General features: G+C 42.5%; 2 protein-coding genes across 2 annotated transcripts; one reads left to right on the forward strand and one right to left on the reverse strand.

Annotated features, from left to right (window-relative positions):
• Positions 1-2,832: 2,832 nt before the first annotated feature.
• On the reverse strand, positions 2,833-143,466 carry LOC126285191 (odorant receptor 67c-like). The gene is made up of 9 exons (XM_049984498.1): positions 143,329-143,466; positions 92,435-92,509; positions 76,132-76,353; positions 73,493-73,736; positions 52,819-53,203; positions 33,537-33,636; positions 30,184-30,282; positions 23,357-23,512; positions 2,833-2,895 (listed from the first exon to the last, which is right to left on the reverse strand). The coding sequence occupies exons 1-9, from the start codon at positions 143,464-143,466 to the stop codon at positions 2,833-2,835; spliced, it is 1,482 nt and encodes a 493-aa protein (XP_049840455.1).
• Positions 143,467-152,312: 8,846 nt separating this feature from the next.
• On the forward strand, positions 152,313-222,692 carry LOC126283999 (snRNA-activating protein complex subunit 3-like). The gene is made up of 6 exons (XM_049982540.1): positions 152,313-152,704; positions 166,538-166,715; positions 187,472-187,711; positions 202,341-202,588; positions 213,152-213,259; positions 222,061-222,692. The coding sequence occupies exons 1-6, from the start codon at positions 152,493-152,495 to the stop codon at positions 222,206-222,208; spliced, it is 1,134 nt and encodes a 377-aa protein (XP_049838497.1). The 5' UTR covers positions 152,313-152,492; the 3' UTR covers positions 222,209-222,692.
• The last annotated feature ends 65,666 nt before the right edge of the window (positions 222,693-288,358 follow it).

A 288,358-nucleotide genomic window follows, 5' to 3' on the forward strand; every position in this document is an offset into this window, starting at 1 on the left:
TTTCCTAGCCACTGCTTGATATCAGTAGAGCTCTTCTATTGAAGAAAACTTTCCACGTCTGTTGTTATCTACTTCTCATGTCTTCCTCACTTCTACCATCCCATGTAAAATTTTTTCCTAGACAATTTAATGCTTTCACTTTTTCCACTACTGCGTCTTCCACTTTTGGCTGTATACCAGTCATTCTGTTTCTTATTACTCTTCATCACCTTCATCTTTGTTCTGTTTGCCCTTAAGCAAAATTGTGGGTGAAGTTGGTGTCCGTTTCTTTCAACAGGTCGTCTAAATCTTTCACGCACTACATTATTACAGTGACACACTGATGGAGAACTCTGTCACAATTACAGAAGGGTTAACAGATTTAGACGAACTTAATGAAAAATGATATGGGAAATGTAATTCACCTGTTGTTAATGACTTGCGCAAAGACAAAAGTGTACGATTATACTTCTAATACACTATGTGATCAAAAGCATTCGGACACCTGGATGGAAATGACTAACGAGCTCGTGGCGCACTCCAGCGGTAATGCTCGAATTCACGATTGTGTTGGCCCACTCTTAGCCTTGATGACAGCTTCCACTCTCGCAGGCATTCGTTCAGTCAGATGCTGGAAGGTTTCTTGGGGAATGTCAGCCCATTCTTCAAGGAGTGCTGCACTGAGAAGAGGTACCGATGTCGGTCGGTGAGATCTGGCACGAAGTCGGCGTACCAAAATATCCCAAAGGTTGTTGTTGTTGTTGTCTTCAGTCCTGAGACTGGTTTGATGCAGCTCTCCATGCTACTCTATCCTGTGCAAGCTTCTTCATCCCCAGTACCTACTGCAACCTACATCCTTCTGATCTGCTTAGTGTATTCATCTCTTGTTCTCCCTCTACGATTTTTACCCTCCACGCTGCCCTCCAATACTAAATTCGTGATCCCTTGATGCCTCAAAACATGTCCTACCAACCGATCCCTTCTTCTAGTCAAGTTGTGCCACAAACTTCTCTTCTCCCCAATCCTATTCAATACCTCCTCATTAGTTACGTGATCTATCCACCTTATCTTCAGCATTCTTCTGTAGCACCACATTTCGAAAGCTTCTATTCTCTTCTTGTCCAAACTAGTTATCGTCCACGTTTCACTTCCATACATGGCTACACTCCAAACAAATACTTTCAGAAACGACTTCCTCATACATAAATCTGTACTCGATGTTAACAAATTTCTCTTCTTCAGAAACGCTTTCCTTGCCATTGCCAGTCTACATTTTATACCCCCTATACTTCGACCGTCATCAGTTATTTTACTTCCTAAATAGCAAAACTCCTTAACTACTTTAAGTGTCTCATTTCCTAATCTAATTCCCTCGGCATCACCCGATTTAATTTGACTACATCCCAAAGGTATTCTATAGAATTCAGGTCAGAACTCTATACAGGGCAGTCCATTACAGGGATGTTATTATCGTGTAAACACTCCGCCACTGGCCGTGAATTATGAACAGTTGCTCGATCGTGTTGAAAGATGCAGTCGCCATCCCCGAATTGCTCTTCAACCTTGGGAAGCAAGAAGGTGCTCAAAACGTCAACATAAGCCTGTGCTGTCATAGTGCCACGCAAAACAAGAAGGGGTGGAAGCCCCCTCCATGAAAAACACGACCACACCATAACACAACCGCCTCCGAATTTTACTGTTGGCACTACGCACACTGGCAGATGACGTTCACCGGGCATTCGGCATACCCACAGCCTGCCATCGGATCGCCACATTGTTTACCGTGATTCGTCACTCCACATAACGTTATTGCACTGTACAGTCGTCCAATGTTACGCTCCTTATACCAAGTGAGACGTCGTTTGGCATGTACCGGCATCATGTGTGGCTTATGAGCAGCTGCTCGACCACAAAATCCAAGTTTTCTCACCTCCCGCCTAACTGTCATACTACTTGAAGTGGATGCTGATGCAGTTTGGAATTCCTGCGTGATGGTCTGGATATATGTCTGCCTGTTACAAATTATGACCCTCTTCAACTGTCGGCGGTCTCTGTAAGTCAACAGATGAGGTCGGCCTGTACGCTTTTGTGCTGGACACGTTCCTTCACGTTCACACTTCACTGTGACATCAGAAACAGTGAACCTAGAGATGTTTAGGAATGTGTAAATCTCGTGTAGAGACGTATGACACAAGTGACAGCCAATCACCTGACCATGTTCGAAGTCCGCTAGTTCAGTGGAGAACACCATTCTGCTCTCTCATGACATGTAATGAGTACTGAAGTCGCTGATATGGAGTACCTGGAGGTAGGTGGCAGCACAACGCACCTAATATGAGAAACGTATGTTTTTGAAGGTGTCCGTATACTTTTGATCACGTAGTGTAGCCCACTATGAAAGCAATAAGAATCAATACTGACGTAACAAATACAATATTTTCTGTGGTATGTCACATGAAACGTCACCTTCGAGAGTAAAATCAGTAGTTTAACTGAAATAAATCTGTCATGATACGAATAAAACGTGTAGAGGTAGAGGTAACAGTGAAATATGACGACCTCTTCAATGTTATTGTACCTGAAAATACTTCCATATTATGGCATACGGAAGAGTGGATGCAAGCCATAAACAGTTTCTTCCAAAAACTTGTTTGTAATTATCATCTCAAAATTGGCTCAAAAGGCTTTGGAACAATTAAACACAAGAAATTACATTGTTTTAGTTGAAATTATTGTTTATTTAGCGCCTCTCTTAAACCACGTTGCTCTAACATTGTTCTACGCTTTTAACAGCTGACTTCTCGGACACGAGTGCTGGCGAGCAGACCCCCAGCAGCAGGACGGTGGGGTCTCCTAGGCCGGCGCCTGGTTCATGCGGTGGAGCAGGGTGAAGTACGAGTAGGAGCCGTTCATCAGCTGCAACACACCACCACACCGACGACAACAACAAAGTATTACACTTTCAGTACTCAGCCACAAAGAATTATCTGTAACTCTCATCACGAAATGAAAAACTGAGTCAGCACATCCTATTGGCTGTGTTTACAAACACGGTGTTTCTCTTTACACTTTAATAAAACTTCCATATTCAAAAGCCAGTGGACGTATTTCTTTACTTATTTCTCCTACTAACACTCAAGCTCTAAAGTTATCGCCACAAAATTCTTATTTATGGTACCTCACTCATCGATTCCATGTTTGATTATTGGCTTTAATGAATTTCCGTATTCGAAATTTTCCTTAAAATGATTGTTAAGTAGTATGAGTCTAAAAAACACAGTGTATATGATGATAAACTGAAATTGGTTTCATTCTGTGTTACAAAGACAGAGTCGTTGTATTTTCAAATTAAAATATCTGAAATTTGAGATACTTGACACTTTACTATAATATAAATTCTGAACGGAAATTCCCGTTACAAATTTTTAGGATTTGTAGAGGGGAGTGAGTACATAATATTCTGAAGAGCAACAGATGTCCGAAAACGTACTGTTTCCATTCTACGACGGTTTTAGTTCAGGTGTTAAACTCATCCATTCCTGACTGAGGAACTGAATTAGGCGTGACGCAGTACAATTATCAGGAAACAATTCGAAAGGAGACATAACGAAACATCCATTTATGCTTAAGCACATTTGTTTGTATTAATACTTAAACTGGGCGTGCCGCGCGGGATTAGCCGAGTTGTCTGGGGCGCTGCAGTCGTGGACTGTGCGGCTAGTCCCGGCGGAGGTTCGTGTCCTCCCTCGGGCATGGGTGTGTGTGTGTTTGTCCTTAGGATAATTTAGGTTAAGCAGTGTGTAAGCTTAGGTACTGACGACCTTAGCAGTCAAGTCTCTTCACATATATTTGAACATTTTTTGAAACTGTGCGTGTTTACATTATTCCAAAACAAAACAGAACCCAGCATGCTGTACGTACGTAACAATACTGATGCATTACAAAACAGCGGCTCGATGTGGTAACCACCAACGTTGTTACAGACATTCAACGTGTGAAGCATGTTCTGGTACACACGCTCCATCGCACCTGGCATCTCCTAAGGTTTCTAGTGTAGTTGCCAGAACTCGCGACAGCGTGTATTTCTTTGTCTCTACATGAGTCTCATAAGCTAAACTTCGCATACGATCTCACAAGAAGTAGTCTACATCTAGGTCTGCATCTACGTGATTACTCTGCCATTCACAATAAAGTGCCTGGCAGAGGGAAGAACAGCACACGTCATCCTGTATACCCTATTTCGTACCAGGACAAGCAGTTCTGAAAATTTTCTCTTGTTCATGCTCAAAACGTTACGTACTCATGTACTCACTCCTCTCTACTAAATTTCGATCTGCGGCAGTAAATCGAAGTTAAAGACTGACAATCTGGCAGCACTGTAGTAACACGTACGGTAACTACTTCTGTCAGCAGATACCAGTAGTGCTGTGCAGCTGCTGCAGTAGATAGCGTTTTGGGTTAGCATTTAGGAGGGCGAGGGTTCGAGTCTGGGTAGAGGTGTATTTGTTTTTATTTGCTAAGTAAAATTCGTGTGGTGCGCTATCTAGCGTCTTAATCGTCATGTAGCGATCAAAATGGTTCTTCTAGAAAACTTTTGCGCTTACGTACTACAAAAACAGAAATGGAAGTACAACCGTCCTCATTGGTCAGCTTTTAAAGAAGCCTTTTACATGTCGTGGACTCGAACTGTTTCACACCACTGCATTTAGTAGATTTCAAGCCTGTTTTCTGTATACTCTCCCCCACTTGCGCTATAGATTATAGTACCAACTATTATTCTTCCCACCTTCAGGTTCATTACATTTCTTTAGGGCCTTACACCAGCAGTAACGCTAGCAAGGTGCCTTGCAAATAATTTTCAAAGTCGATTACCAGTTGTGTGTATTATCAGCATGGAACCACTAATTATGCCTTTCAACATTGAGTCTGACAAGCGCACGCTTTTCATACATTACTTTCATTATTATTATGGAAATCTGGAAACATCGCGTCCGTTACCGTTAGGGAAACAATGTAATTCGAAAACTAACATTTCAAAGTCAAGCAGTGTCGGGATGATTCATACCGAATATAAGCTGTAAGGGAGGTGATGTGCTGTAGGTGGAACAGGCCACTGCGACTAGTGACGTGTTTATACTGTATGCGCCGTCCACCAGACAGGGCGAGTAGCTGCTAGCGGAGTACGCGCCCGTGACAGACTCCATCTACATTCGTACATATGTCGTATTTTCTTCTTTTGTTATTCTAAAACAGTGCCACAGAGGTATGGCATACACAGACGATAAATATGTGGTTATGACTGTGGTCCTTGGTGCAGCTGGTTACTGGTCTGGTGTTGCCGGTCGTGAATATGCTGGTAGATACCGTGGTCGACAACATCCAGATAAAAACGTATATCGTCGTCTGGAGCTTCGCGTCCGGGAGACAGGTTCTCCTCTTCCACCATCGAATGACAGAAGTTGTCCACGGACTCGCTGTACTCCAGCTACTGAGGAAGCTATTCTGTACGCCATATACCAAAGACTACAGCGCAATGCACGTAGTGCAGGAAGACAGCTGCGTGTTCCGCACGGGGTGCACCCCCATCTTTATTCTTTAACGTAATACCTGTATCCTGCAGACCGCCGTCTGCGGATGCAGTTCTACGAATGGTTCCAACAACAACAACAAGAAGCCAACGACGACTTCGCAAACATTGTAATATGGTCGGATGAAGTAGCGCTCACTCGTGACGGAGCTTTCAATATGCACAATGCCCACAATTGCAATGACGTTTACCCACAAATCGCCAGTGACCGTGGATGTCAAGTTGGCTCTGGCGTCGACGTCTGGTCTGGAATATAGGGAGACAGAAGTTTGGGTCCCCATTTGTTGCCTGACCTGTTGACTGCAGGAATTTGGGTCCCCATTTGCTGCCTGACCAGTTGACTGCACGAAGGTATCATGCATTCCTCTAAAACTGTTTGCCTAATGCTTTGGAAGATGTTCCACTTCACTTTCGGCAGAGGTTATGATTCCATCATAATGGTACACCTCCACACTGTGGAATCCATGTGCGACGATATTTATATGAAACATTTCTAGGGAAATGGCTCGGACAGGGACATCCAATTGTATAGTCTCCGCGTTCACCTGACCTAAATCCCCTGTATTTCTTCCTGAGGGAACACTTGAAGGAGCATGTGTATTCTACTCCGCCGACACATGTGGAAGAACTGATAGCGAGTTTACATGTTGCTCTTGTATCTGTGGATGTAGCCATGTCGCGAAGAGACCGGAGTTGTGCGATTCAGCGGGTCGCGCAATGTTTAGACATGCAAGGGATTCACTTTGAGCATCTGCTCTGAAGACAACGTATTCTTTTGTAAACAACATGCGGTCATTAATGTGTAAATTATTATTTTCACTGGTTGCTAATGTCGTACATCTGAGCGTTTCTACTGCATCTAGCATGTATGACTAGTAGATGTTGAGTTATTCAGCTGTGCAATCAGCCTTAGCATCTCGAAATAGATATTGTTTTTGTAGTTATTCTCTACTCTGACAGGTCATTCGTTTCAACTGTCTATTTCTGATCATGTTTTTGTTACGTTCACCGTTACAAAACACTGTTCTATAAATGTCGGATATGTGTGGCATAAGAAACGATGTATACGACAGTGTTGTAAGGCAGAATGAAACAAGCAAATAGAAAGAAATATGCTTCAGCCCAGAATCGATCCTCAATCTCCTTCATACTAACCCAAAACGCTGTTCATTGTACCAACTGAACAACACTACTGATATATGCTGACAGAGTTGGTTACCGTACATATGGTTACAGTGTTGCTAGATTACCAATCTTTAACGTCCATTTACTGCCTGAAATATGCGCAGGATGAAATTTTGTGAGATAAATTTTTGTATTTCCAGTATGTGAGGAATCGCGCGAATTTTTCTTGGCCCTGCACGAAGAAAAATACTACCACAACACTTGTTATTTCTGTATTTACTTTGGTGGACGATAGATTTGAATCAGTACACCAGAAATTATTACTAACGGGAAATTTTTCTAGCTTAGCTGAGACATTTGATTGTGTAGCCTGTGTTACGTATGTTATACCACAGGATTCCATTTTGCGTTCTGTGTTGTATCTACATTAGCTATGAAACATCCTGGCAGATTAAAACTGTGTGCCGGAGCGAGACTCTAACTCGGGATCTTTGCCTTTTGAAGGGGCAAGTGCTCTACATTCTGAGCTACCAAAGCACGACTCACGACCCATCCTCACAGCTTAAACTCTGCCAGTACCTCGTCTCCTACCTTCCAAAATTCACAGAAGCTCTTTTGTGAACCTTGCAGAACTAGCACTCCTGGAACAAAGGATATTGCCGAGACATGGCTTAGCCACAGCCAGGGGAGATGTTTCCAGAATGAGATTTTCACTCTGCAGCAGAGGAGTGTGCGCTGATATGAAACTTCCTGGTACATTAAAACTGTGTGCAATTATACTTGCCCGCGAAAGGCAAAGGTCCCGAGTTCGAATCTCGGTCCTGCACACAGTTTTAATCTACCAGCAAGTTTCATATCAGCGCACACTCCGCTGCAGAGTGAAAATCTCATTCTGGATACATTAATTATCATCATCTTGGGCACTCTGAAGAAAAAAACCTTTCCTTGTATAAGAAAGAAACGGCGCCATTCGTCTTACTGGAAGAGCAGTTAATAACTTACTCAAAAATAGCAGTAGGTGCATCAACAGAAATGAATTGTCGTTAAATCTTGACATAACTCGATGCACACAGTTCAGTATTGATCACAAGGGGCAGAAATTATGGTCTGTTCACAGAGTAAAATCTAGGAGGTATATGGCAATCAGTTTTTGAGAATGCAAATAGATCACATCTAAAACTGGAAAACCCCAGATTTCATACAGCCCATCAGTTCAATCACTTTCCAAGTATGCAACGGTGCAAGTGTGGGTTATACTTGCAGAATGTTGTTTGGAAACGTCTAAAAAAGGCTGTCTGTGTGCATGTTATAATTTTTATGACGATTTACTACTTCCTAACGATATGTGATTTGTAATTATGAACTTAATTGAAACAGCTTCTGATGTTTTCATTAGATGCTCTTTCAGAAAGAGGCCTACAACAGTTTTTTTTCAATTCCTGATAATGTTTCGAAGACTGACAAAAAATTGGCGGTAGGGTAGCGTGTGGAAAGCAAGACAGACATCCCCTCCGTAGAGGAGGACGCTAACACAGGCCTGTGCAGTGACATTGAGCTGTCGTTTGATGATACTTTCCATGATAGGCACTCCTGTGCAAGCCTCTCCATTTCTGCACAACTACTGCAGCCGTATGCGTTTGCACATGCTAGTTATTGTCAAGCCTTGATGATTTCTTGATGTCTTGTGTCCTGTCAGCCAATCCCTTCTTTTAACCAAAACGTGCCATATATTTCTTTATTCCACAATTCGATTCAGCAGCACTTCTTTAGTTATTTGTTTTACCGATCTAAAGTTAAGCAGTACATCAGAAAAAGTTCTGTTTCTTATATTAACTGTTTACCTTGAACGCTTCACTTCTGTACAAGGCTACATTCCAAACAAAGCCTGCATAAAATACTTCCCAGTAACTTAAATGATACTCCATGTTAACAATGTTCTCTTCTTCAGAAATGCTCTTCTGGTTTTTGTCGCCAGTCCTGTTTCAGGACAAATTGTATATAACCCTTCGCTCCCTGTACTTTATCCCTGTAGAATTTCCTAGTGTGTAGTCTAGTCAACATTGACAAAAGTTTCTGTAATCTATGTATTCTCTCTGTAACCTATCTTCTAAATCGTAAGGTCAGTATTGTCTCAGGTGTTGTTATATTTGCCCAGTACCCAAACTGATCTCTCACTATGTCGACCTCCGCCAGTTTCCCAATTCATCTGTAAATAACTCGTGGTACTTCGTGATCATTGAAAGCCGTCTGCTGCTGCACACATTTCAAGCTGCATATTGACGTGAATGTCGCTAGGCATTTATCTGTTTCAGATAGCTTGTTATCTAGCTGTGCGCTGCAGTAGTATTTAAAGTAGGTAACGTAGGCAACTTTAGGTCTTTGTTAGATTCGCAACTTAAATGCAACAATAAGGAATCAACATCCAATTTTATTCAGTCATCCGGGCTTGCAAGTTATTTATCTAATTGCTCTTCCATTCATCAAATAATATTTTGGGCATTAATTTTTTTTTGTTTTGTCTGTTGTTTATGGATGGTCATCTAAAGATACGTGGTTCGCTGAATGGGATTTGTATATGAAAGTTTTTATTCAGTCATTGAGCAACATATTAAGAGTGAACGTAATTGGGACTCTTACAGATTTACATTCCACTCCGTTTGGTCTTTTTTTTAAAAATAACTGTACTACGTTCGCATTAGCAGCATTTCAAGCAGAGAGGGAGTAAACTGCTCTCTGCAGTGATGTGATTTTTACCGTAAATGCAATTTTTAGCTATGTAGGTAAGTTGATGTTGCTCTTGATCTTCGTGGCACGTGCTTGTGGATAAAAAGGCTCTGAGATAAAATTCTGCTTTCACTGTTGCTCGTACCTTTCCCGTTTTTTAGTTGTCGTAGTATACAGAGTGAAAAACCATTTTCATTGCACGAATTACATCTATAAGATGTAATTCATACCCAAGTGTAGTGAGTAGCTGTGTGACGTCTAACATCTTCTTCAGGGGGCTATCAACAGCAATATATGTTTTGATACATGAATGACACAGGGTTATCATATACCATCATCTTTCTACGAAATATTGAACGATACTACACAAATGCCACATAAATTGTGTCATGAAAATACTTTTACTGTTATATTCACTACAACTGTGTTCATCTAGCAAAGAGAAAATTCATAAACGTTTATGAATATATACACTGATGAGCCAAAACATTGTGACCATCTATTTAATAGCTTGTTTGTCCGTCTTTGGAACAAAATGCATCACTGATTCTGCGTATCAGGTAGCCGACAGTTTTTTGGTAGGATTTCGGAGGTGTGTGGCATCATTTGTCTACGTACAGGTCATGTAATTAGCATAAACAACGAGCCGCTGCTTTGAGTACAAGATAATGGCGCCCGACAGCGACCCAGATGCGTTCCACAGGATTTACGTCATAACAATTTGGTCGCCGAGGCATCAACGTGAGTTCACTATAAGGTTCCTCAAACCATCGTAGCACGATTGTGGTTCCGAGACACGGACAATTATACTGATGAAAGATGACATAGCTATCGGGGAAGACCTCAAACATGACGGGATGCAAGTGGTTCGCAGATGTCAGCGTGTCTTGGATTACTACCACAGCAAGCGCAAGAGAATGTCTCCCATAGCATGATACTCATCTCCATGAACCATGGTCCTTGTCGTTGCTGGTGAGGCTTGCATGTCTCAGTGATACAGATAGCCGTACCGTAAGTGCATCCACAGTGGAGTGGTAACTGAGGAGAGGCCAGACAAACATGGGGTTCCTGAAGACGAGCAACAGCCTTTTCAGAAGTTGGCAGGAGCAACAGGCTGAGTGACTGAATGAACTGGTCCTTAGCATCAACCTAAACGGCTTTGCTTTGCTAGTTCTGCGAATGGCTGAAAACAAGAGGAAACTACAGCCGTAATTTATCCCGAGCACTTGCAACTTTACTGTGTGGTTAAATGATGATGGCATCATCTTTAGCAAAATATTCCGGAGGTAAAATACTCCCCCATTCGGATATCCGGGCGGGGACTAATCAGGAGGATGTCATTATCAGGAGAATCAAAACTGGCGTTCTACGTATCGGAGCCTGAAATGCCAGATCCCTTAATTGGGCAGATAGGTTAGGAAATTTAAAAAGCGCAATGAATAGGTTAAAGTTAGACGTAGTTGGAAATAGGGAAGTTCGGCGGAAGCAGGAATAGGACTTCCGATCAGGTGAATACAAATTATACATACAAAACCAAACATGACTAATAATGAATTAAAAAATAGGAACACGGATAGGAAACTACGAACGGCATAGGAACGCATTATAATAGCCAAGATAGATCGACGTCCATACCTACCACAGCAGTACAAGTTTGTATGCCAAGTAGATCTGCAGCTGATGAAGAGATTGAAGAGAAGGAAAAGTCGTAGGCGAAGACGGACTGGGTGAAAGGAATGAAAGAGGAAGCCGCCTGGTAGAATTTTGAACAGAGTATAATTTAATCATATCTAACACTTGGTCTAAGAAACATGAAAGAAGGCTGTATACTTGGAAGAGAGCTGGAGACACCAGAAGATTTCAGATTGATTATATATAATGGTTAGACAGAGGTTTAGGAACCAGATTTTAAATTGTAAGACATTTCCATGGGCAGATTTGGACTCTGACTACAATTTATTAGTTGTGAACTGCAGATTAAAGCCGAAGAAACTGCAAAAAAGGTAGGAATTTAATGAGCTGGGACCTATATAAACTGAAAGAACTAGAGACTGTAGAGAGTTTCAGAGGGAACATTAGGGAACGATTGACGATAACAGAGGAAAGGAATACAGTAGAAGAAAAATGGGTAGCTTTGAGAGATGAAATAGTAAAGGCAGCAGAGGATCAAGTGAGGAAAAAGACGAGGGATAGTAGAAATCATTGGGTAACACAAGAGACATTGAATTTAATTGATGAAAGGACGAAAAATTATAAATGCAGTAAATGAAGCAGGCGAAAGGGAGTACGGACTTCTCAAAAACGATATCGGCAGGAAGCGCAAAATGGCTAAGCAGGAATGGTTAGAGGACAAATGTAAGGATGTAGAAGCTTATTTCACAAGGGGTCTGATGGATTCCGCCTACAGGAAAATTAAAGAGACCTTTGGAGAAAAGAGAACCACTTATGTGAATATCAAGAGCTCAGATGGAAACCCAGTCCTAAGCAAAGAAGGGAAAGCAGAAAGATTGAAGGAGTATATAGAGGGTCCATACAAGGGAGATGTAGTTGACGGCAATATTATGGAAATGGAAGAGGACTTAGATGAAGATGAGATGGTAGGTATGATACTGCATGAAGAATTTGACAGAGCACGGAAAAGCCTAAGTCGAAACAAGGCCCCAGGAATAGACAACATCCCGTTAGAACTACATAGCCTTGGGAGAGCCAGCCATGACAAAACTCTTCCATCTGGTGAGCAAGATGTATGAGACAGGGGAAATACCCTCAGACTTCAAGTAAAATGTAGTAATACCAATTCCAAAGGAAACAGGTGCTGACAGGTGTGAAAATAACCGAACTATCAGTTTAATAAGTCACGGTTGCAAAATACTAACACAATTGTTTTTCAGACGAATGGATAAACAGGGGAAATCAGTTTGGATTCCCGAGAAAAGAAAGAACACAAGAGGCAGTACTAATCTTAAGACTTCTCACATAAGATAGGTTAAGGAAAGACAAACATATGTTTATAACATTTGTAAAACTTACAGAAAGCTTTTGACAATATTGACTGGAATACTCTTTCAAATTCTATGGTGGCAGAGGTAAAATACAGGGGGCGAAAGGCTATTTACAATTTGTGCGGAAACCAGATCATAGTTATAAGAGTTGATGGCGAGGAAAGAGAAGCAGTGGTTGAGAATGGGGTGAGACAGGGTTGTAGCCTATCCCCGATATTCAATCTGTATAATGAGCAGGCAGTAAAGGAAACAAAAGAAAAATTTGTAATAGGAATTAAACAACAGGAAGAAGAAATGAAAACTTTGAGATTTGCCGATGACATTGTAATTCTGTCAGAGATAGCGAAGGACTTGAAGAGCAGTTGAACGGAATGGACAGTGTCCTGAAAGGAAGGTGTAAGATGAACATCAACAAAAGCAAAACGAAGAAAATGAAATGTAGTCGAATTAAATCAGGTGATACTGAGGGAATTAGATTAGAAAATGAGACACTTAAATTAATAGATGAGTTTTGCTATTCGAGGAGCAAAATAACTGATAATGGTCGAACTGACAGATATAATATGTAGACTGGCGATGGCAAGAAAAGTGTTTCTGAAGAAGATAAATTTGTTAACATCGAGTAGAGATTTACGCGTTAGGAAGTCTTTTTTGAAAGTATTTGTATGAAGTTTAGTCAGGCATGGAACTGATACAAGGACTATAAACAGTCTAGACAAGAAGAAAACAGCTTTTGATACGAGATGCTACAGAAGAATGCTGAAGATAAGATTGGTAGATCATGCAACTAATGAGGAGCTACTGAATAGAACTAGTTAGAAGAAGAATTTGTGGCACAGCTTTACTAGAAGAAGGGATTGGTTGATAGGACACATTCTGAGGCATCAAGGAATGACCAATTTAGTACCGGAGGGAAGCGTGAAGGGTAAAAATCGTACAATGTACGATGAATACAGTAAGCAGATTCAGGTACCAGTAGTTACTCGGAGATGAAGAGGCTTGCACAGGATAGAGTAGCATGGAGAGTTGCATCAAACCAATCTGTGGAACTGAAGGCCGTAACAACAGCGTAATACTGCTCTCAACAGCTTGAGTCCATGCCGCGCTGCACGTTTCTAGGCGCCGTTCACCTCGATGACGGCGATCGACCTAGTGTAGCAAAAATGTTATTCATCCGAAGAGCCGATACTTTTCCATTGGTCGATGATCGGAATCCTGATGGTCCTGTGACCACTGTAATCGTATTTCCATTGGTCGAAGGGCGAATCCTGGTAGCACAGTGCCCACTACAATCTAACTGACGAAGTCGTTGGGGCAAAGTGTGAACATGTAGGGATGGTCTGCTTCGGAGCTCCATGTTCAACAATGTAAGATGAAGGGTGTGCTCCGAAACACTTGTGCTTCCACCAGCATTGTGCTCTTTCGGCTGAGATGCCAAAGATTAACGTCTATCCTACTTTACAATGCAGACAAGCCTTCGAACACCACGTTATGTGAAGAATCGTGGACGTCCAATCATTTAGCGCCTAGTGGTAGTTTCACTCTCCTTCTATCTGTTCCCGTAAATGCTCACGACAGTAGCACGTGAACATTCGAATAGCTTTGCCGTTTTCGAGATACTGTTTCAGAGGCTCTGCGTAATATAAATCTGCACTTTATCAAAGTCATTTTTCTCAATCGATTTCCTAATTTGCACCCCCATATCTTCGCTAGGGTTATGCCCTTGTCCGTGTCTGCTCCGCTTAAATATATCTCTTACCGCGTCACGTGCCCGCAACGCCACCAGGCGTCACACAACATCACGGTGAGCAGTGGTCATAATGTGTTTCCATGTCTCAATTTTCCGACATGTGAGTAGCGTCGTTCACTATTTCACACCAAGATGGTGGTATATGACCGAAACCGATAGTAATAATAATTTAATACAATGCAGCTCTGTGTAATGCGTTTTTCTAAGTCTAAGAGGTCTGTTGTAGGGATTTTGCGTTCAGTTTTGTCTCGGTTTAATTCTTGTTAACACCCCCTCGCCCTCCTTTAACCATTCCTTTGCGTTATCCAAATGTTCTTGCAACTACTAAACTTAAAGTAACATTTTACATGAAGGGCTGATGTTTTAGGGCGTTAAAAACAAGGGTCATATTCTCTTACGAGCTCATAGCTTAAAGTATAAAGAGATGAGAAGCTTTCACGATAATTTATTAAAATTATGGTCCGGTAATATTTACCCCTATCAGCACATACTTTATTTGGAATTTGAATTATTACATTCTCCTTGGGGTCTTCAGATATTTCACCCGTGTCCTACATCTTGGTTAACAGCCTGATAAGTCTTTCATGGTGTGTTTTTTCCAAGGATCTCAATAATTCTCTACTCCACAGGTGTTTCAGATTCGGTCTTTCACTGCTCTGACAGTCTTGTCACAGTCTTACACCCAGCATTTCGTCATCTACTTTCTGTTCGCTTTTGATTATATAATCTTCAAGTTTTTTCCCTTTTACATACACAGTATATATTCCTTCTATTTTCTAGGCTTCCCTCCTTTGCTCAGTACTAGTTTGCCATCTGAGGTCTTGATATTCATACAGCTACTTTTCTTTCTCAAAAGATCTCTCTTATTTTCCTACAGGAACCACCTATCTTTCACCTAGTCATACATGCATATTCAGCTTTGCATTCGTCCTCTAGCTACATTTCCTTAGCCGTTTTGTACGTTCTGGCAGTCTCAGTTTTTAGACGTCTGTATTCCCTATTGCCTGCTTCATTTACTACATTTTCTGCTTTCGTTACTTAAATTCTATACACCTGCTAACGAGATAGCATCCATCAGAAAAACATAGCAAAAAATGAAGTACTGAAAAAGATAGTTGGAGAGCATGTTTAGGAATGAACAGTCCTTCCGAAGGAGAACAGTATATGTAAATACGCGGAGCACACTAAAGAGAAAGGCGGAAATATAATATTCCTGAGGTAGCACATCTGTGAAAATGAATGCAATATGAAGGACATTTGGTGTTGTCAAAGGCTCAAATGTGAGAACGCTGGGTCTGGTACTTATATTTCTGACCATCAAAATTTCAATAACACGAAGGCGTCATACAACTGGCATGAAAATTATTGTGAGCTTGGATCTAGTGTTACACCCCGGAGTAGTATCGCAGGCTAACAATAAAAATTTGTTGAAGTGGCCACGCCATAAGAGTAAGGAGGAAATGCCGAGGAAGTTCAGGTGAACGAAGAACTGATTGCGATAAGCGGGACCGACCGCACGCTCAGTCAGAGGACGAAGCACAATGGCATCATGGGAACAGACAGATATCGTCACGGTGCTGACAGGGAAGATTGACACAAGAAAGCCAAGTTACAATGCAACAATAATCATGCAGCAGAGAAGAGGATCTGAAAGACGAAATTAATAAAGTCTGAATCCTTAGGAGAGCTGACCACTCCATAAAACTACACTCATGCTCAAAAAATAAGGATAATGGTGATACATGGTGGAAAAACGTTTTGGTTGGCGGTTTGTGGGTTTAAATCACCTCGGGGCATGAGCATGCGGTGCATCTGACCTGCGGTCGTCGCACGATGGGACTGGCAGCAGTCCACATAGGCAGAGGTGTATAGGTGTATGTCAGAGTACACTGCAGCGAGTAAGTGTGCAGACGTTTTCAGACATGCTAATGGTGACTGTGTGTTGAAAATGGTTCAAAGAACACATACTGATGACATTACGATGGGTAGAATACTAGGGCGACTGGAGGCTGGTCAAACACAGCAGTTCATAGCACGAGCCCTCCGTGTGCCACAAAGTGTGATCTCAAGATCAGGACAATGATTCCAGCAGACAGGAAACGTGTCCAGGCGCTACAGTACGGGATGTACAACATCGCAAGAAGACCGATATCTCACCATCAGTGCCCGCAGACGGCCACGGAGTATTGCTGGTAGACTTTCTCGGTACCTTACTGCAGCCATTGGAACAGTTCTCTCCAGACACACAGCCTACAGACGACATAAAAGACATGTTTTATTCGTCCCGAGACCTTCAAGGTGCATTCGACTGACCCCTGGGCTCAGGAGAGCCCGTAAAGCCTCGTGTCAAGAACACAGTACATGGTTATTGGAACACTGGTCCCAGGTTATGTTAGTCTGAACAGTGATTCTCGCCGGGTTTTCATCTGGCGTGAACCAGGAACCAGATATCAACCCCTTAATGTCCTTGAAAGGGATCTGTATGAAGGTCGTGGTTTGATGGCGTGGGATGAGATTATGATTGGTGCATGTAGCACCCTGCATGTCTTTCACAGAGGAACTGTATCGGGACGTTATTGTGCACCAGTATGTCCGCCTTTTCAGGGGTGCAGTAGGTCCCACCTTCCTCCTGATGGATGATAGCGCACGGCCCCACCAAGGTGTCATCGTGGGTGAGTACCTTGAAACAGAAGATGTCAGGAGAATGGAGTGGCCTCCTTGTTCTCCAGACCTAAACCCCTTCGAGCACGTCTGGGATGCTCTCGGTCGACATATCGCTGCACCTCTTCAAACCCCTAGGACACTTCAGGAGCTCCGACAGGCACTGGTGCAAGAATGGAAGGCGATACCCCAGCAGCTGCTCAACCACCTGATCCAGAGTATGCCAACCCTCTGTTTGGCCTGTGTACGTGTGCATGGAGATCATACCCCATATTGATGTCGGGGTACATGCGCAGGAACAGTGGCGTTTCGTAGCACATGTGTTTCGGGATGTTTTCTCAACTTAACACCAATACCGTGAACTTACTGATCTGTGTCGTGTGTGTTCCCTATATGCCTATGCTATTAGCGCCAGTTTGTGTAGTGTCATGTTGTTTGGCACCACATTCTGCAATTACCCTTAATTTATGAGCATGAGTGTAGTACATCCCCACTGCAGCAGAACGCACAGAAAGCGCCAGCATAAATACTACACCTTTCTTAATATTTCAGCTGCAGCTGTACCATTGTGAAGGTGAGGCTATGTCAGTCGACCCTCTGCGCTCCTAATAGTCAACAATCATCTATGGAGTCGTAAGTCTTGCTGGAGAGATTCTGCCACTGTAAGCTGCGGCTCCAACCTCTGAGTTATCACCGATGGGGTGCAGAGACCGCCATCGTTCTGCTGGCCTTCTAGAGACTTAGGGGGAGCCACAGTAGCTTTTCGCCCGTTCCTGCAGCCGACACTGATGCTGCCGGCCTCTGTCTTCTAACTGGAGTCCGGGGGTCTAACTTTACACAACAACGAGTACTACAGGCTGGGCAGAATGGTGACTATCCTGGGTGCACGTCCTCAATGAGAGCGCTTTGTAGATCACCCCATAGAAACTGCTGTCCGCCACTGTCCATCGATGGCCACGCCAAAGACGACACCTGGGGTCCAGCAACCTACCCTGCCATACAAGCCTACTGACGATGAAGCACTACTGCCTGGTAAACATCTCTGACTACTGCTCACTGGGTCCACGCCATGCTCAGCACAATCCGGATAACTGAGGGTTTTGGACTGGGCCCATATTGTACATATGAGAAACATTTCAGCACGACCGTAAAAAGGAGGTACGAGTAACCGCATCAACATTCTGAATATAAGGAAATATTACAAAGTAGGTTTATAATCCAGAAATTGAAATATGGCTTCGCAGGACAGAGCGGATCAGGTCATAGTTGTGTAAAAGGGCCAAAATCAGTTGCTGTCAATTGTACAGAACATACAAATTTTATTTTCCTAAAACACTTAATCACACATGCTCTTAAAAGCATTCAAAACAATACGGCTGAAGGCCCGAACACAAGTGACTGAAACTGCCTTAAGGAATACACACGGCTGAAGGCCTTTGTTACAAAATTTTACATAAACACTCGGATGAAGGCCACATACTGAACTTAGAAGAACTGAAGGCTTAAGGCCTGAATAAGAAAGATTTGAAACAGAATTTTAAGCAATTCAATCTTGAAACCTTAATTTAAATCGGCTGAAGGCCTGAATTCAAAATTGAAAACAAACTAAATTAACAGACGGCTGAAGGCCTCGGAGAGTACAAGAGACAAAAGAAAATTACAATGTAAAAACAACATAATAGTGGTGCTCAGAAATGTTCCAAATGTCGTCCAGAGGAGGTAACTCTAACATAAGGCACCCAAAAGTAATACTCTATAATCTTGTGGCTACCCGACCCAGGGACGGCTGAAGGACCTACCAGCAACCCAATCAATTCCCTTCCGGCCGATCAACGGTACGACAACAGGAAATGTCAGCGTGGACGTAGATACCAGCATCGCTACGTCTTCAAGTATTGGCGTCTAAATACAGCCAAAGCACAGTAACCACTCAAAAATATGAACAAACACCAAGGGCTGTCGAACTACACGCCGTGCCGGACAGCATCGTACGGCGAGGAAAAATCCACTGCGGAACACTACGCTAATGACTTTACCGCGGAGACTTCCTCGCTGCTCTGTCCCAACCGATCGACTGCCTACTCCAGTACGCAGACAGCACTAAAATTAACTGCTCAGACGAAATCACACAAGCTAGACACAGTTCCAAGAAAACACTTCCACAAGAACTCAACAAGACTAAAATGAATTACTGTGGAACAACAAGGACGAATCACACGTCGACACACACAGAGAACCCGTAGCGGTCAGCGACCAAATATACGTCGTCCGATGTGACGATCGACTTAACGACCAACCAAGGTCGTCCCCACTCAAGTCATGTGTGTCAGCAACGATTGGGCGAATCTTGGCTATCCGGACTTCACTGAAGCTTCACCCCGACTCAACTCCATGTTCGTTCGGAACTCGGAGACACGGCGACCCCAGCACACTGGCTCGGACCCAACCATACAGAGTTGGGCCGGTGAGGCGCCGACAGCCAGTGCTCGCCGACCGCTGGCGACACACATGAACTGTCCGACGGAGGGAGATTGGAGCGGGACGACCGTTAGTTGGTCATTCGGATGGTCGTCTCATCGGCCAGCGTATATTTGGTCCTACCACCGTTTTCGGGCCTGGGCAGTTGGTTGGTTGGCGTGGAGTAGCGAGGAAGTCTCCGTGGTGCGTAGTTTGGCCGGGACCGCTGCCAGCGTCCATGTGCGGTCGGAGTGTGAGGGGCTGTTCGCATTGCTACGAGGTCCGTGGCTCACCGATCCAGGACACGAAAGTTGAGTCTTTACATAATCTACCAGCCAGCCCCGACTGCTCACATTGTGTCGTTTGAATTTCATTGTGGGCTGTTGGGACATTCCCGCTAGCAACAACGCGTGTTTTCAAGTTGACGAAATTCTAGCCGCCCTCCTGTGGAGTTTTGAATTGAAGTGCACCAGCGTAATCTACTGCCTTGTGGCCGTTAACGTTCCGGTTACCTGCCCTGGTCGTTGACGTAAATTCAGGCAGTGTATTTTCCTCGTCGTGGTGTGGCTGTCCAACACGTCGTGTAGTTTAACAGCTGAATGTGTAATTCGCTGTGGGCGCCGATACCTTCTGCGTTGTTCCATTAAACTCCCTGTTGTGTGCTGGTCAGATGGAGCAGAAGTTATCCTGTCGCTTGGTCCGTTGACTGTCTGTCGGTTGGGTTGCCGTCGGATTGAGAATTTATTGGGCCGATTGCCTGTCTCACGTAAGCGAGTGTCAGATTTTGAATTCTAGGCCGACCCTTGGAAACTTCTGAGTGCCGTTTGATGTGCTGCATTTTCTTATTTGTCCTTGTTGTTTGTTTTTGTGTGGCTTCTAGCCGATTTTAAGTTTTTTTTTGCCCTTATGGCGTGAGATTGTTTGGACCTTCAGGCTAATTTAGAAAAATGTTTTAAGATGAGGCCTTCTGGCTTTTACAATTCAAAGTATTGTTTTTGAGTCTTAAGTGATTGGCCTTCAGCCCGTTTTAAATTAATGTTGTTTTGCTCTTGAGGCATGAGATTGAATGGCTCATTTAGTCGGGAATCCAAAGTTCAAATGGCTCTGAGCACTATGTGACTTAACTTCTGAGGTCATCAGTCACCTAGAACTTAGAACTAATTAAACCTAACTAACCTAAGGACATCACACACCTCCATGCCCGAGGCAGGATTCGAACCTGCGACCGTAGCGGTCGCCCGGTTCCAGACTGTAGCGCCTAGTACCGCACGGCCACTCCGGCCGGCACCGGGAATTAAGTTCTAAAATTAATGTATGGCTTGCCCTGTTTTTAATGTTTTCTTTTTTCCTGTAATGTTTGTCAAATGAATAAAGTAGTATGTTCGAGTGCAACTGACAGCCACTCATTTTGGCTCATTTCCACAAATTAAAGTATCTGTCCTGTCCTGCGGTTCTAGCATAGGGTCTCAATTACGCCTTTTCACTTCCAATTTTAGTCCGAAATTGCATTAAAATTATGCTATTTCTCTTAGAATGAGTTCTGGTATCCATATAAAATGGACAAAAACATGTTTTGGAGTAATCTCTCGGCGATAACTAGACACCAGCGTCGAGTGCAGAAGTGACGGTCAGTCAGGCTACGATCGACTCAGGCAAGCGACACAGCTGCCTCTTTTCCACTGTTTAGCATAAGCGTGAGTATGAGGACTTTTTTAAAGAACCATTGTAATGACGGTACTGTGGGCCAGTGGTCCTAAGTGCATATATGGTAATTTGTGGGTCTGGTTTTGAGCGCCTCTGGTAAAATTATCTACGTTTTATTTTATTTTATTCGTCACCCCGTTAAGCTAATAATTACAAAATTTAAAAATAGGAGTCCAGTTTGTATTCGTAAAATTAATATAGCCTATTTAGACTAGATGGTGGTAAAACGTGTGACTATACGAGGAAATTTAGTGTGAAAGTGTTTTCTGTTGATGATCCGCTGAAGATTTCCTTTATCAGTAGACATTTGGAGGAGAAAGGGAGATTTAAAGAGCTAGGTAGATGTATTTCAAATGAAAATCGAAGAACAGAGGGGCGTCGGATGGCACTCATTCATATGGCTTACATAACACTGAGAATTTCGAAATATTTGCAAAATATTTTGATCAGCTACTTAATTGTTTAGGACCAGTCCATAAGCTCGAATACACGAACACTCGTGAAAATCTGGAAAAAAAGTATCCTAAACCACCAAGGAAGACCTTATTAAAACCTTATTAAGCTGTTGGAGGAGACTCTATTACAGTAGTACAATTGAAATGGTCTCTACCAAAAATAAAAAAGAGCCTAAACTAATCTTTCAGAAAACAGAAAAACTCCCAGGAGTATGGAAAGTGGCCCTGATAAATCCACTACAGAAGAAAGGCAATAAACTGATGTTAACAACAACAGAGGAATTTCTTTGCAATCAGTTGCATATGACAAGTCCCCCAAGACTAGACTAAGCGAGTAGAAACAACACTGAAGAGTAATTTAGATGAATAGCAAGGTAATTTTAGAAAGGGCTGCTCATGTTTTGAACAAATATTTAATCTGGAGTCAGTCATTTGCCACACATTACTGAATGCAAAAGATCAGTATTTTTCTTTGAAACTGTGTGTAGCGTATTGTGTAAGCGTACGGTATTTTAAAAGCTGTGTTGTCACGACTACACCATGGCGCGTCGTCTAAAGTATAGATGGATAATTCATGGACCTTGGGTCAGTTCCCATAGACGCCAAAAATTTATTTTCCCTTTTATTTTATTCCTTGAAATGTGATACAATTAATTATTAAGTTTAAATGTATTAAAATAATTCAGTTTATATGTGTTGGAAATGGTATTCTTTCCCTGTGCACATTGGCCCCTTTCTTTACGGATATGTAAGAGTTGTGACGTATGAGGATTTGTTGAGTGCAAGTGAGCGTAATGGATGCGTTTGTAGCATAGCCTAATGTTTGTGTCGTATGATGATAGTGATAGAAGGGAGGGGGTGGAACTAGGTGCCAGCACACAGCCTACTTCTCTCAGATAGCACCAAGCAGGCACCAAGCTTAATATCCCCACCTGATGGACAGATCAGCATCAACAGTGTTATAAGTCCTCACTTCATGACACGCTGTGGAGGGGTTTGTAATTTAATCCAGGACATTGGTACAAAGACTGATGATCAGAATTTTTATGCTACCATCTTTGCTCCTCATGCCGCCAAACTACTAGCAGTTACAATTTCATCCAGCACCAGCTTACCAGCATGTCGAGCACTACCACATGGGAGTCCGTTTGCGACATTGGCTATCGGGAGGACAACAGCTGGTGATTGGTTCTTCAGTTTCTCCTGGCGTATTTCTTGCTCGAACAGTCCACGGGTGTACTGCCGGTCCATAGTGTCCATAGGGCACAATATTTCGGCGATCAGACATGTCGCCATCGTCAGGTGTGCTGATGATGGCGACATGTCTGATCGCCGAAATATTGTGTTCGTTGGACACTATGGACCGGCATTACAAAAAAATGGTTCAAATGGCTCTGAGTACTATGGGACTTAACATCTGTGGTCCCCTAGAACTTGGAACTACTTAAACCTAACTAACCTAAGGACATCACACACATCCATGCCCGAGGCAGCATTGGAACCAGCGACCGTAGCGGTCACGCCGTTCGAGACTGAAGCGCCTAGAACCGCTCGGCCACACGGGCCGGCACTGGCATTACACCCGTGGACTGTTCGAGCTGGTGATTGGTTCTCGAAGAGACTGGCACACAACCATTCGCCAACCGCTATGATTGATGCATTCTGATTTGGAGCTGAAGCAGTACTGAATAGGGTATAACCCAAGCTAAGTCGGATCTGACGTCCAGCAGCAGCGGTGCAAGCACTGTGCGCTAAATTTCGTACCCAGTACGTCCCAAAATCACTCACAAATTAGACATGCAATCTTCCTATTGTACTGTATATACACTATAAGAAAATTTCGTTACTGGTTTTATTACCTAATGTTATAATTTTAATGGCCATTGGTGTAGATAAAATGAACAGTACACACCAGCAGGAATGTCTCGCGGGTGAGTCCATAGAGCTTGCAGGCAGTGAGCTTGACGGGGATTTGCAGGCGAGCCATCATGATGCGCAAGGAGCGCTTCAGACTGGGGTCAGCATCCGGCCAGGCACAGCTGTACGCCGACAACTGCAGCTTCTCGCTCTGTAACAGCCGTGACTCCGTTTAACAGCGCTACACTGACCGCTTCGTGGCCACCTGCCAGTGCGCCTTATGCAACAAGTGAGCACTTTCGTTACTGGTCAACAGTGATGGGATGAGACGGACGATATGTATACAGGATCAAAGAGTTAAGGCAGAACGAGTAAGTATAACGTGATATTTCTAAACGGGACAAACTACAGGAAGCGATCCCTGAGAGGATGAAGAACACAAAAGGTCATGTGGACATATGGCTAGAAATGAGTTCCCAGTGGGAGTTTGAGGAAAAAAGATCTTTGATAATGACTCCAGTATGAGCACCAGACATGTGGCTTCGCCAGCTTGGAGTAAGCCAGAAGACCATGTGGAACATTCTCCACCACAGCTGGCATTTTTACCTATGGATTTACCTCCCGGTGTTTCATCGCAAATGCCGCCACGTTGCTGGGATTTCTGTTATACTAACTATTCACAGATGGGGCTACCTTTACAAGAAGCGGTATCGTTAACATTCACAACACACCCCTGTGGGCTACAGAAATTCCCCTGATGTGGTGTGGTGGCAGCGAACCATCAACACTGGTTCAGTGTTTGGATAGGGATTACAGGCGACGAACATGTAGGACCAGTCATCCTTCCAGTGTGCCTCATAGGCGAGGCGTATCTTCACCCTCTGCCTATGAGTCGCCTCTCCTGTTGGAAGATGAAACGTAATGTGGCTACTGCATGACAGTGCTCCAGCTCACCGCCCTCTTGAGTGTCGAGGTAAAATACGAGTAGAGGAAGAACACTCCCACTTGCCTGGTGTGTTCTCGCATATGATTTCAATCATTACAAGCTACACTGCCACAAATCTTTTATCTCCACATTCAAGGGGGTATATCTCCCTTGGTACACATGTCCGGCCCTATGTCCATACGACCTCTTTTACTTCTTTTTCTCTCAGGGACCTTGTCCTGCAGTTTGTCCACATTTAGTAAAATCGCCCTGTGTGCACTCGTACTGTCCTAATTACCGCACCCTGTACACATACTGTCCGCCTCATTCCATCACTCTCACCAGCCAATGACCATCAACAGTATCAGTTGCCTTCACTTCATTAGACACTGCAGAGTGGTTCTAAATTTAATCCATCACATTGACGCAGAGATTGGTGATGCACCACCTTTTCTCCCCTTGCATGCGGTATACTGATAGTGAACACTTGATCCACCACCAGCATTCGAGCCGATCGCCTCTTAGTCGGGCGCCACTGCACAGGCGTGTAATAGCGACCTCGGCTATGGAGGAAGGTAACGACACAATAAAATTATTACGATAAACATGAGTCCAGAAAAGCATACTTTCTGAGATCTGAGTACTTGTTCGTAGGAGGTGCTCAGCGTTATATCCATACACGGCAATACATACCTTTGCCCTGCCTTTTAAGGAATTACACACTCTTCGGAATTGCGCTGAAGACACCATACTGTAGTAATTGCACGTCTGCACAAAACTTAGTTCACTAGCCTTAAAAAGATTGGGAAGTACCGATATATGTACTCCATAATTCTAGTGTAATTCCAAGGTGAGAGGAAAATTTTCTAACCAGTAGAATACATCAGAGTACAAAGTAGCTACTACTGGCCAATAATATGGTTATTGTAAATGCGGAGCAATACTTCGCCCTTATATGACATGCGTTTGATAAGGTTATTGGCGAGTTAATGAGGGATTTGTTACCCCACTCAAGAAGAGAACATCAGTTCTGAGTGTATCATCAGAGGTGCTGTAGTAGGAGAGAAGAGGAGAGGACAGGAAATTGGTGCAAAACGCTCTCTGACGCACACTATACTGCAGCGAGTGAGGAAGATACGTATATGTAGCTAGTTTAGCTGTAACATAGGTTCCAATCAAATCTCGGATTGGTCCAATAAGATTCGTGTCCGGATAATGTGCTGTTCACAGTATTTTACTGACATTTGCACTTTGCAGAATACCGATAGCCAATTGTGCTCTATTGGACTAACTTCGTCTTGCATCAAAAGAACATATGAGCTAATAAAAATAATTATGGGACATACGTTGCCCCGAGTGGTCAACAACCTTTCTTGTTTAGCAACAATCTGCTAGCCGTCACGGTTACTCACGTGATCTGAAGATAGTAGTCGTAGAGACCAAAACAGATCTTATAATTAATGTGCAATCGCGACTTTAAATGAAATGTTATACAGAAAAAAATATGCAAGATGTCACCCTTGTACCGTCGAACGATCAAGTTACGTTCCAGATAACATGAGAATCCATTCCCCCGCTCAATGTTGAATCGTGCTCTTAACATCTCTGCCTCACTGCGATATTAGAACGTACAGCTCACGAACGTAGTATTCCGCACTCTCTGTATCGAAAAGCGTCCTCCTTCAGGCTGGACTCTAAATCATGGCTCGTCAGACAACCAAACGCACTGACTGAGATGGCGAAGTGGTTAGACACCGGACTATCATTCGAGAGAAGTTGTCCATTGCTCACCTAAATCGCATGTGGTAAATTTAAGGTTCCTTCTTCTTAAAAGAACATGGCCGATTTTCCTCGTCATTCTTCTCTATCCGGAATCTATAATGATCTTTTCGTCGACGAGAGTTTACCTTCAGAATCAAACCTGATTCCAATCAGCGTCGGCTTGCCAACGAGCTCCTCTACCCGGAATCCTAGAGGTACTATGCTATAGTGTTAATAAAAATACGCACAAGTACGTCAAAGAGCATCATATTGAAGATGAATACGAATTGGTTTGATCGAAATGACCTCTTTAAGTTTACAAGTTGAATAGAATCCTACCGCGTCTTCTGATTTGCAGTGAGCAAAATGTAACGACTGTCTCACGTTGCAGTTGAACGTGGGCAAAGTGCAGGTTAGCTTTCTTCGCATCCATTGGGTTTTCTCAACAAGAGCCAAAAGCCTTGGACGATAACATGCGAAACTTCAACTGCATTTACTACATAAATCTGTGACTCGCCGTTTCTATTCTGCTAATGGACGTCATTTTATAATCGCACTACATTTACTAGTATCGAAGAGAACACTAGTGTCGAATACCTTCGTCTCTTGGAATCTAGTGATGTAACAATACGACTCTTATCTGTGACTACACGATCTTTTCCTCCTTCCTATAGTAGTTATCAGCGATTCTATTCAAAGTCGTCTTAGATACATTTTTTCCGTTTAATAGTATACGTGTACCTCCTTCACCTCTCAAGCTATCAGCAGTGCAACATTCCGCTCTCTATAAATAAAACTTAAAACGGAGAGGACGATGTACTACCTTCTATGACAAGAAAAGTGACGTACCACGAAGGAATTATCGAAATGGAACGTAAATCGGTATATGTCACGTGCGCGTACAGAGAAACAACGATTACACTTTAAGAAAAATTGCATAATTTTCTCAAGAGAAAGAGCTACACAAATTGAGCAAGTCAATAATGCGTCGGTCCACCTCTGGCCCTTATGCAACCAGTTATTCGACTTAGCATTAATTGATAAGAGTTGTTGGATGTCCTCCTGAGTGATATCATGGCATATTCTATCCATTTAGTGAAGTATTCCTCTCTCGGAATATTTCCAAAAGATCTCAAATAGATGTAATTAAACTTCGCTAATCTGAAAAAGTAAACTTCGAACACAAACAGTTTGCTGTTTCTGGTGCAGGTCAACAAAAGATTAAAAAAAACGTTCTTCAGAAACTCTTCTTAGTAATGTGAAGAAAACGTTCGTCACGAGCTAAAGAAAATAGATTCTTGAAAGCGTAGATTACGTTCTCTTGAGAAATGAAAAGTCTATCTTCAAAACGAGGTACATATTCAAAGTTCTACCTCACGAGCAGCATGCCTTCTCCGCCGTGTAGAACACGAAAGCTCGCAGCACAGATCGCAGCTGTTCGGATTACCAAGGTGTCATCCGATCCGAGGTGGTGTCCACACAGTAATAGTACAACAGTTGCTGGAAATCGATCTAGCCGGCTCCGCGTGGGTCCAGAAATATTCGAGCGGAGCAATTTACATTCTTCACATTAGCTATCTAAGTTCTGGTAGGTGCAACAAGAGGTACGTGTATGGAGCAACCCCTTTTGCTATATTCTGCGCACTGTGTCTGGTTACGGGGAGGCCCTCTGGGGGCTGAGCCGGATACCGCGGAAACCACCCTCGCGCAGGGGCTGAGCTGACGATAACCCGCTAAGAACAGATGCGTTGCGGGTTGGCGGCGTGGAAGGAGAAGGTGAGATACGTGCCATTTAGAGCGTTAGACTGTGAAAATGCCGAACTGAGAGCCTGCCCATAATGCTCCAAACGTTCTCAAGTGGGAAGACATCCGGCGACTTTGCTGGCATAGGTAGGATTTGGCAATCACGAAGACAAACAGTAGAAACTCTTGCCGTTTGCGGGCGTTATCTTGCTGAAATGTGAGCTCAGGATGGCTTGCGCCGGCCGAAGTGGCCGTGCGGTTCTAGGGGCTGCAGTCTGGAACCGCGAGACCGCTACGGTCGCAGGTTCGAATCCTGCCTCGGGCATGGATGTGTGTGAAGTCGCTAGGTTAGTTAGGTTTAACTAGTTCTAAGTTCTAGGGGACTAATAACCTCAGACGTTGAGTCCCATAGTGCTCAGAGCATTTTTTTTTTATTTTTTTATGGCTTGCCATGAAGGGCAACAAAACGGGATGCAGAGTATCGTCGACATACCGCTGTGCCACGGATGATAAACAAAGGGGTCGTGCTATGAAAAGAAATGTCACCCTAGAGCATCGTGGGCTTACATTTCAGTAATATTATGTCCACTCGCACACGGTGGAAGTTTCTATTGCTTTTCTTCGCGATTTCCAAACCCTACCTTAGTTCGCTGGATCTCTCAAATTGATGATGCTTAAGGGTCCTTCAACCAGCTTGAGATTTTGACGATCTGACCCTCCAATTAGACAGGATGTGGACGGTATCTCTCAGGACGTGTATCAACACTACCAATGCCGAGCCAAATAACTGAGATTTGTGGTGTGTCGTTTTGTTCACTTTTTATTTATTTTTTTCTTAAAGTTCAATTTAAAGAGAATGAAATATATTAAAAGTGTTTTCACTAAAGGCTAATTTACATTGATGTTATTAAAATTACCCATGATCCCTTTTTTCATTCTTTAGAAACGAATTATAGAGAAGTACTGCTCTTCTTTGCACAGGAAGAAACTGCAGCGGTAAAGGATAATTAGTGAGGGGAAGGTTGACTGGTTATGTAATGGTTTGAATATTGCAGGATCAAGGGTATTATGGTGTTAAAACGGAAGGAAGTGACTATGTAATTGGGTCGGTTTTGTGGTAGGATACGTGAGTTGAAATTTGCGCAAGAAAGAGCGAAGCCAGACAATGATTATAGGAATGATATGAAGAAAAGGGAAAGAAAGAAGATTAGGCGTCACCATCCTATGGAGGACAAAATCCTTAGTGTTGGACCACAAGCTCAGATTGGTACCAAGCAAAGGGAAGGCACTCGGCTGATTCTTTAGAAAAAGAAACCCCAACATTTTCCTTAAGTGGTTTTGGGAACCAATGGGAAAGCTAAATCAGAGTGGCTGTCTTGTGATCTGAACGCCACTCCTACCGAATTTGAGTCCAGTGGCATAAACACAGCGCCACACAAGTCGATGAGAGAGTAGGAAATGAATGGCGGCAGTAGAATCTGATGAAGGTAATGATGAGGATGGGCGAGTTAGGTATGGTTTCATAGACTAGGATTGTCTGTCAGTTGTTCCACTGGGAGAGGAAATGGACTGTGTTGGACGGTGTACAAGCATGCGGCTGAGGAAATTTGTTTGTATAGGGGCAGGGGAATAGCCGGATTAGAGCGAACCAATAGAGTGCTTGGAGTCTGATTTTGGACAATTTTGCGTGTTGCGGAGTTCTGATAAATAGGACCGTTGTAAATGGCTGGACGAAAACTGCACGTGGTTCATCTTCTTCTATAGCTTAAATTGTTGAGCTGGAGCTCATGAATCTTGTATTTCTTGACAGTGAAACGGAAGTTTAGTAAAATAGGTGGTGTAGGAGGCGTGTTACCAGTCTGGACGATAAATACTCAGAGATCGGATAGGAATATAGGGGCAAGCATAAAAACGTATAGAATAAAAGCTTACCTTCGTGTATTTGTAGAACTGCAGTTTCAAAGAGAGCTTCGTTCTTTAATACTGACAGAGATTCGCCCTCTCCTAAGAGTCATGCGAGTATCGAAGGAACATTGATTATGTAACAGCTTAATAGCTGAGAAACACAAATCGCCTTCTGCAGTAACAAAAGACCTGAAATCAGTATGAGTGCGACTCAAATTTCAGTCTGTCTATTTCAATTGAGGTTTTTCGTGGTTTAGCCAGATGACAGCAGCTGAACGCCAGAATTTACATTCACAGTGAGATTAGCCACTGGTTTGCCAAACAAAGTGTAAACAGTGCAAGTCATCCATGTTGAATCAAAGTTTCTCGGGCTGTCTAGCCCCTACATTACAATACAGAACACCTTACGATCCACCGACTACCTCCGTTAATTGTAGAGTTTGGTGCAGCGGGACAAGCTTGGATATTCCAACACCCTACCACCCAATATATGATAAATTACTATTGTATTAGTGCTCATACGTGAGCAGCCGACAATATTTACTGACCTCCAAGAGCAGCTCCCCACCGTACCAGCAGTACAGGAACAGCTGGTAGAACATTGTAGCCAGGTATGTTATATAAGTGTGTAGGTACGCTCTCTCCGCCTGCAACAATTATACATAGAACATATTCAGATACACTGATCAGCCAGAACATTATGATCACCGACCTACTATCGATATAAACCCGTCCAGGCTATAGCGACGTCACCTGGCGAGGAATGACTGCTAGTCAGACACACGCACGGTGCATGTAGTGTCAGTCAGTGTGTAGAATGGCGAAGGCGCGCGATCTATCTGAGTTTGACTGAGGGCAGATTGTGATGGCCAGGAGGTTAGACTCGAGAATTTAGGAAACTGCATGACTTGTCGAGTGTTCGACGAGTACTGTGGTAAGTGCGTTAAACATGTGGTGAAAGCAAGGAGAAACAACGTCCAGAAGTGGTGGGATTGGGCGACCACATCTCATTACAGATGCAGGATATGGTGAGCTGGACAGGTTGGTAAAACAGGACAGGCGTCGATCTGTGGCAGGACTAACACCAGACTTTAATACTGGACAGAATACATGTGTACCTCAACACAGAGTGCACCGAACACTCCAAACGATGGCCCTCCACAGGCGACGACTCGTCCATGTGTCAAAGTTGACACCAGCACATCGGCAACTACCGCTGAAATGGGCAGTGACCATCGGCATTGGACACTGGCGCACTGGCATAGCGTTGCATGATCTGATGAATCCCGATCCCTTTTTCATCATGCCGACGCGAGGACACGAATCCGTCGTCTTTCAAGGTAACAGATCCTTACTGCAGGGTGGTGACAAGGTAGCTGCGGCTCCGTAATGCTCTGGGTAACGTTCATGTGGGCATTCATGGGTTCAGTGGAGCTCGTGCAAAGCACCATGTAGGCGAAGGGATATCGTACAGTGGTTGCACACCACGTGCACCCCTTCATGATGATCATGTTTCACGACGGCAGCGGCAATATTCAACAAGATAGTGTGCCATCCACAAGGCCAGGAGAGTGATGGAGTGGTTCGAGGAACACAGTGGCGAGCTCTACGGTCGCAGGTTCGAATCCTGCCTCGGACATGGATGTGTGTGCTGTCCTTATGTTAGTTAGGTTTAAGTAGTTCTAAGTTCTAGGGGACTGATGACCTCTGAAGTCCCATAGTGCTCAGAGCCATTTCCATTTGAACCATTTTCCATTTTTTAGTGGCGAGCTCCATCTGATCCCCCCCCCCCCCCCCGCCCAAATCTGACCTTATCCGAACACAACTGGAATACGACTGAATGTGGCGTCTGAGTTCATCGCCCCCCTTACCGGAATTTGCCAGAATTAGTGCCTTGTGTGTGCAGATGTGCCAATTCCCTTCAGCGACCTACCAAAGTCTCATTGCTTCCATGCCACGACGCGTCGTTCTGTTCTCCGTGCCAAAGGTGGACATACCGGCTATTAGGTAGGTGATCATAAAGTTCTAGCTGATCAGTGTACTTCGTCTATTACTGCAACAAACACACAGATCATCAACGGTTACTGCCCGCAACAACATATGAAAAATCAATGGACTGGAATGAGTAGAACAATGCCTTATTGAGAATGTGATACACTGATCAATGACGCCTTACAAGTTAACTGATTATCTATACAAGAGACGAGTCAGGATAAAATTAATAAATTGCTGGTAGTGTTTCAAGTAAAGTGAGCACCCGTTAACCCTGTCAAACCAAGTGAAGAGGGAGGGGGTATTTTATGCATACCTTTAAAAAAAATGCTTCAAATGGTTCTGAGCACTATGGGACTTAACATCTATGGTCATCAGTTCCCTAGAACGTAGAACTACTTAAACCCAACTAACCTAAGAACATCACACAACACCCAGTCATCACAAGGCAGACATACCTTTTGAAAATTTTGTAATCTATTCTGCTACTTAATATTTTAAAATTTTGAAAAAATATTAATTGTTATATTAATGAATTCTTCTACCAGATCTCATAAAAGTTTTAAATTTTTCAGTTAAACTAAAGTCAAAAATTTAAGTATTAGTGCTAGATGTCACTTTCTCCATTGAATTTAGTATTCAATATTTTCAGGTTCATTACCTTATTTAGACATAGATATCTCTTTAAAAATACGTTATGAGTAAAATAACCTCCCCCTTCCTCCCCCGACTATAGAACACGTTATTGAAGTGCGTTGATATTCCTAAGTGTGTGGTAAAAATTCTTTTCACGTTCAGGACTCTACGTACACATCAGCATCTCTTTATAAAGTATGTTGTTAATATAGGTCAACAACAATTAACGAATTTTGTTTTTTTCATTTTTTCTGGGACTGGACATAAAGAAACACCCCTCATTCCCCTTGATAATGCCCGTTATGGAAAATTTTCTGATATTGCTTGGGTCAACACTTCAAAATCATTTTTAGGTCCACGGAATAACATTACCATCTTGATTACTACCGAATTTCCAGCATATATCAATACTTATCCGTATGGTGATTAATATCATTCAATACTGAGAATTGTTTTCTGGACACGATTGCGTTACGACAGTTCTAGATGCAGAAAAAATGTAGCTGCGACTAGCAGCTGCAAATATTTGAATATGAAAAACTGAAACATTATTTCTGTATTTCAGTCCTTCAACATCCATTTTTTAATGTATAAAATAGTATCTTCAAGCCTTTTGTTAGTTTAACTTACGTATACGAGAAGCTAAATATTGCAGCTGTTTAAAGGAAGAAGAAACTACAGACAGACACGTTTTAATGTTTTTGAATGATTTGTTGCCGTGATAGCGTTTCCCGTTCAGCGATTGTACTCTGTGTAAATTTGACAGTTTCTAGAAACGGAGTCTCCACACAGCCGGGAATGGATAGTGTCACCTTACGTTTCTCAGAATCTCCTGGTTGACATGTTGTCGTCTTTACATTCTCAGGTAATAGCTACGAGCAGTCTACAAATTAAAGCTCCTGTTAAAAACCTCATCTAATGATTGGCCTGAAGTATTTGGAAATCTGGCTAATAGGGCAAAAATAATGCAAAACATTACTAAATGCTTAACTGCATTTTTTTCCAATGCATCCCTCGTTGTCAAAAGCTACACTTTTTTCTGAGTTAGTGCGTATTTAGTGATTTTTCTCTGAATTTTGAAAAACAATACATAGTTTCAGGGTAATGTTGGAAAATGTAAGTTACATACCGTATCTGAAAGGTTAAGCCAATGGACATATTTGGAAAAACACGCGCAGAAAATTAATACAGTATTGAAATTTGTTCTTTCTGGAGACATGACGTGATTCTAAGTCTTTTTTACAACAGCATGTTAACTGTACAATCGACCTACCGTAATAACAGTGAATGCTGTGAAACATATGACGAGCGTGCTGGTCATGAACTGCATGAGTACTGAAGCGCTCAAAATGGACTCCATCTCAGCCGCAGACCTGAACACAAAACAATGTACACATCAGCTAGAACAACAGAAGAGCAGCTCGCCGGCATGCAGTTCAGACAGTTATGAACCTCTTCTTTCACCTCGTCATCGGAGCTGAATCGCTGGGACCGAGATTAACGCTCACAGATACTGTGAGACACTGAAAAAACTCAAACGGGCAATTCAGAACCGGAGAAGAGGGATGTTGAGCAAGGACGCACACATTCTCCATGACAACGCTCGCACACACATCTCTCGGCAAACAGTTTCAGTGGAACATAATCACCCACCCACCCTATAGTCCTGACTTGGCACCCAGTGACTATCACCTGTTCCCTAGGTTAAAAGAACATTTGGCTGGAAAGCGATTCAGCTCCGACGACGAGGTGAAAGAAGAGGTTCATAGCTTTCTGAACAGCATGGCGGCGAGATGGTATGACACGGGCATACAAAAACCGCCATAGATTCTACAAAAATGCATCGACATAAATGGTGATTATGTCGAAAAATAGCCAAATGTTCTAGCTGTAAACTGATGCATACCATTACAGAAATAAACAATTATATGTACTCATAAAAAATAGGAGACATTACTTTTGTGATTACCCTCGTACAATACCACACGGCGAACTCCGTGCAGAGCTCCTGTGTACGTGGGGATAAAAGATACTGAAACATCCACGGTATTCACCCACATGGGTCCGTGCGATAACGACCTGTTCGTCACGCGTACCTTTGGTAGGCGTCACAACACAAGAGGAGACATCATCGGTGTCACAGGGTGGTCCTTGCGAGACATCGACAGAGATGAATGCGCTGTCGGTGTACGACGCGTTCCGTATCTGGTCTCCGAGGGTGAGGGTGATGGAGATGCGGGGTGATTGCACTGAGGTGATGTAATACGTTAAATGTCTGTAAGTAAAGTCTACCAGACTTTATTGAGAGACATACAATTATAACCTGTTGTCATTACTTTTTATCCAGACCATGTATCTTTGTCTTTTCGTTACATTTTACCAAATTCAGTTAAATACACTCTGAGAACACGTAGAAGGTAAGGTCTCAGATAATGACAGGAGGATTCTCCCTTCCTACTGCACAACTGCACAGTAGTTAGGCTATACAGGATGGTCAGAAATAGTCTGAAGAGCTTGTAAGCGTCGATTGTGCTGAGAAATAATTGTTAATGAATAAATTCGATATGATGCACTGTTTCCTAGTTAATTACCATTGAAGTTAACCAATTAGGCCTCTGTGCGCAAACTCAAGCGGCCCGCCAGAGAAGAGTTCTTTGTTTAGTTTCCTAAAACCGAACCGGAGAGCGATACTAAAATTGGACATGAGACGGTAGTAAGCACCAAACCCGATCCGAAAGCTGAGCAGTCTCGTGCGCTATAATGTACATTATGAGAACAGCTGACACTAAATGTATCTGGCGGGCTGTTTGAATTTGCGAGCGCAATGGGCTGATTGGCTATGTTCAGTGCTAATGAACTCGGAAATGGCTCAACGCATCGAATTATTTTCTGAACAATTATTTCTCAGCACAACCTACTCTGCAACTCTCTTACAAGCTTTTCGGACTGCTTCTGATCATCCGCTGTATATATTCTTCATACGCTACAGAACTGACTAGAAAACATTTGACAGGCATCCTGATGTGAAAGAGATATATACAATACACTGATGAGCTGAAATATCATGACCACTCCTTACCGCGAGACTGAAAGCCTCTGATGACGGTGTGGTCACGTGAAGCGGTAAGCGGAGCAGAAATGAATGGGGAATCATTCGAGCGATGATGTAGGCCACAGATGGGAAAATCCACTAAGATAAGTGGTTTTGACAAAGGGCAGATTGAAACTTCCTGACAGATTAAAACAGTGTGCTGGACGGGAAACTCGAAGTCGGGATCTTTGTGCACACTACAAGGCTTTAGACACCGTTCCTCTCAAGCGTCTTCCAACCAAACTGCGTGCCTAAGGAACATCGCCTCAGTTGTGCGACTGCATTCGTGATTTCCTATCAGAAAGGTCACAGTTCGTAGTAATAGACCGAAATTAATCGAGTAAAACAGAAATAATATCCAGCGTTCCCCAAGGAAGTGTTAAAGACCCTCTATTGTTCCTGATCCATATTAATGACGTAGGAGACAATTTCAGTAGCCTTCTCAGATTGTCTGCTTATGACGCCGTCATTTACTCATCAGATGACTAAAACGAATTGCAAAATGATTTAGGTAAGATATATGTATGGTGCGTAAGGTGACAGTTGACCCTGAATAAAGAAAAGTGTGAAGTTACTCACATGAGTACTAAAAGAAATCCGCTAAACTTCGATTACGAGATAGGTCACAAAATGTGTAAATTCAACTAAATACTTAGGGATTACAGTTACAAATACCCTAAATTCGAACGGTTACATAGATAATGTTGTGGGTAGAGACAACCAAAGACGATTAATTGGCTGAACATTTAAAAGGTGCAACAGGTCTACTGAAGAGACTGCTTACACCACCCTTGTCCGCCCTATTCCGGAGTACTGCTGTGCGGTGTGGGATCCGCATCAGATAGGACTGACGGATGACAGTGAAAAAGTACAAAGAAGGGAGGCTCGTTTTGTATTATCTCGAAGTAGGGGAGATAGTGCCACAGACATGATACGTGAATTGGAGTGGCAATCATTAAAACAAAGGCGTTTTTCGTTGCGATGGGATCTTCCAATGAAATTTAAATCACGAGTTTTCTCCTGCGATTGAGAAAACATTCTGTTGGTACCCACCTACATAGGGAGAAATGACCATCACGATAAAATAAGAGAAATCAGGGCTCGCACAGAAAAATTTAAGTGCTCATTTTTCCCCTGTGCTCTTCGAGAGTGGAACGGTAGAGAGACAACTTGAAGGTGATTCATTGAACCCTCTGTCAGGTACTTTATTGTGAATAGCACCGTAATCACGTAGATGTAGAGACTATGCTGCAGAGTGAAAATTTCATTCTGATAACAACCCACACTCTGTGGCTAAGCCATGTCTTCAGAATACCCTTTCTTCCAATACTGATAGTCTCGCAAGTTTCGCCAGAAAACTGCTGTGAAATTTGGAGGGTTGGAGATGAGATACTTGCGAAAGCAAAGCAGTGAGGACGGGTCGTGAATCCATCTTGGGTAACTTAGCTGGTAGAGCACATATTCACGATATGCACGATATTCACGGGACACAATTTTAATCTGCCAGGAAGCTTGATATCAGCACACACTCCGCTGCAGAGTGAAAATTTTATTCTAAAGGACCAAATTGTTATGACCCTGCGCCTGTGAATGAACATCTCGGACACAACGAAGATGGCAGATTGTTCGCGTGCTACTGTCGTGAGCATCTATGGAAAGTGGTTGAGGAACGGTGAAACCGCAGGTAGGGAACAAAGTGTTGGACTCCACCCCTCATCGTAAGAGAAGCAGTCAACTGAAAACCGGCCGGCCGCGGTGGCCGCGCGGTTCTAGGCCCTTCAGTCCGGAACCGCCCGACTGCTACGGTCGCAGGTTCTAATCCTGCCTCGGGCATGGCAGTGTGTGATGTCCTTAGGTTCGTTAGGTTTACGTAGTTCTAAGTTCTAGGGGACTGATGACCTCCGATGTGAAGTCCCATAGTGCTCAGAATCATTTGAACCGAACAACCGCCAAACGGGACCATGGAATGGTTCCATTCAATAATGATCACGACATACTTAAAGACCTGTATCCCACTGAGAGACGAGACGATCAGTTCCTGTTGTGTAGAACACCATCGGCCACTGACAGATCCACAAACACACTCACTCTTGCCCTTACTCGTCTGGCTGAAACCGAGGTTCATGCATGTTTTCTTCAGGTCGCTGTATGAAGGTGCTGCAGTATTTCGTAAGTAAGTTGCTGAAGCGTAGGCTTCGTACGATTGTCACTGTGTAGGTGGGCGTTATTCTGTAACAGGACGATCCCGTCCGACAGCATTCCGACAGGCCGAGGGCAAATAGCAAAGCCAACAGGAGAAACTTCCCACATCTACCCTGTCAATGAAATCCAAAGACGATAATCTTGTGTTTCTGGGCCACAGTCATGTAAGAACGTTTGAATAATATTTCTATCATTTGACTGTACGAACTCGTTTATTATATAATACATTGATGTTCATTCTGTAGTTCCGTTGCTCTGCAGCTGGAAAACAGGTTTGCTACCTTTCTGTCATATATTTTGTGATTTTGTGCTCATCTACGCACTGAGACATCCATTTTCATAGATCTTGACGATGACTTCACTTTACAAAGTCTAATTATATGCAACATTATTGTATTTGGTAATGGCATAAGGCGAAACTATGATAGTAATACGAAATAAAAGAAGGGTCTAACGTCAAATGGCAGAAATGTGGTTCAAAGAAATCCAAAACTGTTCATACAAGTTCCGGTGAGATCATGATGACCTACTTCTTCGAATGACGGGGTCTTCTGCTCGTCGAGTTTCTCGAGCGTGAATCCACAATCAATGCGCATCACTACGAAGACACTTTGCAAAAACTGCGACGCCTCATAAAGTCAAAACGCCGAAGAACGCTGTCAGACGGAATTATCCTGTTGCACGACAACGCGCGCCGCCACACAATCAATCGGACGAACACTACGCTTCGGCGTTTTGGTTGCGAAACACTGCTACATCCTCCTTACAGCGCGGATCCTTCTCTGTGTGATTTTCACTCCTTTGGCGATCTGAAGAAAGACGCTCGTGGAAATCGGTTTCAGTCGGTCAAGAAATTACTACAGTCAGTGCGATAGTCGATCCGTCAGCGGCCGACCGCGTTCTATGAAACAAGGGTTCGTCGTCTTGTCTCCCAGTGGGGTAAATGTCTTACGCGTGTGATGATTATTATTGAGTGGCGTCCATTCCGTGGTCCCATTGTGGCGAGTGTTCGGTTTTCATTTGACTGCCCCATATAGAATGCGGAGGTCAGAAGTATGCCCGCTCTGCATAGCATGATAAGCTGCTCTCTGAGACCGATCTGATGACAGATTACAGTGTTGGTACAGGCACATGTGTTTCAGACCACCCCTTAGGACTACGTTGTGGAATATGGACCTCCGCAGCAGACAGCCACTATATATTCCCACGTTGATCAAATGGCATAGTCAATTATTATTGCACTAGGCACAGGATCATCGAGATTCGATCGTAAATCAATGCAAACATGTCTTTGCTACACCTGGTCGATGGTCGTGACCTGTGGCCAAGCGGTTCTAGGCGCTACAGTCTGGAACCGGGCGACCGCTACGGTCGCAGGTTCAAATCCTGCCTCGGGCATGGACGTGTATGATGTTCTTACGTTAGTTAGGTTTAAGTAGTTCCAAGTTCTAGGGGGCTGATGACCTCAGAAGTCAAGTCTCATAGTGCTCAGAGCCATTTGAACCATTGTTTGGTCGTGACCAGATCTGCCGTCATCCTGGCGAACGATTGTTGAAAACATGCACTGCGTCACGAACGCAGCCAGGGCAGTATTATGCACTGAAGAACATTCACCTAGGCTTCTATGGGACCTGTGGCGGTAATCAAAGGCATCGCGATAGCTGTGGGCGAGGTACGCATCTCTTCACGCTTTATGTCTTCCCCGGTGCCCTCTTCTAGAAAGATGAGATCTTGACCCAAGGCCGGAATCGTGATGCAGTGGATTCAGGAGTCTGGTAGTGTACTCACTTTCGGTCCAGTCATTCGAGCTGCACGAACACAAATCATCGGATCGTAACTGAAGCGAAATACGTGGCCTGTGCGTCGAAACATGGTGCCATGTTCCTCTGGAAAGCTACCAACGACATGTCAACTCCATTACACGCAGAATCCTGCTGTAATGTGACCCAAAGCGGAACATAATAGAATAAAGCAAGTGATCTTAATGTATTAGCTCGTCAGTAAGTTACACATAATGGTCGTATTGAAGTGACTGCATAGATTTGCTCGTGTCTGCGAGTACAAAGTTTGAGTAGGGCTCACGTCCTAAGGGTTCCGCACAAATTTAGTTATGTATGTAGACAATTCATCAATACTGGACGCTGGTAATCTCGACGATTTTTGCCTGTTATCGACACATACTGGTATCAATCTCGGAAAATCCAAGACATTCGATAATGTTTTAATTTTAAGTTTGAAGTCGGATTACAAACGATAAAAAAGACTCGTGTAATATGATTGTAAAATAACTATTTTCTGATTTTTATTCATCTTGCTTATTGCCAAATTTCATGACTGTAGGTCAACGGGAAGCTCCCCATGAGTTTCAACGAAAGAGTTTGCGAGTATCGCAATATGTGACGCAAATGGCAGTATCTTTTGACTGCAGTGACTTTGTTTAACCGCCAAGAGACCGTAAACCCTAGTATGGGCATATATTTCAAACTGATACGCCTACCCGGTCCTGAGAAAACAGTTTTTTGACAGTCGGGTAGAGAGACGGACGGCAACAGCGTGATCCTATAAGGGTTCTGTTTTTAGCGGGTTAGGAATGGAACCTTTAAAAGGACACGAATCAATGGATAGAGTATCTCTCGAACTTTCGATTCGTAATACGTGCTGAGACGTAATTGCAGAACGCACCACCAGAGGGCAGGCGTGTTAGAAAGTGTACACAAATACCTTAATACACTCCGCATTGTCGCATTGAATTGTTTCGCACCTGTGGATGGGCAACCAGATAAACAGATTTCCAAAGCGGGATGCGCGGCAACGAGTTCAGTTGATTGCAACGAGTTCAATTAATTGTACACCCATACTGACGTTCTGAGTCACTAATGGTGCTCATGTAGAGATCTTTTATGTGAGTTAAAAACTTGGAGTAATGCTCTGTATATCTTTAAGTATTCACGCAGTCGTCTCCTGAAACTCTGAAGATACAAATAAACCTGTATTACTCATTTTAGTGGTTACTAATGTCTTATACTAACATTACTTTGCCGGCCGCGGTGGTCTAGCGGTTCCAGGCGCTCAGTCCGGAGCCGCGCGACTGCTACGGTCGCAGGTTCGAATCCTGCCTCGGGCATGGATGTGTGTGATGTCCTTAGGTTAGTTAGGTTTAAGTAGTTCTAAGCTCTAGGGGACTGATGACCACAGATGTTAAGTCCCATAGTGCTCAGAGCCATTTGAACCATTACTTTAGTCTAAGTGCTCAATAACTCGCCATCACTCAAAATGTGCTCATTATAAGACAACGAATACATCCTTATTCAGAAACTCAGGAGAAAAAATTGATGTGAAACTACAGTCACCTTTACGCTACGCAAGTCACCCAGTGTCGTATGGTGTAGGGAATACTTCAGTCGTTCCCACACTGCATCTGGCGACATTGCTCTCATCCAGTTTTGTTCGTAAATAGTAGACGGGAAGTAAGATAAGTGCCTGTTTAAGCTCTGTTTTCTTTCATTTTACTCCTATGGTCATTTGAGATGCAGGCTGAGGAAGATTAGGCAGGCCGCCTGTCAGAGACTGAATGACCACCTTTTGCAGCGTTGACGTACAAGAAGAGAGTCATTGAGATGTTGGAAGTTATCGACAGGGACGTGGAGACATGCCGCTTCCAGTGCTGTGGCCAGCTGCGCCAGGTTTCTCTGTTGACGATCCATTGCGTGAACAGCCCAATCGAGTTGGTCCTACAGATTCCGATTGGGTTTTAATCGAAGGATTTTGGTGGCCAGGGGGGTATGGGAAACTCGTGCTGGTGTTCTCCGAACCACGCACTTAAGTGTGACTTGCAGGGCAGTCAGTAGATGATGTAGATGTACACAGTAAGCTGTGTGACACGTTGCATTGTCCAGCTAGTAGATGCCATCGTGTCGAGGAAAAAATAAAGTCCATGTGGCATGGGCCCCAACGAAAGATGCACACTTGTGTTAGTCCATTGGGACTTTCAGAATGACGAGATTATCCAGGGTATGCCACGGAAACATTCCCTCGTCCGACCTGGAGCTTTGCAGAACTGTACACACCGACGGTCATCTGTGCTTTGGAGCATGTGATTCATCTGAAAAGGCTACGACTCTCCATTCGGTGGGCGTACAGTTGCAGTATTGGTGCAAATTCCAGCCTCCGTCGTCGATGAACAGGAGTCAGTATGAGACGATGAACCAGGCGTCTACTGCGATGGCTCACACGCAGCAACGTTCGCTGAACAGTCTTTGAGAAAACACTATTGGTAGCCCCTTGGTTCATCTCGGCAATCAGTTACACGACAGTGGCACTGCTATTCGCCCGTACACATCTCCGTGGTCGTCGTTCGCCGTATCATCTATGGCACTAGGTGCAGCACAGTTGCCTCGGGGCGGTTTATGATAGCGCTATTTTGACATGCAAGGTGTGCTTTAACAGCGGTGGCATGCGACAGTTTACAAACTTAGCCACCTCTGACCAGAAATCCAATGATCACGCCCTTTTGGACATCAGATAAATCGCTCCCTTTCCGGATGACGACCATGACAGCACTGATTTCTGCGTCCCTCGGCACCCTTTATATACCCTCTGGTGCTGCCATGTGCCGCCCGCGATTGGTTATTGTCCATTGACATCGAACGTAGATAGTGGTCAACTTAATGCGACTGGAATGGCATATGCAACCAATACGAGAGCTAGTAGGAAAGTAAGGTCCGATCGATCGCGAAACGGAAACCACTGCGAAAATCAAAAGTGTTTTGCTTCCAGCAGTTAGCTACTCGTACATCTTTCAGTTACTTCTCTACATAACTGGCGGTCCAACTTAGACATTTTTCGTAGCGTTGTACCTACCCTGTGCTCAAGGTCAATACTTCAAAGACCCAGGCGATCATTGTAGGCAAAACCACCCCTTCCTTCCGATTTCTGTCTCACCATATACGGCCGTCCTATCAACCTCACCCCCACCCTCAAGTACCTTGGCGTCACCCTTGACCTCCCCACTGGACCCCCCATCTCCGAACAATCCAACCTAAGACACACTCCCGACTCCGCCTCCTCAAGCTCCTTTCTGGCCACACATGGGGTCTGGACCCCTCCACCATCCTCCACACCTATAAATCCCTCATCCGCCCTATCCCCTGCTATGCCCATCCCACCTGGATCTCTGCCCCTCCTACCTTCAACAAATCGCTTCAAATCCTGTAACGCCATGCCCATCGCATCCACCTCCCCTCCCCCACGCGGATCCTGTATGACCTCCTCCTTTTCCTGGAACGGATACGTATCCTCTACACCTCCCGCAAACTTGATCCCCCTCACCTGCTTGTCTCTCCCATCCTTTCCCACCCCTGTCCACTGCTGCGCCTGTGCTCCCACATCCCACCTGCTCTCCATCTCTCCCACACTCTATACCCTTGCCCAAGGTGGCTTCCACCAACTCCCCCTCTCTGATGATTCCCTCATCCTCTCCATCTACCCCTCCTACCAACTTTGATCCTCCCCTTCCTTCCCCTGTGTTTTTACCCCAGGGAACCCTTCTCCCTTCTCTCCCTCCTCTATCCCCGAGCTTCCCCTACCTCCCACCTTCTTCTCTCCCCCTCCCTTCTCCTCTGCCACTGGCATCTACAACCTCCCCCTCCTACCCACACCTTTTCCCTTTGGCAGGTCGCTGGCTTTGTGCGTGACAGTGAATCTTCATGCGCCGGAAATCGTCGCCAGTGTTTGTGTGTGTCTTTTTGTTAGTGTTTAAGTGTCTCTCCATTTGTGCTCAACCAATCACGTGTGTAATTTCTGTCTTCTCTGTTTGTGTGCAAGTGCTGAACGTCTTTATTTGGACAATGTGCCTGTGAACGGGTACATGTATTTTAATATGTTTGACTACTGTTTTTTATCCGCCGTGTTTTTTTTTTTTTTTTTTTTTTTTTTTGCTCTCATTAGGCTGTATGTGTTATTTGTAGCCGAAGAGCGGCATAGATAGGCCGCTGCCGGCCTACCTTTCCTGTGAAGGTGTAAAAATAACAATAAAGAAAAAAAACTACCCTGTGCTTTCTGCCAATTTTCTACGCTTGTCTGCAACTCTTTGTGTTTGCCAAACTGTTGTGTTCCTAGGCAGCGGTTTATGTGACCAGTGATGAAACTCAGCGGGAGCCAGTTGCGGGCTGTATAGTGGATGATCAAACGCTTCCCATCGAAAACGCTGCAGGAACATATTCATCGCCCTTGCAGAGTGCGGCTGAGAATTGTCATGAAGAAGGAGACGCATTACATCTATGTTATGTGAGCGGCATGACATCTGGCGAAATCTCTCATCAGGCCCAAACTTGACGCATCTTCACTGGCTCACCGTGCACTCCGAGCTGAAAAGAGGGATGTGACGCCGTCGATGGGCATACTAGAGGTACTGCGCAACACATCCGTGCAAAGCTTCTTCGGATTTTCGCCGTGATTTCCATTTCGCACACGACTGGACCTTACTTTCAGTATGACCCTCATAATAGATGGGGTTGGGTGTAAGTTAAACTCTGAGATAAAGAGAGAGAAACTCGTGGCAGGCCGCCGAAAATCAGTCAGAGGGCTGAGTAAAGCTCTGAGAGCGCGTCCTAAGTCGTATCTTGATAGCTCATTCTGTAAGAGCATTGTCCTAGAAAGATGTCGTTGTGCCTTCGAGTCCCGATCGGGCACACAGTTTTAATCTGCCAGAAAGTTTCGTAACAGCGCACAATCCGCTGAAGAGTGGAAGATTTATAGGAACAGTCTTGTGGGTTATAGTTAAGCCATTTCTAATCAGTATCCTTTCTTTCGAAATGCTAGTCCTAAAGGTATGCAGATGAAATTCCATTAACCTTGGAAATTAGGAGAGAGGTACTGGTCGAGGTAGAGCTGTGAGGGCGAATCGTGAGTCGCGTTGGAATGCTCAACCTGTAAGAGCACTGTGCACGAAAGACAAGGCTCTGGTACGGCACAGTATTTGAAGATCCCAGGAAGGTTCACTTTACTCGTTTTCTTTAGGACTGTGGTTTAGATCCCCGTGCAGTCATCCAGATTTAGTGCGCTGTGCTTTCCTTATGTTGAGACTACGAATCGCAACATCTGCAAACTAGACTTCCCTCCAGCAGCGATGTTTGAACGGGGCTGTCTAATCCCCGGGGGCTGCGAGTCCTTCAGCAAATGCATGCGCCTCTTTTTTTTTCCAGATCATTGTTTGGTCGTTGCGGACGTCACATGATATCCGTTCTAGTTCGTTGTTGATCCTTTCACTCACTTTTTTATTACAGAGACCAAACAGCTCTCCGAACGAACACGCTGAGCTACCGTGCCGACGTAGTTCGTTGCGTTTGGTCTGGGCGTACGTCACAAGACATCCGTTCAAGTTGATCGTTGATTCCTTGACTCAGTTTTTTTTTTATTACAGAGAGCACACAGCCCTCAGACCGAACACGCTGAGTTACTGTGCCGGCGCTTGAAGGTTGCTTGCAGCGAGGGAACTGTTTCAGGTGAAGCATCCCATGGAACAAATAGTGCGGATCGATATTCAGCGAATTTTTCCGACGGTGGCCGCATCACGGTATTGAAATTAATCAATGATGCAAGCTGATAACTTGTATCGAACTGAGACCCGAACATGGCTGTTCCGCTTCTGTAGAACGGATGCCTTAATCGTCTCTGCCATCCATACACGAATACCGACCGACCCAAATTGCCAATTCGTCGTACGCCAATCGTCCAGGCACCCTCTCTCGCTGAGCGACCTGCATTCCTGCGAGAGGAAACGAAAGCTGATCTGCATTCACACTGAAGGAATCATGTTTGGCTATCAAGCCTGTAGAAATATTACATACTGCATAATGTGCAGCTTGCAACAATACTCACAGACAGTAGATGGCAGAACTAGCGGTGGAGATTATATGAAGCGCGTTGTGGTTTCGCGGGAAACCGTGCAGCCCTTGTAATGCGGAAACGGAGCAATTTTCTGATGTTGCAAAGGGGATACTCATTGGCTTTCGGGCATTTCCGAAACGTTTAAGTTTGTAAATTATTCGCGTGGCACCGCGAATAAAGTATACCGTGCATGACAAAATGGCACTATCGAAAAGCGGCAGTGACGCGACTGTGGTGCACCGCAGGCCATAGATGACAGGAGTGAACAACAGCTACGGAGGTGTGTACGGGTGAATGGAGGTGCAGCTGTTGAGCAACTGACCGCCCAGATAAACCAGGACGTAGCAACTGTGAGGTCACTCCAGAAGAAATGTACACTATTTTAGTAAAAATACAGTTGTCATTGTGCTTGTATGAAAGTTTTACAGTGTGTTGATACATCCTTCCCGCTTGTTTTCGGACTTAGTTCAACCTGTTCCCGTGAGTGGCGCCGTCACAGCATGTCTTCAAGGTGGCTGCTATACTTGACGCTCGTCAGAAGCAACGTGCTGTCATAAAATTCCTGTGCTGTGAAAGCGAGACAGTGGGAAACATCCGCAAGAGGTTGAAAAAGGTGTATGGAGATATGCTGTCGATCGCACTACAGTTAGTCGGTGGGCAAGCAGTTTACATGATGAAAACGGGCACGGCAATATTGGGGATTGTCCTCGCAGCGGCAGGCCTTGTACTGCACACACTCCAGACAATGTGCATAGAAACTTCCTGGCAGATTAAAACTGTGTGCCGGACCGAGACTCGAACTCGGGCCTTTGCCTTTCGCGGGCAGGTGCTCTACCAACTGAGCTACCCAAGCACGATTTACGCCCCGTCCTCACAGCTCTACTTCTGCCAGTACCTCGTCTCCTACCTTCCAAACTGCAGAAGAGCTTCTGTAAAGTTTGGAAGGTTGGAGACGAGGTACTGGCAGAAGCAGAGCAAACTTTGCAGAAGAGCTTCTGTGAAGTTTGGAAGGTAGGAGACGAGATACTGGCAGAAGTAGATCTGTGAGGACGGGGCGTGAATCGTGCTTGGATAGCTCAGTTGGTAGCCGGCACGGTAGCTTAGCGTGTTCGGTCAGAGGGTTAGCTGCCCTCTGTAATAAAAAACTGAGTTAATCGATCAACAATGAACTTAAACGGATGTCTTACGACGTCCGCCCCAAGCAGATGTAACAAACAGAAGCGGAAAAAATAGATGGTAGAGCACTTGCCTGTGAAAGGCAAATGCCTGAGTTCGAGTCTCGATCCGGCACACAGTTTTAATCTGCCAGGAAGTATCAGCGACCACTCCGCTGCAGGGTGAAAATCTCATTCTGGAATGTGCATAGAGTTAACGAATTGGTGACTGCCCACAGACGTAACTCAGTGAACGAATTGTCACGCTACATTGGGATAAGGGAAGGAATTGTTTGCAGAATACTGAAAGTGTTTGCGTTAAAAAAGGATTGTGCCAGGTGGATTCCCAGGATGTTGACAGTGGCTCACAAAGAAACAAGAAAAACGATATGCAGCGAACTTTTGGAACAGCATGAGAATGGTGGAGATCAATTTCTTGGAAGAATTGTGACAGGTGAAGAAACATGGCTCCATCATTTTTCACCAGAGACGAAGAGGCAAGCAATGGAGTGGCATCACGCAAATTAACCCAAGAAAAAAAATTCAAATCCACACCTTCTGCTGGAAAAGTTAAGTCTACGGTGTTTTTCGATTCCGAAGGACTCTTGATTGTGGACATCATGCCAAGTGGAACCACCATAATTTCTGATACATATGTGACGACACTGAAGGAACTTCAAGCTCTACTGAGTCGTGTTCGACCACATCGGCAAAAGCAGGATGTTTTGCTGTTGCACGACAATGCACGGTCACATGTCAGTCAAAAAACCATGGAAGCGACCACAAAACTCGGATGGACAACGCTTAAACACCCGCCTTACATTCCTGACCTACCACCACGTGACTATCATCTCTTTGGGAAACTAAAAGACTCTCTTCGTGGAACAAGGTTTGAAGATGATAACTCCCTTGTGCACGCTGCCAAACAGTGGCTGCAACAGGTTGATCCAGAATTTTACCGTGCGGGTATACAGGCGCTGGTTCCAAGATGGCGTAAGGCAGTTGAGAGGGATGGAAATTATGTGGAGAAATGAAAATATTCTTCCTATAGGATTTATCTACACACAGTAAAACTTTCAAACATGTAGAATAAAAGATGGATTTAAAAAAAATTTGTGTGCATTTCTTTTGGAGTGACCCTCGTAGTAAGTCATACTACCACACCGCCGACTGAGATATCTATCCTCCGGATGCGATTCTCTCTATAAACGAAACAGAAGAACGGCTGTGCTAGTCAAAGAGCACTTATGCTCGCCGCGAGGCGCCGCTAGGCCACTTCATGTGTAGCAAGAGTGTAGTACAGTGCAGTTGTGCCAGTCTATAGTTCGTAGCCGCGCTCAGTGGTCAGCCAGCGCCGATGTTAGTCATCGTCTGTAGCTCAGTCATTGCCGCCATCACGTCTTTGCAACCCAGTTCCAAGTTAGTCTTCAAATTCACCGGATTCGACATTCAAGATTACGAGAGATTAATTCGTCACTGCCTGATTTGTGACTTGTAAATTACGTCACTCTACAGACGCTTAGTCTAGTCGCGTCTTCTATAATTGTCAACCAACAGATGGAATACAACAAAGTTAAGTAATAAATACTTTATCATTTTGTACTCCTGCTAATTAATTGTGTTTTCCTGTTGTAGCTACCGAGCAGTCTTGGCATAGTAGAACCCACATTTCCACCTCCTTGGCTACCTCATATTAGCTACCTCATGTTGATGGACTCGGTTATGGTGGAAGATCGAGAGCCATCAGTAACAGCGTCTGATCAACGGCAGTTCTGCGAACGTTGCTGCATATGGGCCTCCGCAGCAGGCGTCTGGTTCACGCATCCATGCTTTCTATCGAAACTCATCGGCGACTAAGGCTGGAATTTGCACACCAAAACAGCAAATGGATGTCCACTGAGTAGCGATAAGTGACCTTTTCAGATGAAGCGCGCTTCATCCTCCATCGGACAAATGGTCCTTGGAGTATACGACGTGAAACGTCTGAAAGCAAACACACTGCAATGACCGTGAGAAGTGTTCAGGCGCGAGGATGGAGCTTTATGGCCTGGGGAACGTGTCCGTGGCATTCAGTGGGGCATGTCATTCTGGAACGCACAGAGGATCAACGCAAGTATGCATCTATTCTCGGGAACCGTGCCGACCTCTAGTAGCATGCAGTTAGCTTTTCCTCGGCGCGATGGCATCTACCAATGTCAAAACAATGGCATAAGTCAATACAATCTGTCACACAGCTCGCAGTGTACGTGAGTGGTTTGAAGAACAGCAAGATGAGATTACCGTACTCTCCAGGTCACAAACACGCCAAATTTCAGCCTGACGCGGAGGCCGAGCGGTTCTAGTCTCTTCATTCCGGCACCGAGCGACTGCTACGGTCTCATGTTCGAATCCTGCCTCGGGCATGGATGTGTGTGTTGTGAATAGGCTAGTTAGGTTTAAGTAGTTCTAAGTTCTAGGGGACTGATGACTCAGATGTTAAGCTCAGAGCCATTTGAACCACGCCAATTTTCAACCCAATCGAGAATCTGTGGAACCACCTCGATCGGGTTGTTCGAGAGGTGGACTCTCTACCTAGAAACCTAATGCAGCTGGCCACGGCACTGAAATGGATGTGGCTCCGCCTGCCTGTCGGTACCTTCCAGAACGTCAGTGACTTTCTTCCTGCAGGTCTCACAGCAGCCGGCACTGCAAAAGGTGGTTGTTCAGGCTTTTGACAAATTGTCACGTTCGTGTCACTGGAGAGTGTCCGACAGACAACTTAACACCGACTTACTTTGTATCAAGGATTCGGTTATATGCTCTGTTACATAAAGTTACTCACAGGTATGTCTACATCATGTTGCACATTTGATTTTGAAAAAACGTTTATGTACTGAACACATAAAATTCGTGCTACATTATACAGGGTGGTCGGAAAGTCCCGTTACAAACTTCTAGGACATGTAGAGGGTAGTGAGTACGTAACATTTTGAATAGGAACTCATGTCCGGAAGCGTATCGTTTCCGTTCTACGACAGTTTCAATGCAGATGATAATCTCATCCACAACCACTTGAGGAATGTACTTAGGGGTGACCCAGCATAATTTGAAAAGAATACTGACTCGTTCCGTTATTACTTATGCATCTGCATCACAACTTACACCTTATGGTTTACATTAGTCGACAACAACAAGAACCCAGCATCTCCCGCACCAGCCGCAACGCACCGATGCATTAAAACAGCGGCTTGATGTGGCGACTACCAACGTTGTGACACACATTGTACCTCCGAAGCATGTTCTGGTACACTCTCTCCATCTCACCTGGTGTCTCTTCAGTGTCTTGTGTGGCGGCCAGAACTCGTGCCAGCAGATCTTCCTCTGTCTCTACAGGTATCTCATAAATAAGGCTCTTCATATGACCCCACAATAAGTAGTCTATAGGGGTTAAATCCGGCGATCATGGCGGCCACGCGGTTGGACCACCACGGCCTAGCCATCTCTCACCATGCCGTCTGCTGAGATGTCTCCGGACAGCCAGTGAAAAGTGAGGTGATGCTCCATCACGCTGAAACCGCATTTCCTGACGTACATTCAATGGCACAGCTTCCAAGAACGGGTCCATTACCTTTCGTAGGAAGACTAAGTATGCGGGACCCGTGAGCTTGGTTGGAAGGAGGTACGGCCCGATCACATGGCGATCCAGAATACCTGTCCACACGTTAATTCCAAACCTTTCTTGAAATTCCTGAACATGCGTGGCATGGGGGTTTTCTTCTGCCCAGACATGGCTATTTCGAGCATTCAGAACACTATCGCTTGTGAACCTACATTCAGCTGTGAAGAGAACTCGACGTGGAAACAGGGGTTAGTCGATGCAACGGTGCAGGAACCATGTGCTGAAGGCGACGCGTTGTGGAAAGTCTGCTGGACCCATAGAGGGTACCCTTTGTAAGTGGTACGGATGTAATTGTTGCTCAAGCAGGACGTCCAAGACGGTACTGTGACTAACAGCCATTGCGCTGGCTATTGTTCGCGAACTCGTTGACGCGCTATCTTCAATGCGACGCAGCGGCGGTGCAGCGTCGCCGTGGAGCACCACAGTCCTGCCTCCTCACGGTGAAGGTACCTGTTTCTCGTAGCCGTTGTGTAACTTGGGAAAACAGTTAGTGCGATGGAGTGTGACGGTGTCGGAAACGTCCGTGATACAGCCGATTAGCAGCTCTTCCGTTACCTCCAGCTACGCCATACACAAGCAGCATGTCTGTGTATTCCGCAAACGTGTACTGCACCTTGTTTCCTCTATCGGTGATGCACAGGTATTGACTCGGTCTCACAGCAAAGCGGACAATAAGTGACATCTGGGGATCGTATGACGTAGTACACGTCATCGTGTCTACCCTGTTGCATACCAGGACAGAGGACTCTGAGACGTTTCTCTTGCCTTAAGCAGACGTTGACGAGGTACACATCTGAACTGAAACTGTCCTAGAACGGAAACGATACGATCCCGGACATGGGTTCCTATTCAAAATGTTCTGTACTCACTACCCTCTACATGTCCTAGAAGTTTGTAACGGGAATTTCCGACCACCCTGTATAAGAATAAGCCACTAGAAGACGTGGACTGTTAAACTGACAGTCATACCTATCAGAATGAAATATAATAATATATACTGAAACATGTGTACCCTGGTTTTGTAATGTGGATAGTTCTTACGTCGTTATCATCGTCGCACGTTGTTCTGTGTATCTTGTACACTCTCATGTTTATTTTGTACTCGAGAATGCTTGTACGTTAACACAAGGAATGTATTCTAAGAAACAGTAATGAATGTAAGTACCGAGAATGATTATTTCTTTCGTGTATCATGAATTTTAATCAGCATACAAATGCATGGAAAGTGATAAGGAACCAAATTTAAAGTCATTATACCATTCCAATGTAAGATTAAAAATTATCGAAATAATATTATTTACATGCTGGGTATAATTAGACTGTGAAATGAAGTCATCGCCAAGGTCTATTGAACTGAGTGTCCCAGACAAGTACAAAATCATCTAAATATGTGGCAGACGGGTAGCAAATATGTTTTCCAGCCATCACACAGTTGAGCCGCAGAGTGAACATCAAATACAATAGCTACATGAGCAGTGTACATGGTCTGAAAATTTACTACGCAAGTTACTGGTTGGCTTATAATCATCCAGCATTTCCTTTCCGTCGGCACTTGTTCCGTGTATCTATTGGATCCCACAAGCACGTATGATAACTACATTCTTCTATCAGTAATATTAAATTATCTTCGGACCACTCCGTCTCTCACGCAACTCATGTGAAAAACAACAAAAGTAGATAACACAGCGGACTCAAGTTTTCTGTTTTCCTAGACCAGAAGCGGGCGCCGTGAACTCCGCTAGAAGACCGACAACGAGCGGAACGCGAGCGAACACAAGCGAATGTAAACCGAACACGACCGAAAGCCGTTCGCTAACGCGCGCTTAGCGTTTATACCAGGAAAAAACCTCTTTCGCTGTCGCACGTCCGCTTCGGTGCAAAGGAGACGTTTGCACTCGATTAGTTTCGCGCTTTAAATAACTTGTAAATGACCACTTAACGCGACTTACCCTGTATGGAGCCCGCCCGGTTAGCCGTTCGATCTAACGCACAGCTTTCCGAGTGGGATGGAGCGCCTGGTCCCCGGCACGAATCCGCCTGGCGCACTTGTATCGAGGTCCGGAGAGCCTGCCAGTTTGTGGATGGTTTTTAGGCGGTTTTCCATCTATCTCGGCGAATGCGGGCTGGTTCCCCTTATTCCGCCTCAGCTACACTATGTCGACGATTGCTGCGCAAATAAGTTCTCCACGTACGCGTACAGCACCATTACTCTACCACGCAAACATAGGGGCTACACTCGTCTGGGGTGAGACGTTCCCTGGAGGGAGGGGGGGGGGGGGGGGGGGGGGAGGGCAGCGGGGACCGAACCGCGCAATAACCCTGAAAGAGTGGTTCGGTGTGGGGGCGGCGGAGGGGTGAAGTGGACTGCGGTAGTCGACGTGGGGTTGTGGACCACTGCGGCTGCGGCGGAGACGGAGCCTCTCCGTCATTTCTAGGCCCCCGGTTAACATACAATACAATACAATACCTTTATGGAAAATACGTTGCCTCACAAGATACGCGTTATATGGCATCTTAAATGTGTTAACAAGCGTCTGTGTTCAACTGTAGGGCGTTACGGAACTTTATAATTTCCTGATGGAACCGAATGCATTCGACAAGCCTGTCGCGGCCACTGCGCTTCGTCGGTACGACGCTCTCGGTGTCACCACGCCAGCCTCTGGATGGAAGCTGCCTCCTCTCAGAAGAAGTGTGGGCGTCCTCGCCATCCCCTGGGTGCAGAGCGTTGGTCAGAGCGGCGTTGAGCATGGTCAGCTGCGCCGACAGGTAGATGATGAGCGTTACGTAGAAGGCGTCCTGTACATCGCACGCCAGGTAGATGAGCATCAGCCAATAGCACATGAGCACGTACGTCAGCTGGTAGTAGGGCGTCTGCTCCGGCTGCCCGTTGTACCACCACATCAGCATCGGCAGGTTGCGGCCCATGTGCGGCCTCATGGTCACGTTACCTGTGCACAAAAATGGTTCAAATGGCTCTGAGCACTATGAGACTTAACTTCTGAGGTCATCAGTCCCCTACAACTTTGAATTACTTAAATCTAACTAACCTAAGGACATCACATACATCCATGCCCGAGACAGGATTCGAACCTGCGACCTTAGAGGTCGCTGGGTTCCATACTGTAGTGCCTAGAACCGCTCGGCCACTCCGGCCGACTTACCTGTGCACAGCAGTACTGCAGAGTAAACCCCGCGTTGAACAATGAACCAATCTGCGGGCTATAGTCTACACTGCAAGTGATCAATAATCCAGTGACTAAACTGGATTGGTCAGCTGACACGTTATGTATACGATTGCTATACAGTCTCAACCATAGTACACTCATTCGTTCTCATGTAACACAGGCCTAAATCCAGGTTTCTACACGTAAACAAAGTAACGCTACTCGGCCGTCACTTGAACGGCGTCACCGAAGTTGGATGCGGAAACATCCAAATTTCTGCGGCATCACTCACTTGATGACACTTTTTTTACAATGCCACTTAAAGTAAAAGTCGTCTTTACTTCGTGAAGCCACTTTCTGTTACCCACCATCGCCAGCCTCATTAGACTGAAATCTCGTGGCTGAATTTCAAAATATTATCTCTGTATTCCGGTTTTCGTGTTAGTTAAAGACATGTCCAGCAAATTTGAGGACGGAAGTAACAAGGTTTCTGAGAGCAGTATAATTTCAGATTGACTATAGCTTCTAATAAAGAAGCATGAATTTTCAGTAACAGACTATTTTACACCTTTTTTCCACTTGCCCAATGCGTTAATTCCCAACTTTAACATCTTATTCGATTAGCTTCGGACGTGGACTATATAGTGTCATATATGGTAGCTATAAAATACATATATGCTTTGCTCTCATGTGACTTCACAACCGTCTGAAGTGAGAGATGAAAATATATCAATAGAAATATATTAATACTGTGATATGTGGTGAATTTCTGTTTTTGTTTTTCTGTATAAACACGTCTTTTTTTGCCAGTTTACTAATACACAGAGTCACCGCTTCAGATCCAGTCCAACTGTCTTGTTGGACAAGTGAGAGGAAACTCAAAACAACAGTTGAATTACAGCCAAGCATAGCACATTGAAGATGTGGCGGTGGAACATTAAGTTCCGTGCCACCCTCCGACGGTGGAAGTACAGAGGAGGGGTGCAGTATTGCGCAAAGTCTATGGTCAAAGAAAAAAGTGCCTGGACGAGAACAGGCCACTGCTGGTGACTGTACGAAAACGGACAGAAATCGTGATCGTATTGAAAATACACGTCTTGTAATTAAAATCATAATTATAATTGCTTACTAAAGAGGCCAAACGGATACGAACTCTATATGAAGACATGCGCGGAAAAACGGGCTAACCTTCAAATGTAAAAACTTAGAGATTAGATTTGCCATCTGTTGCCGGGTACGGGAACTATCAAAACTGACATTCGTCTCATCAATAAATATCATATAGAATATTTAGGGGTGAGACCAATGTCAGTTTTGATAGTTCCCGTACCTAGCGACATATAGCAACACATAGCTAAGTTTTTACATTTGAGGGTTAGCCAGTTTTTCTGCGCATTTTTAATATATCTTTTGCTGTAAAACAAATGAAACGGTACTTGAATTATTCTGGCCATTCGGTGGCATTGTTTTTCGTCTGGCTCTTGTAGAGTAAACACAGGTGTTTCCATGTATCATAACTTCATGTAAATATAAGATTTTTTTTAAATGTGTAAGTGGAATTTAGTAGCAGACCTGATTATTTCCCACGACAATAAACGTAACTTGGTATTAATATTGCATCTTTCTTTTCAGAGGCCGTAAAGAAAGGATTGGTGATGAACTGTTAGAGGGTAAAAGCGCCAAACACATTACGTGTTCTCTTGTTACCTATTCAATATCTATGAGCAGACCTATTCTGCAATCGAATGCCTATCATTCCATTTTTTCCTTTACTTACATTTTTATGTAAGAATCATGTTAGGTCAATTACCTTCGAACAAAGACGTCGGCAGTTGCTTCAATGGCTTGATTAATATCGTCTCTCACAAAATTAATAGGCAGTAACCTGATAATTACATGAACACATAACTTACATCTTTTGACACTATTCATTAATTTCACTACTCTACACTTTTTGCTGAGGTTTGCCGTTTTTCAACGTTTCTCTCACCCGTCACATACCTGAATTAACAATCAATATTTTTCGGTATTTTTATTTGCTGTGACGCACTGTGAAAGGTTTTCATAACAGTAACGTCTCGGTCCTTTGTCTTGTACTATAAATTGTAGAAGGAAACGCTTCAACTAGTTACTGGATGTGTCCTGAGTGACAGATCTGTCAGGCACTTTTCAACCCTTCTAAAGCAGCCAAATTCGAATTTTGGTGATACGATTGTGGAAATGTGTGGTCACCCTCCGTCGATCTGCTATCATCGTCTTCTCTGACATACGATATTAAAGTTGTTATCTACTGTAAATGCACGACTTTTAGTTATATCGGTACATCAGATGGAGTGGCCACAAACGTCTTCACTGTAACAGCGATTAAATTTCCGGTTTTCATGATAATTAATGTAACTTTTTGCACAGTCGATCACCCTTCATTTCTTGTTTCGTTACTGAAGTCAAGATAGTTAATAACGTCTTTGGTTGTTAATTATTATTCACTAATACCGACATAATTACGGAAATAACTTCTGTTTTTTATTAACAACACGTAATAATAGTTACATGATCATGAATGATTGCGTTTTGTATAGAAGAAAAAGGAGGGTTGATCCTACTATTACTCTCAGCACTTGCGGCAAATAAAATGTCTGCGATTTTTATAGTTTGCCTCTCAAAGATATTACAGCAAGAACTATCGTCCATTACTGTACTTCGATACAGACTTCATACTTCATACATTTTCACAAAGCTAAGTGCCCAGTCCCGTCGTTATATTGTTTCACGTCCCTTCATATAGTCTACAGATCATATTATCAGTAATTCGGCATGTAATAAACTTTAATACTTTTAGCGCTACTTTTTCTCACACACACAATTCCCCAGAATTCTTAGTCCGTGACCTTAAGGCAAAAGTCTGTCTCTTATAAATTAACTATAGTCAATTTTCTTTCAGTTTAACAAAAGTGCCGTGATCCCTTCCGTAGCATATCACACGGAAATGCCCGCTATACCGCACGCCCCAGCTACGTGGACTTATTGGCTCTGAGTACTATGGGACTTAACATCTGAGGTCATCAGTCCTCTAGAACTTAGAACTACTTAAACCTAGCTAACCTAAGGACATCACACACATCCCTGCCCGAGGCCGGATTAGAACCTGCAACCGAAGCAGTCGCGCGGTTCCGGACTGAAGCGTCTAGAACCGCTCGGCCACCGCGGCCGGCTGTGGACTTATTCAGAGTGCAGAAAACAAGACAAGATAATTCCCTGAGGCGCTACTTTGCTGCATTGCTTTATTCTGATGAGGGAGTATATATCGATGATTTAATTAAAACTTTTTGAATGCTATTACACACATTAAAAAAAGTTTTGCATCGCCCCTGTTCCAAAAAACCCTGAAGATTAGACAGAGGGGGTCCGACAGCCGATCAGTTCCAGTCATTCCACCACGAAGGATGTACACGGCTCGTGTTGTCTGTAGTTCAACCATGCCTAGACGGTCAATACCGCATTTCGATCGCGTCCTCATTGTTCCTTTCTGCCAGGAAGGGCTCTCAACAAGGGAAGTGTCCAGTTGTCTCAGGTGAAGCAAAGTGATGTTGATCGGAAATGGAGGACATACAGAGAGACAGGAACTGTCGATGGCATGCCTCGCTCAGGCCGCCCAGGGGCTACTAATGCAATGGATGACCGCTGCCTACGGATTATGGATCGGAGGACAACGCCACCATGTTGAATAATGTTTTTCGTGCAGCCACAGGACGTCGTGTGCAATAGACTGCAAGAAGCGCAATTTCACTCCCAATGTCCGTGGTCAAGTCCATCTTTGCAACCACGACACTATGCAGCGCGGTAGAGATGGGACCAACAACCTTCCGAATGGACCGCTCAGGATTGGCATAACGTTCTATTCACCGATGAGTGTTCCATATGCCTTCAACCAGACAATCGTCGGAGACGTGTTTGGAGGCAACCCGGTCAGACTGAACGCCTTAGACACACTATCCAGAGAGTGTAACAAGGTGGAGGTTCCCTAACGTTTTGGGTTGGCATTATGTGGGGTCGACGTACGCTGCTGGTGGCCACGGAAGGCACCGTAACGGCTGTACGATACGTGAATACCATCCCCCGACCGATAGTGCAATCAGATCGGCAGCATATTGGCGAGGCCGTCGAAGCCTATCGAATATACCTAGGATAGATTGAAATGGACTGTCTATGGACGACGTGACTCACGAACCACTCTGAGGGATCTACGCCGAATCACCGTTGAGGGGAGGGACAATCAGGACCCACAGTGCCTTGATGAACTTGTGGATAGTATGATACGACGAATGCAGGTGTGCATCAATGCAAGAAGACGTGCTACCGGGTATTTAGTGGTACCGGTGTGTACAGCAATCTGGACAACCACCTCTGAAGGTCTCGCTGTATGTGTTACAACGTGCAATGTGTGGTTTTCACTAAAAAGGGCGGAAATGATGTTTATGTTGAACTCTGTTCCAATTTTCTGAACAGGTTCCGGAATTCTCAGAACCGAGGTGATGCAAAACTTTTTTTGATGTATGTAGTGTAAGTAGGCTGTTCATGTTTTCTTATTGGTAACGCCACGTAGCGCTCTGTATGAAAATCACTGGCTATGCTGTGTGCAGTCTGTGGCTAGTTTGCATTGTTGTCTGCCATTGTAGTGTTGGGCAGCTGGATGTAAACAGCACGTAGCATTGCGCAGTTGGAGGTGAGCCGCCAGCAGTGGTGGATGAGGGGAAGTGAGATGGCGGATTTTTGAGAGCGGGTGATCTGGACGTGTGTCTATCAGAACAGTACATTGGTAAGAACGGATGTCATGAAGTGCTATATATATTATGACTTTTGAATACTTTAAGGTAAATACATTGTTTGTTCTTTATCAAAATCTTTCATTTGCTAACTATGCCTATCAGTAGTTAGTCCCTTCAGTAGTTAGAATCTTTTATTTAGCTGGCAGTAGTGGCGTTCGCTGTCTTGCGGTAGTTGGAGTAACGAAGATTTTTGTGAGGTAAGTGATTTGTGAAAGGTATAGGTTAATGTTAGTCAGGGCCATTCTTTTGTAGGGATTATTAAAAGTCAGATTAAAAGTCAGATTGCGCAAAAAATATTGTGTGTCAGTTTAAGCAGTAGTTATTACCGATATTATCGATCACCTTTCCGCTAAATGAAAATGAACCTTATAATATTGTTCTTACATAAAAGAGCGGTTTTAAGCGCGTAGGAGCAACTACAGCTAAATAAAGACGAAGTAAACCTCATGGTACTGACAGACAGGGACCAAAAAGAGTGGGGTACAATGATCGAACGCTACTCGTAAGACACGAATTTCTGTAGACAATGGCAAGCGAGGCACCAGGTGGTGTATAGAGCGACTTCACTGCACAATGAATACTGGAAACAAATGATTTGGAGTAGTGAATCACACTATATGAAGGGTGTCTGTTTGGTGGATGTCTGGAGGATGTTACCAGTCATCATATTAAGCGCCAACAGTAGTTACGGTATGAGGGGCTTTTAGTGGTTACGGTGTGATTTTTATAAAAATGCTAAATGCGGAGAGATATGAACACATTTTACAGTATTGTGTACAGCGTACAATAGAAGAACCGTTCGAAGACAATGATTGCGCGTGAGATTTTCACTCTGCAGCGAGTGTGCGCTGATACGAAACTTCCTGGCGGATTAAAACTGTGTGCCGGACCGAGACTCGAACTCGGGACCTTTGCCTTTCGCAGGCAAGTGCTCTACCAACTGAGCTACCGAAGCACGACTCACGCACGGTCCTCACAGATGTACTTCTGCCAGTGTCTCGTCTCCTACCTTCCAAACTTTACAGAAGCTATCCTGCGAACCTAGCAGAACTAGCACTCCTGAAAGAAAGGATACAACAGAGACATGGCTTAGCCACAGCCTGGGGGATGTTTCCAGAATGAGATTTTCACTCTGCAGCAGAGTGTGCGCTGATATGAAACTTCCTGGCAGAGCACTTTCCCGCGAAAGGCAAAGTTCCCGAGTTCGAATCTCGGTCCGGCACACAGTTTTAATCTGCCAGGAAGTTTCAATGATTGCGTGTACCAGCATGACAGCGCACCCTGACATAAATCGACATCTGTAGGGCAGTAGATTGTGGACAATAATACTGAGGATTGGACCGGTCTGCCCAGACTCGCGACCTGAAGCCAATGAAGCACATTTGATATGAGCTGTAACGTCCAATTCCATTCAGACACTGGCGTCTGACGCCACTGGGCTGCCGTTCCTCCAGAGGCATTCAGACACCTCATGAAAAGTGACCTCAACAGAATAAAACCGAAGGGTGAACACAATCCTTATTAATGTTAGCCAGGAGGTGTCTGGATATTTCTGATCACATACTTCATCAGTGCTGGAGACATGACAGGTAATCGCCAGATGTCAGTTATCGAAGTGTCAATTGTAATTTCATTCGAGCCAGTACTGCGTCTGTAATGTGAAAATAGGATTTTTTAATAGAGTTCGATGCACGTTTCAAAGAGTACACGAAATTTGCATTTATTATTCGAAAGTGGTCGCAAATGCATTTTCGTTTTCGAGAGTTACTTCCCTTACATGTTTGATCCCCTGCAGACTCCCCTGCGTTATTCCTGCACAAAATCTACTTCGAAATGCAACATATATGCTTCCTTTTCTGTCTATTGTTTTCTTGGCTCAGTTCTGTCAAAACCTGAATGTTGTCCGAATATCATGTGTTGCCGGGATACCGCAGACGTTCGAACTATAATTTCGACAGTTGCGTACCGAAAAAGCAGCACACACGACGCCACTGCCGTAAGAACCGTCATGGCACTTGCTAGGGCATCACTTTGGTTGCATACGGAAGCCCGACATGGAGTCTGTCGCCAGCTAGCACAAAACAGGTAATCTCACCACTCGTTGGTTCTCGTAAAGCATGCCTGTCTACAACTTTACAAAATTCTCTTTCCAAATTTTTGTAGAATGAAGTATTATTGTACAGAATGTAGTACCAGCTTCTTTGCATTCACTCTTCGTCAAAGCCAAAGTCACTGTTAACTTTGAAAACCATCTCGGTTCTACTGAAAAGGAATAGACTTAGTGACGGTTGAAGTTAATACCACTTCCTTATCCGTTCCAGTCATTAATGATATAAACAGAAAAGTATTGTCTATATGCACGTTTCACAGTTATTAACACTATTCGTACAGACTGAGTGTTATACGTTTGAAAGTTACGACGGAATGGAGACAGTTTGCGAAAGCGGGTAAAGACACACGGTGTACTTTGTTCATCACAAGAACAAACCTGATGTAAAACAAACACAGACACGGTGATTCGGCAGCAGCCGCAGCATACTTGAAAGTAAGTACTACTTGTCTATTACACATCTTGTTACTCTGTTACGGTAAAGATATTCTTTAAGATATTCGAATGCGTTAACAGCTATCAACGTTTTCTTACACGTACTTTCACTATCTAGTTTTCATTTCAAAAATGTTGTACAGTCACAGTCTCTGTACTTCAGTGCTCTGATTGTCGCATTGTTGAAGAGTACTTTGAAAATGGCTAACGCTGCTTTCCGCTCCATAAGGAAACAAGCGAGCGACACGCCACTATAAAGTGACGAGAAGCAGATTGTTCTGAATGTTTTTCGCAAGTTACAGAAGAAATCGGCTTTGAAGTTTTCCGAGGACGTTATAGACATAAGTTAAAACATCTTCGTAAAAGGGTTGCATAGGTGAGTCGGTAGCGCATGATAATCGCAATCTGGTATTTCCATGGATTGCTGGTTCAAATTTCAGTTTGGTCTTTTCTTTTCGTTCAATTTCGAATACCTAGATCTATTAAACATAAAATTCATCAAATATATGCTAACACATATCCAATCATCATTCTTTATGAAAAATGCATGTCTTCTTGTTACTAATTACACATTGCACGCAAAATTCCAGTTTACATTGCAAATTTAAATTTTTAAGTATCGATATTTTGTAAGATATTGTTAATAAAGTTTCTTAAATTAAGAAAAAAAGTAAATTTTAGGGCAAATATGAAAAATTAAAAACTCTTTATTTGGAATATGTCCTTAATTTTACACAGACAGAGTTGTGAACATCGTTGAAACATGGGAGGCAATAATTTTCATGGCATGGAGCGCACCATACAAATGTTGCGTTTTCACATTTGCCACTACAATATTAATCCAACAGAACTGATCTGTAGCCAAGTAAAGGGTTTTGTTGCGAGAAATAACGAGCCATTGAAGTTGCCGCAAGCACTGGAACTAAAACAGGAAGCTTTGTCAAACGTCACTGCCGAACTCTGGCGGGATACGGAACGACACATCATACAGGAAGAGGAAAAAACGTGGCGCTTGGATGACTTCGTGGATTCCGTTGTCTTCATCAATGTAGTAGATGACAGTTCCAGTACTGAAATGCATTTCTCGGATCCGGATATGGAAAGAGTTCAGCAGCAAACCGGAGGAGACTATCAAAATTTACTACGCCGTGTAAGCCTACGAATGCAATATACCTTCAATGGATTCATTATTTAACTACACGATGAAATCGCTGCAACATATTTTTGAGTCACACGTAGCCCGTAGAGAAAAATTACCATATATTTAAGTTAGGAAGTTTTATCACTCTTGTTTTCAATTAGACTACTATGTTAGGAAGGACTAGAGCATGTTATGCTTTCCGCCTGATCCCCAAAGAAGTGTTCGGTATTTCTGGAGTTTTGCCGAAAAATATTTCGTTCCGATTAAAAAGTAAACGACATTCTAAAATATACTGTTTTTCTGCGCGTCCCTTTTTAACTGGAACTGTTGACATCACTACAGATTAGACGGACTGCGCTGTCCGACTTAAGGCGGCACTGAAGCATATTATCGCACAGTTGATGTGCGCGTAACGCATAACATATGACGTATCCCTATTATTTATTGTACTTGACTGTACTCGAGACAGCTCGGTTTCCGCTCCATGTGAGACGAAATCGAATGGGAGACCAGCAAACGCGGAAGAACAGATGGTATAATGTTTACATTAGGTTTATTCTTATGATGAACGCAGTATAGTCAGAAAGTTGTAACTACCGTCACAAAATACCTGTATGTTAAGAAATTTTATTATTATTTTTATTATTTTCTTGCAGGTACATGTGTGCATTTCTGGTACACGTTGGAATCCCCGGGCCACAGTACCGTAGCGCGCCGCCGGAGATTCCAAAACGAAAAGACGTAGCTCTTTCATAAAGTAGGGGGAACAACGGTGCAACGATCCAAGCTGAGTTTTTGGATGTGTACGACAACAGTGCACCTTCGTACGAAACTTAGGATAGGGGGCGCAGAAGCTTCCGTTGTGGTCTAGTAAGTCTGAATGAGCAAGAACGAAGTGGCAAACTACTTCTTAGTGAATACCCGAGAATATCAAGAGAACTGGAAGCTCTGTTGTTGAATAACGGGTTATCACAAACGAGGCGATAGTGGAGAAACTGAAAATCAGTCATGGATCAGTTTCCAAACATCTTGCACGGCTTTTTGAACGAGAGAAATGTCGCTACCAGCAATGTTCCCGCGACTCCTGGCACCCATTCAAAGATCCCGCCAAACCGAGGCAGCTGTAGAAATGTTAAAGCTGTTGTAACGTAGTAAGTTATTACGAGATAACATTCGATCCAGTAAGGCACGCAACCGTATAGCACAGTGGCTTCAGGATGGCTACGTTTTGTCTTCGCTCTGACTTACAGCTCAGCTGACGCTACCAGCCGTGAGAACGGTCTCAAGTAATATTTAGTCGGTACGCAAATTCATACCCTCTACGGATCTAAATACACCATAGTAAATATCATCCAATTTTGATCAAACTTGGTACACAATCTTTTTTATTAAGGAAGAGATCCTGTCAAAATTTGATATTTCTATTATAGTTACAGCTATTGAGAAAATTAATTAAATGTCCTAAAACCGCCACTTATGTTTCAAAACTCAGTTAGGAACAATAACCAAATGTCTCTTGTTATCATCTGAAGTCATAACAATGCTCACAGTATACAAAATCACTTCATTCTTCTTTCAAAACTTTAATTTGTGGCTCATGGTGTGGGTTCCGGTTGTCATGTCCTAGTTCATGAACCACGGGCAACGTATGAGTGGCCAAGTAAGTGGTCCTGACAGTCGGGATACCAGTTACTTTGGAATAAGGCAGGGCATCTCGGACATATTCTGAGTCGTGGTCACCTTTGTGCTCAGACTACCTAATCCACCGGTTAGTCCCTAAATCGTTAGGGGTAAAACTCAATGGGACCTGGGGCAAGTAAGGCTAGCAATCTGCTTCCCTGGTAGTTTAAATATGATGCTGGGAACAATCAGAGCAAAATGCCTCGGACCTTTGGAGGTGACGGAGTCCCACCTCTAATTGACTTGGCAAACGAATGGTAACGAGATGGGGAGCTATTAATATCAATGAGGGCTATTCTGGGAAGAAGGTAGAGCTGGCAGAGGCTGCAAGTAAGATGGGGTTGGACGTTTTAGCTGTTAGTGACATTCGGGTAGGAGGTGAGAAATAAGAGGAAGTGGGAGAATACGAGGTCTACCTGCCAGTAGTCAAAACAGGAGTAGCACAATGGAGTGCAGGGCTTTACATCAGGAAAGAAATGGAACCCAGCGTAGTTGCAATAAGGTATGTAAACGAACGACTGATGTGGATAGATCTGACAGTGTCTAGCAAGAAAATTAGGATTGTGTCAGTATATTCGCATTGTGAAGGGACAGATCAAGATAAGATGGATACTTTTTATGAAGCACTCAGTGATGTAGTTGATAGAGTAAAGGACAAGGACAGTGTTCTGCTCATGGGTGATTTTAATGCCAGGATTGGAAATCGTACAGAAAGGTATACAAAGGTTATGGGTAAATTTGGAGAGGACATGGAAGCCAACAGGAACGGGAAACAACTCTTGGATTTCTGTGCCAGTCTGGGCTTAGTAATCACAAACTCCTTTTTAAACATAAGAACATTCACCGGTATACTTGAGAAGGCAGGGTAACCACATCTGTCATTGACTATGTAATAACAGATCAGGAATTCAGGAATGCTGTGAGGGACACACGTGTATTCAGGGGATTCTTTGATGACACTGATCACTATTTAATCTGCAGTGAAATTGGTATTGTGAGGCCAAAAGTGCAGCAGGTCAGGTACGTATGTAGGAGGATAAGAGTGGAGAAACTTCAGGATAAGGAAATCAGGCACAAGTACATAACAGTGATCTCAGAAAGGTACCAGTTAGTTGAATGTAGTCAATTACAGTCATTGGAAAAGGAATGGACAAGGTACAGGGACACAGTACTAGAAGTGGCTAAAGAATGTCTTGGAACAGTAGTGTGTAAAGGTAGGATGGAGCAAACAGCTTGGTGGAATGACACAGTCAAGGCAGCCTGTAAAAGGAAAAAGAGGGTGTATCAAAAATGGCTACATACTAGAACTCAGGTAGACAGAGGAAGTTATGTTGAAGAAAGAAACAAAGCCAAACAGATAGTTGCAGCATCCAAGAAGAAATCTTGGGAAGACGTTGGAAACAGGTTGGAGACTTTGGGTCAAGCTGCTTGAAAACCATTCTGGAGTGTGATTAGCAGTCTTCGAAAGGGAGGTAAGAAGGAAATGACAAGTATTTTGGGCAGGTTAGGAAAACTGCTGGTGAATCATGTTGATGCCTTGGGCAGATGGAGGGAATATTTTGAAGAGTTGCTCAGTGTGAGTGAAAATACGATTAGTAATGTTTCAGATTTCGATGTACAATGAAATAGGAATGATGATGGAAATATGATCACTTTTGAGGAGGTGGAGAAAATGGTCAATAGATTGCAGAGCAATAAAGCGGCTGGGGTGGATGAAATTAAGTCGGAACTCATCAAATACAGTGGAATGTCAGGTCTTAAATGGCTACACAGGATAATTGAAATGGCGTGGGAATCCGGACAAGTTCCATCGGACTGGACGAAAGCAGTAATTACACCAATCTGTAAATATGGAAACAGAAACGATTGTAACAACTACAACTACAGAGGTATCTCTTTGCCGGCCGAGGTGGCTGAGCGGTTGTAGGCGCTACAGTCTGGAACCGCGAGACCGCTACGGTCGCAGGTTCGAATCCTGCCTCAGGTATGGATGTATGTGATGTTTTTAGGTTGGTTAGGTTTAAGTAGTTCTAAGTTTTAGGGGACTGATGAACTCAAAAGTTAAGTCCCATAGTGCTCAGAGCCATTTTTTCTGAGGTATCTCTTTAATGAGCGTTGTGGGTAAAATCTTCTGAGGTATTGTTGAAAGGAAAGTGCGAGTATAAGTTGAGGACAAGTTCGGTTGAAAATCAGTGTGGGTTTAGGTCTCTTAGAGGTTGTCAGAACCAGATCTTTAGCTTACGACAAATAATGGAGAAGTGTTACGAGTGGAACAGGGAATTGTATCTATGCTTTATAGATCTAGAAAAGGCATTTCACCGGGTTTCTGGGAGGAAGTTATTGTCTGTTCTACGAGATTATCGAATAGGAGCTAAAATTTTTCAAGCAATTAAAGGTCTTTAGATAGATAGTCAGGCAGCAGTTAGAGTTGACGGTAAATTGAGTTCATGGTTCAGAGTAGTTTCAGGGGTAAGACAAGGCTGCAACCTGTCTCCACTGTTGTTCATATTATTTATGGATCGTATGTTGAAAACAATAGACTGGCTGGGTGAGATTAAGATATGTGAACATAAAATAAGCAGTCTCGCATATGCGGATGACTTAGTTGTGATGGCAAATTCGATTGAAAGTTTGCAAAGTAATATTTCAGAGCTAGATCAGAAATGTAAGGACTATGGTATGAAGATTATCATCTCCAAGACGAAAGTAATGTCGGTGGGAAACAGATATAAACGGATTGAATGCCAAATAGGAGGAACAAAGTTAGAACAGGTGGACGGTTTCAAGTACTTAGGATGCATAATCTCACAGGATGGCAACATAGTGAAAGAATTGGAAGCGAGGTGTAGCAAAGATAATGCAGTGAGTGCTCAGCTACGATCTACTCTCTTCTGCAAGAAGGAAGTCAGTACCAAGACTAAGTTATCTGTGCACCGTTCAATCATTCGACCAACTTTTTTGTATGGGAGCGAAAGCTGGGTGGATTCAGGTTACCTTCTCTATGAGGTTGAGGTTACGGATATGAAAGTAGCTAGGATGATTGCAGGTACTAGTAGATGGGAACAATGGCAGGAGGGTGTCCACAATGAGGAAATCAAAGAAAAACTGGGAATGAACTCTATGGATGTAGCAGTCAAGGCGAACAGGCTTAGATGGTGGGGTCATGTTACACACATGGGAGAACCAAGGTTACCCAAGGCGAACAGGCTTAAATGGTGGGGTCATGTTACACACATGGGACAAGCAAGGTTACCCAAGAGACTCATGGGCTCAGCAGTAGAGGGTAGGAGGAGTCGGGGTAGACCAAGGAGAAGGTACATGGATTCGGTTAAGAATGATTTTGAAGTAATAGGTTTAAAATCAGAAGAGGCACCAATATTAGCACTGAAGTTACGAATATTTTGAGAAAATTGTAATGTTTCAGAATTAATTATTTGAATTTTTATAAGTGTGTGATCATTTGGTCGTAGAGACAATTCCGCGTGGCATATTCCATGTTCTTTATGGATTACTTTGGCGAGCTCTTCTGACATAGAAACCATTGAAACGACCGAATGTTCAACTCGCAAATAGTGGTAGGTCAGTGACTGTTAGATCCATAAATTAGCCGGGTCGGGCTTGCAGGAATTCTGGCTGCTTTTACGTGTGAATTATGTTGGATAAACAGTGAGCTTGGAATGATAGAGCATTTGAGCTATTAAATACGGACTTGATAGCCATTTCATGTGCTTCCTTATGAATAAAAAGACGTTAATAGTATTTTCAAATGCTTACTGCAATTAAACTGCATTGTCCTACCGCCTGAAATTTGCGAAAATGAACTTACAGGAACTGATATGCAACTTGAATTACGCGGCCTCTGTGTGGTGGGTATTAGGTAGTGGTTTCATCAAAGTTGCTTTACACTGCCTAGCGTGTATCTACTACTGCAGAGTGAAGGGACGTCGGAAGGAAGAAACATAGTGGTTGGTGAACTGTTCGAAAAAAGTGACTAAGAGAGAGTGAGAATAAGGAGGTAAAAGAACGACAAAATGATCCCGTCCCGCTTCACTGTGTCAGGCCAATTCAGATTTCGAAGTGCGAAATTCTGTTCAATCCGCCATTTTTAGAACTACGACAGTAGCAGCAGAAAGAAACAAGAGCAGAACTATTGTCATCCTTAGAGGCCACGTCCTTAGCCTTTTAGCTAGGGTGTCGGCGAAATCACATGTAACCATGTCAAATCCTTCTTAACTATTCCGCTTTTGTATACAGACTCTCTCAGTTGCGCCAAGCTGGCGCTTTCCATTAACCTGACGCGACAGTTTAGTTAACAAATCGAACTTACACTTAAGACAGCATTTAGTTTCACGATCAAAACAGATAAATCTTAAGTTATGACTACTGCAATTTCTTTGAAACTACTAATTGGATTTTTAAGAAAGAAATCCCACTGAATTCGCCTATTTTAGGACTACGATACTAGTAGCAGCAATTATCATAGGTCCATCTGAAACAGCATAGTTAATACCGACATCTGCGTAATTAATATATCAGTGAAAAGAGAGATCAGGTTATTTACTGAGGACTTTTTAACAATTCATTTAGTTGAACATGGAATTCCAAAAAATAAAACGAGAGAAGTGTAATATCCGATGTACAGAGAAGAAGACATACGACAAACAGCAATATCCAACAAATTTTTGCTTGTACATTACCTGCACGTACATATTACTCTATGACAGTTTATGTTTTTACCTTAGCAATGCTGTTTCTGCACGGTTAATTTTATCTGCAACAAAGAAAGCAAGTATAACGAGCTTTCTACTTGGTCGGCAGCTAGGAAAAGAAGGGGATCAAAGTTAGTGGAATACAGTCCAGGGTGTAACCCAATGTATCCAGTGCAGTAGCTATGAAATCACACTGGCGAAACGAGATTGCCCGGAGCACTAAAAGCAGTTCTCCATCTGTTATGTCTTTGTCATCATGGCGTCGTTAAACATTAATCTACCCCGTCTTCGCCTGCTGCTGTTCACGATACATGTAAGTAACGTCGTTGATAATATAGCTCCATGAGGCTAGCCCCGGACGTATGCGGCTATTGTGTACAAAAAGGTTGCAACGCCAGGAAGTTGTAGCGAAATGCACGATGGCCTGATTTGTAGACGAAATGGTTGTTGACTCTCAATATACAAATGTATTGTACTGTGCGTAAATAAAGGAAAAGACTCATCATTGTTAGTTTACATGACTGGCAACGAGCGTGCAGTATCCAAGGAAAGTCAGACGCCAGCCTTGAATTTAGCGGACGTATCCTAAGGAAATGTAATTAATCCACGAAAAAATTGGTTCAAATGGCTCTGAGCACTATGGGACTTAACTTCTGAGGTCATCGGTCCCCTAGAACTTAGAACTACTTTAACCTACCTAACCTAAGGACATCACACACATCCATGGCCGAGGCAGGATTCGAACCTGCGACCGTTGTGGTAGCGCGGTTCCAGACTGTAGCGCCTAGAACCGATCGGCCACACCGGCCGGCTAATCCACGAAAGAAGTAGTTCGCGAAATCGTTGTTCGATGTCCCTTGTGTACTGCTACATTATTTTGCGTCCTTAAAAGGCCCGAAAAGAGCAGAGTGCTTTCCCACTGATTCGTTTCGCCGACTGGAGAACTTTCCACTTGTAACAAGAGAGACCCGCAGTTACGAAATTAAACGTTTCGCTATGAATTAAGATACATGTTACTTTTTCCTGTATGCATATCTCAGCAAATGATCGTGACGTCAAAAATTCAAACTTACACAGACTTAGCAGCGGCTGCTGTTGCTGCGCAATATTCATGAATGCTAGAGGAAGGGGAAATCGTGGTCATATTCCATGTTCACTCCAATACAGTAAGGTGGTTTGTGGAGTAAAAACGTAAATGTTCGTGGCAGTATCGCAATAAACTTGACTGTTATTATTTTCTACAGTCTCCTGAGGTCGTCAGCTACAAAGTGACTACAGCACACTTTCTGTTAGGAGGAGTCTGATAGTGTTGCGCATCATTGGAGCCCACCACTTTCCAGTCTTTTCCATTACTAATATGATGTAGATATATAGCTATAATTTAAAAACAGTCATAGTTCAACCACCAAAAGTTGCTTATAAACACTTCTTCATTTGGAAGTGGTTTCAGTGCTCAGATCACTGTCAGTCATTTCAGCTTACATGACAGTGTTAAAACTATGCTGTCAAATTGCACAAAATTCATCACATGTCACTGCTCCCAAGTAGTAAAACACAAAAATAAATTACATTGTCAGTGACAGCAATAGAATGGAGTTTATGCTACTTGACGCCACTGTTTTAATATTGCCCTGCAAGTTGTTATAAATAAGTCCAAGACACCCATGTATACGTAAAGCTAGCAGTCGACTGCAAATAAACAGGTGTTTATAAGCTGCTCTTGGCACTTTAGCTATGGCGTTTTTTAGAAAAAAAATACGAGGTGTACGGCCACACTTACACAAAATACAGGGCGACCCAAAGGTCCGTTAACGTTGCCCTAATTCACGGAATACTGAAATTAGAGATAGAGAATCAAAACGTGACACACATGCCTGAAATGACATAATGTTTTATTGAAACCGATAAATAGTGCAAAAACCGGTCAACAGATGGCACTGGACAGGAACAGTTAGTGACGTCGCATGAGAATCGTGTATAAAATGAGCTGAAATTGGACTACAGAAAATTCTAGAAAATTCTGGAAACCCAATTGGATGACGCGAAAGTCACGGTGTGCTCTGGTTTTACCACATCACTCGTCATCAGACCGTTTTTCTTCTACGAAATCCAGGGTGCTACTTTTCAAATTGCCAGCGTGACGGGTGCCAGGTACGTCGATATGTTACAGAACTGAATCATCCCTAACCTGACAGATAAACACCTGTTAGAAGGTACTTCTATGCAGGATGGTCTCCAACCCGTATTGCTACATGTGTGAAAGATCTCTTGCGCACATGGCTTAGTGAGGATTGCGTGCTTCCATCATGCTTGGCCTGCCAGGTCCCCAGATCTCAATCCGTGCGATTATTGGTCGTGGGGTTACCTGACGTACCGCGCAGGCACTATTAATGAATGACGGCAGATATGCTGAGTATGTCCTATAAAGAACATAATATTTTCCAAATATCCATTGTTGCGCCAATTATTGCTTTTGTATCATATGAAGCGCCATCTGTTGGTCGTTTTGTACACTTTTTTTGTTTCAATAAAACCTCATGTCATTTCAAGTATGAAAGTCAGTTTTTACCTCTCCACGTACATTGTTCCATGAAGTATACCGAGCGAGGCGGCGCAGTGGTTAGCACACTGAACTCGCATTCGGGAGGACGACGGTTCAATACCACGTCCGACCATTCTGATTTAGGTTTTCCGTGATTTCCCTAAATCTCTTCAGGCAAATGCTGGGATGGTTCCTTTGAGAGGGCACGGACGACTTCCTTCTCCATCCTTCCCTCATCCGATGAGACCGATGACCTCGCTGTTTGGTCTCTTCCCCCAAATCAACGCAATCCATGAAGTATTGAATTTTCAAATGTTAACGGACTTTTGGGTCACCCTACGTATGTAGGATGTCCCAGTGTGAGTGATCAGTATTGAGGTATATAACAGGAACGATTATTCGCAGCAAAAGAGTGTAGTAAACATGGGCTCTAAAATGTGCATCCTAGGAGCTATAAGCACAACGTCATATTCAATACTGTGAAACAAACGTCTTCCTCTGAAAGATCTTTGCTTTCTGTAATTTGAGCGGTGGTATACAGTATAGACCAAAACAAGAACAACAAACAGTAAACATGGGCTCTAAAGTGCATATCTTACGAGCATCTTTGCTACTATGAAACATACAATATGTGATCAAAAATATCCGGACACCTGGCTGAAAATGTATTACAAGTTCGTGGCGCCCTCCATCGGTAATGCTGGAATTCAATATGGTATTGGCCCGCCCTTACCCTTGATAACAGCTTCCTCTCTCAGACATTCGTTCAATCAGGTTCTGGAAGGTTTGTTGGGGAATGGCAGCCCATTCTTCACGGACTGCTGCCCTGAGGAGAGGTATCGATGTCAGTCGGTGAGGTCTGGCACGACGTCGGCGCTCTAAAACATCCAAAAGGTGTTGTATAGGATTCAGGTCAGGACTCTGTGCAGGCCAGTTATTGTCGTGTAACCACTCCGTCACAGGCGGTGCATTATGAACAGGTGCTCGATCGTGTTGAAAGATGCAATCGTCACCCCCGGATTGCTCTTCAACAGTGGGAAGCAAGAAGATGCATAAAAAATCAGTATAGGCCTGTGCTGTGATAGTGCCACGCAAAACAACAAGGGATGTAAGCCCCCTCCTCGAAAAACACTACCACACCATAACACAGCCTCTTCCGAATTTTACTGTTGGCATTACACACGCTGGCAGATGACGTTCACCGGTCATTCACCATACCCACACCCTGTCATCGTATCGCCACATTGTGTACCGTGATTCCACACAACGTTTTTCCACTGTTCAATCGTCCAATGTTTACGCTCTTTACACCAAGCGAGGCGTCGTTAGGTCTTTACCGGCGTGATGTGTGGATTATGAGCAACAGCTCGACCATGAAATCCAAGTTTTCTCACCTCCCGCCTAACTATCGTAGTACTTGTAGTGGATCCTGATGCAGTTTGGAATTCCTGTGTGATGGTCAGGATAGACGTCTGCCTATTACACATTACGACCCTCTTCCACTGTCGGTGGTCTCAGTCAGTCAACAGACGAGGACTGCCTGTACGCTTTCGTGCTGTAGGTGTCCCTTCACGTTTCCACTTCACTATCACATCAGAGATAGTGGACCTAAGGATGTATGGGAGTGTGGAAATCTCGCGTACAGATGTAGGACACAAGTGACCCCCAATCACCTGACTACGTTCCAAGTCTGTGAGTTCCGCGGAGCGCCCCATTCTGCTCTCTCACGGTGTCTAATAACTACGTAGGTCGCTGATATGGAGGTACGTGGCAGTAGGTGGCAGCAAAATGCACCTAATGTGAAAAACTTATGTCTTTGGTTGTGTCCGGGTACTTTTGATCGCACAGTGTATCTCTTCCTTGGTTGTATGATTTGGGGAATGGACCAAACAGCGAGGTCATCGCTCCTATCGGATAAGGGAAGGATGGGGAAGGAAGTCGGCCATGCCCCTTCAAAGGAACGATCCTGGTATTTGCCTGAAGCGATTTAGGGAACTCACAGTCTCTCTCTTCCTCTGAACAACTACTTATAGCACTTATGGTGTGCATTTTAGAGCCTAGTTTTACTAGTCAATTTTTTATTGTGCTGCTCCATACTGTCCATGGGAGAAGCAAGGTTATCCAAGAGACTCATGGGTTCAGCAGTAGACGGTAGGAGGAGTCGGGGCAGACCAAGGAGAAAGTACCTGAATTCGGTTAAGAGTGATTTTGAAGTAATAGGTTTAAAATCAGAAGAGGCACCAATGTTAGCACTGAATAGGGGATCGTGGAGGAATTTTATAAGGGGGCTATGCTCCAGACTGAACGCTGAAAGGCATAATCAGTCTTGATGATGATGATGATGATGATGATGATGATGATGCTCCACACTGCCTCCTCCAAAAATAAGGAAGACACGATATGTTTCACCGCGTCGAAAATGAGGAAATGCTCATAGTTCTTGAAGTATACATTTTGGAGCCCTTGCTAACTCGACTCTTTTGCTCCGAATGATCGTTCCTGTAATATCCGTAAATACTGACTATTCCTACTGAGACGTCATGTGGAGCTGTAAGGCAGCGTTGGATAGAAGAAACTGTCCGAAATTGGTTATCAAGCAGCGCTTTTTCCCCCAAAGGGTAGAGACTTACTTGCCTCATCGGCGAGAAGCTTGGCGTCCTTGAAGTTCTGCACGATGGGCCCCGTGTAGAAGGAGAGCAGCGTGATGCCACCGATGCCCATAAACGAGGTGAACATGAACAGCACGCGCAGTCTGCAGCTACGCAAGATGGCGTCCTTGACGCGCGGCATGAACGAGCAAAACATGGCCAGGTTGCGCTCCAGGTGCGCCATCAGAGCGTCCACCCGAGGCCGCTGTATCACGAAGATGACCGCCTGTGAAACGTCGGAACAATTAAGTTACTGGTCACTCACTCTTAGACTGCAAGCCCTCTGGCCAAAAAACTTATCACCGCTAGTTTACATCAAGCTACTACAGTGAAACACACCCACTGGCTCTGATAAGTGCTTCAGCTCGGATACAAAAGAATTCATAAGTTTCTTTAGATGTGCCATGTGCAATTGAAGCCACTTACTGATGACAAGCTGCTCCCAGACAAGCGTTGCTGTAGCTGAGTCTGATCAAATGGAAAAGAAGGAAAAATGAAAGAACACGTTTCGCATATATACGGGAATATACGTCCTAATCTCCCCCTCTTTCCTGTCTCTGTCCACCTCCTCCTCTTCCCCTTCTCTTTGTCACTCTCCTCCTCCTTCCCTCTCTTTCTTTCTCTCTCCTTTGTCTCCTCCCCCTTTCTCTTCGTCCATCTTCTCCTCCCCCCACTCTCTACTCATCTTCTCCTCCTCCCTGTCTTTGTCCGTCACCTCCTCCCCCTTCTCAAAAAATCCCCTCCTCCCCCTCTCTCTATGTCTCCTTCTGCCCGATCTCTCTCCTCTCTCTCTCTGTCCAATAGCTGCTCTCCCGTTTCTATATCCATCCTACTCTCCCCCTCTTTCTTCATCTCCTCCCCTCTCTGCCATCTCCCACTTTCCGCTTTCTATTCCTGTTTCCTCCCACCCCTCTGTGCATTTCCTCTTGACCCCTCTCTCTCATCTTGATCCTTGTTTATTGTTATTGCAGATTCAGATTCTGCAGTATTGTTCTAATCATAATTCGATAAGCCATAAAAACAACTTTCCTGTTTGTTAACAAGACTGTTATATTTTTAAGATCTAACTTAGATGTGTCCAAACGTTTCTTACAGTATCACGTAAAAATATAAAGTAAATCGGTCAAAAACCTTTCACCTTTACATGTTACAAATTTATTTCTATTTATTTCTATTGTACGTAAATTAAAAATAGCTATATAAGAACATGTGTGTACTCGAGTGCAATATTGTTTCAAAATTTCGAAGAGATTGGTGAAAACTTCCAGAGTTTTAAGATTTTAAGTAAACAAACATGAGGTTTTTGCTAATGACGTATCCTCTTTATGTAAAAAGATGGTTCCTTAAGAGCGTGCAAACATTTAACACTACGAAGAGCATGTTCCACTGAACAATTTGAGGCAGGGATCCTGGGGTCGGAGAAACCATAGTAGCGATATAACAGGAATGAAATCACATTACTGTGCACATTTTTATTTATATTAGTTACGGTTAACTGCAAATACCATTATTGACACAATACAATATGAAATGAATCTTGTAAAATGTGCTGAAACTGACGGCCATCAACCTTAATGCAGAAATATGCCTGGTATGTTTAGAATCACATCACAGGCAGCTACATTTCTGGCAACTAATTTCATCTCTATGTCGACTGGGGTCTGGTAAGCAAGTTCAAATGGCTCTGAGCACTATGGGACTTAACATCTGAGGTCATCACTCTCCTAGAACTTAGAACTTATTGAACCTTATTAACTGAAGGACGTCACGCACATCCATGTCCGAGGCAGGATTCGAACCTGAGACCGAAGCGGTCACGCGATTCCAGACTGAAGCGCCTAGAACCGCTCGACCACTACGGTCGGCGGCAAGCAAGTGACTTTAAACATTCCAATAGCAAATAATCAATGGTATTCAGGCCAGGTGACCTCGCAGACCATGGAAATACAGCACTGAGATAGTTTCAGACTTCCACACTGAAGTGAAGAGGTACTTCTTCATGTTGTATCCACATCCTCTCACTGACAGCCATCAACTCAGGTAGAACCTCTCGGCCACTACGGTCGGCGGTAAGCAAGTGACTTTAGACATTCCCATAGCAAATAATCAATGGTATTCAGGCCAGGTGACCTCGCAACCATGGAAATACAGCACTGAGATAGTTTCAGACTTCCACACTGAAGTGAGGAGGTACTTCTTCATTTTGTATCCACATCCTCTCACGAACAGCCATCATCTCAGGTAGAACTTTACACAAACAAGTAAAGTAAACAAAACCTGTATCACAACTTTCTAGAAATCACGCTCGTCCTCCGTGTTCCCCTGCAGGAAATAAACAATGTACAAGTAAATAAACAGCGCACTAGATTTAAACTTGCACATATGTTCGTTGTAAATAAGCTGGAAAACGGTAATGATAGACAAAGCGGTAGACAAGTTTCCTTCCATATCTCCTTAAGCTGACTTCGCCAGCCCCAGGTTCCCTACCTCAAATTGTTCGATCCTGTTTCATTTTTTTGCACGCTCTTGCGGAAACACACGGTATACATGGTGCGTTGCCTCAGGTAGAAAATAAACTCTGTCGGCAGTCTGACTTGTTGCAGAACAAGTTAAAGTCATACCTTGATGAAGGTGCAGGTGATGGTGAGCACGAAGCACAGTGAGGTGGAGACGACAGGCAGGTTGTCCCAGTGTCCCTGCAAGCCGGCCACCTGCCCCACGATGTTGACCACCAGCTGGAGCAGCGACCACCGCGTGTAGACCCAGTAGAGCCGGCTGGGCCGCGACGGGGCCCACAGGCCAATGGCCACCAGGGCAGCCTTGGAGAGGCCTATTTCGACAACCTGTCAGGCAAGCGAACTGTACTCAGTGCAGAGAACCCAACAAAGGTTTCCAACAACCAACAATTTGGAGATCCCAAACTGCAGGGAGCAATTATTCAGTTATTCTCCAGTCTTTGAAGTTTCTCCTCATTTTCAGGAATACCTTGTAAATGCTGCTAAGACCAGTACGCATGGCTGTTGTCATTTTGTTTGAACGTTTTTGATACCTCTCTATCGACACTCGCACTCAGAGTGTCTCTTTAAGTACAACAGAGATTCTCCTTGGCTTGTATTCTAAACGTCCTTGACAGGATTCCAGAAGTATATGGCACTAGAAGTCTACGCCCAGACCGAGAAATTCACCAAATTACGGGACGGTAGTTTACGGGCACACAGATGGGCCCCGATGTAAGTTCCAATGCTGGCCATCAATGAGAGTTCTCTATAATGCCCCTCAAACCAATGTAGCACGATTCTTGCAACATGGACACTTATCCTTCTGGAAGAGGTCACGCCCCTAGGTGGAGACATCAAACACAAAGCGTTGCAGGTGGTTGGCAATAATGTTACGTAGTTCACTGCTGTCGGTACTGAGCGCCGCGGGATTCGAATCCGCGCCAGACGGCATGGACCTCGATTGCCACTTGGGGTCTCTGCACCCAACGCCCTGGAAGCCGTGGCTGCGTGCGCTCCTGGCCCACGTATAATATGAGGACGCCACTGTGGAGCATGTGGTCCCAGCAGCCAATAGCGACGTACCCTATCATGTATTTAAGCGCCTGCCAACTCTAACCCCAGCTTCCTGCCTCCTCCTCAAGGCTCCCTCTCCTCCCCTCCCTCCCCCTCCTATTCCCCCTCCCTCTCTTGTGCCCCCTTTCACTGTCTCTGCACTTCCTCCTGCCTTGTCTTCCCTCTTCATCTCCTGCCCCACGTGTCTCCTGCCTCTTAGTTACCCGCTGACGCTCCTACTCTCTTCATCCCGCCGCTTCCCCTGCTGCCCCTTGCACTCCCCTCCTTTTCCATCCTATCTGACCTTTCCCTCGGCAGGTCCCACCTGGCAGTTTTATTCTTCATCGTGTCTGCTACAAGTGGGTTTTAAGTGGGTTGTTGCAGAGTGTTCTTAATACTGTGGCCGACTTTTAAACTATGCATGCGCATTCAGTGTCTTCTCTGTGTTTTAAGAATCGCCAACTGTGTTTTTTAACTTTCTGGTGACTTTTTAACTGTTCCCCATGAACGTCTCCATGTCAGTGTATTTTTACCTCCATTTTCTCCCCTTACTCTGTTTCATGTTCCCCTTTTTTATCGCTTTATGTATGTATCTTTTTATACTAGTTTTAGTTGTTGTGTCACTCGGCTGAAGAGAGGCGGATTGTGCCACTGACAGCCCTCCCCTGCCCATATGGGGGTCTCCATGTCAGTGTATTTTTACCTCCATTTTCTCCCCTTACTCTGTTTTATGTTCCCCTTTTTTATCGCTTTATGTATGTATCATTTTATTCTAGTTTTAGTTGTTGTGTCACTCGGCTGAAGAGAGGCAGATTGTGCCACTGACAGTCCTCCCTGCCCATATGGGGCAGGGGAATGAAGTTACAAAAAAGAAAAAAAACTCAGAAAGGCAGTCTGATATTCGAGTGAGTCTCTCGGTATCTCGCTTACAAATATCGTGTTTACTTTACTTATTTCCGTGTACTAGTGGACATTATCGATTTCGTGAAATTTTCGCTTGTGACCCCATTGCTTCTTGAGTGTTGTTGTTCTTGGTGTCTGTCGTTGTGCGTGTCCATCCTCTCCGTTCGCCTGTCTTGTTTGTTCGCGGGCCTCTCCCGTTCAGTCCCGCCGCGCTTTCGTCCATGGCCACCCTGCGACCGTTCCGGTCGCTGTTACAACAATGATGCCTTCGGTTACCACCGCAGGTCCAATGGAACCCCAACTCAATGTAACCCACAGCATAATTCTGCTTTCAGTGGCCTGAATCTGTGGCGCGGTGCATGGTTCGTGCAGTCATTCGCCTACATGACGGCGTGTAGGGACCCAAGCGTCGACCTGGATTAACAAGAAATGTGATTCATTCGACACCCGATGGGTTTCTACTGAAAACTGAGTGATGCTGGCTGTGCCCAATGCAGTCATAAATGAGGATGTCGTTGGATCAACACAGGAAAACATAGGGGTCATGTGATCTGGAGCTCCACATTCAAATGGTTCAAATGGCTCTGAGCACTATGGGACTCAACTGCTGTGGTCATTAGCCCCTAGAACTTAGAACTATTTAAACCTAACTAACCTAAGGACATCACACACATCCATGCCCGAGGCAGGATTCGAACCTGCGACCGTAGAAGTCGCACGGTTCCGGACTGCGCGCCTAGAACCGCGAGACCACCGCGGCCGGCAGCTCCACGTTCAACAAAGGCTTTTGAAGGGTGTGGCCCGAAACAATTGCACCTGCACCAGCATTGTACCCTGTCGTCAGATCTGCCACAGATCTCTGCCTATCCTGGATTTCACTGTGGGAGATCCTCTGACCCCTATGTTTTGCGATGAGACATGGTTGTTCAATATCATACGGCCTGCTCATTATTTCACCATCCTCGAACCACTTTCCATAGCTGCTCACCACAGTAGTAAGCCAACAGCCGACCTGCTTCGTCGTTTCAGAGATCCTCTTTCCCAGTAGCAGCGTCACAACAATGTAGCCTTTGTTGAAAACCACTTCTATCAGTGGGTTTCTGCGTTTGCGGCCCGTATCTTCGGCGTAATGTCATGTGACTAGGGCTTCCCGTCGGGTAGACCGTTCGTCGGGTGCAAGTCTTTCGATTTGACGCCACTTCGGTGACTTGCGCGTCAATGGGGATGAAATGATGATGATTTGGACAACCAACAACCAGTACCTGAGCGGAGGAAATCTCCGACCCAGCTGGGAATCGAACGCGGGCCCTTAGGACTGACATTCATTCGCGCTGACCACTCAGCCACCAGGGGCGGACTTTCGGTGTAATGACCTCCCCTACGCCCCTCTTCCGCTTACATTCTTTCCTTAACGCGCCACGTGAGCGCAATATCACCAGGACGCATTCAACCTCGGTGGGCAGTGGTCATAATGTTTCGGCTCACCAGTGTATATGCGTGCCTGTTCTTGTTCTCAACTCAGAGTGCGCTAACACTTATGGTCTTCTGTTTTAGAAATCAATTAGTATTCTCGTTACATTATGCTCCGAATTTCTTGACAGTCTGGTAACTGGTTATCAGTGACCTGTGCTTGTGAGCCGTTATGCTAAATGACATTGCCGCCATTGTCCTCGCCCATAGTTAAAGTATGCTGAGCAGACGTTACAAATTATTGTGGCTTATTAGTGATTTAGACTTCTAAAGGCAGTTCTTTCATGACGTCCACTCAATGCAATTGTTCCTTAAGCGTTTAAAGATGAAGCGCTTCTCACCTGGACTCTGAATTCAAGAGGGTTTACTTAAAGAAGTTAATGATTGTTGCGTCCGCTCCCGGTCGCAACAGACTGTGAATCCTCTGGACCCGGGTTCGATTCCCGGTTGGGTCGGGGAATTTTCTCCGCCCGGGGACTGGGTGTTGTGCTGTCCTCGTCATCATCCTATCATCCTCCTCGACTGCAGGTCGCCGAAGTGGCGTCACGTTGAAAGAGCGGCACCCAGCGAACGGGGGGGGGGGGGGGGGGGCTAGCCATACCATTAAATAAATAAATAAAATGATAATTGTAAGACAAGTTTTTTGCCAGTAATCAATTTAATGGCGCGTTATTTTTTGTCTCGTGGGTGACTCTGCTTTTTGGGGTAATCATTGCATGTTTTCTAAAGGCTGGAGGCTTGCTGCTACCAGATTAACTGTGCAGCATTTCTTTTCGTGCAAGCAATGGATGTACTCCTGAAGAAATTCTGAAAATTGCTCAGTGCAACCTAGTACATTTTGTAAACTTCAGGTGAGCAAGGCAGTGTGCCTAGCACAAAACTGTTCTCACATTTAGCATGAATAGTTTCAAGGTCATACTCTTGCACAGTTACTGACCATCCGGCTAACTGAACATGAAAAAAGCTCTCAGCTTGATTATTCTTATACACTTTAGTATGATATTCTGAAAGGCAGTAAAGGAACTTTTTAAAAGCCCAGAGCATTACAAAGATTTTTAGCTCAGTAACTGAGCAGTTCTCTCGGTGTCCAATAAAATCCGACTACAGTGTAAACCATAGGTTGGCAGTCTACATTCCTTACTTGAAACAGAGACGTGCTGATGTCCCAGAGGCAGCATTGGAAGGAAGACAGAGATCAGATGGCATATGTACAAATGGCTCTATGCGACTTAACTTCTGAGGTCATCAGTCGCCTAGAAGTTAGAACTAATTAAACCTAACTAACCTAAGGACATCACACACATCCATGCCCGAGGCAGGATTCGAACCTGCGACCGGAGCGGTCGCTCGGTCCCAGACTGTAGCGCCTAGAACCGCACGGCCACTCCGGCCGGCTGGCATATGTCTGTGCCATCATTATAGACTAACAAAAGTAATGATATAGCTCCAGATATGTTGGATCTCCTTTTGCCCTGCTTAATGTAGCAACTCGCCGTGGCGTGAACGCAACAAGTCGTTGGGCCCCTGCAGAGTTATTGAATCATGCTGCGTCTATAGCTGTCGATAAGTGCGAAAGTGTTTCCAGCGCAGGATTTTGTGCACTAACTGACCTCTCGACTATGTCACATAAATGTTCGATGGGAGTCATATTGGGCGATCTGGGTGGCCAAATCAATTGCTCGCAATGTCCAGAATGTCTTTCAAACCGATCGCGAACAACTGTGGTCAGGTGACATGGCGCACCATCGCCTACAAAAATTCCATTGTTGTTTGGGAACGGAAAGTCCATGAACGGCTGCAAGTGGTCTCCAAATAGCCGAACATAAGCTGAACCCAGCCCATTCAATGTAAACACAGCCCGCGGCGTTATGGAGACACCATCAGCTTACACAGTGACCTGTTGACAATCTGGATCCGTGGCTTCGTGGGGTCAACTGAAATCGGTACTTATCTGACCACGCCACGGCTTTCCAGTCGTCTATGGTCCAACCAATACAGTCACAAGCCCAGGAGAGGCGCTACAGGCGATGTCGTGAATTGGCACTCTCGTCGGTCATCTGCTGCCGTAGCCCATTAATGGCAAATTCCGCCACACTGTCCTAGCGGGTACGTTCGTCGTACGTCGCACACTGATTTCTATGGTTGTTTCGCGCAGTGTTGCTTGTCTGTTAGCACTGACAACTCTACGCAAACGCCTCTGCACTTGGTGGTTAAGTAAACGCCGCCGGACACTGCGTTGTCTGTGGTGAGAGGTAATGCTCGAAATTTGGTATTCTCAGCACACTGTTGATTCTGTGGATCGCGGAATAATGATTTCCCTAAGAATTTCCAAGATGGAATGTCCCATGCGTCTAGCTCAAACTACCATTCCGCATTCAAAGTCTGTTAATTCCCGTCGTGTGATCATAACCACGCCAGAATCTTTTATGACTGAGTTACTTGAGTACAAATGACAAGTCCACCAATGCATTTCCTTTTTATATGTTGTGTATGCGATACTACTGGTATCTCTATGTGCGCTATCCCATGACTTTTTTCAACTCAGTGTAATATTCTAATTCAAGGCAAAGGTAAAGCTTTGGCCATTAGTAAATGTAACTGTGCAGTTATTTTCGCCGAGCGCTAAGGGACTGGTTGAAAGGCATGGTTGTAGGGGCAATATGTATGTGTTTCAGCCTTTTATCTTTTAAGAGTGTTGTGTCTTGAAACTGGTTGGTGTTTCTATTTTAGAAAGTGTGCTTTCTTCTTGTTACACACCCGTTCTGTGGAGCGACGACCTGTTTGTATAGTAGCACCTAGCGGAGGCGTAAGGTGGAACACGCTGCAGGCGTAAGCTGGAACACGTCTCATTAGCGCGGGCTGGTCGCTGCGCCGGCGTGTGCTTGATGTTAGTGTACGTTTTCTTTGTGATTTACTTTCACTGCACATGAAATATTAATTGGTGCCACCAATTAGAAGTCATGAAATACTAGTCTGTTCTACTCTCGCAGGATGGAGGTGCTATTGGGTATTCAAGGGCCATGAGTAGCATGTCGTAAATTATGATAGTGTACCGATTTCTACTCCTCCGATTACAGCGTCATCTGTGATGAAATGAAGAAAATGCTTCAGACAAACACATGTAGACTTTGCCATAGAACTGTAATCCGCAATAAAAAAAAATTGGGGTTCCCCAGGGTGGGGTGGAGGTCGCGGATGGTATTATTGGATGTCCCCCTCTGAGACAAACAAACTGGAATTATAACTTTTCTCTATCCGATGTATAGTTTTCGATATATTTCAATATCTTAAGTTAAAATGAAAAACCTGTACGTGATTGAAACAGTAGTAGGGTAGTGGCTGCCTCAGAGCAATTTTGATACCAAATTGATATGCAAGTTAACTAAATTGATCAATTAATCACCGCGCCCCCGACCACCGCCACCCCTGACCACCACCGCCCCCGACCACGCCCACCCACAACCCCGATGACGTCATGTGTTTTTCTCAGCTTGCACTTGGGCCCCAGCCCCCATCCACTCCAGCCCTACCCCTCCCTCAACCTATCCTATTGGTGTAAATTTCGAATTTTGTCGGGAACTTCGAATTTTCGTGGGAATTTCGAATTTGGGGGAGGGGGAGGATTTCTTTGTCTCACGGCTGAGCTGTCGTCTCGCCATACTCACCCCTCCCCCCCCCCCCCCACACACACACAGAAATTGGTGAGAAATTAAAATTGGTGGTTTCCAGTATTCGAACCCTGGTGCTTCCATCGCCAGAAGGTGCTGTTCACAACACGCGTGAGGTAGCACAAATAAAAAGAGGTACTGTTATCTTACAGGTGAAAAAAATAAAAACATGTATAGGGCATTGCACCATATGGAAATAGGATTAATATGTAGCAATGAGGAGCGCTTCCAAACTACTGTACTAAGGTGATGACCTCTACATTTAGTCCCATGTTCCACTGCGGCAAGCAGTGGACATCCAGCATTCCACCAAGGCTCCCTCCACCTCAACGGAGTCATGTCAGTCAATCATTGTGTGGCAATCTGCAGCATACCCAGTGGCCGGTCGGGATGGGGAAGATACAACTGAAAGGGGTGATATGCTGTAATACACATCGCAGTTAATAACGAGATATATTTTACCCAGAAGTCGGAGAGAGCAACATCAACCACATTCTACAGCCCGTGTAGAAACTTAGTGAGCTGGATTAGTGCGTTGGGGTCGTGTTTTGACCTCTCAGTGGAAATGGGAACATGTTGTCATTGCTCCGCTACCCTTGTACAATGTGTAAGGTGAGTGCAAAACGAAGCCTGCTCCTACAACACGACGTAGTATAAAAGACAGTACGAAGAGTTCTGGTGGTGTTTCTTGTCATGAAAATTAAGAAGACACATCATACAGGTACTCCAATCCGAAGCAGATCCGCATCCCTCAGGGTCCACTCACATCTATCACCCAAACATTCTAGCAGCGTTATTCTGTTCCATCCAAAAGAGAAAAATTACCACCTATAAAAGCTCCGCTAACTTCATCCAATAGATTTTTACAACATCTCTCTTGTCCAATATATCCAAAACAATACTGTCTACGTGCCAGCAGAGAGCATATGCCACGATCTTATTAAATATACGTGTATTTATACATTGGATCAGGTGAGCAGTGATCGACATCGCTTGCACAGATCAGTGCAAAAGTTTCACCACCTGTAATGTACTACAAGCTTCTCCCACAGGTTATCAGTCACAGGAGAATGTCCCTGTTTCGTTGTTTGATACATCGCTTTTTGTGCTGTAACATGCTTTGTACACTGCCATACATTTTTTTCCCACCATGACTTCGACGCCCTTGTCAGATTTCAAACTTGTTTTAGCACGTTTGGTCCATTGCCTCCTCAGAAAACTAGACGCTGGACAGTGTAAATCATGTTGGAGCTGCTGATCCCACAACACACCCACACACTGGGTGATGGAAATAGAAGACAGTCACAACATAACGAAACTGCAAGAGTTTTGAAGCATTGTGGATCGTTTCCAAACTTCTGTCCGAAGGTTATTGACGACCTCTACGTTTAAACTAATCATTCACAGTGACAGGATAGCTCATGGCGCTGTGTTCCGTTTGATTGATTCCCCATATTGCTGGCATGCACGCTATCACTATTTATGTGTTAGGCGTCCCCCGAAGGTATTGCCTCCTCCACCAAGACTCTTTCTCCATCTAAACAAATGATGTCAGTCAATCATTATGCAGTAATCAACAGCATATAAGTGGACTGTTGGGATGGAAAAGACACCGTCGATGTACTGTAACAATAAGCATCATAGTTGACAGTGCGATCAATTTAGCAATTTTATCGTAATTTCAACACCGACAAATGACACAAATGACCCAGCAACATGCTTACCAATTTCTGTATCGTCCCTAAACAGCCCCTCCTCTACTTTGCAGTACCATCGCGAATGTAAGTAGATCACTGTGCAGTACGTTCATTCATTGTTAATTCTCGATCATGTCCTCCGAAGCATACCAGACAGCGACCTACATGTCTCTAGCACATCGATCAGAGCGCGTAACTTATGTTCTTTCTCTGTGTGGATGTGAGCCGTACATGGCTCGCATTTACCCATTTGTTGTTTGTCATCTTCTATTAGGGTACTGCCGCCACGTTTCTTATTACATTTACTGGCATCACTAACTTCCTGCCTTACTTTCCTATGAGCAGCAGCAGCAGCAGCAGCACGTATCAATAAGTGCTCTGTCGTACCATCTCTGGAGCGACCAATAGTATCTCCGAGTCGTCGTGTGTCTGGCAGCATTTCGAGACGGATCAGCAATGCAGTCGGGATGTGGCAGCAGCGGAGTCGGGGATGGAGCGCCAGTGAGGTGCCGACAGCCAGTGCTCACCGACCGCTGGTGACACACATGAACTGTCCGACGGAGGGAGATTGGAGCGGGACGACCGTTGGTTGGTGGTTTGGTTGGTCGTCTTATCGGCCGACGTATATTTGGTCCTTTCACCATTTCCAGGCCGGCAGTCGGTCGGTTGGCGTGGAGCAGCGAGCAATTCTCCGCGGGATATAGTTTGGCGGGGGCCACTGGTGGTCTCTACGCAGTGTTGGAGTGTGTGAGGCTGTTCCCATTACTATGAGGTCCGTGACTCACCGACCCTGGACACGAACCTTGAGTTTTGATTTAATCCACCAGCAAGTCAAGACTGTTCCATTGTGTCGTTTGGAGTTCGTTGTCGGTTGTTGGGATATTCCCGCGACCAACAACGTGGTTTTCAAGTTGGAAAATTCTAGCCACCCACCGGTGGAGTTTCACTGCATTTGCTTACTTGAATTTAAGTGCACCAGCGGAATCTTCTGCCTTGTGGCCGTTAGCATTCCGGTTACATGCCCTGACCCTTCACTTAAATTTCAGGCAGTGTAGTTTCCTCATCGTTTTGTTCTCGTCCAGCACGGTGTGTAGTTTGACAGCTCCATGTATGATTGGTTGTGGATGGCAATATATTCTACGTTGTTCTTTTGAACTCCCTCTTGTGCCCTGGTTGGGTGAAGTGGAAGTTATCTCGTCGGTGGGTCCGTTGACTGTCGGTCAGTTGGGTTGTCGTCGCATCGTGAATGGTTGGCCTGACTGCCTGTCTCACCTAAGCTAGTGTTAATGTTTGACTTCCAGACCGACCCTAGAACATCTGAGCGCCCTTGGATGTACTGCCTTTTTTTTATTTGTTCTTGTTATTTGTACTTGCATGGCTTCTAGACGATTCTTTTAAAATTAACGTTGTTTAGCCGTAAGATTCTTTAGGCCTTCAGCCTTCTTCAAAGAACTGTTTCACGTAAGGCCTTTGGCATTTTAAAATTTTTAATGTTGTTGAATTTTAAGTGTTGGGCTTTCAGCCGATTTTGAATTCAAATTCTTTGCTCTGAAAATCTCAGATTCTTTGGGCCTTCGGCCTAAATAAGGAACAATTAGAAGAAAAGGCTTGCCTTTTGAATTTCTGATTATGCTTTTTTAACTTATTGGCCTTGAGCCGTTTTTAAATTAAAGTTGCTTTCAGCCAGTAACTAAGCCTCAAAGATTAAAGCTGTGTGTTAAAAAAAAACTTTTGGGCTCTTGTAATGTTTGATCAACTAATAAAGTTGTATGTTCGAGTGTAACTGACAGCCACTTATTTTGGCCCCTTTACACAGTTTAAACTAGCTGTCCCATCCTGCTGGTCCTGGGTGTCTGAGGATGGTAGTCACAAGACATTCTTGCACTTTTAGGATAAAGTTAGAGACCGAAAGATCTCCTCGCATAGTCTTCGACCAACGCTCCCTGCAGACGATCAGAAGTAAACCGCCACATTCCAAGTTCCGTGTAGCAACAGTGCGAACCGAGGCTGTAACTGCTGCCCGCACCCATCCAAGAGCACAAGATTTCTCCAGATGTGCGAATGTCGAAGAGGTTAGAACCCATTAATGGTATACAATAGATATGAAACTGTTGTGATGATGTAACAGGCGATTAAGAACAAGAAACGGGTGGTTTTATGTGTGATGGAGCTCCAGACGGATTAAGTTTGTGGGGTTTTACGTAAATCAACTGCGCTATCAATTCTAAAGTATTGTTCTAGTGTGTGGTGTCATTACCAAGAAGTCACTGGTAAGAGAGAACATAAACGCATGCACTCCTAAGGCTACAATTTTCTGCAGTTAAAACACGCTATAATGTTAGATCGCTGCGGTTCCCGACCTATTAGTCATATTGAGTGCAACGCTGTTACTATCCCAATGCAAGAAATATATTTCCAACGCATGTCATACGTTCTCCTTGCAGGTTTCTCTACGATAAACCATGTTGATAAACTGAAATATGAAAACTACTTCCTTTAAAACATCGATTCCTTGTGACACACGTACAATACAGCTTTCCAGAGATGTATAGCTCCCACTATTCACATCTGATGAGGATTCAGAAATTATACTATGCTAGCATCCGTCCTGTATAAAATGATCGTTAGTAACGGAGAATGCCTCTTACAAAGAAAGGGACAAACTCACAGCAGCGGTGTTTGACATGTGAAATTACACACCATTCCGCCACTAACTCCGTAAGCAGGACATCTATCAAGCAGATGTATGCATGGGAACTGTAATACCTCACAAACACCTGTCGCTTAGAATCACCGTAGTTATGAAACTAGAGACTCAATTTTATGCGCAAAATGCGGCAGCGGAATCGAGTACGTCGCATAAATCTTCGTTTGTCCAGAGGAATGTGTCGAAACAGGATGGAAGTATTTTGATGACAAGAAGTTTGCTGTTAACAGTCGCAAGTAGACAGTGCTCTAAGTCACATACAGAACACGCAGTTGTATGCGAGTCGAACGCAGGTTACGTCCACAACTGATGCATCCCGACAGAACAACAGAAAAAAATGAACAAATGACCTGCAACAACATGTCCCTCTCTCTCTAGAGTGCATTATCAGTCTACCATTAAATCCCACTTCGTTACAACTTCATATCAACCGATCACTCCATCCACTCTCTGTCATCGTTTAACGCAGATGCAAGTAAGTTTAGAGGCAAATGGTTCTCTTTTTGGCACAGCAGAGGCTAGGTTTGGACTGATGGAAACATGTAATATGTTCAGGATAGGAAATGTTCTGTGTGATCAGGCAACATCTCCACTGTTCTCTGATAATAGCAGAAAATTGCTCGTTAAAGGGTGTGTTATGTAAGTATTTTGCCTTCTTACATGATCAATTAACGCAATTGATTTTGTTAATTAGATAGTGAAAGAGGCAGAAGAAGCGATGAACTTCAAGCAGGTTGGGATTGAGCTGGGAGATTTCTGTCAGCGGTGAAAGAGCAGAATTTTACAGCCTGCTGTGAAGCCACTGTGAGGAGTGGCCCAGCAAGCATCACCCCCCATTGTCAGAGGTCGAGCGAAAGTTGAAAGGTGCAGTAAAGATAGTTATCTAACAATAATCACCTGGAATTTTTTCAACCGTGTAGGAATACGTCTCCTGTCTCCACACAGGTGCCCAAGAGTCAACAGTCAAGAACTCTTCCGACACAGAACGCTTAGCACGTCCCCGCCACTATATCTGGAAACTTGTATTGGCTGAGCACTTCAGCCATCTAACAAGAATCACCTGGAATTTTTTCAACCGTGTTGGAATGTGTCTCCTATTGCCACACAGGTGTCTAGGAGTCTTCCCACACAGAATGCTTAGCACTTTCCCGCCACTGTCTCCAGGGACTTATGATTGGCTGAGCACTTCAGGTGAATGTTGCTTTCAATAGTTTGAAGCACTTCTAGAACACTCTGTGTGAAATGCCTGGGGTTGGTCTCGAAAGAGTGGGAGGAAATGAGGTTGTAATGAGGTTCATGATTGGCTGAGTCGAGAGATTTGCTAATACCGAGGCAGCATGTATCAGGGACTCTCGGCGGGTATTAAGCCAACACACATCAGTGGAGAGTGTGTAATTTGTTTGAGGCTTTTCTGGCAAAGCGTCCAGTGAGCACTCTCAAACTTAAACTGGCAAAGTGCCCATTGTGCCGCCTGGAGCAGAATCATTTCGTTTCTCGGTGAGCAGAGGAAGAAATTGGTGCTTCTCCAAGGAGCTTTAGGCATTCCAAAGTGATCACTTGCAACCTCGCACTTGAGTCACGTGGCTGCTCCTGGAAAGTGTGCAAGCAGATTGTCTTGACTTGTGAGAGAACTCTATAATTGAGTAACTTCGAATGTAGGAGATAGCGGATGCAACCACACGTCCTTTGTGTACTTCATTTCACATCTGCACATCGTACTTCGTCTCCACGACGACTGCAGCCTTCCGAAGATCGACACGGGTGATGTGCTCTCCACTAGACGGTGGTGATATAAGCGCCATGGCTTGAGGGACCATAACGATAAATGTTTTAGTTCCACTAGATTGTTCTCGGAACTCTCTCTTGTCAGCGCCAGTCATGTTGAAGATTTACATTGACGAAGAGGCTACGCAATATCAACCAGTTAAGAGTTTCTCACACGAAAATGAAAGATGCGACTTTCGGGTAGAAGATAGGTGTTGAGCAAAACTTAGTCTGATCAATAGGTTTAATTGAATGTTGTACTGTACATATTCTGTTTTGCAATTTCCTTGATTTTTTTGCAATAAATATGTTGATAGCATCCTACTAGTCTTATTTAACTAGGATTAGTCTTTACCCCCACTGATCCTGAATAGGTTATTTAAGAACATTAATCAGTTGCGATCTATTAAATATTTTTCGCCTGACCACAGAGAGTGGTCAACCATAGCAGGGCTTGTCAGATTGCAACATATTAAAATCACGACATATCCCAGTGTTACAGTATTTTTACTGTTTGTTTGCTGCATTTTCTGGAGTGGAAATTAGAGACCAGCCCAGTATTTGCGTAAAAGAGCGCGGGAAACGATCTAAAATCCACATTCAAGCTGGCAGATGCTCCATTCATAGTCATTCACCCGCCATGCGCATTCGATCCTGGTCCAGCTCACTCCTCTGTTCCACAAGATACTGTAAAGCTCGTTATGCTAAGTGAGCAACTCGACCTTAATTTGAGGAAGAGATTTCCATGAATGTACGTGTGGAGCTTAGAATTGAACAGAAATGAATCATGGAGGGTTGGGAAACTGAAAAGGAAGAGAATCGAAGCGTTTCAGATGTGGTGCTTTAAAAGGAAGTGGAAAATCATGTGGGCTGTTAAAATAAGAAATAACGTTCTACTCCGCATATTCAGTGAACAGAGGAACTTGTGGACATTGACAAGAAAAAGGGACAGGACGTGTTAAGACATTAAAGAATAATTTGCATGGTTCTTGAGGGAACAGCAGAGGGTAAAATCTGTAGGGGAAGACAGAGACTGGAATACAGGTACTAGTACATCCAACATATAACTGAAGACGTTCCGTGCAAGTGCCGCTTATGGATAACGAGGGTGGCACAGAGGAGAGGAATTTGTGTCGGGCTGCATCAAACCAGTCAGAAAACTGATTACCCAATAAAAGTATCCTCCCCTGAGCAACGTATTATGGGTTACAGAGTACAAATGGCTAAATGTGCAAGGGTCATTCACAAACTAATGCCTCCTACTTTTTTTTTTATTTTTTACTGTGTGGTTATAATTTCAGTGCAGCTGCTCACAGAGGTTCAGTGCGGGCACTAATCGTTCTATGGCAGCGAAACTAGGTGCATATTCTAATGCATTAATGCAAAACCTATTTATGCTGGAAAAAAATAATTCCAGTTTTGGGCACCAGGTGCACATCTGGCGCTGTGAATGCAAGAAAGATGTATAGAAATTTTTCTGTATGTAATGGATTAGGAATGGGAAGTGGGTACAAAAGGTTGAATGATTAAGAAAGGCATAATGTTGATGTTATTATTAATTTCCACTCACACGGTTTGTTCAATATGAGCACCGGAGACGTCGACGAGATGCTATACAGCGCCAAGTTAGCAACTGGTGGCCAAAATGGGAACCAATTTTCTTGCAGCATAAGTTGGGTCTGCATTAACACATTAGACTATCCATCAAGTTCCGCTGCCATATGATAAATTGCAGCCCACACGGAACATTAATGAATATTTGCAATCAAGTATAACTACCCAGTACTACTTTTTGAAACTTAGCACGAGGGAGAGTTCCAGATTGTATGTCACATGAAAACGCTTGCAGAGCAGAGATGCGTCGTTGAATTCCATCCTGCTGAACAAATTGCGCTATTGACGCTTACTAAATACTTATGGAGACGATAAAGATTTTTTTGGACTTCAGTAATGTAAGGCGGTGGGTACTGTGTTCCACTTGTACTGAAAATGACGTGCACGACCAGCTAAGTTTCAGTCAACCCTGCGCACTTTCCGTTCCTCGTAATGAACAGCGCCTCGTTTGACTCATCCGTGATGTTCGGCAGATTACGACCGTGGAATTGCGTACACAGCTGGATGTCGACTAGTGGCCTTTGAACATTTTACGTAACCTCAGTTTTCGCAAAATGTCTGAGAGATGGATCCCGCGAATGCTTACACAAGACAAAAGACAAATAAAAAGTCGAATGGAAATTTTTCAAGACCTGCTGGACCATTACGAGGCTGAAGGTGATGTTTTCCTGAAAACCATCACCACTAGAGATGAGAAGTAATGTCACCCTACTAGTAGAAACCCAAGAGACAGTCCATGAGAGGCGACAGGTGACATCAAAGAAATAGTTCGAGACGCAGCCGCCTGAAGAAAAAGTGGTCTATATTCTTTCTGGGATAGGAAGGGTATGGTTTCTTCTGGATGTCTTGGAGCCTAAAGTAACTGTCATTTCAGTGCGCTGCAAGGCAACCCAGATTAGACTAAAACCACGAAATTGCATGAAGCCTGGAGCAAATGTCAACTTAAAACGCTACAAGACGGCCCTGACTAGGCTGAAAGCAAAAATTTCCAGTGTCTGACCAGAGAAGAATACGAACTTCCGCTTGTAATACAATAACTTTAGACCTCGTCATAGTTTTGTGAGAGCGGAACTCGTTGCCAAAATTTAGCTCGAGTGTCCTATCAGGTCCACCGTTCATTCTTGATTTAGGACTTTCAGACTTTAATTTCTGTGAGCCTATACAAGATAAACAGCTTGGTCAACACTTTCCAGATTCAGCCGCTGTAAGAGAGTGGCTATTATCAGTTGGTTTTACAGGCTTTTTTTTCATAGTTGGCAGAAACGAATGCATAACGAATGGTGGTGATTAGGTGCAAAAAATGACGATATGTATCTGTTAAACTTCGGTTTTATATTTTCTGTGTCTATTGTAATTTCCACGAAAATAAATGAGGGACATCAGTTTCGAATGACCTTCAGTCTCACTGAAACAGAAGGAAACGAATGGAAAGAAAATGATGCAGAGGACATCAGCGAGATTTCGCACGCTAAAAGACCAATTTCAATTACAACTTCAAGAAAATATCCAGTTTTCTAACCCTCTGTAACACCTGTAAGGGTGATACCTACCGGCTTACGGTGTACGTAGTCTGCCATCTCGCCAGACCGAAGCGCGGTGCCGGAATTAGCAGTATGGTGCGCCAGCTATTAAATATGAAGCCCCTTGCCGCATGGGTCTTTAATCGCGCAGTGTAGACGATGCAGCAGATGCCCAGAATGTAGCAGCGAACGTCAATGCCTCATGAATGACGACAACACGCACGCCGCTGACCGGACGCGCACAAGTTCTCATTAAGTCCACGCCTATATTTATATTTCCGCTGCTCCGCCTCCTTGAGCAGCAGGCTTTGCTCAGAGGCAGTGAAATATGCAGCCGGCAGGATAGGGTCTATTAATATTTGAGGGCGCAGTCAATATGCAAAACATGAGAAGCACTCCGAGTGTTGCGTCAATGGTTCACTTCACTCCTACGAGGGAAACATACGGTTACAGCAACCGATCACCGATTTTTCTCCTCCTCGGCATGACTGTAGTACGTGCTTAGGTGTAACGATTGCTGTTACAATACGTAGTGCTTCTCGAGCACTGTTGAGAAATCGTGGTTCCAACAAGGAACTCCTTTAGTGCGAGGTCGCAAGTTCAGTGTTTACTAAGGCCCATTTGAAAGTATTGTCTTAACAATTATGACAGCAAAAATATTAGCTGCTAATGACTCACCATGTGCATCAAGAGGCCGACAGAAAATGAGTGTCCGGGATGTGCAGAGATCAATCTTCAGTGGGATGCATGAATTACACTTCACAAAATGGACATAGTCGACATTCAAAAAATTTTCAGAACGAACCATTGACTTTCACCATGAATATCAAATGAAAAATGTCTCACCATGATGATTACAAAGGTTCGCACCATCAAAATCGACGGCATACTACTTGGGAGTACAAACCGTGCATGACGTTCATCTAGATATCCACTCTTACAGGCACTGACAAATACAAACATTCAGGATTCCAGGTGGTATGAACTGCAACGTTATATAATTTTCAGGAGGGATAGTTTGCTCGAAAGACGTGCGATTTTTATACGCAGACTAGGAATTAAGCGAAAGCAAATTATTTTGACCAGCAATTCGCCGAAATCAATGTTCACATCTCAACTGTGGTTGTCTTACGCCCATGTGAGTAAATATTCCCTACTGTTCTTGCAAGATCACACACACGAAAAAGAATCGTACGGACATAGCACCTCCAACTTGTCGCAGCAATAAAATAACTTTCTAGCGTATTTGCCATCCAGATAACCGTCGGCACAATTGTATACCAATGCGTTAAGGCGTTGATGTTAGCCGATCTTGATACAACTCCTTTGGTACCTATAGTTTCCCGGGTTCCTTTAATATGTATTTCCTCTTCAAATTCCGATTGGCCGGAATTAAAAACAAATTCCTTACTGAACGATGTGACAAGATTTTTAATCTCATCTATAAATTTTCGGGCCGATTCCGCTGTTTGCTGTGCATCGTCGAGTTGACACTTTTTTTGAAATTTCGTTATCTTACGTCTTCCAAATCTGTAGCACTGTTTGAAGTTATGCAACCATCGACTGTTTCCCTTATTCGAAATCTGTTCGTAACTGTCGTTTTACTATGCAGCAGATAATATTCCGTGTACGTAATTACGTTTAGTAACCGCTCCTCGGACAACAATTGTTCTTTACATGGTTTAATTGTACACAGGATTTGAGGCTCACTGTCCGACGAGGCTTATGAACTAGACACCTGTTTCAAAATAATTTTCACTTGTGAAGCAGGTATTGTCATCATTGTAATCCCTCATATACACTCCTGGAAATGGAAAAAAGAACACATTGACACCGGTGTGTCAGACCCACCATACTTGCTCCGAACACTGAGAGAGGGCTGTACAAGCAATGATCACACGCACGGCACAGCGGACACACCAGGAACCGCGGTGTTGGCCGTCGAATGGCGCTAGCTGCGTAGCATTTGTGCACCGCCGCCGTCAGTGTCAGCCAGTTTGCCGTGGCATACGGAGCTCCATCGCAGTCTTTAACACTGGTAGCATGCCGCGACAGCCTGGACGTGAACCGTATGTGCAGTTGACGGACTTTGAGCGAGGGCGTATAGTGGGCATGCGGGAGGCCGGGTGGACGTACCGCCGAATTGCTCAACACGTGGGGCGTGAGGTCTCCACAGTACATCGATGTTGTCGCCAGTGGTCGGCGGAAGGTGCACGTGCCCGTCGACCTGGGACCGGACCGCATCGACGCACGGATGCACGCCAAGGCCGTAGGATCCTACGCAGTGCCGTAGGGGACCGCACCGCCACTTCCCAGCAAATTAGGGACACTGTTGCTCCTGGGGTATCGGCGAGGACCATTCGCAACCGTCTCCATAAACTGGGCTGCGGTACCGCACACCGTTAGGCCATATTCCGCTCACGCCCCAACATCGTGCAGCCCGCCTCCAGTGGTGTCGCCACAGGCGTGAATGGAGGGACGAATGGAGACGTGTCGTCTTCAGCGTTGAGAGTCGCTTCTGCCTTGGTGCCAATGATGGTCGTATGCGTGTTTGGCGCCGTGCAGGTGAGCGCCACAATCAGGACTGCATACGACCGAGGCACACAGGGCCAACACCCGGCATCATGGTGTGGGGAGCGATCTCCTACACTGGCCGTACACCTCTGGTGATCGTCGAGGGGACACTGAATAGTGCACGGTACATCCAAACCGTTATCGAACCCATCGTTCTACCATTCCTAGACCAGCAAGGGAACTTGCTGTTCCAACAGGACAATGCACGTCCGCATGTATCCCGTGCCACCCAACGTGCTCTAGAAGGTGTAAGTCAACTACCCTGGCCAGCAAGATCTCCGGATCTGTCCCCCATTGAGCATGTTTGGGACTGGATGAAGCGTCGTCTCACGCGGTCTGCACGTCCAGCACGAACGCTGGTCCAACTGAGGCGCCAGGTGGAAATGGCATGGCAAGCCGTTCCACAGGACTAGATCCAGCATCTCTACGATCGTCTCCATGTGAGAGTAGCAGCCTGCATTGCTGCGAAAGGTGGACATACACTGTACTAGTGCCGACATTGTGCATGCTCTGTTGCCTGTGTCTATGTGCCTGTGGTTCTGTCAGTGTGATTATGTGATGTATCTGACCCCAGGAATGTGTCAATAAAGTTTCCCCTTCCTGGGACAATGAATTCACGGTGTTCTTATTTCAATTTCCAGGAGTGTATATTGTCCGCACAGTCGAGCATATACGACACCATACGTTCGACTGACTCATCTTGCAGAAACGGTAATATTTCATCTGTTACTTCTTTCTCACTTGGGTCCCTTTCTGACTAAATGTCAACTTCGGCAACTATTGTAGAGATAATGCAATGTATGCTTTGTTTATCATTGCCATTGCTTTGCTTTGTGTCACCACCGCTAGCATTGCAGCACTATTGTGAGTTGCTCGTCGACTAAGCAATTCAACTGCACTCCTTAGCCTCGTGCTGTGCTCACCATTCGATATCTCCAGTCCTGCCGCCTGTTGCCATTACCAGCGAATACTGTGATTGCATGATAGGCATTACGTGGGGCGTCGAATGCCATAAACATCATTGGCCATTTGGGACTCACTCAAGGGGTTCCTACTTTCACGATCGTTTTAAATACTGTACTAGAGCGCCAGCCACTGAGACCTGCTGTTAGCGTAGCCAGCTAAAGCGGCAGACCATACGACCAGTACTCTACTTAGAGTTTTGTCATTTTCTATATTTTTCACTGTAATAAGCTCATGAATGTATCCTTAAATAAATTATCATTGCTTCATCGTTCCTTCTTATATCTTGATTGTACGGCACCACGAATGTACCGTAAGTATTACCATTTTTTAAATCTTTATTTTGACCAACTAGCGTCACGTAACATTTCAATTCCTCTTCATTCTTTGCTGTTTCAAGTTTTTCAAATACTGCTTCATCTTCTCCCTATGTTATCTTTTTCCTTCTACAGTCTATGTTGTTATCTACTTCTTATTTTTTCTGCATTGGAAGCTTTCAAAATTCAGTATTTTTTCCTAAAAGTGTTTCTTTCCGTTATTTCTGACTCTTTGATGTTGTTTATTTCTAATTCTTTTCTCCTTTTTGTAATCTGTGTCAAAGTCTATTTACTTTTCCTGAATTATAGGTGTATTTGCTTCGTTACCCTGTTCACATTCATTCAGTAGAAATAAACAAAAATCGTAACTTCTCTTTGCCACTAGTTTTGAAATTTTCTCTGTATTTTCGTAAATGCAATTCTCGTTTTAGATATTATTTCCAAACCACATGCTCTTTCTATGACTCGTAAATCTATTGAAAATGCTTCTAGTCCATGCTCCTGTATAGTTTCCTCAAGATATTTAAATTTACTAACTAGCTCTGTTTTAGATATTTGTGTTTCTATGTATATTGGAGAATTTTTTATATTTGTTATGAATTTTATTTTTTCAACGGAAACTTTGAGACCAGTCATATTTGCTGTTTATTATAGAATAATTACTTGGGTAACTGCCTCTGTCAGATTCTCTGTAAGTACTGCAAAATCGTCTCCAACAGCCTGGCAGTTTACCTTAATACCATCTGTATTCCTTCCCAGAAGTACTTGTTCAGTTTTGTGATTTTTTAGCTCCAAATACCAGATCCTTGCAACTTTGTTATAAACGCATTGAAGTAGTAAAGGAAATATGTCACACGTTTTTAGTTTCATTGCAGTGATTATTATTATTATTATTGTTGTTCCTCTCCGATGAAACATGTTATACTTTTTTTGATGCCAAATTTAAAGAAAATGACGTCCCTCGAACGTAATAGACTTTTAATCTACTAACGTCGCTGCTCGACGGATGGCGCCTTCGTATGTCATTCATTCAACAAGCTCGCCAAACATTGAACTGTTTATTCCTCAAAAGGCCTGAGAAGCTTACAGTACAAAAGCAACAGTTTTACATTAAGTATGCGCTACAATCTACATCTACATCATATTCCGCAAGCCACCAAATGGTGTGTGGCCGAGGGTATTTTCGGTACCATTATCTGATCCATCCAACCCTGTTCCACTCGCGAATAGTGGGTGGGAAGAATGATTGTCGGTAAGGCTCTGTATTGCCTCTAATTTCTCGAATTTTCTCCTCGCGGTCAATACGCGAGATGTATGTGAGGGGAAGTAATATGTTATTTGATTCCTTTTGAAAAGTGCCGTCCCGAAACTTCGATAGTAAATCTCTCCGTGATGTACAACGTCTCTCTTGTAACGTCTGCCAGTAGAGCTTATTTAGCAACTCCGTAACGCTCTCTCGACAGCTAAACGATCCCGTGACGAAACGCGCCGCTCTTCGTTGGATGTTCTCTATCTCCTCTATCAGTCCAACATGATAGGGATTCGAGATACATCTACATCTACATCTACATGACTACTCTGCAATTCACATTTAAGTGCTTGGCAGAGGGTTCATCGAACCACAATCATACTATCTCTCTACTATTCCACTCCCGAACAGCGAGCGGGAAAAACGAACACCTAGACCTTTCTGTTCTAGCTCTAATTTCTCTTATTTTATTTTGATGATCATTCCTACCTATGTAGGTTGGGCTCAACAAAATATTTTCGCATTCGGAAGAGAAAGTTGGTGACTGAAATTTCGTAAAAAGGTCTCGCCGCGACGAAAAACGTCTATGCTGTAATGACTTCCATCCCAACTCGTGTATCATATCTGCCACACTCTCTCCCCTATAACGCGATAATACAAAACGAGCTGCCCTTTTTTTGCACCCTTTCGAAGTCCTCCGTCAACCCCACCTGGTAAGGATCCGACACCGCGCAGCAATATTCTAACAGAGGACGAACGAGTGTAGTGTAAGCTGTCTCTTTAGTGGACTTGTTGCATCTTCTAAGTGTCCTGCCAATGAAACGCAACCTTTGGCTCGCCTTCCCGACAATATTATCTATGTGGTCCTTCCAACTGAAGTTGTTCGTAATTTTAACACCCAGGTACTTAGTTGAATTGACAGCCTTGAGAATTGTACTATTTATCGAGTAATCGAATTCCAACGGATTTCTTTTGGAACTCATGTAGATCATCTCACACTTTTCGTTATTTAGCGTCAACTGCCACCTGACACACCATACAGCAATCTTTTCTAAATAGCTTTGCAACTGATACTGGTCTTCGGATGACCTTACTAGACGGTAAATTACAGCATCATCTGCGAACAGTCTAAGAGAACTGCTCAGATTGTCACCCAGGTCATTTATATAGATCAGGAACAGTAGAGGTCCCAGGACGCTTCCCTTGGGAACACCTGATATCACTTCAGTTTTACTCGATGATTTTCCGTCTATTACTACGAACTGCGACCTTCCTGACAGGAAATCACGAATCCAGTCGCACAACTGAGACGACACCCCATAGCTCCGCAGCTTGATTAGAAGTCGCTTGTGAGGAACGGTGTCAAAAGCTTTCCGGAAATCTAGAAATACGAAATCAACTTGAGATCCCCTGTCGATAGCGGCCATTACTTCGTGCGAATATAGAGCTAGCTGCGTTGCACAAGAGCGATGTTTTCTGAAGCCATGCTGATTACGTGTCAATAGATCGTTCCCTTCGAGGTGATTCATAATGTTTGAATACAGTATATGCTCCAAAACCCTACTGCAAACCGACGTCAATGATATAGGTCTGTAGTTAAATGGATTACTCCTACTACCCTTCTTGAACACTGGTGCGACCTGCGCAATTTTCCAATCTGTAGGTACAGATCTATCGGTGAGCGAGCGGTTGTATATGAGTGCTAAGTAGGGAGCTATAGTATCAGCGTAATCTGAAAGGAACCTAATCGGTGTACAATCTGGACCTGAAGACTTGCCCGTATCAAGCGATTCGAGTTGCTTCGCAACCCCTGAGGTATCTACTTCTAAGAAACTCATGCTAGCAGATGTTCGTGTTTCAAATTCTGGAATATTCCATTCGTCTTCCCTGGTGAAGGAATTTCGGAAAACTGCGTTCAATAACTCCGCTTTAGTGGCACAGTCGTCGATAACAGTACCATCGGCACTGCGCAGCGAAGGTATTGACTGCGTCTTGCCGCTTGTGTACTTTACATACGACCAGAATTTCTTCGGATTTTCTACCAAATTTCGAGACAATGTTTCGTTGTGGAACCTATTAAAGGCATCTCGCATCGAAGTACGTGCCAAATTTCGCGCGTCTGTAAATTTTAGCCCATCTTCGGGATTTCGCCTTCTTCTGAACTTCGCATGCTTTTTCCGTTGCCTCTGCAACAGCGTTCGGACCTTTTTTGTGTACCACGGGGGATCAGTTCCATCTCTTACCAATTTATGAGGTACGAATATCTCAATTGCTGTTGCTACTATATCTTTGAATTTGAGCCACATCTCGTCTACATTCGCATAGTCAGTTCGGAAGGAATGGAAATTGTCTTTTAGGAAGGCTTCTAGTGGTACTTTATCCGCTTTTTTAAATAAAATTATTTTGCGTTTGTTTCTGATGGATTTGGAAGAAATGGTATTGAGCCTAGCTACAATGACCTTGTGATCACTAATCCCTGTATCAGTCATGATGCTCTCTATCAGCTCTGGATTGTTTGTGGCTAAGAGGTCAAGTGTGTTTTCGCAACCATTTACAATTCGCGTGGTTTCGTGGACTAACTGCTCGAAATAATGAACAATGCTCAAGAATCGACCGAACAAGCGCCTTATAAGCCACTTCCTTCGCGGATGAGTTACATTTCCTTAAGATTCTTCCGATGTATCTGAGTCTTGTGTCTGCTTTTCCCACTATCTGTTTTATATGGATATTCCATTTAAGGTTGCTCTGAATAAAAATGGTTCAAATGGCTCTGAGCACTATGGGACTTAACATCTTAGGTCATCAGTCCCCTAGAACTTAGAACTACTTAAACCTAACTAATCTAAGGACATCACACACATCCATGCCCGAGCCAGGATTCGAACCTGCGACCGTAGCAGTCGCACGGTTCCGGACCGCAGCGCCTAGAACCGCAAGACCACCGCGACCGGCGTTGCTCTGGATACTTACGCCTAGATATTTTACTTCAGTTGCTTGTCGTCAGTAGGGTAGCTGTACAGTAGTGGATTTCTTTTCCTATGTAGGCGCAATATGTTACATTTATTTACGTTCAGGGTCAACTGCCGGAGTCTGCATCATTCATCAATTCTCTGCAGGTCGTTCTGCAAATTCTATCTTCTGCTTTTTCTACTTTGGTATAAACAACTGCATTATTTGCCAATGGCCTTAAAGAGCATCCGATGCTTTCTACTAGATCATTTATATATATTGTGAACAGCAACGGTCTTATCACACTTCCCTGTGGTACTCCTGATATTACTTTTACATCTGTCGATTTAGTTCCGTTAATAGATACTTGTTGAGTTCTGTCTGCAAGAAAGTCTTGAATCCAATCGCAGATCTGCTCTGATACTCCTTAAGTTCGTATTTTTTTTCATTAAATGGCAATGCGAGACGGTGTCAAATGCCTTACTGAAATCAAGGAACACTGCATGAGACTGAGCGCCGTTGTCCACTGAGCTATGGATCTCATGGAGGAACAGATCGAGCTGAGTTTCACAGGATCTCTGTTTGTGGAATCCACGATGATTTTTATAGAGGAGCTGATCATTTTCCAAGAACGTCATAATTCTTCAGCATAATATACGTTCCATAATTCTACAACAGATTGACGTCAACGATATAGGTCTATAACTGTGTGCATCTGTCTTAGGGCCTTGCTTAAAAACGGGAATGTCCTGCCCTTTCTTCCAGTCGTTAGGTACCTTTCGTTGCTCAGGCGATCTACTATAAATCACTGCTGGAAGGGGAGCAAGTACTTTCGCATAATCTTTATATAATCTTCTAGGTATCTCATCTGGTCCTGAAGCCTTTCCACTACTAAGCGATTGTAGCTGCTTTTCAATTCCGCGATCGGTTATCACAATATCTGCCGTTTCGACGTTCGCACGACGATTGAAAGGAGGGACAGTGTTACAATCTTCCGCAGTGAAACAGCTTCGGAAGACCGAATTCAGTATTTCGGCCTTCTCTCTGATATCTTCCGTTTCTGCGCCGGTGTGATCGCTGAGAGAATGAATAGATGATTTTAACCCTCTTACTGATTTTAGATACCGCCAAAATCTCTTAGGGTTTTTACTGAGGTCTTACTTTCGAAATCATTGAACTCTTCAGTCATTGCTCTCCTTACGCTCGTTTTCGAAAGATGAGCAAAATCGGTGACCTGTTAGTTGTGTGCTTCCCTTATATGGTCTGCTCAGAATCGCATGTCGGATGTCTAGACAGTTTTGTAACCGTATCCTCCATGCTGAACATTGATAGGATTACGAGTGCTTTACGTGTTGAGAAAGTCACCTACATCACCAAATATACGTTCACATAGATACCGTTACAGAATTAAACCAAAAATCGTTCCTCATTCACCTGGTTCTGACCAAGGGTTTCGGGAGGTTTCCCTTGGTCTTAAGTCAAATGCTGGAGCTAGAAGCCACCTCCCCTCCCAAATATTCCTCCTTCCCACTACCAGCTTTCCTGTTATTTGGCCGAAAGCTCCCTCTCGTCAGAGGGTCATTACCTGAACAACCACGTCTAACAAATGGTTCAAATGGCTCTAAGCACTACGGGACGTAACATCTGAGGTCATCAGTCCCCTAGACTTAGAACTAATTAAACCTAACTAACCTAAGGACATCACACACATCCATACCCGAGGCAGGATTCGAACCTGCGACCGTAGCAGCAACGCGGTTCCGGACTGAAGCCCCTAGAACCACTCGGCCGCCTCGGCAGGCCAGGTCCACCATTAAAGCTAGGGAACGAAAAGTAAAAACTGAAAAAAGCTCTCTGTACTAATCCGGGTGTGGCAAAAACGGTAGGCTCAGGCAAGAATAATTCTTACAGACATACACTCGGCCACGAAGGATTTATCCGAATGGGATGGAAATTGGTAGATATGACGTACATGTACAGACAAACAAATGAGTACAGATTCAGAAAAGTTGGAAGAGTTGTTTAACAGAAAGAGTTTCAGAAAGTGAGCAAGTCAACAACACGTTGGTACACGCCTGGCTCTTATGCAAACCGTTATTCGGCTTCGTATTGGTTGACGAAATTGTTGAATGTCCTCCTGAGGGATATAGTGCCACATTATGCCTAAGTGACGTGTGAGATCGTGAAAATCAGAAGTGGTTGGAGGGCTCTCCCCATAATTTTCCAAACATTCCCAATTAGGGAGAGATCCCGTGCCCTTGCTGACCAAGATAGGGTTTGGCAAGCAGTAGAAACTCTCCCCGTGTGAGTATGGGCAATATCTTGCTGAAATGTACTCCTAGTATGGCTTGACGTGAAGGGTAACATAACAGGTCGTAGAATACCGTCGACGTACCACTGTGCTGTGAGGGTGCCGTGGATGACAACCAAAAGGCTGCTGCTATGAAATGGCACCCCAGACCATCAGTCCTGGGTGTCGAGCCGTATGGCAGCGACATCAGACTGGCGTCGCATCACTGTTCAGGACGTCTCTAAACACGTCTTCCCTGGTCATTGGGCCTCAGTTCGAAGCGGGAGTTGTCACTCAAGACAGTTCTACTCAAGTCAATGAGATGCCAGGCCGAATGTGCCCGACACCACTGCAGATGACCATATTGGCGGCCAGTGAAGCATTAGTTGCACATCGGATCAATGATAAATCCGGGGTATGAGTGCCTCTTTAACGACTGCTCGGTCCTTGAGTTCCGTCGTGTCTCTAGATGGATCTTTTCCTTCTTGGCGTTATTTTCGGCGATGGTTCACCCATTCCTGCCTACATCGTCGAACAGTGACATTGGTCAGTGGCATGTCGAGTGATTCGTCGATTACTCCGTTCGGCCTCTTTGAGCCCAACTATACGTCCTCTTTCAAATGTTGGTACGAGTATCTGTACATATTGTTCATGCTCCTGCCTCAGCTGAATACACGGAATGAAATTCGCAAAGACTTCATGTTTTGAAACCGACATGCCCCTGTTTACCGTCCTTGCCAGCTGGATGGTGAAACTTCTTTGCAGGGTCACACATTCATTCATCCATTGACAGCCAAACATTACAATTTCTCTTTCTCCGTCGTACCTGTATGAATATCAGCTTGTGACCATCTTCCATAAATCATTCGAGGTGCGTCTCTTTTTTTCTTTTTTCCTTAGAGTGTGTGTTCTATTCCAATCGATACCAGATGTAAACGAGTATTTTCCTTCATTCCTTTAATTTTTCTTCACAGCCCCATTCTGAAGTTTTCTTTGTGGTAACTGTAACGATGAAGCTTGACATCGTCATTGCCCACAGTTGGACTAACTATAAGCGGTGGTGACATAAAGTTCCAGCATTACAGCTTGGCAGGTTTGAACCATTAAGAGCACTTCAGAATGAGGCTGCACACCAAAACTATCAGCGGAGAAAGACAAAAGTAAAAATGAAAGTTAATTCTTATTGTGTAAGCTTGAATGTTTACTATGTACGTCTACGTTTTACGAGGCGGCGCTGAAAACTTCCTGGCTTTGTTGCCTTACAGTTGAAATAAAAAAACAAATGGGGGCTCATTTGAAAGTCCTCAAATCTTAAGATTTAGCTGCGTAAATATCTGGTTTTCACTATTTATACAATTTGTCCTGTTGCAGGTGACAGCCAAAATGACAGAGTCATAAGCGTATTTCTCGTCATTGCAGAAATCGCCATCATGAAGTTTTTGAATCTCCAGGGAAAGTCCACTAAGGACATTCACAATGAGATGTCACAAACACTAAGAGAGAAGTCTTGAAAACTTGGATATTTCGTTTACAGACTGGCAACTTCTTTGTTGAAGTGGTCGCCCTCAAACCGCAGCAGACACTGCAACATCTGATGCTGTGCATGAGCTGATTCTTCAGGACCGGCGAATATCCGCCAAAAAAATAGCTGCGATGCAGGACATCTCTCGGGAACGTGTTGGTTTCATTATCACCACAATCCCTAGACATGGTCAAGATTTCAGTGAAATGGGTGCAGAAATGTTTGAACCGTGATCAATGGTAGCAAGATGCTGAGACATTACAGCCATTTTGTTCCATTTCGAAGATCCAAAGACATTTTGGGTGATGTTAGTGACTGAGGATAAAATTTGTTCTGACGATTATGACCCTGAAGCCAAGGAATAATCAAAAGAACTGTGCCGCAGCAGGTCCCCACGGCCGGAGAAGTTCCGCACCCAAAAATAGGCCAAAAAAGTGAAGGCGTCTGTTTTCTGGGACAAAGTCGGCGTTACGTTGCTGGGCCAGTTGAAGGAAGCAATTAAGAATAAACACCGAGGAAATTTGAACGTAGGTATTCTTTTGTTGTTTGTTATCGCACCTGTATACACGTCCAATGTTGTGGCTTCCAAATTGACGAACCTGGGCATCCAACTAGACAACCATCCTTTCGAACTGGAAGGAACATCTGAAGGGTAACCGTTCTCAGGACATTGAAGATGTTAATGGGGCTGCGGAGAACTGGTTTCGCGACCGGCTCACATGACTTTTATTTGCAGGGACTTGAAAAATTGCACCAACGATGTGACAAGTGTATTAGTCTCAGGGAAGAATATATTTAATAAATGGATAATTTCAAAACTCTAGCTTTCTTCATTTTTACGCAAAGCCTGGAATTTTTTTTGCATTCCCCCGTATTTATCATGAATGCGAAAGTATTAGTCTTCTGTTCTTATTATTGTTCTTGTCTGAAGACCAGTTCGAAGTAGCCCTTCACTCTAATCTTTCCCGTACAAGGTTCTTCTTCTCTGTACAACTACTACAATCTACATCTCTTCCAACCTGCTTACTGTATTCTAGCCCTGATCTCCCTCCACAATATTAACCCCACACACTTTGGTCTACTACCAAATTGATGATTCTTTCATGTCTCGGGTTGTTCCACTTCTTTTAGTCACGTTGTGCCATAATTTTTTCCCCCCAATTAGAGTCAATACCAGCTCATTACTTATTAGATGCACCCATTTAATCTTCAGCATTCTTCTGTAGCACCACTTTTCGGAAACATCTATTCTCTTCTTGTCTGAATTGTTTACCATCAACGTTTCAATTCCTTTCAAGGTACCTTCAGAAAAAACTCCCTAACAGTTAAATTTATATCCTATGTCAAGAAATTCCTCTTTTTCAGACTTATTTTCTTGTAATTGCCAATTTGCTTATTATATCCCCTCTACCTCAGTCATAAACGCTAATTTTGCTGCCAAAATAGCACAACTCTTCTACTACTTTTAACGTCTCATATCCTAATGTAGTTCCCTCATGTCGTTTTATTTAATTCGGTAACATTTTACTCCCTGTGCTTTACTTTCGTTGATGTTCGTCTCCTAATCCCTCCTCAAGACACTACCCACTCCATTCAACTGTTTTTCCAAGTCATTTTCGTCTCTGAGAGAACAACCGTATCCTCGACAGACCCAAAGTATTTATTTATTCTTCCTGAACTTTGCTACAAATTTCTCCATAATTACCTATATCGTTTGCTACGAGGTGCATTCAAGTTCTAAGGCCTCCGATTTTTTTTTCCTCCGGACTGGAAAGAGATAGAAACATGCACATTGTTTTAAAATGAGGCCGCGTTCATTGTCAATACGTCTGAGATATGGCAGCACCGTACGGCAGATGGAATTTTACCGCCAGCGGCGAGAATGAGAACTGTTTTAAATACTTAAAATGGCGACGTATTCCTTACTAGAACAGCGTGCAATCATTCGTTTTCTGAATTTGCGTGGTGTGAAACCAATTGAAATTCATCGACAGTAGAAGGAGACATGTGGTGATGGAGTTATGGATGTGTCGAATGTGCGTTCGTAGCTGCGACAGTTTAATGAAGGCAGAACATCGTGTGACAACAAATCGAATCAAACTCGGGCTCGCACAAGCCGGTCTGACGGCATGATCGAGAAAGTGGAGAGAATTGTTTTGGGGGATTGCCGAATAACTGTTGAACAGATCGCCTCCAGAGTTGGCATTTCTGTGGGTTCTGTGCAGACAATCCTGCATGACGACCTGAAAATACGAAAAGTGTCATCCAGGTGGTGCCACGAATGCTGACGGACGACTACATGGCTGTCCATGTGGCATGTTGACAAGCAATGTTGACGCGCAACGACAGCATGAATGGTACTTTCTTTTCGTCGGTTGTGACAATGGATGAGACGTGGATGCCATGTTTCAATCCAGAAACAAAACTCCAGTCAGCTCAATGGAAGCACACAGATTCACCGCCACCAAAAAAATTTCGAGTAACCGCCAGTGCTGAAAAAATGATGGTGTCCAACCTTACCCATTGCGTTCCAAAGGGCACTACGGTAACAGGTGCATCCTACGAAAATGTTTTGAAGAAGAAATTCCTTCCTGCAGTGCAACAAAAACGTCCGGGAATTGCTGCGCGTGTGCTGTATCACCAAGACAACGCACCCGCACATCGAGCTAACGTTACGCAACAGTTTCTTCGTGATAACAACTTTGAAGTAATTATTCATGCTCCGTACTCACCTGACCTGGCTCCTAGTGACTTTTGGCTTTTTCCAACAATGAAAGACACTCTCCGTGGCCGCACATTCACCAGCCGTGCTGCTAGTGCCTCAGCGATTTTCCAGTGGTCAAAACAGACTCCTAAAGAAGCCTTCGCCGCTGCCATGGAATCATGGCGTCAGCGTCGTGAAAAATGTGTACGTCTGCAGGGGGATTACGTCGAGAAGTAACGCCAGTTCCATCGATTTCGGGTGAATAGTTAATTAGAAAAAAAATCGGAGGCCTTAGAACTTGAATGTACCTCGTAAATTTACAGACTGAATAACTTCGGGAATAGGCTACAAACCTGTCTCATTCTCTTCTCAATTACTGTTTCTCTTTCCTTTTCTTCACTCTTATAAACGCAGTCTAATTTCTGTGCAAGTTGCGAACAACTTCTCACTCCCTGTATTTTATATTAGCTATCCTCAGAATGTCAGTGTATTCCTGCCAACATTGTCAAAGATTACTCTAAATCTACAAATGTTACAAAAGTAGATTTGCCTCTGTTCAGCATGCCTTTTAGAATGAGTTGTAGCGTCAGTACAGTGTGTCCGTGAAGTCATGGTGCAGCTACGAACGCCTGTTGTGGTTAACAGCAACAAAGCGAAAGGCTGAAACATGCGCTACATTGGACTGTATCGAAGTATGATGTTTAGTGGTGTGAGCGCGCAAGTGATGACGCAACACGACGAACCGTGTAGCAGCAGCGGAGCAGGTGAAGTCAGTCGAGATGTAGCGTCCAGAAGAAAGTTCAGTCTGTTCTGTGGCTTGCTAAATTTCAACTTGTGACCAACGTTCAACGTGAATATCGTCACGTGTACAACGAAGAGCCACCATATAGAAATAATGTTAATAGGTCTGATAAGCGGTTAAAGAATACCGGCATTTTGTTTGGTTAACACCGTTCTGGTAGGTCTTCGGTAAGTAAAGCGTCTGTAGAAGCCATAGGGAACTGTTGTTACCTAAAGCGTCCCAAAATAGTCAATGCGTACGCGCGCTCGAGAATTAGGCCTAAAAATATACTACAGTTCATAAGGTTTTAAAGAAGTGTCTTCATTTTTCGGGTTACAAATTGCTGTTATTGCACGCTATCAGCCTGACTGATAAGCCCCAAACGATTCGAGTTTGTTACAGATCTGCTTACTGAGATCGACTGTGATGAACGATTTATGAAGTAGATTGTGGTTAGCGAAGAGGTCAGTTTACATGTCTGTGATCACGTTCATCGCTATAACATCAGAATATGGGCTTCTGAAAATCCTCGGGCTACGCTGAGCACGAATATAATACCCCTAAGGTGAACATGTGGTGTGTTTCTGAGCAGACGGTGACATCAGACAATTATCTTGACTTGTTTAAGTAGCATGCAATGCCACAGTTTCCGCAAGATGTCATCTCTCAACAATAAGGCGCTTCTCCACGCTACGCCAATAGTTTCTGGATATAAAAATTCCCCACCGGCGGATAGGAAGGGATGGTTTTAGGTCATACCACCACGATCCCAAGACCCAACGCTATTTGACTTTTACTTTTGGGGTTATGTGAAGCAACGTGTGTGCAGTGAGCGTATCAACGACATTAACCATTTAAAACCGAGAATCACAGATGCTATTCACTCTGTTGCACCATATATATTTACATGTATGCGGGAAGAACTGGAATATCGTTTAGGTGTGCGTAGGGCAACAAACTGAAGCCAAATCGAACTGCTCTGAACAGGTATGAATACGTGGAAAGTTTCTCTTTCATCTCCATCTTGTTTCACATTTTTATCTTGTTTCATATCTTTTCTGTGACCGATTAAAACTGCACCATGACTTTACGGACGCTCTGTATTGCCCTGTGTGTTCCCACATTTCTTCGGAACCCAAACCGATCTTCCTCGAGTTCTGCTTCTATCAGTTTTCCCATTTTTGTAAAAATAATGTGTGTCATTGTTCATCAACCATGGATTATTAAATTGATAGTTCGCTAATATTCACACCTCTCAGTACCTGCCTTCTTTGAACTTGGCATAACTACATTTTTCTCGAAGTCTGAGGGTATTTCGCCTGACTCTTGTGTCTTGCGCAAAGGTTGATTAGTTTTGTCATGGTATGTTCTAATAAAAATCTTCACAAATCTTAGGGACTGTCCTCTACTCCAGACGTCTTGCTTCAACTTGGATCCTACAGAACTCTACTGCATTCTTCTCGCAGTATCATGTCTCTCATCTCATCTTCACCTACTTCTTCTTCGTTTTCTATGAAATTGTCTTGAAGTTCGTTCCCTTGTATAACCATTTCAGATTTCTTCCACTGCTCAGCTTTCACTGCTTTGCTCACTACTGGCATGCCACCTGAACACATGATATCCTTACAGCTGCTTCTCTTATCTCCAAACGCCTAATTTTGCAATGGGAGGCATCTGTCTTTCTTGTAGTCACGCACGCTTCTACAGCCTTATATTCGTGCTTATCCACTTTACACTTTCTGTCAATCTCATTTTTCAAATGTCTGTGTTGCCTTTAGCTTGATCCATTTGCTGCTTTTTTTATATTTCCCCCTTCCCCTTCCGCACGGTTTGCAACGCTTTTGGATACGTGTATATCATAGTTTGCGGTAATTCTCCTTGTCTACAAGTAAACATTTGGTGTACTTAGTCCCTTTTGGGTTTGTGCCTTAGGATCTTGAAGTTCGGGTGAGAGCTATATAAGGCGGCAGATTTAACTGACACTGTTTAATTTTTTATATTAATATACGGCTGTGATTACTCCGTCTTCATGTTCAAGGTTAATAAGTAGCGTTGACACGGTTCTTTTCACAAGTCGTATCATAAGAAGCAATGTATTGTAATTAACTGTTATTATATTGTGCACCGAACTGCCACGGAGATACAAGATTTAAATGACACTGTTATTAATATATGCCACGGCCAAAGCAAAATTCGAAGCAGGCGTAATCTTTGCCATTTGGTTGCAATTTCGGCCTTAAAACGAGTTATAATTTCGCGGAAAAGGCTTTGTTGTTGTGATAACAACTTTAATTATTGTCAGTTAATTGCAGAGATGTTTCAATGATATAATTCAGTTTTCCAGATGCTTCAAGATGGAAGATAATTTCACATGATCAGGTTGCATTTAGTAAAGGCTGTAGTGGCAGTAGTGTTTTTATTTACTGTAACTTGCAACAGTTTGATAATATTAGGTTGAGACACAAGTTCGTAGCCTTTTTGGTTTTGCATGTTGGTATTCCGTTTGCTATGGGTTTGTTTATCGATTGTCATTTTTTATCTGTAGATCACTGTTGCTACTTGCGTTTATATATTGTCGTTCCGTCATCTAGATACGGTGAATGGAGTTGTGGAAGCTTGAAAGTGGAATGCCAAGTTGAGAAATCGGAACATTTCCGACATATTCTTCTGTTTCTGTTTAATAGAGAGAAGACAGCCGCGGAGGCTGCCACAAACATTTGCGCTGTGTATGGGGTACTGACAATGGACATAGCATGGCAAGAGAGTATTTTTCTCGTTTTAAGAAGGATCGTTTTGACATTGGTGACTCTCTACGTTAAGAAGACCTTCAGGGTTTGATGAAGATCGTTTAAGCGCATTAATACACAGTTATTCACGTAAGTATACTCGAGTAGTGACAAATCAACTGTCCCACTCGAAAAAGAGGCCAAGTTCAGCAAGGAAGAAAGTCATCTTCTATCAAGAGAATGCACGCCCGCACACATGTGCCGTTGCCATGGCAAAATTACTCGAACTAAGGTATGAATAGTTGCCACATCTGCCTTATTCACCTGATATGGCTCCGTCAGACTTCCATCTCTTCTCGAAACTGAAAATTTTTCTTGATGGATGGAGATTCACTTCAAACGAAGAACTGATAGCCGGAGTTGACAATTATTTTGCGGGCCAGGAGGAAATCCATTTTCGAGATGGGATCAAGGCAACAGACTGGAACATCGTTGGACCAAGTGTATTAATCTATAAGGAGACTACGTTGAAAACTGAAAAAAGTTTCAGTGATGTAAGTTCTTATTTTCTATTCCGTTCCGAGAACTTCTCAAACCACCCTCATAGCTTTTCTAGAGCCTCGCTTATTTCTTTATAGGGTTTCTGTTTAGTGCTGACTTGAGCAATACGATGGGATCCACAAAGTTTTGTTACTTCTTATAACATCGTCTAACGCCTACAGTCACCACAAGATGACCAAACGCTTAATGTTCTTTGACATGGTCTAGGTGTTGGTGTAAATCTTAAATAAAACAGACGTGAGTAATAACGACAACGTGGTACCCCTACTTCTTTTCCCTTCCTGTTATATACTTCGATTTCTATGAAACTCGAAGTGGGCTCAACGATTTCAAAGATCCCTGGCTGTACATTTTGTGTACGTTAGTCAGACGTCGCGTAAACCACAGTAATGGTGATGGGAGTAGTTGATTCTCTAAGGGTCGCACTGAGTTTCCATGGGCGTGGAATCGTAGCGTGGAAATACTAAAGCACCAGCTACACCCCAGGTTCTTGTAGATCAACTAACTAATATTTAAACAGATACAGTCACCAAAAGAAGAAACAATAGAGTATACAAATTGTTGTTTCACTGCAAGGCAATCTGTGGAGAAAACTAAACCTCTGTTGTGTTAGTTTCCTGCTAACTGAACTGTGGTGATATTACGAGCTGTTGTTAATGTACTATGCTTAATGTACCTGTTCGAAGTCACTCTCTCATGCATGTGTGATCTCGTGCGTGCTGGGCCGCATGCTAGCATGAAATGTTAAAATACTACCTGTTGCCATTATGCCGTAATCGCAGACAATGGGCGTGCCCTTAAATGATTAAAGATCCCAACACCGGCAAGTACGCTGCACGATCTTACGTCCTTTGCCGAGAATCCTCAAAATGCCAGCCGCGTAATCTGCAGCATGTGTTGACACGCTATAAATTTAGCATTTCATTCAAAACATTCTACTTACTTTCACATCTACATACACTCCCTGGAAATTAGCGTGCAATGTGAGCTACGAAATTTCAACTGTTGTTACGTCTCCGCAAAACATGTCTACTTCTCAGAACTCGACAATACTCTTTCTTAGAATTGCACTTCCATCCAAGTGCAAGGAAAAGATCAAATATTAATTTTTAGGACAGGGAGTTTAGAGTATTAATGTCACTGACAAAAACATTATTTATATAAACTGATACACATTTAATAAAATTTTGTGTAAATAAATTTACCGATTTTTGTGATAAAACATCAAAATTATTCTAATCACGTAAAATATAACCAGCATGATACCTGGAATTTTGGGTTACAAAATTTTTAATGAGATTCTTATCTTAAAAATACAGATATCGATACCCATCGGTACCAGAGAGCCTGCGACGTGCATTACACTTAATTGCATCACAGTACTGAGTGAGGGATAAGCTAACATCTGTATGTGTATGTATGTGCCCTAATCTCTCGTACCTCATTCTCATGATCTCAAGGCGAAATTTATAAAAATATTGCCTCTACCAAAACAGCCGTTTTTTTTCAAATTCCTTATGCCAGCTCGTGTTGTTCTCAGTTAAACGTATTGGGTGCTTACCTAGCATATATATGGTTTCGTCTTACTTGTCCCATATCTTCTCCTTCTTCTTCTACTTCTTCTTCTTTTCCGCCTCCATACACAGTGTGTCAGCCTTTTCAGACTGTCGGGTGCCAGCTTAAATGTTTCTGAGAGGGACTGATCTCTTTGCAAATGTCCTAACTTCAGCAATCGTAATTTTCGTCGAATAGCCTTCCTCGTTTCAATAACCTTATGCTTTGTCATTGACATACTGTTGTATAGTAAGCCGTTTTTGAGATAGCCTTGATATATCTATGCATATCCATTAGTTCCTCAATTTTGTCATTGACGTATAATTAATATTGCTGTATTCTAACATTTGACCCTTCACCGTTTCCAGTTCCGTTATTCCGTTAATTCAGCGTTAATAACCTTGATTTTTCCGTCAATTTACAGACGTATGTGATTTGCACCTGTCGCATGACTGTGCAGCACACTTGCGAATTTGTCCATAGTCTACAGCATACTGACACAATTACGTTTTAGTACACTGTCTTTTACGCATAATCTCATCGATGTTTCATCTGTATCGGCCTTCATTCAGTGTCCTAGTTTTATCTATAACCGGAAAGCCACACCATGAGATATTTCAGCAATCTTCGCATATGGCAAAAAAATCGATGACATATTGGTTTCTATAAGTGCTTGGTATATATGCTTGAAGTTCAGATTGACCTGTTTGAAAGAGATAATAATTTTTGCATTATTCCACTTCAACTGGTTAGGGATCCCAGAGTATGTCTGGTTGAAATAAAACACATGGACTTGAATATGGTGACTGAAGCAGAAATATCCCCGGATCTCATCCTGATTTTCCATTGCAACGTTGTCAAATATCATAATGCTGTTTGGCTTTGCTTTTTCAGGCAGTGGAATATCGCTACTTTTGCTTAATGCCAATGCCTGCAAAATCTTCTGCGATAGCTGATATTATTGGCTGGAACAGGGCTTCTGCAAAAAATTTATATACGTGCTCAAAGCAGACTTCTCAGAATGCATTAGAACCAAATTAGTCTTCCCACAGCTTAAAGGCCTAATAATCAAAGTACGTATGTTATCCAGGCGTCGTTGTCCATTCTTTTTCTGGTTTCAGGCAGCATCATTGCAGGGTCATTCACCTGCCACAATACCCCTGTAGTGAGGCTGTTTCGTCCACTCGGTCATGGTGGTAACTGTTCGTTTACATTGGAATGCAGTGGATTTTATAATATAACTAACACATGTATGGCTCTTAAACTTTATAAGCTCTTAGCTGTAGCTGCGTAAACAAGCTTAAATAAGATTGTAGTCCTGTGCCCGTATCTCCATCGATGCACATCAAGCATCATAGAACTGTGCTATGGTTTCTTCCAATGGGTGGAGAGTTTGGCGATCTAACTCTAGCAGATTACTCCCCAGAGTCTCATAGAATCGGTAGATGCATATGACTGCCACCCTGGACGACACTCGCTAGCTCATGTTGTATTGAATAGATGGCACACATGACACTCTTAGACGTCTGCCCCTGCATATGCATGCATTCTCTGTTGTTCACACTGTTTCAAGAAAGTCTGCTAAAGAGATTGATGATCGACCAGTATAACCATCGAAGAGTGAATCTTGCTGTGGAACAAGGTTAAAATCTGCATTGAGACATCACTTAGCCAACGCCATTCATTCATGGATAATATTACTTTGATGTCACTAAGTTAATTCGATATCATACCGACACTGATGCACTTACAGCCATTGGTGTTCAAAGAATAAGTCTGACTGAAGAACGCTATTTTCACGATGTGGAGGAAGTGTAAATGCTAACGTCAGCGAGTTATTACAAGCACAACTGTTTGAGAATTGGATGGGATGACCTTGAAGGTGAGAAAGTGCTGACAGAAGCTAAGTTAGCGAATTCTGCCAGAATTCCCAGTGACCCACTACGTTTCTCTCTGCTCCTTATCACTTGCATTTTGGCCTCATATTCATCTTGGCCTAGCATGAAGTTAGTCACAACTTCTCCACAACTGTGTACCTGGTTGCCACTACACCCTTTAATTTTACAGTCTGACGCCTACCACCTTTCATCCATAACTTTATGGCGCTAAACCAAAGAAAATTTAAGCCCTTGTATCAACTAGGAGCTGCACACTTTCTTACAGAAAACTGCGTTATCGAGCAGAGATTTAGAGCTGTTGTCAACGGAGCCCGCAGTAACTACTGCATCTTGAAGACTGGAGCAGTGGTGGTCCTTCTGTCCTCTCTGTCGCTTAACGTACTCCTTCCAAAACTGTCCATCTTCGACCTTGTGTTCCCTTCTTACAATTTCGCGATATGTGACCTTCCACTTCACATACGAAGCACTGAATATTTTTCCTACGAGAATTTGTGCTACGCTGCCAGTCTCATGACTGCTGGTTCTTGAGTAAGCTCCGAACACACGACTACCAGTCCAATATCAATTTGAGCTCTGCACCAAATGGAACTTCTGTTTGTATTACTTTTTCAAACGTCTCGCGACATGCCGATCTTATTGCTCGATCGACTTCACTCTGTGGCTTGTTCTAAAAGGTGTTTAATGGCCTTTGTCCAGAGTCCAACAATTTTAGCTCGTTGTGTGAATTGTTCTCACTGAGGTTGTGTGTGATGGCAGTAACTTTCCTAACTCGAGCCGCAAAATGCTTCATTGATTCCCCGTCCAAAATACGCATAATGTGGAGCTGTTCCCTGTAAAACCTTGTAGTGTTTTCCTCTTGTACCGTCGCAAAAGTGACTGTTTAAATTCGTCATAGGTAACTACACGACTGCACGTGGTATCACATGTGGCGAAATCATCTTGGAGTCGCAGTTTTGCCGCAGTTACATTGTCTTCGTCACTCCTGGGGCATAAACGTGCTGCATTTTCCGGTTTATTAAAAAACACGTGAACATCCTTGTCTGATCTGTTGTGGAAGACTGAAACTGTAGGGATGAAAGAAAAGTTCTTAACTATCGGTGTGTCCATTTTACTTTCATCGGTTATACTCCGACTGCTGCTATTTACTGTACCCACATCCCTCTTACCTCCCGCATCTGCTTTTAATTGCTGAATTTCTGAGCGAAATCACGCTATAATAGACTGAAAATCTACACCTTGCTGTGTGTCCGTCACGACTAATTACCCGTTTTTTTACTTATAAAAAATCTGCCATCACTGCCATTCGCATGAACATCAAGCAAAGTCAGAACCTGCAGCAGTCCTGCCTTTAGTGCTAGATGTCACTTCGCTGCATCGCCCGAGAGAAGTGCTCCGACGGAAGAATGTTGTCTGCGTCACCTTCCGCTACTTCCACGTACAGATACCACATATGAATCCTTATGATTAATACCGATCACTGCTACACCCTGAGCCGTGAGGCGAGGTCGATACCTCGTACCCAGCGAACTTGAATACCGTCTTTAGGCATTTGGCGGAGGAACGATGGAGGTGACATTGGGACTGAGGGTTAGGAGATGATGACGCGCAAGGCGGTACGTACTTGTTTCGGGTTCGCGTGGCTAGCTTTGCCGGTGTGCGCGTGTTGCAGCAACGGGCCCAGTGTCTTAGCGCTGATGGCCGGCCGCGGTCGCTTTGCGGTTCTAGGCATTTCAGTCCGGATCCGCGTGACTGCTACGCTCGCAGCTTCGAATCATGCCTCGGGCATGGATGTGTGTGATGTTCTTAGGTTAGTTAGGTTTAAGTAGTTCTAAGTTCTAGGGACAGATGACCTCAGATGTTGAGTCCCATAGTGCTCAGAGGAATTTGAACCATTTTTTTCTTAGCGCTGATGACGTAGAAGCCCTGCGGCAGTTACTGCGGCGTGTCAGCTGTAACTACACTACTGGTCATTAAAATTGCTACACCAAGAAGAAATGCAGATGATAAACGGGTATTCATTGGACAAATACGAGGGTCAGTCAAAAAGTAATGCCTCCTATTTTTTTTCTACGTTTAATTGTCAGGAAATTTAAATGCAATTACATAGGTTGAAAACCACAACATTGAGGATTATTTTGTCATTTTTCAATGTAATCTCCGCCCATCTCTACAGTTTTGGTCCATCTTTGAACAAGGGCATGTATCCCAGCACGGTAAAAATCACAGCTCTGCTTCCTAAGCCATTGACGCACGGATGTTTTGACGGCCTCCTCATCTTCAAAATGAATCCCACGATGAGCTTCTTTTAGTGGCCCGAACAGATGGAAGTCTGATGGTGCCAGGTCAGGGCTGTATGGGGGATGAGGCAAAACTTCCCATCCAATTTTGACAATCTCGTCAGAGGTGTGACGACTGGTGTGTGGTCTTGCATTGTCATGCAAAAGAAGAACATCTGCCATTGATTTTGTTGGGCGAACTCGCTGAAGACGTGCTTTAAGTTTTTTGAGGGTTGTGACGTATTGAACAGAATTTATTGTGCATCCCTGCTCCAAAAAATCAACCAGAATCACACCCTCTGTATCCCAGAAAACTGTTGCCATAACTTTTCCTGCCGATCGCACAGTTTTGAATTTTTTCTTCCTCGGCGAGCTTGTGTGACGCCACTCCATTGACTGCCTCTTTGATTCGGGTTCAAAAAAATGCACCCATGTTTCGTCCCCGGTCACAATTTTTTTCAGAAACTCATCTCCCTCCAAATGGAAGCGCTGCAAGTGTTGGGAGGCTATTGTTTTCCTTGCCTCTTTATTCTGTTTGGTTAACATTCTTGGAACCCACCGTGCACAAACTTTTGAGTACGCCAATTGTTTAATAATCGTGATCACACTGCCTTTACTAAGAGAAATAATGCGACACACTTCATCTGCAGTCACCCGACGGTCACCACGAATGATGTCATCAACTTGCTGAATGTTGAGTGGAGTCACTGCACTCACCGGCCTGCCGCTCCACTTTTCGTCAGTCAACGGTGTTTGCCCTTCAGCTTCCTTACAACGACGAACCCATCGTCTAACAGTGCTGACATCCACTGTCACAACACCATACACCTTCTTCAGTCTTTCATGAATGCGTATGGGCGTTTCACCTTCTGCATTCAAGAATTCAATCACACAACGCTGTCTCAAACGAACATCGATGTCGGCCATCTTACAAACTTCTGCTGTGCTGCCACCTGTTGACACAGAAAGTTACTACTGCAGTGGATTGCAGAAGAAGGTTTGAGGAATGGCGCCAAATTCAAATTTTTCACTTAACTTAATTTTTTTAAGTAGAAAAAAAATGGGAGGCATTACTTTTTGACCGACCCTCGTATATTATACTCGAACAGACATGTGATTACATTTTCACGCAATTTGGGTGCATAGATCCTGAGAAATAAGTACCCAGAACAACCACCTCTGGCAGTAATATCGGCCTCGATACACCTGGGCATTGAGTCAAACAGAGTTTGGATGGCGTTTACAGGTACAGCTGCCCATGCAGCTTCAACACGGTACCACAGTTCATCAAGAGTAGTGACTGGCGTATTGTGACGAGCCAGTTGCTTGGCCACCATTGGCCACACGTTTTCAGCTGGTGAGAGATCTGGAGAATGTGCTGGCCAGGGCAGCAGTCGAACATTTTCTTATCCAGAAAGGCCCGTACAGGACCTGCAACATGCGGTCGTGCATTATCCTGCTGAAATGTAGGGTTTCGTAGGGATCGAATGAAGATTAGAGACACGGGTCGTAACATATCTGAAACGTAACGTCCACTGTTCAAAGTGCCGTCAATGAAAACAAGTGGTGACTGAGACGTGTAACCAATGGCACCCCATACCATCACGTCGGGTGATACGCCAGTATGGCGATGACGAATACACGCTTCCAATGTGCGTTCACCGAGATGTCGCCAAACACAGATGCGACCATCATGATGCTGTAAACAGAACCTGGATTCATCCGAAAAAATGACGTTTTGCTATTCGTGCACCCAGGTTCGTCGTTGAGTACACCATCGCAGGCGCTCCTGTCCGTGATGCAGCGTCAACGGTAACCGCAGCCATGGTCTCCGAGCTGATAGTCGATGCTGCTGCCAACGTCGGCCAACTGTTCGTGCAGATGATTGTTGTCTCCCAGTCGTCCCCATCTATTGACTTAAGGATCGAGACGTGGCTGCACGATCCTTCACAGCCATGCGGATAAGATGCCTGTCATCTCGACTGCTAGTGATACGAGGCCGTTGGGATCCTGCACGGCGTTCCATATTACCCTCCTGAACCCACCGATTCCATATTCTGTTAACAGTCATTGGATGTCGACCAACGCGAGCAGCAATGTCGCAATACGATAAACCGCAATCGCGATAGGCTACAATCCGACCTTTATCGAAGTCGTAAACGAGATGGTACGCGGTTCTCCTCCTTACACGAGGCATCAAAACAACGTTTCACCAGGAAACGTCGGTCAACTGCTGTTTGTGTATGAGAAATCGGTTGGAAACTTTCCTGATGTCAAAACGTTGTAGGTGTCGCCACCGGCTCCAACCTTGTGTGAATGCTCTGAAAAGCTAATCATTTCCATACCACAGCATCTTCTTCCTGTCGGTTAAATTTAGCGTCTGTAGCACGTCATCTTCGTAGTGAAGCAATTTCATTGGCCAGTAGCGTAGTTTGAAAATCTGCACCTTGCAGTGTGTCCCTCATGACTGATTGCCCGTTGTTTCAACTTATAAAAAATCTGCCATCACTGCCATTCGCATGCACATCAAGCAAAGTCAGAGCGTGCAGCGGTCCTGCCTTTAGTGCTAGATATCGCTTCGCTGCATCGCCGAAGAGAAGTGCTCCGATGGAAGAATGTTGTCTGCATCAGTCTTCCGCTACTTCCACGTACAGATACCACAAACGACTTCCTATGAATAATACCGATCACTGCTACACCCTGAGCCGCAAGGCGCGATCGATACCTCGTACCCGGCGAAATTGAACACCATCTTTAGGCATCTGACGGGGGAACGATGGAGGTGACATTGAGACTGATGGTTAAGAAGAGTCTAGGAGATGTTGGAGCACAAGGCGGTACGTACTTGTTTCGGGTTCGCGTGGCTAGCTTTGCCAGTGTGCGCATGTTGTAGCAACGGGCCCAGTGTCTTAGCGCTGATGATGTACGGCCCTGCGGCAGTTACTGCGGCTTGTTAGCTGTTACTGGACCATTCCGGCCTGATCGTTTGACGAGTAGTTTGACCGGACAGTTACCCAGCTTGCTTGCCATGGTTGGCCGAAGATTGAGCTTGAGAGTTGCCGCTACCTGCTTTAATGGTGAGCGTTCTTTGAAATGTCTCACAACCCACTCAGTTCTCCTGTTTCAATTACGTAGTGCAGTTAATTTATAGCCCTTTAAAAATTTAGTCACAAGTGACGTGTTTGGTGACGCAACGATCGAGCGCCATAGGTACTGTATCGTTAGTTATTTGTCATTCTTAAAAATCGAGCCAGAATCGTAATTCGAAGTCCAGTTGCCTTTCGAAATGAACATTATCTACGTACATAGTTATTTGCTACCCAGCGCGCCATTAACCAACAACATTTTGACCTGAAACTTATTTTTATTCGTTCTATTAAAGTCAATCGCTACAATTTCATTGAAAGTAAAAATAATCGGTATTTAGAGCAGTTTCAGTTACAAATAACAGTACTTCCACTTCCCCCTTTGATTGCCTTTGGTGTAGATCCTTTTGTTTGAGACTTTATGACATTTATAATCTGGAAAATCAAACATTTTACACAAAAGGAACCACTTCAAGTGGCGACCGTTTATCAGGACTTGAATGCTGTTTTGTTGAATTTTCTATATATACAAATTTTACAGTCGCATAACTGCAATTTGAATTTTTTTTCATGTTTCACCTATGTTACCAATGAGGTAACATAACGTGGAGAAACAAAGTAAATAAGCAGTAAATATAAAAGAGGAATGTTGAAAAGTACATAAAATTGTCGAAAGGAAATTTTCCGATAAGGATATATTACTAACGTTCTAAAATATGCCGCCACACATAAGGTAAGAATATCATTGTTTATCCCTCTGCCTATGGATGTTATAAAATTTTGCCAATCAGGTAAATAGTGTTCAAGTCTTTTAATTAATTACGCTACTCATGAAGATAACTGCCGCAAAGTGGCTGATTTTGTGCATACTGGAGACAATATGAAATAGCCCTATTATCTTGTCTCTTGAAATCGACAATTTCTTGTTCAAAATTCACACTTTGAACCAACATTACAATCTAGTCACATCTAGACTCGTTTGTGGAACTGTATAACAGATAGAAGCAATGATGAAGGCAAATTTCAGCCGTTTGTTGTTAGAACAGGACACCTTCCAATTCGCACATAATGTCTTTCACTCCTAACAGGATGCCCTAAGATCCCAAATTTCGGAATTAAAAAGCGCTTATCAGGGCATTCCTGATGGTAAAGAAAATTAACAGACGAAGTGGGTTCAGTACAATCTAAACAATCTAACCTAAAACGAACTGTGTAGTAGTTAACCAAGAGAGTAAACAATTTAGCTGCTGATCAAAAAGTAAAACAGAAAGAATAATTTGATGTACAGAGCCGGCCGGAGTGGCAGTGCGGTTTAGGGCGCTACAGTCTGGAACCGCTCGACCGCTACGGTCGCAGGTTCGAATCCTACCTCGGGCATGGATGTGTGTGATGTCCTTATATTAGTTAGGTTTAAGTAGTTCTAGGTTCTAGGAGACTGATGACCTCAGAAGTTAAGTCCCATAGTGCTCAGAGCCATTTTTTGAGGTACAGAGGTGGAATTTTTATAGATCTACGAAATGGATGTCTGAGAAAGACGCACAGATGAATGAGAGCTGGACTCTGAGTAAAAAGTTGTTAATCAAAAGTCTAACATCGGATAATCATCAGAATTAGATGCTTCAGGTGAACTACTCGTACTTCAATCTGATTCGTGTCTAATTAAAACAACATTAAGTAGATACCTCCATAAGTTGCGTAATGACGTTGCTGTACAAATTAATGGTATAAGGAGAGAGTTGTCCGCTGTTAAACACACAGTGAGGGAGCCATGGCTCACCCCTTGTTACTAAGGCAGGTGATGCACATAACTTTCCAAATCAGTTTGAGAGGATACACAACTTGAATCCGTTGCAAGCTGGAAATAGGATTCTTAAGAAGCTGCTCATGTATGTGAGGATCTGAAACATTTTGAGTAATGGTGTCCTTGATCACAGCATCACTATAATAATGTCCGCACACACACTTAACTTTGCAATGGCATGTAAGACACTGTAAGTACGCTACCCACTGTTTACGAATCTCATTAAGTTGCCCACACAAAGGAAAGAATTTGTAATGCGCCGTTGCCACACTACTCTGTGTATCAAAGTATTTGTCTAGTACAGCAGTTGATCCTTCATAAGGAGCACTATCAAGGTGGTTGGTGGAGAAACGTTTGCAGCCGGACCTGTACACTGACATTCCGACTATTGCAAGAACATAAGTTTGTCTGCCCCTACCTTCAATCTAATGGCCGTGAGGTGTGCGTCGAACTGTGCATACTAATCGAACCATTCCTCATATGTTGAAACAAAAGTGCAGAATGGATGTGTTGATCGAGGCGCTGCTTGCTGTTGCTGTGCTGCGAGCGGTGTGTTTGCTTGACAGCAAGAAATCTTGTCACCGTTTCGACAAGCTGCTGCACCTGCTGCTCTTAAAACTGAACAATCTGTGTTACTGACAGTCCTTGCAGAGGACTATCTATGATCAATACACACAGGAGTTACAAGAACAAGAAAACGTATCTACATCTACATCAACATCTACATGCATACTCCTCAATGCACCATACGGTGCGTGGCGGAGGGTACCTCGTACCACAACTAGAATCTTCTCTCCCTGTTCCACTCCCAAATAGAACAAGGGAAAAATGACTGCCTATATGCCTCTGTACGAGCCCTAATCTCTCTTATATTGTCTTTGTGGCCTTTCTGCGAAATATAAGTTGGTGTCAGTAAAATTGTACTGCAGTCAGCCTCAAATGCTAAATTGCCTCAGTAGCGATTCACGAAAAGAACGCCTCCTTTCCTCTAGACACTCCCACCCGAGTTCCTGAAGCATTTCCGTAACACTCGCATGATGATCAAACCGACCAGTAACATATCTAGCAGCCCCCCCCCCCCCCCCCCCCTCTGAATTGCTTCTATGCCCTCCCTCAATCCAACCTGATAGGGATCCCAAACGCTCGAGCAGTACTCAAGAATAGGTCGTATTAGTATTTTATATAGCGGTCTCCTTTACAGACGAACCACATCTTCCCAAAATTCTACAAATGAGCCGAAGACGACTATTCCCCTTCCCCACAACTACCATTACATGCCTGTCCATCTTGATATCGCTCTGCAATGTTACGCCCAAATATTTAATCGACGTGACTGTGTGAAGCACTACACTAGTAACGGAGTATTCAAACATTAAGGGATTCTTTTTCCTACTCATCTGCATTAATTTAAATTTATCTATATTTAGAGTTAGTTGCCATTCTTTACACCAATCAAAAATCCTGTCCTAGTCGTCTTGTATCCTCTTACAGTCACTCAATGATGACACCTCCCCGTACATCACAGCATCATCAGCAAACAGCCGCACATTGCTATCCACCCTGTCCAAAAGATCATTTATATAGATAGAAAACAACAGCGGACAGTAGTGGAACAACCTTCGCGGCAGGCCACGGTGCATTGTTGCCAAATTGATTCAAGATGGCGGCGATGATGTCATCCAAGATGGCGGCCTTTGGCGGGAAAATAGGCCAACTGTGCTATGACCACTAACCTAACCTCAAGAAAAAATGGCGGGAAAACAGCCCAAATGTGCTATGTCCACTAACCTAAGCCACCAGAAGGAAGAATGGCGGGAAGTTTGAATTCCAACAGGATAATGCATGCAAAAACCGTACTTGTCTTTATTATTATTGATTATCATTTATTAACATTCATTATCATTCATTGTCATCTATTATCATTCATTATCATTTATTATTATAGGCCTACCTTCACTAGAAAATTGCGCCAAATGCAAATTCCAACACGATATTGTCTCGAAAACTGTACTTCTATTTATTATTATCATTTATTATTTATTCAAGAGGTCCGATTTCCTCGGTGAGAAAGCCATTTTCCTTACATCCATAACAAAAATCTATCACAAGTTCAAATCCCAACACCATAATTGATCACACGTACGAGCTTTCTCCATCACATGTCTTTTTTCACTGGCAGCGTACCACAATCGCGTCAAATAATAAACTGCACTTATAGTAACGTAAATCACGTCCTTTGATTTTGCAGGCGGGAAGGGACTGAAGACTTATTTCAAGCAGTACGGTCATCACTTGTTCTCCAACACAGTCAGCACACACATCTTTGATATCGCAGTGCAGTCACCACGACGTCCGCGCTCCAACTGAATTACTTCAAATCCTCGCCATCCCCTGGCCAGCGCGCAGAGACACTACCGACGCCTGTCACGTGAGGCGGCCGCCCGCGCTGGACTGCCGGTACGTTGGAGGCGAGCCCAGCGATCGCTCCCACGTCGTAAACATGTTTTCGCTAGACACGCTGGAACTTGCCGAGTTTGACGTCACAGTGGTCCCTTGTCCGCTCACCACGTGTATCCGTCACCTCCGCACGTTTCCCGCCAAAATTGTTTGCCTCAGAGCTGTTCCCTGCTACACTTCTGGCGCCCAAGATGTTTTCCTGGGCACGTTCAAACCTATTGATGCCAACCACTCCACGTCCACCACGTGTCCCTGTGCGAGCGAGAACGCAGTGCTACACGTTTGGCGGCAAAGTCTGCTCGACAGTGGAATCCGCCATGACTATATAACAGCACTTTTGGACTGCACTAGAACGCTCGCAAATCGACTCTCTCTCGCACGCGCATAATAACTATACAATCGCTGCGCTGCAGCCCCAGTTACGTCACACACCCTCCACACACGTGACGGATCTGGTCTTCTGTAAATACCTAAGTACTTAATTCCATTTCGTTTTTAATCATATTAAATAACTCAATTTACAATTTCATATACGTATGCAAAGGTGTTCAACTACCTAATTTCAACTACTTTTCGACGACCAGACAGCCACCTCTTCCTAGGAGCCAGAGCCAAGTTTTAATTCTGGCAGTAAAGAAAGGTCACTTCTGCTTTCTCTACCAACCTAACAAAATTGTTGTAAATAAAGGGCACTTGTACTAACCTCAGCAACCCGACCGCCACGTCCTCCTAGGAACCAGCGCCAAGTTTCAAATCTGCCATTAAACAAAGCTCACTTGCGCTCCCGCCACCAACCTAAGAAAATTGTTTCAAACGAAGCTCATCACCACTAAGCCACCAGCGCTCAACCTCTTCCTACATGTTTCGGGTAAAAGGACTCACCCTGCTCTAGGCCTATGGATGGAGGAACCAATTTACTTTATTTAGGAATGGAGTATATGTATCACACCGGCATGTTCCACACCATACAGACCTGCAAAACACTCCTACATAACTCATTTATAATGCTCTAGACACACGCTTGCTAATTGTAAACAGTTAAAAATAACTCATAGCACAGCCTACAGACATGCGAACCGCTCGTAAATAATACGAAACATTTACGTCCAAATAGCCAAACAACTGCTAATTTTCGTAAATAATATCAGTCCATAGGCTGATAGAAGGAGGAACGAGTGTACTTTATTTATTTGGGGCATATCTTTTTGAAACCTTTGCTTCTATTAGCTTTCGATATGTAAGGCTTACCTAAGGCATGTTCTGAACTCCAGCAGCGCACTACACTTGGCAACACAACCACATCCACCAAGATATTCATTCCAATTCAGACCTGTAACTCCTATAAAGATAAATTTGTCCAGTTATTTGTCAACTCACTCACAGTCTGACCAGACTGCCGTTACTGCGCAAAAACCGCTCAGATCCGATTGTGGTCATCTGACACAGGCCACAAATACGTAAACAACTCCTAATTTTACCACACAATAGCAAACAGCTCTTAAATACTGCAGTACACAATATCCGCAGACGAGCTCTGTACTCTTAAACTATCCAAATATAGCACAGCACAGTGCGCAGACATGCTCGCAAATAGTCCAACAGACGCCCCCCCCCCCCTCAGCTGCCAAACAGACCAAAAGTCTGCACGGTCCCCCCCAAACATGACCACAACACAGTCGCATTCGCACCTAACACAAGGGAAATTGATATCGCCTATGCACCTTAGATTACGCTCCAAGGCAGGCGGGAGAGAGGGTTCCAGAGCCTCCACTCTTATTATTATTTATTGAAGATAGTCGATTTTTGCGCCAAGAAAGTCAATTCCCTTACATCCAAAACAAAAAATCTCTCACAAATTCAAACACGGTAATCTGTCACACCTACCAAAAAAAAAAAAAAAAGATTAATTGGGGCCATGTGCACTAACCTAAGTCCACCTCATCCTACGAAGTTTGAATTTTTCGCCCTCACTTATTTTTTCACTCCTAAACTATGAAAATCGCGTCAAATAGTAATAAAGTGTACTTTTACTAACGTAAGTCACCTCCTGTGAAGTCGTGGGAAAAGGACTGAACTCTTAATTTCAAACGTTACCGTCATCACTTCTTGTCCAATACAGTTAGTACACATCTTAGATCGCAGTCCAACCTCCACGAGTCCCCCAGTCCAACTGTATTAGTTCATATTGAAAAAAGCAAAAATTTATTTTGGATTCCTATAAGATACTCTGCTTCTAACGGTCTCACCTATCTAAAGAAAATAATTAATGCTAACCTCTTATCTTATGTAGTATCAAAAAGCATTAAACTAATATAGAATATTAAAAGAGAACCGTTAGAAATGCCGCCCAGTAACGTTGGGGCTCCATAAGATAATAGTAATTGTGTATACCTATGTATATGACTTAAGTGTAGATGTATACTAATACAAGACCAATTTTGTTGATGTATAAACGATGCGAAAGCGTCTACCAGAGAAGAACCTTAATAGACCCTGAAAGGATGGAGAAATATGTACAAAAGGAAAAGTGAAAAGGTAAGGACAACCAAGCATCAATTCTTGCTGCATAGGCTTGGTATCATCAAGGTACAGGAGAGCAGATGGTACATGGTGCGTAGTGGAAAAGTACATAGTTTGTATGTGTGAAAGTAATCGTAAGCAAGTGATAGTACTGTGAGTTGAGAGATGTTGATCATTTTGATGAGAGCATAGTCTACTACTGTAGATTAGAACTAGTATTGATAGTAAACAGTTATACTGTGACGCATTATCCATTGAAAATGAATTGCTTGTTAATACGACTAAAGTTGGATGAGTTATAGAGTCACAACAGAATCAGGATATAGGTATGCATTTGTTCAGTTGTTAAGTGATATGGATCAGGACACAGAGATCGTAAATGTTACTAGTAATCATAGGAGGGATAACGTGGATAAACTATTTTCAAGTGAATCATCAAGATCTAGTCAGCACACGGAAGTATCACAATGAATAGATTGACGACGACGCCTGTATCTGCGCCGATACCCGACCCGTTTGCGAAATTTCTTAGGAAGGTGGAAGAAAGGGACAGGTTAAGGGAAGAAGAAATGTAATAAAGAGAAAAAGCCTTAGTAGAGCGTATAAATTAGCAGTTTTAAAAAGGACAATCGGAGATAAATGAAATAAAACGAGCATACACTGAATTGCCGAACATAGCAACATAGCATGAGATGTGCAAACATTGCAAACGGCTCATACCGTTATAAAAGACGAGGTCGAACAACTTACAAATCGTATGGAAAAGCTTGAAGTAGTGCAAAAGGAAACTATAGACTAACATTTATCCGAACAAGCTAAGAAAGTAGAACAGGAATACCAAGATTGACTAACGGAGAAGGAAAGTCAGATCTCGGAACAAATAGAGAATAAAGTAAAGACTGCTTTGCAGCAAGTAACTAACGGCGCAGCTGTTTGTAAACATAGCGCAGTCTAAGCGTGTCAACCCGCAGGTAAAAAAAATAGAAACGAGCTACAAATCTCAGTCATGACAAATGTCACTGTGGCATCAATAGATTACATAACGTATTTCCATACTAGAGTGCGAGCGTTCGGAGACGAGTAAACGTAAACACGAACGGTGCATTTGGTTCATATCAGTCCGTAGTGAAATCGGGTAGACTAGACATTATTGTACAGAGGAGTAAGCTAGTACATAACTTACGGGGGCAACTTCTTCTACATTAAGTAACACTATTGGAGAAAGTCGGATCAAACACCGTCAGTTTCAAACTTACAATGCAGAAAAGAAATCGATGCACCCTGTGATATTTATTAAGGGATTTAGAAATGTTTTGTAACGTGCGTGGAACGAACGACAAAAGATTCAATTTATAATACCACATATCCAGGATGACGGTACCCTGTGGGCGAATGAAATTATAGATAACTATCAGAGAGTTGCAAAATTTGAAAAGTCATTGTTAGACCAATATTGGTCGAAGGCAATACAAGAACGCCTTAGGATGGAAGTATATAGTCCACAGGTGTACAGTTCAAAACAAGATACCCTGTGGAAATACTTTGAAAAATATATTAATAAAACAAGACATTGGGATGAACCCATATTGGCACAGGATGTGATATATATTCTAAAACTGCGCTCACCAGGTCACATTCGTGATAAATTAATTAATGTGGCAGAAGACGATCTGGAAAGATATTTATCGGTATTGGATGAGATAGACTTATCACAAGAGGAATGCAAGAAGAATCGTGACCGGGAAAACGGGAATTTTTCGCCGAGAAAATATGAGAACCGGAATAATAATCTTAACTTTGGGAAAAACAACAATAGTAAAGGAGAATCACACGACGAACAGAACAGGAGAAATGGAAATGGGCAGATACCATATAGCAAAAACGTCGATGTGAAGATCGATACAATCCAGGATATAACAACAATAATGGTAATCAGAATAACAAGCGTAGGATGAATGAAGGCCAATGGCCTAATCAAATTAATAGTTCGAATAATCACAACTACAAGGTACAATGGATGCAAAGTTCAATGCCGCCACCACCGACAGTAAACCATTATAATTATCATGGTGACAATCGGAATCCGATGCCAAACGCAAATGAAATACCACAGCCTTGAGTGGATAGTAATAGTGGGGCGAGGATCGCTGAAATGACAGGTCAAGGAAGCACTAACATTTCACGACCGTCAAACGAGAATCGACCACAAGAAGCTCCCAATTGTCGGTCGACGGACGGAGCGTGGGCACATCTCAGAAACATTTACAAAACAATATCATTTTGCTGAGATATCAAGAAGGCAATACCATGCAACGGGATTTACTAACAGAATCGCATAACTGTGGTAACAAGGAAGTAGAGATAGTGCAAACCATATTAAAAGCACGAATAAAAAACATTCCCATAGAAGTATATGTAGACACTGGAGCTACAACTAATGCACTGAGCTATGATCTTTTTAAAACTTTAAGTTATAACTAAAAATTGCCTAATACCCAGTACAAAAGTGCCATGTTACTGGAGCCATTAGTGCACAGACACAGATCATTCAGTACCGGCTGTGGGTGGAATTATGCTTCGGAAAAGAAACCATAAAGTGTGCTTTTCTAGTGGTAAAAAGATTACGAGTAGCCTGCATCATGGGGTGCGACTTTCTTAGCGAGAGAAAGGCACAAATTGACCTCTCAAGCGGAAAGGTTGGCATGTTGAATGAAAGTAGATGGGTTGTACTGGATTTAGTACGAAAAGAAAACGTAAAGGTAAATATTGCCGAAGTATACAAACTATATGGGGGGGGGGGGGGGGGGGGGGGGGCTGCAGATACTACAAATACGCAGCGACTTAAAGGGACAAGTTCTAGATGAGACACTTACCTGGACAAAATTTATTGACAGCAAAGTGTGTCAGATTTTTTTAACAATATGTCAGTGACAACATCTCATTCAGTTGTTAACACATTACCGAGAAGTATTCTCAGAAAAACCTGGAATTATGAGAGGGTATGTGTACAATCCCCCATGAACCATGGACCTTGCTGTTGGTGGGAAGGCTTGCGTCCCTCAGCGATACAGATAGCCATACCATAGGTGCAACCACAACGGAGGAGTATCTGTTAAGAGGCCAGACAAACGTGTGGTTCCTGAAAAGGGGCAGCAGCCTTTTCAGTAGTTGCAGGGGCAACAGCCTGGATGATTGACTGATCTGGCCTTGTAACACTAACCAAAACAGACTTGCTGTGCTGGTACTGCGACCGGCTGAAAGCAAAGGGAAACTACAGCCGTAATTTTTCCCGAGGGCATGCAGCTTTACTGTATGATTAAATGATGATGTCGTCCTCTTGGGTAAAATAATCCGGAGGTAAAATAGTCTCCCATTCGGATCTCCGGGAGGGGACTGCTCAAGAGGACGTCGTCATCAGGAGAAACAAAACTGTCGTTCTACGGATCGGAGTGTGGAACGTCAGATCCCTTAATCGGGCAGGTAGGTTAGAAAACTTAAAAAAAGGAAATGGATAGGTTAAACTTAGATATAGTGGGAATTAGTGAAGGTCGGTGGCAGGAGGAATTATACTTTTAGTCAGGTGAATACAGGGTTATAAATACAAAATCAAAGAGGGGTAATGCAAGAGTAGGTTTAATAATGAATAAAAAATAGAAGTACGGGTAACCTACTACAAACAGCATAGTGAACGCATTATTATGGCCAAGATAGACACGGAGCCCAAGCCTACTACAGTAGTACCAGTTTATATGCCAATTAGCACTGCAGATGACAACGAAATTGAAAAAATGTATGAGGTGATAAAAGAAATTATTCAGGTAGTGAAGGGAGATGAAAATTCAATAGCCATGGGTGACTGGAATTCGATAGAAGGAAAAGGAAGAGAAGGAAATGTAGTAGGTGAATATGCATTGAGGGGAAGAAATGAAAGAGGAAGCCGCCTGGTAGAATTTTGCACAGAGCATAACTTAATCATAGCTAACACTTGGTTCAAGAATCATGAAAGAAGGTTGTGTACATGGAAGAACCCTGGAGATACTGACAGGTTTCGTATAGATTATGTAATGGTAAGACAGAGATCTATGAACCAGGTTTTGAATTGTAAGACATTTCCAGGGGCAAATATGGACTCTGAACACAATCTATTAGTTATGAACTGTAGATTAAAACTAAAGAAACTGCAAAAAGGTGGGAATTTAAGAATATGGGACCTGGATAAATTGACAGAACCAGAGGTTGTAGAGAATTTCAGGGAGAACATTAGGGAACGATTGACAAGAATGGGGGAAAGAAATACAGTAGAAGAAGAATGGGTAGCTTTGAGAGATGAAATAGTGAAGGCAGCAGAAGATCAAGTAGGTAAAAAGACGAGAGCTAATAGAAATCCTTGGGTAACAGAAGAAATACTGAATTCAATTCATGAAAGGAGAAAATACAAAAATTCAGTAAACGAAGCAGGCGAAATGGAATACAAACGTCTCAAAAATGAGATCGACAGGAAGTGCAAAATGGCTATGCAGAGATGGCTAGAGGACAAATGTAAGGATGTAGAGGCTTATCTCACTAGGGGTAAGATAGATACTGCCTACAGGAAAATTAAAGAGACCTTTGGAGAAAAGAGAACCACTTGTATGAATATCAAGAGCTCAGGTGGAAACCCGTTCTAAGCAGAGGAGGGAAAGCAGAAAGGTGGAAGGAGTATATAGAGGGTCTATACAAGGGCAATGTGCTTGAGCATAATATTATGAAAATGGAAGAGAATGTAGATGAGGATGAAATGGGAGCTATGATACTGCATGGAGAGACTGGCAGAGCATTGAAAGACCTAAGTCGAAACAAGGCCCCAGGAGTAGACATCATTCCATTAGAACTACAGACAGCCTTGGGAGAGCCAGCCCTGACAAAACTCTACCATGTGGTGAGCGAGATATATGAGACAGGCGAAATACCCTCAGACTTCAAGAAGAACATAATAATTCCAACCCCAAAGAAAACAGGTGTTGACAGATGTGAAAATTACCGAAAAGCTATTTACAATTTGTACAGAAAGCAGATAGCAGTTATAAGAGTCGAGGGGCATGAAAGGGAAGCAGTGGTTGGGAAGGGAGTGAGACAGGGTTGTAGCCTCTCCCCGGTGTTATTCAATCTTTATATTGAGCAAGCAGTAAAGGAATCAACAGAAAAATTCAGAGTAGGTATTGAAATCCATGGAGAAGAAATAAAAACTTTGAGGTTTGCCAATGACATTGTAATTGTCAGAGACAGCAAAGCACTTGTAAGAGCAGCTGAACGGAATGAACTGTGTCTTGAAAGGAGGATATAAGATGAACATCAACAAAAGTAAAACGAGGATAATGGAATGTAGTCGAATTAAGTCTGGTGATGTTGAGGGAATTAGATTAGGAAATGAGACATTTAAAGTAGTGAAGGAGTTTTGCTATTTGGGGAGCAAAATAACTGATGACAGTCGAAGTAGAGAGAATATAAAATGTAGACTGGCAATGGCAAGGAAAGTGTTTCTGAAGAAGAGGAATTTGTTAACATCAAGTATTGATTTAAGAGTCAGGAAGTCGTTTCTGAAAGTATTTGTATGGAGTGTAGCCATGTATGGAAGTGAAACGTGGACGATAAATAGTTTGGAAAAGAAGAGAATAGAAGCTTTCGAAATGTGGTGCTACAGAAGAATGCTGAAGATTAGATATGTAGCTCACGTAATTAATGAGGAGGTATTGAATAGGATTGGGGAGAAGAGGATTTTGTGCACAACTTGACTAGAAGAAGGGATCGGTTGGTAGGACATGTTCTGAGGCATCAAGAGATCACAAATTTAGTATTGGAGGGCAACATGAAGGGTAAAAATCGTAGAGAGAGACCAAGAGATGAATACACTAAACAGATACAGAAGGATGTAAGTTGCAGTAGGTACTGGTAGATGACGCAGCTTGCACAGGATAGAGTAGCATAGAGAGCTGCATCAAACTAGTCTCAGGACTGAAGACCACAACAACAAACTAACATGTGTATAACATAGAGGTGGTACCCCACAAAACTTACTGTCATGCTTCATACTCTGTTCTGTGGACCAACATAGAAGTATTGAATAAAGAAATCCAAAAGATGGTGCATTGGGGAGTAATAGAACCATCCCTGTCACCATACAGCAGTCCTCTAGTAGCCGCAGCTAAGCCAGGAGGAAAGATTAGACTCGTTCTAGTTACACGGAGCACAAACAAAATTATTATACCAGTGTGGACAAGGCCAGAAAGCTTAGAGGAACTTCTACAAAAATTTTATGGAGTAAAATACCTGACCTCGACCGATTTGAGAAGAAGCTATTGGCAAATCCCATTAACTAAAGAATCCAGACAATATACAGCCTTCATCTTTAATGGAAGAAGTTACAACTTTAAAGTATTACCATTCGGACTTATCATAAGTGCTGGAGTATTTATTACTGCTCTAGACCAAGTGTTAGGCTCAGATGTATTGGAGAAAGTAACTATATACATGGACGATATTTTAGTTGCCACACCTACATGGAAAGAACACCAAGAAATTTTGGGAAGAGAGTTAAGTAGACTAGCAGAGTTAGGTATAACTGCAAATTTAGAAAAATCCAAGTTTGGAAGAGAAAAACTTACGTTTCTTGGACATATTATTTCACCATTAAGCATCATGCTAGATGGCAAGAAGGTTCAAGCCATTAAATAATTTCCAAGACGTACAAACAAAAAACAATTAAAATCGTTATCAGGTTGGTTTCCTTTTTAAGGCGATTTGTACCAAATGAAGCGTTGCTCACCTTGTTGTACAAGAACATTACATGGAATTGGTCTGAAGAATGTCAGCAAGCCTTAGAGGAGATCAAATTGGCATTAGTGAATGCTCAGTTACTATATCATCCAGACATGGACAAAGATTTCTATATCAAAACAGATTCTTTGTCTTATGGTTTAGGATCATGTTTATTTCATTTAGAAAAAACAGATGGGAACAGAGAGATAAGGGTTATAGCATTCGCTAGCAGAGTGCTTACCAAGTGTGAAAGATCATATTCCATCACAGATTTGGAAGCACTAAGAGTCGTCTGGGCACTACAGAAATTCCATTATTATGTGTTTGACAAGATGATAAAAAATTTTTGTGATCTAAACTAGAGAACAATGTACTGTGTCACAGGAATGATACAAGTTCCGAAATGTGGTGCGAGTGTATTCCACATAAATGCATAGGAAATTTTGTTTGGTACACCCATTATGTGTGGGGACATGTGGGAACACAAAAATGTGTAGCCATCATACGATGGTACTATTACATTCCAAACCTCAAACGTGTGGTACAATAGGTATTAAGAACATGTGAAATTTGTCAGAAAGCAAAACCCATCAATTAAAGCAGTAAAACGAAGCTACATACGATTATTCCTATCAGTCCTCTTCAACATATATCCGTGGACATCGCAGCATCACTACCCACTGTGGCGTATTTATTTGCCGTTTACGTTGCACTTACAAAGCATGTGAAGCTATATCTGATGAAAAACACATTAGCCAAACATATGATACAGCATGTATTAGAGGATTACAAACCGAATGTAGGGAAACCGTAGATTATTTTGACGGATAAACAAAAATATTTTATGGGTCAACAGTGGAGGGCATTTTTATGTGACCAAGATATCAAGCATATCTTAGATGCCCTCTTCCATCCCAAAGCTAGCCCCGTGGAAAGCATCTTCTGTGAGCTAAACCGAATTATAAGAACTTATGCACACAAACAACATACAAAATGGATGGAACTGGTACCATTTCTTGAGAGTTAGATAACAATTTGTCTCATCCATCAACAGGCTAAAAGCCCAACGAATTGTTATTCTGCACCACAGAACCCAATGAATAGTCTTAATAAGGAGCCACCCAAAATCTTCCCTAATTGCTAAGAAAAATAAAAAGTGGCAAATGTTATAAACAAGCCCATTCAAAATTGTGCAGATACCTCACAATTGCGGCTACCTTGTAGATGATATAAATAACAGAAAAATAAAAGAATTATATCCTTGCAAAGATTTAAAGAGATTCATTTTATAAGACATTGTACTGTAGCATAAGAAATTTCATGTGTTACATATCTTGTATGTAAGTTATAGAGAAGTTTTAATAGGGAATCTAATGTACTTACCAATAATTGTTTGACTTTTTTGCTGTCAAGCAATATGGTCATTAATGTTGAAATGAATACTAAAATCTTGAAACATTTGAAAACGTAAAAAAGTGTAGAGAAGATAAAAGACCTTAAGCCCACTACTAAATTTTTATTTAATCATGATATTGGGTTACATTAGTTTATAAATAGTAGATTTAGTATGTATAAAATGTTATGGAGTTCATTGTGGATATTTAATTGATGATTATCTTGAATACTTCATGTGTCAAGTAAAAACATATGAAAATAAAAAGATGTGTGCTTTAGCTTCTTACAGGCAAACACCATGTGGCATCTATGATGCTGTACTTTGAGACAGAGGGTTAAAACATTCCATTTACATGCATGACATTGCTCACCTTTGGAGATTTTGAGATAAAAATTTTAATGTTAGTATAGGATCCACATTTTCGCTACTTGTTTATGAAGCAAGAACATGTGTAGTGGTCCTGATCGTAATATACATGAATAATGCAAATGAATTCATTGGCTATGAACATGAAAATATTGCATAGTCAGGCCATAGTTAGTTACAAGTCTAATGTACCAAATGTGTGAAAACAAAAATTTGGCACAAAGTGCATAATACTGTTTCATTTCCTTGTATTATGTTTATATGTGCACATGTACATCTGTGATGCTATATGAACAATCAGACCAAGATCATATAACGCACTGTTGGCAGACTCATACTGCAAGCAACACTAACAAGAACGGTAAAAGATGTGTTGGTATCAGCAAGTGAAGTGTGAACTTTTGTAAACTGTAATTGTGATGAACTCGGATGGTGAATCCACATATGGAGTGCAGCGTTAGCTGTATAATGTACAAACAATGGTAAACGTGCTGAGTTGGCATCCCTTCGCTCACAGTTGCAGGCGGCGCTGACTTCGGTCGTGCAGCTTGAGGCTGTTGCCAATGGGCACCACTGTGGGGAGCTGGACTTGGGTATCACGGGGATGTCAACCTCGTCCCGTCTGTCCCCAGATCGGTCTGCCGCCGTGGTTGCCCTGGTTGCCGCCCGCAGTGGGGTTGAGCCCTCGCCTGTAGTTGATTGGGAGGTCGTTCCAAGTTGTGGCAGGCAGCAAAAGACGTCCCCAAAGGCTGATCAGAAAGCCTCCCCAGTGTGTCTGACAAACAGGTTTCAGGTACTGCCTCTGGCTAAGCCAGATGCAGCTGCCTGCCCTGTTTCAGAGGATGATTCTCAGCCTTCAAGGTCTGGGTAATTGCAAAGGGTAGGCTTATTGGTCGTTGGGAGCTCCAATGTTAGGAGCGTAATGGGGCCCCTTAGGGATATGGCGGCTAAGGAGGGGAAGAAATCCAGTGTGCACTCCATGTGCATCCCAGGTGGAGTCATTCCTGATCTAGAAAGGGTCCTTCCGGATGCCATGAAGAGCACAGGGTGCAGCCAGCTGCGGGTGGTGGCACATGTCGGCACTAATGACGTGTGTCGCTTTGGATCTGAGGAAATTCTCTCTGGATTCCAGCGGCTATCTGATTTGGTGGAGGCTGCCGGCCTTCCTTACGAGATGAAGGCAGAGCTCACCATCTGTAGCATCGTTGACAGAACCGACTGCGGACCTTTGGTGCAGATCCGGGTGGAGGGTCTGAATCAGAGGCTTACACGGTTTTGAGACCGTGTTGGCTGCAGATTCCTTGACTTGCGCCATAGTGTGGTGGGGTTTCGGGTTCCGCTGAATAGGTCAGGAGTTCACTACACTCAGCTGGCGGCTACACGGGTAGCGGAGGCTGTGTGGCGTGGACTGGGCGGTTTTTTAGGTTAGAAGGCCTCGGGAAAGTACGGGATGGGCTGCAATCCCAAAGGGTTGCGTGGCAAATACAGGACGTGCTTGGATCAAGGAACAGTCGGAATTGTAGTTGTAAATTGTTGTAGTTGTGCTGGGAAAGTCCCTGAGCTCCAAGCGCTAATAGAAAGCACAGAAGCTAAAATCGTTATAGGTACAGAAAACTGGCTAAAGCCTGAAATAAGTTCTGCAGAAATTTTTACGAAGTCTCAGACGGTGTTCAGGAAAGATAGATTAGGCAGAATTGGTGGTGGAGTGTTTGTGTCTGTCAGTAGTGGTTTAGCTTATAGTCGAAGTAGATACTCCGTGCGAATTGGTATGGGTGGAGGTTATACTTAACAGCCGAACTAAGTTAATAATTGGCTCCTTCTACCGACCCCCAGACTCTGATGATATAGTTGTTGAACAGTTCAGAGAAAATCGACCCCCAGACTCCAATGATATAGTTGCTGAACAGTTCAGAGAAAATTTGAGTCTCGTATCAAATAAATATCCCACTCATACTGTTATAGTTGGTGGGGACTTCAACCTCCCCTCGATATGTTGGCAAAAATACTTGTTCAAAACCGGTGGTAGGCAGAAAACCTCTTCCAAGATTGTCCTAAATGCTTCCTCCGAAAATTATTTCGAGCAGTTAGTCCACGAACCCAAGCGAATTGTAAATGGTTGCGAAAACACACTTGACCTCTTAGCAGTCCAGAGCTAATAGAGAGCATCATGAGTGATACAGGGATTAGTGATCACAAGGTCGTTGTAGCTAGGCTAAATACCATTTCTTCCAAATCCACCAGAAACAAACGCTAAATAATTTTATTTAAAAAAGCGGATAAAGTGTCACTAGAAGCTTTCCTAAGAGAGAATCTCCATTCCTTCCGAATTTGACTATGCAAATGTAGACGAGATGTGGCTCAGATTCAAAGGGATAGTACCAACAGCAATTGAGAAATTCATAACTCATAAATTGGTAAGAGATGGAACTGATCCCCCATGGTACACAAAACAGGTCCGAGTGCTGTTGTAGAGGCAACAGAAAAAGCATGCAAAGTTCAGAAGAACGCGAAATCCCGAAGATTGGTTAAAATTTACAGACGCGCGAAATTTGGCATGGACTTCAATGCGAGATGCCTTTAATAGGTTCCACAACGGATCATTGTCTCGAAATTTGGTAGAAAATCCGAAGAAATTCTGGTCGTATACAAAGTACACAAGCGGCAAGACGCAGTCCATACCTTCGCTGCGCTGTGCCGACGGTACTGTTACCGATGATTGTGCCACTAAAGCGGAGTTATTGAACGCAGTTTTCCGAAATCCTTCACCAGGGAAGACGAATGGAATATTCCAGAATTTGAAACACGAACAGCTGCTAGCATGAGTTTCTTAGAAGTAGATACCTTAGCAAAGCAACTCAAATCGCTTGATACGAGCAAGTCTTCAGGTCCAGATTGTATACCGATTAGGTTCTTTTCACATTAAGCTGATACAATAGCTCCCTACTTAGCAATCATATACAACCGCTCGCTCACCGATAGATCTGTACCTACAGTTTGGAAAATTGCGCAGGTCGCACCAGTGTTTAAGAAGGGTAGTAGGAGTAATCCATCGAACTACAGACCTACATCATTGACGTCGGTTTGCAGTAGGGTTTTGGAGCATATACTGTATTTAAACATAATGAGTCACCTTGAGGGGAAAGATCTATTGATACGTCATCAGCATGGCCTCAGAAAACATCGTTCTTGTGCAACCCAGCTTGCTCTTTATTCGCACGAAGTAATGGCCGCTATCGACAGGGGATCTCAAGTTGATTCCGTATTTCTAGATTTCCGGAAAGCTTTTGACACTGTTCCTCACAAGCGACTTCTAATCAAGCTGCGGAGCTATGGGGTATCGTCTCAGTTGTGCGACTGGATTCGTGATTTCCTGTCAGGAAGGTCGCAGTTCGTAGTAATAGACGGCAAATCATCCAGTAAAACTAAAGTGATATCAGGTGTTCCCCGGGAAGCGTCCTGGGATCTCTGCTGTTCCTGATCTATATAAATGACCTGGGTGACAATCTGAGCAGTTCTCTTAGGTTGTTCGCAGATGATGCTGTAATTTACTATCTAGTAAGGTCATCTGAAGACCAGTATCAGTTGCAAAGCGATTTAGAAAAGATTGCTGTATGGTGTGGCAGGTGGCACTTGACGCTAAATAACGAAATGTGTGAGGTGATCCACATGAGTTCCAAAAGAAATCCGTTGGAATTCGATTACTCGATAAATAGTACAATTCTCAAGGCTGTCAATTCAACTAAGTACCTGGGTGTAAAATTTACGAACAACTTCAGTTGGAAAGACCACATAGATAATATTGTGGGGATGGCGAGCCAAAGATTGCGTTTCATTGGCAGGACACTTAGAAGATGCAACAAGTCCACTAAAGAGACAGCTTACACTACACTCGTTCATCCTCTGTTAGAATGTTGCTGTGCGGTGTGGGATCCTTACCAGGTGGGATTGACCAAGGACATCGGAAGGGTGCAAAAAAGGACAGCTCGTTTTGTATTATTGCATAATAGGGGAGAGAGTGTAGCACATATGATACGCAAGTTGGGATGGAAGTCATTAAAGCAAAGACGTTTCTCGTCGTGGCGCGATCTATTTACGAAATTTCACTCTCCAACTTTCTCTTCCGAATGCGAAAATATTTTGTTGAGCCCAACATACATAGGTAGGAATGATCATCAAAATAAAATAAGAGAAATCAGAGCTCGAACAGAGAGGTTCGGGAGTGGAATCGTAGGGAGTGATGATTGTGGTTCGATGAACTCTCTGCCAAGCACTTAAATGAAAATTGCAGAGTAAGCATGTAGAAGTAGATGTATGCAGTGAGGTGGGACACAAAAATCGTGATAAGTGTGGTTTCGTGCAGGTGAATACAATATCTTTGGTTTGGACGCTACTTTGGTGCGCCCCCAATACAATGCTACAAACAGTGTCGTAGGACGTTTGAATAATGACCACTACAGTGTAAATGCATCGAATAAAGAAAATATAAAACATTAATTTTTATTGTGAACTGATTGCATGAGATATGTGAGTGTGTAATCAGGCATCCAATCTACTGCAATCTTTAACACCATGTTTCATGCAAGTAGAAAGAAATTGACCAGTGACAGAGCCTGTGACTTGAGAAAGCAATATTAACTATTAACCTGTTCCTACCCACATTTTTGACATCTGGTAGAAAACAGTCAATTGTAACATATGTACATTTGTTCTACGAACTGTGTGAGACCAAATTATGTGCTATGGGGAGGACGGGAGTGGTCGGTGCGCAACCGCACCATAATGCTGACACACCAGGGTGATAGAACAACGACGGTCCCGCCTTCGACTACTGAAGGCCGGTTCCAGATGTGCGTTCAAGCAAGAAGGCATTGGTTTCCAGCTGATGCTCCATAGCAACGGGCATGAGATTTCGGGATGGCGAGAGATGACGTCACCAACACAGCCGCGCAGCGAGGAGGTCACCACCAAGAATATCACTTAATATCATAACAAAATTACGAACTATTACAAGATAATAAAATAAATGAACACTATTATATAATATTTATGGATATGTTTCTTTCTTTCAGTGAAATATTATGTATCTTGTATCTATGTCCATGTCATGATAGCTTGTAGAATCAATCTGTATCAATCAATGTAGATGGTATAATTTCTTAGCTCTGCCAAGGTTTTCTGGTGTTTCCCTGTGGTCCGTGTCCAAATGGAGGACCTTAATGTCAATTATCAGTCCTCAGCATTTAAAAACAAAATATATCAAGCTAATTGAACTAAATGCAAATACTGTAATGCAAGTGAATAAGAATTAGAACCGAACGATCTTAAAGTGACACTCGTGGTCTACACGCACAGACACTGGAAAAGTATGTTCCTTGTAGCAAAGGGGGCATGTAGTGTCCCTTAGTGATATTTAAGAATAATGCGTGTGAAGTGTGTATAAAAATATTGGATAAGACCAAACTGCCCATACTGAAAGCCAATTGTGAAAAAAATATAAAATTATTTACAAAAAAATATGACGTCGATACTATGGTAGGGAAAGACAATAACGATGATAAACAATATTGCAGTAAGGAATATGGTGTTATAAAACATTGATAGCTTTGTATAACTATAGAAGATGGAAAAGATAAGTTATTAATCGCTCTTCTGCTGTTTCTGATTCTCTTATTACTGTTGTTAGATAGAGACTGTGTGTAGCATTTAAGGCTAGCAGATGTTCTTTTTGTTCATTCGACTAGAAGATAAAAAGGTGTGTATCAGTTTATTGTTGTAAATATATATGTAAAAGTGAGTTCATTGTATTATTTCAAGAACATGCCAGACACTAATTGCGATGTTTTAATTGAAAAGAGAGAATAATTAGTATTTTCAGTTATGAAGAAGACAAAATCAGTGATCGCTGACTGGCAACTATTGGCCGCCATTACTTTTCTTACAGCTTTCCACAAGAGCAGAAATAATAAAATCATTTTAAAACATTATTTAATTTAAATCCAAGAGTTAATTTTGCGGGAGTTCAAATACTTTCATAGATACTCTTTGTTGTAGATCTGTGAACTTTGACCTTGACTTTATTTAGATGAAAACCAGTTATGATAATCTTGTAGAGAGTCTGGTGCTTATTTAAATTGAAAACAAACATTTATTTTCGCTTCCTATAAGATACTTTGCTTCTAACGGTCTCACCTATGTAAAGCAAATAATTAATGCTAACCTCTTATCGTATGTAGTATCAAAAAGTACAAAACCAATATAGAACATTAAAAGAGAACCGTTAGATCGTGCATCGATGACACAAGTATCACAGCTCTAGATCTCTTATGTACATAAGACAACAGTGTGTTAGTAGTAAGCCATATACTGAAAAGCCAACTTCCTACCTTTGTTAGGAAGAAATTCTTTGGGCATCTCTTTTTTATTTTTCTTTATACACTCATGGAAATTGAAATAAGAACACCGTGAATTCATTGTCCCAGGAAGGGGAAACTTTATTGACACATTCCTGGGGTCAGATACATCACATGATCACACTGACAGAACCACAGGCACATAGACACAGGCAACAGAGCATGCACAATGTCGGCACTAGTACAGTGTATATCCACCTTTCGCAGCAATGCAGGCTGCTATTCTCCCATGGAGACGATCGTAGAGATGCTGGATGTAGTCCTGTGGAATGGCTTGCCATGCCATTTCCACCTGGCTCCTCAGTTGGACCAGCGTTCGTGCTGGACGTGCAGATCGCGTGAGACGACGCTTCATCCAGTCTCAAACATGCTCAATGGGGGACAGATCTGGAGATCTTGCTGGCCAGGCTAGTTGACTTACACCTTCTAGAGCACGTTGGGTGGCACGGGATACATGCGGACGTGCATTGTCCTGTTGGAACAGCAAGTTCCCTTGCCGGTCTAGGAATGGTAGAACGATGGGTTCGATGATGGTTTGGATGTACCGTGCACTATTCAGTGTCCCCTCGACGATCACCAGAGGTGTACGGCCAGTGTAGGAGATCGCTCCCCACACCATGATGCCGGGTGTTGGCCCTGTGTGCCTCGGTCGTAAGCAGTCCTGATTGTGGCGCTCACCTGCACGGCGCCAAACACGCATACGACCATCATTGGCACCAAGGCAGAAGCGACTCTCATCGCTGAAGACGACACGTCTCCATTCGTCCCTTCATTCACGCCTGTCGCGACACCACTGGATGCGGGCTGCACGATGTTGGGGCGTGAGCGGAAGACGGCCTAACGGTGTGCGGGACCGTAGCCCAGCTTCATGGAGACGGTTGCGAATGGTCCTCGCCGATACCCCAGGAGCAACAGTGTCCCTAATTGGCTAGGAAGGGGCGATGCGGTCCCCTATGGCACTGCGTAGGATCCTACGGTCTTGGCGTGCATCCGTGCGTCGCTGCGGTCCGGTCCCAGGTCGACGGGCACGTGCACCTTCCGCCGACCACTGGCGACAACATCGATGTACTGTGGATACCTCACGCCCCACGTGTTGAGCAATTCGGCGGTACGTCCACCCGGCCTCCCGCATGCCCACTATACGCCCTCGCTCAAACTCCGTCAGCTGCACATACGGTTCACGTCCACGCTGTCGCGGCATGCTACCAGTGTTAAAGACTGCGATGGAGCTCCGTATGCCACGGCAAACCGGCTGACACTGACGGCGGCGGTGCACAAATGCTGCGCAGCTAGCGCCATTCGACGGCCAACACCGCGGTTCCTGGTGTGTCCGCTGTGCTGTGCGTGTGATCATTGCTTGTACAGCCCTCTCGAAGTGGTCGGAGCAAGTATGGTGGGTCTGACACACCGGTGTCAATGTGTTCTTTTTTCCATTTCCAGGAGTGTAGTTCCAGTGTAGATGAGTTTACTCTTTTCAAATTCAGACACCAGACTGAGCGAGGTGGCGCAGTGTTTAGCGCACTGGACTCGCATTCGGGAGGACGACGGTTCAATCCCGTCTCCGACCATTCTGATTTATGTTTTCCATGATTTCCCTAAATCGTTTCAGGCAAGTGCCGGGATGGTTCCTTTGAAAGGGCACGGCCGATTTCCTTCCCAATCCTTCCCTAACCCTAGCTTGCGCTCCGTCTCTAATGACCTCGTTGTCGACGGGACGTTAAACACTAACCACCACCTCCACCACCACCAACTCAAGAGATGAGAACCAGATGTCTACCATTGTCCTGCGATTAGTTCTCAATATTGGTGCAGCAAGGCACACTACATATTGTGTTGGTTTGTTCACCTTTTTCTCTTCAATTGACATTTTCTTTCCATCTCTGTTTTTCCCAGGTATACATATGAGTACAGAAGATATGCATTATGAATGTCAGTAAGACACATGACAGTTTTCTGTAGTTGGCTGACTTATTCGAACGTAACATTAGGAACTTACATCTGCCTCTGAATGGTATTAGTGCTTCATCTACACAGGCTCCAGTGTTGTATTGTTTCTGACAATCTGATATCAGTTTGTTGAAAACAAAAGAGGCTGCTGCAGTTGCGCCTTCTTTTTCTCTTTCTTTGTGAACAGAAGAGTCATTAAACGGCAAAGCCAGTAACAGGGACATAATCCCTCGAAAAAGTGGGGTGTTAAAGGTGACTGTAGGGGATGGTGACTGGAAATTCTCTAGTCCAGATTTGAAGATGGCACATAGTATCATCAACCCTATTAGAGCTTCAATTTCATTATAATCAGTGTCCTTGTACGATGGGTTTCGAAAATTTTCAGTTTCGTTCTGTATGTCTCTAGCTTTGTATTAGCATGGCTAACAATTTTGGTAATTATCTCAGCCATTAAAACATAATAGCCACATTTCATCAGACATAGATTCTACTGTAGACTCAAGGAACTGTCTTTCAGTGATGTCAGTTTTCCTTCTATAACATTACTGTCCCTTACTTCAGAGCGATTGTATGGTTCCTTTGAGTGCCACACCAAACAATTACTTTTCTCATAGAAAAACTGACTGTTTTCTTCTTCTGTTGCATCAGAATCCGAATTCGCATTGTTGTAGCATTCAGTGTTTCCACTATCACTTTCATCACTTTCAAAGTCTGTATTATGACTGGAACAAGACAGTTCATAATTCTCAGAAACAAAGGCGTCATCTGAACCATAGTCATCATCATTAAAATCCGCTTGTATTAAAGTTAACTGGACCATCAGCTGACTTTAGCGTAACACATTTACGTTCAGGGTCTCTTTCGACATTTTCATTCGAACTGATATAAAAATATCGATATGTTATTTAAAAGTGAACATTTACTTCGAGAGTAAACTTTTGACCTCCCCCTTCCTAATCGCGATATAACTGACCGTGATCACGTATGCCTAATGAAATTTTACAATAAGGCTCTCGTTCCATGCGGCTTTTCGCGGATGATGCTATAGTATACAGAGAAGCTGCAGCATTAGAAAATTGTAGCGAAATGCACGAAGATCGGCAGCGGATAGGCACTTGTTGCAGGGAGTGGCAACTGGCCCTTAACATAGACAAATGTAATGTATTGCGAATACATACAAAGAAGGATCCTTTATTGTATGATTATATGATAGCGGAAAAACACTGGTAGCAGTTATTTCTGTAAAATATCTGGGAGTATGCGTGCGGGACGATTTGAAGTGGAATGATTATATAAAATTAATTGTTGCTAAGGTGGGTACCAGGTTGAGATTCTTTGGGAGAGTCCTTAGAAAATGTAGTCCATCAACAAAGGAGGTGGCTTACAAAACACTCGTTCGACCTATACTTGAGTATTGCTCATCAGTGTGGAATCCGTACCAGATCGGGTTGACGGAGGAGATAGAGAAGATCCAAAGAAGAGCGGCGCGTTTCGTCACAGGGTTGTTTGGTAACCGTGTTAGCGTTACGGTGATGTTTAACAAATTCAAGTGGCAGACTCTGCAAGAGAGGCGCTCTGCATCGCGATGTAGCTTGATCGCCAGGTTTCGAGAGGGTGCGTTTCTGGATGAGGTATCGAATATATTGCTTCCCCCTACTTATACCTCCCGAGGAGATCACGAATGTAAAATTAGAAAGATTAGAGCGCGCTCGGAGGCTTTCAGACTGTCGTTCTTCCCGCTAACCATACGCGACTGGAACAGGAAAGGGAGGTAATGACAGTGGCATGTAAAGTGCCCTCCGCCACACACCGTTGGGTGGCTTGCGGAGTATAAATGTAGATATAGATGTACCGAAGGAAAATAATACCATTTAGTAGCAGAAAAGTGTACAATAAAACCTTCTGAAGAAAGCATCTATTCTGAATCTAATCTAATTACTGATGATAATTCTAAAATGGGCGGAATATATTGCTATCGCTCACAAACCACATGAGGGGGGGGGGGGTGAGGTACAACATTAAATTTAATACAAAAATACTGATAATACAAAAAAGTATCAACAGAACTCAGAGACAGATGCCACACAATATCAATGGTAATCGATTTCAAACCTGTCAGGAATTGCTGTTGTCAGTGAACACAGGTCCGTTTCAGTTAGTTTCCAAGTGAATATTGCAAGGGAGCTACACAGAATGGACATTTACCGCGAATGTCCATTGTTCACAGAGGCACATACGCTGCATATCTTCAGTGGACCAATCAAAACAGAAATTGGACAGTGACTAACTGGTGCTAGGTACTGTAACCTGTCAAATCATAATTTCGTCTCTTTTAAAAACTCAAAGCGTCAAGTGCACTGACAAAACAAAGAGGTGTATAAACTGCAGCATGTGAACTGCGTTTTTGAATATTTTGACGTTCCATCAAGTGGAAATTGACCTTTATATAATAGAAAAATGATTTTTATTGTATTATGAAGCTGCATCAGTTATGGCAACACTAAAACTCACAACAGAATACTACAAAAATTCGGTACAAAATTTACAGTCACCTTTACAGCAAAAGTGATTTTTTTATATTTAATTCACAACTGTCACTTACAAGACTGAAATCTAAACTACTTTTCTTTGATACTGGAGAGATAACAGTTAACTATCACATGCTACATATCTAAAAGTCACTCGTAATGTCGTTTGAGCCTGTGCAACATTAATCATATGAATTATTCATGTTTGAAAAAATTTAATTACATAACTCATTAAGAACTTGACATTTATTTTATTCATTCGGAAATAATTCACGACAGAATCTCTGTTTGCAAGTGTGATTTCTTCCATACAATTGTGCTCAATACTCCAGTGTTACTTCTGCATAAAATTCACTTTCGGATTCGATATTTGTGCTTTCTTTGATTTTAATTTACTCATTGGCTCAACCACAACGCCATCATCTGAATGATTATATTCCTGCACTGTCGTTGTGAAATCTAACACTAGAATTCGGTTTGCAGCATGTGGAAACTGTTAGTCAGAGTGTCACTGCAATTGAAGGTGCATTCTCTTCTTCTCATTGGAGTCTTTGCTCATTTCTAGTACCATAATCTAAATCATAGAACCAATGTTCATACAAATAATCTGTGGACGTCACGTAGAAAACACTGTTACATCTACATTTATATCGACATCTATATTCTGTAAACCACTTCGAAGTGCATGCAGGTGGTAAGTATTATTGTACCAGTTATTAGTGTTTCTTCCCATTCGATTCCCTCATACAGTTGGGAAGAATGATCATTTAAATGTCTCTTTGTGTGAGGTGATTAATCTAATCTTGTCCTCATTATACCTATGTGACATAATACATATGGTTTGTAATATATTGCTGCAGTCACCATTTCAAGGCAGTTCTTGAAACTTTGTAACTACTCTTTCTTGGAATAATTTATATCTAACTTCAAGAGTCTGCCTGCTCAGTTTTTTTTTTTTTGAATCTTTATAACACTTTCCTACATGTCAAACAAACCTCTGATCACCCACGCTACCCTTTTCTCTATACGATCATCATCCCCCGTTAGCCAGTTTGGTTTGGGTCCCACATGCTTCAGCATTATTCTAGAATGGGTCACATGAGTGTTTGTCAGCAGTCTCCTTTGTAGACTGATTGCACTTCCCCAGCATTCCACCAATGAACTGAAGACTACCACCTACTTGACACACAATTCAGCCTATGTGATCTTTCCATTTCACATCCCTACAAAGTATTAAGCCCAGGTATTTGTATGAGCTGGCCAATCCCAACAGTTACTCATACATATTATAGTCATAGGATACTACACTTTTTTGGTTTTTTATAGTGCACAATTTTACATTTTTAAACATTTAAAGCAAGTTGCAAATCATTCTACCACCCTGAAATCTTAACAGGATCTGATAATATTTATGCAGCTTCTTTCAGATAGTACTTCATTACAGATAACTCAATCACCTGCAAAAAGTCTGCAGTTACTATTAATATTGCCCACAAGGTCATTAATATACAACATGAGCAGCAAGGGTCCCAGCACACTTCCCTGGAGCATACACAAAGTTTCTCCTACCTCTGGCAATGGCTCCCCATCCAAGATAACACACTGCAACCTCCCTACCAAATATTATTAATGTAGTCACAAATTTTACTTCATACCACAGACAATCGTACTTTGACATTAAGTGTAGATGTGTTACTGAATCAAATACTTTATGGAAATCAGGAAATAGTGCAGCTACCTGAGTGCTGTGATGCAAAGCTTTCAGTATGTCAAGTGAGAAAAGCTCGAGCAGGGTTTCACATAATCTATGTTTTCGAAATCTGTGCTGATTAGCATGGAAGAAGTCATTCTGTTCGAACTATCTCATTGTGTTTGAGCTCAGCATATGTTATATGATTCCATAAAACGGTGTGCCTTGAGAAGCATTTAAACTTATCTGCTGTGGTATTCATATACACTCCTGGAAATGGAAAAAAGAACACATTGACACCGGTGTGTCAGACCCACCATACTTGCTCCGGACACTGATTACACGCACGGCACAGCAGACACACCAGGAACCGCGGTGTTGGCCGTCGAATGGCGCTAGCTGCGCAGCATTTGTGCACCGCCGCCGTCAGTGTCAGCCAGTTTGCCGTGGCATACGGAGCTCCATTGCAGTCTTTAACACTGGTAGCATGCCGCGACAGCGTGGACGTGAACCGTATGTGAAGCTGACGGAGTTTGAACGAGGGCGTATAGTGGGCATACGGCAGGCCGGGTGGACGTACCGCCGAATTGCTCAACACGTGGGGCGTGAGGTATCCACAGTACATCGATGTTGTCGCCAGTGGTCGGCGGAAGGTGCACGTGCCAGTCGACCTGGGACCGGACCGCAGCGACGCACGGATGCACTCCAAGACCGTAGGATCCTACGCAGTGCCGTAGGGGACCGCACCGCCACTTCCCAGCAAATTAGGGACACTGTTGCTCCTGGGGTATCAGCGAGGACCATTCGCAACCGTCTCCATGAAGCTGGGCTACGGTCCCGCACACCGTTAGGCCGTCTTCCGCTCACGCCCCAACATCGTGCAGCCCGCATCCAGTGGTGTCGCGACAGGCGTGAATGGAGGGACGAATGGAGACGTGTCGTCTTCAGCGATGAGAGTCGCTTCTGCCTTGGTGCCAATGATGGTCGTATGCGTGTTTGGCGCCGTGCAGGTGAGCGCCACAATCAGGACTGCATACGACCGAGGCACACAGGGCCAACACCCGGCATCATGGTGTGGGGAGCGATCGCCTACACTGGCCGTACACCTCTGGTGATCGTCGAGGGGACACTGAATAGTGCACGGTACATCCAAACCGTCATCGAATGCATCGTTCTACCATTCCTAGACCGGCAAGGGAACTTGCTGTTCCAACAGGACAATGCACGTCCGCATGTATCCCGTGCCACCCAATGTGCTCTAGAAGGTGTAAGTCAACTACCCTGGCCAGCAAGATCTCCGGATCTGTCCCCCATTGAGCATGTTTGGGACTGGATGAAGCGTCATTTCACGCAGTCTGCACGTCCAGCCCGAACGCTGGTCCAACTGAGGCGGCAGGTGGAAATGGCATGGCAAGCCGTTCCACAGGACTACATCCAGCATCTCTACGATCGTCTCCATGGGAGAATAGCAGCCTGCATTGCTGCGAAAGGTGGATATACACTGTACTAGTGCCGACATTGTGCATGCTCTGTTGCCAGTGTCTCTGTGCCTGTGGTTCTGTCAGTGTGATCATGTGATGTATCTGACCCCAGGAATGTGTCAATAAAGTTTCCCCTTCCTGGGACAATGAATTCACGGTGTTCTTATTTCAATTTCCAGGAGTGTATACCTTAAAGTGAATATCCTTCTTGTACCCTAAAAGTTTACTCACTTCTTTTACTTTATCAATTGAGGTTCAAACTATGAATAAAATAATTCGTTGTCAGATAACACTAAAAAAGCTAGTTGCCTCATGTCACCCCATCACTGGGGGGACTTGAGACATCCTTCAGGTTTAATGTGTGTATCATGTGAGAACATCAATGAGGTGACATGAGACACATAGTATGACTGGCACTGAGCTTAACATTCACAGTTTAATAAAATAAAGCTGTATATAATTTTTTAAAAATATTTTTAGTCATAAAACTCATTAATAACATTTTAAAATAATCATAAAGTTACCAGTAAAAATGTTTTTATTAAAATAATGTTAATTTAAAAACAGATAATTCATTTGCACTGCAAATAAACAATTTAATCTACATTATAATAGTAGATGAAAATTTCCAGTTGTTGTGGAATAAATAGGCGGGCCTTTATTTCATGAGGATACACAAAACTCATATCATTCATCAGGGGCCACACAAAAGTGTCTGTTTTTATATTGACTCATAAATTTCACTTCAAATTTCCCTGAGTTGCCTCTAGTATTCTCAGAAATTGTGGCCACTTTCCCCACAAAACACTTTTTAGTGATGTTAGATATTTTTTGAAGCACTTTCTATAGGCATTTCAATGAGCAGATAAACTCCTTCAGTTATGCTTTCGTAGGAAACATTATCTTCTTGTTAAACAACCTCTGGAAATTAAAGGTTATTGTCATTGCCATTAACATAATTCATTAATGGATGCTCAGGTTCATCACATTCTGCACTTCCATCACCAGTACTCAAATCCAGTAGTTCTTCATTAGGCTCAATATTTGACTTACTCTCAGCTGGTTCAATTCTTCTCTTCTTCTGTTTTGGCGTGGTACCATTATTTTTGTCCCGATTGTGCAACCTCTTCAAAAGGTCAATCATACTCCCCTCCAGTTGTTCCTCAACTCAACTTCTGTCACCATTGGTGTTACCATTGTTGGGACATGTAGAAGAGATTTGAGCCAATACCTTCAGGCAATCCACAGGAATGATACCACATTTTTCAAATCCTGAGCTTATATCATCTCCTACTGAGCCCACAATTTTTGAAAGCAACTTTTTTTAACATCGATGGGAATCTGTCCTCTGTTTCCTTTCATCTTACACTCCATCAAAATCTCATGCCAGAGTCACTTGAATCGTCTGGAGAAGGCTGAAGAGGCTGACAAAGATGTGTAGAATTCCTTTACAGGAAAATAAATTTTATATCTTCCTCTCTGCATTTTGCTTTACAAAAATGGTTCAGATGGCTCTGAGCACTATGAGACTCAACATCTGAGGTCATCAGTCCCCTAGAACTTAGAACTACGTAAACCTAACTAACCTAAGGACAACACACACATCCATGTCCGAGGCAGGACTCGAACCAGTGGCCATAGCAGTCACGCGGTTCCAGACTGAAGCGCCTAGAACTGCTCGGCCACACCGGCCGGCTTTGCTATTACACTTTGAGACATGTGAGACGATAGATTGTCACCCATGAGTGTCCATGGTGAATCTTGCTTCTTTAAATTCTTCAAATTTCTTTTGGTCTATCCTCCCAGATTTTGTATTCCCATAACGTGCTCCCCTTGGGCCACCTGATGTCCAAGTGTTCCAAAGGGGAAGTGATAGATAAATGAGAAATGGAGGAAGAAGTATCCCATCTCCTGTAGATCCCATCATGGGGGATGTGTGGGCCTTTCAAGAACTGAGAATAAAATCAGGGTGCTTGCAACACATTTTGACCACAACATGCTTTCTGTCTGGATCATCTGATAAATCTGTTTCATCCAAGTTGATGGCTGATGTTGGCTTAATATTCTGCAGTTCAACTTGCAAATTATCGAAAAAGATGTTGATAATTTCTGGAGAAACTTGGGCTCAACAAAGCTCTGTATATTGTCTGCTAACCACACAGACAGCACATAACTATGGCGGTTTAGGAATGATTGCACCCACTCATCACCAGGTATGTTGTTCCAGAATCTAGGGATGGTTCTCCCTTGCCTGTCACGATAGTATTTAACTAAAAGTCTGATGTTATAAGCAATAAATGGAAATCCTCATTCGCTTACTGTAAGCACAGTTTTCACTTGAGTATCTTCTTCTGTTGACAACCGAATAGTTTGTCCCCCAGTTTTATTAGTTTTTACCGTTAAGTGCACGAGAAAGCTTGTACTTTTCTATAGAATATTTCTCAGATGCTTTACGAAGGCTAAGGCGGCACATTTTTACATCTTCAAGAGCCTTTTCCAAACTTTCTAAGTTGTTACTTGCATATTTGCTTGTACCACCTTTTTTAACATGAACATGTAGCATGATATGGAATCCATCGGCCCCTGGAACTTTGTTCAGTTTTAATGGCTCCAACTGTTTCTCAACGCAACTGACACTAACACTTATATATTGAAATAATCAGCAACCAGGTCCATAAAAGAAATTTAATTTCTTAGGCAGTTTCAGGCATCTGGGGCCTTCTTCAATAGGTAAGAACTATCGCATTATTTGCCTGAAACCAGTTAATAAATTAAATTTCTTTTATGCAGTTGGTTGCTGATTATTTTCATGTATACAGCTACAGTTGCTGAATAGAGGGAGTAAAACACTAAACTAACACGTCTTTCACTCATCTTTTCAGTACCATGACAGTTTTGACACGAGACTGCTGAACCAGCAGCACACGGAGGCACTATTGTATCAACTGTCATACCATTTGTTGTGGCGTAACTTTTGTTGCTTACGGAAACAAATAACTTAGAACTTCACGATATAAGTGGTAGCACCATTTTAGTGGCACGTGGAAGTTTGTCTGTGTATTGTATCTTTCGCCAAAGATCTTCATTTGAGAAGCGCAAGTGCAGAACAGGTGGGGGTGTGTTTGTGTTTTTATTCGTTGATAGTAGTTGCTTGAGTAATTGGTAGAGTGAAAGGGAGGTATCTGATGTAATAGTGTGCAGTTTTGTTTGAAACAGAACTTTCTGTATAGTATTTATTTCCTGTAATATGGATTTTTTATACGAGAAAAATGCGTCTTTTGAAACGGAGAAAATTTACATGTCAAGATACTTCCAAGAATTCCGATTATCACTGGAGACCGTGCCAAACACAGTAACTATTACAAAAAAGAAACGCAAGAAGAAAAACCCCAGTGAACATAGTCTCATTGGTAGAAAGATTACTCCGGAGGAGCATAAAGAGCTCGCGGAGAGGTGCAGGTCAGTGCATGTTTTATTATTTTTACGATACATTTGTCGTATTCAACAGTTATTTGTATATGGGACGTGAAAAGAAGTCTAAGATGTTCATTTAATTTAAATGCTATACAGTTACTTACTTTTCGACGTTTTCCCTTGGAACTATCATTTTCGAATCCCCCACGCCTCTTTCGCTCCGGTCACCCGGTTTTAAATTTCTGTCTACCGTTGCTTCCTGTATGTATTTTTCTCATCGTGGCGCCGGCCTTCCTCTCCTTCTTCCTGGTTTTAAAACATTTCTTGGCCACCTTTTATTAGGTATAGACCCTACATTTTACGTGCCAGTTTCGCAGAAGCCCTCTATACTCCAACGTTTTTGTTATGGAAAACTGTGTCTCCATTCTGCTCAATACCTACTCATTTCGTATCCTGTTTTGCCCAGGTAGCTGTAGACGTTTTCCCATTAGGTCCATTTCAACTGTTCTAATTTTGTCTGTAACTTTCCGTGATGGGGACACGTCTCGGCTCCTTCCATATAGAACTATGTTCTCCACCACGCTGTGACATATACTTGTCGTAGTGCCTTTCCGTATATTATTATTCCATATCCGAAATATTCGGATATGGAAGCGTCCGATTCCATCAGTCTCCTTTGACCCTAGATTTTAGGGGGGGGGGGGGGGGGGGGAGCTAAGTATAACAGTAAAAAATGCGCACCACGATCCCAAAACACACAAAATGAACAAGAAATGAAAAAAATAAAATCTACAGGAATGGGACACTTCCCTTGACCTATACAGGTCAACCGCAACTGATGATACCAAAACACCAACGCCTACAGCCGAAAACTACGAAAACTGGAATATATAGGTCAATCATAAGTATTGATATGAAAAAACCACCACCTACAACTACGAAAACACCACCTCAAAAATTCAAAAGGCAAACATCCCTACGTAAATTAAAACACATTCAATGCACAATAAATACATAAAACATTCAAACTCCAGAAAAATCGACCAAAAAGAACAATTACTTACCACCAATGAATGTCAACACTGTAAAGAAGGTCGGCCATCCCAAAAAATGTACAGACAGAGAGAGAGCGCCATCAAACACATCAAGACGACATCTATAAACACAACCAATTCATAAACTCCACACTGATGTCACACACAACACCCTTACACCATAGGTCAAAGCAGGCAGGTGGAATCGGATGCTTCCGTTGACTCCTTTAGTTTACTGAAAGGCCTTCTCTATTGTCAGTGTTCTGAGTTAATAAGCTTCCCTTTCACAGCCATTTCTATATATTACATTACTGAGGTATTTAAATTTATTTAATCTGTAAATTTTACCATAATCTGTGTTCATTAGATGTGGAGCATCTTTCATATTTGTCATTTTCTATTTTTGCACATGATATTTGCATGCTGTTTCACTGCCGTTCCTTTCAAAATTGTGATTTTTCTTGTTGTCATTGCTATGCCTCTGGACAGTACTACAAATTTTACTGTAGATTTTCTGTTCATTGGTACTTGCTGAATTACGTTTCTTGTTTTATCACCTACACAAGACACTTCCAGTAACTGAAATAGAGATGTTTTGTCAACAGAGAAGTATGCCTTTTTAAAATCCAGGTACACAGCAACATAGGGGACACATCTTACTTCTCTGTTTTGGATTATGAGCTTTTAGTATTCTGTTGTTAGAGAAACTTTTTATATATATATATATAATTGGTGGGGTTCTGTGACAAATAGGCTACTGTGTACTGAGTGTTATAATTCAGTGACAATCCATTATGCTGGAAGCGAACTGTCTATAACAAGGCAAAAATTCCCATTAATGTAAGAGTACAAAATAAATGCCCAGTCTTTAGAAGTGGTAACATCCGTCAAATATGTGCTTGTGACTATTTGAAATGATCTCAAATGGAATGATCAGATTACACGAGTAATGGGCAAGGCGAACTTTACATTGTGGTTTATCGGTAGAATCATGAAGCAATGCAGTCCTTCAACAAAAGAAATTGCTTACAATACGTTAGTTCGTCCAGTCTTAGAGTACTGTTCGTCTGTATAGGACTCTCACCAGTTGGGTCTGATTCAAGAGATTGAGAAGGTCCAAAGAAGAGCAGCAAGATTCATGTCTGGTACATTTAACCATCGCGGGAGCATTACAAATCTCATAGAAAGTTTGAAGTGGGGCACACTTGCAAATAGATGGCGTGCTAAACGGAAGGGGCTGCTCACTAAATTCTGAAATTCGATCTTCGCCGGGGATGTAGAGCATTATTATTACCACCAACTTTTTAATAGCACAATGATCACCATTCAAAGACAAGGGAAAATAACGCTTTTACTGAGGTGTTCAGTCAGTCATTTTTCCCTCGTGTGATCCGCAGGGGGGGATTATGACTTTAGTGCGAATTGTGCACTCCGCCACACACCGCTTGGTGGGTAGCGGAGTATATGTATGTAGATGTAGAAGCAATTGTTGATGGTTTTTAAATGTTCCATTAGCTGCCTTTTCATAGGGGGACTAGTACCGTTTTTGTCTCTTATTACATTTGTCATCCACAAAAAGGACAAAATTTGCAACTTGTTAAACTGCAAGGGAAAGATTATTTTTGTATAGGGCAAAGCATTGACAGGTTGATTGAAAGAAACTGTACAAATTGGAGATAATGTTTTTTCCGTGAATCCTTTGCACGTGAATGGAAATTGATAGTTTACCTTGAAAGTTATCTGTTTTTGAATACACATTATCAGAACCTGGACCTGTGCATGGCATTGCACTGCATCTCCAATGGAAAGGTGTTTATTTCATGGAAAATTTGCTCCTTCAAATCTCTGCTTCTTCTGGAATACTTTGGATTTGGGGTAACTCCAGAGAAGAAAATCTTTAGCTGATAAGAGATTAACAGGGAGGCAGTGGAGTATCACCGATTCTGCTGGTGAGAGTCAAAAAATACAAGTGTAAGCAAATCCATTGACACTGCAGCTCCAATACTTGTTTCACTGTCTCCCTGGAAGAGTGTTTCCTTATTTGCTTTGTAGGCATTGAGTCCAGTCAGAGAAAATGCTACCAACATGTCAGCATAACATTTAGAGTTCACCATCACTGTGTTACGTTGTTCATATTCAAAAAAGTAAGATCCGATTATTGCCCAAGATGGTATTGTACATCAAACTGTTACTTTTCTGAATGGAGAGGGGGTTTCATGTAGGTGATAGGGTTTACATCACACCAATATTGAAAATTGTATTTGTTGTAGACAAAGCCACTAATGTGAAACTACTTTCCTATTCATCCGTAATCTGTGATGACTATCTTCATTTTCTTCACGAACATTTAACATCACTTGGTTAAAGCAAATGCAGCTATTGTTACCTTGAGGGTGGAGTGGTAGTAACCCGCATATTACTGCACATCCACCACCGCTACTGTTTTGCATCTCGACACATGCACTCATTTAAATAGCACACCATTTGACTATTATGGCCTCCCACCAAAGGCCACCAACCATGGCCCACCAACTATATCGCCTCTAGCTGATACCAAGTGACCCCTGGCAAGCAAATGTACTGACTACAGCTGGCAGCTCTTGTGTATTTTCTCTGAACTGTATTGTACTTACGCTGCCTGCCATGACAAAAAATAGTTGGTTCCTTATGACGGTGTTGTTTTGTATGTTAAGAGTTAAGATATATCTTCTATAGATTGTTGGTGGTGGTGGTGGTAGGGGTTAACGGAAACGTCTGATTCTACCCATCTGCTTTGACCAATAATATGACCAATATGGCGGAAACGACCACTCACAACTACTGCCATATTGGGACTATGACGCCATTATGTATAAATGACATCAAATATAATAATAGATCAAAAAACCACCAAACACATATTCCTCCAAAAATAAAATGAAACTGAGAGGACAAGCGGCGGAAATTAGAGGTTTTTGGGTGGGGGCAAACTAAAAATAAACAGACGCCACTAAACCAAACGATAAAATAAAATGACCACAAATTTCCCAAAATCAACTGAAAACAATATCCACCGGAATCAAACATTTTCCCTTGACCTGTTATCCTTACATCTCCACATATAGCTGTCCCTGATCCAAGACCCCTGAACTTTAGTAAGCCTCATTTCTTCACGACACACTGAACACTTCACGACTTAGCCAAGAGACAACGCACTGTCCCCCATCATCACCGACAAGCAAAAACTGTTGACCCTGTCAATCATATGTACACCTACCAAAGACATAGACAATATGATTTACCAAAATTCTCACACGCCGAACAGAAAAAAACTACAATAATGTCGACATAACGAAACCAAAATCGTTAACTCACTTGAAAATATTCTGCTGAAAGCACAGTCACTACCAATAACACACACGTGTAATGCTACCATGCAAATGAACCCATATGCCTCATAACACGCTAACCATAAACACACCACCAGAGAGACCCACAGATGGCAACAATATGCCACATATAAACACGCCACACATGCAAACTATACTAAAGAATCACCTCACACACACACACACACACACACACACACACACACACACACACACACACACACCAGGGGGTCCACAACTCTTTTCTGGATACGTGCATAGTGAGCACGGGACCCCGAGCTAATGTGGCCCTCCTCCTTTTCCGGGCTGCATACCTTCCTTTTCCGCATCCTTCCCCATCCCCCATCTTCCACCTCCCCCCCCCCCCCCCCGCCTCTCCCATCACCTCCGCCTCTTACCTTCCCTTTCTCCCCCTCTGGAAGTATGTTTTGTGCCCATGTCCGGTGACGGACGCTCGTCGAAAACATAAAACAGTCTTTCTTCTTCGCCTTCTCTGCTGGCATATCTTTGTCCCTTTCCGCTGCGGCGTTTGATACCTCTCTTCTTTCCCTTTCTTTGTTTTTCCTTTTCTCATTTTTCCTCCCTGTGCGTGTCTGAAGGCCAACCCACGCATTTTCATGCGTAGCCGGTGACGTGGTAATGCGTAATTCCACCCTGGGTGGACAGGTATGACACGTACCTACCTCCTGGTAATGGCCAGGCCCAGGGAGGGTTTGATTACTGGAGCTGATACCTTCCGAAAGTGCCGATTGGTCCCTCCGTCCGTTTCTCGGGAGGTGTGACCTGAGGTCTGAACAATCATCTAAGGCAGGAGTGCCCTCAGAGAGGTTCCCCACATGGGAGGAGCGCTCCATCAGAGACGCTGGTAATCATGGGGGATACTTCTGCAATGGTTTCCTCATCTTCTACTATGTCTGCTCACAAGCGTAAGTTCAATGAGTCTCAGCCACAAATAGTTCTTCCATCGTTGCAACAGTTCCGTGTTTTTTCTCGGTCTGACGAAGGCCACGACTTCTCCACGGTCAACCCTTTCATTATCCAGACAGTTGTTGACACAATTGCAGGTCCTGTAAAGTCTTGTTCCAGATTACGAAATGGCACCTTGTTGTTAGAAACAGTCAGTGCACTACAGGCACTAAAATTGCTGCATATTTCACTGCTACACTCCTTTTTTGTCCGGGTGGAAGTGCACCGCACTTTAAATTCCTCACGTGGGGTCGTTTATACACGGTGCCTCGACGAATTGTCCGACGAGGAAATTCAACACTACCTGTCTGCCTGGGCGTAATGGCTGTTCATCTAGTCATGAAAAGGGTTGACACAAACATCGTTCCAGCCTGTACTGTGTTCTTGACATTTGACAGAGTTCAACTCCCATCGAACATAAAAGCGGGCTATGAGATAATTTCCGTTCGTCCTTACATCCCAAACCCTACACGCTGCTATCGGTGTCAGCGGTTCAATCATACCAGCCAGTCCTGTTCCAATCTGGCCAAATGTGTTACGTGTGGCAAGGATGCCCATGAGGGTGCTTGTCCACCTCCATCCCCTCGCCTCAAATGTATGGGTGACCACACTGCTTCCTGTAGAGATTGCCCCATTTTTAAAGACGAAAAGCTCATTCAGGAAATCAGAGTGATGGAAAAGGTGTCGACCTTTGCTGCTCGAAAGTTATTTGCCAGTCGAAAGCCCACTGTGCCTCAGACAGGTAAATACAGCGCTGTCCTTGCCTCTCCTCGATAAACAAATCAGGCGGCCACGCAGACTTGTGACTTCACCTTTAGTGCCACGGTCGTCCGATCGGTCAGCGCAAAGATCGCTCATTCAACCTCCCCATTTTCGCCTGCTCACTCTATGGCTCACCCTTCATTGGGTTCTGCTAAATCTCGAGCCCAAAAGTCAGACACCCAGACTTCCAAAAAAGAGCCTATTCGTGAAGATTTTTTACGTACCCAACTTCACAACCATCGGTTCCTCTTTCATCTAAACATTCTGTTTCCAAGAAGTTCCTCTCCCTCTCTGCCACGGCGTGTCTCATCTACACACCACCTGGAGGTAGCCCCCCTCGGCCGTCTTCTGTGTCGCTGAGGCGCACTGCTGGTGGCCGATTGCTGGTGACAGGAGCTGCTCCTGAACAACCTATGGATCAGGATCTTCGGCTGAATGCCATTCTACACTGTCGGTTGCAAGCTCTGAGCAATCGTTGAGTTGACTGCAACCTTGGTCACTTTCTTCCATTTTCTGTCCTCCCTATGTCCATTATCCATTGGAATATTCGTGGCATTCGATCCAATTGGGATGAATAGTCGATCTTCTTACGATCCTACTCGCCAGTCCATAGACTTGTTTGCTGCAGCTCTCCACCTTACTTTATCCTGTGCAAGCTAATTCATCTCCAAGTAACGACTGCAGCCTACGTCCTTCTGAATCTGCTTAGTGTATTCATCCCCTGGTCTCCCTCTACAATTTTTACCCTCCACACTTCCCTCCAGTATGAAATTGGTGATCCCTTGAAGCCTCAGAATGTGTCCTACCAAACGATTCCTTCTTCTAGTCAAGTTGTGCTACAAACTCCTCTTCTCCCCAATTCTATTTTGTACATCCTCAGTAGTTATGTGATCGACCCATCTAATCTTCAGCATTCTTCTGTGGCACTACATTTCAAAAGCTTCTATTCTCTTCTTGACTAAACTATTTATCGTCCATGTTTCACTTTCCTACATGGCTACACTCCGTACAAATACTTTCAGAAAAGACTTTGTGACACCTAAATCTGTACTCGATGTTAACCAATTTCTCTTCTTCAGAAACGCTTTCCCTGCCATATCCAGTCTATATTTTATATCGCCTCTACTTCTGCCATCATCAGTTAATTTGCTCTCCAAGTAGAGTTTCTCATTTTCTACTTGGTGTCTCATTTCCTAATCTAATTCCCTCAGCATCACCTGACTTTGTTCAACTACATTCAGTTATCCTTGTTTTGCTTTGCTAATTATCTTATATCCTCCTTTCAAGACAGTGACCATTCTGTTCAAATGCTCTTCCAGGTCCTTTGCTGTCTCTAACAGAATTACAATGTCATGGACAAACCTCAAAGTTTTTATTTCTTCACCATGGATTTTAATTCCTACGCCAAACTTTTCTTTTGTTTCCTTTAATGCTTGCTCAATATACAGATTGAATAACATTGGGGAGAGGCTACAACCACTGCTTCCCTTTCATGCCCCTTGACTCTTACAACTGCCATCTGCTTTCTATACAAATTGTAAATAGCCTTTCGCTCCCTGTGTTTGACCCGTGCAACCTTCAGAATTTGAAAGAGAATCTTCCAATCAACATGTTGAAAGCTTTCTCTAAGTCTACAAATGCTAGAAACTTAGGTTTGCATTTTCCTAATCTATCTTCTAAGGTAAGTTGTAGGATCAGTATAGTCTCATGTGTTCCAACATTTCTACAGAATACAAACTGATCTTCCCCGAGGTCTGCTCCCACCAGTTTTTCCATTCGTCTGTAAAGAATTCGCGTTAGTATTTTGTAGCCGTGACTTCTTAAACTGATAGTTCGGTTACTTTCACATCTGTCAACACCTGCTTTTTTGGGATTGGAATTATTATATTCTTTTTGAAGTCTGAGGGTATTTTGACTGTCTCATACAGCTTGCTGAGCTTTTGTTATTCATACAGGTGGTTCTCTTTTCTCCAAAGGTCTCTTTGTAATTTTCCTGTAGGCAGTATGTATCTTACCCCTAGTGATACATGCCTTTACATTCTTAAGTTTGTCCTTTAGCCATCCCTGGTTAGCCATTTTGCCCTTCCTGTCAATCTCATTTTTGAGATGTTTGTATTCCTTTTTTCTTGTTTGATTTACTGCATTTTTGTATTTTCTCCTTTCATCAATGAAATTCAATATTTCTTCTGTAACCCAAGGGTTTCTATTAGCCCTCATCTTTTTACCTACTTGATCCTCTGCAGCGTTCACTACTTCATCCCTCAAAACTACCTATTCTTCTTCTACCGTATTTCTTTCCTCCATTCCTGTCAATCGTTCCCTTATGCTCTCCCAGAAACACTGTACAACCACTGGTTTAGTCAGTTTATCCAAGTCCCATCTCCTAAAATTCCCACCTTTTTGCAGTTTTAATCTGCAGTTCATAACTAATAGAGGGTGGTCAGAGTCCACATCTGCCCTGGAAATGTCTTACAATTAAAACCTGGTTGCTAAATCTCTGTCTTACCATTATATAATCTGTCAGACACCTCCCAGTATCTCCAGGCTTCTTCCATGTATACAACCTTCTTTCATGAATCTTGAACCAAGTGTTAGCTATGATTAAGTTATGCTCTGTGCAAAATTCTACCAGACAGCTCCCTCTTTAATTTCTTACTCCCTATCCATATTCACCTACTTCGTTTCCTTCTCTTCCTTTTCCTACTTTCGAATTACAGTCACCCATGACTATTAAATTTTCATCTCCCTTCACTACCTGAATAATTTCTTTTATCTCATCATACATTTCATTAATTTCTTCATCATCTGCAGAGCTAGTTGGCATATAAACTTGTACTACTGTAATAGGCATGGGCTTTGTGTCTATCTTGGCCACAATAATGTGTTCACTTTTGTTTGTAGTAGCTTACCTGCACTCCTATTGTTTTATTCATTATTAAACCTACTTCGGCATTCCCTCTTTTTTATTTTATAACCCTCTATTCACCTGACCAGAAGTTTTGTTCCTCCTGCCACCGAACTTCACTAATTCCCACTACATCTAACTTTAAGTTTTAAGTTTTCTAACCTACCTGCCCGATTAAGAGATCTGACATTCCACGCTCCGATCCGTAGAACGCCAGTTTTCTTTCTCCTGATCAAGGACTACTATGTTGTGGAATCCCCATAGGTCTGCAGTTGTGAGTTGTAGACTTATAGTGGCAAGCAGAGACAAAGTAGGCTTCAATTCCTTATTTTCATATAAGTTTATTTTCAAAACAGTAGTCACAACACTGCTTAGAATATTGACAGTTATTTTCATCTGTAATTTGAGGGACAGTCATCTATAGAAGCATGGTGAAGTTGTAAGGCATGTGTCCACTAGCAAGTAATTTCTACAAGCACTTGAAGCATTCATATTTGAACAAAAGCTTGTGCAAGTTTACTTCTGCAAGTCGATTAGGCAAGTTAATTTCAGGAACCTGCTGCAAGTGGAAGTTATAGTGCCATACTAAAAAACCAGAAATGCCACCATTAGTAATGCATTAATATCATTGAAGGAAAATTGTGATGAAAAACAAAAAGGTTCTGAGAATGTCACATGCTTGTTTCCAAACTCTCTTGTGTATTGTAGGCCCACAATGAAATATTCGAAAACAGAATATAGAAATATGTGCAGGCTATATCACAAAGATAATGCCTTTTAGTTATTCTTCAGTTTTTGCAAACCCTAGTTATTACTTTTATTACAAATGTAATTCGTGTATGTTTGTGCTACCATGAAGAAATCAGCTAAAATTTATAGACATCTGTACTGTTATTTTGCTTCCTTTTCTGGTGAAACAAAATAATCCATAAATTTGTTGCACACTTCATTAGCAGACAATATTCAGTTACATGTGATTAGGGGTTTATATGGTATATTTAGCTGATCTGTCTTTGTGTCCTTCTTTTCAACACAGGCATTTTCATACCAGTGTTGAACACACAAAGCTACTAAAAGTTTGAGAAAAGCTTCCAGCAACTGGCATATTTGGCAAATACTTGTAGCTGCTTCTGGAAGTTGATGAAACTAGTAAACATTTACTGACCATACCTTTTTCTTCCACTAAAAAACTCATAGTAAATATCCTGTGTTTGTGGCCATTATCATTTAGTCTCTGTACATTTATCTGATTAAAATTTTGAAAATTGGAAATTAAAAACATAACTGTAACACTGGTTTGGTACTGCATGTGACCATAATTCTACTTGTCTAAATTTCATATGGCAACCTTGAGTGTGATTGTTACAGTGCTTTGTTGAGTCTAATAATTCATTTTTAGGCTAACTACTGTTATTACTACTTTGTCACAACAGAGCCACAGTTTTTTCTTGTAAGGAAGATTTTCTACAATGAGTTAAAGTAGCATGAACGAGACATAAATTCTTGTTGAACTTTTAGTAAACAATGAATTATCATAGTTCAGCGATTTCAAGTCACATCACAAGGAAATTTAAGATGGTTCTAATGAAGAAGAAACAGAAGACAGTGAAGGAACGAACCATGCAGGCTACGCTCCAAATATATATATTATAAATTCCGATAGAATGTACCTTGCAGCAGCTCTGAGCCAGTGTAGAAGGGGTTTTGCCAACATAGTCCATGAACTTCAGAGAACAACTGCTGGTGGGAAACTAACTAATATATGTTTGAAGCATTCAAGAAATTTTTCGCTCCTGAAATTGTTAGGAAAATTGTTGAGCACACAAATGAAGCAGCTCAAAGAAAAAATGTATCTCCTGTTTGCAGTTCTAAAATATATTCCTTAATGAGAATTTTAATTTTAATGAGAATTTATCAGTACTTGAATATTTCATTATTGGATTTACTGTAAAGTTTAGTGGGAAGAGCTGTATATGGAGGAAGTATGAGTAAGACAAAGTGATTCATTTTGATACAGACGCCAGGCAAAAAGACATGCAAGTGTTAGTTACTTCACCGAAAAAGAAAATCCACATAACCCTATACCACAATTCCATTGAGAGAGAAATAGAGGCCGTAGATCAAATGCCTGGACCATACTCTTCAAAAGGAGGTACAAGAAGATAGCCACTGTCATTGTTTTATAGACTACTTGATATAGCTGTACTAAACTGATACACACTATTAAAGGCAAATGTGTCTCAGTGGAATGAAAGAAACCCAACACCGAAAATTGTATCTTCATGAATTAGGCCTTGAACCTTTGAAACCATGTGTAGAATAGTGATCCAAGGACTTAAAAAGACTCCAATTGCTTATCATTTATGATATGGGAGTCTTCATTGGATATAAATGAGTAATTATCAAAATTACTCCAAATGAACTAACTAGGAAAGCAGTGTTGTCTGACTGAAAATGTTTTCATGAGAATTTTCAGTATACCATAACCTGTATATGTGGGAGAGTTTTTTAATTATTTTTTTATTTATTTATTTTAACTTTCGGTCAAGGGCAGAAATTTATTATGCAGATCAAAGAGAGTGTAGAAATTTTGGACAGCCTCTTATAGCCTGTAACGCGGGCAAATTTTGGCCTTGGTTAACCTAAAATAATTTGATGCTGCTAGGGTTAAAAACAAATTTGAACACCTTACTTTGCAGTACATGTCTGTCTGCCACTACATTGTTGCATCTGCCCAACTGAAAGTGTGTCAAATAGTTTTGCTTCTTACAGCATGATAGCATGATAACACGTGCAGTGATGTCGAATTTCTGCTTAAAACATTGATAATATGGCTGCTGTAGGGTGGCTAGCCAAATGAAGCTATGAGTGCAGGCTGCAGGATGAGGCGGCAGGCAGGCTGCGGGAAGCAGGAAATTGAGGTTTTCCTAGCTCGGTGGAATGTGTCTTGTCTACGGCTAGGCAGCACAACATGTAGGTCCCAGTGGCTTGGTAAAAGGGCGATGAATTGTAATATTCTACAGAAGACACACAAAATGCTTTACAGCCATGCGTTACATGAAGACTAAACACAGCTTACTGAACTCGGCATCCAACTGACACTTACAAAACATCAAATGAAAGCAAATGATGCCAGCAATTACAAGTAGTAGTTACTTTTACTGCATTTACTATGAAACAATTTGTTAATAAGTACAAAATTTTTATCTTTTTATATGCAAGCAGTGCTGTAACTATGAATACATCCATATCAACACACTTCATAAAATCAGCATAAGTATCCTGTCTGTGATCCAACAAATTCGTATGTTTAGTTAACCATATCTGATGTTTGTAATGTATTTAGACTAGTAATTTGACTAGGAACACATTGTCAGATGTTGAGCAGTGATCATGTGACGAAGTATTGAAAGGAATGTGCACAGCAGAGCTCGAGGTCATTTATTTAGTTTCATGTCGAGATAAAGTCTTCTGGCCAGTGTTAGTGGTGAGATCGGTGAGTTTAGGGAAACCATAGAGCTGCAGGACCTCTGTCTGTATTGGTGGGACTATATTTTGTGGCCGTGAGCTGAACACGTGAATATATTTCAGGACATTGAATTTTCAAGTCACCTCTGTGATTGATTCTTTTGCAACCGTACTAACATTACCATAATTTAATGGTTCATAAGTAGCTGTGAATTTTTGTAGTTTTGCTGCATTATATGATTTCAAATGTGTTACAAATTTGGTCTTTATTGCCTTGATGGTCTTGATCGTCGTGAGCTTTAGATTTTTCTGTGAATGTTAATGAGATTTTGTGCGAGCAAAGTCTATGATTTTGCTACTGATGCTTTGTGAATTAATGCACAACTTCACACACTTATTCAACACATGCTACTGTCTGGTGGCCTAAATGCTCTGCTTGCCTATGCAAACCACATTATGCACCACTACTTGAATAAAAAATGTAAAGCAGTCATAAATCCAAAGATTATTTTGAACACTGCAGTGCTTTACTGTATATGGTTATGCTGGTGGTGGTGTGCCGTTGCCTTCCTCTGACCTTTGACCTGATTTACCCAGCCAGTTATGGGGGACCTACAGTTTAGCATGAGTTCCAAACCATGGTGCAACTCAGCATTTTTCGCATTGAAAAACATTGCCAGAGGGGAAAGAAGTGGTAGGTGACATATCCTAGAATTGATAGGGGATCGGATGTGAGGCATGTGGATTTTCAGTCTGGTCCTTTACCACGGAGTCATCGAGCCACACACAGTTGAACTATTAATTTACGTGAATCCACCGTTCACAAATATGTTTGTGCTTACTGACGTAAACTTTTGCTTCGGATTGCAAACAGTGTGCTTTCTTTCCTAATATTTTACCATTACACAATTTATTTCTTGCACTTTATCACATTTCTTGGCTAAACAAAGGTTACAGGAGGAAAATTGTGGTCAAAAATGGGCGTAAAAGTGACGGTGCACAAGCATCCCCTACTGATGTCAGGAAGTTGTGCTGAAGTTGTAGGCCATGCCGTTTCCACACTGGCTATCACTCTTGTCCCATTGTAATTGAGTTTCTCATTCATGAATACAATTTGTGATAGACAGCCACCGATTTGTTGCATCTGGGGCTCATCCGGAGTAGTTACAACAATTTCATTGCAGACTGTGTAATTACTTTTTATAGGGGGTCACTAATTGCTATTTACATTGTTCAGAATGAAAATAATGTATGTTATCTTAAAGAGACATTGAGAGTAACCTGCCCCCACCCCCCTCCACCACACACACACATCAGTTTTAGTTTGCCTTGCCATTAAACATTATTGTTAATTAGGAATTTGTTTTCATTTCAGTATTTCAAAATTAAAGGTTCCTGGTGAACCAGAGCAAATACCTGATGTGTATTTAAATGGCATGTGGTACTTGAATGAAACTTGTGCAGTTCCAAGTGGGTGTAATTTGCGGACACCAAAGTTTCTGAATGAAAGAAAGCTATCACGGAATATTCCATATTCCAACAGAATTTTTCACGTAAGTGCACAGTTTTTAATAAGTTTGTAAATAATAGTAATTTTAGAGCTTTGGATGATATTTAGTTTGTGTGTAGAAAAAGATTGTTTGGATAATCTCTTACCAGCTTCACCAACTTCTGGCTGAGCATGATAATGGACGTATCTGCGCCATTACTGATGATGATGAAAAACAACCTAATCATAATGGCCCATGAAGCAAATATGCAATAACAGCCTCAGAATCACTTGTTCTCCTCAAATAAATGGTTGAGCTTCAGAGCTGTTTACATGGCAGAATATTTTCACGTATATGTTTAAATTTTTTAAAAGTTTGACCATGTTAGCGTGGAACAAATTAGTACTGGGCTGGTGTGTCAGTCAGTATGTCAAGAGGTGAACTGCAGCAAGCCTCACAACAAGACAGACAAGAATGCAAGTGCTGCTGTGATACTTTACAAGACACTGTGAGGTAACTCTATGTAACTTCACTGGCCAAGGGGCACTACAAAATCGAATGTAGCCGAAAAAGAACTGAGCTCGGCAACCTAGAATTATTATTGAATTTCCACAGTGAAGCAATGAGCATTGAAAGGTCTGCTAAGTGAGGACAAATGAACTCACACTCAGAACCACAGGTGCCGACGTGACAAGTGTAATTGAGAGACTTTCAGACCTCAAGAACACATTTTGTCATCCTGCCATTCTGTCATTGTTGTTAGAGCCAGAGAGATTGACAGTGTATTAAGTTTCAGTGAAACCATGACGAGACTGATGACTGACAAGCCTACGACTTGCTTGCTCACTTAAACACTGAGTCTTGATGCATACCACAGCCTTGGTCTGCCGTTGCTACCTATTGGGTCACCATGGATAATGTGCAAACTGCTGTCATCACACTGATCAGGCAAGACACATCCAAGTACCCACCTGACCAATCTGCGAGCATCTGCTGCAGTCTTAGTTGATCTGTGATGGATTACCAGGGCCTAATCTTCACAACTGAGTTCCTGGACCACAGTCTCCTGGACCACAGTTGGCAGTCTTGACCTGAGCATGCCACAGGCTGTCTCAGCGAGTGCTGGAGTGGGACACTACTTGGTCACTATGGAACATTTGGGCATGTAGTGCCTTCCTTGCCCCACTGTCACTGCCAGTACAGCATGCGACCAGGGCACTGAACTGTGGTGGTGACGACATGACTTGCTGATGAAGTGTCGGCACTTCTTCATGGCACATGTGCTTATGCCTGGTCACCAACTGCAGCTGTGTAGACACTTTTACCACTGTACATTTTGCACAAAAAATAAATGTTGTTCTAGATACCGCGGTATTACTGACACATCCGAGCATGCACTGGACCACTCGACCTTGCTCTGCTCTCGACCTCCTGATCACAACACCCACCAGCCAGTCCACAGGTCACAAAAAAGCTAAGGGAAGCTAATAACGGTTAATTTATGTGATGCTTGTGGAATGGTTTTGTGTTTCACTTGCATACAACAGTTGATGAACCTACAGCACCCCCATTCTGAAGATCATGACTGATCAATTCCAACAAATATGCAGAACTGAATGCATGTGTGCAATAAGATTGCACTTTACCAACAGACTTAATCAATATCTGCCAAAATGTTGTCTGCTCTCCAAACAATGGAGGTCTGCACTGTGTGACTGTTTCTCTCCTCCTCCTGGAATCACAGTAACGGGGATGGTGTTTCAAATGATTATACACCATTCTCAGAGAGATGTGGTTCTGAATGAGATATGAGAAAATTGCAGGATTGGCAATCTTGTGAAGCTGACTGCATTTGAATACTAATTCTTCAAATGAACATTAGTTGTAACTGAAACTTCCATAACATATTTTGTGACAAATTTTAATTCTTAATGTTATTGACATGTTCTTCACATACTGTAATGAATTACTAATATCATATTTTATCAGAGAACAAATTTGTTATAAAATTGTTGAACAGGAGAAAAAAGTTGTGTAGTCATCACAGTTTTTTTACAGTTAACAACATACTAAAAATCCACACCAATATGATGCGAGTGCGGTGGTTAGGGGGCGTTTACCGGTCATTTTCCATTTTTTTACTTGAATATCTTGAAACCTGTGTGGCTTCTAGTGAAAATGTTTCCTGGTACACAATGAAACTATATTTCCTACAGAAAAGCCATCTTAATTTTTTCTCTAGGATTAATAATTTCTGTGTTAGAGGTTGAAACAAAGCATATGATTGAAAATATGTTACAGGTATAAAATTGGTTATTGTGAAGTGAGGTTGCTTAAGAAAAGATATTAAATTATGTATTGTGCATAAGAGCAGTAGAGCAATATTGGAGGTTTAATTGTGTTATGGGGGTGTAACAGGGTGGAGGATAGAAGCACGAGAGAAGGTAGACTGCCAGGTTGTCATCACACTCTTACCAACTTAAAATGTCTGCAAACTATGAGCAAGCTGATGATTCCCCACTCGATTTACCCAACTATATCACAAGAAGCAGCAAATGGAGTGTTTAACAGAGTTACACCAACTCTCCACAGTGTGCCTTACAAATTACTGACAATGCCATGTGCAGACATGCACAGGTGTGTTTATTTTCCACAATGTGTGTTAACATTACACGGAATACAGATACTAATAATACTAATGCAAGAAAGGAACGTGGACAGAATCTACATAAATTCCTGCACACTGCTCCACACTGCCAAAGGGGAAATTGATTCTTTGTTATACGGTATGGCAGCTATAGCATTCTTACGGGGAAAGCAGCTTCCCCCAACATGATCACTGCTTGCTTTCCATTTTGCAGACTACATCCACAGTATTTACTGTCCAGCTCTTTTATATGAGTTGACATAAATAACTTCACTGAGTATGTGTTTACATTGTAGTTATTTTTCAGTTTATTAAATGAGTGCCAATCTCCAGTTGGTAAGTAAGCTGTTATATTAAGTGTTGAAGAGCTGGAGCTGTCAACTGTCTACCACTTTGAGGAGCCCGTCCCTAGTGTAACACGCTGTTAGTATGTATTTGACAATGTCAGTTTCATTGTCTTCACAATCACTGCCTGGAATAGTTTCCACAGCACGAGGTGTGCCAAAGGCATCACCCCAGCCTCAGCTCTCTCAACATCCAAAGAATCCCAGAGACTTGAATTCTACATCTACATACATACTCCGCAACCCACCATACGGTGCATGGCGGAGTGTACCTTTTACCACAACTAGAATCTTCTCTCCCTGTTCCACTCCCAAATAGAACAAGGGAAAAATGACTGCCTATATGCCTCTGTACGAGCCCTAATCTCTCTTATATTGTCTTTGTGGTCTTTCTGCGAAATATAAGTTGGTGTCAGTAAAATTGTACTGCAGTCAGCCTCAAATGCTAAATTGCCTAAGTAGCAATTCACGAAAACAACGCCTTCTTTCCTCCAGACTCCCACCAGAGTTCCTGAAGCATTTCCGTAACACTCGCACGATGATCAAACCTCCCAGTAACAAATCTAGCAGCCGCCTCTGAATTGCTTCTAAGTCCTCCCTCAATCCGACCTGATAGGGGTCCCAAACACTCGAGCAGTACTCAAGAATAGGTCATATTGGTGTTTCATAAGTGGTCTCCTTTACAGATAAACCACATCTTCCCAAAATTCTACCAATGAGCCGAAGACGACTATCCACCTTCCCCACAACTGCCATTACATGCTTGTCCCACTTCATATCACTCTGCAATGTTACGCCCAAATATTTAATCAACATGACCGTGTCAAGTGCTACACTACTAATGGAGTATTCAAACATTAAGGGATTCACCACAGCATCACCAGCAAGCAGCCGCACATTGCTATCCACCCTATCCAAAAGATCATTTATGTAGATAGAAAGCAACAGCGGACCTACCGCACTTCCCTGGGGCACTCCAGATGATACCCTCACCTCCGATGAACACTCACCATCGAGGACAACATACTGGGTTTTATTACTTAAGAAGTCTTCGCTCCACTCACATATTTGGGAACCAAAATGGCTCTGAGAACTATGGGACTTAACTGCTTTGGTCATCAGTCCCTCAGAACTTAGAACTACCCAAACCTAACCAACGCAAGGACATCACACACATCTATGCCCAAGGCAGGACTCGAACCTGCAACCACAGCGGTCATGCGGTTCCAAACTGTAGCGCGCCTAGAACCGCTCAGACACTCCGGCTGACTGGGAACTAATCCCATATGGTCGTACCTTAGTTGGGAGTCTGCAGTGGAGCACAGAGTCAAACAAAGCCTCTGCAACAGAAGTAGGTCATCGGGGTGTTATTAAACTTAAGATATCTCAACACATGTCAAGCAATCCATTAAAAAGATTACTGTTCTAGATCTGAACGTAAACAGTCCCATTCCATCGGACATATTCACATGCATCTGGGAAGATACGCTGTGGATGTGTGTCTCCAACACTGAAAAGGTTACTGACAACATGACTCTTACAATTATACATTTCTCAGCAGTTGTTTGTAGAAAAGTGTTGTACATAACAGCTCACTGAATAGCTAAAAATAAGTACTCATTTATGTGATCTGAGCCTTAACTGACACGTGAGGGTGGTTTGCATTGTTCTGGAACGGAATAGAAAAAAAAAGTACTTACATCACTGAAACTTCTTTAATTTTTCAATGTAGTCTCATTGTAGATTAATGCACTTGGTCCAATGATGTTACAGTGCCTTGATCCCATCTCGAAAATGAGTTTCCTCCAAACCTGCGAAATAGTTGCAAACTCCAGCTATCAATTCTTCATTCGAAGTGAATCTTCGTCTACCAAAAAAAAAAAAAAAAAAAAAAAAAAAAATCCAGTTTTAGGAAGAGATGGAAGTCTGACGGAGCCATATCAGGTGAATAAAGTGGGTGTGCAACAATTCATACCTTAGTTCGTGTAATGTTGCCATGACAACAGCACGTTTGCAGGTGCACATTCTCTTGATGGAAGGTGACTTTCTTCCTTGCTAAACCTGTCCTTTTTTTGCGAACTTTTGTTGCAATTTTCCAGGGGATTAGCCTAGTATTCTCCAGTAATTGTTTCCCAGTAGGGAGTAATCCACAAACACAATCCCTTTCACATCCCAGAACACTGGTGCCATGTCGCTTCTCGCCAAAGAAATTGTCTGCTTTCTTTTGGTGGCATAGATACATCATATTTCCACTGCTTTGAGTGCTGTTTTCTCTCTGGGTATAGTAGTGCACCCAAGTTTCATCTGTGGTCATAAACCAGAACAAAAAATCTTTTTCTTTTCTCCTAAAATGGGCCCAATATTGTTCCGATATGTTCTTTCTCATGCGTTTTTGATCCAGCGTCAAGTCGCGGCACCTATCTTGCAGATAATTGTTTCATTTTTAATTCTTCAGTTAATATGCGATACACCCTTTCATATGCCAACTGGCACAGGTGAGCAATTTCACACACTTTCAATCGGCAATCCTCCATGACTGTTTTGTGCACTTTTGCAATGATTTCTGGAGTAGTGACACATCTTGGCCGGCCACTGCATAGATCATCATCTAAGCTCTGCCAACCAAATTTAAATTCATTTGTCCACTTCACAACAGCAGAAAATGGAGAAGCAGAGTCCCCCAGTGTATTCTGGAAATTTGCATGAACGCCCTTTGCTTTCATACCTTTCTTTACGAAGTACTTAATCACTTCTCAAATCTTTTTTCTTTTCTTTTTTTTCTCCTCCCCCCTCCACCCCCCATCTTCACATATCCCTATGTGGGATCAGATTGTGCTGATCAGTTGTCCAATATAAGTTGTTTCTCATTTGAACAGTTATCAGGTATCCGACTGGGTAGCATCGTAATTTCTCCACAATATTTTGGCAGACATACATGCTTCAGGTGGTGCCTGACGAATGCTGTGCTGTTCCTCTCGCTGCCCTATATATACTAGCCATTACTCCCTCCACCGTTCCTATCCTGGTGTCTTCAGTGCAGCCGACGTGGCGGCTACTGGAGATGGTGGGGGAAGCAGTGCCTGGGTCTGAACTGGGGTCGGCAGTCTCCCTGCTGCTGCCATCGGGGGCAGTCCTCGATCTCTGGGACCACATCTTTCTCTCCAGGCTGAGTGCAGGGTTCCAAGCTTGACTAAGTTGAAGGCTGCTGTCTTTATTAATTAGATCGTCCTGTAGTCGGATTTCAATGGCCTCTTTAGTAACGCAATCCCAGAAGTAGGAGGACTGACAGAGTATTTTTGTTTTTTCATAGTTCATAGTATGGCCAGTCTTTATACAGTGGTCAGCCACGGCTGATTTAGTGGCCTGGCGTAATTCGGTATGGCACTTGTGTTTGCGGCATCTCTCTTGTACAGTGCGGAATGCCTCCCTAATGTATGAATTTCCGCACTGACAGGGAATTTGATAAACGCCTGGTTTTTGAAGGCCTAGGTCATCTTTCACTGAACCCAGTAGAGTCGGGGTTTTTGCAGGGGGTTGGAATACACATTTCACATTGTTTTTCCCCACACAAGCATATCTACATATATACTCAGCAAACATATGTGAAATACATGACAGAGGGTACCACATGGGAAGAATGACTGCTTAAATGCCTTTGTGGGTGCTGTAATTAGCCTAATCTTAAATTTCGGACAATTTGGAAGTGATATGTATGGAGAGCATAAGGGAGCAATTGACAGGAATGGGGGAAAGAAATTCAGTAGAAGAAGAATGGGTAGCTTTGAGAGATGAAGTAGTAAAGGGAGCAGAGGATCGAGTAGGTAAAAAGACGAGGGCTATTAGAAATCCTTGGGTAACAGAAGAAATATTGAATTTAATTGATGAAAGGAAAAAATATAAAAATGCAGTAAATGAAGCAGGCAAAAAGGAATACAAACATCTCAAAAATGAGATTGACAGGAAGTGCAAAATGGCTAAGCAGGGATAATGGAATGTAGTCGAATTAAGTCAGGTGATGCTGAGGGAATTAGATTAGGAAATGAGACACTTAAAGTAGTAAAAGAATTTTGCTATTTGGGGAGCAAAATAACATGATGGTCGAAGTAGAGGATATAAAATGTAGACTGGCAATGGCAAGGAAAGCGTTTCTGAAGAAGAGAAATTTGTTAACATCGAGTATAGATTTAAGTGCCAGGAAATCGTTTCTGAAAGTATTTGTATGGAGTGTAGCCACCTATGGAAGTGAAACATGGGCGATAACTAGTTTGGACAAGAAGAGAATAGAAGCTTTTGAAATGTGGTGCTACAGAAGAATGCTGAAGATTAGATGGGTAGATCACATAACTAATGAGGAAGTATTGAATAGGATTGGGGAGAAGAAAAGCTTGTGGCACAACTTGACCAGAAGAAGGGATCGGTTGGTAGGACATGTTCTGAGGCATCAAGGGATCACCAATTTAATATTGGAGGGCAGCGTGGAGGGTAAAAATCATAGAGGGAGACAAAGAGATGACTACACTAAGCAGATTCAGAAGGATGTAGGCTGCTGTGGGTACTGGGAGATCAAGAAGCTTGCACAGGATAGAGTAGCATGGAGAGCTGCATCAAACCAGTCTCAGGACTGAAGACCACAATAACAACAACAACAACATGTATGGTTCTTGAAACTTTGTAAGTAAATTTTTGCAGGATAAGTGTACACTTGTATTCTAGAGTCTGCCATTTCAGGTTTTTCAACATTTCTGTGACACAGTCTCACATGTCAAACAAACCTGTGACTATTGATGCAGCTGCTCTTTCTTCATTTTCAATATCCCCTCTTAGTCCCACTTGATATGGACCCCACAAACTTGAGCAGTGTTGTAGGATATGTCAAACAACTGTTTTGTAAGCAGTCACCTTTATGGACTGACTGCACTTTTCCAGTTGGTGGCAATAAACAGAAGTCTGCCACCAGTCTTCTCTGGATATGACTGAGCCTTATTTAGTCATTATATTTCAAATACCTGTGTACTGTTACTCCTGAATATTTTTATGAGTAGAGCGACTCCAATTGTAATTCATTGCTGTTTTAGTCTGTATTTTTTGAATTGTACAGTTTACATTTCTGAAAGTTTAAAATAAGTTGCCAGTCTTTGCTCAAGTTTCACTTCTTATCAAGATCTGAATATTTACATGGTGTTTGTCAGGTAGTACTTCAATATAAATAACTGCACTGTTTCCAAAAAGTCAGTGGTTACTATTAATACTGTCTGCCTGGTAAGTAACATATAATGTGAAAAGTGTCCCCCACACAATTACATGTGTATGCCTGAAATTAATTCTATTTATTCTTCAGTTTCAGCATATTGTTGACAGGGAACAGCAACTTTATTTAAATTCCCTAAATATGTGCTAATAATTCTGTCAACAGTTGTATTTATTTATTAGGTGACTAGGTTTGCACCCTTATATGTTCATTTTCAAGTGGGGCCCATTAAGGCTGCCTTGACAGTGCCTGACCTTAATAATAAAAATTGAGTGGCAACACACGCTTTATAAATATTAGCAGAATGAATGCCACAATCCACACATGCCTGTTGCCAAGTCAAAATCAAATTTTTCATCTTGTTAACAGTTGTAGAACATGTGTTGCCACTCAATGTTTATTATTAAGATCAGGCACTGTCAGTGCAGCCTCAGTGGGCCAGGCTTAAAAATGTACCTTTAAGGGTTCAAAAGTAGTTGCCTAATAAATAACTGCAGCTGTTGACAGACCATTAATAAATGCTTTAAGGAATTTTACTTATGTTGATGACTCTCAAATCAAAATAGCATGCTGCTCCTTCCATACCAATACATCTTCAGTGCAGTCAAAAATTTTGTTTGATACCCATAGAACCAAAATTTTGTTAATAAATGATGCTGTGGTACCGATTCAAATGCTTTTTGGAAGTCAAGAAAAACTGCATCCACCTGACTGTCTTGATCCAAGGTTTTCAGGTTGTTGTGTGAGAAAACTATCAGTTGGGTTTCGTCTGATAGAAGTTTTCAGAATAGGTATTAGTTGCAATGGATAATGTCATGTGTTCTAGGATTCTACAACGGTGTATGTCAATCAAATTCAGTGATAATTTTACAGGTTACTTGTACAACTATCCCTATAGATGAGTGTGATCTATGAGATTTTCTGAACACTAGGCTCAGCTGTCCCTTGAAGGGTCAGTGGTATATTATGGTTGAAGTTAGCACTAACCTAGCTGCAAACTATGTATAGAATTTGACAGAAATTGCATTAGGCTCTGGAGCCTTGCTTAATTGTAGCTATTTTAGGTATTTCTCAGTGTTGCAGTCACTGATATTTGTATCATTCATCTTCACAGTGTTGCAAGATGTAAATTGGGACAGTACTTTTGTATCTTCCTCAGTAAAGAAGCATTTGAAAACAGAGTTCACCATTCTGTCTTTTGCTTTGCTACCAATAATTTCAGTTCCTGTATCATCCTTCAGTGTCTGGACACTAAGGTTTGGTGTAATTAAGAGCATTATATATGACTAGAATTTGTTTTGCCTTTGTAGTAAAACTTCTGATAAGATTCTGCTTCACATATTTCCGTCTTGACAGCCAAACACTTCTAAATCAGTGGATCTGTCTATAGCCCTATGCTTCGTTTCACACTTATTATGCAGTAGTCACTGTCTCTTTAGAAGTACTTTTACAGTTGCTGTATGCCATGGGGGTTCCTACCATAACACCATTTTTTACTAGGTACATTTATGTCCAGTGAAAGCACATTGATTCGTGTTGGGATAGCTGTCAGTAGATCACCTGCCTATGAAAGGCAAAGTCTCAGGTTTGAGTCCCAGTCCAGTCCACAGTTTCAATCTGCCTGGTAGTTTCACATCAGTGCCCACTCTGCTGCTGAGTGTATATTTGTTTGGATCCAGTGCATGGACAACTATTCTTTTAAACTTTAGTGACAATACTTCTACATGCTGGAGCCCAGAGCTAAGTGTTTTATTTTCTTCTTTGAGATACGATATGACTGCCTCTTTATCTAGTTTACTGAACCTGTAAATCTGCCAATTAGTTTTAGATGCCCTTTGTACTTCAGTAATTGTCACAGATACCAGTTTTGGTATGGATGTCCTCAGTGACATCACGGCAATTTGTTTGCTATTTTGTGTGGCTTTCCAAGCTATCTGTTCTAGTTAGTTTTCAGAGAAGGCATTTAGTACAGCAGCTCATACATGATCAAAGTTGTTTGCCAAATTTGCTCTTTTCTACCCACAGGTTTCTCAGACTAGCCCGAACACATACCAACAAAGTTTGTCAGTTTCACGTCTCTCTGGAAGCAGACTCTGTTTGTTTTGCACAGTATTTAGACACTAGTGGGAATGAATACCAAAGCAGACAAAGCATTTTCTGCACTGACTTTACCATTGTGAATAAAGAAAAAAAGAAAACAAGGTGGTGGTCCAGGAAATGGCTGAAAATGAGAGAGAAACATATCCATGAAAATTTACTAAAGGAAATAATACTGTCAGAATCTGATGATTACATAAACTTTCTCAGAATTGACAACCAAGCTTTTAATAACTTGACTTATTTCACTCTCTCATTGGAAAAGAAAACACAAGTATGCAAAAATTTATTCTTTTCTACTTGACTGTCTAATGACAGTTCACTAAATTACCGTCACCATATGCATAATCATGTAAGAACAAAAGAGCTTCGATTTTTTATTTAATTGCACTCTTGCTTATAATTTGTGCACAGAATATTGATTTTCTTATTAACCTCTTCTTGTGTGGCTGGGCAACACACTTATCATTTTGATAGTCACGAGCTTTTTGTTTTTACACCTAATTGTTGTAGAAGTTTGCAATGCAGTGCAATAAATTATAATTAAACTCTTTTCTGCTCAACATCAATGCAGAGAAACATCCACCATCTTGTCAAATCTGCCACCAAGCAATATTTCTCGTAAAACATGCTGTATGTTCGACCAATGTAGCGAAGCTTGACAAATTGTCTAATCGTGTATGAGCAGCATATGTCTTTCCACACCCTTTGCCCACATCACACAGTTCTTGGATTATTAAAGCCTCCTCTATTGATGATAATGTGATTATGGGACAAACATACTCAGAAACTGAAGTTTTTGGTTATGTATGGGGATGAGTCTGGTGGTCAGTTAAAACTTTACATGCACCTGCCCTGAAACTGAGTCTTGCAAAAACATCTCAAATTCAGCCTGTTTCTCTGACATTGAGTTTGAGTTTCTTATTTACTGGAACAAGTGCACCATCTCCACATTCCATTAGCCCATTCTTTTGACACAAAAATTTTGTTGTTGTCAATTTAGGGTTTTAGGCCCATTCTCTTGTCCCAAAAATCTTTGTTGTCAATTTTGGGTTTTAGTCAGCTTTCTATGGCAAGTATTATATGGGGTTGGCTTTTTTTAGGACTTAAGCAAACTCTGGGATTTTGTAACAAATACTTCAGCGATTAATGGCCAGGAGTTAGACTGTTTCATCTGAGGGGGGGGGGGGGGGGGGGGGGGCAGCATTTCTTTGGATCTTACATTAAAACTTTGTGCCTCAACAGCTATGCTATCTTCAGTGGATGCAGAGTCACCTAAGCTAAAAGAGGTTTGCGTGGACTCCACACACACTGTCAACCCGCTGACTAGCAGCCTCTGACATGAATTGCACCCAGCACCTATTTAGGGAGTCCCTAAAGTCTCAGTCCTACATCATAAGAAATCACAGTGCAGCTTGTTACAGAACCTTTGAAGTCTCTTGTTTAAGCATTCTGCTTTGTTCAGAAACTGAAGACACATCAGTTTTGGGGATAGTGCTGCCGATTGTGACCTTTATTGAAATTCCATGAGGAAAGTTGGTTTTGTCGACTTCATCTGCCAGTTTCTGAAACAATCCGAGTACCATATTAGACTCCAGATGAGAGGCATGTTTTGTTCCCATGCATGCCACAGTCTGCAGTAGGTTGCATCTTCTACCTCAGCAATGTTTTTGGACTGCCAGTCATTAAGAGACCCCATATACTTTTGAGCTTACTTCCCCCTGAATTGTGTTGCAGCAGGGTTCCCAGTAGGTGGTGTGTGTGATTGCTTCAATTTGAGTGGAAGGAAGAATGTCAGACCGCTTGCGACCTAATTCGTAGGTAGTCAGTGTGTGCACAGGATAAGGTCAAAGTTGTGGATGGGGCCTTGAACAGTTACTGTGAGTTGCACAATCAAACACACAACTTTATTTTTCTAAGAACCACTTATTCACACATTGGCTTAAGGATCACAACTAAACAATACGGCTGAAGGCATAGTTAAAGAAAACTTAAGATGCTTTCTGGGCTGAAGGCCAAAACCACACAGCAAACACAAGAACAGCTGAAGGCCTGGCTTAGAAACCAAAAGCAATTAAAAATAGAAGGTAAAATTTTAAAAAAAAATGCAATGAAAATAATTAATGATCAAAGGCCTACACTACACATCTGAAGGACAACTATAATTAAGGCACATTAATAAACAATTTTTTCTAAACAAGAAAATTTCCTTTCAAACTTACAACAGAATGGCCGAAGCCTGATTAACTTATTGCAGGGCTGCAGGCCACAAACAAATTTGAAACCACAGCTGAAGACCTGAACTAGTCAGATAACTAATTTAAAATAAATGCCTTGCTTCTTATTTTAATAATAATAATAATAATAATAATAATAATAATCCCTTTAGAGAATACACATGGCTGAAGGCCTTATTAAGGGGTTCATGCAAATCCTTGGCTGAACACAAAGAACAACTGAAGGCTTACGGCTGGATTACAAAAATTCAGATAGAACAATTTCTAAGGATAAAAAGATTTTTTTTTAAAACAATCAATGCTCAAAATTTTAGTTTAACATGCCTGAAGGCCTTTATGGGGGAGGAGGAACTGAATTAATACATGGCCAAAGGTCACGCACAATGCTTCAACTGAAATGAAAATCACTATTTAAAACAAACAGAACAAGTGGTGCTCAGAAGTGTTCCAAGGGTCAGCCTGGGAAGGTAGCTCAAACGTAAGGTGAGGTGAGACAGTCATCCAAGAGTTTAAGTCACGTAATCTGATGGCAACACAAACTAGGGATGGCCCAAGGACCATCCAACAATTTAACCAATTCCCTTCCGTTTGACCAATGGAACAATGATGGAGAATATCGGCCAAGGACGAGAATACGAACAGCTTTACGCCTCCAGAAATCTTCGTCTAAAATCAGCCATGGGAACAATAACCACACTAAGCAAAATATGAACCAAACCACTTAGAAGGCTGTCTAACTACATGCAGTGCTGGACAGTGACAACATGACGAGAAAAAGGCACGCTGCCTACAGACTATGCTAACGACCAGGGCAGGTAACTGGAGCATTAATGGCCACAGGGCAGAAATTACCACTGGTAAACTTCACTGATAAATAACAGTCAATTTCATGATTAATCACAACATAGGAAGACAGCTGCAAAATTTTGCTGACTCCAACACATCATACGATGCTGGTGGCCCGAACAGCCAAGGGGGCCACAGTCCGCAAATGAACAAAGAGAAGTCACAATAGTTGAGGTTTCATAACAGATTAACTGATCACTCAACTTAGCATCCAGGTTCAGTGGGCAACGAAGTTGTTGCTCTCGCAGCTAGTGCCTCACAATCCAACAACACATGCACATTGCCAGCAGCCCCAGTCTGGCCTCACACCATGGAGACTTGATTTATGCTCCGTCCGAACCGACTCACGCCATCCAACGCGCAGACAGCATTACAATAAATGGTCAGTCAAAACCACAAGGTACACACAGTTTCGCGTAAACACTTCCACAAACAACTCGAACAGTACTAATACCATTCACTGAGGAACAACAAGGACAAATCAAGAGTCGACACATACAGAGAACCCAGAAGCAGTCGGAAGACCAAATACACGTTGCCCGATGAGACAACCGACTGAAAAACCAACCAACGGTCATTCCTGCTCAAGTCTCCTTCCATCGGACAGTGCGTGTGTGTCGCCAGCGCTCGGGCGAGTACTGGCTGTGCAGACCTCGCAGGAGCTCATTCCCTACTGAACTCACGGCACACCACAACCCGGAAACACTAGTGGTTGCTCCAAAGATAGTATGACAGTTCTCTTATCGATAGTGCTGTTGCTGCCACTCATGGGCAAGCAGGCCAGCAACTTAGTGATGCCAGTGAATCGAATAAGTAACAGGACAGCAGTACCGCAAAGACAAGATGTGAGTAATAAGCGGCACAAACACGAGTTGTGCACGGCTCAACATCCCCCCCCCCCAAACATCAAACTTGGGATCACATGCCAAAATGAAATTGACCGGCAGCTCCTCAACGAAAACAAAAGACAATGGCCATGAGAAAGCCGCATGTGAGACACTCGCTTGGACCCACCCATGCAGAGGGAGACTGATCTAAGTCCCGCGAGATGACCAACCCATGTACCGTTGCTAGCTCAACAATGAAAAGAAGTGAGATACTAACTGGAAACCAACCAGGCACAGGGAACACATGCCGATAGGCAACCCGACATCACTGCAATGAAGAAGGTACCGAGCTAAGCCTCACAAGATGCTACTTCAGAACTATTCGAAGTTGACAGCGGAAAGATATACCAGAATTTGAGGCAATAAGATGATGTCTTTGAACTAATGGATTAACTGTGCCTGCACCCTTTCTGAGTGACTGCCACTAGATTGAGTGCCTTCCAAAACACTAATGTTGTCCTCCAGGTCCCTAATGGCCATAAACAAAACTCAAGAGCTGCTTCTGGCTTAACCACCACGTCTGGTTTGGCAGAACAGAGCGGATTAGGTTATAGTTGTGGAAAGGGGCCAAAATCAGTTACTGTCAGTTGCACAGAACATACAAACTTTATTTTCCTAAAACATGTAATCACACATGCTGTTAAAAGTATTCAAACCAATATGGCTGAAGGCCCGGACACAAGTTATTAAAATTGCCTTAAGGAATACACACGGCTGAAGGCCTTAGTTTCAAAATTTAACATAAAAACTCGGCTGAAGACCACACAGTGGAGATAAGGAACTGAGGGATTAAGGCCCGGATAACAAGAATTTCAGATAGAGAAGAAAATTTTAAACAAATGACTTCAAATTTTAATTTAAGACAGCTGAAGGCCTTATCTTAAAATATTTCATGTACAATTTGACTGAAGGCCACAAACTAAACATAGAGCAACTCAAGGCCTAAGGCCTGGATAATAATAAGGATTTCGGAGGGGCAAAATCCCTTTTCTTAAAAAAAAAATTAAAGAAGAATCTTTCAAGTTTTAATTTAAGATGGTTGAAGGCCTTAACATTAAAACAAACCAAATTAATAGATGGCTGAAGGCCTCGCACAGTACTTGAGACTAAAAGAAAATCGCAATCTAAAACAACAGAACAGTAGTGCTCAGAAGTGCTTCAAGGGTCAGCCTGAGGAGGTAGTACTAACGTAAGTTTAGGTGAGACAGGCAGCCAAGCGTAATACTAAATAATCGGATAGCAACCCTACCCGGGGATGGCTGTAGGACCAACCAACAACCTAATAAATTTCCTTCCACCAGACCAACAGCACGACAAAAGGAATATCACCGAGGACGAGGATACCAGCAGCTCTACATCTTGAAAATTGGTGTCTAAATACAGTCAAGACACAATAACCATTCAGAAATATGAACAACACCAAAGGCTGTCCAACTACACGCCGTGCCAGACAGCATCAACATGGCGAGGAAAACACACTGCCAGAAAACTACGCTAACGACCAGGGCAGGTAACAGGAATGTTAACGGCCAAAAGGCAGAAGATACCACTGGTGCACTTCACTAATAAGTATGAACCAGTTCAATAGTTTAACACCATACAGGAAGACGGCTGCAAAATTTCGCCGACTCCAATACACCGTACGTTGCTGCTTGCAGGAACGGCCCAGAAAGCAACAACTGGCAATGAACGAGGAGATGTCACAGCAGTTGAGGTTTCATAACAGGTTAACTGAGCACTCAACTTCAGTGTCCAGGTTCGGTGGGCGACAAAATCTGTAGCTCTCGCAACTAGCGCCTCAAAAATCCGACCACCCGTGCACACCGCCAGCGGTCCTGGCCTGACCTTGCACCACGGAGACTTGCTCGCTGCTCTGTCCCAACTGATCGACTGCCACACACACAACACACTGAAATATAGCGGCCACACCAAAGATGGTACAGCAGTACTAGTACTGCTGCTGGCACTGACGGAGGCAAGTCAGCAACTCGTTATGGCAGTAAATCAGGGAGAAATAAGATGTCACTCAATTGTGACAGATGCCAAAGAACAAGGCATCAATGTGATCCAGTCACGGCTCCGTTAGACTTGTTGTTTGGAGGGATGGGTGTAATACCCTGTGTTCTTCCTCATCTCTGCCTCCTCTATATAGGGCATTTAGACCTACCAATGACACACCTCTCTCAGTCAAGTGGATGAGCAGTGATAGATGTTGTACTCCCAGCAGAAAAGACAGTATCTATTGGAGAGGCAAGTTCTTGAGGTTCTTAGATATCCCTGGTGCTTGACTGACCATCAGCAGTTTGCCAGACACACCCGTTCAAAGCAGCTTCAGTCCCTTTTGAGCAATCAGTGATTTTCAGCTGTTTACAAATAGCAACTAACTCAACCCATGTCGGAGAACAGCAATCACAGTGGGTCTGCATTTTGACTGGTATGCTGTTTTTTATGTAAATTGGTCTCACTGATATTGTTCTGACTTCATGATCTGTTACACCACAGGGATTACTAGTTGTGTTTAAGATTTGAAGCTGCAACACCCAAATGTGAGATAAAATTTACAAATTCCCTATAGACAGCTTTGTGTCTCCAACTCCTATCAAGATTATGCTCACTAGAAGCTCACTAGTGCTGTCAGTGTACACTACTGTTGAAGGGAGACAGTTATAATGTTCACAAAACATTATCTCATAAGGGATAAATTTGTCACAGTCATAAAATTTCAGACACTGACTCATAACAAACAGAAAAGTGCATGGAAGAAACTGAAAATATTGTTGTCATGCAATTCAATAAAGGAGAAAAGATTATGTGCAAAAGCTTATAGAATGCACAACTGTCGCTCATAATTTACTAAGAAGTAAGTTACATACCTCGCACATAGGCCTCCAAAAATTCTCAAAAATGTGCACTTCACTATGTAAACACACAATGAAATTTTGGAATGATTCTTTTTGAACCAGGACATTGTTGAAAAAAAAGAATCATAAATTCAATCTACAGTTGATGATATAGTGTGAATTTTGTGTAGCACTTCTTTATAATTGAAAATATATATTATATCATGGCACTCACTAGTCTTGACATGATCAGTAAAGTGTGGGAAAGTGACATGAACAGTAAAATATTAAAAGCTAGTATTTAGAATTGAGTGTATCTGCCACACACAGTGTCACTTAAAGGAAAATCCAGAAGTTCATTTATAGACAGTAAATAAATAACAAAAGGCATGGATTTTTTACTTAATCAAATTCCTGACATCTCCTATAGTGGCATCCTGAAGACAAACACTGCAGCGTCAGTTTATCACAGTCAAAAAGGAAAATTATGGAGTACCAGCAAGCACATCTTTCTCTTGGTGCTGCTAATAATGAACTGTGCATTTTATGTCTTTGTATCCCCCATAAGAAGGCTTCCCAAACTTCAGGCATGATTCTCCTGATCATAAGATTTGCATCATCTAAGGAGCCACTGGTGCTATAGAGTAGGACACTCTGTGTGAAGAATTTTTCTCTGGTGTTGTGTCCTAGAGATCTTTAAAATTTTTATTTTCCTTTCCCAGCATAGATAAAATTCAATCATTTAATATTTGTCGAGATAAAAATATTTCCTTCATGTTTCAGTTCACTGGACTCGCATTCAGGAAGACGATGGTTCAATCCTGTTCTGGCCATCCTGATTTAGGTTTTCTGTGATTTTCCTAAATTGCTTCAGGCAAATGCCGGAATGGTCCCTTTGAAAGGGCACGGCCGACTTCCTTCCCCATCCTCCCCTAATCCGATGAGTCTGATGACCCTGCTGTTTGGTCCCTTCCCCCCAACCCAACCAACCAATCGTATTTCAGTTATACATCATTTATAATCTCCATTCGTGCCATGTTCTTACATACAGCTTGTTTCGACAGAAAAACAGATTTCTTCTGCTAGCACACTCTACATTGAATCAATCTTATTCAAATTAACTACTAAAATTATTTGTAGAAATAAATGATAAATTAGTAAAACATACAGAGAATGTGTTTCCTGAAAGAATATTAAACAATTGAATTTTATGTATGCTGGGAAAGGAATTTGATAGCTTCAAAAAATCTCTGGGACACAATACTAGTGGAAAACCAGAGTTTGAACTTAATTACTGAAAAACTTTGTGCCATTGAATTGCATAAACAAAATGCAATGGATGAAACTGTATTTGTAGTGTCTAATGCATGGAAAAAGAAGTCGTAAGAATGAGCAAAACAAAAATTTCCGCATAATAAATGTAAACAACTAGGTCACTGTGCAGCGGTGTGTCAACTGAATGCTCTTGACTGCAGTAGCACATGGCAGGAAGAGAAGACAACTGGAAAGGCCATATTTACTTCACACAACATGGGTTCATCTACTAGGAATTGCACTAACACATATAAATGATTTTGTGATAGTGGCGGCATGAAGCATATCACTATGAAGAAACAGTACTTTGTTTTGTACAGTGCTAAAATGAAAAATACTTCATATGTGTATGATGCAGGTGCTCATATGTTTGCAGCCAGAGCCGCTGCATGTAACTGCTACAGCAAATTTTTTTACTATAAAAGTGTTAGACTTCAGGAAAAGGCCAGCAACAACATCGTCATGTTGGGCTGTGTGAAAAGTGGGCTTTACATGTTGAATATGCCTGTTGTTAGGCCAGAAAAGTCATTTGAAGATGCTTGATAATACAAATGTTTTAATGATGATTCCAGTCCATATTTTAAATCATACTGGAAGGTCTTCCATTCCATACCAAACAACTTTTCCATTAGAGCTGTGGTACAAGAAAGAAAGAAAAGAAAAGAAAAAAAAACCTTAATCACCTCAGAATTTTTGGCACAGGCTGCTGTGTTCATATTAACAAAAAAAATTTATTCAATGTTTGATACAAGGCTGTCTTTGGACAGTTTGTTGGATGTCAGTGAGAAAAGTGGATTTAGATTCTGGGTACCTTCCAAAAATAATGTGATGTTGATTCTTGATGTAAAATTTAAACTGAAAACAGTTTGTAATTCCCATTGTGATCATATTAAATTTGATATTCCTTGGCAATCCAGAAGAAGACAATGTGAATAAAAATTTAATGCACTTGATCCTGGAGAAAGTAAAGTATCAGATGACAGTAACATAGAATCAACAGAATTCCGTAATGAAGAAGCCTATGAATTTTCTGGTGAAGATAAACTGGAAAACAGAAGACAACAAAGAAAACCAAATGGATAGTGTGTGGTAAGTTGTTGATGCTAACAAAGGCTAGTGCTTTGAATGTAAAGATCCATACAGCACTTTTTTGCCGTTCAGTCGAATAGAAAGGAGAAATGGATGCAACCTGTCAGTGAAGAAATAGAGGTGCTAAAGAGTGTTAGTTGAACATCCCACAAATGTCAAGGTATTACAGAATCACTGGATTTCAAACCAAAAAGTTGCAGTTGGTAGAAGCACTTGCTTCAAAGCCCCATTAGTTGCTAAGTGATATTTTCAGAAACCAGGAACTGATTGCGAAAATGCAGAGTGTCCTGTTGTATTTTATGATACCATTTGAGTTTTGCTAGTGGTAGCTGCTTTAAAGAACATGGTGTTGAAACAGTGTGAAGATAGCCTTTTTGAATGGAATGCATCAAGATAGTGAATATAGAACAACCACAAGGCTTTTAAGGTAATATACATCAAGCGTCTCTCTTGGAATAGGGGCTCTGTTGACTCAAATAAGCCTTAGACTGCTGGGACAAACGTTTTATGAGAGTCTTGAAGTAATTGGGTTTTCAAACAGTGCTGCAGATCTTTATTGGTTTTATTGCACAATGAAAATAGACTTCATGTGTCAGTTTATGTTGATGGTGGTCTAATTGTTGGCAAGTACAGCTTTCCCAAAATACTTAACATGAATTTGACATAACGGTGGGTACTATTGACAGTTTCCATGGCTCACCCCTCTTCACCCGTCTCTCCACCTCCCTCATCCCTTTCCACGTCCAGGCACTGACATTTGGCCTATAATTATTTCATATCAAGTGCTCATTTTGTACTAGTGCATTAGACAATAGTCAGGGATTTAAACAGATTGTTATTTCATTCAAATGACTTCATAGATTTCTAGTTCATTTTTTATTCTTTTAAACATAATGGAGATTATGATGGGAGTAAAATTAATTTATTAAGGGATTGTTATGCTAGTAAACTTTCGGAAAATGGCTATTTTAGATCACCTTTCCATTCACTGAGAAAATAGGCTTTAACGGAAAAGAAAAAGTAGGAAGCCTAATTCAGATAAAGAAGTAGCAGCAACAAAAAGGGGTGCCCTCAAGTGGTATTTGTGAGATATCAATGTTGGTTAATGACACCAGACTTAAGATTTCTCGAGGTGATATAGAAATTCTCATTTAAGCAGTCTCTCCCCACAGTGAACATATTTTTATGCACACTTCAGCCATCTAACATTATGCATAAGTTCCTCCTATGCCTTTGTATCCATTATTGATTTGGTTTATATTTCCTACAGACTAAACCAACACCTGAGGATGATCTTCGATCTTATGATGATATTGTAGCTGTTGTACATGTTTATGAGCCATTCAAACATACTGACACCAGGCATGGAAGAGGTATATTTGCTGAAATACAGCTCCTTGGGAAGCAAACTTTGGCTGACCTCAGAGACAGGATAATCTGTCCAAAGGATCTCGAATGCCCTGGTGATGTCAGTGAGAGTGCTGTAGCAGCTCAGGGAAAAAAAGGAAAGGTAAGAAGCAGTACTACATATTGCAATAAATCTATATTTGTTTGAAAACTTTTTGCATAATCCTCAGTGTGAATAACTACGGTGCAACCTACTACAGCTGTAGCAAGTAACTTTTCATAGCATTAATTTTGCATTAATCTGACTAATTTAGAAAGTGTCAAAACACATTAACTCACACACAGGCATGCTTGATACATTTCAAAATACTGGAGGGGATTTATACTGATGAAATAAATTGCCAACAGTGACAAACTTATAAATAATGTAGTTTCTATTTAATCAAGAACTGGTTTAATTCATTCATGCATATTCTGTAGTGATTCAAGACATATATATTATACAGTGCTTCGGGTTAGTGGCATTACCCGTTGCTGTGCTGCGCATTAGATATTTTGACAATTAATGCCACTTGTGAATTAACACAATTAGAATGTTGTTGTTGTTGTTGTTGTTGTTGTTGTTGTCTTCAGTCCTGAGACTGGTTTGATGCAGCTCTCCATGCTACTCTATCCTGTGCAATCTGCTTCATCTCCCAGTACCTACTGCAACCTACATCCTTCTGAATCTGCTTAGTGTATTCATCTCTTGGTCTTCCTCTACGATTTTTACCCTCCACGCTGCCCTCCAATGCTAAATTTGTGATCCCTTGATGCCTCAAAACATGTCCTACCAACCGATCCCTTCTTCTAGTCAAGTTGTGCCACAAACTTCTCTTCTCCCCAATCCTATTCAATACCTCCTCATTAAATACATGATCTACCCATCTAATCTTCAGCATTCTTCTGTAGCACCACATTTCGAAAGCTTTTATTCTCTTCTTGTCCAAACTAGTTATTGTCCACGTTTCACTTCCATACATGGCTACACTCCAAACAAATAATTTCATAAACGATTTCCTGATACATAAATATATATTCGATGTTAACAAATTTCTCTTCTTCAGAGACGCTTTCCTTGCCATTGCCAGTCTACATTTTATATCCTCTCTACTTCGACCATCATCAGTTATTTTACTTCCTAAATAGCAAAACTCCTTTACTACTTTAAGTGTCTCATTTCCTAATCTAATTCCCTCAGCATCACCCGATTTAATTTGACTACATTCCATTATCCTCGTTTTGCTTTTGTTGATGTTCATCTTATATCCTCCTTTCAAGACACTGTCCATTCCGTTCAACTGCTCTTCCAAGTCCTTTGCCGTCTCTGACAGAATTACAATGTCATCGGCGAACCTCAAAGTTTTTATTTCTTCTCCATGAATTATAATACCTACTCCAAATTTTTCTTTTGTTTCTTTTACTGCTTGCTCAACATACAGATTGAATAACATCGGGGAGAGGCTACAACCCTGTCTCACTCCTTTCCCAACCACTGCTTCCCTTTCATGCCCCTCGACTCTTATGACTGCCATCTGGTTTCTGTACAAATTGTAAATAGCCTTTCGCTCCCTGTATTTTACCCCTGCCACCTTCAGAATTTGAAAGAGAGTATTCCAGTCAACATTGTTAAAAGGTTTCTCTAAGTCTACAAATGCTAGAAACGTAGGTTTGCCTTTTCTTAATCTTTCTTCTAAGATAAGTCGTAAGGTCAGTATTGCCTCACGTGTTCCAACATTTCGACGGAATCCAAACTGATCCTCCCCGAGGTCTGCATCTACCAGTTTTTTCCATTAGTCTGTAAAGAATTCGCGTTAGTATTTTGCAGCTGTGACTTATTAAACTGATAGTTCGGTAATTTTCACATCTGTCAGCACATGCTTTCTTTGGGATTGGAATTATTATATTCTTCTTGAAGTCTGAGGGTATTTCACCTGTCTCATACATCTTGCTCACCAGCTGGTAGAGTTTTGTCATGACTGGCTCTCCCAAGGCCGTCAGTAGTTCTAATGGAATGTTGTCTACTCCAGGGGCCTTGTTTCGACTCAATACCAAAATATATTGCTGTTTTTTCAGCAGTTACTAGAATTCGTTGTTACACACACACACACACACACACACACACACACACACACACACCAGACTGAAGAAACTGTCCAAGAGTAGCCAAAGGATAACATACTCTGCTTGTCTTTGATTTTCTAATTGCTGCCATAGGCTATTGAAAATTCATAATTCCATTCCGATGAAAGAAGTAATAAGTATTAATACAGGGTGTACATAAAGTCCGGGAACACTTTCCATTATTTATTGCACAAAAACCAAAAATTGAACAGATGTCATACATATGTCATTTTGAAGAGAGGCCCTGAAGGGTTGTTCCCACCCCCATGTATACTGCCACAGCATAGTTTGGTAATTTTTCTGATAGTCAGCGCTAGTCACAGACAAGGCGGGTTCAGGTGCAGAGCGAGCTTTCTGTGTGTTGGAGTTTGACAAAAACAAGTGTGCTACATCTGTTCAACGGTTATTTAGAACCAAGTACAGTAAGAAGCCACCAACAACGAAGGCCATCTTTTAGCAGGATGGGGCTCCACCCCATTTTCACCATAAAGTTCATGGGTACATGAACACGGAGCTGCCGCATCGATGGATCGGCCATACTACAAAAGGGGACAGCTGTTTCATGAAATGGCCTACCTGATCACCAGATCTCACTCTGTGAGACTTTTTTTCTGTGGGGACACATTAAAGATCTGGTGTATGTACTGCCTCTACCACATGATGTAGCAGAGCTCCAGGAGAGAATATGGGAAGCGACTGCCACAGTCGATGATGCCATGCTGGGACGAGTATGGCAAGAATTTGATTGCCATATTGACGTCTGCTGGGTTACTCATGGTTCACATATTGAATGATAGTAAAAAAAATAAATAAATAAATAAATAAATAATTATATCAGAATTTCTCTTCAAAATGCAATATGTATGATATCTGTACAATGTTTAGTTCTTGTGCAATAAATAATTGAACGTGTTCCCAGATTTTATGTACACCCTGTATTTTAAATGTCTGTAACTGCTCAACCTCTCCTATCCTTTGTAGAGAATTATTCTGAATTTGTCAGTAACTACACTGTATAATAGCTTTTACATGTTTGAGCAATGATATTTTTCTCATCATTTCTCCATTTCAGTAGCCCAGGTGTTGTTTACAAGTGCTCCCCATTTTTGTCTGTCCATCTACCATGCTCCTCTCAGAACTGCATCCCAGTTGACTCTTCTTGTTCCTTTCTTTCTTGGTCACTCTACCAGTCTTCTGCCAATCACAACTGTCTGTAGCCATTGTTTTGCTATCCTCCCCTCGTCTATTCACATAGCCAAGCCATCTCAAATAGACCTTTTCAATTTTTGTTTCAAGCAGGTGTTCACTCGAGCTCCCCCCCCCCTCCCCCTCCCTTATTTTTTCATCTCTTACCATATCCTTCCTAGTTGTCTGAACAGCAGTTCATGAGAACTTCTTTTCTGTGGCTTGCAGTTTGTTGTTGAGCTGCTCGGTTGTTGTGCAGGTTTCTAGGCCATATGTCATTAAGGGGGTAAAGTATGACTGATGGATAGTCGGTTTTGAACTTAAGGGACTTGTTTGTTCAATTGTAGATTTCAAACTTGATGGTAGGACAAAGCTGATTTTTGAGTTTGGTTATTAATCTCGTGCCCTGTGCTGTTATCACTGGACATAATGCACCCAGGATATTTGCAGTGATCTGCTGTTTCCAACTTTGTAGCTTCTGGCCTTACATTTTTCTTTCACGTTCTGCCTGTTGATTCACATTGCGATTTCTTTGTGTTACCTCAAATTGCTACATTGTCTGCAGATGCAAATTTATTGATCTCCTTCGTGTTGTTGTGCTTTATTGCTTTTGAAACTTCATCCATGTTGGTGAAAAAGGGTAATGGTGGAAAGACACTGCCTTGCTGAACCCCTTCATTGTTTGGAACGAGTCAGAATTAAGATTTTCTGTATGTATGCAATTGCAGCAGCCTTTGTAAAGCATTTTAACATTACGAATTACGCTTTTGGGTCCATTTTGTTTTTTAGGCTTTACCGTATGGTCTTCCTTGGGACATTATCAGATACTTTTTTGAGATCGAAAAGAACAAGTTTTAAGTCTTTCCTGTCTCCCAGATCTTCTCTAACAACATACTGAGTGCAATTATGAGACTCACAGTTGCACAGCATTCTCTGAATCCATACTACTCTTCCTGTAGCTGTGCTTCTATTATTTTCCCCATCTTTCTGTAGCTTCCCCATCCTTCCATATTGCACCTGTTACCTTATTACTAGTGGACCAAACAGCTTTGATCATGTCTGCACTGACTTCGTCAGACCCTATCGAATGTTTTTTTGGGCACGCTATTAAATGCTTTTTCTACTTTTGTCCATGTAGATAGACTTTCCTGATCAGGTTTACCATTATAATTGAAAATAGCCTATGGGTTACATTATTGGAGACTTCTACTGTATTACTGTATAGAGTTTCAAAAGAGGATTTCAAAATATTCTCTTTCGTGATTGTGTTGCTGTCTGGTTTATCTATTGCTGTTATGTATTAATTGTCTTTTCTTTTTCTTATTGTTCGATAGAGTAATCAGTTCTAAACTTTGCTGTCCTGGTCAAGTTCGTCTGTGAAATCAGTCCGAGATTTCTATATTTCTTTGATCACAATTGTTTTTACTTTAAGCCTCTTTCAGCTGCCATTTATTCAACAGTGTTTAGCAGAATGTAGATGTAGAAGTAGATATTTGTGTTCATTTACTCTTAATTCATTTATTCTGATATATTGTGCATTTTTTATCTCTGGATTTCTTGGCTTCATTTTTATTATTTCACAGCCCTCTTCACCTTATCATCCCACCGAGGGGTATCCTTTACCTTTATTTTACTGCCACTTTTTCCAAATACTTCTGCTGGAACTCCAACAATGCTTTCTTTGAATCTAATCCACTTGGTATTCCCTTCTTGTTACATTTCTGATGGTAACTTATTGTCCACTTTCTTTGTGTCTTGAACTTATTTCTCTGTCTTTCCTAATTCCCATGTCTTTATTTTTGGTTTCCTGGATTTCTGAAGTCTGTGAACTCCAGGTGTTTAAATGCTGCATGGAGAAATCTGTGGTATTGTTCAGACTTCCACTTGGTGTAACTCTGACATCATATATTATCTTCCCTGCTTCAGTGTCTGATAGGATTGAGATGGGTAGCAACATCAGGATAGCACACTGAGAGTTCTCTGGTGGGATAAAATCCCATCCTCGTCACAAAGTTTGTGTCATGGCTGAAAGAGCCACACCAAATAATGTACCCCAGGTAGCAAGAAATAATGAACTTTATATGTACTCACAAATTAATCCTTACTTCTGGAGAGCGGCAGAGCTCGAGGACTGTCCAGAAGACAGGTACCAGCAACATACATGCTCGTAGCCAGTTAAAAGTAGACATGGGTGACTGCTGTGGATAGATGGCTCCCTCAGATGGATCAATGACATGACCAGCATAGGAGTAAGTATCAATGAGTTGTGGGTGGACATACCGCGTGTGTGACCAAAGTTTTTCCAAGTGTGGAGAACTCAAAACAAGATGAGGAGTGACAGCTTGGACCCAACTCCAATCGTATGATATTTTTTGGGCAACAGAAACTCCTATTGAGGAACTGGCTGTTGCAGTTGGCACTATGGCCTGGACTTACTCCTGGTGCAAAATGGCTCTTGTTGGCTGGGCCACGTCCTTCATAATCATCCCAGTGGATGAATACTTGCATGATATCAGAGGTCACATGATCAGCAGAAGAATAACCAGTACCCATGATTGCAGCACTACTTGTAGTGACTCTAGCAGTGAAGCTGATGCCATATGTTACTATGGTGACTGTGGGAGATTCTTTTGATAATGCGCATGGTAGGGTTGTTCTGTTTACCCAAGTCTTCCTTGGTGGTTTTCCAACAGCTTGGAGAAGCAGCAACCCTTAATAAGTGTCCGTGTTGCATACTGGTGAATCCTAGGTGGATACTATAGGGAGGGAGGGAGGGAGTATTACACACTACATAATACAGACTTTAAAATAGAGAACAGTAACATGAACCATGGACCTTGCCGTTGGTGGGGAGGCTTGCGTGCCTCAGCGATACAGATGGCCGTACCGTAGGTGCAACCACAAAGGAGGGGTATCTGTTGAGAGGCCAGACACACATGTGGTTCCTGTAGAGGGGCAGCAGCCTTTTCAGTAGTTGCAGGGGCAACAGTCTGGATGATTGACTGATCTGGCCTTGCAACATTAACCAAAACTGCCTTGCTGTGCTGGTACTGCGAACGGCTGAAAGCAAGGGGTAACGACAGCCGTAATTTTTCCTGAGGACATGCAGCTTTACTGTTTTGTTAAATGATGATGGCGCCCTCTTGGGTAAAATATTCCGGAGGTAAAATAGTCCCCCATTCGGATCTCCAGGTGGGGACTACTCAGGAGGACGTCGTTACCAGGAGAAAGAAAACGCGTTTTACGGATAGGAGCGTGGAATGTCAGATCCCTTAATCGGGCAGGTAGGTTAGAAAATTTAAAAAGGCAAATGGATAGGTTAAAGTTAGATATAGTGGGAATTAGTGAAGTTCGGTGGCAGGAGGAACAAGACTTTTGGTTAGGTGAATACAGGGTTATAAATACAAAATCAAATAGGGGTCATGCAAGAGTAGGTTTAATAATGAATAAAAAATAGGAGTGCGGGTAAGCTACTACAAACAGCATAGTGAATGCATTATTGTGGCCAAGATAGACACAAAGCCCATGCCTACTACAGTAGTACAAGTTTATATGCCAACTAGCTCCAGAGATGATGAAGAAATTGATGAAATGTATGATGAGATAAAAGAAATTATTCAAGTAGTGAAGGGAGACGAAAATTTAATAGTCATGGGTGACTGGAATTCGTCAGTAGGAAAAGGGAGGGAAGGAAACATAGTAGGTGATTATGGATTGGGGCTAGGAAATTAAAGAGGAAGCCGCCTGGTAGAATTTTGCACAGAGCATAACTTACTCATAGCTAACACTTGGTTCAAGAATCATAAAAGAAGGTTGTATACATGGAAGAATCCTGGAGATACTAAAAGGTATCAGATAGATTATATAATGGTAAGACAGAGATTGAGGAATCAGGTTTTAAATTGTAGGACATTTCCAAGGGCAGATGTGGACTCTGACCACAATCTATTGGTTATGACCTGTAGGTTAAAATTGAAGAAACTGCAAAAAGGTGGGAATTTAAGGACATGGGATCTGAATAAGCTGAAAGAACCAGAGGTTGTACAGAGTTTCAAGGAGAGCGTAAGGGAACAATTGACAGGAATGGGGGAAAGAAATACAGTAGAAGAAGAATGGGTAGCTCTGAGGGATGAAGTAGTGAAGGCAGCAGAGGATAAAGTAGGTAAAAAGACGAGGGCTGCTAGAAATCCTTGGGTAACAGAAGAAATATTGAATTTAATTGATGAAAGGAGAAAATATAAAAATGCAGTAAATGAAGCAGGCAAAAAGGAATACAAAAGTCTCAAAAATGAGATCTACAGGAAGTGCAAAATGGCTAAGCAGGGATGGCTAGAGGACAAATGTAAGGATGTAGAAGCTTATCTCATTAGGGGTAAGATAGATGCTGCCTACAGGAAAATTAAAGAGACCTTTGGAGAGAAGAGAACCACGTGTATGAATATCAGGAGCTCAGATGGCAACCCAGTTCTAAGCAAAGAAGGGAAGGCAGAAAGTTGGAAGGAGTATATAGAAGGTTTATACAAGGGCGATGTACTTGAGGACAATACAGGGTGATTCAAAAAGAATACCACAACTTTAAAAATGTGTATTTAATGAAAGAAACATAATATAACCTTCTGTTATACATCATTACAAAGAGTATTTAAAAAGGTTTTTTTTTCCCACTCAAAAACAAGTTCAGAGATGTTCAATATGGCCCCCTCCAGACACTCGAGCAATATCAACCCGATACTCCAACTCGTTCCACACTCTCTGTAGCATAGCAGGCGTAACAGTTTGGATAGCTGCTGTTATTTCTCGTTTCAAATCATCAATGGTGGCTGGAAGAGGTGGCCGAAACACCATATCCTTAACATACCCCCATAAGAAAAAATCGTAGGGGGTAAGATCAGGGCTTCTTGGAGGCCAGTGATGAAGTGCTCTGTCACGGGCTGCCTGGCGGCCTATCCATCGTCTCGGGTAGTTGACGTTCAGGTAGTTACGGACAGATAAGTGCCAATGTGGTGGCGCTCCATCCTGCAGAAATATGAATTGTTGTGCTTCTTGTTCGAGCTGAGGGAACAGCCAATTCTCTAACATCTCCAGATACTGTAGTCCAGTTACAGTAGCACCTTCGAAGAAAAAGGGACCAAAAACTTTATTGGCTGAAATGGCACAAAAAACGTTCACCTTAGTTGAGTCACGTTCATACTGAGTTGTTTCCCGCAGATTCTCAGTGCCCCATATACAGACATTGTGACGGTTGACTTTCCTGTTAGTGTGGAAAGTTGCTTCATCACTAAACACAATCTTTGAAACAAAAGAGTCATCTGTCTCCATTTGAGCAAGGATAAAATCACAGAAATTGATTCTTATATTCTTATAAGCTGCAGACAGTGCTTGAACCAATTTCAGACGATAAGGTTTCATAACTAACCTTTTTCGTAGGACTCTCCATACAGTTGATTGTGGAATTTGCAGCTCTCTGCTAGCTCTGCGAGTCGATTTTCCTGGGCTGCGAACAAATGCTTGCTGGATGCGTGCTACATTTTCATCACTCGTTCTCGGCCATCCAGAACTTTTCCCTTTGCACAAACACCCATTCTCTGTAAACTGTTTACACCAACGTTTAATACACCACCTATCAGGAGGTTTAACACCATACTTCATTCGAAATGCACTGTCGTTGATTCACTTCTGCCGTACTTAATAACACAAAAAGCTTTCTGTAGAGCGGTCTCCATCTTAGCATCAACTGACGCTGACACCTAGTCAACAGCGCCTCAAGCGAACAAATGTACAACTAAATGAAACTTTATAGCTCCCTTAATCCGCCGACAGATAGTGCTTAGTTCTTCCTTTTGTCGTTGCAGTGTTTTAAATTCCTAAAGTTGTGGTATTCTTTTTGAATCACCCTGTATTATGGAAATGGAAGAGGATGTAGATGAAGACGAAATGGGAGATACGATACTTTGTGAAGAGTTTGACAGAGCACTGAAAGACCTGAGTCGAAACAAGGCCCCTGGAGTAGACAACATTCCATTAGAACTACTGACAGCCTTGGGAGAGCCAGTCATGACAAAACTCTACCAGCTGGTGAGCAAGATGTATGAGACAGGCGAAATACCCTCAGACTTCAAGAAGGATATAATAATTCCAATCCCAAAGAAAGCAGGTGCTGACAGATGTGAAAATTACCAAACTATTAGTTTAATAAGTCACAGCTGCAAAATACTAATGCGAATTCTTTACAAACGAATGGAAAAACTGGCAGATGCAGACCTCGCGGAGGATCAGTTTGGATTCCGTAGAAATGTTGGAACACGTGAGGCAATACTGACCCTATGACTTATCTTAGAAGAAAGATTAAGAAAAGGCAAACCTACGTTTCTAGCATTTGTAGACTTAGAGAAAGCTTTTGACAATGTTGACTGGAATACTCTTTTTCAAATTCTAAAGGTGGCATGGGTAAAATACAGGGAGCGAAAGGCTATTTACAATTTGTACAGAAACCAGATGGCAGTCATAAGAGTCGAGGGGCATGAAAGGGAAGCAGTGGTTGGGAAAGGAGTGAGACAGGGTTGTAGCCTATCCCCGATGTTATTCAATCTGTATATTGAGCAAGCAGTAAAGGAAACAAAAGAAAAATTTGGAGTAGGTATTAAAATTCATGGAGAAGAAGTAAAAACTTTGAGGTTCGCCAATGACATTGTAATTCTGTCAGAGACAGCAAAGGACTTGGAAGAGCAGTTGAACGGAATGGACAGTGTCTTGAAAGGAGGATATAAGATGAACATCAACAAAAGCAAAACAAGGATAATGGAATGTAGTCAAATTAAATCGGGTGATGCTGAGGGAATTAGATTAGGAAATGAGACACTTAAAATAGTAAAGGAGTTTTGCTATTCAGGAAGTAAAATAACTGATGATGGTCAAAGTAGAGAGGATATAAAATGTAGACTGGCAATGGCAAGGAAAGCGTCTCTGAAGAAGAGAAATTTGTTAACATCGAATATAGATTTATGTATCAGGAAGTCGTTTCTGAAAGTATTTGTTTGGAGTGTAGCCATGTATGGAAGTGAAACATGGTCGATAATTAGTTTGGACAAGAAGAGAATAGCAGCTTTCGAAATGTGGTACTACAGAAGAATGCTGAAGATAAGGTGGATAGATCACGTAACTAATGAGGAGGTATTGAATAGGATTGGGGAGAAGAGAAGTTTGTGGCACAACTTGACTAGAAGAAGGGATCGGTTGGTAGGACATGTTTTGAGGCATCAAGGGATCACAAATTTAGCATTGGAGGGCAGCGTGGAGGGTAAAAATCGTAGAGGGAGACCAAGAGATGACTATACTAAGCAGATTCAGAAGGATGTAGGTTGGAGTAAGTACTGGGAGATGAAGCTTGCACAGGATAGAGTAGCATGGAGAGCTGCATCAAACCAGTCTCAGGACTGAAGACAACAATAACAACAACAACAACAACATTACTTTGTTTTTTGGTCTTCAGTCTCCTTCTGACAGGTTTTATGCAGTCTACCACGAATTCCTCTCCTGTGCAAACCTTCTCATTTCAGAGCAGCTCTTACAACCTACATTCTCAATTATTTGCTGGATGGTTTCCAATCTTCATCTTCTTCTAATATTTTTACACTCTGCAGCTCCCTCAAGCACCATTGAGGTTATTCTCTTATGTCTTAACAGATGTCCTATCATCTTGTCCCTTATTTGTTTCTACATATATTCCTCTCCTCACTGATTCTGCAGATACACTCCTTATTTCTCCTTGCCTTATCAGTCCATCTAATTTTCAACATTCTTTCTGTAACAACATTTCTCAAATGTTTAAATTCTCTTCTGTTCCGGTTTCCCCACCATCCATCTTTTACTGCCACACAATGCTGTGTTCCAAATGAACATTCTAAGAAATTTCTTCTTCTAATTAAGGCCTATGTTTGATACCAGTAGACACTCTTGGCCAGGAATGACATTTTTGCCAGTGCTAGTCTGCTTTTTGTGCCCTCTTCATTCTGATCATCATCATTTTTCTTCTTCTTCTTCTTCTTCTTCTTCTTCTTCTTCTTCTGCTAGATGGCAGAATTTAACACAGTCTTCTTCCTGATCCCCAGTTCTGATGTTAAGTGTCTGCCTGTTCTCTCTTCTGCTATTTCTCATTACATTCATCTTTCTTTGATTTATATCGATCCATATCCAGTACCCATTGGACTGTTCATTCCATTCAAGAGATCCTGTAATTCTGATCTACTTTAACTGAGGATAGCAATGTCATCAACAAATCTTATCATTGAAATTCCATTCACCTTGAATCTTAATCCCTATCTTGAACCTTTCTTTTATTCCCATCATTGCGTCTTCGATGTATAGATTGAATAGTAGGGGCAAAATACTATTTCCCTGTCTTAAATCCTTTTCAATGAGATTACTTTGTTCTTGGTCTTCTATTCTTATTGTTCACTCTTGGTTCTTCTACAGATTGTATATCATCCATCTTTCCGTATAGCTTACCCCTATTTTTTTCAGAATTTCAAACATCATCTTAAATTGTCGAACATTGCTTCCATATTGACAAATTGTAGGAGTGTCTTGATTATTTTTCTCAGTCTTGCTTCCATTATCAATCACAATGTCAGAACTGCCTCTCTGGTGCCTTTACCTTTTTTAAAGCCAAACTGAGCATTGTGTAATGGATTCTCAGTCCTGTTTTCCAATTTTCTGTGTATTGTTCTTGTAGACTCATGAGCTGTTAAACGATTATTCAATAATACTCTTACTTGTCGGCACTTGCTGTTTTCGGAATTGTGTGGATGACGATTTTCCAAAAGTCTCGTGCATTCTACAGACCACCTTGAATAATTGTTTTGCTGCCCCTTCCCTCAATGATTTTAGAAATTCAAGTAAGTGTTATCTATCTCTTCTACCCTATTTTATCTTGTGTCATCCGAAGCTCTTCTAAATTCTGATTGTAATACTGGGTCCCCTATCTGTTCCTTGTCAATTCCTGTTTCTTCTTCAGTCACGTCATCAGACAAGTCCTCCCATCATAGAGGCCTACAGTGTACTTTTTCCACCCACCTGCTCTCTCCTCTGTATTGAACAGCACTTGGAATTCCCTTTGCACTCTAAATGTTACTGCCCTTGCTTTTATTTTCGCCAATGGTTGTGTCGTCTTTTCTGTATACTGAGTCATTCCTTCATACAGTCATTTTGTTTTCGATTTTTTCACCTGTTTCATGCAGCTGTTTCACATTAGCTTCCCTCCACTTCCTATTGACTTCATTCCTAAGTGACTTACATTTCCGCATTCTTGAATTTCCATGAATATTTTTGTAGTTCCTTCTTTTGTCAATCAACTGAAGTGTTTCTTCTGTCACCCATGGTTTCTCCTCAGTTACCTTCCTTGTACTTGCATTTTTCTTTCCAGCTTCTGTGACTGATTTTAGAAATGCCCATTCCTCTGGAACTGAACTGCCTACTGAGCTATTCTTTATCACAGTATCTACAGCCTCGGAGAACTTCAAACGTACCTCTTAATTTCTAAGTATTTCCCTATGCCACTTTGTTGTGCATTGATTCTTCCTGCCTAGTCTCTTAAACTCTAGCCTACTCTTCATCATTACTAAATTGTGATCTGAGTGTGTATCTGCTCCTGGGTAAGCCTTATAATCTGATATCTGTAATTTTGGAATCTCTGCTTGACTGAGGTGTAATGCAAGTCAATCTTCCCATATCTCCTGGCCTTTTCCAAGAATGAGCATACTTCCTCCTCTTGTGATTCTGAGAAGCGTATTCGCTATTACTAGCTGAAATTTACTGCAGAACTCAATCAGCATTTCTCCTCTCTCATTCCTACTGCCAAGCCCATATTCCCCCATAACCTCTTCTTGTACACCTTTTGCTACAACCAGATTACAGTCCCCCATAACTATTAGATTTTCATCTTCCTTTATGTGCTGGATCACCTGTTCAATATCTTTATTTACTCTCTCTCTCTCTCTCTCTCTCTCTCTCTCTCTCTCTCTCTCCCTCCCTCTCCCTCTCTCCCCCTCCCCCCCTCCCTCCCTCCCTCCCTCTCCCCCCATCTTCTGCTTGTGACATTCGCATGTATACCTAAACTATCGTTGTTGGTGTTCATTTGCTGTTGATTTTGATGAGAACAACCCTGTTGCTGAACTGTTCACAGTAACTCACTCTGTGCACTATCTTGTTATTCATAACAAATCCTACTCCAGTTATACCATTTTGTGCTGCTTTTGATATTATCCTATACTCATCTGACCAGAAATCCTTGTCTTCTTCCCATTTCACATCATTGTTCCGTACTATGGCTAAATTGAATCTGAATGTTTCTTGTTTAATATTGTCTACCTTCCCGACCAAGTTAAAACACTACACATTAATTTCAGAATGAGACTTAAATAATTGTGTAATTATATATAGACACTACACATTATGTGAGATAAGATGGTGTAGTAGTTAAGACAAACGTACCTCTGTTCAGAAGGAGTGAGGTTCAATTCTTCTTCCAGCCATCCTGGTTTGTTTTCTATGGTGTACCTAAATCACTTCAGGTGAATGTGAGAATGGTTCCTTGTAAAGGTTGTGGTCTATTTCCTATCCCATCCTAGCCCAATTCTGAAGTAGACGAGACAGCATTTCAAGTGGTTTTATGTGTAGGAATAATGGTATTCATTTAAACTCTATTCAATAATATGTCAATTTCCTGGACTTGTCAAAAGTCCCTGCCAAGTCAGAATGCAGATTTAATTCATGCAAGTCAGGGATCATACTTCATTGTTTGCACCATTCAATAGAGAAGTCTGATTTTGGTTTTGCATTTTGTGCTACCCAGTTGATGACAGCAGCCAGAACTCATACAGTTTACTTCTGTCTTTAACCTGGTTGTTGGTGGTGGAAGATTGTGTGTGTGTGTGTGTGTGTGTGTGTGTGTGTGTGTGTGTGTGTGTGTGTGTGTGGCAGACTGTCAGTGAATGTTTCACCAAAAACAACGGAGAGAAGTGTAGTTTGCAACACACAACTCTTACCCACTCACGTTTATTTTTGCTGTCAGGTTTCAGCCTCTGAAAAATGTGATTTGTTGTGCTATCTCATATGTATTCTCAGGATCCTATGAACATAGTATAGAAACTGATTGACTAACTTAACTTGTCCTAAAAGAGTTTTTGGGGAGGCTGGTGTTTACATTAATTGTAATCACATTTCATCTTCAGAGTTTATGTTTCGGTAAGGTACGAACTCAATGTCATAAATTGGCTATTTACTGCTGCTAGTGTTTTATATCCAATAAGATTTGATATGTACCTTGTACCATAGTCTTTGGTTCCATAAATTGTTTAAGATATGCTTTATATTAACTGTACATTCTATTTATTATTTTCAGTAATTATTTAAAAAAATTAATGCAAGATTTACATTATGTTCTGTAGGATATAATCCCTTCAAGTTTTATTTTTATTGAGGATGTCTTCTATAATGACAAAAGGACACCTGGTAATATTGATTACAGTTCCGAAATAAGAACTTGGGCTGAATCACAAGGAGTAAGCCTAGCATCACTGGAAACTAAGAGCATGGAAAAGACAAAAGTAACAGATCTATGTCTAAGATTTGGTCGTCCGTATGTTTTTGTGCACATGGGCAACTGTGAGCATCTCATAGTCTTCCGCACTGCAAGGTATGTTTATATCACGTAGTTTATGGCATGAATTTTTAGTTACTTTGTTGCACTTGTAAATGGAATTCAATGTGGAATCCAAAAAAATTAAAAATGAATCAGTTGCATTAAGTTATTTACAAACTAATAGTTTGCATATCTAGTAGGAAAATAGCTGCATAGAGTTAAGCAGGATGGAAGAATAACTGGGCAAGAATAAACACAGGTATGCTTGGCCTCGATTGATGTTTTTTTGAAAAATGCTGAAGAAGGGGGAGGGGGCTGAGTGGTGTGGGTGGTGGGGGGGGGGGGGGGGAGAGGAGGAAACAGGAGTGGTCTTATTTGTGACTGGAAACATTGATGAAAAGCTTCTGGAAATAAAATCAAATGTCACAAAAATAATAGTGGTGAATATGTGTAAGTTTCAACTTGTAATTGAATATGGTTATAGAAGTTTGAAGCTTTCTGAAATTGTTTATTCCAGTGGCTGAGAATTGTATTATCATCAGGTTGGATGCCCTTAGAGCCATTGTGCACAGTGACTGTGATGTAATTCAAATAGGAAATGTCAGCAGTCAGTTGTGATTCAATCTATTTTTTACTGCAGATCTAAATTTCAGCTACAGTATAGCTATCATCAGTGCATATGAAATGAGTCGTGTGGATTAACAGGCTCGTAAATGCACATTTTATTAATTGACTTGAGCATCTTTGATAGTGGTTTCATAAGTCTGATAAAAAAGAAAGAAGAAATGTTTGTTTTAGAAACAACTCCCCTTACTTCTCCCTTTAAGGGATACAAACTTGACCTAGTGGTCCTCCAGCTTTTTCATCCCATCGGAAAAATAGGTTCCATCCAGCTTTTTAAAATACTCGTCAGCTGCAATATCACTTCATTTGGTGAAAATTGTTTCCCCTCAAGCCCTAGTGTCAAGTGAGGAACAGGAAGAAATCACTTGGGGCTAAGTGTGGTCAATAGGGTGAATGAGGAACCAATTCAGAGCCCAGTTCATACACTTTCGTCATTGTTATCACAGGTCTGTGGGATGGTGCATTATCCTGATGAGAGCACTTTTTTTGTGTGGTCTTTATTAAGCCAACACAAGTTTTAGACAATCCACCAATGAAGCAAAACAGAGCCAGTTATGGTTCTGCCTTTATCCAATTGATCCAAGAAGATTATTCATTGGAATCCCAAAGATCTGTGACCATCACCTTACCAGTGACAAAATGGTTTTTGGCCTACTTTGGTGCACTTTCACCAGCCTTTGTCCATTGTTTTGACAGCTGTTTTGTCCATGGTGTGTAGTGATGGATCAAAGTTTCGTCAAGAGTTATAAGTAACCGCAAAAAGTCTTGCAGATTGTGATTAAATTTCACAAGTCAACATGTTGAAGTGTTGTGGCCGGATGCACTTTTGGTAGATAGTGAGCTATCGCAACACCCACCTTGAACATAGTTTCTTCATAACCGATTCTCCGTGCAGGAGATGTCTATAGTCTCAGCAATCTCATGAATTTGTGTTCAGTGATCTTGCATTACCATATCATGGATTTTGTCAATGGTCTCCTTGTGGTGATCTCAGTTAGATGGCTTGGGTGCACTTCACCTTCAGTGCTTGTTTGACCCTGTTTAAATTTATTACTTCAAAATGCTGAAGTTGCTTTATCATCATTACTTTTTAGATAAATTTACTACTAGGAGTTCATAAAGTCAAACTTAGTTACTCATTTAGTTATCTTGCGGTTGGTTACATTTTTTATATAAATATTAGTGCTGGATCTGGTTTTCAAAATACAATCTGATATGACAGTCACATATGATGTGGTCCTTCATACCTAATGGTAATGGCTGATTAATGTAACTAGGATGTAAATTATTGGTAGCTTGACAATTTGTACCTATTTTTAAGCACTTCATTTTCTAACGTATTTTACATTATGAATACCATTTACATAACATTTATATGGTGACTGATGTTAGTGTTTACACATCTCGTGGATTATTACACAACGATTATCCCAGTGTTTATCATTTAGATATTGTATAGGTTTGTACCTGCTTGCTATGGGACAGATGTTTGTCTGTATTTTGAACTTTCTTCTTCGTCTACCACATTGTTCCAAAGCAGTGAAGTCTTGAGAAATACTTATAGCTGTGCTTCCCTTCCCCTCCCCCCCTCCCCCCCCCTTTCTCTTTGTTCTGTACTCTTTCACTCAGTGACTGGATTAGCCAATGGTTCCTGAAATCCTCTCGAGCAGAGTTGTTAATGAGGTTTTTTTTTCTCTTCCTTGTTTGCCTCTTCTTGTGTGAGTTTGATGGTGTGATGAACTTTGAAAGTACATACGACATGGAGACTACAGTCTGTGCTTTGTGGTAGAGAGTTAGCAGGAAGAATGCTCAAAGTGTACAAGTTGGCAGGCAACAGTCACATAGGCACCTGTCCCTTTGGAACAGAGTGATGGAATCTCACAACCTGAATGTGTTTCTGTGCCAGTGCCTTGTTACTTTACATGAGCTCTTTTTGTCATCAGTGTTTCTGTCCCTTGTGCTTGTGTATAGTATAGTGTTGGTGTTGACAGTGACATAGAAAGTCTCTCCTCTTAATTTCCGACATGTGTGTGTCTTCTGTACGCTGAGTGATCCTCAATTTTTGAATGAATGCTTTTTGCATTACTTGTATGGCTCTATTACAAATACATGAAAAGCTAATTTTCTGAAACATTATTTATGGTGGTGTAAATTCCTTGGTGGAAGACAGGTAATGGACATAGTAAAGGTACTAACTCACTGAACAGTTGAGGTGCTGAGTTGTTGACAGGCACATAAACAAGTCTGTCTGTCTCTCTCTCTCTCTCTCTCTCTCTCTCTCTCTCTCTCTCTCTCTCTCTCTCTCTCTCTCACACACACACACACGCACACACACACACACACACACACACACACACACACACAAATTCAGACTCAGTATTTCCTTCTCATCCCATGTGGTAAGTTTTCCCTGATCTGTGGCTCTGTGTGACTTTCCCGAAATCTGCCTCTTTTCCTAGGCGCCTGCAGTCCTTCCACCCCTCTTCCTTCCCCTTCAACCCTTCTGCCTAAAGAACGAGCCACTGTCTCCGAAAGCTTGCCTAATTATAACCTTCTAAAAGTATGTGTTCTGCTGCTGCTTGGTGAGTACATTTTTTATCTATAAAATTAAATTATTTAACTACTATCTTTGAATTTTTTTTTTACTCTGATTCTATTAAGTCTATTACTTTCATTTTATATCTTTATTCAGGATGTGAAAACTTCATTGTAGATTGTTTTCATTGGCAGTAAGTTAATCAGTGTCAACCTGCATATAGAACTGAATGAGTCATTGAAGAAGAATAGCAGTACTATCTTTGATCAATTCAGCATCTTTGTTCAATTTCATTGTATATCAGCATGTATGAATATAAGTTTTTGAGAATTTTCGAAAGTTTCAGTTGTTACTCGTAATGTATTTCATAGTAAACCAGTATTTTTGATTTACTTACTGTAGCATATATTATAACTAACGTATCGTGTGAAATTGAGTTTTCCCTTTTAAGCATGAATGTATAGTGTCTACATTTATTATAAATTAATACTATTGTTGAGTTTGTTGGTGACACTAACATCTAAAAGTATTTCAGGAGATTAATGGCTTTTATCTTGGTTTTATTTATTTATTTAAATAGAAATCTCAATAGCATTATAATTAACCAGCAGGCCTATTTGGGAGTTACTTTTTTATTATTTTATAAAGTGTTGCACATGCCACAGTACAGATCAGCTGTGAGTGCTGTTGTTGTACACACGATTGGTTAGTTGACATTTAGAACTAGCTGTAAATCACCATTACTAATCTCAAATGATTGGAAGCTGTTGCAAATAGGTATATTGGGAGGGCTCCCAAGATTCATGTAGAGGAGATATAAAATCTTAACCACTGCCCTCTCCTGTGGATACTGTTTCTTCTACAGGTAATAGAGCATCAGTCACCACTATTCACACACTCGACTGTGAGTGGCATGTCAGTAGTAGAGTTAGGCACCCTGTGTGGAGAGACAAGAACCAGGGCTAGTTCAGGGTTCCACACGCAGCCCCTAGCAATGAGTTTGAGTTGCTGTATTCAACTGAAACTGAGCCAGTGAGACTCACTTCACCTGTTGGGGAACATGCTGTGTTGTGTGTCAAGAGCAAGCAAACACAAAAGGACTTGGGTCTGTTAATCCTTGGCAGTCCAAACGTATGGTAAATAATGGGACCCTGTAGGGAAATAGTTGTAAGAGATGGGAAGGAACACCAGGTGCACTTAATCTATTTGCCTGGGGCCTCATTCACGACGTTGAAGAAACTATTCCAGATGCCATTGAGGTAAAAGGATGCAACCAACTGCAGATTATGGTGCACATTGGGACAAATTATGCCTGTTATCTGGGATCTGAGGTCATACATGGACTGTTCAAGAAAGTGGCATAGAAGGTTGAGATGATCAGCCTTTCTGATGGAATTTCAATAAAGCTCACAATCTGCAGCAGTGCTACAAAAGCTGACCACAGACCCCTGGTTCTGTGTCGAGTGGAGGGGCTAAACTAGAGACTTCAAAGGTTGTAAAAATCAAGGCTACAATGTCCTGGATTTACCCCATAGGGTTGAGATCTGGAGGATTCACCTAAATGGGTCAGGTGTATGCCACACATTAGACACTGCTGCCCAGTTAGCTTTCTGTGTGTGGGCTGTGCACGTAATGACCTTTTTAGATGACTCTTCATCTAGTCCAGATAAGTATAGCTATCATAGACACAGATGTGTCAGTAGATCAACAGAAATTCCTTAGTAGGTAAGAGTAATTAAAATCCTAGTGATTAACTGCCAAAGAACTTGCAACAAAGTGTCAGAAATCATGGTGGAATAAAGAAAAACAGGAGGTGGCTGCAAAGCAGCTTGGAATTAGCAGCATATCCATTGCTGGGATGAAGACCCACATGCACTGCTGGTATGGAGACCATACTGGGCATGCCTGCATCTGCTTTTTGACAAACAGCATGTAAGGATGCCATCCCCGAAGTTCACTTTGTGAGAACAGGATCTGAAAACCCATGTCCTTGAGTCAAACTGCCTTTCACTTTCATTGTCTTCATTGAAGTTCGCTCTAGTATCATATCAGACCATATGCCACACCAAAATTGTGACTGTGAAAAATTGGGACTTTGTATGGGCACTGATGACTGCACAGTTGAGCGTCCCACAAACCCATCATCATCATCATCATCATCACTGAAATTTATCACATTGCTTAGTGGTGAAGTAGCCTTCAGTTGTAAATTGTTGAATTCAGTAGCAGTCATTCAGTCTTCCAATGTGAGCATATCTTGTAAATAATGATGAGCACTTTTAGCATACAGGAAATGACCAGCAGCGCAAAAGTACAGTAGCATTTCCTTCCTGGTATTTAAATACAGTTTACAGTACACTCAGCCACAGTGAACTGTTTTGTGGACATAACAATGTGATAACATGACACCCATAATTTAGCTGTTTTTCCTCTTGCTTCAATGTTGCAAATCACATTTTCAAACTCTTTATCATCATATTTATGTAATCTTTGTATTCATGGCATTTGAATGCAGAAGGTCTGTTATGGTGAAACAACAATTCCTCAATTATTTTCGTTTCATCATCTTTGAACTTAGTTTCCTGAAACGTGTAATATGACAATACTGTGTGAGCCAGTGTATGTGCTTAGCTCTGCTCAAGCATACGCATGCCCGCTCAAAATTGTACCAAAACTGTTTCCAGGAAACATTGTGGATTGTAAGTCTCTAAGGCACTTCCTGCCATTATTGTACCAATGCACTCCAATAAGGATATTGATGGATGATGACGATGACGAAGAAGTAGTAGTCCCATACTCCTTGACAGAGCGTAGAGGAACAATTCGGGAGACATGCACCGCCGTACTAGGCAAGGTCCAAGTGGAGGTGGTTTGCCATTGCCTTCCTCTGACCATAATGGGGATGGATGATGATGATGATGATGATGATGATGATGATGATGATGATGATGACACAAATCCACCCAGTCATCTCGAGGCAGGTGAATATTCCTGACCCTGCTGGGAATCGAACCCGGGACCCCATGCTCGGGAAGCATGGATGTATGGTGCTGCAAATCCAATTGCACTAAGGGTCGACAATGTCTTGATCTGAATCTTTTGTACATGAATGTAATGAGCCCAGTCCAATAATTAAGATAGAAATGGCCAGGGCCTTACTGCAGAAATCACTGCATGTGACAATGCAACTCGCATTTTTTCCCTTTATCTAGAGGTTTTTGTTTGTTTTTTTCAAAATCAACAACTCAAAGAAATGGAGCAATGTTTCAGAGATCTTTGATTGGACACCTGACAAGAAATCGCCAGGTGGGGGATATTCTGATGTATTATAGACCTGTGTACAGGTGTCCTCATGAAGTTTATCTGCAACAGCACATACAATTCTCAGGTGTTGTCATGGATCATATAGCTTCCTGTTATAGGGACTATCAGACAGTATCTTATAGTCTGTACTTTCAAAATATACTACTGTGCCCTTTTTAAGTCTATCAGCAGTCATTAGTTCTTCATCATACTTCCAGAAGAATTGGGTTTTTATGGGCCTTACATGTGCCTCCCAGTCATTGGTGATTTTAACCTTCAACTCTTGCAATGTAAGCTGGCGCTCTTCTGATTGTTTGGTGTATGAAGAAGTAATTTCTATTGCATCTGTCTGTGTGGATTGAGGACTTCCATCCCTGATGGCTGGTAAAAATCCTTCTTACAAAACCTATGACATTGAGCACCTTTAGCAGATATGTCCTCATCATGAATATTTTCCAATACTTCACGAGCCCAGTCTTCACTTCGCCTTTCAGCTATCCCAATAACAGTACCTCATAATTCAAGCTTAATCAATTTAGAACAATATTTTGCTTTGAATGGAGAAATCTGCTTAGTTTTTCCCAAATGACATCAGTTTCCTCGCCAAAATAAAAGCAGTGTTTCTTAACATCAGATATCTTCTTGTATGATCAAACATTCAACATTGTTGGTGCAGGGCCTTTTGTTAAAGATGACTTAATCAGTTTTGGTTTATTGTACTTCTTCTGACAAGAATTGTGCACTTCAACTTCAGCCAGACCAGTTAATAACTTATGATGTGCTGTGATTTTTCTATCCTGGCTGGATTGTGATAGGGTAAATTGCCATAGCACATAAGCACACCTCCATATGATCTGGAGCACACATTTTAAATGCACTGGCCACAAAACTAAACTCAAATGAGAATTTTGCAAGGCACAAGGAGATTTGGAACACATACCTCGCACAACACAGGAAGACTGGACGCAGCTAACAGTGGAAATAATAACAAAGGAACAGAGGGTATGGAAGCCTCTGCTGGTTATGACATGTCAATCGAAGGAGATCTACAGATACGTCTACACTCGAAGGAGGGATAGAGTTATGTCTTCCTATTGGAAATTTCGTTACACTGAATAACTTTGACTTACAGAAAAATGACAAAATGGAATTACTGTGGCTTTCAATATATGAATGCTTAATAGTGCCTAAGACTAAAAAGCTAGGTGCTTTTGTAGCATGAAATTTCATGCTCTACAACTTCAACTTGACTTTTTCATTTAGAGTAACTGTTTTTCAGTTACAGGCATTGAAGCTGACTTGTTAGCCAAGTTGGTAAAAAGGACTGAACTTTGACAACTGTTTGAGCTGCACCAATTTTTACATTTAAGTGGGTCGTTTGATGCAAGATCTAACGCTCTTTCATTTTGGTAATGGTAACATTTTCTGTAAGTTATATAGGCGCATGCACACGTTTGTGTGTGTGTGTGTGTGTGTGTGTGTGTGCACGTGCGTGTGTGGTGGAGGTGCGCGTGCGCGCGCACACACACACACACACACACACACACACACACACACACACACACACACACACACACACACACACACAGAGAGAGAGACAGAGAGACAGAGAGAGAGAGAGAGAGAGAGAGAGAGAGAGAGAGAGAGAGAGAGAGAGAGAGAGAGCATGTGGACCTCCATCCATGACAAAGAAAATGAGAGCAAACAACTAAGTCATTTTTAACCCCAAGTACTGGGGCCTAAAAGAGTAGAATTTATGTAACTAAATAAATTACAACATACACTTCAGTCTTTTAATCCTAACTGACAAAAATTTTTTTAAAGATACATGAACATAGAAAATACGTGCACCAGCATAGGTAAAAGGGAATCTTAGTAGACAAGTTAATCTCAAACAGAATGAGGTAAAATGGAAGCCCCCTTTACAATTGTAAATGTTTAATTTGGGTGCATCCTTACTACCAGAATTTTGCCAGCAAAACCAACAGCCAGCAATGTAAGCCTTATCAGCTTACAGCAGACAAAATTCATTAGCAAAAGCACAGGGGATTCCATGAACTGAGGCAGTCCCTTTATTGTGCACAAGAAGTAGTGTTCACCATAATTCCTATGTTAGGCCTATCAGAATTGCGCATTGTATTTGTGCCCATGTCCACCAACCAAGACAGCAGGATACAGGCCTAGTTGATATCCAGAGTACAACCTGCTACTGCACAGACAGAGGGAAGCAGCAACTCTCCAGCAGTCGTAGGCACGCTCCTCAAAGTAAACATCCACTATCCAGATGTGGTGTATGGGCCTCCACAGCTAATTTTACATAATTCCTTTGATTTAAGAGGAGACAGTTGATAAAGGGAATTGGCGGACACAGACAATAGAGAAACTATAGCTAGGAAATGAAACCAAAGACATTCTGCATGCAAAGGTGTCTACACAAGTGCAAATGTGGTTCAAAGGCCTTCAGGATTTATGGGAAAGAATTTATCCCAAATACTTAAACAAACTCACACGCTCATTCTCACTTCAGTATGCCTACTCACATTTAAACATCTCAGTTCCATCACTTTCTGCAGAAGACATTTTCAGAGGCAATGGAGACATAGGAAGTTGGTTTTCCAATGTAAACTGTCGAATAAATGTGCATTGTACATTCTCGTCTAACCTAAACTGCTGAACTATTCATTAGTAATCATACAATGCTCACACTAAAACAAATAAAATAAATCATATCATGATGTCACCCAACCATTGCTGAAAATCGCAGATTTACACGGAACTTATACACCAGAAGTGTTTGTGTTGGTTGCTGTACTTAGCACTGAAATTCACAACTTATCAAATTTCAGTCCTACTTTTCTGTTAAGTTGTATTTGTGTGCCTGAACTTCTATGCCTAACTCTGCATCCAAGCAGTCATGATTGCACCTTAATAAAACCTAGTATTGGAGAATAGAAGTTGGTGCTTCATTTGCTAATGTTAATTTAGGCCAGGCAGTAATGACCGGTATGTTCTTTGAGCCAGATAGGTGTTGATGCTGGTTTTGGGAATTCCTATGGGCACTTGGCCATATAATCTGAATCACAATGTAAATTTCTCTCTACGAATTAGAAGTTATGTACATTACTGATTCATGAATTTAGTTGTGCGCATCTCCAGTGTCTTATAGAGATGACCATGAGAAATGATCACCGGTTCCAATATTTTCCTTGGAAATTTTCATTGTGAACAATAGGAACAAATAAAAGTTTTAAGGGACCATTCTCCTCAGTCAGCCTATAAAGTAAGAGTTTTTTTATGATTTTTTAAACTAATGTAAGCGATCCGTGTAAACCTTTTTGAACATTATTTATTGATTCTTGGACAACATATTCAGAATTTTGTAAGAAATTAATTCATTGTTAAGCCCCCTGTTCAAGGAGTTATAGTTACCCTGTCCAAAATAATGTGTGATCATGACGGAAGTCCTGAAGTCTGCAATTCTTATCTGAAATAAAAAAACAAACAATTCTCTTAATCTATGGGATATTGCACACAGAGTAATGGCACAGTTTTTGAAATTTGAAAAATAATAAAACGGTGGGTGTTTGAAACAAAACTGTAGTTTTGTTATATGGTTTCAGTAAATAAAAATAAAAATTACCCTGTTATTTTTTGTGAATGTGCCTGAGGAGTAATTCATCCAGATTTTATTTGAATTGCTTCATTAGCTTAAAAAATTAAAAATTGCTTATTTTATAGACTGGCTGGGGAGAATGGACCCTAGATGCTGCCAGGTAACAGAATCGCACTGTGAAGAAAGATCATTTGTTAAAAATGAAACTGTATGTAGTAAAAAGAACAAAGAATAATTCGTGCACTTTTTCAAGCCAAAGTGCAAAAGAAAAAAATTGGGATTGGAAACTTCAAAGTTCAGGACAGATGATATTCTCCCTCCAGTGGTGTCAAAAACTGACAGCTTGTCTCCCAGATTGTACTGTTTTATGATTGAATTCAGCTTTATTTTAACTCATGTTCAATAATTTCAGCAATGAGTGTTAATTCACTAAGTTTAACAAAAATGAGTATTGATCATACACCCACTTTTCTTATGTGATAAACTTCTATTTTACTTTTTCCAAATATTTTCTTCTGCTGATGTGTCATATTGTTTTCAGACTACTGCATGAAACTGACTGCCTACAGTCAGGAAAGTATCCACTCTATACATCTTTATTCAGGAGGCAATGTAAAACATGCATGATGTGCCAGAAAATTACTGCAAAGTAAGTGAACATTATTGTGACTTAAAATTTTTATGATTTTTGACCTCCCTTAAGTGTCAATATCTTACATATACATGTAAAGGCTCTTGGTCAAATAATCATTTGAGATATGCACTAGGAAAAAACTTCCCATGTTTGATTTGCCCTTCATTTTTCTAAATTGTGTATTCAAACAGCCATATGTAGTACACATGGGGAAATAAATGATACAATAACAATAAAAAATGTAATCAAAGATGATACAGTGTTTGGGTATGTCACACATTCCTGGTTCATTTACTTATGTCTCAATGGCCTGTGTTTACTGGAATGAGTGACTTCAGTAACAAAAACATTTTATTTGCAGTAACTAATTGCTTGATTGATTAATTAGTGGCATGCAACCTAAAGTTGTGGAATGTTTGTTTAGTTCTATTATATTTTGTCGTGTAATAGTATGTGAATATCAAAAGTACATGACTTCCCCACAATTCAGTTCCATGTTTTATTTTTGATCCATCCCGATGATTGAGTGGATTAATTTGGCCTTACTACAGAGTAAAACAGTTGACTAACATCAACAACCCAGATTTTGACTTATTACCAAGCTGTCATCAGATGATCTGTTTAAAGAGAAAGGGAAAGAAGGCAGTAAAATACTACTGTGCACAGTGAACTTGCACATTGTCATGCTAGAGCAGGATCACTCTGAGACTTGTTTTCAGATGTTTTGCTGTGTGTAAGAAAAGAGTGGGGGGGGGGGGGGGAGAGGAAATTGCTGAATATCGAACTTACCTTTATCCACAACAGTGGAAGAGATGTAGATACTTGTTGCAAATAATGTGCATACTATTCTTCTCCCCCCAATTCTCGTTTTTGCTGGATGAGCGTCTCCTAAGAAAATTGTTTCTTCATTTCAGAGTAAAATTGGTACAACTATGTTTCATTATTACCAGTCATCCAGACAAACATTAATTTCATTTCTGAATACATTACATCATTGGCATGCAGATCATTCAGAAGATGAAGTTACCAAAAGTCAGCAACTTATGTTCCACTCACTGCGTTCATTTTCTCCTGATGCCTTGAAATTATGAAATAAATGTATATTAATATATGTATTTTAGCACTATTACTGATTCTGTCTTAGCCATACAGTAGAACAAATGAACAGCTAGTGAGCCATTATAGTAGTCAATTTACTAGCAGTGAGCACCTCTCCAAACTGCATTTCTTGTAAATAAAACAGCAGCAACATCTTGGGAAGTACCAAAACTTTCAGACTGATTCTTTGGCACCGATTTTTATATTTATTCCAAATGTTCAGCGAATTAAAATATTTATAAATTGTCATCTACAAACAAAGAAATTTCTTGCTGTCTTAAGTCGATTTGAATTGACTGCGTATTTGAAAAAGCAATGCACTTCGTGGTTTGTACACTCATAGTACTAGTTGTCTGTCATAGTTGTTATGTTGGCAGGATCTAACCATTTCACTCCTTGGACTGTGACAGTGGAGACACTGTGGGTTGGGGTGATGGGTTTGTAGCTCAGTGGCTTCAGGCACCAGCATGGCTAGTGCTGGTGACTGTGACAGTGCTGGCAGAGTCATGGACTTGTCTTGCATAAACTGGCTGGTACCACTATAAGATGCCCTGTTCAACAGAATTATTTTTTGATATGTGAACTGCACATTTGTTGCCAACTATCTGTGGCAGTATATGTTTTTCCAGGCCGGTGAAACACAATGCCGTCCTACATCTATCTTCATCTACATACGTACTCCGCAATCCACCACATAGTGCGTGGTGGAGGGTACCTCTTACCACAACTAGCATCTTCTCTCCCTGCTCCACTCCCAAACAGAATGAGGGAAAAATGACTGCCTATATGCCTCTGTACGAGCCCTAATCTCTCTTATCTTTGTGGTCTTTCCACAAAATATAAGTTGGTGGCAGTAAAATTGTACTGCAGTCAGCCTCAGATGCTGGTTCTCTAAATTTCCTCAGTAGCGATTCACGAAAAGAATGCCTCCTTTCCTCCAGAGACTCCCACCCGAGTTCCTGAAGCATTTCCGTAACACTCGCTTGATGATCAAACCTACCTGTAACAAATGTAGCAGCCTGCCTCTGAATTGCTTCTATGCCCTCCCTCAATCCGACCTGATAGGGATCCCAAACACTATAGCAGTACTCAAGAATAGGTCGTATTAGTATTTTATAAGCGGTCTCCTTTACAGATGAACCACATCTTCCCAAAATTCTACCAATGAACTGAAGATGACTATCCGCCTTCCCCACAAGTGCCATTACATCTTTGTCCCACTTCATATCGCTCTGCAATGTTACGCCCAAATATTTAATCGACGTGACTGTGTCAAGTGCTACACTACTAACGGAGTATTCAAACATTACGGGATTCTTTTTCCTATTCATGTGCATTAATTTACATTTATCTGTATTTAGAGTTAGCTGCCATTCTTTACACCAATCACAAATCCTGTCCAAGTCATCTTGTATCCTGCTACAGTCACTCAACGACGACAACTTCCCGTACACCACAGTATCATCAGCAAACAGCCGCACATTGCTATCCACCCTATCCAAAAGATCATTTATGTAGATAGAAAAGAACAGCGGACCTACCACACTTCCCTGAGGCACTCCAGATGATACCCTCACCTCCGATGAACACTCACCATCAAACAAGGTACTGGGTTCTATTACTTAAGAAGTCTTCGAGCCACTCACGTACATACTTGGGAACCAATCCCATATGCTCGTACCTTAGTTAGGAGTCTGCAGTGGGGCACCGAGTCAAACGCTTTCCGGAAGTCAAGGAATATGGCATCTGTCTGATACCTTTCATCCATGGTTCGCAAGATATCACGTGAAAAAAGGGCATGTTGCGTTTCACAGGAGAGATGCTTTCTAAAGCCGTGCTGATGCATTATATTCGAACTGAGAATATGTTCAAGAATCCTGCAACAAACTGATGTCTGTAATTTTCAGAATTTGTCCTTCTACCCTTCTTATATACATGCATCGCCTGCACTTTTTTCCAGTCTCGGGACTTTACATTGGGCGAGAGATTCACGATAAATGCAAGCTAAGTAAGGAGCCAATGCAGTAGAGTACTCTCTGTAAAACCGAATTGGAATCCCATCAGGGCCTGGCGATTTATTTATTTTCAACCAATTCAGCTGCTTCACAATCCCAGGGATGTCTATCACAATGTCTTCCATGATAATTAGGGTGTGGATAAAACTTTTGGTTCAAGTACCCATTTCATTGTGCCAGATTTGGCACTTACTGTGAAGCACCAGTTGCACAGGTGACACTAGGGTTTTCTTTTCGGAAGTGTAATTTGCTCAGGTTTGTTAGACAGTCATGTGACATAAACCACCAAATTCTCTTATTTGCTATGAATGCTGATTAGGGCGGGCTGCGGTGGCCGAGCGGTTCTAGGCGTTCAGTCCAGAACCGCGCGACTGCTACGGTCGCAGGTTCAAATCCTGCCTCGGGCATGGATGTGTGTGATGTCCTTAGGTTAGTTAGGTTTAAGTAGTTCTAAGTGACTGATGACCACAGATGTTAAGTCCCATAGTGCTCAGAACCATTTGAACCATGCTGATTAGGTGGAGAGTGTAAGTCAGCAAGTGGCATAGTTAAGGAGTACCCGGATTTTCTACTGTTTGATATTGATCTCCAATCATAAGCAGTTGGAAATCTCTGTGAGCACTGTTAAGTAATCTAAAGTTTCATCAAATGCATATGTTGAACAAACTACTGAGGGCCAGGTATTAGTTACTGAAGGTACCTCAGGTACTGTCCTCTCCCTTCGAAACTGTCACCTCTCCTAGAATTAAAAGACCTATCATGACTCATTCACCTGACTGAGTGGTGTGTCAATGGTAGATCTAGGAGGCCTGGATATGGTAGACAGGAACTGGGGAGAAATTTAGGTTTTACTCCCTACCCCCTAACCAACCATTGAAACTGGAAATCAGCAAGCGAGGCAGACTTCACCTGCTGGAAAGCCTGATGTGTTGCGCAATGAGGAAGTAAGTGCAGAAGGATAAGGGTCTTCTACCTTTAGGCACTTGAAACATATAGTGATTATGCCTCCCCCCCCCCCCCCCCCCTTAGGGAATTGGTAGTAAGTGATGGGAAAGGCAACCTTGAACACTCTGTGGGTACACTTGGAGACATTTTTCAACATCTTGAAGAGGCTGATGGGTCCCCTCGGGTCTCAACTGAGTAGAAGTCTTAAACCAGAACCTTTGAAGGTTCTGTGACAGGCTAGACTTACTTTCTGGGCCATGAGAATTAAGGGTCCTTTTAAATGGGTCAGGGATGCACTACATGTCAGAAGCCAGGTGGCTGATTGTGTGTGGCATGTGCACAAGGATGTTTCAGCTTAAGTGACTCCATCTGATCCAGACAATGATTGCTGTAAGATACTCCATTAAGTATTAGTGTAAAACCCAGAAAAACAGCATCCACAGATGAAATGATTAAAATTCTAGTGATCAGTTGCCAAAACATTCGCAATGACATGCTAGAGTCTGAAACAGTCATAAAAAGCATTGCAGTTAACATCATTCATCCAAAAAAGTCCAGTGACTGATTTTATTCCCAGATATATAGGAGATGTCAGTGCAGTAACTACAGCGGCAGCATGAGCTAACAACTGTAAACAACAGATGTCCATTCAACCATCCAGGTTTGAGCAGGAAGTGTTTAAATAGTGGGTGTGCAACTGTAGTATGTCAGTGTTGGTGTGTAACATGTGGCACATACAACATAACTTTCTTAGTTGTGAAACACAGCATTTTTCAGAAGAATCAATGATACATCATGTTGCTTCCCTTGGCTATATATTACTGACGTACTGCTGTAAATAAATCTTTGTCAACCCATACTATGAGCAATCTACTAAATCAGAATAGTAATATTGTAGGTGGATACTGTGTATCTGTTGGGTCGGTCTGACACAGCACTTCTTCAGTTTTCTTGATATCTAACTGAATCTGAAGGTCAATTTCCAGACATAAGTTCTCTAAAGCAGTAAAACTAAACTTCTTTTTACTAGCAGTTACATGCATAGCATGTAACTCTTACAATTCCAAAAGTCCAGTTTGATTCTCAGTGCTCGAATGAAAAAGGATGTAAGACTGGGAGGCAGTGTTTTGTCCCAACTGTTCAATCTATCAAAAAAGATGTGACTGAAATAAAAGAATGGTTCAAGAGTGTGTTTCGTATTCTGGTGAAAGCACATCAATGATATTATTCATTGGCGGCAATTCTGACCTTGGTGAAAGTGAAGAAGAATTAAAAGATCTGTTGAAGGAATGAACAGTGTAATTGGTATATAATATGGACTGAGAGTAAAACCAAAAAAAGATAAAAAGTAATGAGAAGTAGTAGAAATAAGAACAGAGAGAATCTTAAAATGAGAATTGGGGATCACAAAGTAAATGGCGTTACAGAGGTCTGCTACCTTGGAAGGCAAAATAAGTCATGACAGAAGAAGCAATGAGGACATAAAAAGCAAAATGACAAAGGCACATAGGGCATTCCTGGCTAAGAGAAGTCTATTGTTATCAAACAGAGGCCTTAATTTGAGGAAGACATTTCTGAGAAAGTACAAGGGTTGTACCAAAGTAACGTTCCCAATGAGGTACAGCCTCGAGGGAAGGCGCTAGGGTAAATCTGACAACAGTGCCATGTGCAGTGGTCCCTCCACTCTAGAGTCCGCCCAACCACAATTTGCTATGTTGCACAGTGCTGACTTGGAGCCATCAGATATGGAAGTGTTGATCGCTGCTCCCGCAAAGTGCAAGGTTTGAACAGTAATGTGGTTTTTCCAGACAAGGAAGCTACCGCCCCTGGAGATTCATAGGCAACTGACTGAAGTTTATGGTGAAGCGTGCATGTCCGTTCAGCACGTCAGCAAATGCTTTTGCTGAGGGTCGCACGGACGTTCACAATGAAGATTGGAGTGGAAGACTGCTGGTTTCAGATGCGATTGTCCAGATCAACAGTAAGCTGCTCAAAGATGGCAGGGTCACTGTCCATGAACTTGTTGAACACATTCCTGAAGCTTCCCACATCACAATTGAAATAACTTTAACAGAAACATTGGGTTATCACAAGGGGGTGTTCTCGCTGGGTTCCCTGGATATTGACTGACGGACACAAGTAGCAACACCTTGACTGTGCTTGCAAGTTCCCTCAACAGTGTGAGGGGAGGCAGACAACAAGGAGAAGTTTTGGACCCTCTCTCATCACAGGCGATGAAAGGTGGGTGTTTCATTACACCCGCAAAACAAAACGACAATCTCATCAGTGGGGTCGCACATCTCATCAGGTTGGCGGGAGATTTCTTCGACTTAGGAATACAAAAGCTGGAGCACCGTCTTCAAAAGTGTGTCAAGAAAAATGGAGACTATGTTGAAAAATAAACAAAAGTGGAAGCTTTTCAATTATGTACAAAGTAACAACCATAAACAATGTTTTCTATTTGTAAAAAATGTAAGATTTTTATATTTGGTACAACCCTTGTATGTTTGGACGACAGAAGAGAATCAAAGTGTTTGAAATGAGGTGCTACAGTTGCAGTTTAGGTGGACTGGTGAGGTAAGGAATGAGAAGGCTCTCTGCAGAATTTGGCAAAGAAAGTAACATATGAAAACACTGACAAAAAGATAGGATGGGTTGACAGGACTTGCATCGAGACATCAGGGATTAACCTCCATGGCACTAGAAGGAGCCGTAGAGGGTAAAAAACTTGAGGGAAAGACAGAGATTGGAGTATATCCAGCAAATAATTGGGGATGTACGGTGCAAGTGCTACTCTGAGAAGAAGAGTTTTGTCCAGGAGAGTAATTTGCTGTGGGCTACATCAAACCTTCAGGAGACTGATGACCCCAAAAAAGGAGAGGAGAAGTAGAGTCATAAGCAGATTTACCAAAGTTCTTATTAGCAAGTTCAAACATATGGTAGATACGATAGGCAATTGCATCTCTATCATTAAAACTTTCAAGTTCAGGAACACTAGACACTCCACTACCACCTCTCACAATGGCAACAGTGAACCATCCATTCCCATGTGAGATTGTGTCGTTAATATCCAAGCTAAAAGTAAGAGAATATCCAAGAAATACACAAGGTCCATCGACGAGTGCATGGGCTGCAAAACTCTTCACTGGAATGTGATTCTTCTTGTCACCAGATGTTGTTGTGAGTTCTATGTTTTACAAAAATATAGAAAACATAAAACTTACTGCAACATCTGGTGACAAGAAGAATCACATTTCAATGAGGATTGTTGCAGCCCACGCACTCGTCGATGGACCTTGTGTATTTCTTGGATGTTCTCTTAATTTTAGCTTGGATATTAATGACACATTCTCACATGGGAATGGATGGTTCACTGTTGCCATTGTGAGAGGTGGTAGTGGAGTGTCTAGTGTTCCTGGACTTGAAAGTTTCAGTGATAGAGATGTAATTGCCTAAGGTACCTACCATATGTTTGAACTTTGCTAATAAGGACTTTGGTAAATCTGCTTATGACTCTAGATTAACATGTAAGTGTTATGGAGGTGCTGTAAGAACTTAAATGGGAGTCCCTGAAGGAAAGGCGACATTCTTTTTGCGGAATACTATTGAGAAAATTTAGAAAACAGGCATTTGAAGCTGACTGCAGAAAGATTCGACTGCTGCCAACATACATTTTGCGTAAGGCCCACAAAGACAAAATATAGAAATTAGGGCTCATATGAGGGAATATAGACTGTCATTTTTCCTTTGTTGTAAGTGTGAATGGAACAGGAATGGAAATTACTAGTAGCAGTACAAGGTAATATCCACCATGCATCATATGTGGCTTGCGGAGTATTTATGTAGAAGTAGATGTGCTTTACAGGGTCGAATTACTGTCAACAATTATTCGATCATTTTGGCTGATCAGTTCCATCCCATTGTACAATGTTTGTACACAAATGGTGTTGCAGTGTTGTAATACCACAAGTTCCTGTTCACAAAGCTCGCATCATCCTGGGCTGGTTTAGTGAGCTCTAGGATGACATGTCACATCTCCCCTGGCTACCAGTCACCAGATCTCAACAGTATTGAGCCTTTGTGCTCTGTTTTGGAGAGAAGTGTGCGTGGCAGCTGGCCACCTTCATCATTGTTACGTGACCTTGCCTCTATTTTGCAGGAATTATGGTGTACAATTCCTTTCAAAACAATACAAGACCTTGTGTTTATATATTCCTAGATGACTGGATACTGTTTTGAATGCCAATGGATTTCCTACACTGTATAAGACATGGGACTGTATTGTATTTTGGTGTTCCCATGTTTTTGTGCACTGCCTGTATCACATGTGTCACTGCTTTTCCAGGCTGTCCTTCCCTGCATCTTCCTGGGTATTCTTTTTGTTACTACGTGGACTCTCATTCTGACTCTGTGCAACTGTGTAGCTGATTTCTCCTCCACCCTTCCCCACACTAGAATTCTCCCATGCCCTTCCCAATGCCATATTGTCATGACATGGGTTACATGCAGCATCAACCTCGACTCCTCACTCTACCTTGAGATGTAAGATTTTGTTACAGAAGTCTTAGCATGGCATGTTAAGTTAGAAAAATCTAATAATAATGAACAGTTTGAGCTGTGAAAGTTTGCATTTTTTGATGATGTCATCTGTGGGGCCAGACTTTGTTTACTGCAGTTTGTTTTTCCTTTTATTAAGTTCCCTTTTTTTCATGTGTAGTTCATGAAAATCTGTGATCTGATTACATTCATTCTTTTCAGATGGCTTGTCCGGGAATGCGATCGTCTGGTGTATGATACAACCTATCTCTGTAGTACTTGTTTTGAATCTTTTCTTTACCTAAGTGGCAATAAAGTTGGAGACTTCAAGGCATATGTTTATGTTGATAGAGCATCCATTCTGGCTTAACAGTGCTGCATGAATATGACAATAGATGTCACTGTATCGTTCCTTGTAATTTTCACAGAGTTTGGACTGTTCTTTTGTGTAAGTTATGAAATATGATTTAGTATTGGAAAAACTAGTAACTGAAACAGTTTAGATTTCAGATATTATAAGAAGAACCCATCATATGTATACATTGTTTGTCAGATGTGGCTGTGAAGCTTGCAACTAAGCAATCATAAGATTGGGTTGTGTCTGCTGCCATATGATATTAGTCATCTCCAGATAAGTGTTATTGGCTGACTGTAAACTTAATGTGACTACACTTTCAAATATTGAGTGTACCTTTGGAACCGTTGCTTTTTCCTTCATTTTAGTATAATGTACGTTACAGAAAAGTTATGGAAAAACACTGTACAATAAATTTACTGTTGGAGTATTTTTCATTTTATTGTGAATAATGGAAAACCATAGTATGCTCATAAAATAAATTGAAATTGTCTGTGAAGTGTTAGAATTACCTAGTTGTGAAATGTTGTGTGTGGATTATTACCTTTACAGTTTGAAGTTTCTTCAACCATATTGTCTTTTTCCTCTCTCTGTCATTCTCATGTATGTCATCAAAATCTTCACTGGTTCTGTTCTCTTTCAAAAAGGCAGTTATTCAGCAGGTCTAGCCTCTCATGGCAAAAATAAACAAATATCCAGACAGACAGTTTTCAATGGGAATATTATTGTGTTCCCTAACATCTTTGTCAAATATTGTTCTATTTTCTCATTTCGTTCTATAAATATGTAACATTTTGCACAAAAATTATTAATGTCATCATCTCTACTTGCTTCTTTCTGCTTGCATGTTGAGAGGGATTGGAGACCTGAGGGATAAATTAATGAAGTGAAGAACTAGGAAAGTATTTTTTCTGATCTTAAGAAGTTAGGAAACAAATTACTAAAATCCTTTATGATCACACTAAGACTGTCTTAAAAGAAATGGTCATTCTTGAAAAATGTCATGCCACTGAAACTTGTTTGACTACTACAGAACACACATAACTGAATAACGTATTTACATAGCACTCAACTAGAGGTGTTCAGATTTTAGAATGTATGTCACAACTTAAAATATATAATCATTAGCTTGCTTCCTACTTAGTAAGAATTTATTGCCAGTGAACTGTATTTCTGGTTGAATGTTACTGCAACTCATATGTTCGTAATAACCACACAAGTGTTTATTAAACACCCAAAATATTATCTACAGAGGAGGTACAGTGGTTAAGGCACTGGGTACACATTTAGAATGTGCAGGGTTTCCTCACAATATGGTCATCAAGATTAAAGTTTTTGAAATTTCCCTAAATTACTGTAAGTGAACACCCAGACAGTTTCTTTAAAATGTACTTGACCAGTCTCCTTGGCAAGTAACTACAGTGGGCAAAAACTTAGTAACCCCCCCCCCCCCCCCAAGAGACATCAATAACATCATGTAACATCATCTCTAGTCTTCACAATGGCCTCAATTCGCCAAGAAAGAGCGCCCGCATTTCTTCTGATATTCTGTATCCAGCTGAAGACTCATTGATAACTGGGTCCCTTAGTGCTTCTGAATTTTGGGGAAGTGGATTGCTTAATTTCACCTGCTGTTCAAGGTAGTCCCAGACATTTTTATAGGAATAAGATCAGGTGATACAGCTCGTCAGATGAGATGTTGGGTTCCTGAGTTTTCATCAGATGAGGCATGTATGCACAGTGCCCTTTGAACATCACTGCTGTCATTGGAAGACTGGAGTGTCCACAGAATACTCATGGACATGTACGTAATGAGCAACATGTGGTCACTCAGTGTTAAAATAAACATTCTGGTTCGTATTTCCAGTACTTGAACGTATAAGCCTGAACCAGGCCACATAAAACACCCTCAAAACATCACAGAACCATCTCTCTCCTGAACTATGTGCTCACATTTAAATACTCATTGGGCAGCCATGCCTCCAGTCTGCTATTGTCCATTTACTGTGTTTTTGACCTACTGAAAATGCACAGCTTTATGTGATGCTTTAAACAATGGCCTTCCGTGAGATACCCAACTCCAAATGGCCATTCATGCTCTTCCCTATGCAGTGCTCACTTACAAACTGGTTGAGGTAGGCTTGTGTTCAATCATAGCATAAGAACTGCTTAGCATTGACAAGGCATGACACTCCTCTCCACTTCTTGTCAGCTTGCATCTTTCTATGTCCTCAGTTCTTAAGATAGTTTACGTGGATTTGAGTGGTACACTATTCCTTGAAGACACATTGGATAATTTACATTGATATACCAACAGATTTAGCTATTTCGTTCACAATGTGGTCGTGGGTACGTCCAAATATGACAGCCCCTTTCTGTAATGTCTTCATGTTGACCCATCATAACCCTTTAAATGGGCATGCCGGATATATCCATACACACTCTGCTAATTCACAGTCGGTTTGATGGATATATCCATCACTGCATTCTGTGGGTAGTAGCTAGTGGGGATGATGAGTTATTAGCATGATGTTGACACTGTGGTATTAGTTGAGCTTCGTCCACTAGATGGCAGCTCTTGTCAGGCAACACAGCGTGTTCTAGGTTAGTTATAACATTGTCCACTCGAGCGCACGTCGACAGTATGTGTCCAGTGAAGCTGTCGCAAAAGCGCACCTTTTTCGTCTGTGTTTACTGCCACATTAGTGAGTGATCTTGGCAAAAAGAAGTCATTTATTAGATTCGGAGATTGAGCAGCTGCTTTTAGAAAGTGACAATAATTACAGTGACAATTCTGAAAGTTTTCAAGATACATGTGTAGAGGCTAGTGAAAGGGCCTTCGATTCAGGAACATCTGACGACTAGACACTACTGCAGCAGATGGCACCTAGTGCATTTGTGCGTTCTAGTTCAGTTTGTAATCAATACTTGTCCAGTGTTAGTAATGGTACAGTTGTGCCTCTAAAACAATATGACGTGATGAGCTGTTTTATGTGTTTTGTGGATGATGCTTCGCACACAATAATAGTTGAACAGATGAAATTATATGCAGAACAGTTCCTAGCTTCTCATCCCAATTTAGCAGCATGCTCCAGGTTTGCAGTTGGCGGGATACTACACCTGAGGAGGTAAAAACACTTATTGGAATGCTTATACTTCAAGGAATTCTTCACAAATATCACCGTGGACGAATCATTGTATTTCTGGAAAGGACGGCTTGGGTGGAGGCAATATATTCCATCAAAGTGTAGCAGATTTGGCATCAAATTATACAAACTCTGTGAAAGCAGCTCCAGGTTTGTATGGGACTTTATTGTTTACACAGAAAAGAACACTAACTATGGAAGTCACTATCCAGACGAAAAAAATAACCTCTTGGATTGTTTGGGAGCTTGCACATGATCTACTTGTGAAAGGCCACTGCATTTACCTTGACAACTGGTGCACCAGTCCAGATTTGGTGGACAAAGTAGCTAGCAATAACACTGGTATTGTTGGCACAATGTGGCAAGACAGGAAGGGGTTCCCTGACTCCATAAAAAAAAAAGAAAAACTGAAGAAAGGGGAGTGCATAACAGGGTACAGAGGCAAGCAAATGGTAGTGAAATGGGAGGACAAGAGACCTTGTTATGGTCAGCACCTTACATTACGATGAATATGTTTAAATGTTAATTTGAAGAAGGGAATCGTTCAAAAGCCACATGTTGTTGTTGACTACAACAAGAATATGGTGGGGGGCATGGATAGGTGTGTTTCTCAGTTACAAAACTACCAGATGGCCAGGAGCAGGCTGAAAAAATATTATCAGAAGCTTTTCTGCCACTCGTTGGACATTGCATGCTTCAATGCATACATTTTCGACAAGAAGCATGGTGGCGAACAAAGTAGAGTGGGCTTCACGATTAGTCTTGGCGAAAAGTTGACCATATCTTCACCGCAACACAGGACATCAGTAAGACACCCACCTCAAACACCGAAAGCAACATGCATTACAGCCAGGCCTTTTCCAAAGCTTCTGCTGCCCACAACAAAGAAAAGGCCAACAAGGAGGTGTGTGGTGTGCACAAGAAAAGGCCTTCGCAAAGAGACTTCACACTGGTGCGCAGAAGCACCTTGTTTTAAAATGTTTCACATACACACACACACACACACACACACACACACACACACACACACACACACACACAAAAACAAAGAAAATATGTTATGTGGACATGTGTCCGGAAACGCTTACTTTCCATGTTGGAACTCATTTTATTACTTCTCTTCAAATCACATTAATCATGGAATGGAAACACACAGCAACAACACGTACCAGCGTGACTTCAAACACTTTGTTACAGGAAATGTTCAAAATGTCCTCTGTTAGCGAGGATACATGCATCCATCCTCCGTCGCTTGGAATCCCTGATGAGCTGATGCAGCCCTGGAGAATGGCGTTTTGTATCGCAGCCGTCCACAATATGAGCACGAAGAGTCTCTACATTTGGTACCAGGGTTGCGTAGACAATAGCTTTCAAATGCCCCCATAAATGAAAGTCAAGAGGGTTGAGTTCAGGAGAGCGTGGAGGCCATGGAATTGGTCCGCTTCTACCAATCCATCGGTCATCGAATCTGTTGTTGAGAAGCGTACGAACACTTCAACTGAAATGTGCATGAGCTTCATCGTGCATGAACCACATGTTGTATCGTACTTGTAAAGGCACATGTTCTAGCAGCACAGGTAGAGTATCCCGTATGAAATCATGATAACGTGCTCCATTGAGTTTAGGTGGACGAAAAAAAAAATAGCTCTAACATGGAGAGTAAGCCTTTCCGGACACATGTTCACATAACATATTTTCTTTATTTGTGTGTGAGGTATGTTTCCTGAAAGTTTGGCCGTACCTTTTTGTAACACCCTGTATTTTATTCATTTCCACCCAATATAAATTTAAATTCAATAACGAAAATATGAAGAAAAACTTTTATGCGTCGTGAGAACAGTACGCAGTGATTAACACGCGCAAATTGCCCACTTAATGGGTTAATATGCTGATTGCGTATTACCAATTGGCACATTCACACATTTCGTGCCATAACTGTTGGTGCTGGAGGGTCAGATGACCACATTGTACTAGTTCTGCACCATATGCAGTGCTCCAAAGGAACCAGAGCACACTTTTAAGGAGTGACCAATATTTAGTCCAACGAGATTACAAGAGTGTGCTCCATCTATAATGATCACATTACCAGTGAAATATTAAACCCTGTTATTTCTTCTTTACTTGAGCAAAGGCATTTGCCAGTGTCATACCAAAGAGCATCAACATACAGCGTGGTCACTGTCTGAAACTAGATTTTTTTTCCAAAGTATATATCACCTGTTGGTGGCCAACTAACCCCAAGACATGTAAAGTAATTGTTATCTGTCGGTTGCACAAAATGTGCTTGGCCAGTTGCAGTGTATGTTTCACATCGGAATGCAGTTGGTTGAACTGAGGAAGTGTCTGTGATTTTGTAATGATGTCAAGAACTATCACCACCCCCATTTGCAGATAAAACTGTGACCATAAGTAGTTAAGCACATTACTGTAAAAGGTAAGTGAAAAAAGTAAGTAAAGATTTAGCAGAGAAGGCGATATTTTACAAACATTTATGGAATAAATGTTACAATAGACAAGCAGAAGAAAACTTTCACAGGGTAGAATTAAGACAGAGAAGGGGAGAAACTTGGATAATTGTGAGTAAATATAAAACTGAGCACACCACTACAAACTGTGAATGTACCCTTATAATTAGAAACTTGTAAGCTAATCAGGTTGAATCTATTCCTTAGGGAGGAAGGTAAGCACTCTTCAAATAATACAGACTGAATCATTGACAGGCACATGTCATGCTATTGAAGTAGCTATACATTGTACAACTTATACATTAGGCAACATATTATAAGATGGTTTTTTTCACTGATGGGAGTAGGGGGGGGGGGGGGGGGGGGGGAAGATGATGTTAGTTCCTGCTTCAATGTTACTGAAGTAGCCTATGTTCTTCCTCACAGATGAAGGCATCTCTGTACCATTTTTCATCAAAATCAGTTCAGTGGTTTAGTCATGAAAACTTAACAGCTAGAATTACTTTTGTGTTTATAATATTAGGCGCATGTAGAAAGTCCGATCATGTCCAGAGGTGGCTTGAGTAGTCAGATATAGTTCACTGGTAATCACTCTTTTTTTGGGAACTGTCCATTTCTACTCCTTCATCGATCATTGTGCTTGGTATTTGGTTCTTATGAAACATTGAAAATTAGTAGCAGAGATGACTGAAGTTGGAAAGCACCAAGAGGGGGCACTTGCCTCTCCCCTGGAGTACAGAGTTTTTGTTCGTAACAGAATTCTCTCACACTTGTAATTTTCATGATTCTGCGGAACATCTTGTTTAGCCAACTGCACCTTTAGGTTGCTGATAGCTGTGAAATAATACAAGGTGGTGGACGAAAAACTGGCCGCGAGTACAGACTGCTCGCCAATAATGTACGACTTGTTGACCGCTATGAGCAGAATAGCTAAACATGTAATAATTAGGCTGTGAAGAAATAACAAATAATCTAACGCAAACAACTTTGAAACAGTTGATGACAATTGGTAAGCGACAATGAGCAGTCTAATACTTGGGGCAAATTTTTTGTGGATCACCCTGTACCACTGAAATAATATGTAGGAGTTATCATACTCTCTTTACAAAATGTGACACTATACACTCGAGTATGAAGTGTGGGCTTAATTCGGTTGTAAGTTGATCTGCCTTCCATAACAATGAACAGGCTCTTTTACCTTGGATCAGAAAACGACAGTAAATGGCCACTCGTGTGTGTCATGCCGGTGTCCTTTGCAAGAGTAATAAAAAAAATTGCCTTTTTACAAGTAGTTCTTCTGCTGTTTATCGAAATAGTGAAGTAAGCTGATACGCCAATTCGTTACCTGAGAGGAGGTATGAGGGAATAACATGCTGCAGTTTGTCTTGTGATAGCAATAGTTATTTCATAGTGCTAGGATGAAATGGCCAGTCTGATACTGTCTCCCACAACAGTGAGGTTTATGCTTTTACCAAATTTGTGTCAGCAAAAATCCATCACCAGCTGTGCCACATGTATGGACACGACATTATGAGAAACAGTGTGGTCAGGCAATGGTTCAGGTAATTTGTCATGAATATTCGTTAATCCTTCAGCAAAGACCGTAGTGGCCACCCATCCCGGGTGATACTAGAATTCATGGAAAGTGTGTGGCAAGCAATTCTGCATAACTGGAACTTCACAGTTTCGAAACACTCTTGTCAATTACCTCAGATGTCTCGCCTGCTGTTACACGTAATTGTCTTCCAGTGGCTTGGTTTTTATAATGTATGTGCAAGATGGGTGCCAAGGCAACTGACACAAAACTAAATATCTGGCCGTAGGGTTGACATTCCTAGAGCTAATCATCTTGGTATTGAAGCTCTTTTTTCCGTGTTTGCTTTAACAATATATATGTTTTTGGATAGGGTCCGCCTTTAGCCTACAAACACACATCAACAGGAAACACCCACAATGACAAACAGATGGTTCACTCTCACCTATAACAACAAAACAGTACACAGAATAGGCAACATACTCAAAAAACAAGGGATAAAAATAGCCTACAGGACAGACAACTCAACACAGAAAAAACTAAGGACAACCAACACAAGCACAGACAAACACAACACATCTGGTATTTACCAATTAACATGCCAGGATTGCAAAGCAGTTTATATAGGACAGACAACCAGAAACTTTAATACCAGATATACAGAACACAAAAGAGCATTAAAAAGTAACAGCTGTCATTCCATATTTGCTGAACACCTCATGGACAAGAAACATAGCCCAACAAACATCAACACGGATTTGAAAATTCTCAAATGCAGCAACAGCCCCTCACAGAAACTGATAATCGAAGAAAATTACCAGATACAAAAAGCCATAGTAGAAGGCAAACAAATAATAAATGAATACACAGCTCTCTGCAATGGCACTCTGTTCTCTGCCCTCAAAGAATTAACAGACAAAACCAACCTATAGAGATCTTAACCCCCCTCCCCCAACCACAAAAAAAAAAAAAAAATCCTGAAACCTAAAATCTCTCTCTCCCTCTCTTTCTCTCTCTGTCTCCCCCTTTTACACACACACACACACACACACACACACACACACACACACACACACACACAAACACTAAAAAAAAAAAATAATAATAAAGTAAAAATATCTCGGTCACCTCTGAAAGGTTCAAAACAGCCGCCAGGAACACCTTCAACTGTTCCACTGTCAGCCATCTTGTTTTTACACCTCCAGCTGTTCCACAGCCAGCCATGTTTTGTTTTTATAGCTGATAAACAGTGAAACAGTGAGTGACAGTGACAGTGGCAGTGGCAACTCAATATTCAGTGTTTGACAGAGATGAAGACGAAAAAAGAGTAAGTGAAACACCATGTAAATAGACACTCACACACACACACAAACACATAGAATTAAATAATTTCAGGCATTATAATAACATAGTTCTTCAAATCGTAATTTTGGCTTAAACAATTTATCTACTTTAAGGTATAAGTGGTTGCAGATGACAAACTGTCGGTCATTGTAGAAACACAAGACGTCAGAAAAACCACACCATGTGGTAAAAAGGTATGGATTTTCATAATTTATGTGTTTTTTCAAATATCTATAATTACATTTTTTTTAAAAAAACTAATAGCTACATGTATACAAAACAACAAAGAACGTTCTTTATCTTTAACAGATGGAAAATAAAAGCCCACTGAGGATGCTGCAACTGCAGTGAAACATGTTTGGGTTAAAAAACAAAACTGTGTTTTGCTAAAGGCGGACCCTATCCAAAAACATATATATTGTTAAAGCAAACACGGAAAAAAGAGCTTCAATACCAAGATGATTATTTCGACGCCTTGCCAGGCATTTCCGAGCAAGCTCTACAACAAACTCCGGAACACCACAGCAAAGTTACATCAAACTATTTTAAATATAAAATTCAATAGACTCTGTCTTTCATATAATGTAATACCAAACTATATACATGTAAATGTAAACAGTATGTCACCTGCAGCTCGTCATGCCAAACATAAAGCTGAAATTGAGTGGCTGAAGCAAGAAATTAGAAACCTACATACAAAAAAGCAAGAACTCAATGTTGAACTATTCAAAATTCACCTGGAACTAGGAAACCACATTAAAGTCTCTGAAATATTCAACGATATCATGAATACAGTCAAACAAAACACAGAAACACAAATAAAATCAAAATGGAATAAACAACAACAAAAACTAAACACTCTTTTAAAACAAAACAAAGCTTTTGCACATAAAAATAGAAAGCAAGCAAACCACACATTCCACAAACGTCTGGTAAACCTTACTGACATACCACTAACCAACCAAGAAATAAGTTTTCTAGAAAAAGGCCCAAAATACAATGTCAACACACACATCACACACAAGACGGTGGAGAATCTTATCACAGAAAGTGAGTACATCATAAAACAACAAGAAAGAAACAATAATCAAAACTTCAATGCAGGTCTGACAAGAGAATTAATCACAGAAGAAATAAGATACATAAAAAAAGAAAACAAAAACAACATATTGACAGGAACAAAAACTGAGGAAGAAAAAACCTCTGGAAAAATAAAGGACAAACTTAAAAACAATGAGGCACTCATCACAAGATCAGACAAGGGCAACACCATGATAATAATTAAACAGGATGAATACAAGCAAAAAACCTTAAAATTCCTGGAAGACAACAACATAACAAAGCTAACCAGTGACCCAACACAAAGATACCAGAAAAACACAATAACAATCCTAAAAAATATATCACACATATTCACAAATCAGAAAGCAAAATGGTTGAAACAAAAGAACCCCCAAGCACCCACACTGAACAGCCTACTAAAGCTCCACAAGGATGGCATTCCTATACGCCCTGTAGTCAATTTCAGAAGTGCACCCACATACCACTTAGCCAGAGAAATTCACACATACATACAGAAACATTACATATACACAAATAACAGAAGCATACGCAACACCGAAGAGCTGGTACAGCAAATCAAAGACATCAACATACCCAAAACAGCCACACTCACATCATTTGACATCACATCCATGTACACCAATATCCCCACCACTGAAACCATCAACATCATCAGACAACAATTAGAAGAACAAGCCAAAATTCCCGAACCCCACATAAAAGAAATAGCTAGCATCCTAAAACTTATCACACAACAAAACTACTTTTCCTTTGACAATCAGTTTTACTCACAAGAAGATGGGCTTCCAATGGGGTCACCAGTCAGTGGAGTCCTAGCCAACATCTTTCTCAATCACATTGAAAATAAAATATTCGAAACAATAGTTAGACCCAAACAATACCGGATAATATATTGGTACCGTTATGTAGATGACATCATATGCCTTATAGATGAAACACCAAGTCGCATCCAACAACTCCACAGTGATATAAACAAAGTACACCCAAAAATAAAATTCACCATAGAAACAGAACATGACAAAAGGCTAAACTTCCTTGACCTCACAATATACAGACACAACAATCAACACCAATTCTCCATATTCAGGAAAGACTCTAATCATCCGATTACACACAAACTAGCCAGCTTCCAATACATGCTACACAGACTAAACAAAACCCCACTCACTGATAACAACTACAAGAATGAATTGCAGACAAATAGCAGTGGAGAATGGATATGACACAAACACTATAGATAAACTAAACCACAAAATTAAAGCAAAACTAAAAAGGACACCCAACATACAAAGTCAAAAACAAAAGCCTCAACCTACAAACACACATCAACAGGAAACACCCACAATGACAAACAGATGGTTCACTCTCACCTATAACAACAAAACAGTACACAGAATAGGCAACATACTCAAAAAACAAGGGATAAAAATAGCCTACAGGACAGACAACTCAACACAGAAAAAACTAAGGACAACCAACACAAGCACAGACAAACACAACACATCTGGTATTTACCAATTAACATGCCAGGATTGCAAAGCAGTTTATATAGGACAGACAACCAGAAACTTTAATACCAGATATACAGAACACAAAAGAGCATTAAAAAGTAACAGCTGTCATTCCACATTTGCTGAACACCTCATGGACAAGAAACATAGCCCAACAAACATCAACACGGATTTGAAAATTCTCAAATGCAGCAACAGCCTCTCACAGAAACTGATAATCGAAGAAAATTACCAGATACAAAAAGCCATAGTAGAAGGCAAACAAATAATAAATGAATACACAGCTCTCTGCAATGGCACTCTGTTCTCTGCCCTCAAAGAATTAACAGAATTAACCTATAGAGATCTTAACCCCCCCTCCCCCAACCACAAAAAAAAAAAAAAAAAAAAAAATCCTGAAACCTAAAATCTCTCTCTCCCTCCCTTTCTCTCTCCCTCTCTTTCTCTCTCTGTCTCCCCCTTTTACACACACACACACACAAACACACACTAAAAAAAAAAATAATAAAAAAGTAAAAATATCTCAGTCACCTCTGAAAGGTTCAAAACAGCCGCCAGGAACACCTTCAACTGTTCCACTGTCAGCCATCTTGTTTTTACACCTCCAGCTGTTCCACAGCCAGCCATGTTTTGTTTTTATAGCTGATAAACAGTGAGTGACAGTGACAGTGGCAGTGGCAACTCAATATTCAGTGTTTGACAGAGATGAAGACGAAAAAAGAGTAAGTGAAACACCATGTAAATAGACACTCACACACACACACACAAACACATAGAATTAAATAATTTCAGGCATTATAATAACATAGTTCTTCAAATCGTAATTTTGGCTTAAACAATTTATCTACTTTAAGGTATAAGTGGTTGCAGATGACAAACTGTCGGTCATTGTAGAAACACAAGACGTCGGAAAAACCACACCATGTGGTAAAAAGGTATGGATTTTCATAATTTATGTGTTTTTTCAAATATCTATAATTACATTTTTTTAAAAAAAACTAATAGCTACATGTATACAAAACAACAAAGAACGTTCTTTATCTTTAACAGATGGAAAATAAAAGCCCACTGAGGATGCTGAAACTGCAGTGAAACATGTTTGGGTTAAAAAACAAAACTGTGTTTTGCTAAAGGCGGACCCTATCCAAAAACATATATATTCCTAGAGCTGTATGGAGAGAAAGGTGATGAGCTTGTCGACCATGTTGTCACTGGGGATATACATGTCGCACGTCAGAAATAAAACAAGCAGCAGCATTGGTGGCGTACTGATTCACATGTAAAGACCAAATTCAAGCTGACAGTGTCTCAAAACAAAACAAAACAAAACAAAAAACAAAAAAAAGTGCATTGTCTTCTGGGATCAATGGGCACTTGAATGTGATTTGCAGAGTATGCATGTAGATGTAGAACACAGTCTCCTGTGCGAGTTTTTACCATGAGGGGTATCGAGAGACTAAATGTTGAGAAGAGGCATTACATTTAAGCATGGCAATGTGAGACCCCATACAGCCAATGACACCTGAAAACTTGAATGTTTGTGTGGGAGATCTTGGACAACTGACCCTGCAGTCCCAACCTCACCACAAGGGACTTTCATGCCTTCCATCTCATGATGTGTTTCCTGGCATGAAAATGTTTCCATGAAGGCACTGAGATGCAGACTGATGTGACTTTGTGGCTTCAGATGTGGGTGGCATACTCCTATAAGTGGATGTACAATTGATGGTGCAACTTTATGAGAAACACCGTAACAATAGTGGTGAATACATTGAGGAGGCGCCTGTGAAGCTACAAGGAGGTACCAAAAAGAAACAGAATTATTTTTTAAAGGCTATATATTTTCAAATTGTTTACAAAACAACCTTATCCCCTTCAAAATACTCTCCATTGCAACTAATGTATTTGTCTCACCAGTGCTTCCACTGTTTGGAACATTTTTTGTCATCATCTTTAGAAATTGCTGACAGCTTGTGACATTCGCCTGCTTTATTTCTTCATTGATAGTCCTCAGTGTCGACATATTGCATTTTTATGCTGTCTGAAAAATGGGGGCTGGAAGTTCAACACTGACTACTGTAAATGATGTAGCTGACAGTTGCATTTCACAGTTCTTTACTTTCACTGTTCACCCTCTCCCCCCCCCCCCCCCCCCACACACACACCCACTATTGGTAAATGTTAAGCCTCAATAATAGGTTGCAGACAAACATCAGCATACTGCTACAATAGTTGGCTGTTGAACATCTATGAGCAGTAAAAACTTAACCACACAGTTCTTGCAGAATAATAAGGTATGTATGACACTATTTCTCAATTAAATTGAACAGACATTGGTCTAACACATAGTCTATTTGTGTTACAATTATTCCACTGTTAGGATGATGCATTGTTGTTACTTAAAAGAGTACATAATTTGCCTCTGAAAATTGACTGTGGACTGACTGCGTAGAGACCAAAAATCCGTCCTTATATATCCTCACAATAACAGCACTGACACTATACATTGTTCGATGTTTTATTTACAAAAATTACAATTCAATTAACTGAATACATTGAAAAGTGCCTTCTTTTTAACAGGTCCTTCTACCACAGAGGTTAGGCTGAATTATTTGTTTGTTTGTTTGTTTGTTTGTTGTTGTTGTTGTTGTTGTTGTTGTTGTTGTTGTGGTCTTTAGTCCTGAGCCTGGTTAGATGCAGCTCTCCATGCTACTCTATCCTGTGCAAGCTTCTTCATCTCCCAGTACCTACTGCAACCTACATCCCTCTGAATCTGCTTAGTGTATTCATCTCTTGGTCTCCCTCTACGATTTTTACCCTATACGCTGCCGTCCAATACTAAATTTGTGATCCCTTGATGCCCCAGAACATGTCCTACCAACCGGTTCCATCTTTTTGCCAAGTTGTGCCACAAACTCCTCTTCTCCCCAGTTCTATTCAATACCTCCTCACTAGTTATGTGGTCTACCCATCTAATCTTCAGCATTATTCTGTAGTACCACATTTCAAAAGCTTCTATTCTCTTTTTGTCCAAACTATTTATCGTCCATGTTTCACTTCCATACAGGGCAACACTCCATACAAATACTTTCAGAAACTATTTCCTGACACTTAAATCTATACTCGATGTTAACAAATTTCTCTTCTTCAGAAACACATTCCTTGCCATTTGCCAGTCTACATTTTATATCTCTCTACTTTAACCATCATCAGTTATTTTGCTCCCCAAATAGCAAAACTCCTTTACTACTTTAAGCGTCTGATTTCCTTATCTAATTCCTTCAGCATCACCCGATTTAATTCGACAACATTCCATTATCCTCATTTTGTTTTTGTTGATGTTCATCTTATTTCCTCCTTTCAGGACACTACCCATTCCGTTCAACTGCTCTTCCAAGTCCTTTGCTGTCTCTGACAGAATTACAATGTCATCAGTGAACCTCAAAGTTTTTATTTCTTCTCCATAGATTCTAATACCTACACTGCATTTTTCTTTTGTTTCCTTCATTGCTGGCTCAATATACAGATTGAATAACATTAGGGAGAGGCTACAACCCTGTCACACTCCCTTCCCAACCACTGCTTCCCTTTCATGTCCCTCAACTCTTAGAACTGCCATCTGGTTTCTGTACAAATTGTAAATAGCCTTCCGCTCCCTGTATTTTACCCCTCCCACCTTCAGAATTTGAAAGAGAGGATTCCAGTCAACATTGTCAAAAGCTTTCTCTAAGTCTACAAATGCTAGAAGCATAGGTTTGCCTTTCCTTAATCTAGCTTCTAAGATAAATCGTAGGGTCAGTATTGCCTCACGTGTTCCAATGTTTCTACGGATCCAAACTGATCTTTCCCGAGGTTGGCTTGTACTAGATTTTCCATTTGTCTGTAAAGAATTTGCGTTAGTATTTTGCAGGCGTGACTTATTAAACTGATAGTTCGGTAATTTTCACACCTGTCAACACCTGCTTTCTTTGGGATTGGAATTATTATATTCTTCTTGAAGTCTGAGGGTATTTCACCTGTCTCATACATTTTGCTCACCAGATGGTAGAGTTATGTCAGGACTGGCTCTCACGTGGCTGTTAGTAGCTCTAATGGAATGTTGTCTACTCCCGGGGCCTTGTTTCAACGCTGGTCTTTCAGTGCTCTGTCAAACTCTTCACGCAGTATCATATCTCCCATTTCATTTTCATCTACATCCTCTTCCATTTCCACAATATTGTCCTCAAGTACATCGCCCTTGTATAGACCCTCTATATACTCTTTCCACCTTTCTGCTTTTCTGTCTTTGCTTAGAACTGGGTTTCCATCTGAGCTCTTGATATTCTTACAAGTCATTCTCTTTTCTCCAAAGGTCTTTTTCATTTTCCTGTAGGCAGTATCTATCTTACCCCTAGTGAGATAAGCCTCTACATCCTTACATTTGTCCTCTAGCCATCCCTGCGTAGCCATTTTGCACTTCCCCTCAATCTCATTTTTGAGACGTTTGTATACCTTTTTGCCTGTTTCATTTACTGCATTTTTATATTTTCTCCTTTCATCAATTAAGTTCAGTATTTCCTCTGTTACCCAAGGATTTTTAATAGCCCTCGTCCTTTTACCTACTTGATCATCTGCTGCCTTCACTACTTCATCCCTCAAAGCTACCCATTCTTCTTCCACTGTATTTCTTTCCCCCCTTTCCTGTCAATTGTTCCCTTATGCTGTCCCTGAAACTCAGTACAACCTCTGGTTTAGTCAGTTTATCCAGGTCCCATCTCCTTAAATTCCCACCCTTTTGCAGTTTTATTCAGTTTTAATCTACAGTTCATAACCAACAGATTGTGGTCAGAATCCACATCTGCCCCTGGAAATGTCTGACAATTTAAAACCTGGTTCCTAAATTTCTGTCTTACCATTATATAATCTATCTGAGACCTTCTAGTATCTCCAGGCTTCTTCCATGCATACAACCTTCTTTTATGATTCCTGAACAAAGTTGTGCTCTGTGCAAAGTTCTACCAGGCGGCTTCCTCTTTCATTTCTTACCCCCAATACATATTCACCCCCTGCGGGTCTGGGGTAAGAATAGGCCCGAGGTCCTCCTGCCTGTCTTAAGGTGCGACTAAAAGGAGTTTCAACCGTTTCGGCCTTCCATGTGATGGTCCCATTTGGGGTTTGACCTTCATCTTTCATTATTCTACAGAAGTACGAGCCTTTCGGGGAAGGACGCCTTACGTGGTGTATCACTGGTCCTCAGTGCAATAAGACCTTGGCACTCAGCATTGTAACGGTGACCTTGCCACTCAACATTGTAACGGCGTTGTAACCGCACCCACTATTCCTCAAATTGGGCCTAAACGCCTGATGGTTTGCACAAGTTACGCCCATAGTGCGTCCCCATCTGCACCTACGATGATCATGGACTTTCCATGGCACCCGAAATCCAGCACGGTAGCCAGCCCGTTGTGGTGGGGTTGTCATGTATGCTCTAGGTTGTAGCCCCTTGACAACACAGAGATCGTACTGCCGATACCTGAGCTGCACCCTCCCCACGTCGGCCAAGGAGTAGATGCCCGTTCCCTTGGGGCATCAGGACTCCCGGCAACAGTCATCCTGCCAGGTGGCCCTTGCTGAGGCTGGGTGGCACCCGTGGGGAGAGTCCCGAGTCGGAGTGGGTGGTATCGGGGCAGACGTTTCGCAGATAAATCGTCAACATGTATCAGGTCGATCTGTGGCCGAGTCTTTTAAAAAGAAAGGTACTGTCTCTGGTTCTGATTCTCCTGCCCTTTCCCCCTTGGCCACTCCCTGGGAGGAAGGACAGGCACGCTGGCTTGGGGCTAAGTACTTTCCCCGCTATTTAGTCTGTTCTCGGACCGATGGGGGGACGTTCGCCACCTCCAAGCCCATGTTCTTTGTCCAGCACATTGAGGACTCTCAGTAAAATGCGTTCGGGGTGCATTTCGTCCGGCAAGTCCAGCGCGGCACCAAAGACCGTCGCATCGACACTGGGGCCTTTATCCTCGCCTTCTAGGGGGACGTTCTCCTGGAGAAGGTAAAGGTGGTGTGCTACCGGTGCAACGTGCGACCTTACGTCCCGCCTCCTATGCGCTGCTTTCGGTGTTTGCGCTTCAGGCACATGTCGTCACGGTGTGAGGCTGAGGCCCTTTGTGGCGATTGTGGACGTCCTCTTCGTGAGGAACATACATGCACCCCACCACCTCGGTGCGTCAATTGTCCTGGCCTCCACTCGCCTGGATCTTTAGACTGCCCCGCCTCCATCCCGTGACGTTGACAACTTCGTTTGCCTCAGTCGTGTCCTCTCCTTCCACAGTATCCTCACCCCTATCCTGTTTCCCCTCCACCTCCTCACCCCATCCGGGGATTATGCCTCCACCTCCCAAATCCCTCCCTTCCAAATCCTCCTCCCTCGCGGCCCCTGCTCCCTCTGCCCCAGGGGCTACCCTTCCTCCTCCTCCCCCTCTGCCGCCTGAGAAGTGATCCTCTTCTCAGGCGTCCATCGGGGACACGTTCCTCCACCCACCGAACTTCACAAATTCCCACCATATATAATGTGGTGTCACCACCAGACACCACGCTTGCTAGGTGGTAGCCTTTAAATCGGCCATGGTCTGCTAGTATACGTCGGACCCGCATGTCGCCACTATCAGTGATTGCAGACTGAGCGCCACCACACAGCAGGTCTAGTCTAGAGGACTCCCTAGCACTCGCCCCAGTTGTACAGCTGACTTTGCTAGCGGTGGTTCACTGTCTACTTCACTGTCTACTTCTGCTCTCATTTGCAGAGACCACAGTTTAGCATATCCTTCAGCTACGTCATTTGCTACAACCTAGTAAGGCGCCATATACTTCAAGAATGTATTCTGAGCTGATAATATTGTGAATCAAGTATCATCAAGAGTGACGTTCATGATTAATGGATCAAAGTTAAGTATCAAACTAATTAGGTCCGCTTTCTGAATTCTAATTCCTTATCATGTTCCAGACCTCACGTCAGTATAGTCCTTCCCTCCTCACGCCAGCCTGCGTGAGCTAAAACATGTGCCTTTTGTCCTCCTCTAGTAACATGGTGTTGGCTGTTCTGCCAACACAACATCTAACTTTAATCTATCCATTTCCCTTTTAAAATTTTCTAACCTACCAGCCAGGTTAAAGGATCTGACATTCTACACTCCGATCCGTAGAACGCCAGTTTTCTTTCTCCTGATAATGACATTCTCTTGAGTAGTCCCCGCTCAGAGATCCAAATGGAAGAATATTTTACCCAAGAGGACGCCATCATCATTTAAGTGTACAGTAAAGCTGCATGCCCTTGGGAAAAATTACGGCTGCAGTTTCCCCCTTGCTTTCAGCCATTCACAGTACCAGCACAGCAAGGCCATTTTGGTTAGTGTTACAAGGCCAGATCAGTCAATCATCCAGACTGTTGCCCTGCAACTACTGAAAAGGCTGGTGCCCCTCTTCAGGAACCACACATTTGTCTGGCCTCTCAACAGATACCCCTCCGTTGTGGTTGCACCTACGGTACGGCTATCTGTACGCTGAGACACGGCAAGCCTCCTCACCAACGGCAAGGTCTATGGTTCATTTGTTTAAATAATGAAATTAACAGATATAAGTATGAAAACAATGCTTTTGACAAACCTGGTAATTATTTTGGAATTAATTAAGCACCTTCTTCCTGTCGGTTAAATTTCGTGTGTGTAGCACGTCATCTTCGTGGTGTAGCAATTTTAATGGCCAGTAGTGTACATATACAAAACAAGTAGACCTGGTGCTATATTCTTTAAGGCTTGAGGTCCAACCTTTCTCTTTTATGGAAATATAGATTATACTCATGCATATTAATAGTAATTAGGCAAAAATTAAAATAAAATAAAACAAGAGAGGAAGTAAAGAGATCCCAGCTTGCTTCGTCACAAGCTTCTCCCTCTTTCTTCGTCATTGGTGTCCTTTTATTCACCTTTTCAAGTGTGGAAATAAGTAAAAGTCGCACAGAGCCAGGCCAGGCAATTGAGGTGCTTGGAGCAGCAGAACCATCCATTTTTAGCCAAAACCTGTCAGACAGTGGTGGCTGTATGTGCATGTGCTTTGTCTTGATGGAAGAACCAGTCTCCTGTCTGCCACAAATCGTGTCTTTTGTAACGAACACTAGTGCGCAATCTTCTTAAAACTCCCAAGTAAAAGGTCCGATTGACGGTCTGACCAAATTTTTTCAATATATTCATCGATTCAGGTAGTTGATGGACGTCCAGGACAGTGTATGTCATCAATCGACTTGTGGGCATTTTTAAATACGTTATTGAGTTTTTCCCTTAGTGTAAGCCTGGTAAACTGTTTTCAACATTAAAACAGTCTCAGCGGCATTTTCACCAAGTAGAAAAAATTTTTCACAGCTGCATATTGTTCCCTTAAACTTGCCATCATAAAAAACGAAGCCAGAACAAAACAGTGCTAGCAGAAATAATCACTGCAGATGGACAAAATAAGCCAGGCTTGGCAGCACTGAACTGGCAATGAGTTGCGCTGTACACGCCTAGCAGCAGAAATGCATGTACTACACTAGCTCCACCCACAGCAATGTTGTTCCTGCTTTTCCCCCCCTTGTATGTAAATATTCCTTTCTTACTGATGATTTTACTTTCTTTATTGGTCATCGGAACTTAATTTATGGCTGCACCTTATATTAGAATGGAAGTATGGATTAAACATGACGAGGATTGTGTTCGTATTTTAATCATTATGTTTATCAAACAATGGAAAATCCAGGATGGAATTTAATGATACAAGAGAAGGAAAGTCGCTACTCACCATGTAGCAGAGATGCTGAGCTGTGATAGGTACAATAAACAGATTCACACAGACATAGCTTTGCGACATTAAGGCCTTTATCAGCAGTACACACACACACACACACACACACACACACACACACACACACACACACACACACACACACACACACAAGTGCAACTAGCACTCTCATCTGCAGTCTTTATTGTACCTATCGCAGCTTATCATCTCTGCTATATGGTGAGTGGCAACTTTCCTTCTCTCGTATTGTTACATTCATTATGTTTAATCATATTATGTAGAATATATCAACCAATAAAAGCAGTTTAAGAAATATGATGAAGTTCAAAAATCATAGTTCTTCCATTATTTACATAATATTCTTCAAATTGATAAATGTCTTACACTACAAACTATCTAAAGTTCCCTGCATCCTTTTTCGGGCTTGAAATATCTCCATACCAAATTTAATCAAAATCTAGCAGTTTGGTCATGAAAATGTAACAGTTACTTTTACATTTATGAAACTTTAAATCACATTTTTTTAATTTTTTCACTGATCAAATTTTGATGAAATAAAATGTGTATATTACGCCAGACTATACTCAAGTTACCTGTGAAAACCCCCATGAAAATTTCTCTAGCAGTTTGAGATTAGCATATACAGATAGACAGACAATGATTTTACAGTTTTATTATTAGTATAGATGCAAGAAATTCTCCCTTTTATGAGATCACAATAAACATAGATCTGAAATCAAGAATCGTGCAACGACAGTAAGTGTAATCCCATTTTCATGCCAACAATAGGGATGGAATGTGCATGGTCTGACATGTTCAATACGTTTAAGAAATTCTGTAGCTATGTGATACGCAGCTCTCAAAAGGTCCCTGGTGGTGACATCTTCCTCGAAATGTTTCCGGTATTTAATGAAGTATACAGATACTTTCTCTTCTATATGGGCAGTTCTAAGGTGACAAATATTGGTGTCATCAGAATAAAAGAAAACTGCAAAATAGGATATCCGAACATGTCCTTCCACTATGTTATCAAAATATTGTTTCAATGTGACCAACTCTTAAAAACAAAAATAAGAACATGAAACAAAGCTTGTGCCTCACTTTTTGCAAGACTTTAGATTTAACACTTCAGTGTCTTGCATCTGTTTTGTTTCGTATTAATTCAAAGAGACTTCTCATGTAATACCTCAAGACATTGGAGTCTGCTTCCGACCTGTCCTCTGTAGAAAAATCCCAGGTGCTCATCATGTTTCAAACATGGTGCACCTCATCATTAACCAACTATGCTAACCACAAGACTCTTCTGGGGAGGTATGCAGTGGTGCTTATGCATGAGTGATAATACACATCCAGGCCATTGTCCATTACCACCATCATTTTCATGTTTTAACATTCTGAGCATTATTACAGTTTCATCATCCTCTGCATCCTAGCTAGTGGCCCAAACTACAAACTCCATTTCCCCTCCTCTAAGAAAGGAGAAAACCCTGCTTTGTAGTGTTAAAGACAGTCAAGGTTTCCAAAAATTGGGTGTAAACTTAATTTCACAGAAATAGGGCACCGCGTATGGGGGATAGAGCAGCAAAACAGTTGAGAGAGATGATGGAACATCAGTGACACACCCAAATGAAGCCACCAAGAAAATAATGTGTCCAAGAGCTCTGCCTGCAAGGCAGTCATGAAATTAGGTATTACAAGATAAGTGTTTTTGTCGATGTTTCTACATCACCATTATTAACAAAGCTATGAAATAAAGGTGTCACAAAATGTAAGTATATATTGTTGGCATTTGTAGCAATTAATTCTTAGTGTGTTTTGCAAAAGCATGTTTCACCCAGTCATATTAGGCACTGTCGGAGGCCTGTAAACTTAATTAATTATATGAATATAATAGAGGGAAACATTCCACATGGTAAAAATATATCTAAAAACAAAGATGATATAACTTACCAAACGAAAGTGTTGGTATGTTGATAGACACACAAACAAACACACACACAAAATTCAAACATTCGCAACCCACGGTTGCTTTATCAGGAAAGAGGGAAGGAGAGGGAAAGACGAAAGGATGTGGGTTTTAAGGGAGAGGCTAAGGAGTCATTCCAATCCCAGGAATGGAAAGACGTACCTTAGGGGGAAAAATGGACAGGTACACACACACACACACACACACACACACACAGTGTATGTACGTTTGTACTATACCCCAATGACCAGCATGCAGCAGTTGAAGGGTTTCCAACTGCAACGAACGAGGTACAACCACACGAGACTGATCATTGTCAGTTCGTAACAAGACAACACCGTGGTGTACAGACAAGGTGTGACATTGGGCAAAATAACGTCGAACAAATGACTCACGAATTGGCGTAGCAGATGGAGGCCATTGAGTACGGATATACTGCAAAAGAATCCGCAAAGAAGCATCGGTGGCTATCATGGCAGTAATGCGACGAAAATCCACTGGAAAACCATCAGCTAAGTCCGTATCTTGCGAATCAATGAACATATAGGACAGTTTGGAAGAATCAAACACTGTGTCAGGACCGACAAGTAGACGAGACAAAGCATCAGCATTGCCCTGGTGGGCCGTAGGCCGCAACAATATTTCGCAATTGTAGTTGGACAAAAACAGAGACCAACATTGCAACTTTTGTGCAGTATGGGCCGGAACTGGCTTTGATGGGTGGAACTACGATGTCAAAGGCTTATGGTCGGTGACCAAATAGAACTTTCGATCGTACAAAAAATCATGGAATTTAGTCACTCCATATACAATAGCTAAAGCTTCCTTCTCGATTTGAGAACCGTTTTGTTGGGCAGAATGGAGCAATTTAGACGCAAAAGCGATTGGGCGATCGACAGAATTAATGCGGTGTGAGAGGACCGCTCCATTGCAGTGAGAAGATGCATCGACATCCAAAACAACTGGTTTGAAGGGATCGAAAGGAAACAAACAGCGATCACTCAACAAAGCAGTTTTGAGCTTGTGGAAAGCTGCTCACATTCCAAAGATCAAACTAAAGGAACGTTCTTACGCCGAAGGCGATGCAAAGGCGCTGCAATCTGCGCTGCATTTAGTATAAACCGAATGTAGTAAGTGATTTTGCCCAACACAGACTGAAGTTCTTGCAAGTTCCAGGGCGCTGGCAAGTCTCTAATCGCACTGAGATGTGACGGCGGGGGATGGATACCCTGTCTGTTAATCATATGTCCTAAATACTGTATCTCAGTTTGAAAAACTTTACACTTGTCTCTGTTACACTTTATTCCTGCCTGCAAAAGTACAGTAAATAAGGCACGCAAATTCTGCAAATGTTTGTCAGGGGTGCGACCCGACACAACTATATCGTCCAGATAATTGGCACAACCAGGGATAGTGGCACACAACTGCTGCAACTAAGACTGTAAAATAGCAGGAGCCGAAGCACAACCGAATGGAAGGCGGCGAAACTTGAACAAGCGAGGGTGGGTGTTGATCACAAAATAGTACTGCGACTGTTCATCGAGCGGAATCTGAAAGTAGGCGTCCCGCAAGTCAATCGTGGAAAAGAATTTTCCCGCACCAAGCTTATCAAAAATGTCTTCAGGATGTGGTAAGGGAAAGGTAGCTACCACTGTCTGGGGATTTACTGTAGACGTAATGTCAGCACAGATACAGAGATGACCATATGGTTTCTTCATACACATTATAGGCGAAGCCCATGGCGAAGCAGAAACAGGTTCAATGACACCACTGTCTTGCAAATGCGTAAGTTCAGTGGCTACGGCGTCACGCAGTGCGTGCGGTACCGGGCATGCGCGCTGGAAAATAGGCATGGCATTCTCTTTAACTACAACATGGGCTGCAAAGTCTGTGGGACAACCAAGGCCATCAGAAAAGAGTTCAGCAAAATCATCGCATAGTGCGGCAACACTGCCTGCATGGTCACTAGCGTTGATGCAAAGTACATTGTCCTGAACTGCGAGGCCAAAGAGTTGAAATGCGTCCCTGCCAAAAATGTTCATAGCATCACTAGAGCAGAGCACATGGAAAGACACTGTACATCTTGTTGCACCATACGTGGCCTGCAAACTACAGATGCCGAGCGCTGATATCTCCTGTCCAGTAAATGCAGTCAGCGTGGAATGCGAAAAACGAAATGGAGCGAACCAAGTAAGCCATATATAGACTTGTTCAGTGTCCAGCTGCATGCGAACAGAACGTCCACAAATATGCAAAGTAACAAAAAGTTTCCTCAGATCGCACTGAATGCAAAACTTGATTCACATGACGAGCTGTTGAAGCACGTGAAGCAGAAGGCTTTGAATATATGGCATTAACGTCCACAGGCTGATGTAAATCATGATTATGGCGATTTCCGTGGCGGTGACGCCCACACGAGTTATGCTAATGGCAGACAAGTTCGCAAGTAGAGTTTCTCTTACTACAAACAGCTTGCACGTGTCCTTTCTTATTACAAAAATAACCTTGTGCTTGACAGGATGGGCAACTGTCCTGTGGGTGGGCATGAAAGCAGTTCGGACATGATTTCAGTTTCTTAGTGTGTGACTGTTTTGAACCATGTTTAGGTGCACGTGAGCGGCGTCGCTGGGACTGAGCAGAAGGTTGGGGTTGTTTGGAGAAGGAGACCAGACAGCGAGGTCATCAGTCTCATCGGATTAGGGAAGGAAGTCGGCCGTGCCCTTTGAAAGGAACCATCCCGGCATTTACCTGGAGCGATTTAGGGAAATCACGGAAAACCTAAATCAGGATGGCCGGACGCAGGATTGAACCGTCATCCTCCCGAATTCGAGTCCAGTGTCTAACCACTGCTCCACCTCACTCGGTCCGGGCAGAAAGGCACTGTTGTGCCGTGCTAACAGTCCACACACTCGAAGTCGTGTCGAACGTGGAAGCAGACATATGCGGTGATCTGCCACACTCTTCACAATAGTGTCTCTAATCATTATATCCGCATATGAGAGTCCACGTGAGCAATTAAAATCACAATCAGATGTTAGTACCTGAAGGTCCGCTAACCAAGATTTATTAGACTGAGTAGGGCCACGCCGGAGACGGAAGAATTTGTAACATGCAGCTACCACATTTACGCTGTCACATGAGTGGGAGTTTAAAGCATCAATCACTTCGTTGTACATTTTAGTTTCTGGGCGGGTGGTGGGAAACAATTTCACGAGCACACAGTACAACACAACACCCAAATTGCCAATGAAAAAAACAAGCCGCTCTGTACCTGGTACGTTGTAAGCTGCGAAGTGTACCTCGAGAAGGGCGATGTATACTGGCCAGCATTCAACGTCTGGATTGAAGGCACGAAATGGCGGCGCCGTCGGCGACGGTGTCGCTACAGGTGGTGGCGTCAGAGGCGTCAAAATACACTGCTGGAAATTGAAATAAGAACACCGTGAATTCATTGTCCCAGGAAGGGGAAACTTTATTGACACATTCCTGGGGTCAGATACATCACATGATCACACTGACAGAACCACAGGCACATAGACACAGGCAACAGAGCATGCACAATGTCGGCACTAGTACAGTGTATATCCACCTTTCGCAGCAATGCAGGCTGCTATTCTCCCATGGAGACCATCGTAGAGATGCTGGATGTAGTCCTGTGAAACGGCTTGCCATGCCTTTTCCACCTAGCGCCTCAGTTGGACCAGCGTTCGTGCTGGACGTGCAGACCGCGTGAGACGACGCTTCGTCCAGTCCCAAACATGCTCAATGGGGGACAGATCCGGAGATCTTGCTGGCCAGGGTAGTTGACTTACACCTCCTAGAGCACGTTGGGTGGCACAGGATACATGCGGACGTGCATTGTCCTGTTGGAACAGCAAGTTCCCTTGCCGGTCTAGGAATGGTAGAACGATGGGATCGATGACGGTTTGGATGTACCGTGCACTATTCAGTGTCCCCTCGACGATCACCAGAGGTGTACGGCCAGTGTAGGAGATCGCTCCCCACACCATGATGCCGGGTGTTGGCCCTGTGTGCCTCGGTCGTATGCAGTCCTGATTGTGGCGCTCACCTGCACGGCGCCAAACACGCATACGACCATCATTGGCACCAAGGCAGAAGCGACTCTCATCGCTGAAGACGACACGTCTCCATTCGTCCCTCCATTCACGCCTGTCGCGACACCACTGGAGGCGGGCTGCACGATGTTGGGGCGTGAGCGGAAGACGGCCTAACGGTGTGCGGGACTGTAGCCCAGCTTCATGGAGACGGTTGCGAATGGTCCTCGCCGATACCCCAGGAGCAACAGTGTCCCTAATTTGCTAGGAAGTGGCGGTGCGGTCCCCTATGGCACTGCGTAGGATCCTACGGTCTTGGCGTGCATCCGTGCGTCGCTGCGGTCCGGTCCCAGGTCGACGGGCACGTGCACCTTCCGCCGACCACTGGCGACAACATCGATGTACTGTGGAGACCTCACGCCCCACGTGTTGAGCAATTCGGCGGTACGTCCACCCGGCCTCCCGCATGCCCACTATACGCCCTCGCTCAAAGTCCGTCAACTGCACATACGGTTCACGTCCACGCTGTCGCGGCATGCTACCAGTGTTAAAGACTGCGATGGAGCTCCGTATGCCACGGCAAACTGGCTGACACTGACGGCGGCGGTGCACAAATGCTGCGCAGCTAGCGCCATTCGACGACCAACACCACGGTTCCTGGTGTGTCCGCTGTGCCGTGCGTGTGATCATTGCTTGTACAGCCCTCTCGCAGTGTCCGGAGCAAGTATGGTGGGTATGACACACCGGTGTCGATGTGTTCTTTTTTCCATTTTCAGGAGTGTAGCTGCAGTTTGTAGTATGACCAGTCCATGTATGGCAGCAAGCAGCTGCGTCATTTGCTGAGCCTGAAAACGTACAAGATCGGACAGCAAAGCCTGTTCCTGTGGCGAAGCCATGGTGTACACAAATTGTGGCGTTGCAACTAGTGCGCGATCGCCCATTTGTCTATTAAAAGCTTTACTTCAGAATGTATGTGGGCTGCAATGTAAGCCGGTAGAGTATTATATGGTCAGTAACGGATGAGTTGTGTCTGCAGACTGACGTCACGACCATCTGTTGTAGCTGCGCCTGTGAAAGCAGTGGAGTTGCGCTGGCAGGCCACTTACATTATACGAAACTAAAAATATTAATAACTAATAAAGGAATAACCTGAGAAACGTCATATTTGATGTACGACCTTCTGTTGTGATAACAAACAATATATCAAAGTCTGAGATCAATAATAGTGGTATTTTGGAAGTTAGTAAAATTCCATAAAAAACGTAATTTTCCCTCAATCAAGAATTTAAATATATACAGTGATGTAATAGTTCACCTTCAGTGACTATGTACGATGATCTGATAACACTTTCAGTGTTCATATATAAATTTAGAAAGTTTTTAGTTTCAGAAAACTTCTGTAACTTTTCTATAATAATAATTTCAAGAATTCTAAGTAAATATGTGTATTGTGTGTTAGGGTGCGTGTGAATGAGAATGCGTGCGTGAGAGTATGTGGGACATTCGGCATTATTAAAAAATCATTCATATAATTCTCTACAGGAACTGGCAAGTGTTCCACCTCTGTAATGTGGGAACGAATCCACTAGTGGTTCCCCTACTAGTTAATGTCGGATGTCCACGTATGTATGCTTATGTATAAGACAGCCAGAACATTCGCGACTGCATAATAAATTTCCAGATGTAGAATAAAGCTTAGAGTTCATTTTGTTTTGTTTATTTAATTAGAGAGTTTTGTGTTACTTAATTTGATGATGTCAATGAGCCTAGAGAAGTGGTTGGTGCTTGCTAGATTTTGGCGCGAGCCGCGCCCTAGAAGTGAGTTCTCATTGGTCGTAAGTGCTGACAGGCAATGAGAAGCGAGACGGTTGGCCGCCTAGCGAGGAGATATAGTTTTGAAGTGTGGGAGAGTGAGAGGGGATTCGCGAGCTAGCTTTGATTGGAGGCGATTATGCTGGATTTGACTTTTCGCATTATGTGTAAGATGAAGTCTTGGGATGCCTTCCGCGGTATGGTCCAGTGTTAATGGTATCTGGTAGTGACCAGAAACTGTTTATGAAAACTTTAGAGTGTTGTGATAATTCGTTCCGACGAAAATCGCGAGTGAACTTTGAATTATATAGCGTGGCGGTACTGAGTATATTCTTACCGAGTATTTTATGGCGAGCATAAACTTTTACTAAAGACAACCACTGAATATCGTGTGCAGAAGTAATTGTCCGATCATTGACTGTGTTACAAGTAATTGGTTTCGGAAATTGGGAAAGTAAAAGTTCTGTCTGTTTTAGGTATAGTGATAACTGTGAGCAGAAACTTTAGTAATTTTCGTAAATGTGGGCTGATGATCTTGCTTACCGGCAATAAAGATCTATTGAAGGTTTAAATTTGAACTTCATGTTTAAAGTACGAGTGACATCCCCTTTCCGAATCATTTCTTTAAAGTACATAGAAAATTTTCTCAAATTTTACTTATAGCAGCCTCCGGCATGTAGCTATGAGGTTACAGTTTCCTAAACATTGCTTTTCTGTGATCTCATAAGTAGTTGCAGTCAGGAGTTTACGTGTGAAGATCTACCGCTGTAAAGATATAAGTGAACAAAAATTATAAAAGAAATTGCATTGCAGCAGCAATGTATAATCATTCGCAATTGGTGCATCGCACGCACACACTTAAAAAATCCGTCACAAAATAAAAGTTTTATAGCAACTTGGGGAAACAGTCATACACCCACATGGTCACACTGTGAAATCACAAAAAAAGCTAAAGCAGTACCGAGCAAAAAAAGGAAATGATAGGATATGAAATGCGGCATCCTCGTCGCCAAAATTTTGTATCCCGCCTGGGAGGCGGCGCGTGGGTAGGAACGGAAAAAGATAAAACAATTCGGTACTGCAAGAAAGTGGTTTACTGGTGCAAAAACAAGGTGATAAACGATTACATAACTTTGTATGTAGGTGCGACGCTGAAGCGAAGTGTCCTGGCCGGCTGCACCTAATCAAATGGTCAGAAGCAGTCGCGGAGATCATAGATCTCGACAGCACTGGCTAGAGGGCGCTGTCGTCTGTCTCTCTTAGTGCCAACCTGAGAAACTATTCCGTGGTATCGTTGCTATCGATACCACAAATTACGTCGAAGAGACGGCCTATTGACACACAGTCAACAAGGATTCAGCAAATATCATTCTTGTGAAGCATAGCTAGCTCTTAACACACATGAAGTGTTGAGTGCTATTGATAAGGTATTTCAAGTTGACTCCGTATTTATAGATTTCCAGAAGGCTTTTGACACCATACCTCACAAGCCGCTTGTAATCACATTTGGTGCTGATGAAGTATCGTCTCTGTTATGCGACTTGATTCGTGATTTCCTGTCAGAGGCATCACAGTTTGTTGTAATTGACAGAAAGTCATTGACCAAAACATGTGATTTCTGGCGTTTCCCAAGCTAATGTTATAGACAGTGCTGCCCCCCCTTTTTTTTTAACCCTGTAAGGGACAAATGTTCAGTTTGGCAAAAGATACCTAGATTTCATGTTTTTCCAGGGACAAATGAAAACAAAATTATTTTTTCGTGATTTATTGTTCTTTATTATATTTTAATGAAGAATGTGTACATCTTAATAATTTACTTTGTATCAAATTTGGGGTACATTTATTTTGTACCTCAGTCATTCTAATGCCATCTCTGAATAAAACCTTTCTACGAAGATGTTGGACCTGAGGAGTCTGAAGATAAATGATGAGACATGAAAAATGTTAGGGATTTCATTGTTGGAAAACCCCTCCATGATTTTCTTCCATTTCTCGATCTCTCCCTTATTTCTGTCACCAAAAGACTGTGCCATATCCAGGCCTCTTAATTATTTGAAATTCCTTGTATAAAGGAATGTTTCCCAATCTGGGGGTAATTATCCCCTGAGGGGTAAAATGAAATTTTCCAAACGATTCGATTGTGTTTGTCAATTAATTTCAAAATATCATGACTATTATCGCAATTTTGTAAGAATCTAATATTGATTATATAACTTATCAATAATTAATCACCGAGCAAGGTGGCGCAGTGGTTAGACACTGGACTCACACTCGGGAGGGCGATGGTTCAATCCCGCGCCCGGCCATCCTGACTTAGGTTTTCCGTGATTTCTCTAAATCACTCCAGGAAAATGCCAGGATGGTTCCTCTGAAAGGGCACGGCCGACTTCCTTCCCCATCCTTCCCTAATCCAATGAGACCGATGACCGCACTTTCTGGTCTCCTTCCCCAAACAACCCCAACCCAATAATTAATTTTTCTCAGTTAGTAGCATTAATGTGGTGGAGTTTACAGGTTCCTCACATAGTCCACCCACTACATATGTATGTTGTGCTTTGTCCTGTATGTAACTGATGGAGAAAAGAGACATATACGTAACAAATTCCAAATATCTCAAGAAAATGTCTTCTCCAAGTTGTAGATAGTACCTGCAGTATTCCATAAATTGCTTCATTACTCACTTAGAAACAGGTAAATGAATTAATTGACAGCACAATACAGCAGCAACTACATATGGGCTACTATAGTGCTGTTTGGTTTTGTTATTAAAGTGATTAGACACAAAGCATTTACAGCTTGTGAAGTCATCCAGTTTCTGTGAGGAATATGCTCGCTGCTTTCTTCCATCACAGTGAACACAGATTCAGCACTGAATCATATCTGAAGCACATGTACAAAATTGTAAGTTAGAAGAGTTGTAGGACACCTCAACAGTCCCAAAACTCAAATGTGCATTTCTTCAGTATCAATATAACATCACAATTTCAAGGCAAAACTCGTAACTTCAGAGATCAGACCCACTTAATTTATCATATTATTGCACATAACTTAGCCCAATCCTCACTTGTCCACTCTTGAAGTTGTATATTCCACTGCAATCTTTTGGTTTTCATAGCTGGTGTGATTTTCTGTTTTTGCCTTGGTCAGCATGCCTTTAAACCACATTCAAGCAGCCTCCTCCTCACTATCACAGGTGAAACTTCAACACCCCAACCCTTCAGCTGATGTCTCATGTCTGTAGAAGGAAGTTTATGGTTCATTCTTGCCTTGTTTGTAGGTCTTCTCATTGTACTGGAACTGATATTTCTTTTATGTCCACATTTTCGTTTCCTATTTGGCTTTTATTCACCACGTTTCTGCACTGAAAGTTTAATTCTTCTGACAGTTTTCTGTGATATTCTCATTCTGTCAGCAATTTCTTGCTGTGCATAACGATTTTCAGCAAGAAGTGCTACCACAGCCAAAACTTTCCGTGGTGAAACGTCTTTTGTCTTCCCCATAACCTCACATTCTTTAGAAACTACACAATTTATTCCTATAGCTAAAATATTCACAAGCTATTTAATGTCTTGTTAATGTCGGAAGAAGTTGACAGATTCAATAACAAGCTGAAGTACACCACAGAAACATAAAACACAACTGTAAACACGGTTTCAAAGCATGTACACAGACAACTAACCCCACACGATTTGAGGGAAAATGACAAATGTCACCAATTGTGAAAAATTCAGTAATCTGTGAGTTGCTTGGATGGGAAATTTCGTGGCATCAAGCAAACCGTTAAAACAAATCAATTACACTCCTGGAAATTGAAATAAGAACACCGTGAATTCATTGTCCCAGGAAGGGGAAACTTTATTGACACATTCCTGGGGTCAGATACATCACATGATAACACTGACAGAACCACGGGCACATAGACACAAGCAACAGAGCATGCACAATGTCGGCACTAGTACAGTGTATATCCACCTTTCGCAGCAATGCAGGCTGCTATTCTCCCATGGAGACCATCGTAGAGATGCTGGATGTAGTCCTGTGGAACGGCTTGCCATGCCATTTCCACCTGGCGCGTCAGTTGGACCAGCGTTCGTGCTGGACGTGCAGACCGCGTGAGACGACGCTTCATCCAGTCCCAAACATGCACAATGGGGGACAGATCCGGAGATCTTGCTGGCCAGGGTAGTTGACTTACACCTTCTAGAGCACGTTGGGTGGCACGGGATACATGCGGACGTATATTGTCCTGTTAGAACAGCAAGTTCCCTTGCCGGTCTAGGAATGGTAGAACGATGGGTTCGATGACGGTTTGGATGTACCGTGCACTATTCAGTGTCCCCTCGACGATCACCAGAGGTGTATGGCGAGTGTAGGAGATCGCTCCCCACACCATGATACCGAGTGTTGGCCCTGTGTGCCTCGGTCGTATGCAGTCCTGATTGTGGCGCTCACCTGCACGGCGCCAAACATGCATACGACCATCATTGGCACCAAGGCAGAAGCGACTCTCATCGCTGAAGACGACACGTCTCCATTCGTCCCTCCATTCACGCCTGTCGCGACACCACTGGAGGCGGGCTGCACGATGCTGGGGCGTGAGCGGAAGACGGCCTAACGGTGTGCGGGACCGTAGCCCAGCTTCATGGAGACGGTTGCGAATGGTCGTCGCCGATACCCCAGCAGCAACAGTGTCCCTAATTTGCTGGGAAGTGGCGGTGCGGTCCCCTACGGCACTGCGTAGGATCCTACGGTCTTGGCGTGCATCCGTGCGTCGCTGCGGTCCGGTCCCAGGTCGACGGGCACGTGCACCTTCCGCCGACCACTGGCGACAACATCGATGTACTGTGGAGACCTCACGCCCCACGTGTTGAGCAATTCGGCGGTACGTCCACCCGGCCTCCCGCATGCCCACTATACGCCCTCGCTCAAAGTCCGTCAACTGCCCATACGGTTCATGTCCACGCTGTCGCGGCATGCTACCAGTGTTAAAGACTGCGATGGAGCTCCGTATGCCACGGCAAACTGGCTGACACTGACGGCGGCGGTGTACAAATGCTGCGCAGCTAGCGCCATTCGACGGCCAACACCGCGGTTCCTGGTGTGTCCGCTGTGCTGTGCGTGTGATCATTGCTTGTACAGCCCTCTCGCAGTGTCCGGAGCAAGTATGGTGGGTCTGACACACCAGTGTCAATGTGTTCTTTTTTCCATTTCCAGGAGTGTATTACACTTTTCTCTCCTATTTTTAGACCAGAAAACTTAAGAGTATCACAATAATAACTTGCTCTAATAATTTGAACACATCTGTAAAAACAGCACCGTGAAAAGGATGTTCAGTGCTTAATTCACCCATTATTTTGCTTGTCTTGTGGTACTTCTGAAAAAGTCGTCTTGTATTCTTTTCTCAATCTTTTCGCGAATTCAAGGCATTTCAGCATGCATCTCAACAACTGACAAGGAACGTGATTCAATCTTCATCATCATTATTTCTACTGAAAACAGTACGTCATTCAGAAATGACAAACACGCCAAAGTTTCTTTTCTCTTCTTCTTCTTTGTATGTAATTTCTTTGCTAATAGACAAGGACATTCATTGCAGTATTCTAATTCATGAAATTTTAGCGCAGGTCAGGTTATTAATACTCTTTGGATTGCAGGACCAAGTAGGTTGCCAATTTTATCAGTGCCAAAACAGAAGATCTCAAAAATGTGTTATATTATTATTATTATTATTATTATTATTATTATTATTTCTTTCTTTTCTCAGACGTTACATCTGGTCAAAAATGGAAAGTGATGCGGACCTTGATCAAGTGTGACTTCCTTTTAACTGTACGGTATATGTTATATTGTATTTAGGAACTGTTGGGCAATTGAACATGTATCAATAATTATGGATTTCTGTAGTTATATATATATATATATATATATATATATATATATATATATATATATATATATATATATATATATAAGTTTTTAATTAGCTGTATTGCATTGATGTACTGGTGGATATTGTGTGGTATGACTCCTGTAGTTGATAGTATAATTGGTATAATGTCAACTTTATCCTGATCCCACATGTCCTTGACTTCCTCAGCCAGTTGGATGTTTTTTTCAATTTTTTCTCCTGTTTTCTTTTGTGTATTTATTGTATTGGGTATGGATATTTCGTTTAGTTGTGTTAATTTCTTCTTTTTATTGGTGAGTATGATGTCAGGTTTGTTCTGTGGCGTTGTTTTATCTGTTATAATGGTTCTGTTCCTGTATAATTTGTATTCATCATTCTCCAGTACATTTTGTGGCGCATACTTGTATGTGGGAACGTGTTGTTTTATAAGTTTATTTTGTAAGGCAAGCTGTTGATGTATTATTTTTGCTACATTGTCATGTCGTCTGGGGTATTCTGTATTTGCTAGTATTGTACACCCACTTGTGATGTGATCTACTGTTTCTATTTGTTGTTTGCAAAGTCTGCATTTATCTGTTGTGGTATTGGGATCTTTAATAATATGGTTGCTGTAATATCTGGTGTTTATTGTTTGATACTGTATTGCAATCATGAATCCTTTCGCCTCACTGTATATATTGCCTTTTCTTAGCCATGTGTTGGATGCTTCTTGATCGATGTGTGGCTGTGTTAGATGATACGGGTGCTTGCCATGTAGTGTTTTCTTTTTCCAATTTACTTTCTTCATATCTGTTGATGCTATGTGATCTAAAGGGCTGTAGAAGTGGTTATGAAATTGCAGTGGTGTAGCCGATGTATTGCTTTGTGTATTTTGCTAGTTTCTGCTCGTTCTATAAAGAATTTTCTTAAATTGTCTACCTGTCCATAATGTAGGTTTTTATGTCTATAAATCCCCTTCCTCCTTCCTTTCTGCTTAATGTGAATCTTTCTGTTGCTGAATGTATGTGATGTATTCTATATTTTTGGCATTGTGATAGTGTAAGTGTATTGAGTGCTTCAAGGTCTGTGTTACTCCATTTCACTACTCCAAATGAATAGGTCAACATTGGTATAGCATAAGTATTTATATCTTTTGTCTTGTTTCTTGCTCTCAATTCTATTTTCAGTATTTTTGTTAGGCTTTGTCCATATTTTTCTTTTAGTTCTTCTTTAATATTTGTATTATCTATTCCTATTTTTTGTCTGTATTCTAGATATTTATAGGCATCTGTTTTTTCCATCACTTCTATGCAGTTGCTGTGGTTATCCAATATGTATTCCTCCTGTTTAGTGTGTTTTCCCTTGACTATGCTATTTTTCTTACATTTGTCTGTTCCAAAAGCCATATTTATATCATTGCTGAATACTTCTATTATCTTTAGTAATTGGTTGAGTTGTTGATTTGTTGCTGCCAGTAGTTTTAGATCATTCATGTATACCAAACGAGTGATTTTGTGTGAGTATGTTCCAGTAATATTGTATCCATTATTTGTATTATTTAGCATGTTGGATAGTGTGTTCAGAGCAAGGCAGAAGCGGAAAGGACTTAATGAGTCTCCTTGGTATATTCCACGCTTAATCTGTATTGGCTGTGATATGATATTATTTGAATTTGTTTGGATATTAAGAGTGGTTTTCCAATTTTTCATTACTATGTTTACGAACTATATCAATTTAGGATCTACTTTGTGTATTTCCAATATTTGTAGTAACCCTGAATGGGGTACTCTATCAAAAGCTTTTTGGTAATCAATGGATGTGTAGTGTAACGACCTTTGTTTAGTTTTAGCTTAATATGTCACCTCTGCATCTATTTTCAGTTGCTCTTTACATCCTCATGCTCCTTTGCAACAGCCTTTTTGTTCTTCATTTATAATTTTTTTTCTGTGTTGTATGTGTCATTGATTTCTGTGTAATGACTGAAGGTAATATTTTGTATATTGTTGGTAGGCATGTTATGGGGCGATATTTAGCTGGGTTTGCTTGATCTTTAGGTTTCAGATAAGTTATTCCATGTGTAAGTGTATCAGGTAATGTGTATGGGTCTGCAATGTAACTTTTAAATAATTTAGTTAGATGTGAATGTGTTGAGGTGAACTTCTTTAGCCAGAATTTTACTATTTTATCTTTTCCAGGGGCTTTCCAATTGTGAGTAGAATTAATTGCTTGGGTGACTTCATGTTGCAAAATTATAACTTCAGGCATTTGTGGTATCATCTTGTATGTATCTGTTTCTGCTTGTATCCACCGTGCATGCTTATTATGTTGTACCGGGTTTGACCATATGTTGCTCCAGAAGTGTTCCATGTCTGTTATGTTTGGTGGATTGTCTGTTTTAATGTGTGTGTTATATATTGTCTGGTAAAATTTGATTTTGGTTTGTGTTGAATGTTTGCTTTTGTTTCCTTCTATTTTCACTTTTTTATATCTTCTATGTCGTTTGGCCAATGCTTGTAATTTCTGCTTCTTTTCATCTAATTGCTCTATCACTTCTTGTAGTGAGATTTTGCCTAACTTCTTTTGGTTTTTTTCTGGCATTTCATTTCTTATAAATTGTTTGTCAATTAATTTCAAAATATCATGACTATTATGTCTTTTCTCAGTTTTTCTATTCTGATCTGTAGCCTGTGTTGCCATGCTGCTTTTGTGGGTTTCTTCTGTATGTTGGTTGATTCTGATCTCTGCCTAGTGTGCATATTTAGTGTAGTGAGTGCTCCTATATAAACCAGTAGTTATAACTCTTCCATAGTTGTGTTTTGATTTATATTGTTGTGTATGACTGTGTTGATAGTTTTTATTGTTGTTTCGGATTGTGGGTTATTTGGCGGTCTACGCAAGAATGGTCTAATGTCTGTATTTGTGTCTTTGTATTCTATATATGTCAGCTGAAATTTTTCTTCTATATTTAACATGTGTGTTACTTCGAGTTCTATTTGTCCTTGTTCTGGTGGCTGTCTTAAGATTTCGTTTTCCTGTGATTGTTTAATTGATGTGTGTTGTTCTTTGTTTTATTATTATTATTATTATTATTATTATTATTATTATTATTATTCACAATACACACATTATAGCTCCTACAGCAGGAAGCATGCATTTATTTAACAAGATACTCACTGTTGATACTGCAAATCCAGCCATTTCTTTGAGCCTCTAGTTTCTGTGCTATTTATATTTTGAAGTTATACTTCTTTTCTGATTTCACAGCTTTAATAAATTCTATTGTGTTGACGAATTTTAAAAAATATAGCAAATTCAGCACATTTCATATTGTAGTTAAAATTCACAAATAGTAGGTTTACACCATTACCACTTTCAGTCTGTTTCTTTCTTTGCTCCAGATATTGAGCATCATACTGTAAGACTGCTCTACAGATGCATTGGACGATGGCACTGATAGCACATTTTGAACAATTTCCAGAAAATTATGTGCTTTGCATGTCTTAAAAAGTCACCAATTTGTTTGAAGTGTTTGGTCCTATTAAATCCTTAGTGAATGACAAGACATAATTCAGTGCTCATATTTCACAAAATAATTTGTTACCATTTATATTTATGTTGAAATAATCTATAATTTTCATTATGGTCTCCAATTTAAGGGGCTCTTCAAGATTTAGTCGAGAGATAAGCTACAAAACTGAATCTTTATTGGAGTCAAAACATTATTATAGACATTCCAAAATTCTAATAGAGACTTGCTCAGCTTGTCTGACAAATTTTGCTTCTTCATATTGTGGACAATTTTTAGCTCTTTCATACACTACTGGAAATTGAAATAAGAACACCGTGAATTCATTGTCCCAGGAAGGGGAAACTTTATTGACACATTCCTGGGGTCAGATACATCACATGATCACACTGACAGAACCACAGGCACATAGACACAGGCAACAGAGCATGCACAATGTCGGCACTAGTACAGTGTATATCCACCTTTCGCAGCAATGCAGGCTGCTATTCTCCCATGGAGACCATCGTAGAGATGCTGGATGTAGTCCTGTGGAACGGCTTGCCATGCCATTTCCACCTGGCGCGTCAGTTGGACCAGCGTTCGTGCTGGACGTGCAGACCGCGTGAGACGACGCTTCATCCAGTCCCAAACATGCTCAATGGGGGACAGATCCGGAGATCTTGCTGGCCAGGGTAGTTGACTTACACCTTCTAGAGCACGTTGGGTGGCACGGGATACATGCGGACGTGCATTGTCCTGTTAGAACAGCAAGTTCCCTTGCCGGTCTAGGAATGGTAGAACGATGGGTTCGATGACGGTTTGGATGTACCGTGCACTATTCAGTGTCCCCTCGACGATCACCAGAGGTGTATGGCGAGTGTAGGAGATCGCTCCCCACACCATGATACCGGGTGTTGGCCCTGTGTGCCTCGGTCGTATGCAGTCCTGATTGTGGCGCTCACCTGCACGGCGCCAAACATGCATACGACCATCATTGGCACCAAGGCAGAAGCGACTCTCATCGCTGAAGACGACACGTCTCCATTCGTCCCTCCATTCACGCCTGTCGCGACACCACTGGAGGCGGACTGCACGATGCTGGGGCGTGAGCGGAAGACGGCCTAACGGTGTGCGGGACCGTAGCCCAGCTTCATGGAGACGGTTGCGAATGGTCCTCGCCGATACCCCAGGAGCAACAGTGTCCCTAATTTGCTGGGAAGTGGCGGTGCGGTCCCCTACGGCACTGCGTAGGATCCTACGGTCTTGGCGTGCATCCGTGCGTCGCTGCGGTCCGGTCCCAGGTCGACGGGCACGTGCACCTTCCGCCGACCACTGGCGACAACATCGATGTACTGTGGAGACCTCACGCCCCACGTGTTGAGCAATTCGGCGGTACGTCCACCCGGCCTCCCGCATGCCCACTATACGCCCTCGCTCAGTCCGTCAACTGCACATACGGTTCACGTCCACGCTGTCGCGGCATGCTACCAGTGTTAAAGACTGCGATGTAGCTCTGTATGCCACGGCAAACTGGCTGACACTGACGGCGGCGGTGCACAAATGCTGCGCAGCTAGCGCCATTCGACGGCCAACACCGCGGTTCCTGGTGTGTCCGCTGTGCTGTGCGTGTGATCATTGCTTGTACAGCCCTCTCGCAGTGTCCGGAGCAAGTATGGTGGGTCTGACACACCGGTGTCAATGTGTTCTTTTTTCCATTTCCAGGAGTGTATATTGAATATGAATAAATTATTTGTTTGTCTATTAATAATTTCTGTATCCAACGTCAGAAATACAAAAACACTTTCCATGCGTTTTATGGTTGTATTAGATAAATGCTTAACATTGTCAACAAAATAAATGTAAATCACTGGAAGTGTTACTTCATCATCCATTTCGCTGTCGTTTTCATGGGCTACGAATGTCCAAGTAGCTTTGGTGATATTGTCTTCACCCTGGCTAAGAAAATAGGCCTTAAACAATTGTCAGTTCTGTAGCAAACTATGTACAGCAGAAGAAAAGTGTCAACTGCTGGAACACAAAAGAGTTCTTTAGCTCACTCACCTTCTTCACTCTTGAAGAAAACCCAATCAATACCTTAACCACCAATGATTCAACTTCTTATGACAGTAATTTTGGTCCATATTTCTCAGTGCCGTGCAGTATACACATGTGACGAAGACCTGCAATAAGACATGGTGCTTAAAACATTTTTTTCTACTCTAAAAAACTATTGGTTTTCTTCCCTGTTCCGTTACTGACACATTCTCTTCCTGACTATTTCCCACTAGAACAAAATAGCTTTGAACAGTGGAGTTTCTTAATGTGAGTCTTGGTACTGACATGATGCTTCATGGCTTTCGCTTAGTATTATTTCATTGTAAAACTTACATGACAAGTTATACAATACCTGGTATTGGTATATTCATCTTGTTTTGAAAGCCACCCCAAAAAGTCTGTTTCTTGTAGGCGTTTTTCATTGAAATAACGATGACGGTGCTGTTTTTTAGCCATCGGCATTTGAGAAGCTCACTATAATAAGACGTTATGTATCTACACGTATCAATCAGTCACTACAATGGGTGTACTTGTGGCGTTCATATGTTCGACAAGTATTCTCCTTAAAACTAGTTCTTCTTTATTGCAAACACAGATAATAAAACGAAAAAGAGATATTGTCACGATTTGTTTTGTTTGTTGTTTTTTACTGCTATATGATATAGCTGTGCAGAAGAACAAAGACACGCAAACTGATATTGTAACTCTGCTTTATCGTTCATGTGGGAGCGACATGCAGCTATCGTAAGAAAATACAAGCCGTCATTGGCCTGTCTCGCCTGGTTCCTTATTTTCGGAGCAGTCTTGGAAAGACTTGAAGACAATGTACACTGTGGTGTAAAAAAATACAGAGCCTCTTTGACATGATTTGTTTAACACATGAACACGCTAACTTATACAGCATTACAGGAGAATTCGTTGTGACAAATCCACAATGCTGCCAACTTGTGACACAAAACATTGATACCTAAGAATAATCAAATTAAAAAATTATCTGATTCCATTTTCATTATTTGGCTTCTGTAAAAAAAATTAAAATCTGAAATTACTAAATATGAATTAGCCTAATTTGAGGGGACCCGAAAACCAAACTTTTTGACGCCGGTTGGGAGATTCGCCTGCCCTTTCAAGTCTAAAATCAGACAGTTGGCAACCCTGGGATCAAGAGTTAAAATTCTCATTGCAGTATGTTTTATTATTTCTTCCCATTGCATCTCATTCGCTTCAAATTGGAGTTGCAAGTCTACTCTTTGTTTTGCAGAGCTGCTGAAGTGACTGCATATTTTCCAGATAAAACTTTCTACATCCATTACCAGTTTACCAGTACTGTTTTTGTCAGCATTGTGGAGAATATGGACAGGGCAACCACCTTCGACAATTTTATCGTTTTCAGCTAAAAGACCTGCATAAATAGAATGATTTCTGCCGACGTTTACATTAGTGTTGTCAGGGGCGAACGCGGAAATTTTATATAAGGACAGTACATTTTCTCCAATGTCTATTAATAACTTCGAAACTTGGTATGCATATTCTTCATTACATTCTGCACATTCCAATAGATGGTTAACAACCCCAGTATCACAATCAAAGCATCTAAAGCAAATTGGAAACATTTTTCTATTTTTTTTACTACTTACATCTGTCACTATAGAAAAGCATTAATTTTTTATTCGGTGGTCTTTAAATTATTTTTAACAGATTCTTTGCAGTACTTTGAATACTTTGCATGTTTTAACTTCCACTTTTGTTCTTCACCAGCTAAAACTTTGAGCGATTTTTGAATCACTGCAAACAAATGGTAATAATTTGTGTGTACAACTAATATTACTGCAACCAAGAGAATGCATTACCTTGTGATAAACAGATGCAAATTCTCAAGCAGCATCTTGTCCGTCTCTGACCCAGATGTTTGAGTCTTCGAAAGATGTTTGGGTAAAGGTACTTGATGCTCTATTGCTAACAGCAGTCATGTGCTTTAAATCAATGAACACACGAGGAATCTTTATTGCACAGGCGACAGTACGCCTTGCACTAGTTTTCCTGTACTTGTATTAAGCGGGAATAACTATTGTCCCAGTACGAATTGTTCTTGTAGAGCGTTTGAAATCAGTTACGACTTTTGACGTTTGGCTGACCGGAGGGGGACGTGACGCCGGTGCCCAGGTAACACCAAAGCAGAGCCCGTTGTCCCTACCACGCCGCCAACGGCTCTGCTATAAAAGCGCCTCTGTTGCCACACCATGAAACCACGTGGTGTCGTCCGTCTCGTGGAAGACCGCCTCCCGGTTTTCCTCGCCGCCAGGGCCGCTGACGATGTGATCGCACCCATCACCGCCGATGAGGTTGGACTCCAGCTCCGCCGCCTCGACCCCAGGACGGCGGGTGGCTCCGATGGTATCACGAACCGCCTCCTGCGGCTATTGCCGCCGGCGATCCATCAATCACTGGCGGACACTTTCAACTGTGTTCTCCGCTCCGGGATCTTCCCTTCCGCGTGGAAGCACGCGCAATAGGTGGCTATTCCCAAGGCCGGCAAGGATCCGCGTCGGGTGGAGCACTACCGGCCGATCAGCCTGCTCCCGTCTCTCTCCAAGATCTTTGAGAGACTGTACGTGGAGCGGCTGTGGCGCCACGTCACTGCCCAAGGGCTCCTTCCAGCGGAGCAGTTCGGATTCCGGTGGGGCCACTCGACCACGCAACAGCTATTACGCCTGGTGGAACAGGCGATGCGGGCGCTGGAGTCGAGGGAGTACCTTGGGGCCGTACTCCTCGACGTCTCCAAGGCGTTCGACTGCGTGTGGCACGAGGGCCTCGTGTACAAGCTCTTTGTACATGGGGTCCCGACGTCACACGCCCTTCTGCTGCGGTCCTACCTCGCAGGCCGCACCTTCCACGTCCGGGCCGGGGGCGGCACCTCCACTGACCGGCCAATTCGTGAGGAGGTACCGCAGGGGTCGGTTCCCGGTCCCCTGCTGTACACCGCTGACGCACCGCGGGTGGCGCGCGTGGAGTTGGCTCTTTATGCCGACGACACTGCGCTGTTCACCCGCTGCATGAACGTGGTCGCAATGTGCCGCCGACTCCAACTAGCGTGCGACGTCCTGGAGGCGTGGTCCACCAAGTGGCGACTCAAGCTTAATGCCGCCAAGAGCCAGGCGGTCGTCTTCGCTTGGAGACGGCTGCCTCCTGACCTGTCACCTGTCTCGATCTCGGGAGGCCGCATCCCGTGGTCACCGACAGGCACATACCTCGGTGTGACGCTGGACAGGCATCTCACCTGGCTACCACACATCCGCGACATCAGGGGGCGGGCGATTGGGCGTCTCCGGGCGCTCTACCCGCTGCTGAACCCCTCATCCACCCTCCCCCCTCGGCACGGCCTGACCGTGTACTTGGCCCTCATCCGGCCGGTACTCGAGTACGCCGCCGTTGTGTGGGGGAATGCCGCTCCGTCGCACGTTGCGATGCTCCAGCGTGTCCAGAATCGGGCGCTGCGACTCGCTCTCCACAAGCCGCCTCGTTACTCCACGAGGCTCCTTCATGAGGAAGCTGGCGTCCCGTTGCTGCGGGATCGCTTCAGGCAGTCCGCCAGGGTGTTCTATGCCTCCGCAGAACACTCTGGCAGTCGTCTTATACGCGGACTGGGACACCAAGTCCAACGCAGGCCGACCACGCGTTAGCCTGATCTGCTGCGGGAGTAGTTTCTTCCGCAGCCTCTATGACGCATTTGACGCAGCGTCCGCCCCCACGCGGCCGCTCCCATAGGCCAATCCGAACCGTGAGGCCAAACAATAGTTCTTGAGGTCCACACAGGAACAGCAGCTTCGCTGCTTAGCCTGTCTCCCTCCTGGTAGATGTAACCAGAGATTTGCAGTGCAGTGCAGTGCAGTCACCATGAAAACACGTGGTGTCATGCATTACACGCATCAACGTTTGTCAGCTCTCATTCTAAAGTCGTAGTTTCTAACGTTGAAGTGTTCTGTGGCATCAGGTATTGTGAATAAGTGTTTTGTGTTGGCGTTGCATTAATAGTAACAGTGTAGTTCATCTGGATACGAGACTTGAAATAAAAATGCCACCCAAGAACACGTTACTGACTAGTGAGATAACGTTCTGTTGCAAAATATTCCTTGGAATTCGACATTAGTAACGGACAAAACGCCTTACCACTCTGTTATGATGCATAAAGCTTCAACAATCCAGTGACAGAAAGTGGATATTTTGCTCTGGATACGAGGGTGGTTTGAAAAGTTCTCGGAATCACCACGAGAGGTGAGCGCTAGCGCAACGAGTTGTTCACATGATATCCATTGGACTGTTGCCTGTAAACACGTGCCACGTCAGTGCTCTTGGAAGAGAGCTGTGGCAGTGATGTGGCTCTGTTGTTCCCGCGTAGTAATTTGCAAAGATGGGAAAAAGCGAGATAAGAATAGTGATTAAGTACTTTATAAAGCATGAAAGCAAAGGACATTCATGCCGATTTCCAGAATACACAGGGGGACTCTGCTCCTTCATATTCAACTGTTGCCGAGTGGACAAATGAATTTAAATTAAGGCCGGGAGAGCTTAGAAGATGATCCGCCCAGTGGTTGGCCAAGATGTGTCTCTACTCCAGAAATCATTGTAAAAGTGCACGAAATGGTCATGGAGGATTGCCAATCGAAAGTGTGTGAAATAGCTCACGCTTGCCAGATGTCATCTGAAAAGGTATACCACATTTTAACCGAAGAATTAGAAATCAAACAATTATCTGCAAGATGGGTGCCGCGACTCTCGAGGCTGGATCAAAAACGCTTGAGAATGGACATGTCATAACAATGTTCATCCTGTTTCAGGAGAAACGAACAAGATTTTTTGAGCCAGTTTGTTACCGCAGATGAAACTTGAGTGCACTACTATACTCCAGAGACAAAGCAGTGGAAACATGCTGATTCTCCGCCACCAAAGAAAGCAAAAACAATTCCTTTGGCGGGAAAGGCCATGGTAACAGTGTTCTGGGATGTGAAGGGGATTCTGTTTGTAGATTATCTCCACACTGGGCAAACAATTACTGACAAGGGAACCTCCCCATCGCACCCCCCTCAGATTTAGTTATAAGTTGGCACAGTGGATACGCCGTGACAATCTGAACACAGATCAATCGAGAAAACAGGAAGAACTTGTGTGGAACTACGATAAAAGTAAGCAAAATATACGAACTGAGTAGTCCATAGGCAAGATAGGCAACATCAAGGATTATCTGAGCTTAGGAGCGCCGTGGTCCCGTGGTTAGCGTGAGCAGCTGCGGAACGAGAGGTCCTTGGTTCAAGTCTTCCCTTGAGTGAAAAGTTTACTTTCTTTATTTTCGCAAAGTTATGATCTGTCCGTTCGTTCATTGACGTCTCTGTTCACTGTAATAAGTTCAGTGTCTGTGTTTTGGGACCGCACCGCAAAACCGTGCGATTAGTATACGAAAGAACGTGCCTCTCCAATGGGAACCGAAAATATTTGATCGCAAGGTCATAGGTCAACCGATTCCTCCACAGGAAAACACGTCTGACATATTCTACACGACACTGGTGAGGGAATGTGCGTCACATGACAGGAATATGTTGTCGACCCACCTAACTTGTGCACTTGGCGAATGAGTAAAAAGATTCTTCTACCTTGCCCGATTTAGGTTTTCTTGTGGATGTGTTAATCACTCCCAAAAAGTGATGAAAACATACGAGTTTGTCACATAAACTGAAAATTAAAAATTAAACTTTTCACTCGAGGGAAGACTTGAGCCAAGAACTCCTCATTCCGCAGCTGCTCACGCTAACCACAAGACCACGGCGTTCCTGAGCTCACAGTACCCTTGATGTTGCATATCTTGCGCATGGACTACTCAGTTTGTATATTTTGCTTATTTTTTCAGTTCCACACAACTTCTTCCCGTTTTCTTGATTGATCTGTGTTCCGTTTCTCAACGCCTATCCACTGTGCCAACTTACAACTAAATCTGAGGGGGGGGGGGGGGGGGCGATGGGGAGGTTCCCTTGTGAAGAATACTATGCTAACTTCCTAAACAAATTGCAGTAAAAGGTATGCGAAAAAAGGCCAGGTGTAGCAAGGAAGAAAGTCATCTTTTCCATCAAGACATTGCGCGCCCACACATATGTACCGTCGCCATGGCAAAATTACACTAACTAATGTATGAATTGTTGCCACACTCACCTTAATATCCTGATATGGCTCTGTCAGACTTCCATCTGTCCCCAAAACTGAAAATTTTCCTTGGTGGACGAAGATTCACTTCAAATGAAGAATTGATAGCCAGAATTGACAACTATTTTGCAGGTCTGGAGAAAACGCATTTTCGAGATGGGATCAAGGCCTTGAAACATCATTGGACCAAGAGCATTAATCTGCAAGGAGACTACATTGGTAAATTAAAAAAAGTTTCAGTGATGTAAGTACTTTTTTTTCTATTCTGTTCTGGGGACTTTATCAGACTACCCTCATTCAAAGAAATGTTCCATCAGATAAAGTTGAACCTAGCATGTACAAAGTGGCGTTATTGGAACTTGTGCTGTACAAACCAAAACTTCAAGCTCCCAGGTCGACGAACTGGCTAATGATGAAGAGCATAGTTCATCGTGTTCTCTCCATATCATGCTCATTTTATTGCAACTGAGAATATATTGGCCTAGGTGGCAAGTAATGTGGCAATAAACAGCAGCAAGTTAACGCTGAGTGATTTTGAAATACTGGCAAAAGAAGCCACTGCAAATGCTATAGGGAGGACTGGTCTTTAGTTGTCAGCCATACTAAGAAGGTAGTTGAGGGGACATTGATTCTTGAAGGACTGTGACGAGTTTTGAAGAATACGTAACTTCTCTTGTTGCCATGTTAGCAGAGTTCTGAAATATTCATCTCACTGACATTCTAATGGAGCTGAAATTACGACAGAAACCTGAAATAGTGTGTTATCAATGTAACAACAATGCAAGTCAGGACAATACTTTGTAAAACAACCTCTTCTCAGCAGAAAAATAAACGTTTAACTTATTCACTTGTATTGTTTCACCAACTGTCGATGGCCATAAATAACTACAATACTTCATTGAAGAAAAATTGTAGTCGCTGGAATACCACGGTAGGAGTTTCGCATATTAATCACATGGCAAGACAGTCTCTTGTTTCGATGCCTCAAACCGTTAATGAGATACGAGGTATTTCTGAGTATTTCACTCTAGTTTTTTCACTGGCTCAGGAGTTCGTGACGGGAGGCTTTACACACATTCCACCATCTCGAGACTGGAAACAGACTGCTATATTCTTCAAAGAATTGTTCAATGTACTGTCTACATTTAATATGCGGCAGCACATAACCTAACAGACACCAAACATAAATTCACAGCGATCCGTATTTTTCATGGCAAACTAAGAATTTCTCGCAGTAGTTTACCTGCTATCGAAATGTCACAACAGCAATGACCATTAACGAAATGATAGGCGGTTCATCATGAAGCTCACGAATTAAACTATAAGATGCGCGATAATGAGAGTTTATTACCGAATAGTTTCTTTAAAATCGTTTGAAAAAGATAGCAGATCGGCTAGTTCTCTGTTTAGGCAGTCCAGCGAGCCTGCCAGGTTCCGCACTGAGTAGACCTCGCATTATCGTCTTTTGCTGACGCGCGCAGCACCACTGGCAACTAAGTTTCCCTCCATTCGCTCCGTACGGAACTATCAAAAGTCGCACCTTATTTCAAACGCACTGTATTAACCCTTTCGGCTCTCTTAGAAGGTATTCCACCACTTCCCTGTTACTTAAATTGCTCATTTTTCTGTAGTTTTAGAAATAATTCACAATCATTAACACGATCAACACTCAGCAGTTCTCGCAAATTTTAAACTAGAATGACAATCAAGAATAGAATTAAAAAGTCGACCTCGTCCGGTACAGTCATAGACTTGTAGGTGGGCTGGTCGTATCTTCATACGGTACATGCACACATAATAGGTACTTGCGAGTTGAAGCGCGAAAGATTTCACAATAATAATCGAATAAGCTTGAAATACGGACAGAGCCTGTCCAGGCGCGATATTTAAAATTATTCTGGAAATGCGGGACATCCCGGAAACTACAGGACCTCTGGCAACACTAGTTACATAGAAAACCATATTAGGTTGTTTGCAGATGATGCTTTCGTTTATTGTCCAGTAAAGCTACCAGAAGAACAAAGCCTGTTGCAAAACGGTTTAGATAAGATATATGTATGATGTGAAAATTGGCAGTTGACCCTAAATAAGGAAAACTGAAGAGACCATCCATGTGAGTGCTAAAACGGATCCGTTAAACTTCGGTTACATAATAAATCAATCAAATTCAGAGGCCTTAAATTCAGTTAACTACCAAAGAATTACGAGGGTCGGTCAAAAAATAATGCCTCCCATTTTTTTTCTACTTAAAAAAATTAAGTTAAGTGAAAAATTTGAATTTGGCGCCATTCCTCAAACCTTCTTCTGCAATCCACTGCAGTAGTAACTTTCTGTGTCAACAGGTGGCAGCACAGCAGAAGTTTGTAAGATGGCCGACATCGATGTTCGTTTGAGACGGCGTTGTGTGATTGAATTCTTGAATGCAGAAGGTGAAACGCCCATACGCATTCATGAAAGACTGAAGAAGGTGTATGGTGTTGTGACAGTGGATGTCAGCACTGTTAGACGATGGGTTCGTCGTTGTAAGGAAGCTGAAGGGCAAACACCGTTGACTGACGAAAAGCGGAGCGGCAGGCCGGTGAGTGCAGTGACTCCACACAACATTCAGCAAGTTGATGACATCATTCGTGGTGACCGTCGGGTGACTGCAGATGAAGTGTGTCGCATTATTTCTCTTAGTAAAGGCAGTGTGATCACGATTATTAAACAATTGGGGTACTCAAAAGTTTGTGCACGGTGGGTTCCAAGAATGTTTACCGATCAGAATAAAGAGGCAAGGAAAACAATAGCCTCCCAACACTTGCAGCGCTTCCGTTTGGAGGGAGATGAGTTTCTGAAAAAAATTGTGACCGGGGACGAAACATGGGTGCATTTTTTTGAACCCGAATCAAAGAGGCAGTCAATGGAGTGGCGTCACACAAGCTCGCCGAGGAAGAAAAAATTCAAAACTGTGCGATCGGCAGGGAAAGTTATGGCAACAGTTTTCTGGGATACAGAGGGTGTGATTCTGGTTGATTTTTTGGAGCAGGGATGCACAATAAATTCTGTTCAATACGTCACAACCCTCAAAAAACTTAAAGCACGTCTTCAGCGAGTTCGCCCAACAAAATCAATGGCAGATGTTCTTCTTTTGCATGACAATGCAAGACCACACACCAGTCGTCACACCTCTGACGAGATTGTCAAAATTGGATGGGAAGTTTTGCCTCATCCCCCATACAGCCCTGACCTGGCACCATCAGACTTCCATCTGTTCGGGCCACTAAAAGAAGCTCATCGTGGGATTCATTTCGAAGATGAGGAGGCCGTCAAAACATCCGTGCGTCAATGGCTTAGGAAGCAGAGCTGTGATTTTTACCGTGCTGGGATACATGCCCTTGTTCAAAGATGGACCAAAACTGTAGAGATGGGCGGAGATTACATTGAAAAATGACAAAATGATCCTCAATGTTGTGGTTTTCAACCTATGTAATTGCATTTAAATTTCTTGACAATTAAACGTAGAAAAAAAAATAGGAGGCATTACTTTTTGACTGACCCTCGTACAACTACAAACAACTTAAATTGGAAAGGGCACCAAGAAATGTCGTGCGGAAGATGATCTAAAGACTACGTTTTAGTGGCAGAGCACTTAAAAGACGTGACAGGTCTACTAAAGAGACTGCCTACACCACACTTCCCAGTCCTTTTTTGGAGTTCTACAGTGCGGTGTGGTATCTTTCCCGTATAGGATTAATGGAGTACACCAAGAAAGTTCAAAGAAGGGCAGCAAGATTTGGGGCGGAAATCATCTATAAAAGGTGTTTTTTCGTTGCAGCGGGATCTTCTCACTTCCTCCTCCGAGTGCGAAAATATTTTGTTGTTGCCACCTACATAAGGAGAAACGATCATCATAATAAAATAAGAGGAACCAGAGGTCGCACGGGAAGATATAGGTGTTCATTTTTTCCACGCGCTGTTTGAGAGGGGAATAGCAGAGAATTAGTGTGAAGGTGGTTCAATGAATCGTCTGCCTGGAGCTTAAGCGTAAGTTGCAGAGCAGCCATTTAGACGTAGCTGTAGATGTCACGAGAGGTGCAGCCGCCAGTGGAAAAGTAGGCGGGTAGTGTTGCGTTGTCAGCAGAGAAAGTCGCAGCAGAATGGTGTCAGTTGGGAGAGGGCAGTGACTTCGAATGTGAACGAGTCACAGGAGTTATCTGAGTAACAGATGTGCCAGTGACATTTCTAACGGTGTCCAGGTCGACTGTTGATGATGTGGTCACGAGATGGAAATGTGAAGGAACAACCACAGCTAAACCGAGACCAATCAGACCTCATGTACTGGCGATCAGGGCCTTCGAGCATTGAGGATGGTTTTCCCAAATATCACATGAAATCAGCAAAAGGAATCGCTCGTGAATTCCAAAGTGCTATCGGAAGTCCTGTTAGTACGACTGTGTGGGGAGCTAAAAAAAATAAGTGAAGGTCAATGCCCGAGCAGCTCCTCACAAGATACACAGTTCTGTAGTTGATGCTCAATGATGGTTGAAGTGGTGGAAAGAGCGACACTACTGGACAGTGGACGACCGGAAACAAATGATTTGGAGTGATGAATCATGCTGTATCCTGTGCAATCTGATAGAGGCGTTTGGGTTTGGCGAATGCCTGTATCACTATAACCATGCGTTTTGTCACAAATCTGTATCTGTGAGCCACTGATTTGTCAACAGTAACATTCCTGAAACGGACTTGGCCGGCCTAAGTAGATATCTAGTTTTGTGCACTCGCCTGCTCAGAGCAGAGATCAAGTTTTGAATACTCGCTTTAAACTTTCTAGTGAGTTCTGTGACATCATCTTTGAACTCGCTGTCTCCATATGCTCGGAGACTCGCCTCACCAGTCTGCACCATTGCCACATTTGACCAGAAACTCGTCACTGAGTCTGTTGGCTACAAGTGGACTGTGCGAGAGCAGAAAGGAGAGCGGGTACATGTGTTCACAAGTACAAGCAAGGCCTCCTAGCATAGGGCCACTATACACACAAATGTTAGGCGTGACAATTATTATTTACCAATGCATAATGACCAGTCGGGTCATGTCCTGTGTTTTTGTACTTCCATCACATATTTTTTAACATGTCGAAGATGTGTGTACGTCAACATAATTGTTAGAAATTAACTTAATATATATATATATATATATATAATGTTTTCATACATAGGATCTCTCTCCTACCGAGAGTGTGTGGTTAGCACATTCGACTCACATTCGGGAGGGCGACGGCTCAAACCAGCGTCCGGTCATCCTGATTTAGATTTCGGGCATCCTGATTTAGATTTTGTGATGTCCCTAAATTGCTTCAGATAAATGCCGTAATGGTTCCTTGGGTAGGGCACGGCTGACTTCCTTCCCCATGCTTCCCTAACCGGATGGGACCGATGATCTACCTCGCTGTTTGGTCCCTTCCCCATCAACCAAACAACCAATCTCTCTCCCAAGTGTCATCAGGCACATTTTCTCTGGTGTTTCGGCAGATATTTACAGTTTCGTTTTTGCAGTGTGTAGATGGAATTGGCCCTAACAAATAATGCTCTCTTCATTTGTTAAATGTGGTATCCAGTATCAACAGAAAACTGCGGTTCGTTTCCTGTTACTAACAAAGTGATTTTTAAAGCGGAATTTTACGGTCACATTCGACAGAGAGGTTCAAAATTAGTCTAAGATTACACTCGGTCTATCGATATGTATTAACAGGGACAGTAAAATATGATTAACCAGTACTCCATCAGTAATAGAAAAGTGTTGCTGGATAGCGGTAGCAGACAGTGGGGGTCAGAGCGCCAAACCAAAGGGGAGTAGTTGGGGAAGACCACTGCTAGAATATCGGTTATTCTTCGTATTTTATGGCCATGTGTCGGAAAACAAATATCGCACTAGACTATGTGAAATTCCGCTCCAAAAATAATTTTGTTTATGGCTGGAAACAAACCAACACTTTCCGCTGACATTGGACGTCGCATGACTTTGGGTTGACTCCAGCTACAGATTGCAAATATCTGCCAAAACGCCAGAGAAATATGTCACTGACGACAGTTAAGAGACTCGCGCGCGCGCACACGCACACACACACACACACACACACACACACACACACACAACACACTGAAAAGAACAATTTCGCTGCTAACGGATCACACATGGTATTTTTGGAGCACTGCCGTGACATGTTAATCTCACTTTCAACTGTGGTCTCGCACAAGCATGTGTGCGTGCGTGCATGGATGTGTGTGTGTGTGTGTCTGTGTGTGTGTGTGTGTGTGTGTGTGTGTGTGTGTGTGTGTGTGTGTGTGTGTGTTTGTTTGTTTGTGTTTGTTCCATGGTCGTCTCTTGTATCGACACAGTCTGGGTTGGTTGGTTGAATTGGGGGAGGAGACCAAACATAGAGGTCATTGGTCTCATTGGATTAGGGAAGATGGGGAAGGAAGTCGGTCATGCCGACATTTGCCCGAAGCGATTTAAGGAAATAACGGAAGACCTAAATCAAGATGGCTGGACGCGGGTTTGCACCGCCGTTATCACGAATGCGAGTCGAGTGTGCTAACCACTGCGCTACCTCGCTCGTTGACGCAGACTTCCATTGCTGTTATTCAGGTAATAAAAATGTGTGTGAAATCTTATGAGACTTAAATGCTAAGGTCATCAGTCCCTAACCTTACACACTACTTAACCTAAATTATCCTAAGGACAAACCCACACACACACATGCCCGAGGGAGGACTCGAACCTCCGCTGGGATCAACCGCACTATTCAGGTAATAGAGTTCTATCTCATATTGGAGCGTGTTATCTGTCACACTTGTCTTATCCTGGTATAGGACACTACACTGGTGACCAACGCTGACAGCGTGCTGATTTATTTTCACGCTGATTCGGATACTATGCATCGACAGTGCAATCGTTGTGCACCATGGTCCGCAAGGCAAGACAATGATTTCAGTGTCGAGGCGTACAGTTCTTCTCAGCCGATTCTTCAGCATCATGTATTCGTCAAATGTTAAAGTGACATTCATCACTGCAGTGCCCCAACAGCAGACAGTAAGGTCGAACAACGGAGTACTACAAACGATTTCCTGCGCGATTTCGTTGCCACTCCCGCTTCACACGACCATATGGCACATACTGAACCACAACAATCCAGTTGGTCAGATTCACAATCCTTCACTCTGGCTGCCGATTGTTCTGGTTGTGTGCGAAATCGTTTGATCCAGTGCTGGTCCAGCCAGCTGCACAGTCTTTGGACACTCCTACTGCACTCCTCCGTTCTTTGAACAGATATGGAACATTTGTCTGTTGTACCCCTACAGATCTCTGGCAGTTGGCATGATTACCCACCAACGTCGCCTCCACCCGCTTTTGCGCACATCCTCACTGCCACCATTTAACCCAGACCAACCCACTGTATGGTTCGCAACAGTCGAAAGTATCATTGCCACATAATATCTACATCTACATCTACATCCGTACTCCGCAAGCCACCTGACGGTGTGTGGCGGAGGGTACCCTGAGTACCTCTATCGGTTCTCCCTTCTATTCCAGTCTCGTATTGTACGTGGAAAGAAGGATTGTCGGTATGCTTCTGTGTGGGCTCTAATCTCTCTGATTTTATCCTCATGGTCTCTTCGCGAGATATACGTAGGAGGGAGCAATATACTGCTTGACTCTTCGGTGAAGGTATGTTCTCGAAACTTCAACAAAAGCCTGTACCGAGCTACTGAGCGTCTCTCCTGCAGAGTCTTCCACTGGAGTTTATCTATCATCTCCGTAACGCTTTCGCAATTACTAAATGATCCTGTAACGAAGCGCGCTGCTCTCCGTTGGATCTTCTCTATCTCTTCTATCAACCCTACCTGGTGCGGATCCCACACTGCTGAGCAGTATTCAAGCATTGGGCGAACAAGCGTACTGTAACCTACTTCCTTTGTTGTCGTCATTAGTGATGGTGCTACATTTGTTTCAATTTATTATACAGCTCAGTCAGTTAGGAGAGCATTCTGACGTGATAAGTAACGCTGTCCTCACATCCACTGCAGATAACAAGTACACTGCAGCAAAATCGGCTCTTCTTCCATACTTCTCGCTGACGCTAAAACAATAGATACAGCAAATGATTTATAATGCACAACTGGGAAACAGGACTCCATCACAGCTCTGTCGTAGGGTACGCACATCAGCTGATTATCAATTGATGCTGGGCCATATGATTTCAACGTTGTGGATGGTCAAACTTCATTCACAAGTGCAACCAACCATAATCGCCCCTGAATATAAATCACTGTATAACAGGTTCGAATTAGTGGACGGAATCTTCACCATATTCCAACAACGATAATGCATCAATACACTAGACAATAAAACCATTGGACGTAGGTCACAGTATTGTTGTTGACATGCCCGCCATCGCACTGTAGCCGAACATGATCGATCTCCACTGACTGTGATGTCACGATTCCCATCCGAAACAGTAGCCTTCACAGAGACGACCCGAGAGAGCTGCACAGTCCATTATAGGCCTACCGGATCACAGGGTCAGAATGGTTCAAATGGCCCTAAGCACTATGAGACTTAACCTCTGAGGTCATCAGTCCTCTAGACGTAGAACTACTTAAACCTAACCAACCTAAGGACATCACACACATCCATGCCCGAGGCAGGATTCGAACCTGCGAGCGTAGCAGCAGCGTAGTTTCGGACTGAAACGCCTAGAACCGCTCGGCCACAGCGGCCGGCACCACAGCATCTGACCAAGTCGCCTCATCCCATACTGTGGCAATGAATCGTCTCCCATGGCACTGCCACAGAACGACAGCAGACTTTACATCGTCAACTACTCATGTTAACAATATCATCTCATCGAGTTGGGCTCTGACATGAGTAAAGAAGCTTTGGCCCTTTCTCTCACGTAACACATTATTTCTGCTATACAACTCCTTGCAGCGAACAACAGTGTATCTCCAAATCTCGCACACTGGATCAAGGTCTTGAAAAATGTGGTCACATGGACCTTCCTCATCACAGATGTCGATGAACCTGTACTCAGAGCTGATTTTTTTTTACCTATTTCCAATTACTATCATGCTTGACTATCACTACAATGATTCACTGACAGTGGCCACTCAGCTGCTTGCATCATCAGCCACGCCCTTCAGGCAGCATACGGCACCCGTGCCACATCTCCTTGAAATGAGACACAGTGCTGCACTTTGATGGATGATCATTGTCGTTATCCACAAGACTGCGGTGCGTCCCTCATCAGAATCTAAGGAGTGCAACACTTCAAGATAGGAATGGATTCTTTACGCCTACACCAGGATGATGTCGCTATACCATGTGTAATCCATAAGACTTTGGAGAAATTCATCATAGTAAGATACCTGGTGCAAATTTATCAGACACAGGTCACCTCCGCTCGCCCAGGACAACTTTGTCGCACCACCTCAACTCGGTGCCGACATGGCAGTGGCGGTCTCCGAGGAAGCCCCTGTGTCAACGCAACCTTCACCCAACAACACAGTAAGTAATGTACCTCCTGCTCATGTGCTTCCCACTGAACCCCGTTTATTGCTGCTCGTCCAGTCTCTCTGCAGATGTTGTTTACACTGTGCACTATCAGAAACGCAATGGTACACAAGATTACCACCACACCATGGCCTCTGCTCCGTCACAGACCATGCAAGTTACCACCTGAAAAGCTGTTCGTAGCCAGGACACTGGTCAATGAAATCCTAAAAGCCTGAGTTGTGAGACCTTCGGACAGCTCATGGGCTTCACACTTTAAGTTAGTGCCCAAGAAAGATGGGGCTGTACATCTATATGGAAACTACTATTTAATGCTCATATGATAATTGACAGTTACCTGATACCAAACATTCAAGATTACACCCAATATCCAGTGGGCACTTCTGCTTCAGTGATAATGACTGCAAACAAGTGTGCCTACAGATACCAAAGAGTGTAGAAGATACCCACAAGGCAGCGATTGTCACGCTTGTTGGCTTATTTAGTCCCTCTTTATGCCATACGGTCTCAGAAATGCGGTTGGAATCTGGCAGTGCTTTATTGATAATTTTTGTTCAAGCCCCCTTTCTGCTATGCCTGTATAGACGACATTCCTATTTTTTCCCTAGGCAAGGACATGCATGAATTGCATCTTAAGCAAGTTTTCGGCATGATAGCTGCTAAAGGAGTTGTAATTAACAAAGAAAAATGCCAACGTCGACAAATCGAAGTCATCTTTCTCGGAAATTTCAACGTTGTTGGCATTCGTCCTGTGCCACAGCGAAAGGAGGGCATCCTTCAGCTGCTGGCACCGCAGGATTACCAGTAGTTACATAAATTACTAGGGATGTTTAATTTTTATAACCATCACCTCCAACAGGCAGAACATCACCAGTAGCATGAACTGAAATGGACCCCCCACATGCATCTCACCTTTGACCAGCTTAAAGGCTATCTTGCGCATGCCACGACTTTGACTTATCCACTTCCTCCCGTGCAACTCACAATTACGTTTGACGTCAGTGACTTAGTTGTTGGGGCGATTCTCCAGGGAGGACTGACAGATGTACAGCAACCACTTCTGTTTTTCTCACATACACTGAAAGCTTCACAGTGTAATTGGATTGCCTACGACAGTGAACTTCCAGTGATTTACGGAGCAGTTTGCCAGTTTAAAGGAGACATCGAAGGCAGACCTCTAGTCATTTACATGTCATGTACTCAAAACAAAGGGCATACTTGGAACTAGAGTACCATAAGGCTGTTTAGCCAACAATCCTGTAGTCTCGGAAATACTCCATGTCTTCCAAGTAAGAATGTTAGCATCTGGAAAAGCTTCAAGGCAACCATAATCTGCTAGATTGCCCCAGACAACAGCAAGTGTGAGCCAAGTACTACCTCCAAACACTGCTTGTACATCACAGTTAAAGTTCAGATGGAGTCCACGAAATACATTTGGACCTCCAATCAACTGCTGCTTATTAAATTGACCAGCAAGGCCAATATCAATAGCCTTCAAACTTCGATAGACAGGTACACTGCGCCGCCAGCGACGACGTCATGTACCAAGGCCCGGGTCTCCTGCTTACTAGGCGGCTGCGTTAGCTCCTATACCAAGACACCTTGGCTTGGTGCATGGATTTTTGCCTGATACGCCTCCCTGCTCGATCCAAATTCTCATTGCCGCCCCAGTCTACTTTGAATTCCCCCTCACGCATGAACAAAACTGCCGAGGCCCTCCATGTGCTGGAATAGCAGCTCAGCATAGAACGTGAGTGGGTGATCCAGACTGTAACCCAGGTGCAGATACTTACACAAATGAAATGACACAATTTCAGAGACTACTCGTCTCTTACACATATGACTCTTATGTATTTAGACTGAAGTGACGAGTGAAAATTGTACCAAGGCCGGGAATCGAACCCGGGTCTGATGCTTACTCGACAGATCTGTTAGCCACTAAGCCACCTTGGCAAAGCGATTCAGACTACTGTACGGAATTACCCTTGCTCGCCTCCTTCCGTGATCAAAATCCTCATTGCCGCCCCAGTCGACATGTACGAGGGTCAGTCAAAAAGTAATGCCTCCTATTTTTTTTCTACGTTTAATTGTCAAGAAATTTAAATGCAATTACATAGGTTGAAAACCACAACATTGAGGATCATTTTGTCATTTTTCAATGTAATCTCCGCCCATCTCTACAGTTTTGGTCCATCTTTGAACAAGGGCATGTATCCCAGCACGGTAAAAATCACAGCTCTGCTTCCTAAGCCATTGACGCACGGATGTTTTGACGGCCTCCTCATCTTCGAAATGAATCCCACGATGAGCTTCTTTTAGTGGCCCGAACAGATGGAAGTCTGATGGTGCCAGGTCAGGGCTGTATGGGGGATGAGGCAAAACTTCCCATCCAATTTTGACAATCTCGTCAGAGGTGTGACGACTGGTGTGTGGTCTTGCATTGTCATGCAAAAGAAGAACATCTGCCATTGATTTTGTTGGGCGAACTCGCTGAAGACGTGCTTTAAGTTTTTTGAGGGTTGTGACGTATTGAACAGAATTTATTGTGCATCCCTGCTCCAAAAAATCAACCAGAATCACACCCTCTGTATCCCAGAAAACTGTTGCCATAACTTTCCCTGCCGATCGCACAGTTTTGAATTTTTTCTTCCTCGGCGAGCTTGTGTGACGCCACTCCATTGACTGCCTCTTTGATTCGGGTTCAAAAAAATGCACCCATGTTTCGTCCCCGGTCACAATTTTTTTCAGAAACTCATCTCCCTCCAAACGGAAGCGCTGCAAGTGTTGGGAGGCTATTGTTTTCCTTGCCTCTTTATTCTGATCGGTAAACATTCTTGGAACCCACCGTGCACAAACTTTTGAGTACCCCAATTGTTTAATAATCGTGATCACACTGCCTTTACTAAGAGAAATAATGCGACACACTTCATCTGCAGTCACCCGACGGTCACCACGAATGATGTCATCAACTTGCTGAATGTTGTGTGGAGTCACTGCACTCACCGGCCTGCCGCTCTGCTTTTCGTCAGTCAACGGTGTTTGCCCTTCAGCTTCCTTACAACGACGAACCCATCGTCTAACAGTGCTGACATCCACTGTCACAACACCATACACCTTCTTCAGTCTTTCATGAATGCGTATGGGCGTTTCACCTTCTGCATTCAAGAATTCAATCACACAACGCCGTCTCAAACGAACATCGATGTCGGCCATCTTACAAACTTCTGCTGTGCTGCCACCTGTTGACACAGAAAGTTACTACTGCAGTGGATTGCAGAAGAAGGTTTGAGGAATGGCGCCAAATTCAAATTTTTCACTTAACTTAATTTTTTTAAGTAGAAAAAAAATGGGAGGCATTATTTTTTGACCGACCCTCGTATAACAATCATGTCTACATCTACATCATACTCCGCAAGCCACCTAATGGTGTGTGGCTGAGGGTACTTTCGGTACCACTATCTGATCCCTCCAACCCTGTTCCACTCGCGAAAAGTGCATGGGAAGAATGATTGTCGGTAAGCCTCTATATGGCCCACGCAGTTAGCCGTGTGGTCTAACGCACGGCTTTCCGGAGTGGGAAGGAGCGCCTGGTCCCCGGCACTAATCCTCCCGGCGGACTTGTGTCGAGGTCCGGTGAGCCGGTCAATCTGTGGATGGATGGTTTTTAGGCGGATTTCCATCTGCCTCGGCGAATGCGGACTGGTTCCCCTTATTCCGCCTCAGCTACACCATGTCGGCGATTGCTGCTCATACAAGTTCTCCACGCACGCGTACAACACCATTACTCTACCAAGCTAACATAGGGGTTACACTCGTCTGGTGTGAGACTTCTCTGGGGGGACCCACCGGAGGCCGAACCGCACAATACCCTGGAAGAGTGGTTCGATGTGGGGCGGCAGAGGGGTGAAGTGGACTGCGGTAGTCGTCATGGAGTTGTGGACCACTGCGGCTGTGGCGTAGCGGGAGCCTCTCCATTGTTTGTAGGCCTCCAGTTAACATACAATACAAGAAGCCTTTGTATTGTCTCAATTTCTCGAATTTTCTCCTCGTGGCCAATGCGTGAGATGTATTGGGGGGGGGGGGGGGGGAGTAATGTGTTGTCTGATTCTCCTGAAAAGTGCTGTCCTGAAATTTCAATAGTAAATCTCTCCGTAATACACAACGCCTCTCTTGTAACGTCTGCCAGCTAAACGATCCTGTGTTGAATTATATATTCAACTGACGGGCCTGGTGGTCTATTCCTTTTTGTAGTAAAATTTTCTAACTGCCGACCGGTTCCACAGCAACGGTGATTTATGAAGGAGTGAGGTAATTTTAGTTTATAAGATTTATAAAGCAGAATCACAGTAAGCTGAATCATGATATAATAGTTACTTATCTAACATGTAGTCATAATTTTATTAAAATCGAAGGAAAATGTATTTAAAATCCGTATCGTCTGCCGCCCACCAGGAAAGCTGGAACACCCATCAATGGGCATTATGGACAAGGTTGTCTGCCACTGATGTAGCAGCAACGGCACGGTACCCCATCGTATTCGGTCAGAGGACTGGCTGCCCTGTGTAATAAAAGAACTCAGTGAAGTATGCAACGGTGAATCTGAAGGCGTGACGACCGCCCAGACCAAATGACAAGAAAAAAACCGGTAAAGCACCTGGCTGCAAAACGAGAGGTCGCACGATCGAATCTCGGTCAGACCAAGGATTTTTCAGTCCTCGTTTCAACTCAGCCTTCACCTCTCACCAATGTGAGCAGACGCCAGATACAACTCATAGTTTGGTTTCCACGTTAAACTGTAGGTCCCCTTCCCACAGTGGGTTAGGTTAGGGACACGCAAGACGTCGAAGTGGCGTCCGATAGAAAGGCTTGCACCCGGGCATTGAGCCATAATGAAGTCGTACAAACTTAACCCTCAAACCGCGCATCCTACTCGCACTTGTGCGACATTTTGTTATTTCTTTCGGATGTCATGTTGGGCCCACGTCATCGGGGCTCCTAGGGCATTGTCCCTGTTTCCTTGGCCTCGTTACACCTCTTCCTAACGATAAAGTTACCCTATCTGTTGTTTTCTGCAGGTCTTTTCGACTTTCTAAACCGCTAACCGTGGCCATTTGGCTACGAGCAGGATGTTACTTGTCGCCTTTACAATCTTTTTCCGTGGCCTGACGAGTATAGCGGCGCGCAGCCATGCGATTCGTGTTTCCGCCCTTTGCGAGATAGGTCAGCTTAGTTGTTTGCAGGCAACGGACGAAAGAGAGCGTTCCCATGACGACGCTACGTTTACTGGCCTCTCTGGTCGTCAGCGTTGCCCTGGTAAGTACGCACGTTACAAAGGTAGTGTTCAGAAACCTTGGATAGCAACTCACAGGGGTTGGACAAAACTATGGAAACACGGCGAGAAATGCATGCTTCAACATGAATACAAAATGAAAGCCAACCCTGGAGGTTGCACCGTTGTAATTTTCCACGAATGGCAACCGTGCAATGTTCTCAATACTTTGCATATATCAATCGTGGTCAAGAAACGTTCAGGGAAGTCGTGAGAGAATTCCAACGAGGACAAACTGTTGCTACTCGTATGGTGGTCACCATGGAGCAGAAATGTTTGGCAGCATATCGAAGATTTATACCGCATACAGCGAAAGCAGGGAAAACACCATCCGATAGGTCACACCGCGTCGAAAGAGAGTGTTGAGTGACCGTGACAGACAGAGATGGAAGAGATTGTGACGGAAAAATAATAGAACAGTCGGTGCTTAAGTCATTCACGAACCCTTTCAGCACCAAAACAACACGAAGGGAGTTCCATAAGCGGGGAATTGTAGGGGGAGCTGGAATTCGAAAACCACTCATCAGTGATCCAGATTCTCGCAACAGGAGAACTTGGTGCCAGAGCCATAAAACCTGGACTATGAAGCTATGGAAGAAAGTCATTTCGTGCGATGAGTCTTTACTACGCTGTTTCCAAGTTCTGGCCAAATTTATCTCCAAAGAGAAAAAACATGGCGGGGGTTCGGTGATGATTTCTTTAGCCGTATAGTGTTATTCTTTGGCCTCCGTGGTTACTCTTGCAAGGTCACTTTGCTGCCAAGAATTATCTGACCACATCGGCTGATCAGGTCCATCCCAATGGGCAGTGTTCGTTCCCCTGTGGTGATGCTGTGTTCCAGGGCTACAGGACCCCTGATCCACACAACTCGCACCGTCCAGGATTGGTTTTGTGAGGACGAAGATGAATTGTCGCCTCTCCCGCGACAACCGCAGACACCAGATCTCAGTATTATTGAGTCTTTGTGCTTTACTTTGGAGAGAAAGGCGCGTAATCGGTATCCATCTCCAACCTCGTAACCTGAACATGCCATTATTTTGCAGGAAGAAAGTTATAAGTTTCCCCTGAAAACCATACAGGACGTGTATTTACACATTCCCACAACCGGAGGCTGTTCTGAATACCGACGGGTTTCCTACACCGTATTATGGCTGGTAATGTGTCGCCTGTTTTCGTGTTTCCATATTTTTGTCCAACCCGTGTATCAAGCACGGTAGAACGCACATTTGAACTTCAAGTGAGAGACTAGACGAGAGAGAGATGTTTTCCAATAGTTTGTTCTCGTGGCGTGTAGGGTGTATCCAGTAGTGCGAGGAACTTCATTCCTCGTTTATTTGTGAACGCTGAAACAAATTTGGGAAACGTTAAAAGCAACTATTTTTATTATTTACTCATGTACTTCCTTCATGTTGCTTGAAGACAATGCTAGTACCTGCTTTTGCTAGGTAATGAGTTCTGCAGTTAGTCTATAAACTATCCCAGTATCTTTCATTCACAGCTCCGTAAAAACTCTGCAAGTACGTTGAAATCTATAGCGAAGTGAAGTCGAAAGTTTGCGACGTCCTACCTTGTTTCACTCACAAATCAAGCGCGGAGAAAAAGTAATCCTTTACGAGATGCAATCGATAACGGAGTGATAATTAAAAAAAAAGAAAAAAAAGGTGGTATTCTAAACCTCGCCTATAGCTCACTGTAGTCTATATATTCGTCTTGTGAGAATCAGCAACTGAATTGATACATAAGGCAATTCTCACTTATTGTTCCATTTCAGTTCCACAATTTCAACTATTTTACGTGTTTCGTTCACTCAGGATCATCTTCGGCGTCAGCAATCTGTGTTGTCTGCTCTGAACCATAGACAGTAATGTGATATGTGGTTTTGAGCAGATAAGGGGAGTTACTGACGCAGCTATTTAGATCTGAAAATGTTTCTGAGTGATCGAAACATGTAAAGTAATTAAAATGTGCAACTGAGACGGAACAATAAATGAGAATTTCCTTAAATTTCCTTGCAGCGTTCGCCGAAAATGTCGTCATTCCTTCAAATATTGAAATGTACCATCCTAGAGATGACAAAAATGATCTCATACTGGAGGAGCCAGCCAATTAATCTAACAACATCCCACTGAATTCCTTCGAGCTTCTCGTCAAATCCGAGTTGGTGAGGATCCCAGAGAGTTTAAATTACCGTGCGATATGGCGCAGTGCTTAGTACATTGGGCTCGCATTCGGGAGGACAACAGTTCAAACCAACGTCCGGCCATCTTGATTTAGGTTCTCCATGATTTCCCTAAATCGCTTCAGGCAAATGCCGGGATGGTTCCCTTGAAAGCATAAGGTCGACTTCCTTCCCCATCCCACGCTAATCCGATGGGACCGATGGCCTCTCTGTTTGGTACCCTCCTCTCAAATCAAAATCGACACGTCCGCTACGGAAATCCGATGGACCATGTAGAACATCGATTGTTTTGGCAGGATCAACATTCATTTGTATATCTGATATGTCACAATTTTTTATTTTTTATTTCTAGTCTTGTCTTCACCCAGGGACCTAACGCATGACCTCTCTTTGAGTAAACATGTATAACGTAATCAATGGTAATGCACTGTGCGACCGATGACCTTGGCCACTGATGTTTCTGTTGACGTTTGACCAAGCATGGCTTACCGTCGCCATTGTACGCACTGATTCCGCTCTACGTTCACTTGCTACGGGTTTGGAGAATTTTCCACCGAGGGATGTAATCGCTTATCGCACTTTCATGATAAATCAATAATGGGCTGCCACGATGACTGACCAGTCCACCAGTTTCTTTATTGATAAACCTATGTATGTTCGTACGAGACGTTTTGCAAAAGTTTAATAAACGCAACAGATACAAATAACAGAGGCTTCAGTCATCAAGAATATATTCTTCACTATTTACAACAGTCTGTCAACGCTGGTAACTTTTCGATTCCGCGAATGTAGAAGGCCGGCCGGTGTGACCGAGTGGCTCTAGGTGATTCAGTCTGGAACCACGCTGCTGCTACTGTCGCAGGTTCGATTCCTGCCTCATGCATGGATGTGTGTGATGTCCTTAGGCTAGTTAGGTTTAAGTAGTTCTAAGCTCTAGGGGACTGATGACCACAGATGATAAGTCCCATAGTGCTCAGAGCTATTTGAACGAATATAGAAATCACGTGGTTTTGAGGCGAAGAACTTGGCGCATTTTTTTCCGGAAAGGAAATTCCTTGAACGTTGTTCGATAGAGAACGGAAAAGGTGAAAATCTGAGGGCAGAAGATCAGGTGAATGAAGAGGGTGTGAATTACTTCCCAACCCAACTCCTGTATAGTGTTTCATGACAGTCTAGTGGAATGAAGGCGGACGTTATCGTGGAGTAGCGTCACTTCACGCAGTCTTCCTGTTCGTTGTTCTTGAATTGCGTCTGCAAGATGCCTCAGTTCTTGACAGTAAATGTCAGCAGTAACGTTTACACGTCGGGGAAGCAATTCGTAGTACACCACACAGTCGTTGCCTTGTCCAGATGCATAACACACCTTTTGTGGATGCGCACAGGTCTTTGTATGGGGAGCTGCTGCTTTGAGCTCAACCATTTCTTTATTTTCTTTATGTTAGCATAAAAACTTCATTTCTCGTCACCAGTAATGCCACAGGACGAGAATGGCCGGCGTTTTTCACGAGTCAATTGTTGACGAGCAAGCAGAGATGCACGCATGGCCATCCGCTGATTTTCGTGATTTTGGCTTAGAGCACGAGGTACTCATATACCCGATATTTGAACCTTCCTCACTGCATGCAAATGTCGCACGATAGTGAAATGATCACAGTTCATTACACTTGCTAGTTCTAGAGTATCTGACGTGCAGTCATGGACTGTGCGGCTGGTCCCGGCATGGGTGTGTGTGTTTGTCCTTAGGATAATTTAGGTTAAGTACTAAGTAAGCTTAGAGACTGATGACCTTAGCAGTTAAGTCCCATAAAATTTCACACACACACACACACACACACACACACACACACACACACACACAAACACACGGTACCTGACGTGGAACATTGTGAATTAATGCGTTTTAAGCGATCTTTATCAAACCCAAAGCTCTTCTTGAATGTGGAGAGTCACTAATGTCAAAACGATCCTCCTTAAAATGAGAAAACCACTTTCTTGGGGTGCTGTGTCCAGTGACGTTATCCCCATACACGGCGCCGATTTTTCTAGCTGCCTCCTCTCCTGTCACCACTCTACTGGACTCAAACAGAAGAATACGTTGGAAATGTTCCGATTTCTCCATTTGACACTGCATTTTCTAGCGTCCACAGCTCCAATGACTATCTCCAGATGACAAAATGACAATTTGTAAACTCAAATAGTAACAGCGAAGTGGTTGTTGTTGTTGTGGTCTTCAGTCCTGAGACTGGTTTGATACAGATCTCCATGCTACTCTATCCTGTGCAAGCTTCTTCATCTCCCAGTACTTATTGCAACCTACATCCTTCTGAATCTGATTAGTGTATTGATCTCTTGGTCTCCCTCTACGATTTTTACCCTCCACGCTGCCGTCCAATACTAAATTGGTGATCCCATGATGCCTCAGAACATGTCCTGCCAACCGATCCCTTCTTCTGGTCAAGTTGTGCCACAAACTTCTCCCCAATCCTATTCAATACCTCCTCATTAGTTACATGATCTACCTATCTAATCTTCAGCATTCTTCTGTAGCACCACATTTCGAAAGCTTCTATTCTCTTCTTGTCCAAACTATTTATCATCCATGTTTCACTTCCATACATGGCTACACTCCATACAAATACTTTCAGAAACGACTCCCTGACACTAAAATCTATACTCGATGTTAACAAATTTCTCTTCTTCAGAAATGCTTTCCTTGCCACTGCCAGTCTACATTTTATATCCTCTCTACTTCGACCATCATCAGTTATTCTGCTCCCCAAATAGCAAAACTCCTTTACTTCTTTAAGTGTCTCATTTCCTAATCTAATTCCCTAGCATCACCCGACTTAATTAGACTACATTCCATTATCCACGTTTTGCTTTTGTTGACGTTCATCTTATACCCTCCTTTCAAGACACTGTCCATTACGTTCAATTGCTCTTCCAAGTCCTTTGCTGTCTCTGACAGAATTACAATGTCACCGGCGAAACTCAAAGTTTTTATTTCTTCTCTATGAATTTTAATACCTACTCCGAATTTTTCTTTTGTTTCCTTTACTGCTTGCTCAGTATACAGATTGAATAACATCGGGGAGAGGCTACAACCCTGTCTCACTCCCTTCCCAACCACTGCTTCCATTTAATACCCCTCGACTCTTATAACTGCCATCTGGTTTCTGTACAAATTGTAAATAGCCTTCCGCTCACAGTATTTTACCCCTGCCACCTTTAGAATTTGAAAGAGCGAAGTACAAACAAAAAATGACAATCGGTAAAGAAACCCATAGCACCCGGAATACCAACAGTATGAACTGATGCACCAGCGTAATACTTTTGACCAGGTAGTGTAGGTAATTTCATGTTATCCATGTCGCACACTAACTACGGCGCTTCACTTGGTGTAGATCATTCATGCAGCAGCGACCAGCACCATCGCGCTGTCCGTTACGTTGCCCACAGGTGTCCTCCACGGCGGCGCTGCCGGTCGCTAGCCCGGGTGCCGAGACAAAGGCAGAGCCAGCGTCAGACGGCGGAAAAGGAGTCGTGGGCGGCGGTGCCGAAGTCTTGAGTGCTGGCGACGACGTCGGCCAAGTCATAGCAGACATAGCCATCAACATGGCCGTCGTCTTCCTCAGCGGCGCGATGAGCTTCATGGACAAGATACAAGGCTGATTCTCCCGACGACAGCAGTCATCTCGGAATGTCCGCACCACTCCTAATGCTTGTGTATGTTATA

Source organism: Schistocerca gregaria, chromosome 8 (assembly GCF_023897955.1).
Source record: "Schistocerca gregaria isolate iqSchGreg1 chromosome 8, iqSchGreg1.2, whole genome shotgun sequence".
Taxonomy (NCBI): Eukaryota; Metazoa; Arthropoda; class Insecta; order Orthoptera; family Acrididae; genus Schistocerca; species Schistocerca gregaria.

Excerpts from the sequence above, each read along its gene's own strand:
- LOC126283999 (XM_049982540.1), top strand. The coding sequence starts at position 152,493 with ATGGATTTTTTATACGAGAAAAATGCGTCTTTTGAAACGGAGAAAATT. Across the intron at positions 166,716-187,471 it reads ATTCCAACAGAATTTTTCAC|ACTAAACCAACACCTGAGGA; the intron begins GTAAGTGCACAG and ends TATTTCCTACAG. Across the intron at positions 213,260-222,060 it reads TGCCAGAAAATTACTGCAAA|ATGGCTTGTCCGGGAATGCG; the intron begins GTAAGTGAACAT and ends CATTCTTTTCAG.
- LOC126285191 (XM_049984498.1), bottom strand. The coding sequence starts at position 143,466 with ATGTCAATTGAAGAGAAAAAGGTGAACAAACCAACACAATATGTAGTG. Across the intron at positions 92,510-143,328 it reads TGGTGGTGGTGGAGGTGGTG|CTGGCGCACCATACTGCTAA; the intron begins GTTAGTGTTTAA and ends CATATTTAATAG. Across the intron at positions 76,354-92,434 it reads ACTACGTACACCGTAAGCCG|GTTGTCGAAATAGGCCTCTC; the intron begins GTAGGTATCACC and ends CTTGCCTGACAG.